Raw genomic sequence first — 216,077 nt, forward strand, 5'->3', positions numbered from 1 at the left:
GGCAGGGGGGCGCACTGCGGGCCCCCCCACCCCAGAGCATCCTGTCCCCATGTTGATGAGGACAGGACCTCTTCCCGACAACCCTTGCCATTGGTTGTCGGGGTCTGCGGGCGGAGGCTTATCGGAATCTGGGAGTCCCCTTTAATAAGGGGGCCCCCAGATACCGGCCCCCCCACCCTAAGTGAATGGATATGGGGTACATCGTACCCCTATCCATTCACCTGGAGGCAAAAAGTAAAAGTTAATAAACACACAACACAAGGCTTTTTAAAATATTTTATTTTTCTGCTCCGGAGGCCCCCCCTGTCTTCGTTATTAGCTCAATTAGCAGGGGGGGCTTCTTCTTCCACTCTCCGGGGGTCTTCTCCGCTCTCCGGGGGTCTTCTCCGCTCTCCGGGGGGGCTTCTCCGGACTCCGGTGGGCTCCTTCCATCTTCTCCCCTCTTCCGCTCTTGACTCGGCGAACCCCGGTTCTTCTGCAGCTCTCCGGTGCCTTCTTCTTCAGCGCTGGCTGCCTGCTATGTTTGTGTGTTAGCTCGATTTCAAACAGGCAGCCGGCGCGGTCTTCTGTGGCGTCAGGGTCTTCTGGTCTTCTCCCCTCTTCCGATGTTGCCTCGTCGCCTGTTGTCGCTGTAATGATGGAAGCGCGCCTTGCATCACATTTATATAGGCATCACCGTCCCATCATGCTCCGGTAGGTACCCACGTGGTGGGTGCCTACCCACGTGCACCCACCACGTGGGTACCTGCCGGAGCATGATGGGACGGTGATGCCTATATAAATGGGATGCAAGGCGCGCTTCCATCATTACAGCGACAACAGGCGACGAGGCAACATCGGAAGAAAGGAAGAGAAGACCCTGACGCCACAGAAGACCGCGCTGGCTGCCTGTTTGAAATCGAGCTAACACACAAACATAGCAGGCAGCCAGCGCTGAAGAAGAAGGCACCGGAGAGCTGCAGAAGAACCGGGGTTCGCCGAGTCAAGAGCGGAAGAGGGGAGAAGATGGAAGAAGCCCCCCGGAGTCCGGAGAAGCCCCCCCGGAGAGCGGAGAAGACCCCCGGAGAGCGGAGAAGACCCCCGGAGAGTGGAAGAAGAAGCCCCCCCTGCTAATTGAGCTAATAACGAAGACAGGGGGGGCATCCGGAGCAGAAAAATAAAATATTTTAAAAAGCCTTGTGTTGTGTGTTTATTAACTTTTACTTTTTGCCTCCAGGTGAATGGATAGGGGTACGATGTACCCCATATCCATTCACTTAGGGTGGGGGGCCGGTATCTGGGGGCCCCCTTATTAAAGGGGACTCCCAGATTCCGATAAGCCTCCGCCCGCAGACCCCGACAACCAATGGCAAGGGTTGTCGGGAAGAGGTCCTGTCCTCATCAACATGGGGACAGGATGCTCTGGGGTGGGGGGGCCCGCAGTGCGCCCCCCTGCCGCAGAGCACCCAACCCCCCCATGTTGAGGGCATGCGGCCTGGCACGGCTCAGGAGGGGGGGGGGCGCTCGCTCGTCCCCACTCCCATTCCTGGCCGGCCGGGTAGCGTGCTTTGGATACGGGTCTGGTATGGATTGTAGGGGGACCCCTACGTCGATTTTTCGGCGTAGGGGGGTCTCCTTACAACCCATAACAGACCTAAGGGCCTGGTATGCTCCTGGGGGGTGAACCCATGCCGGTTTTTTCTTTGAAAATTGGCATGGAGTTCTCCCTCAGGAATGCATGCCGAGCGACGCTTTTTTTTTTTTTTTCCCCGACGCAACTTTTTTAAGCCGTCGCGATCCTCAAAACTCGGCGTAACGTAACCTCGCGCATGCGCAGTACGGCCGGCGCGGGAGCGCGCCTCATTTAAATGGGACTCGCCCCATTTGAATAGGAACGCCTTGCGCCGGCGGAATTTTAGTTACACAGCCTGAAATTTCTAGATAAGTGCTTTGTGGATCAGGCACTTAGGTAGAAACTTTAAGGCAGTGTAACTTAAATTGGATTTTTTAAGTTACGTCAGGTTTTTGTGGATCTGGCCCACAGTTCTAAAACTATGAAAGCTATTTTTGCTTTTAAACAAATACTGAAACAATCACAAAATGCACACATACATGCTCCCATATGGCCCCCTAAACATCAGCATATCCTTCAAAACACAGAGTTTTGCAGGTCTATCTGTCTGACCTGGCAAAGACAACAGTATATTCATATAGGCATTATGCTTGATTCCAAAAAATGATGACCCTTTTTAAATTTTTTAGCATCAATAATTTATTTGCTGAAGTTACTGAACAAATAATATACATAAGGCATAATAGATATACATGTCCAGGGTAATGACTTTGCATTCCCTTAAATCCAGTGACTGAAAAGGTTACTTGCCAGTTGCCATCACTATTGAAAATAAGATATCGTTTTTGGAAAGTCACAATCTGCATAAAAAAAAAAATAGACAAGCCAAAATATACATAATTCCTACACTTTGATCTGTTTTCCAAATCAGTGAAAGATATTGTAACATGTGTTGTCAAGAAAATTCTTATAATTAGCATTCACACTTTAATATGAGAATATGCCAGGAATTATTTAGGATATTTTCATTGGTATAAAAACAGTGGATATTTGGCAAGCAAGAACATACAGGCCACAAAGCTTTAGACCTAATTATTAACAGCCCTTTTATGGATCCTTCAGTTTATGTTTCTTGAACATTGTTCTAATAAAATCACAGTTGAATAATTAAAGGCAGACAGAATCTGATTTGAAATGCAGAAGAAAAATTAAATCATTTTAATATCAGGCCATCATCTACACTGCCACCACATCACAATAGTCCATTCTTTAATTGCAGATCCCAATACAATTGTGTGGTCTTCATGTTCATTTATTATCCGTATGGGGTTCTGGTGGGAGCCGTACTCTTTGGGCCCCAAGCACTGCTTGGGGCCCAACCATAAAAGTTGAACATAACTAAATGAACACACATGATTTCTGTCTAGAAATTAGTAATGTTGCGAAACAGATGATTAGAATAGCTAACTATGGCAGTCTCTAAATCTGTCCCTGAATTAACCTTGAAAAAGGCACATCGATGTAATACTTTTTAGTTCAATACTTCCACAGTTCCACTTCTATAAAATATCAGTTTATAAAGTTGAATAATTGAATGAGAAAAATAATTCTACAAAATGACAAAAGAGATAACAAAATTGAAACTAAACCATGATAGGACAGAAACTTCAAGAACTAAATAAAACTGCACATTGGGCTAAAAAAGCAACAGTAAGCACATATGGGTTATCTTGCAGGTAATAGTTGAGCTCCTCCCTTCCCTGAAAATTTCAAGGTGTCTAGCATGGTCATCTTTGCACTAGCATAGAAGTGTGCCAGCAGGCTAAAAACTAGTTGGTGGGGTCTGCCTCAGCTTCTATGTCCCCGGCTTGCAAGCACAGCAAGTCACAGTTACATGGGTCTAGCAGCACTGGAGGCTATGTGTAAGCAATGCACGGCACGGCACCCGTGAAGACAAAGGGTAAAGAGGTTACTTTATATCTCAAACCATCTTGCTTATCCATGCTTTGAGATGCCAAGCATGGTAATCTTTGCACTAGCATTAAAATGTGCCAGCAGGCTTAAAACTAGTTGGTGGGGTCTGCCTCAGCTTCTATGTCCCCAGCTGGCAAGCACAGTTACATGGGTCTAGCAGCACTGCAGGCTATGTGTAAGAAATGCACGGCACCCATGAAGACAAAGGGTAAAAAGGTTACTTTATATCTCAAACAAAATCTTGCTTATCCATGCTTTGATGTGCCAATTTGTAAACCTCCCCAAAAAGGTAGATAAAAGAAGAGGAAGGGATGCAAAACAATGAGAAATGGTCATGGTCATTTATTATGTTGGGTAGCAGTTGGGTAGATCCACCCAGTTTCCTGGACTGGCAGCTGGCTCTGCCTCTCAGCGCCGCTAGAGGCTGAGCCAGATGCTTGCAAAGTGCCGTTGAGAGGCTAAGCCCCCCCCCCCCCCCCCACAGCCTGGCACTCCAGTGAGTACTGGAGGGGCAGAGCTGTCAGTAACCGGCTCTCTGCTCACTGAAGACTGAGAACTGAGCAATCAGCATGCATTGATATCTCGGTTCTCAGTCTTAAAGGTGGCAGGAACAGATGCAGCGCTGGACTGATGCTGCATCCACCCAGGTGAGTTTGTATGTTTGTTTTCTTAAAGTCTGCACTTCTCTTTAAAGCAAATGCATTCCTGTTTCAAGCATTACATAGCAAATGTGTTTTAAACAACATATAACATTTACCCATCTATATTCAAATTTACAGTTTAGGCTGCTTTTTAAATGCTGATGCATACATAAATAACTAAATAAATCAATATTTTATTTGTGCAAAATTACACTTTAATAATAAAATATAGAATCATTACTTTCCTTCTGGATATCAGGCCCATTGTTTTTATCTTAACATTGTGTACAATCATACTGTAGGTGAATGGGCACAGTTCAGGGGTTTAACGAAGAGTGGTGATTGATGATTAGGCTCAATGCATGCTTCTTATTTTGTTCAATGCACAGCAGACATACAATTCAGCAGGCCTGAGAGTTCAAAGGTAAAGCGTATTTGTTGGTGTGACCCAGCACAACAGTAAAACAGACAGCACATTTTTGTTCTTCAGAATCAAATTCCTCCTTCAAGAGTCATCATACAATGGATTGTTATAATTTCCTAAGGAGCCATAGTCTGGCTCTTCCCGTAGTCTTCCATAGGATCCATGCCTACAGAAAAGAACATTTACAAAATTAGATATGTTTACAAAGCAAAGAAACAAATGCGAAAAAATAAATTCAATGTCATTTCTCAGCACATTCTAAGTTTTGCGTAAGCCTCCAAAATGCTCATCAATGACTTGTTTCAATATTTAGAATGTAATTAATGCATTTATATCTGAATACACTGGGGCAGATCCACATAAATCTGCGCCGGGCGCAGCGTATGTAAGATACGCTACGCCGCTGTAACTTACTTTGCATTGGTTTGAATCCTGAAAGAATTTGAGCCGTAAGTTACGGCGGCGTAGTGTATCTCTCGCGGCGTAAGGGCGCGGAATTCAAATTCGGCGGGTAGGGGGCGTGTTTCATTTAAATGAAGCGCGTCCCCGCGCCGAACGAACTGCGCATGCGCCGTCCCTAAAATATCCCAGGGTGCAATGCTCCAAATGACGTCACAAGGACGTCATTGTTTTTGACGTGAACGTAAATGGCGTCCAGCCCCATTCACTGACGACTTACGCAAACGACGTAAAAAATTCAAAATGCGAGGCGGGAACGACAGCCATACTTAACATTGAGTATGCCACCATATAGCAGCTTTAACTATACGCCTGAAAAAGCCTAACGGAAACGATGTAAATAAATGCAACGGCCGGTCGTACGTTCGTGGATCGTCGGAAATAGCTAATTTGCATACTCGACGCGGATTACGACGGGAACGCCACCTAGCGGACGCCGAAAAAATTGCATCTAAGATCCGACGGCGTACGAAGACGTACGCCTGTCGGATCTAGCCGAGATGCCGTCGTATCTTATTTTGAGGATTCAAAACAAAGATACGACGCGGGAATTTTGAAATTACGCCGGCGTATCAGTAGATACGCCGGCGTAATTTCTTTGTGGATCTACCCCACTGTATACAAAAACTTACAAGAGTGCCACTATCACTTTGCCATAGTGAATACATCAGCGCAATGTTGCTTGTATTGGCACTTCTAAAGCAAGTCAATAAGAAAGCTGGATGACCTGTTCATAAAATGTCCGCCAGGAAAAAATAAAGTGCTTATTCTACATTAACCAGAATATTTATTTTCCATGATATCTCAGTATGCTCTTGGTACAACCAAAGAGCAGCTAGCTGGTCATATGATATGATCAAGGCCGGTTGTAATGGCAAAATTATTGTGCCAGCATTAAGGCCAACAGTGGTGGAGAAGCCTTAAAATATACACCAACGTTCTGCAAAATCGGAGCAGAGCGTGCTGAAAATAGGTAAATATATACATCTTTTTTACATAGGTTAATCGGCATAGGTGTTAGGAGGGGGAGGGAGCATTTTTAAGACTAGATAGGAATTCTACTTTCATGCTATTCTAATGTCTGTATGAGCTATATAGGCATTGACAAAATCTGTAAGTATGAACCCTGATGCCGCGTACACACGATCATTTTTCAGCATGTCCAAAAAACTAAGTTTTCCCAACTTCATCATTAAAACGACGTTGCCTACACACCATCGTTTTTAAAAAATGATCTAGCAAAGCGTGGTGATGTACAACACATACGACGGCACTATAAAGGGGAAGTTCTATTCGCCTTTGGGCTGCTTTAGCTGACTCTGTGTTAGTAAAAGACGATTCGCGCTTTTCTGTCTGTTACAGCGTGATGAATCTGCTTACTCTATTATGAACGGTAGTTTTACCAGAACGAGCGCTCCCGTCTCATAACTTGCTTCTGAGCATGTGCAGGTTTTTTACATCGTTTTAGCCCACACACGATCATTTTTTACAACCCGAAAAACGACATTGTTTAAAACGACGTTAAAAAATGCAGCATGTTCGAATTTTTTTTTTGTCATTTTTCAGAACCTGAAAAATGATGTGAAGCCCACACACGATCATTTTAAATGACGTTTTTGAAAAACAATGTTTTTTTCATGCCGAAAAATGATCGTGTGTACGCAGCATAAGAAATCACATAATTGACTTCTAATGTAAAAAAATATGTATATGTAGATTGCTTTAAGGCTAGAACAAGAGCATGGCCTCACTGAACATGGAACACTTTCAGACAAATGAGATGGCTGTGCTTGCAGATGTTGTGTGCCTCAGCTGTCCTTCAATGTTTAACAGAGAAGTCTAGCCTGAGCTTTTTAGGCTGGACTTCTTCTGACCCGTTTTCAGCGAAGTGCGGTCTGAAGTATGCTTTCCGCTAACGTCACTGCCATCAGTGGAAGCACCACGTCATCCCGACTTCCCGAGACTGGATCCGCCATCTGCCTTGACTGATGACAGTCTCATCAAACCACTGAGACATCTGCTTCCCACCCCTCCACTGCTAAGCGCTCCAATGAGCATTGAGAAGCAGAGAGAAGAGACGCTGACTGACAGTCAGCAGCTCTCCTCTCGGGGGGCTGTGAGAACTGAGCCATCGGCAGTGTTCGCTGGCTCGGTTCTCAGTGCAGAGACGGCAGGGGACAGATGCAGCATCGGTCTGATGCTGCATCCACCTAGGTAAGTATGAAAAAAAAAAACAAACATACTTCTCTTTTTAATATCAGCTTTGGACTGTCTAGGTCAAATCCCGTTTGTGAATTCTTTTTTTTATAATTCACTGATTATGTTCAGAAAGCTTGTGTCCAAAACACAGAGCCAAGTCTGTCAATACAACTTCACACACTAAAGCCCATTCAGATAACCGGTAATATCTTTATTTTCTCTAACGCTCAGACAGCATAATAAGAAAGCTAAAGGTTAGGTGGGCCAAGAAGAAAAAAACACTGTGCCAAAGTATTTTAGAGTAGAATAAAAAAACATAATTTGCCTTTAACAGTACAGTATTAGATTTCAGTATGTTATCACACAAATTTGCACAACTATTACCCAGGATTCACATATTTTTCAAACTGAATTTAATTAGAAACATGTGAATCCTGGGTAAAAGTTGTGTGAATTTTGTGTGATAACACTTATAAATAGACCCTTTAGTGTAGTGGCTGCTCAATCTCTTGTCTCCTATATAGCAGTATTATTTATGTTTTATCTGTTATTACCTTTTGAACAATGGGCTTCCTGAGAGATGAATGAAAATTCTGCGTACTCTGCAGTACAGATTTTCTACTTTTATATTTTCTGTCTCAAAAAAGTATATACTGTATATATTTTTTTATAGCTAACATAACAAAGAGACAGCGGTGAATGGAAAGTCTTAGAAGAGGGAAGTAAAAGTTTTACCAGTTCCTTTAAGTAGACAGTCTGAATTTTATTTTTTTCTAAAGATGAACATCCTCCCTCCCCTTAAGTAAGTGCATTAAACGTTGTCAGAGTATTACAAACTGTAAAAATTTTAGCATAAAGCATTTATAAAGGTTCTTAAACCAGAGAGTTTTTTCAGTTTTTGTGAAAGGTGAGCACCACTCCACCAAATTTATTGACAGCAAACCCCGATTGCATGCTTTCAGCTTGAAGACCCTGCACTACTCCAAATATGCACTAAGTATGTAGTGAAGTTGGCCTGGGAGAATCTTAGGCCGCGTACACGCGACCGGTCCAAACCGATGAAAACGGACCGAAGTCCAGTTTCATCGGTCCAAACCGACCGTGTACGGCCCATCGGACTTTGGTCCTTTAGACCAAAGTTTTAGAACTTGCTTTAAAATCGAACCGATAGACGACTGACCATCGGTCAAAACCGATGGTTAGTACACAAAAGCATCGGTTCAAAACCTGTGCATGCTCAGAATCAAGTCGACGCATGCTTGAAAGCATTGAACTTCGTTTTTTTCAGCACATCGTGTGTCTTACGTCACCGCGTTCTGACACGATCGGTTTTTGAACTGATGGTGTGTACGCACATAAGACCATCAGTCTGCTTCAGCGGTGAACCGATGAAAACGGTCCATGGGACCATTCTCATCGGATGGATCGACCGTGTGTACGCGGCCTCAGGCCCCATACACACGGGAGGATTTATCCGCGGATACGGTCCAGTCCTCTCGAGGATTTCAGCAGATTTTAATGCGATGGAGTGTACTCACCATCGCATTGAAATCCGCGCCGAAATCCTCTGGCGATGACGTGTCGCGCCGTTGCCGCGATTATGACGCGGCGACGGGCGCGACGCTGTCATATAAGGAATTCCACGCATGCGTCAAATCATTACGACGCGTGCGGGGAATCCCTTTGGACGGATGGATCCGGTGAGTCTGTACAGACGAGCGGATCCATCCGTGGGATCCGATTCCAGCGGATAGATATTCTGTGCATGTCGACAAATATCTATCTGCTGGAATTCGGAAATATCCGTGGATAAATATCCGCCGGAGTGTACACACCATAGAATCTATCCGCTGAAACCCATTCGATGGGATTTATCTGCGGATAGATTCTATGGTGTGTATGGGGCCTTAGGCCCCGTACACACGACCAGTTTCCTCGGCAGAATTCAGCTTCCGACCGAGTTTCTGGCTGAATTCTGCCGAGAAACCCGGCCGTGTGTACACTTTCGGCCGAGGAAGCCGACGAGGAGCTCGGCGAGGAAATAGAGAACATGTTCTCTATTTCCTCGTTGTTCAATGGGAGCTCTCGTCCCGCCGAGCTCCTCGGCGGCTTCAGTGCTGAACTGGCCGAGGAACTCGATGTGTTTGGCACGTCGAGTTCCTCGGCCGTGTGTACGAGGCCTTAGAGTTTTCCGGGCAGACATTAGTATTGCATGGGAAATGTGAAACTTCTATGATACTTAGGAATAAACAACTACAACACGTATGATGTATTTATAATACATGTAAGAGTCTTACATGTAAAAAAAAAAATACTTTTTGCAGCTCCCAAATAATACTATATATGCACTAGTTTAAAACAAATGCACATAGAATTTATCATATTTTGTTATATTTCATGTGCCTTTTCTTTATTCAGATTTTATAATAGAAGGCTAAGGCCCCTTTCACACTGGCTTTTCCGATCAGGTCCACCTGTCAGTTTTTCATGCCGACCTGATCGGACGTCGATGCACCTCTATGGAGCGGACTGATGGCGGTGACGTTTGCAGAGAGCGGACTTCATACCGCTCTTTGCAGAAAATATGTCACAAGAGTGCAAAACAAATTGCACTCCTATGACCCTTAGGAGAAGCCCAGCCTAAAAAGCTCAGGCTGAACTTCTCTGTTAAACATTGAAGGACAGCTGAGGCATATATAATCTGCAAGCACAGCCATCTCATTTGGCTGAAAGTGTCCCATGTTCAGTGAGGCGTGTTCATTCAGGTTCAGACCAGATCACCTAAGACATGTCCACGGAAATCCACTGCTATCCGATCCTGTCCGTGAAATCCAGATGGATGAAAACCCTATTTTCAATCCGTCTGAGGAATCGGATCAGATAAAATTGGACAGGCGGTCCGTTTTCATCCGATCTTTATAGAGGACAGTGGGGCTTTGACAGGTCCATCTCTGCACAGTGAGCGGAGACGGACCTGTCACCTGCCTGCTCAGCGGGGATCAGCGGATCGATCCCTGCTGAGCGAATGGGATTGGAAAGAAATCCTGGACTGCCACACTCCGTTAAACAACGTCTTTATTGGATAAAATTAAATCAAACAGTCAAAAATAGAAAGTAAACACTAGGACAAAAAAATGGCCAACATGTTTCACATCGTGAGATGTTTACTGCTGAGCGAAGCGGAGTCTGTACACAGACAAGCCCGCTTGAAAAAAAATAACTTTTCTGCATGCATTGCTTTTCTCCTGATGTTCAAATGACTTGTACTGTGGCAAAATGCAAAAACCTCTAGCTGCATCCACTCATGCGGACTTTGACAGCTACACTGTCTGTAAAGGTAGAGGCTCCTAGTGATGATATATTTCTCAACAAGGAAAGGTTTTAAAAATGAGCAGGGATGGGAGTACATAGAGAAGACCTAAATGTTAAAACAAATGTTATAACAGTGAGCTTGTGGACCCCTGCTCAAATTTTATTTTAAATATCAAATTTTATTTTGAATATCAAATTTTAATTTAAGCTATGTTAACAGCCTTGCTGAAATGGATACATAAAGAGCAGCTGGGAGACCAGATACCTAGCTTTCCTGGAATAAAATGCTGTTGCGTTTAAATGAAGCGTGGAGCAGCATTTTCTTAGGAAAAGATAAGTGTTTTTTTCTGTGTTCATTTTATAAGAAAAACAGTCATGTAAAACACCCCATGGAAATCATTGATTTTTTTTAAACATATTTGAACAGGCCAACTTTAAACCCTGCTTAAAATAGCACCTATAGATAAAGGTGGTATACTTGAACAATTGACACCTACAGTTGATATGGTATATTAATTTTCATTATCTAATTTTTTTTTTTTAAATCAAAGATGTTTTTATTGCTCACAAAACATACAGGGAAAAACAATATGACATATCATACATAACATGTAGAATGCACTAACAATGAATCTCTCCGTTAAGAACCTAACAGGTAGTGATCGTACCCAGTAGCATGCCCTCCGCCCCCACCCCCCCATAACTAACAAATCTAAATACCGCCCAGCAGCCTCATCTGAACAAGTTTCATAGGACTCAAGCCAAATGTGGCAAGCCATGCATCCCAAATCCTGTCAAATTTGCCCGTGTTTCCCCTGTGCCGATAGATGTACTTCTCCATTATAAGCATCCTGCCCATGTGTGTCAACCAGAATTTAAGTGTGGGGGGTGCCTCCAGTTTCCATTTCAGGAGAATGGCCCTTCTGGCCTGGAACAATGCTCTGTTGAATGCCATTCGAGTCAACTCCTCCGTTATCACTCCCTCCAAAACTCCAAGAAGGCAATATACCGGTTCCAGGAGAACGGTGGTCTGGAACACCGAGTTGAGCGTATCCAGAACCCCCCTCCAGAACATGTGGAGTTTGGGGCAGCGCCATGGGCAGGTGAATCAGATCGCCAGACATTACCCTGCATCTGTTACACATCGGGTCCGGGACCCTACCCATTTTAAAAAGTTTTACCGGGGTATAGTGGACCCTCAATAGAATGTACAACTGAGACACCTTCTGTGCAACATTGAGCGAACAGCCGTTGACTGCTTGCAGCGCCTTCATTATCTAATTTAAAGAAAATGTAGATCTGTCATATGGAAAAAGAAAGTACAACTCTACATTTATGACCTCTTCAAATTAATGAAATTAGAATTTGGTGTTCCAGATTAGGTGCCAAGTTAATTAGGGGGTATGTAGGTGAAAATTGCCCTTTTTAATCCCTAGGGTTTGGTGTTCTCTCCACTATGGACATGTGCAGTGTCATCATGCCAAGTTCCATAGAGTTCTCTGAGACCCCCAAAAAGTAAGCTGTAAATGTGTATGAGTCTGGCAAGGGATATAAAAAGATCACCAAATTATGTGGTGAATGAAGTGTCTGGCCAGCTAAGTGAATGTATCCCAAAAGCTGTCTGATGCTAAAAAAAAACAACCCAAAGAACCAAAAACATCCCTGTGGGGTGTTGAGTTAACTCTTGCAACAGTTGGAGTAAAAGTGCATGCATCCATGATCGAAAGAATATTGCTCCATATCCCTTCCTACGCATTTCATCATAATCGATTTGATTCCCGGGACTGATATACTGTATACTGCATAATGCTTGTTTCAACTATCTTAAAGTGGTTGTAAACCCACTTTTTGTACTTTTACCTACAGGTAAGCCTATAACAAGGCTTACCTGTAGGTAAGGAAAAAATCTCCTAAACCTGCACGGTTTAGGAGATATTCCCCTCACAATGCGCCGCTGCGCATGCGCAGGGGGGATCTACGGCGAAAGGACCGGCAGCCGCCGGACCTTGCCGAGTTTTAAATCTCCTGCGTGCATGCGCGGGAGTGACGTCATCGCCGCTCCAGCCAATCACAGCGCTGGAGCGGCGATACCCGGAAGACACGCCGAGGCAAGATGAAATCTCGCTCGGCGTGAACCAGGTAAGTGCTACGCACCTCGTTCCGAGGTAAGTATTTCATAATGAGCTAATATGCGGTGCATATTAGCTCATTATGACTTTTCCCTTACAGGAGGAAAAAAAAAAATATTTCATGCGGGTTTACAACCGCTTTAATGTTAGTAGTTGGTGTTTTTTTTTATCTACGATACATTTTACATACAGTATTCCACTATGGGAATGTTTTTATTTTTCACCCATGATATGCTGGATTAACTCTCCACCATCCCATATGACAGCATTTTACACCCAAAGAGAAGCAAGGTATTAAGGACTTTCACATTGTGGTATGTCTTTTCATACTTCTTTCATGACTCCTATAACTTAGAGACCACTCTCTCTGGTAAGGAGCCATTTTTTGTATATGATGGTACGGTATGGTGGCACTGCAAGTGATTCACTTGTTGATTTGATATTGATATCCACACTCATAACGCAAGTTGGACCCATATTTAGTCATGGAAATTTTAGTAAAGGGTTTGTAAAGGATTTTTTTTTTATTTTTTAAAAAAAACAAACATGTTATACTTACCTCCACTGTGCAGCTCGTTTTGCACAGTGTGGCCCCGATCCATGTCTTCTGGGGTCCCTCGGCGGCTGTCTCTGGTCCTCCCTGCAAGAACTCCACACATTCATGCGGGAGAGTTCGCATGGTGTGGAGTCCATGCCGGAGCGCTCCCGTGATACAGCCGATGGACATAGCCACCAACTGTATCACTCAGCCCCGCCCCCCGGCGCACCGCGTCATTGGTTGTGATTGACAGAAGCGCCAGCCAATGGCTGCGCTGCTTCAATCGACCAATGAATGAGATAGGAACCTGGCCGAGATGCCAGCTCGTTCACGGCACGGGACTTTCGAGGGGTCAGGTAAGTAAACGGGGGGGGGCTGGGTAGGCCGGTATTCTCTGAAGTTTTTTCACCTTAATGCATAGAATGCATTAAGGTAAAAAAACTTTTACCTTTACAACCCCTTTACCTCTTCATCACTTTGAACTTTCACTGGAGGCTCCATCTTTGGACTGTGATTATTTATGGGACTTTCCATACAATTTAATTTGAGGTGTACATTCATTTCACTGCTACTTTTTTTTCACAGTGCTGCAAATTTTTATTGCTGTCTGTGCTCCCATTAGGGTGACCATGGTCACTGGGACAAAAAATTATGAAAGATTTAATTTAACTGTTGCTACTAGAACAAGAAAATTCCAATGGGGACATCTGATTCGATGACAACTGTCTATGAGGGGATTTCCCATTACTTTGGAAAAGTTTCCTACCACTTCCAGGAAGAAAAGTGAAATCATCCCAAAGGGACACAAACACAATTCTTTACTCTGCTGAAAACAAAAAACTTTGGGCCAGATTCACAGAAAAAGTACGCGGGAGTATCTGCTGATACTCCGGCGTACTTTCAAATTTGCCGCGTCGTATCTTTATTTGTAATTCACAAACAAAGATACGACGGCTTTTGGCTAAGGTCCGACAGGCGTACGGCTTCGTACGCCTTCGGATCTTAGGTGTAATTTTCTGGCGGCCGCTGGGTGGAGTTTGCGTCGTTTTCCAGCGTCGGGTATGCAAATTAGCTGTTTACGGCGATTCAAGAAGGTACGCGCGTTCGTCGCATTCTCTTACGTCGTCGCTAGTTGGTTTTTCCCGTCGCAAACATAAGCCTGCTTTTTCATGGCTTACATTTAGAACACCCATGTTAAAGTATGGCCGTCCTTCCCGCGTCGAATTTCAAATTTTTTTTTTTTGCGTAAGACGTCCAGGAATACGAAACGACGTAACGCACGTCGCCGTTCAAAAATACGTTGGGGCGCCGTAATTTCGCGCAAAGTACGGCGGGAAATTTTCACACAGAGCATGCGCAGAACGTTCGGCGCGGGAGCACGCCTAATTTAAATGGTACACGCCCCATTTGAATTAGGCGGGCTTGCGCCGGACGGCTTTACGTTACACCGCCGTAAGTTTACACGCAAGTGCTTGGTGAATCAGGCACTTGCGCTGAAAACTTGCGGCGGTGTAACGTAAAGACGATACGTTACGCCGCCGCAGATCTCTGTGAATCTGGCCCTTTGACCTTAGATATACTTAAAAAAAATTTTTTTTTATATAACTTCATCAATAAACTTTTTTTATTTGCCTAGTGCTCCGCTTCAAAAAGTGAATTTCTTCATGTTAACATCCACAGATAACAGTGTTGGCTCTTTTACAAAAAGTCAATTAATCCTTCTTTGTTTGACTGTGGATTCTGTCTGTGTACTCTGGCCTTTTGCTCATTTTGTAAATGTAATTATAAATGCAATATGCGCCATTCACATTTCCAGATCACCAGGCTGTCTGTTGAGATGCCATACTGATTATCTGATACAGTTGAAATGCTTACTATAAGTAATCAGAACAGGCAAGCTGAGGTTTTGCTTGTTATAGATAACATACAGCTGTTCATAAACCATTTCACAGTGTAATATGTTCTACCGGTCTGTGAGGATGAAAAGATTGACAGATGCATTTTGTAGAAAACATATCATCCAGCACTGTGAAAGGTAAAAGATGGGCTTCTTGCATACCTCATCATCAGAGGGAGCACAGGGGAACATGATTCATCCAATGATTAAATGTCATTTTTTCAGATTTCAAAATAAAAAAAAAACTTTTAAAGAAACTTTATAGTTTTTCCAGTTAAGTAAAATTACTAGTCTGGGGTTATGAAAATATGTATCTTTATAAAACTTTTGATCTAAATAATGAACAGCAGGTGGTGTAATCCTATTGTAACTTTGCCCATAGGTAAAAGGTTTCAACATGCAGGCACAATTTGTAGTACTGTATTTTATCATCAAAGATTTTTGATGAGCAAACATAACACACAGTGCATGCTCCAGATAAAGCACATTCAAAACCATTGTGGCAAGCGATCACATTCAACCATTTTAACTGTACATAATACGTATACAGAAGGCTGCCCGCTGTTCAACAAAGTAGGGCCAACATATCAATATACAATTAAGCATTTATACTTTCCCAAGCATATTAACCACTACATTAGAGAAGCAGCCTATCCAGGACCAAATCCACTGAGGAGAGGCCAGGGGTGTCTAGCCATGGGGACCACAATTTAGTATTTTTTCTGGGGCTCCCTCTGTGTTGGTAAATATAATTTACCAAATGCAGAGTATCTCCCATTGGAGTAATCCATTCTTTCAACGTAGGGGGCTCAGCTGCCTTCTAATGACGGAGGATAAGCCTTTGAGCCTGGAAGAGTGGCCTTTAATTGAAAGGTCACCCAGAATGCCTAAAATACATGCTTTAGGATCCACCTGGACAATGAGCTAAAATAGTGAAAATGTGTGTAGAGGGCGCTATACTACAATAAAGTGCCTAGTAATACCAATCCACAATATATATAGTGATATATGGCAAATGAACATTAAATTAAATGTGCCAATTCTGAAAAATATAGACCTAAAATACTCTATTAATGGTGTAACAGAACCCCAAATGGGACAGGGGTTAACACCGTTTTAGATATTCCATTACCGAACCCAAGACAGCTATCGACACTCCACAGTCAGGCAAACGAACCCCAACAACGAGACACACAGCTCTGTTTGAGGTTCCACACGAATAGACCCTTTATTGAGAAAATCAGGCTCTTATATACAGTTAGTAACCAAAATGAACAATGACCCAACTCCACCCACAACATTACACAAGGAGCCCCAATACACACCTTTTTGGTAGACATCATGACTCTGGCTCTGACATACTTTACATGAGCTAATTAACTACATCTGATGTCTCAGCCACATGACCTTTAGACTGTCTGTTAACTTGCAATACACATTCATCACAGGACTCCTTCACACAATACAGGGCCATTAGCACAAGCCACAATGACAGATCCTTAGAAGCCATCCTAGATTCATTTACATCACAACAGACGACATTAACACCTAATAGTGTGTCCCCACATTGAATGAGTCACTCTTTTAATTAACATCGTTCTATTAACCTGTTAAGTTCAGAATCAACAACCAGTAATAGTTCAAGATATCCTGGAAAATATTGTGAATTACAGACCCATGTTAAAGCAATCCAAGATATATTCTGAATGTCCATTAATCTTACTAAAAATGATCTTCCCATTTGAATATGCAGTTTCTGTCATTTTCAAAAAATGTCCAAATATTTAGTGCAATGGTAACCTAGAGGTGTTCTGTAGACCATTGGTTCATTGACACCCCTAAAATTGTCATTTCCTGCTACTATGATAGGCTGACTGATTTTTTTGGAGGTCCACACTAAAATACAAGTAAATGTTTAGGCATCCCCTGCAATAGGAATTTCATTTTTGGTGGGATACTGCCTAAGACTTATCTGCTAAAGAGATACCGACTGCAGCTTTCATCATTTAAGAAATAAGTATACATGGCAAACATCAAAAGGGAGACCTTCTGTGAGTGTAGAGTTTTATGTAGTGGTAGGACTATTAGGCAGCTCACTTAGGAACAAAGGTAGATGTGATTGGCTCAAAAAGTGTTATATAAAAATTATATACTGCATATTAGCAAACAATAATAGCATGTATGCTTGGAAATACATGCAGTACTTTCTTATCTCATCTCTATAACAATACATTTTTCTCCTGAGATTGGTCAACCAGAGCTATTTAATACATTCTAAAGCAGGGATAAGCAATTAGCGGACCTCCAGATGTTGCCAAACTACAAGTCCCATGAGGCATAGCGAGACTCTGACAGCATCAAGCATGACACCCAGAGGCAGAGGCATGATGGGACTTGTAGTTTGGCAACAGCTGGAGGTCCGCTAATTGCTTATCCCCGTTCTAAAGGAACTCATAGAAATGAGGATTGTTGTTCAATAATGCATTATGCATACTTATATTTTGGTAGATGATCTACAGGTGAAAAGTGACTTCAATTGTATAATTAGTTAAAGTGGTTATAAAGGCTCAAGGTTTTTTACCTTCATGAAGGTAAAAGACCTGCTATGTGCAACAGCCCCCCTAAGGCTCCATTCACACCTTGGCGACAAACGCCCGACGCCGGACGCTCGTGCCGCTGGAGGGGAGAATTCCCATTGCTGTCTATGAGATGGTTCACATCTCATAGACGCCGTACGCCTGCCGCCTGAAAACAAGTCCCGGACCCTTTTTTTCAGGCGGCATTGGCGTTCGGCCATAGAAAGCAATGGGAAAGATTTGTTAAAAAAAAAAAGTTACACGAATCGCGGCAAAATACGCCGCGTACGCTGCGTTACTTGTCGCGGAGGTGTGAATGCAGCTTAATACTTACCCGAACCCCATCTAAATCCAGGGTCTCTTCCTCCTCATTGACTGAGACAGCAGCAGGAGCCATTACTGTCAATCACAGCCAATGAGGGAAGAGAGGGGGTGGGGCCGAGTCACACTCTGTGTGTGGAGTGAGCCTACTTGATGCCTCCATAGCAAGCTGCTTGGTATGGGGGCACGCGGCAGGAGGAAGGGGCCAGGAGCGCTGGTGGGGGACCCAAGAAGAGGAAGACCAGGACTGCTCAGTGAAAAACCACTGTAAGTATGACATGTTTGTTATTTAAAAAATAAATAAAACTGCATTTAATATCACTTTAAACTTTTTTTTCTTTTGGATAGTGAATGAAAGGCTTGGAATCTGTGCAAGCCCCTTACTACTGCCACTTTTGAGAAATTTCTTGCTCTCTTGACCATTGGCATTGTGAATTTTACCAACAGTGGCAAAATAATCCATAACAAGTCCAAACCTTTTCCTGCTCTACTAAAACAGAAGGATATTTTTATTGCTTTGTCCTCATATTTTGCTGCCGAGATTACTCCAAAAAGTTGGACATGAGGGCAAATCTTCCCGTTGAGGACTTCAGTTTCATTGACAGAGGTTCTAACTTCTTGTATGCTTATCCAAAGCTTCAAAAATGGTGTTTGCGACAGAGCCCTTCTTTAATTACAATGTAATTGTGCGGCAAATCAGCAGCTACAAATGACAAGGTTTTCAAATGGAATGCCTGCCGACCGCAGGTTCAAGACATATATTCAGTAACAGTTTCATTTCCTTGGTGAGAGCTGACTCATTTCTGTTGTTAACATAATAAACAGAAAATTCCTTTCTAATCTCTAGAGCAGCAGTGATATACACAGGGCCAGTGACAGAAAGGAGTAGTCAGGAAGAGTAAAAACATTTTAGTCCTCATCCTAATGATTATTGTTCCACAGTAGTGATGAGCCGAACACTCCCCTGTTCGGTTCGCACCAGAACCTTTGAACGGACCGATCGTTCGCACGAACTTTAGAACCCCATTGAAGTCTATGGGACTCGAACGTTCGAAATCAAAAGTGCAAATTTTAAAGGCTCATATGCAAGTTATTGTCGTAAAACGGGGTTGGGGACCCGGGTCTTGTCCCAGGGAACGTGTATCAATGGAAAAAAAAGTTTTAAAACGAGGAGCAGTGATTTTAATGATGCTTAAAGTGAAAAAAAAATTGAAAAATTCCTTTAACCACTTCCCCACCAAAGACGTCCCTGGGACGTCCTCCACTTTGAGCGGTGATATCTCAATGATGCCTGCAGCTACAGGCATCATTCAGATATCCCCGTCTTCAGCCGCCGATTCCCTGCACCATAAGAATGATCAAAGTGGCGGTTCCACCGCTTGATCGTTCTTATAGGCAGCGGGAGGGACACCCCCCCTCCCGCCACCATCCGGTGCTTCTCCGGGCTCTCACGTGCCATCGGGGGCCCGGAGAGCAAATTGGTCGGTGTCCGCTGCAGAACCATAGAGATGACTGGTGACCAGACGGTCACAGTCATCTCTATTACCGTCGGAGGACCGGGCACGACATTATGACGTCACGCCCGGTACCCGGAAGTAAACAAAGCCGCAATCGCGGCTGTTGGCATGTGATCGGTGATTCTTTTTTCACCGATTTCATGCTTGTAATCCTGGAGGAGAGATGTGGGGTCTTATTGACCCCACATCTCTCCATAAAGAGGACCTGTCACACTGATTCCTATTACAAGGGATGTTTACATTCCTTGTAATAGGAATAAAAGTGATCACAATTTTTTTTTTTTTTTTAAAGTGTAAAAATAAAAAAAATTAAGTAAAATAAAAATAAAATGAAACATTTTTTTTTTGAAAACGCCCCTGTCCTCGTTATCTCACACGCAGAAGCGAACACGCATGCAGGTCCCGCCCACATATGTAAACACCGTTCAAACCCCACATGTGAGGTATCGTTGCGTGCGTTAGAGCATGTGCAACAATTATAGCACTAGACCTACTCTGAAACTCAAAAATAGTAACCTGTAAAAAATGTTAAAGCGTCACCTATTTAGATTTTTAAGTACCGAAGTTTGGCGCCATTCCATGAATGTGCGCAATTTTAAAGTGTGACATGTTAGGTATCTATTTACTCGGCATAACATAATCTTTTACATTATATAAAAAAAGTGGGCTAACTTTACTGTTTTGTTATTTTTTAATTCATGAAACCACTTTTTTTCCCCAAAAAAGGCGTTTGAAAAATGATTGCGCAAATACCGTGCGAGAAAAAAAGTTGCAATGACCGCCATTTTATTCCCTAGGGTGTCTGCTTAAAAAAAATATATAATGTTTGGGGGTTCTGATAAATTTGCTAGCAAAAAAATTGTGATGTTTACATGAAGGAGAGAAGTGCCAAAATTAACCCGGTGGGCAAGTGGTTAAATATCGTACCTGCTGAGTGTCTATAGTATGCCTGTGAAGTGGCCCATGTTTAGAACTGTCCCTGCACAAAATGACATTACTATAAGGAAAAAGTAATTTAAAACTGCTTGCGGCTTTAATGTAATGTCTGGTCCCTGCAATATGGATGAAAATCATTAAAAAAAATTCCATGGGTTTCCCCGCCCCCCTCCCCCCAGGTCATTACAAGCCCCTTTGGCCCTATATACTTTGAACAGCAGTATACAGGTGGTGCAAACAAGACAGGGACTGTAGGTTTGTTTTTTGCTAAGTAGAATCTGTTTGTAATTTTGAACTGGTACTTTTTTAAAGTGTAGCTCCAGCCAAAACATCTATTTTTAAACTTTTTGGAAAACATAGAGAAGGATTATCACCCCTGTAACATTTGTTTTGCTGTCTGTACGCATCTGTTCAGAAGATTGCACCTCACTTTCTGTCCCAATGACAAATGTTTTTTTGTGATAAAGCATCAGTGGACAGGAGACACCTCTTACAGAAGAGAATTTCCCTTACTAGGGGTACATTTGCTCTCACTTCCTGTTGTCTCCTTCCATTTGCAAGTAGGAGTCATTTGTAAGTTGGATGTTTGAAAGTAGGGGCCTGCCGTATATACTCTGCAGAAATTTGGGCCCTAGGTGTTGGTGTTGCCACAACACTGTAAGCCCTCACAGTTAGTCTTGGTGGGCGCTGGAACACCCTGCTGTGAACTATTACCGTATTTCTCAGCGTATAACACGCACAGGCGTATAACACGCACCCTAACTTTAAGAGGGAAGTTTCAGGAAAAAACTTTTCACAGCCCCCTGCGTATAACACGCAGGCACAGTTTACCCTCTATTTTCAGGGTAAAAAAGTGAGTGTTATACGCCAATAAATACAGTATATCAAGAATTGTAATTACATGCCATTGTTGAACAGTGGTAAAAAAAATTGGGTGCTGGTGCCACAACACTGTAAGTCCTCACAGTTACTCTTGGTGGGTGCAGGAATGGGCCCTGCTGTTATATATTAGATCAAGAATTGTAATTACATGCCCCTGTTGAACAGGGGCAAAAAAATTGGGCCTTTGTTGGTGGTGGTGGTGGTGGTGCTGGTGCCACAACACTGTAAGCCCATTACAGTTAGTGTTGCTCACGAATATTCGCATTGCGAATATTCGACTCGAATATAGCATATTCGAGAAATCGCGCTATATTTCGAATTTCGCAGTGAATATTCGCAATTCCGAATATTCGCATTTTTTCAATTTGATTTTTAAAACAGATCACATCCTATCGACGTCTAAAAGCATTGCTGGTATGATTAGAGACCCTGGGCCGAGTAGCTAAGCTGAGGCGATCCTTTTATGTTGCCAAATTGAAAAAAAAAAAATTGCGATTTTTCGCTATTGCGAATGCGAAAATGATTGCGAATTTTCGATAACTGTGGTAGGAGAACTCTGATTGTCTCTGATGCAAAAGGGGGGGGCTTTGTGTATGTGTATGTTATGAATATTTGTATGTTTGATATTATTATTTTTTGTAAGAAGGAAAAAATTGCGCATACCTTAAAAAAGGGGAGAATACAGCAGCAACTCAAAAATGTTATACAACATAAATTAATACAAGACAGAAAATGGAGTCGCTCTACAAGAATAAAAAATATGTCTAGTGACAAGACATGTGGGCAAATTATAAAATAAGCAAGCGCAAATAACTTGTGAAATACACAGTGAAACAAATATATAAAGAAATATAGTCCCAATAATAGAAAAATAATCTTTCATAAAAATGTCTTTGATATGTGAAGTGAAAAAAAGTCCAAAGCATGCAGCATGAACGTGTTCAATCTTCAAGGTGTTTGATTGACAAACGGCTGTGACAGATGGATAGAGTAAAGAATCACCACCAATGCAAAACACTTTTTATTTTCTATTGTAAAATATCACGAATATTCTGAGCCAATCAGAGTGCTCCTTCCGCATTTGCCGAATATTCGCAATTATTTTCTATTGTAAAATATCAAGAATATTCTGAGCCAATCAGAGTGCTCCTTCTGCATTTGCCGAATATTCGCAATTATTTTGTATTGTAAAATATCAAGAATATTCTGAGCCAATCAGAGTGCTCCTACAGCATTTGCCGAATATTCGCAATTATTTTGTATTGTAAAATATCACGAATATTCTGAGCCAATCAGAGTGCTCCTACAGCATTTGTCGAAATTGCGCAATAAATATCGCATTCGCATGTTGCGATATTTCGATAAAATATCACGAATATTCTGAGCCAATCAGAGCGCTCCTCCAGCATTTCTCGAAATTGCGCAATAAATATCGCATTCGCATGTTGCGATATTTCGATAAAATATCACGAATATTCTGAGCCAATCAGAGTGCTCCTACCGCAGTTATCAAAAAATCGCAATTATTTTCGCATTCGCAATAGCGAAAAATCGCAATCATTTAATTTCGATAAAATATCACGAATATTCGAATTTAGCGAATATATCTCGAATATTCGAATATATATTCGAGATATATCGCGAAATCGAATATGGCATATTCTGCTCAACACTAATTACAGTTACTCTTGGTGGGCACAGTGAAAATACTTGCTGATCAGCCACTGCCTGTGGTATTAATATGAGCAGATCTCTGCCTGTAGGAATTAATATGAGAACACCAGTAAATCGATTGACGTAGCTTTAGGTGCACACTGTGCAGAGGACACAGACAGTACACCAAGTGAAAATACTGCAGCTAGCACAATTACCTGCCTGCCTGTCAGTATTCTAGGAAGAGCGGATCTAGCTCAACTCAATACAGTCTATAAATACAGTATATATACAACACCTGGGATGCATATACAGTGAGGAAAATAAGTATTTGAACACCCTGCTATTTTGCAAGTTCTCCCACTTGGAAATCATGGAGGGGTCTGAAATTGTCATCGTAGGTGCATGTCCACTGTGAGAGACATAATCAAAAAAATAAAATTCCAGAAATCACAATTTATGATTATATATCAGACAGGAGGCTCATATCTTATGCATTAATCTTCCTTTATTAATGCTCACAGCAGAATGTATTTTTAAAACTTTCAATGTAAAAACTTTTTCAAAACAACTACCACCCCCAGCAGTCCATATAGCCTCTAACCACGCCCTTACGGAGACCTCTATATAAGGAGACTGTCTGTGGTGGTTCCTCCTCTTTCTTTCTGCTCACAGCAAAGATAAGTACTTGATTTCTTGATAAGCATTTTTTATCCTAGCATTAGGAAATGTTTTCACCTATTGCTTTTGAATATTTCTATTCTTTAACATTTATACGCTGTACTATTTATTCATAACTCATCTTTATGATACATTTCTTGATTCTTACAAGATTAGGTTTATGTGCTCTATGGGATATCCCCCATTGAGGTTTTGTCACCCATAGTCTGGTTTACACTACTGGATTGGTTGCGCGGTGCCCCACGAGCGGGGGGGGACAACTCCCCCCCTCCTCTCATTCCTGTCATTGTGCGCTCCGCACTGCCTGGTCTTACCCGAGCGCCGCCATTCCGAAGGAGGTTCCCTTCTTCCTCCTCTCTACGCGCGCTTTCGGGGGGCGGAGCTCTCCGTCCCTCGCCCATCGACCAATCAGCGCCCAGAGGACGAAGTCTCGCGAGACTTCGTTCCCGGGTTGCTGGGGATCTCAGGCTCCTCTCCCCTCCGTCGCCATTCGGCGCCGACGGAAGGGAGGATAGGACGGAGCCACGGTGCACTAGGTATCAATCCCTAAATAACTCTGTTAGACCCATACGATCGGAGCGCGGCTCCATAGTACTATTACAGCGGGTAAACTCAGCTATACTGTCCTTTCTACCTGCCATCAGTGTGCAGGTCAGGATCCTTTAGAAAAGCCAGGATATTGACATACCTTCCTGATCAGTGACCTGATATCATTGTGCAGACCCTCTTAAAGGACCACTGTACATTTACCTGGCAGCGGTGAGCAAAGAAATTTTACACCATGTCTGAAATTAACCCAGCAAATACCACTGGGGATACAAACCCCACAGGCACATCTCATACCCTGAGTGCTGCACAATTACAGGATATTATTCAATTATCCATTCAGGCTGCACTGGCCTCCACCACCCCATCTGCTTGGACGGTACAATCCTCCAATAGCCCAACAGTACCTCCCCAACAAGATGAACCACCCTCTAAGAGGGGTAAATCCTCACACAAGAGGAAGCACACATTAGTGGTGCATGACTCCCCGGCAGGGGAAGTAAACAGTCTGCAGCAGGTAGCCCCTACCACGGTCTACCGACCCCAGCATCAATCCGAGACTTCACGACCCCTGGACCCCAGGGAGACTCAGAAGGGGTATAGAGCCACTAGACGGGCTAAACCGGATTCATTCAATGACTCCTCGGAGGAAGATTCGGCTGATCCCTCTGAAGGATCGGACGTCTCAGATTCCGAATCTTATATAGAAGATGCTGGGGCCACGGCGCCTGACACGGCCGCCAATCCTGCTACACAGGATCAAGTCCTACTGGACGCCCTTGGGGAACCTTTTTTCCACCCGGACGCAATCACCCATCCGCGTTCGGGGGAATGGACACCCCTGCCACATGTGGCACAATACGTGGAATTATGGGCCAGAAAGTCCTTAGACAGGACTGCACGGAACAAGTTGAGGGCGGAATGTCCTAGACCTTCTATACCCAAGAAGGTGGTAGCCACCCCTGAGGTGGACCCGGTCCTCACCAAATACCTCCTAAAGACGGGGAAGTTCCAGAAAAAAGGGATTGAGCGTTCTTTCCGCTCAATACAGGACCGCATTTTGGACCTCATGGGTCCACTTACAAAGATCCTCAATTTGTCCGAGCAAGCCGTCGCTTCCGGACAATCAGTCGATCTCCCACAACTGAGGGGTTGGGCACAAAGAGCCCTATGCCTGGCCGGCACTGCCAACACGGCATGCTCCGTGGAACGGCGCAGATCAATTCTAATGCGCTTAGATCCCCAGCTTTCACATCTGGCGGAATCTGAACCCGGTCCATCAGCGGAGGGTATGCTCTTTGGTGACATGGTCATCAAAGACATAAACAAATTCGTTGGGTTATTCACCAGCCTGGACAAGGCTCAGAATTCATTGAGGAAAACAGGAAACAATAAGGTTTTCAACAGGGCTGGCAGAAGTAGAGGCCGTTCTGCCGGCCGTGCCAACTTCTATAGGCCACAGGGTAGATCCCCTAACCCATATCACTACCAAGCTCCGTCCTACACCGCCCCGGTGGCTCAACCGGCACCCTTTTTCCCGCCACGAGGCAGACCCTGGCGCGGACGCGGAGGACGCGGCTACCCTCGATCCAGACCTCCAACTGGTGAGTATGACTTACACCACATTTCATCACATTCCCATAGGGGGCCGTCTCAGGTTTTTTACCCACGCCTGGTCTGCGATTACGGCAGACGCGTGGATTTTAAACTCAGTAGGGGGGTTCGTAATAGACATTCTAACCCCACCACCTTTCAACATCTTTCCTCCCCCTATCCAATTTACAAAACAAAACTGTCTTCTCATAGACAAGGAAATACAAGACCTGGCTACCAAACAGGCAATTGTAGAAGTGGACCCTTCTTCCCCAGGGTTCTTAAGCAATCTTTTTCTAGTGCACAAAAAAGGGGGAGGTTACCGCCCAGTGATCAACCTCAGGGGCCTAAACCAACACGTCCAATACCGTCACTTCAAGATGGAAGGGATTCACTTCCTGCGAGACCTTCTCCACCCTGGAGACTGGCTCGTGAAAATAGATCTGAAGGACGCATACCTTACAGTCCCCATACACCCGGAATCCCAACATCTACTGAGATTCCCGTGGAAGGGCAGGATATGGCAATTTACTTGCCTTCCATTCGGCCTGTCATCAGCCCCATGGTGTTTCACCAAACTGATGAAACCAGTGGTGGCAGCTCTAAGGAGCAGGGGAGTTCGTCTGATTATATATCTCGACGACATTCTCCTCATGGCCTATTCCAAGAGCCAAGCTCTCCTGCACATGTCCTGGACATTATCCCTTATCCAGAAACTAGGCTTCGTGATCAATCACGACAAATCAGTGCTAATCCCATCCCGACAGATGGAATTTTTGGGGTTCACGGTGGACACTACCCTATCCACCCTCAGTCTGCCCAAGACCAAACTCGCGCTTATCCGCAAAGAGATCCGATCAGCATTACGCAAAGGATACCTTTCCCTACGTATGCTAGCTCGACTGGTGGGCCTGCTTGCGGCCTCTATCCAAGCCATTTTTCCGGCCCCATTGCACTACAGAGCCCTGCAGAGGCTCAAAATTATGCACCTGCGACAAGGCCTCAGGTACTCGGACGAGATCCCTCTTTGCCAAGACACCACCGAAGAACTACGATGGTGGCTTCACCATGCCGTCGAGTGGAACGGCAAGACCATCTTCAACCCCAGCCCGGACATCGTCATAGAGTCGGACGCCAGTCGTCTGGGCTGGGGCGCACGATGCGGCGCAGCCTCCACAGGGGGAACCTGGTCCCCTGCGGAGACTTCTCTGCATATCAATGCACTAGAACTGTTGGCAGCCCTGTTCGCTGTCAAGAGTTTCTTACCTCATACTCCCACATGCTGTATTCTCTTTCGCATGGACAATGTGGCGGCGGTGCAGTACGTCAACCGCCTGGGAGGTACCAAGTCCAGAACATTGGCGTATATTGCAAAAGATTTCTGGCATTTTTGTCTGAATCACGGCATTACCCCCATAGCGGAATACATTCCGGGAGTCTTCAACTCGGTGGCCGATTGGAACTCTCGCTACCTTCGCGACTCCAGCGACTGGAGACTAGATCGGTCGATGTTTCTTCTCTTACAAAAGCTTTGGGGTCCGCTATCTTTCGATCTCTTCGCCTCCAGGCTCAATCATCAACTGCCCCGCTTCTTCAGCTGGAGGCCAGACCCGGAGGCTTATGCGGTGGACGCTCTCCGCCAACCCTGGCCGGAGGGAACACACTACGCATTTCCCCCCTTCCAGTTGATCTCCAGACTTCTCCTACGGATATCCAACCTAGGAGCAAATGTAGTTCTGATTACACCGTGGTGGCCGACCCAACCTTGGTTCCCACTACTTCTGGGGATGACTATAGATTTTCCCAGACTGCTCCCGCAGTTTCCCCACCTCCTCACCGGTCCGAACGGGGAACTTCACCCCCTGATTCAAGAGGACAACCTTCCTCTCCTTGCATGGTTAGTCTCAGGAGCACAACCCCTGATAGAATCCTTTCAGAATCGGCTCAGAATCTCCTCGCCCTGGCCTGGGCCCCCGGGACTAGATCGGCATATCGATCAGCCTGGAGACGATGGGTCCATTGGTGTGATCAACGACAGGTTGATCCCATACAAGCCCCTATTCCATTAGTGGTCAACTACCTGGCAGATTCGTTCGAATCTGGTAGGTCGTATAGCTCTATTAACATATACCGGTCAGCGATCTCGGCATACCACTGTCCTGTAGATTCCTTGCCTATTGGCAGACACCCATTAGTGTGTCGCCTACTGAGAGGAGCAAAGTTTCAACGTCCCCCTAGGCCTAGATACCAAGCGACCTGGGACGTTTCTAAGGTGCTTGATATGTTCGCCGATTGGGGGGATAACGCGGATCTCTCTCTGAGACTGTTATCTATAAAACTAACGGTCCTTCTTTGTCTGATCTCCATCAAGAGAGTGTCCGATGTTAAAGCTCTAGATGTCTCCAGGCGTCAGTTCTCACCACAAGGGGTAGAATTTACCATTGTGCGACGAACAAAAACCGGCATTACTTCAGTCTTTTATCCCTCATTCCCGGATCATCCGCTACTTTGCGTAGTCCGGTGCCTACAGACGTATGAAGCCCGGACCTCTGTTTTACGTCCCGCGGGCTCTGCCCAGCTTCTTGTCTCCTATGTTAAGCCTCACCTCCCTGTCTCGTCTGCCTCGCTGGCACGATGGGTGAGGACCGCCATGGAAATGGCAGGGATTGACGTCACCCTGTTCGGTGCCCACTCCACCAGGGGTGCCATGGCTACCAAGGTGCTCGTTTCAGGAGGCTCACTCTCCGATCTCTTGAGAGCAGCTGACTGGTCTTCGGAAAACACGTTCCGTCAATTTTATTTCAGACCGCAGGATCATATCTCACTGTCAGTTATCTCTTAGATTACTATACACTAGGTTTGTGTGTTTACATGCTTGTTACAGATAGCTTTAAAATTGCATAAGATATGAGCCTCCTGTCTGATATATAATTTGAGATTTTCCTAGCTTGTGACGGAAAATATTGATTATATGAAGACAGGAGGCGAGTATCTTCCCTCCCTACCCTCCCTATTACGATTGTTGTTTCTTCTCCTTCATAGGTTACTGAACCTCGAGATGCGTCTTCCCGACGGATTCTTCGGTTGAGAGGATGAGGGAATTCCTTTTACAAGCTGACAGTTGCTACTTTGAATCCCCTGTTGGGATTGCAAGCTCCTAGACCCCGTTGGGTCACGGTTCGGGGGTTATCCTTACCTCAAGAAGTTGTTGGACAGCGACCGGCGGGTCTGGACTCCAGAGTTGCACTTCTACCCTACGTTGGTATTATTATTCCTTCCTCTAGACATCATCGCATCAAGAAAGAGGAGGAACCACCACAGACAGTCTCCTTATATAGAGGTCTCCGTAAGGGCGTGGTTAGAGGCTATATGGACTGCTGGGGGTGGTAGTTGTTTTGAAAAAGTTTTTACATTGAAAGTTTTAAAAATACATTCTGCTGTGAGCATTAATAAAGGAAGATTAATGCATAAGATACTCGCCTCCTGTCTTCATATAATCAATATTTTCCGTCACAAGCTAGGAAAATCTCAAATTTTTTAACTATTTATTTGTATGATACAGCTGCAAATAAGTATTTGAACACCTGTCTATCAGCTAGAATTCTGACCCTCAAAGACCTGTTAGTCTGCCTTTAAAATGTCCACCTCCACTCCATTTATTATCCTAAATTAGATGCACCTGTTTGAGGTCATTAGCTGCATAAAGACACCTGTCCACCCCATACAATCAGTAAGAATCCAACTACTAACATGGCTAAGACCAAAGAGCTGTCCAAAGACACTAGAGACAAAATTGTACACCTCCACAAGGCTGGAAAGGGCTACGGGGAAATTGCCAAGCAGCTTGGTGAAAAAAGGTCCACTGTTGGAGCAATCATTAGAAAATGGAAGAAGCTAAACATGACTGTCAATCTCCCTCGGACTGGGGCTCCATGCAAAATCTCACCTCGTGGGGTCTTAATGATCCTAAGAAAGGTGAGAAATCAGCCCAGGACTACACGGGAGGAGCTGGTCAATGACCTGAAAAGAGCTGGGACCACCGTTTCCAAGGTTACTGTTGGTAATACACTAAGACGTCATGGTTTGAAATCATGCATGGCAGGGAAGGTTCCCCTGCTTAAACCAGCACATGTCAAGGCCCATCTTAAGTTTGCCAATGACCATTTGGATGATCCAGAGGAGTCATGGGAGAAAGTCATGTGGTCAGATGAGACCAAAATATAACTTTTTGTTCATAATTCCACTAACCGTGTTTGGAGGAAGAAGAATGATGAGTACCATCCCAAGAACACCATCCCTACTGTGAAGCATGGGGGTGGTAGCATCATGCTTTGGGGGTGTTTTTCTGCACATGGGACAGGGCGACTGCACTGTATTAAGGAGAGGATGACCGGGGCCATGTATTGCGAGATTTTGGGCAACAACCTCCTTCCCTCAGTTAGAGCTTTGAAGATGGGTCGAGGCTGGGTCTTCCAACATGACAATGACCCGAAGCACACAGCCAGGATAACCAAGGAGTGGCTCTGTAAGAAGCATATCAAGGTTCTGGCATGGCCTAGCCAGTCTCCAGACCTAAACCCAATAGAGAATCTTTGGAGGGAGCTCAAACTCTGTGTTTCTCAGCGACAGCCCAGAAACCTGACTGATCTAGAGAAGATCTGTGTGGAGGAGTGGGCCAAAATCCCTCCTCCAGTGTGTGCAAACCTGGTGAAAAACTACAAGAAACGTTTGACCTCTGTAATTGCAAACAAAGGCTAATGTACCAAATATTAACATTGATTTTCTCAGGTGTTCAAATACTTATTTGCAGCTGTATCATACAAATAAATAGTTAAAAAACATAAATTGTGATTTCTGGATTTTTTTTTTTGATTATGTCTCTCACAGTGGACATGCACCTACGATAACAATTTCAGACCCCTCCATGATTTACAAGTGGGAGAACTTGCAAAATAGCAGGGTGTTCAAATACTTATTTTCATCACTGTATATCCTCTACACACTGTAACTCTGACTAACCTCCCTGCCTGCCTGCTCTATCTAACTCAAAAAAATTACACTCTCTCTCTCTGTCTCTCTGTAACCACCACAACACACTACACAATGCCGACTTACAGGCGGCCTTATATAGTTTGGGGCGTGTACTAAACCCCCTGAGCCATAATTGGCCAAGGCCACCCTGGCTTTGGCCAATTATGGCTCTCCATTTTTTTGCAAGCTGTGATTGGCCAAGCATGCGGGTCATAGTGCATGCTTGGAAAATCATCAGCCAGCAATGCACTGCGATGCCGCAGTGAATTATGGGCCGTGACACGCCACTCAAATTTGGCGCGAACGGCCCTTAACGTTCGTAATTCGACGAACGATCGAACATACGACGTTCAAGTCGAACGTGAGTTCGACTCGAACACAAAGGTCATCCCTATTTCACAGAAGTTTTCTCATCTGCTTGAAAAAAACATTCTTTGAAATTAAAGAGGAACTGCAGTCTGCTCACATAATTTGTAATAAAAACATCTTTGCCATTCTGAAGCTTCCCTCCAACCACTTTGCATATTATTTTATATATAGTGTGATTCTGTAATATAAATATGCTGCAGAAATCCCACTCCACTGAGTCTGGTTGCATCCATTTTAACTGTGGGCAGCTGAAGCTGCTGCCTGTTCACTTCCTGGATTTACACAGACACACAGAGGCACATAGACGCACACACATACACATATATACAGACACACATTTATACAAAAGCACACACACACAAACGCCATATACAGACAGACTTACACCACTGCTTGCCTGCACATTTCTCCTCTCTCTATGAATACACATGGATCTCTGCAGTCTCCTGCCATCTCAGCCCTCACCCAGCCCCCTCCAGCTCTGCAGCTCTCCTTGGCTCTCCAATGACTCATCCCTCCTCCACGCTCCTGCCCCCCTGCCCTCCCTTGCTGGAAAACTCTCAGAAGAGTGAGAGAAAGAGCTGTGCATGATGTCATAAGCCTAGGCTAATGACCAGACAAGAAACAGGAAGTGGGCTGTATAAGGTATTTACTGGCAGATTTTTTTTTTCTATCAAAAGTTAAAACAACAACAAGGGCAGAAGATTTAATAGTTGGAAAGATGAAAAAAATAACTGAAGGTGCCCATTGATAGCCATTCCATTAGGGAGAATACAACATTTTAACACCAAATCAGATTACCCAAATTTGACAAGTCAGGTGCCTCAATCATACAGAGCCTCAATCATCAATCGCAGACACCAAGGGAATTCTTGTAATCATAACATTTTACCAGCAAATATTGTGCTGAAATGTAAAAAGCTACTAAACACTCATGGTCCTGCACTATTTTTCACAATGCAGTGCACAGAGCATTTGCATCTATGCAAATGCTCTGTGCACTGCATTGTGCATTTGCATCTATCCTCTGTGGTGTGTTATAGTGCGCTGTACTATATATGCACGTTGAGTAGGTATGAGCCGAACACCAACCAGTTGGTTTGCAGCAGAAAATTCGAACAGGCAAAAAATTGGTGCAAACGCCGTTAAAGTCTAATGTCGCGTACACACGGTCGTTTTTCGGCATGAAAAAAAACGACATTTTTTAAAACGTCATTTAAAATGATCGTGTGGGCTTCACATCGTTTTTCGGCTTCTGAAAATTCTAACATGCTGCATTTTTTCATGTCGTTTTTCAAAATGTCGTTTTTCGTGTTGTACAAAATGATCGTGTGTGGGCAAAAACGACATTTTAAACCCGCGCATGCCCAGAAGCAAGTTATGAGACGGGAGCGCTCGTTCAGGTAAAACTACCATTCATAATGGAGTAAGCACATTCATCACGCTGTAACAGACAAAAAAGCGCAAATCGTCTTTTACTAACAAGGAATCAGCTAAAAGCAGTCCAAAGGCGAATATATCTTCCCCTTTAGAGTGCCGTCGTACGTGTTGTATGTCACCGCGCTTTGTTCATCATTTTTCAAAAACTATGGTGTATGGGCAAAGTCGTTTTTAATGATGAAGTTGGAAAAACTTCGTTTTTTGGACATGCTGAAAAATGAATTTTTTTTCATGCCGAAAAACGACCGTGTGTACGAGTACACACAGTCGTTTTTCGGCATGAAAAAAATTTCATTAGGGACACGAACGTGAAAAATCTAAATCAAGTGCTCAATTTAAAAGCTTATATGTAAGTTATTACCATAAAAAGTGTTTGGGGACCTCGGTCCTGCCCCAGGGGACATGTATCAATGCAAAAAGAAAAGTTTTAAAAACGGCCGTTATTTCTGGATCAGTGATTTTAATAATGCCTAAAGTGAAACAATAAAAATGAAATATTCCTTTAACTATCGTGCCTGGGGGGTCTCCTTAGTCTGCCTATAAAAGTAGCGCATCTTTCCCATGTTTATAGCAGTACCACAGCAAAATTAAATTTCTAAAGGAAAAATGTGTAATTTAAAACTGCTCGCGGCTGTAATGTATTGTCGGATCCAGGCAATATAGATACAAATCTATGAAAAAATTGGCGCAATTTTCCCCTCCTCCAGTCCATTACCAGGCACTTAGGATCTGGTATGAATATTATGGGAAACTCCGCTCCAAAATGTAAAAAAAATTACATGCCCCCCCCCCCCCCCCCCCCCCCCAAAATCCATACCAGGCCCTTCAGGTCTGGTATGGATATTTAGGGGAACCGTGCACCAAAATTAAAAAGAAAATGGCGTGGGGGTTCCAAAATCCATACCAGGCCCTTCAGGTCTGGGATGGATTTTAAGGAGAACCCTGCGCCAAAATAAAAAAAAATGGAGTTTGCATGAGAGGAGTGTGGCAGGTGGCATGTGCAGAAGAGGAGTGTGGCAGGCAGTATGTGCATGAGAAAGGTGTGGCAAGTGGTATGTGCAGGAGCGGATTGTGGCAGGAAGTATTAGAAGGAGAGGAGTTTGGCAGGCAGTATGTGTATGAGAGGTGTGTGGCAGAAAGTATGTGCACGGGAGGAGTATGGCAGGTGGTATATGTACGAGAGGAGTATGGCAGGAGATATGTGCACGAGAGGAGTGTGGCAGGTATGTGCACGAGAGGAGTATGGCAGGAGGTATGTGCACGAGAGGAGTGCGGCAGGAGGTATGTGCACGAGAGGAGTGTGGCAGGAGGTATGTGCACGAGAGGAGTGTGGCAGGTGGTATGTGTACGAGACAAGTATGGCAGGAGGTATGTGCAAGAGAGGAGTGCGGCAGGTGGTATGTGCACGAGAGGAGTGTGGCAGGAGGTATGTGTATTAGAGGAGTGTGGCAGGTGGTATGTGCACGAGAAGATTGCGGCAGATTGTATGTGCACGAAAGGAGTGTGGCAGGTGGTATGTGCACGAGAGGAGTGTGGCAGGCGGTATGTGCACGAGAGGAGTGTGGCAAGCGGTATGTGCACGAGAGGAGTGTGGCAAGCGGTATGTGCACGAGAGGAGTGTGGCAGGCGGTATGTGCACGAGAGGAGTGTGGCAGGCGGTATGTGCACGAGAGGAGTGTGGCAGGCGGTATGTGCACGAGAGGAGTGTGGCAAGCGGTATGTGCACCAGAGGAGTGTGGCAGGCGGTATGTGCACGAGAGGAGTGTGGCAGGTGGTATGTGCACGAGAGGAGTGTGGCAGGCGGTATGTGCACGAGAGGAGTGTGGCAGGCAGTATGTGCACAGGCGGAGTGTGGCAGGAGGTATGTGCACAGGAGGAGTGTGGCAGGAGGTATGTGCAGGAGAGGAGTGTGGCAGAAAGTATGTGCACGAGAGGAGTGTGGCAGGTGGTATGTGTGCAAGAGGAGTGTGGCAGGAGGCATGTGCAGGAGAGGAGTGCGGCAGGTAGTATGTGCAGGAGAGGAGTGAGGCAGGCAGTATGTGTATGAGAGGTGTGTGGCAGGCGGTATGTGCACGAGAGGTGTGTGGCAGGTGGTATGTGCAGGAGAGGTGTGTGGCAGGTGGTATGTGCAGGAGAGGTGTGTGGCAGGTGGTATGTGCAGGAGAGGTGTGTGGCAGGTGGTATGTGCAGGAGAGGTGTGTGGCAGGTGGTATGTGCAGGAGAGGTGTGTGGCAGGTGGTATGTGCAGGAGAGGTGTGTGGCAGGTGGTATGTGCAGGGGAGGAGTGTGGCAGGAGGTATGTGCACGAGAGGAGTGTGGCAGTTGTATGTGCATTAGAGGGGTGTTGCAGGCAGAATGTGCAGGAGATGATTGCAGAGTGTATGAAAGTGGGCAGTATGTACAGGAGTAAAGTGTGAAGGGTATGCTAGTAGGTAGTTTGAACAGAAGAGGAGTGTCAGTGGTATGATGGCTTGCACTATGTACAGTAGAGGAGCATTGAGGGTATGACAGTGAGCAGTATATGAAAGAAAGGAGTGTGGAGGGTATGATGGTAGCCGTGTGTGTATGAGAGGAGGGTATGAAAATGGCAGTATGTGCAGGACAGGGTTGATGCTGGTAACAATTACCTTTCAATTTTAGTCTGCAGCCGGTCATAATTCTAATTTATTTTCTTTGCAACCATAGCAAAGGCAATTCAGCATGTAGACATGTTTTCCCAGAATCGCATCTCTCTGCTCCTATAATCCACTTACTGACTCCGCCAGATATCTGCACATGTCTCAAGACTAAATTACAGACAGCCCATTGCATGGTAAACGGCATCCCAGTAAGTTGCTTAAAATTTACTACATTGAGAATGTCATCATTGATGAGAAAATGACACAGAAAGCTGCATGTCTAATAAGATCTTAGAAACTACTTTGACCTAAAAAACAGAAACCTGTAGAATACAAAGATGATGGTTGCATTTTTTTGTCACACAATATCTTTTGGGCAGCTGTTTTTCAAACCTATAATTTCAGAAATGGATGCACTAAAATGAATTTGAGCACACACAAACACAATATAATACCAATTGAAAAAAGTGGAAAAATCAGATCATGTCCGATAAATATATACCAAGTATGTCAAGCCTTAAAACTGCGTGTGCCGATGAAACAGAGAGAAAGTACGATATTCAAAGTTGTCCAAAGGCGTCGATTTAAAAAACTTTACATCCTATCCAATTAGAGTTAAACATAAATTATGGAATTATTCACCTCACTCGGGTGTGCGTGGCGATACCTCATATGTGTTACGCAATGACATCAAATTCGTTAGCAATAGGAATAGAAGAGAACAGGAATAGAAGAGAACAGGAATAGAAGAGAACAGGAAAAGAAGGGAACAGGAAAAGAAGGGGACAGTAATAAAAGAACAAGAAAATAAAGGAACAGGAATAAAGGAGAACAGGAAAAGAAGGGAATGGTAATAGAAGAGAACAGGAAAAGAAGGGGACAGGAATAGAAGAGAACAGGAAAAGAAGGGGACAGGAATAGAAGAGAACAGGAACAGAAGGGGACAGGAATAGAAGAGAACAGGAAAAGAAGGGGACAGGAATAGAAGAGAACAGGAACAGAAGGGGACAGTAATAGAAGAGAACAGGAAATGAAGGGAACAGGAAAAGAAGGGGACAGTAATAAAAGAACAAGAAAATAAAGGAACAGGAATAAAGGAGAACAGGAAAAGAAGGGAATGGTAATAGAAGAGAACAGGAAAAGAAGGGAAAGGGAATAGAAGAAACAGGAAAAGAAGGGAACATGAATAGAAGATAACAGGAAAAGAAGGGAACAGTAATAAAAGAGAACAGGAATAAAGGAGAACAGGAAAAGAAGGGAACAGTTATAGAAGAGAACAGTAACAGAAGAGAACAGGAAAAGAAGAGAACAGGAATAGACGAGAACAGGAATAGACGAGAACAGGAATAAAAGAGAACAGGAAAAGAAGGGAACAGGAATAGAAGAGATCAGGAAAAGACGTGAACATGAATAGAAGAGAACAGGAAAAGAAGAGAACAGGAAAAGAAGGGAACAGGAATAGAAGAGAACAGGAAAATAAGGGAACAGGAATAGAAGAGAACAGGAAAAGAAGGGAACAGGAATAGAAGAGAACAGTAATAGAAGAGAAAATGAATAGAAGAGAACAGGAAAAGAAGGGAACAGGAATAGAAGGGAACAGGAATAGAAGGGAACAGGAATAGAAGAGAACAGGAATAGAAGAGAACAGGAAAAGAAGGGAACAGGAATAGAAGAGAACAGGAAAAGAAGGGGACAGGAAACGAAGGGAACAGGAATAGAAGAGAACAGTAATAGAAGGGAACAGTATTAGAAGAGAACAGGAAAAGAAGGGGAAAGGAAAAGAAGGGGACAGGAAAAGAAGACAACAGGAACAGAAGAGAACAGTAGTAGAAAAGAACGGGAACAGAAGGGGACAGTAATAGAAGAGAACAGGAAAAGGCGTGAACATGAATAGAAGAGAACAGGAAAAGAATGGAACAGTAATGAAAGAGAAAAAGAAAAGAAGGGAACACGTTGGACCTGAGTGTATATGCAGGGGTGGACTGGGACAAAAACAGTAAACTATACGCAATTGTCGGCTGTAAAAATAGCGGCGTTTTACCGCGGACGCTATGGGCGGCTCAGTGTGAAAGGGATCTAATACATCAGTTACTATGACCAGTGGCAGTGCATTTACCCCTGTCCCCCCACCATGCTGCATATTAAAAAAATCACAGACACATACACTGACCCCCGCCTCCTGACACACACACTGCCCCCCCCCCCCCTCCTGACACAAACACTGTCCCCCTTCCTTACACATGTACTGACCCCCCCTTCTTAGGCCCCGTACACACCATAGAATCTATCCGCAGATAAATCCCATCGAATGGGTTTCAGCGGATAGATTCTATGGTGTGTACACTCCGGCGGATATTTATCCGCGGATATTTCCGAATTCCAGCAGATAAATATTTGTCGACATGCACAGAATATCTATCCGCTGGAATCGGATCCCACGGATGGATCCGCTCGTCTGTACAGACTCACCGGATCCATCCGTCCAAAGGGATTCCCCGCACGCGTCGTAATGATTTGACGCATGCGTGGAATTCCTTATATGACAGCGTCGCGCCCGTCGCCGCGTCATAATCGCGGCGACGGCGCGACACGTCATCGCCAGAGAATTTCAATGCGATGGTGTGTACACGCCATCGCATAGAAATCTGCTGAAATCCTCGAGAGGATTTATCCGCGGATACGGTCCGCTGGACCGTATCCGCGGATAAATCCTCTCGTGTGTATGGGGCCTTACACATATACTGACCCCCCCTCCTTACACATACCCTACCCCCCCTCCTGACACATACACTGACCCCCCCTCCTTACACATATACTGACCCCCCCTCCTTACACATATACTGACCCCCCTCCTTACACATATACTGACCCCCCTCCTTACACATATACTGACCCCCTCCTTACACATATACTGACCCCCCCCTTACACATATACTGACCCTCCCCCTTACACATATACTGATCCCCCTCCTTACACATATACTGACCCCCCTCCTTACACATATACTGACCCCCCTCCTTACACATATACTGACCCCCCTCCTTACACATATACTGACCCCCCTCCTTACACATACACTGACACCCACTTCCTTTCACAGTCCCCTCCTTTCTGGTATCCTTTACAGCCATCTTCTTTTTTTGCAACAAACACAGTTCCCTTTATGTCAGTGCCCCCTCCCTTACCTTACACAGCAGGGAGAAGGCAGAGGATGCGACGCGTCCAAGCAGAAGGCGGGAGCTGTTCAACTTTCCATGTAACAGACAGACGATTGGTTGCTAGGACTGCCCCTAGCAACAAATCACAGGCTTTTTAACTTGAAAAGTTGGACAGCTCCGTCTTCTGCTCGGACAGTCTGCTTATTGTATGGATGAAAGCGGCTGTGGGGGGGAGGAGGAGTTACACGGGAGAGAAGAGGACACCCAGACAGGATGTTCAACAGGTTCACTGTTGTCACCCTGCACATGCACTCCACCCACCATGCACCCCCTCCAGCAGCGATACTCTGCAGCCTGCACTGGAACCGTGCACGTGCAGTAGTTGCAACGGGTGCGGCCACCACCTTCCTCCCCAGCCAGCAGTCAGATTCTGCAGCCGCACGACTCGATACCGATGTGCGGGCGCACTTCGTCCAGTACATAGCAAACACTGCCTGTATACATTCTGACTGTCAGAGTGTATACAGGCAGTGTTTGCAAATGTACTGGACGAAGGGGCCCCCGCACATTGGTATTGGGGCTTGCGGCTGCAGTGAGAGTGGAGCTGTCAAATCTAAGCAATGATGTCGGGGATGGCGGTGCCCCCGCATATTGGCCCTGCCCATCCCCGACATCAGTGCTTTGTTTTGACAGCTCCACTCTCACTGCGACCGCACGCCCCCGCTTGCCCACCAATCACTGGATGTTTACACTCAGGGCAAGACTCCAGGCTTTTTGGGGACCCATTCGGGGCTCTAGCCATCCCCTCCCAACGCCCCTGAGTGACAACTGGCCCACTGAGCCATCGGCCCACCGGGAAACTCCCGGTAGTCCCAATGGCCAGTCCAACCCTGTGTATATGTGGGTCTAGGGAGAGAACTGACGGCAGACACACAGAGCTCCGCTACACATGTATATGTGGGTCTAGGGAGAGAACTGGTGGCAGACACACAGCGCTCCGCTACACATGTATATGTGGGTCTCGGGAGAGAACTGGCGGCAGACACACAGCGCTCCGCTACACATGTATATGTGGGTCTAGGGAGAGAACTGGCGGCAGACACACAGCGCTCCGCTACACATGTATATGTGGGTCTAGGGAGAGAACTGGCGGCAGACACACAGCGCTCCGCTACACATGTATATGTGGGTCTAGGGAGAGAACTGGCGGCAGACACACAGCGCTCCGCTACACATGTATATGTGGGTCTAGGGAGAGAACTGGCGGCAGACAAACAGAATTCTGATACGCATGTATATGTGGGTCTAGGGAGAGAACTGGCGGCAGACACACAGCGCTCCGCTACACATGTATATGTGGGTCTAGGGAGAGAACTGGCGGCAGACAAACAGAATTCTGATACGCATGTATATGTGGGTCTAGGGAGAGAACTAGCGGCAGACACACACCATTCCGATACACATGTATATGAATTATGGTTTTTATATATACTTATTTGAGGGTGTTTTCACATATTCACTTGATTTTTGAGGATTTGAGGGACAGCGCAGCACTTGATTTATTCATTTATTAATTTAGTCTGAGTACACTGGAAAATGTACCATTGATGTTAGCTCATCATTTAAAGTACTTTACAGATTGATAGTAAATCACACTGTGGAACACTACTGATTTCCACTTTCATTGGCTTCAAGCAGACAAGGCTAAGCAATACCTGTGTTTTTAACAAAATATTTTAAAAATATCCCATATACATGTACTTACCTAATTTTCCAGAAAGCTGCTCCTCCAAATATTAATAATACAAGGGCAATGACAACTACTGTAATTGCTGCCACACTTCCTGTAGAAAAAAATAAATAAAAGAATTGAAAACTTTAAATATAATAGTTACTGTAATGTTGAGAAAATATACAATGTAGGCAAAATATCCAAAAAGCACCATGATTAACTAAACTAGCAGCCTATTCCCTGAGACAAAGTACTAAATACAGTAATTCATAGAAGCCAATCAGAAACCATCTCTGGACTACTCCAGAGATGGTTTCTGATTGGCTTCTACCGTGTTTCCCCGAAAATAAGCCAGGGCCTTATATTCATTTTGGCAACAAAAGACACAGTAGGGCTCATTTTTGAGGTAGGTCTTGTAATATGCTGTTTTCTCCACTTCTCTCTCCCTGCCTGACAGGAATCCCCAGTGTGAACTGAGTTAAAATGCTTGCAAAATCCTATAATCCACTATATTACAGTAGTATATAATGTACAATGTGTGTGTTTCTGTAATATAATTGTGCCAACTACCTTAGTTATAGCGCCACTCTACGTTTTTATGACCAGCCGGAGCTCTCTTCCCCGCAATTATATTACAGAAACACACACATAGTACATGATATACTACTGTAATAGAGTAGATTATAGGATTTTACAAGCATTTTAAACGAAAAAACTCTCTAGCAATACACACCAAACTGAGCATGTGCAGCTTGTCCCCTAGCGTCTGTTCTATCAGCCGATAGATTGGGGACAGTGGAAGAAAGAGAGGATCAGAGAACCCAGGATCAAACAGCCTGCATAGGATTAACCCCTTAGGTTCCACAGTAAGTATAACAAGCGAGCTTTACTGCATATACAGACTGATTTTACTGTAAAGGCAGAAGGTTTTTAATCTAATGCAGTCCATGCATTAATAAAAAGCCTTCTGTGTGCAGCAGCTCCCCTCATACTTACCTGAGGTCCCTCTACATCCAGCGATGCCTACGAGTGTCTCAGCTGTCCGAGATTCTCCCTTCCTGATTGGCTAAGGCACAGCAGCGGCGCCATCGGCTGCCGCTGCTGTCAATCAAAGTCAGCTAGCCAATCATGAGAGAGATGGGGCAGCGCCGGGTCGGGGCTCCGTGTCTGAATGGACACAGGGAGCTGTGACTCGGCACGGGTGCCCCCATAGCAAGCTGCTTGCCGTGGGGGCACTGAACAAGAGGGAGGAGCCAGGAGCAAGAGGGACACAAGAAGAGGAAGATCTGGGCTGCTCTGTGCAAATCCACTCCAACAGAGCAGGTAAGTATAACATGTTTGTTATTTTTATAGGAAAAAAAGGAGACTTTACAATCACTTTAAGTAAACTGAAAGCATAGAATAAAATGTACCTGAGTGCATACTCAATATATCATACATTATATAACTTTCTCCAGGTTTTTTCCTATATTTGCACTACTTTAGTATGCCCAAAGACCTACAATAGGCTATATGTATTTTTTAAAGCTGAACTCCAGCCTTACCTTCAGCCTTGACCAGGTTTTCAGGATCTTCTGCTCTACTGAAATGGGTTATTCTGATTTCACTGAACACTGTGAGCTTCTAATGCCGCGTACACACCATCACTTTATGTGATGAAAAAAAACCGAAGTTTTGAAAAACGTCAATTAAAATGACCGTGTGTGGGGGAAAACGTTGTTTTATGTCTTGTGAAAAACGACAAAAAAAAATGGAAGCATGCTTCAATTTTTTGTGTCGTTTTTCAAAACGTCGTTTTTTGTGTCAATTAAAATGATAGTGTGTGGGCAAAACGACGTTTAAAACGACGTTTTTAAACCCGTGCATGCTCAGAAGCAAGTTATGAAGCTAGCTTCAATGGAAAAGAGTGCTGAACATAACCTCGCTTTGCTAGAACATTTTGAAAAAACGATGGTGTGTAGGCAACGTCGTTTTTGAAAATGAAGTTTCAAAAACGTTGTTTTATTTCATGATTTAAAACTTCGTTTTTTTTTCATCACATAAAGTGATGGTGTGTACGCGGCATTATAGTGTGCATTAGAAGCTGTAGTAAGTCAGGTAAAGACAAGGAAACACCAGAGGGCACCCGACTAAGTGTAGCATAAAATATTAATGTTCAGGTTGAAGGACGGCTTAGCATCATCTGATTTGTCTTTTTCCTCCCCAGCCTAACTGTCCCTGGCCCACCTCATTAATTTTACTCATAGTTTTTAATATTATGGAGGCTCAGCATTTCATGTGAGTATTACCTATATAGGGTGGTCTGCATGCTAATGCATCCTGCCAAGGAATGCCCACTCCTCCAGACTGACATCCACCCCTCGAGGAATTTTTATATATCTATAACTCCTTTACAGGAGCCACCCTACTGCTTGTATGAGGACTGAAGGTTCTTGATAGGAGTACTGAGGCAGGATGTTGGCGGTTGGTGCTTCATCAGTCGGGGAGGGCGGCAGACAGACCTGACACCCCCCCCCCCCCCCGTAGCTCCAGCCTGCACCACAGCCTCACCCTCCCCCCTTCCCGTCGCCAGCTCACTCACCCTGTGCTGACAGGCGGCGGCTTCCCCCCTCAGTATCTCGATGTCCCGGGATGCGTCTCCTACGTGTCCCGGCATGCGTCTCCTCCTTGCCGGCCTATTAGAACCTCTGGCTCTAATCACGTGCTTCAAAAAAACACCCCCCCCACTGGAATCCATGGTCCGGCTCCCTGTATGTAGATTAGGTGGCCGGACGCATGGATGGGGAGAGCGGTGCCCGTGCACCCCTTATGGACGAGCCACCACTGTACAGCACCCTGTTTGCTCCGTCCACCAGCCATGATCTGTCTGTATGGCACAGAGAAGCACAAAGACACAAATGATGGTGTAAGTAGGTCAAAAATAAGGTGCGTATTAAAAATGGAAAGGGGGGGGGGAACCAGGGAAGGCAATTCTAAGAAGATTAAACATCAGCTTTAAAGCTCAATACTTCTGCTGACCTTATTTACCTGCTAATTCATACCCGTCATATGTTTGAATTGGGCGGCTATGAAATTGTGGTCAGCTCCAGTACACTTATCAGCGATACATGACACATCTTAGTAACTACCATATTTACTCAATGACACATTTTCCTGAAAGATTATATTGGCAGCTACTCCCTGAATTTTTTTCCCCATCGATATACTGTATACTGTATGGCTACTATCTCATGTATAACAGGCTGTGAACACATTTCCCCACGCAACCAAAACAGTAGCAAGTACGGTACAGCATGGTTCTTAAAACATACAGTTGTGCTCATAAGTTTACATACCCTGGCAGAACTTATGATTTCTTGTCCAGTTTTCAGAGAATATGAATGATAACACTCTTTTCTTTCACTCATTATTAGTGTTTGACTGAAGTTATCAATCAACAATGTTTACTCTTTTTAAATCATAACCCCCGTTCTTAATACTGTGTATTGCCCCCTCTAACATCAATGACAGCTTGAAGTCTTTTGTGGTATTTGTGGACGAGGGTCTTTATCTTCTCAGATGGTAAAGCTGCCCATTCCTCTTGGCAAAAAGCCTCCAGTTCCTGTAAATTCTTGAGTTGTCTTGCATGAACTGCACGTGTGAGATCTCCCCAGAGTGGCTCAATGATATTGAGGTCAGGAGACTGAGATGGCCACTCCAGAACCTTCACTTTATTTTTGCTGTAGCCAATGACAGGTCGACTTGACCTTGTGTTTTGGATCCTTGTCATGTTGGAATGTGCAAGTACATCCCATGTGCAGCTTCCTGGCTGATGAATGCAAATGTTCTTGTCATCAATTTTGACCCAATTTCCTGTGCCTTTGTAGCTCACACATCTCCAAAACATCAGCATGGGCGCTATGCTAAAGTTAGTGGGAATGGGAGAGTTACTTTGCTCCCATTCGTGTTTGTCTAAATTTGGGACTTCTGTCATCCCAGAAATGTCCACTGGGTCAGTCTGTGGTCAAGGGGTGCGATGCCACCCCTTGCCGGCAGTTGGCGCCAGAGGGGTTCTGGCAGAGCAAGTTTTCCCCAGCAGCCAATTGGAGGAGTTTTCCCTCACGGGGCATGCTGGGGGAGAGTATATCTGTGACACATACATGTGTTGAAAAATCTTCACGGGGTCCCCGTTCCAGGTGCGGTATCCACCTTCAGGGTACGCGCATCCATGGACCCGCCAGCGCGGCCCACCTGGCCAAAGCTGACAGCTGCACCGAACCTCATCCTGAGGAGAAAAGGGACCCCAGTCTTCCACTGGGTCCCATGACTTGTTGAGAGGATCCCAGTCTGGGATCGGGCATCCGGACCACTGACAGGTATGCTTGCTGTCATCCGGGGGGCCCATATAGGAAAAGTCAACTGGGAGGATTCACTCTCTTTATTCACCTAAGTCCTTTTTTGAAACTGGCCTGTGGCAGAGGCCCTAGAGCTGGGTCTGTGAGAGAGACTCGTTCCTCCCAGCTAGTTCAGAGTGACGCTTCGGCTGCCAGGCCTATTATAGGGGTCTGTCCGGGGCACTTTACCCACTGCGAGCAGAGTGGCGACGAGTTACTACAATTGGTACTATACAGAGCAGTATTGATTGCTCCATTCAACATCCAGGCCTGATAACGCAAGGTTCTCTTCTCTTTCCTTCATCAACCTTGACCTTCCTAATACGTGTTGATGTTGGCCGTGTTTGGCCTGGGCAATAAAGCATTGAAAACACTTTTATTGGCTGTTTGGACCTTCGCTCACTACCACTGTTCTCACAATTGCACCCCTAGACACCACCAGGGTAACTTAGCAGGCTGATCCCAAAATCAACCAGCGGCTCCTTCGGGGGTGAGCGATACAGTAGTGTTTATGGTTTTGGCCAAAAAGCTAAATTTAGGTCTTATCACTACAAATGACTTTGTGCGAGAAGGTTTTGAGGCTTGTCTCTGTGCTGTTTGGTGTATTGTAAGTGGGATACTTTATGGCATTTGCGTAGTAATGGTTTTCTTCTGGCGACTCGACCATGCGGCCCATCTTTCTTCAAGTGCCTCCTTATTGTGCATCTTGAAACAGCCACCACACCACATGTTTTCAGAGTCCTGTATTTCACCTGAAGTTATTTGTGCGTTTTTCCTTGCATCCCGAACAATTTTCCTGGCAATTGTGGCTGAAATTTTAGTTTGTCTACCTGACCGTGGTTTGGTTTCAACAGAACCCCTCATTTTCCACTTCTTGATTAGAGTTTGAACACTGCTGCTTGGCATTCTCAATTCCTTGGGTATCTTTTTATATTCCTTTCCTGTTTTATACAATTCAACTATCTTTTCCCGCAGATCCTTTGACAATTCTTTTGCTTTCCCCATGACTCAGAATCCAGAAATGTCAGTGGAGCACTGGATGAAAGATGCAAGGGTCTGTCAGGAGTCCAGAAATGCATTGACCTTTTATACACACACACTAATTACAAGCAAACAGATCACAGGTGAGGATGGTTACATTTAATAGCCATTCAAATCCCTTTGTGTTAACTTGTGTGCATGTTATCAGGCCAAAATCACCAGGGTATGTACATTTTGATCAGGCTCACTTGGGTAGTTTCTGTTGTGATTATGATTGTTGATTGATAATAAATGGCTTCAGCCAAACACTAACCATGAGTGAAAGAAATGTTTTTGTGTTATCATTCATATTCTCTGAAAAATGGCCAAGAAATCATAAATTCAGCCAGGATATGAAAATGTATGAGCACAACTGTATCCCTTCCAGTGCAAGGTTAGTGGGCAGAGCCATGCAAATCAATCTATTATACCCTGTGGATAACTGTACACTTATAATTGTTTGTCTATGTCACAGATATAGTCTAATTGATCTGGATGTACACTAGCCACAGGAGCATACATGATGGAACTGCATGACTCCACTCACTATCCTTAAAGGAGTTCTCCAAGCTAAAACTTTTAACCCCGGCTGTGCCCGGGCTGTAAAACTATACAAAATAAACTTTCACTTACCTGCCTACGATCCCCCGTTGTTCCGATATCGCCGTCCCGTTCTCCGGTCCCGGTCTCTTCCACTTCCTGCGGGTCGGTGACTCACAGTGCGCTCAGCCTATCAGCGGCCGCAGCAATGTCCCGTCGCGGCCGCTGATAGGCTGAGCGGGGGTTAAAAGTTTTAGCTTGGAGAACTCCTTTAAAGGTAAATTCCAGGTAAGGCTTTTGTTCCCATAGTAACATTGGTCCAAGTTGGAAAAATGTAAGTATGCCTATTCCATATCTAGGCGTGTTTTCTGGATCTGTGTTTTGATGGCATATAAATGCCGTCTGTTTCATGAAGGCATTTTGTACTACTTCTAAAGAAAAGCTATAAACTTGACTAATGCCATGTACACGATCGGAAATTTCTGATGGAAAAAGTCAGACGGACTTTTTCCATCGGCAATTCCGACCGTGTGTATGACCCATCGGAACATTCCGATGAATTCCAAATATAGAACATGTTCTATTTTACTCAGATGGAATTTGTTGGAATTCCAATGAGCTTTTGGTCAGGCAAAAGCCTGATAATGTGTACGCAGCATAATACAAATCAAAATTAAACGCAACAAGCAAAAGTAAAAATCAAAGCAAATTTACTGCTGTTGACCAAAAAAAATCAAAAAACAAACAAAGAAAAAAAACATTTATTTTTTAACACAACGGAACTAAGGAATGATAGCTGGACCCTGATTTATCACTTTAGTCTATTTTTATTTAGATATACATGTATCTATAAACAGAGTGGCCCGGATTCACAAAGACTTGCGCCGATGTATCTAATGATACGCCAGCGTAAGTCCACGGATGCGCCGTCGTATCTATGCGCCTAATTCACAGTACAAGATACGCCTGAATTTTGACTTCCTACGACCGACGTAAGTCTCCTACGCCGTCGTATGTTGGGTGCATATTTACACTGGCCGCTAGAAGCGCTTCCATTGATTTACGCGTCAAATATGTAAATGAGCAAGATACGCCGATTCACGTACGTATTTACGCCCGTCGCAGTAATCTACGCCGTTTACGCAAGGTGTACGTCCGGCGTAAGTTTACCCCTCATAAAGCAGGGGTAAGTCATGTTAAGGTATGGACGTCGTAAACGTCGGAACAGCCGTCGCATTTTACTTCGTTTACGTAAGTCGTTCGTGAATGGGGCTGGGCGTAAGTTACGTTCACGTCGTACGCATTGAGCCGTTGTATCTTAGGGAGTATATGCAACGTGATTCTGAGCATGCGCGCGCATGTGCCATTCGTACGGCCATGCATTTACATGGGGTCACGATTAATTTTAATACAACACGCCCACTACCTGCCTACTTTGAATTAGATGGGCTTACGCCGGCCTATTTATGTTACGCTGGCGTAAATATGGGAGCAAGTGCTTTGTGAATACTCAGCTTGCCTCTCAATGTTACGTCGGTGTAGCGCATATGAGATGCGCTACGCCGGCACAAAGATACGACAATGTACCTGAATCTGGCCCAATATATATATATAAAGCATCTCACAAAAGTGAGTAAAATATTTTATTGTGTCATTTTATGTGGCAAAAAAGTGAAGAAATTACACTTTGCTACAATGTAAAGTGGTGAGTGTACAGCTTGTATAACAGTGTAAATTTGTTGTCCCCTCAAAATAACTCAACACACAGCCATTAACCACTTCAGCCCCGGACCAGAATGCTGGTCAATGACCGGGCCCCTTTTTGCGATTCGGCACTGCGTCGCTTTAACTGACAATTGCGCTGTCGTGCGACGTGGCTTCCAAACAAAATTGGCGTCCTTTTTTCCCCACAAATAGAGCTTTCTTTTGGTGGTATTTGATCACCTCTGCGGTTTTTATTTTTTGCGCTATAAACAAAAATAGAGCGACAGTTTTGAAAAAAATGAACATTTTTTACTTTTTGCTATAATAAATATCCCCCAAAAATATATAAAAAAAAACTATTTTTTTCCTCAGTTTAATCCAATACATATTCTTCTACATATTTTTCGGAAAAAAATCGCAATACGCGTTTATTGATTGGTTTGCGCAAAAGTTATAGCATTTACAAAATAGGGGATAGTTTTATGGTATTTTTATTAAAAACATTTTTTAACTAGTAATGGCGGTTATCAGGTACTGCGACCTTATAGTGGACACTTTAGACACATTTTTGGGACCATTTGCATTTTTATAGCGATCAGTGCTATAAAAATGCATTGATTACTATAAAAATGCCACTGGCAGGGAAGGGGTTAACACTAGGGGGCGAAGAAAGGGTTAAGTATGTTCCCTGTGTGTGTTCTAACTGAATGGGGGGTGGGACTGACTAGGGGAAATGAACGATCGCTGTTCATACATTGTATGAACAGACGATCCGTCATTTCTCCCCCTGTTTACACACACAGCTCTCGGTTCTTGCTCTGTAATGAGCGATCGCGGGTGCCCAGCGGTGATCGCGCCCACCGGGCACGTGAGATGACGTATAGCTATGTGATATCGCGCAGCCGAGCCGACCTGCGGCGGCTGGTCGGCAAGTAGTTAATGTCTAATCCGCTGGCAACAAAAGTGAGTACACCCCTAAGTGAAAATGTCCAAATTGGGCCCAAAGTGTCAATATTTTTTGTGGCCACTATTATTTTCCAGCACTGCCTTAACCCTCTTGGGCATGGAGTTCACCAGAGCTTCACAGGTTGCCACTGGAGTTCTCTTCCACTCCTCCATGATGACATCACAGAGCTGGTGGATGTTAGAGACCTTGTGCTTCTTTACCTTCCATTTGAGGCTGTCCCACAGATGCTCAATAGGGTTTAGGTCTGGAGACATGCTTGGTCAGTCCATCACCTTTACCCTCAGCTTCTTTAGCAAGGCAGTGGTCATCTTGGAGGTGTGTTTGGGGTCGTTATCATGTTGGAATACTGCCCTGCGGCCCCGTCTCCGAAGGGAGGGGCTAATGCCCTGCTATAGTATGTCACAGTGCATCATCTTTAGAAGAGGCTTCCTTCTGGGACGACAGCCGTACAGACCAATTCGAAGCAGTGTGCGGTGTATGGTTTGAGCACTGACAGGTTGACCCTCCACCCCTTCAAACTCTGCTGCAATGCTGGCAGCAGTCATACGTCTATTTCCCAAAGACAACCTCTGGATATGACGCTGAGCACGTGCACTCAACTTCTTTGGTCGACCATGGTGAGGCCTGTTCTGAGTGGAACCTGTCCTGTTAAACTGCTGTATGGTCTTAGCCACTGTGCTGCAGCTCAGTTTCAGGGTCTTGGAAATCTTCTTATAGCCTAGGCCATCTTTATGTAGAGCAATAATTCTTTTTTTTATCCAACAAAAAGTTTTTTATCGATGAAAAGGTGGTATACAGCGTTTGACAACGATACATTAGACAACATGACCATACAGACAGCCATCAAAAACAAAATACAGCAGTGTTATTATTACTACAATGTTACCACTTCTACTACCCTCAAATTTCCATACTGTGTTACTCATCCCACATTCAGTCCCAACAACCTGTCCATGACCAGGTTCACCGGGGAAAGCCCCGGCATATCTAGCCACGGAGCCCAAAGATTCTCATATTTCCGTGTACTCCCCCTGTGTTGGTAGATAAGTTTCTCCATACGTAGCATATGTCCTATCTTAACAATCCATTCCCTCGAGGTCGGAGGGTTCTCTGATTTCCAGTAAAATATAATCAACTTCTTAGCCTGGAATAGCACTCTATGAACAGCCTCCCTTGTGTACACCTCTATCACATACTCCTCCAATATACCCAATAGACATACCCTGGGGTCCACAGGTATAGATACCCCAAATACCAAGTTGACAGTACTCACCACCTCGGTCCAGTATTTATGCATTTGGGGCATCTCCACAGGAGGTGGATAAGATCTCCATGGTCATGCTTACATCTAGTGCATGTATCTTCATTCTGCATCCCCATCAACTGCAATTTATGCAGTGTATAATATACCCTAAATATGATATATAATTAAGTGAGCCGCTGGGCCACATTCTGTGAACAAATGCTCACCCCTTGAAATATCTCTTCCCACTGTTCTCCATCCATTTGGCCCACGTCCCTCTCCCATTTTTCCCTCACCAGTATTGGATGCTGCCCCAAGAAGTTCTGTAATAGGATGGCGTAGCATTGAGAGATAAATCCCTTCGAAGACACAGCATCCCCAATGAGACTGAATACCAGGGTTGGCGACAAATGCCACTCAGAAGACCTACTCTGAGCCCTTACTGCGTGCTGGAGCTGCAGGTACTGAAAGAGCATTGAGGACGAAAGTCCATATTCCGTCCGCAGATCTGCAAACGGTCTAAGCCTTCCATGTTTAAAAACGTGTTTGATATGCGTGATCCCATATGGTTTCCACCCAGTCCCTATCTGTAGTTTAGCTAGCTCTGTGTATGTATCATTAAGCCATAGGGGGCTATATTCAGTGTATCCATCAGCCTGTTGAATATACTTGCATTTATTCCACACTTTTTGTATGAGATTGTACGTAGGATATTTCTTATTCGGTTTGGCAAAAGCCAAAGCTTCCAGTGCCATGGGGATGGGCCCATCACCCACCGTGTGGAGCATTAGCGCCTGAGAGGAGCCAGCCGGCTCACTCCCGAAGCACCCCACCAGGTGTTGCAACTAAGCCGCCAGGTAGTACAACTACGGGTTGGGCAGTGCCAACCCGCCGTTGTCTTTGGGCCTCTGAAGATGCTCCTATTTAATCCTGGGCGGCTTATTCTTCCATATCAAAGATCGGAAGATGGAATTCACTATTCGGAAATTTTTTAGAGGGATCACCACCGGGGCATTGTGAAGACAGTAAAGCAATTGCAGCATTAGAATCATCATCACCGGGTTCACCTAGCCTGCCACCGAGATGCAGAGATTGTTCCACGATTTGACCCGTTCTCTAAACCTCTGGAGCAGGGGGGAAATGTTCAAGTGGCTAAAATCTCTCGGGTTGGCCGTCACATGAATCCCTAGGTATTTAAAGGAGGCCGTGACAGGTATTGGGCAGGACGAGGTCACCGTTTGTGTGGCCTCCCCATCCAACAGCAATAGGGCAGATTTTGACCAGTTGATCTGTAGGCCAGAGTACACTCCAAACCTCATAATTGTTGCCATGGCCTCCCGCAGGGACGTGTCAGTATCCCCCAGCATAAGCAAGGTGTCCTCCGCATAAAGCATCACCTTCTCCTGCAGGGCGCCATAGCAAAACCCCACAATGCTTGGATTAGCTCTAATCTCTATAGCCAGGGGTTTAATAGCTAATGCGAAGAGGAGAGGGGACAGCGGGTAGCCTTGCCTCGTCCCCCTCCCCAGCGCAAAGCCATGGGACAGACACCTGAAGGCCCTGATAGCAGCCTCCGGCCGACTGTAAAGTAGGCGTACCCACGCTATATAAGTGTCACCGAACCCGAATCGCACCAGCACTGCCCACAAGTAATTCCAGTCAATACTGTCAAAGCCCTGCTTCATATATTCTCCGCGTCGGATTGCATATTCAAAAATAACTGCCGCAGATTAATGGCAGTGGATTTATTCGGCATAAACCCTGTCTGATCGCCATGTATAAGGGAAGTTATAACAGTATTCAACCGCAGTGCTAGCACCTTCGCCAGGATCTTTATGTCACATTGCAGCAATGAGATTGGCCTGTAAGAACCTAGGTCAACTGGATCCTTGCCCGGTTTAAGGAGCAGTACAATATTCGTTTTTGCCATGGAGGGCGGAAGCTCTCCAGCCCCCAGAGCTGTGTTAAACACCTGGAGCAAACGCGGCAGCAAGACAGCAGCATGTTGCTTCTATACTTCCATGGGGATCCCATCCTCCCCCGGTGCCTTACAATTAGGGAACAGTCCCACCGCCTCCTGAAGTTCCTCTACTGTGAGGGGTGCATCCAACCCCATCCTCTGCTCTGCAGTTAGTCTAGGAAATGTCAAACCATTCAGATACTGCTCCAGATCCGCCCCTGTATAGGCAGTGCCAGGGCAGTACAACTCCTCATAGAACCCAGCTAACTCCTGCATAATAAGTTCGGGTGAGTTGACAGTGGGCCCAGCTTTGGATTTTATTGCCCTTATGGTAGAGGACCTCTGCTGTGAGTTTGCTATTCGTGCCAGTATACGTCCTGTTTTCTCCCCCTCCTCAAAGAATGCCTGCTTGGTGAAAAAACATTTTTTTTTGGCCTGGGAGGAAAGCACCCGCTCATAAGCAGACTGAGCGGCCTGCCACTCCTTCCTGGCCGAGTCAGAGGGATCCAGAACATATTGCCGCTCCAGATCTTCCACCCTCTCTTCTAACTCCGCCACAAAGGCAGATGAGGCCTTTTTAACCTGGGCAATTTCTGTTATCAAAATCCCTCTCAAAAACATTTTAAAGGCTTCCCACTGTTGCATACAAGAACCCTCCAGGTCCTGGTTAATGAAAAACCCACACACGCTCTCTTCTATGGCTTCAGGGGACTCAAATAACTTCAACCAGAAAGCATTACATTTCCAAGGGGCTCTAGGGAGCTCAGTGGGCTGGGAGACCACCAAATACACTATTAATGGGGAATGATCACATACACTACGGGGCCTATGTTCCATTTTGGATACGTACTGGAGCATGCGTGCGTTTCGCACCCCCAGGTCAATCCTAGACAAACTACCATGGGACTTAGAAAAACATGTATTTTGTCTAACCCCCGGGTTCCGGTGTCGCCAGACATCCATCCAGCCCACCTCTTGCAACAACCACGCCAGGGGGGGTTCCCCTGGGGAGGGCAGAGGCTCCTATGGCCGGATGTCTATCCAGCGTGGGGTCCAAACAACTGAAGTCTCCAATCACCAGCAGCGGCACCTCCAGCCTGCCATCCACATAGGAGATCAAGACCCTCAGCACCGCTGCCGTGAAAGGGGGGGGCACATACACACATGCAAGTATACACGTTAAAGCACCCAACCTGCAATGAAGAAACACATAGCGCCCCTCGGGGGCATAGTTACTGTCCAGCTCCTGATAGTCCAAGGAGCCATGAACCAAGACACTCACCCCCCTAGAATAGAAGGTATGAGTGGAGTGGTACGCTTTAGTCACCCAATTATACCGTAGACAGCTCACAGTGTCCACCGTCAGATGTGTTTCCTGGAAGCAAAAAATCCCTGGGTGAAATTTTTTAAGGCACATACGTATCATTGTCCTCTTAAGTGGGGAGTGAAGTCCTCTCACATTCCACGATACTATAGGGACCTCCGCCATTCACCAAAATAAAATATAATAGTAGGCAAGTGTACCCCTATCAGTCCTAAGACTCTGTTGATCATTTAGTCCTTGGAAAATTCCAGAAGGAATGCACATTGGCTGTTCATGCTGACCGCTGCAAAATTAGTGCTGGAGAACCACCCATCAAAAAACAGAAAAGAAAAAAAAGGACGCAAACCGCTGACCTCACTAACTGTTCAGTGCCGATCCCTGCCAACCTGGGGGGGGGGGCACAACAAGTCAGATATTGTAAATCCACTCTTACAATTTCAGAAGCTCTCGTCTTGATCTGTTGCAGTAAAATATCCCTCAGCCAGGGGTCATCTGGGTAAAAGTATTACAAATTCTCCTCACCACAACACGGCTCCATAATTTTTCATGGCCGGTTTGGGAGCCCTCCATGGGCTAGGGCACCACTATCCTTCCTCCCCGCCATCTTGTCCTCGCCGTCTCAGGGCCTGCTCATTCCGGTCGAGCCAGTTAGCTGCATCCTTGGCCGACTCAAAGAATTGCACCTGCCCATTCACAATCACCCGCAGCTTGGCCAGGTACAACATGGCATAAGGTAGCTGCAACTGCCTAAGCCGGCATTTCACATCAAAGAACTTTGCCCTGCGTCTCTGCACCTCCGCCGAGAAGTCAGGATAAAAGGACACTCTGGCTCCATTATGCTGTATGTTAGCCCGCTCTCTTGCCTGGCGTAGCACTGTTTCTCTATCTCTGTAGTGCAGCAGTTTTGCCAGCATTGGCCTGGGAGGCCCTCCAGGTGGTGGTGGACGAGGTGGCACTCTATGAGCACGCTCCACAGCAAATAGGGGATAGAACGTATTTTTCCCAAATATGTCCAGCAGCCACCCCTCTTCATATGTTGTGGGGTCCCTGCCCTCCACCTTTTCAGGGAGTCCCACAATGCGTATATTATTTCTCCTGAGGCGCTTCTCAAAATCCTCAGCCCTGTCAGTGGCCTCCCTCGCCAGTTGATAGGCAGCTTTGGCTTCTCATTCTATGGGTGTCAAATGATCTTCTATTTCACTCACCCTGCTCTCCACGGCCGTGGTGCGTTCTCTCATTTTTTGTAAATCCTGTTGCAGCAGCGACAATTCTTCCCGCATGGTATTCACTAAGGCATTGCCTAGATTGACAGCCCTGAGGATATCTGCCAGTGTGGGTTGAGCAGCCCCATTTGCATCTGTGCCATTAGCGCTTTGGGTCCCAGAGTCAGCCTGATCTGATTCCTAAATCTCACTGTGCTCAGCTAAAATGGCTGCATGTGCCTGTGTCCCAGTCAATTCAGGCTCAATGAGCTTGGAGTGAGCTGCAGCATCATATGACGTCCACCCAGGATGGGAGATCCCATCTGTGGAGGTTATATGATAATGGTCGGTAGGGAAGTGGTTAAGTATGGGGGCGCACGCCTGCGGCATCGCGCGTAACCCGGTGAGCATGCCCGGCGGCCGCGATGTCCGCCGGGCACCCGCGATTGCCCGCAATCACGGCAGGACTGTGGATCTGTGTGTGTAAACACACACAGATCCATGGTCCTGTCAGGTGAGGAGACCGATGTGTGTGTTCCCAGTACAGAGGAACACACATCGGTCCCCCCCTACAGTTAGAATCACACACTAGGGAACATATTAACCCCTTCAGCGCCCCCTAGTGTTAACCCCTTCCTTGCCAGTCACATTTATACAGTAATCGGCGCAGTTTTATAGCACTAATCGTTGTATAAATGTGAATAGTCTTAAAAATGTGTCAAAAGTGTCCGATATGTCCATCGCAATGTCACGGTCACAATAAAAATCACAGATCGCCGCCATTACTAGTAAAAAAATAGAAATAATAAAAAATGCAATAAATCTATCCCCTATTTTGTAGACGCTATAACTTTTGCGCAAACCAATCAATATACGCTTATTGCGATTTTACATATCGGCCTAAACTGAGGAAAAAATTATAATTTTTTTATAGATTTTTGGGGGATATTTATTATAGCAAAAAGTAAAACATATTGAAATTTTTCAAAAATTGTCACTGTATTTTTGTTTATAGCGCAAAAAATAAAAACCGCAGGAGGTGATCAAATAACACCAAAAGAAAGCTCTATTTGTGGGAAAAAAGGACATACATTTTGATTGGGAGCCACGTCGCACGACAGGGCAATTGTCAGTTAAAGCTACGCAGTACCGAATTATGATTATTTACATATTAATTCTATAATAATCTTTTTATATATATTTTAAATAATTTTATATTAATAATCCACTTTTTATTGATAATCAATTTTCCATTATTAATAATATTGTTCCCAGTGTAGCTGCAGTAGTACTCTGCACAGTTGTACTGTATTGCAGTATACCTATGGCCACTATTGTCATTGATTGCATCTGTTTCCATGGCCACAAGGTTAACCAATAGGAGAGTGTCCGGCTAGTTGATATTCTTCCCAGTTGCAAGATGGCCCCCATAGAGCCTGATAAGGAAGCATGCATGCTTCGAACGCGTGCATCCTCCCGCTGATCCCTGACCCGGAAGTGACGTCATCCCCGGCTGTTTGCTCGGGAACTTTGTCTTCCTTCTCCATTGCTCCGAGAGCGTTCGGTCTCCCCCGTCGCTGCTAACAGAGGCAAGGAGCTGCGGCGATCCAGTCCATCGGACATCAAGTTACTACAGCCATCTCCGGGATCAGAACGGATGAAAAACTTTCCGGTCCGGGGCGTGGCTTGAGAATGGCGGTGTGAGAGACACGTTGGTTTGGAGCTCCGGGCCTTCTCCATATCCCCATGAGGAACATAGCATGAGCCCGGTAATCTAGCATGCACCTTACCCCACTCTAGCGACCAACGGTGTGTTCTTGGCGGCAGATGAAGCACTACAGCACGGTATGCATAGTGGTCGTAGACGTATAACGCGAGCAGAGTCAAAGAAGGCAGACCTGGCTGCCGACACTATAGCAAGCAGCGCAGCAAAAAGCAAACAGGGAGACATCCAGCGCTACTTCACATCAGCGTCCCCTGTGCTCATAACAGCGAGTGGGTCTGTTAACAGAGGTGCCCGAGGACGGGGAAGCGAGTGTTACGTCAGCAGGGGGAGGTCAGCTTCGCAGCGGAGATCTTCCGGTGTAGGGAGCCCCCAAACACAGACGCCGGCAAGTATAAAGACCTCGACGGACGCTTTAAAGGTGGGAACCGAGGAGATGGAGACTACAGAGATCGCGGAGATAAAAGCTATGCTGGCAGCTCTCCCCACTCGTCAGGATATCGAGAAACTACCTACTCGGCAGGAGATCAAGGTATTGATACTGCGGGTGGAAGAGACACAGCGCCAGGAACTACAGGCGGTAAGACACGATTTAAACACGCTGACAGAGAAGGTGATGCTGAGAGAGGACACAATAGTCTCTATAGAGCAAAGAGTGGGGGCTATTGAGAAAGTAATGGAAGCAAAACAGGACACTGAAGTAGAGTGGGTAACACAAACAATCATTGACTTACAACTACAGATGGAGGTCTTAGAGGATAGGAGCCGTAGGTGTAATTTACGGTTGCGGGGTGTACCTGAAGTGGCAGACAATGAGGACTTGGACAATAAAATCAAAGTGATCTTTGAGGCTATATTAAAATCACCGCAGAAGGAGATCGAAATAGAGAGGGTGCATAGAGCCCCCGGCCCCAAATCGTCTAATTTAGAAAGACCAAGGGACATAATCTGCCGACTGTATAGATACCAGCAGAAAGAAATGATTTTGAGGATGGCTTGGGACTTGGGAGACATAGAACATGAGGGTGCACATATAAAAGTTCTTCCTGATCTGTCCTGGGCCACACTACAACGAAGAGCATGCCTGCGACCTATATTGGACCTAGCCAAAGAAAAGGGGTTCACATACAGGTGGGGATACCCACTTGCGGTGACATTCCGTAAGTCTACGGTTTCGTTCATGCTCAAAACCCCATCAGAACTTCCGGACCTGTTTCAGTTTCTGGGAACACCTCCCATTCAGATATCAAATTGGCTATTTCCCATAACATATATGGGGAGCAGAGGAAGACCCCAAACGAGGACAGGACAAGGACAGGGAAAGGTCCCAATAATTTACACCCAGGTGGATGGGAATAGGCCAGGTGACCCCTGAAAGGCCTAACAGAAGAAAGGAGCCGGCTGTCAGATAAAGATGGAAATAATGAAAACGTGCATAGAACAGCCGGACTGAGGCAATGAGATACACCTGCTCAGAATAAGGAGTAGATAGAGTAGTGGAGGGACCGAAGAGAATGGGGTTGAACCCTACTATCTCCCCCTTTTTTTTTTCTTAACCTTAGCCTTGGAGTTGGAATGGAAGGTCCATCCCCCCCTTTTTTTTGGGGGGGGGGGGGCGCTTGGACTGAGGGGAGGGATATACCCTTTCACCCCCTTTTCTTTGGGGGGGGGACATACAAAATGGCTTAAAGAGGTCGGAACCAGGGATCTGAATATGGGACAGAGTACAGGACCTAAGGACAATAGGCCAGTACGCAGATTATGGCATTATGTTAATAAGTCAATAAGTAGATAAAGAACTGCTCATTAGGTTGCCTAATATGTACGGGTGGCGGATAGTATAAAGAAGGCCTAATAATGGGTAACGATATGCAACCGGTTGGGATGGTAGGGGAGAAAGAGGGACGGGTTTATGGAGGCCCCCTCCCTTTTTCCTTTTCACCTTTAATGCATTTTTTTTTTTTTTTTTTTTTTTAAGTGTGGGTCTAAGACACCTCAGGGATGTGAAACATATTCCTGCTTAGGGCACTAAGACACTAATTGTAAGTAGACATCACAAACACAAATACTATGACAGACATCACGACACAAAACAATAAGTACTATTAACACAATATAATACAACACACACATTATCGCACTGCATATTATATAACATAACACAGACATGGTGTATTAATTTAAACCTTTAAAATTTTCACATGACCGCTTAATAAGTGGTACATGGAGGACAATGTCCCAATGTACAATAGAGTGTAATTTGGCGCTAACGGGGAGGGAATCCTCGGGGGGACATAGTTCACAGTACACACACTTTATTTTTTAATTTTTTAATTTTCTTTTTTCTTAACGTTAGCACATCGCACTTTTTTTTTTTTTGTTGGGGCTTTCCACTGTCCGGTTTATATGGAAGATAATGCCTAGCTGGGAAGGAACAAAGTTCACCCCTCCCCCCTTTTTTTTTTTTTTTGGCTTGTCTGTTTTTTTTCGTTTTTTTCTTTCTCTCTCTCCAGTAAGGGGGGTGGAAGGAGAGTTAAAGGGTAAATGTAAAGGCTAAAGGTTTAAGTAACGTATATGACTATGTGTATGATAATATATGGCAAATTACAACCAAATGTTTATGGTTATGGTTAAGGATATATATGTTTTATTTCTTGAATGGGATTTCTCTTTTTTTTTTTTTTGCCCCTGTTTTGAGGCAAGATGGTGGAGGTCAAGGGGGAAGGAAGGGAAGGGAGGGAGGGGAGAGCGGATCCCCAGCAGTGGAGGGGAGGCCTTTTGGCATCTGGTCCAAGTTAGTTGCCCCCCCCCCTTTTTTCTCTTTTTTTTTTTTCTCTCGAGGGAGAAGCTTACCCGCCTAATGTCTTCTCTAGGGGGGGACGATGAGGGAGAAGGAGAGGGGGTGGGAGTGTGGGAGGAGCAGAAAATTCAGAGTGATTTATGGCTTTGAAATAGATAAAGACATGGATTTCCTGTGTCCTACATGACCCACGATCCTCCTCCTCCCTCTTCAGGTGATGGCAATTGTGATGACTTTTTTTTTTTTGGGGTATGCCTCTCCTGAAGCACCTCTGAAACACAGAGGCCCCCGTCTCCCCCATCCCTCCTGTAGATACCCCTTTGGGGGAGGAGGGGAGAGAAAGAAAAAAAAAAAGGGAAAAGAGTGACCTCACCAGATTGCTATCCGGGTGACTATAGAGGGGCTACGGAGAGGCCCGAAGCTGCAAACTTTCCATTTTTCAATTTTTTTTCTTAATTTTTCGATTTTGGATAACTGTTTTTTTTTTGTCTCTCCCAAAAGGGAATATCTATGTCCTGAGATTCTTTTTTTTTTTCTTTCCTTATTTATTCTTTTTGTACTGAATCTCTATAAGATAAAGGACATGGTATAACAAAGGAGCCAGCCAGGGTACACGCCCCTACACATAGGACGACGCTCAAATACCGTTAATACGGTGAGTGTTTAGTAGCAAGGTAGCTAATATTAGTAAGGGGGGACCTCCCACTCGACTACGGTGGGAGATTATACCCCCCTTTTTTTTTTGTTTTTTTTCCTTTCTTTCTCGTTTTCCTTTTTTTTTTTTTTTTTTTTTTTCTGTTGGGGTTATCTTTTTTTTTTTCTCTCTTCCCCTCCCCCATCCCCCTCTGGTACCCACCTCCCCCTGCCCTCCTCTCGTTGTCGGCCCTTTTTCCCACATAAGCATAATAAAGTATAGGTGTGGAAATAGGAAAATAGGATGGAAGCATTAAACGTATTATCATTGAACGCGAAGGGACTAAATACACCTGAAAAAAGGAGGGTACTTATGGAGGATCTGCAAAGATTAGGAGTAGACGTGGCGTACATACAGGAAACACATTTTAGAGAAGATAAAACTCCCATTTTAAAGACTAGAATATATCCAATAGTATACCACGCGACAAACCAGGAGGCTAAGTCAAAGGGGGTGTCTATCCTTATAGCAGGGAGAATTAAATGGACGTACGTAGACTCTATGAGAGATCCGAAAGGAAGATATATATTTGTGAAAGGTAGGATAGGAGGAGTGGGGGTAACACTTGCCACTGTATATGCACCAAATGAAAAACAGGAAATCTTCCTAGGCAAAATGATTACGCGTCTGCAAGATTTTACAGAAGGTCACCTGATTCTGGGAGGGGATTTCAATATCCCGCTAGATCCTAAAGAAGACACATCAGCCGGAAAGTCTTCTATTCCGTATGGGGTTAGAAACCGTACAACTCAAATTTTGCATAAAAATCAGTTGATCGACATATGGAGGCTGCTACACAATAAAGAAAAAGACTATACGTTCTATTCCGTCCCACATAAAATATACTCTCGTATAGACCTTTTCTTAATTCCACATGCTCAACTGCATTCAGTACGATCGGCCAAAATAGGACCCATTACATGGTCAGATCATGCACCGATTTTCCTGGAATATGAGATAAAAGACTTCCAAACCAATGGAGATTAAATGAAAGTCTTCTGCAAGATAAAAAGGTCTTAGAAGACATAAACAAAGAATTGGAGTTTTACTTTGGCACTAATGATACCCCAGAGTGCGACCCGGGAATTGTCTGGGAAGCACATAAGGCGGTCATCAGAGGTGTGTTAATCAAACATGGATCTAGAATAAAGAGGAAACGTATGGAAAAATTAAAAAGGTTATTGGAAGAATTAGTCACTCTAGAAGGTAGACATAAGCAAACAAGATCAACTATAGTAGAGGAAGAGATGGTGAGGAAAAGAACGGAAATTACTGACCTTCTGTACTATAAAGCAAAAGCAGCAATACAGAGATGTAAAAAGTTTGCATATGAATCAGGTGACAAATGCGGGAAAGGACTTGCTAGATTATTAAGAGAACAGAAAATGAGCAATTATATTCCACAGATTAAGCCACCAAAGAAACCAAAGGTTACTAAGCCAAATGATATAGCAAAAGAGTTTCAAGAATATTACTGCTCTCTTTATAATATACAGAGTAAACTCCCGACCCAAGACCAGATTGATCGGTACCTCACGGAATCAGATATTCCAAAACTATCAGAATCAGACAAAGAGAGGTTAGATGCCCCCATAGCAGAAGAGGAATTAAAAGTGGCAGTAAGCTCAATAAAAATGGGTAAAGCCCCGGGACCTGACGGCTATACGGGTCAATACTATAAAATCCTGTTCCCCTCGATATCGAAATATATGACTAAATTATTCAATGCGTTGGGGACAGCTGCTAATCTAACGAAAGAAACCTTATTAGCCTATATCTCGGTGATACCAAAAGAGGGGAAAGATCTGGGCCTATGCGGAAGTTACCGGCCGATTTCCCTACTAAACTTAGATGTCAAGATCTTTGCTAAGGTGCTAGCAAACAGGATACAACAGCATATCCCAGATCTGATACATCTGGACCAGGTGGGATTTGTTCCTACGCGGGAGGCACGCGATAATACTATTAAAGCCATCAACCTGGTACAGATAGCAAACACAACTCAGACGCAATGCGTGTTCCTGAATACAGACGCAGAGAAGGCCTTTGACAGGGTGAATTGGAGTTTCATGAGGGCAGTCTTACAATATGGAGGCTTTGGAAACAAAATAATAAAATGGATATTCTCTATGTACTCAGGGCTAACGGCCCAGGTACGGGCCAACGGAATACTGTCAGAGCCCCTACAGATCTCGAACGGGACTAGACAGGGCTGCCCTCTGTCCCCACTCCTCTTCGCCCTGTCATTAGAGCCATTTCTGAGCATAGTGCGCCAAAATCGGGATGTTTCAGGAATACAAATAGGGAAAAACCATTGCAAAATTACAGCCTATGCAGATGACATGTTGTTTACCCTCACTAATCCGTTGATCTCAATCCCGAATTTGATGAGGGAATTTGAGAAATATGGATCTCTCTCGAACCTTAGTATCAATTTCAATAAATCAGAAGCAATGGGAGTTAATGTCCCACAAACATCTATAACATACCTAAAACAAACATATAAGTTCAAGTGGACAGATAGAGCATTGACATATCTGGGTATACAATTACCAGGGAAAGTGGACAAGATCTTTGACTTAAATTTCCCACCACTACTGCAAAAGGTGAAGTTGTTACTTGACAAATGGAACCAAGGGTTCCATACTTGGTTGGACGATGCAACATCGTTAAGATGAATATACTTCCGAAAATCCTCTACTTACTACAAACACTACCAATACATATCCCAGTGCAGAATTTCAAACAATGTCAGAGAGTTATCTTTGAGTTTGTGTGGGCACATAAAAACCCAAGGATACAAAGGAAACAATTAATGTATACTAAGCAACAGGGAGGACTGGGGGTCCCAGATATAAGGAAATACTATTATGCTGTACACCTAAATAGATTAGTAGATTGGAATAGGCACTCAAGTATAAAATTATGGGTACAAATTGAACAGTCACAATCTAAAATACCATTAGAAAGGGCGCCATGGTGGTTTGCTGCACTGCCTAAAGAAACAAATAAGAACCCGATATGGGGAAATACAGTGAAGATATGTGCAGCAGCATTTTCTATGATTGGTATTGACCCTAGGACCTCCCCACTATACCCGGTGATAGGTAACCCTTTGTTCCCGATGGGATACCAAGAGGGCGCTTTCCGACATTTAAGAGATAGAGAATGTATACAGGTATTTAATTATATCCGAATGGGAAAATGGGTTACAATAGCCGACCTGATGGAACAAGGGAACGTATTCTGCCTAAAGGTTTGGAACGCACTCCAGATGGTTCACTTCCTGAATACATTACCAAATCCAGGGGTTTTTGAGAGACCACTTAAGAGATTTGAGAAAATGTGTAGTGAGAGGGGAATACTGAAACACACCCTATCAATGAGTTACGAACTACTAGCGCAATCAGGGAGTTGCCCTCCGAAGTGTGTCCAAGACTGGGAACAGGAACTAAAAAACACATTTAATACGGAACAACGACAACGTCTATATAAACGAACGCATGAAACATCAATTTGCGCGAGAACCCAAGAGACAAATTATAAGATCTTTGCAAGGTGGTATAGGACACCAGAAAAATTAAATAAAATCTTTCCAGAGGTGTCAGACAAATGCTGGAGGTGCCAGGTAAGCAAAGGGACGATGCTTCATATATTCTGGGATTGTCCCCTGTTAAAGCGCTTCTGGTCAGAGATCAAAAGGGCCCTCCAGTTCTGCTCAGAATATGAGATACCTGAAAATCTAGAATTCTATCTTTTACATATGAACCAAATCCCAGAGAAAGCTTATAGGGAGACAAGCATATGCCACTTATTAGATGCGGCAAAAGCATGCATAACAAAGAAGTGGAAGTCATCAGTCCCACCAACTATAGAGATGTGGATAAATAAAGTGAAGGAAATTAGTAAGTTAGAAGAACTAGTATTGACAGCACGACACCAACAGGAAAGATACTTAAAAACATGGACTTCCTGGAAATCCTTTTTGGATTCCAGGGTAGAGATGTAAGGAGGGTAAGGGCAAATATTACAGAGGCCATTGCGAACATTTTGATGTATTGTTTTGGGTGGGGTCGTTGTCTCTCCCGGATAACCAGGAGGAGGGGTGGGAAGTAAGGCTGTGATGACTAAGGTTAAAAGGGGAGGCTCAATAGTATGTACTGTATTATTGTATATTGTATGTTCAGTTGTACCATTTGTACATGTATTATTATTTTGTTTTAAATAAAAAAAAAGCTTAAATCTAAAAAAAAAAGAAAAACTTTCATATGAAGCCTGTCATGTAGCTCCTTTTGTGAGTACATTACTTTTATGTTTTTAACATCTCTAATAAATTACTTATTTACTACGCTCAGAAGGCGCCGCTTCCCTTTCTTTCTCCTGATGACAGGGAGGCTGCAGGGGCGATTGTGACCCCTGCAACCCCTTATGCTACGCCCATGATTGTGACACTAACACATGTCAAAGTTGCAAAATTGTGCTTAGGCATTAAGATTTGCTTTATATTTAGGCACAAAGGGGTTAAACCATACCCCCTTAAGCCCTCCCACTAATAGCACAACATGGCCACACCAAACATGTAATGTAGCGTGCTTCATGTCCCCCTCTCCACCCCCAATAAACATGGGCATGGTCAGAAGGATGTCCCCATATTTAATATCAAAAATCTATTCTATTGTTTATTCTCACATTGATCAGTGTATACGGGAAGGGCTGGGCTCCAGACAGTACAACCAGCTGCCCTTGTTCTGCCAGTACAGTGTGAGCGCTCTTATTGAAGTCTGTGAAGTCTGTGTGACTGGCTGACTGATATCATATGTTAGTACAGCTGACCTTGTTTGCTTCTCATTTGTCATCTGTCTGCCTTTGTAGCGGCACACTACATCAGTCACTTCATGTTTCTTCATAAAGAATTTTAATAACCACAACACTTATCTGGAGACACAGCCAGGATTGAGAGCAGGTCAAGAAAACGGATTCTATAATTCTATAGTAGGTCTAGGAAAAATTCAAAAATAAAGGAATATGGTATAGTGCCTGCATTTAACCCTTTCACTGCCAGAGCCATTTTTGCTTTAAAAAACGATTTAGGTCTGAAGATTGCAAAAAGAACACACACGTTATATATTTACTGAAAATAGACACCATAGAGAATATAATAGTGGTAGCTACCACTATTTTATTTTCTAGGGTGTCTGCTTTCAGAAAATATATAACGTGTGTGTATTTTTTGTAATCTTTAGACCTACATACATTGGCCCGGATTCAGAAAGGACTTACGACGGCATATCTCCAGATACGCCGTCGTAAGTCCAAATGCGCGTCGTCGTATCTATGCGCTTATTCAGGAACTGAGATACGCCTGAATTTTGCAAGATACGCCGTCGTATCTTGGGTGCATATTTACGCTGGCCGCTAGGGGCGCTTCCGTAGATTTGCGCATCGTATATGTAAATGAGATCGATACGCCGATTCACGAACGTACTTGCGCCCGTCGCAGTAAGATACGCCTTTGTGTAAGGCGTAAGTCCGGCGTAACCTTACCCCTCATAAAGCAGGGGTGAGTCATGTTAAGGTATGGACGTCGAAAACGAGGGAAGTCGTACGTGAATGGGGCTTGGCGTAGGTTACGTTCACCTCGTATGAATGGAGCCGGCGTATCTTAGGGAGTAAATTCGACGTGATTCTGAGCATGCGCTCGCATGCGCCGTTCGTTCGGCCATGCATTTACATGGGGTCACACTTCATTATAATACAACACGCCCACCTTCCACCTACTTTGAATTAGGCGGGCTTACGCCGGCCGATTTACGTTACGCCGGGGCAACGTTGTCGGCGAGTGCTTTGTGAATACAGTACGAGCCTCTCCAAGTTACGTCGGCGTAGCGCATATGAGATGCGCTGCGCCCGCACAAAGATACACCGATGTACGTGAATCTGGGCCATTATATATTTTCTGAAAGCAGACACCCTAGAGAATAAAATAGTGGTAGCTATCATCTTTTATGTCACTTGATGTTATCTCAAAGGACTAGGAAATGCAAAATGTCAGTAAAAAACACACTAAATTTATTTTTAGGGCAAACAAACAACTACCCAAACTTTTGGTAAAACATAAAAGACGAGTAAATAGATACCCAACATGTCAAACTTTAAATTTGAGTGTGCCCGTGAAATGGCGACAAACTTTAGAACCCTATATTAAAGTGATTGTAAAGGTAGAAGGTTTTTTTATCCTAATGCATTCTAGGCTTTAAGATCAAAAGACTTCTGTGTGCAGCAGTCCCCCTCAGCCTCCCCTAATACTTACCTGAGCCTATCTCTTTCCAGCGATGTTGCACGAGTGCCTCAGCCGCCCAGGACTTTCCATCCTAATTGACTAAGACACATTAGCTCCTGCTGCTGTCAATGAGTCAGTTAGTCAATGAGGAGAGAGAGGGGGTGGGGCCGAACCACTGCTCCATGTCTGTATGGACAAACAGAGCTGCCACTCAGCTCGGGTGCCCCCATAGCAAGCTGCTTACTGTGGAGTCACTCAACAGGAGGGAGGGTCCAGGAGAACCAAAGAGGGACCTGAGAAGTGGAGGATCTGGGCTACTCTGTGCAAAACCACTACACAGAGAAGGTAAGTATAACATGTTTGTTATTTTTTTTTTTTTTAAATAACAAAACTTTAAAGTGGTTCTAAAAGGTAAAACATTTTTATCCTAAGGCCCCATGCACACAGGACGCCGGTGCAAACTCTGCTGAACACACATTTTTAAACGCTAAAACCGGCGTTTAGAAACACGTGTTTTACCGTGATTTACTGCGTTTGCGTTTATAAGCGTTTAGTTAAGAAACATCATAAGACCCTCCCTAAGCTCAAAAAACAGTATTATTTAACCATTTCAGCCATTTTGTGAGACCAGAGTGAGTAGCAGCTGAGAGAGCAGCCGTGTACTTGTATTTAGCGTGTCACTTGCCACATCACCTGCCACAAGCTGCGGATTGTCCACTTGTCACGTCACCTGCCACAAGTTGTGAATTGTCCACTTGCCACGTTACCTGGCCACGTCACCTGCTACAAATTGTGAATTGTCCACTTGCCACATCACCTGCCACCTCACCTGGCCACACCACCTGCCACAAGTTGTGGATTGTCCACTGGCCACGTCACCTGGCCACGTCACCGGCCATGTCACCTGGCCACGTCACCTGCCACAAGTTGTGGATTGTCCACTCGCCATGTCACCTGGCCACAAGTTGTGGATTGTCCACTGGCCACCTCACCTGCCACGTCACCTGCCACAAGTTGTGTATTGTCCACTTGTCACGTCACCTGACCACGTCACTTGCCACAAGTTGTGTATTGTCCACTGGCCACGTCACCTGGCCACCTCACCTGTCACAATTGTGGATTGTCCACTTGCCACATCACCTGGCCATGTCACCTGGCCACGTCACCTGTTCACATCACCTGGCACATCATCTGGCCACAAGTTGTGGATTGTCCACTGGCCATGTCACTTGGCCATGTCACTTGCCACGTTGCCTGCCACAAGTTGTGGGTTGTCCACTTGCCACGTCACCAGGCCATGTCACCTGGCCATGTCACCTGGCCACGTCACCTGCCACAAGTTGTGGATTGTCCACTTGCCACATCACCTGGCCGCGTCACATGCCACATCACCTGTTCACATCACCTGGCGCGTCACCTGGCCACAAGTTGTGGATTGTCCACTGACCACGTCACCTGGCCACATCACCTGCCACAAGTTGTGGATTGTTCACTTGCCACATCACCTGGCCACGTCACTTGCCACGTGACCTGCCACAAGTTGTGGATTGTCCACTTGCCACGTCAACAGGCCATGTCACCTGGCACGTCACCTGGCCACGTCACCTGCCACAAGTTGTGGATTGTCCACTTGCCACATCACCTGGCCACATCACCTGCCACATCACCTGGCCACGACACCTGCCACAAGTTGTGGATTGTCCACTTGCCACGTCAACAGGCCATGTCATCTGGCCACGTCACCTGGCCACAAGTTGTGGATTGTCCACTTGCCACATCACCTGGCCACGTCACCTGCCACAAGTTGTGGATTGTCCACTGACCACATCACCTGGCCACATCACTTGCCCACATCACCTGCCACAAGCTGTGGATTGTCCACTTGCCACGTCACTTGGTCACAAGTTGTGAATTGTTCACTGGCCATGCCACCTGGCCACGTCACCTGCCACAAGTTGTGGATTGTCCACTTGCAACTTCACCTGGCATGTCACCTGGCAAGTCACCTGCCACAAGTTGTGGAGTGTCCACTCGCCACGTCACCTGGCCACGTCATCTGCCACAAGTTGTGGATTGTCCACTGGCTACGTCACCTGCCACGACACCTGCCACAAGTTGTGGATTGTCTACTTGCCACAAGTTGTGAATTGTCCACTTGTCACGTCACCTGCCACGTCACCTGCCACAAGTTGTGGATTGTCCACAATGCAATGCAAGCAATTACATTTTTTATATATTTTTTTAATGGTTTTTCATCATTTGCCATCATTTTTGAGATTTCTAATGTAAAAAAATAGGTCACCTTTAAAAACGCTTATAAACAAAATCCTATGTGTCCATGCACACAGTCTCGTTTATTGCCGTTTTTAGGCAGTTGCGTTTAACCTAGTTTTTCCAGAAGCAAAAAAATGGGTTCAGACGCAAAAGTTTTCCACGTTTGAACCTATTTTTTTGCTTCTGGAAAAACAAGGTTAAACGCAACTGCCTAAAAACGGCAATAAACATTGCATTGACACATAGGAATTCGTTTATAAGTGTTTTTAAAGGTGACCTATTTTTTTACATTAGAAATAGGATAACATTGAATGTGTTCAGGGGCAATTGAAAAAAGTTTCCAAATGCCTCTGAACACGCGTTTAACAGCGTCTCGTGTGCATGGGGCCTAATGCATTCCCCGCTGCTGTCTCTCAAGTCCTGTTAGCAGAGAGCAGGGCAGGGCCAAGGTGCGCTGTGTGTGTCAATGGATGCATACAGCCCAGAGCTTGGGATCAGCTCCCCCCCCCCCCCATAGTAAGCACTTGCTATGGGGGCAGACACAGAAAAGGAGGAGTCAAGATCGCTGGTGGGGGGCCCCAAAAGAGGAAGTTCAGGGATGCCCTGTGCAAAACCATTGCACAGAGCAGGTATGTATAACATGTTTGGTATTTTATTGATAACAATAATAATAAAAAAAAATAACAGCCTTTGCAACTACAAATGCAGATTTGTAAGTATTACACTTTGCACTAACTGTGGCCATTCTGTTGCTTTTCAAGAAAAATGAAATACTCTTGCACATTCATGAAGCACAGCGCAATCTTTTACTAATGTGCTTTCCACAATGAGAATGAATGGTGCTTGGAGGGGAAGGAAATGACTTTGACAGGTCATAGGACGGTGTTCTCCTATCCTGGAGCAGCGTTATGCAGAGAACACAGTAAAGAGGCCAGATCCTCGTAGCGCAGCGCATTCCTACGTCCGGCGTAGCGTATCTCTAATACACTACGCCACCGTAACTTACAACGCATTTTCCTTATCCTCAAAGAATTTGCACCGTAAGTTAAGGCGGCGTAGTGTAACTTTGGCGGCGTAAGGGCGCGCAATTCAAATGTATGTGATGGGGGCGTGTTTTATGTTAATACATCGTGACCCAACATAAATGACGTTTTTTTTTAACGGCGCATGCGCCGTCCGTGGGGGTATCTAAATAAACCGGAACAAGCCAATGTTTACGATGATGACATCATTCTACGCAAATCCCTATTCGCAAACGACTTACGCAAACGACGTAAAAAAAAAAAATTTGACGCGGGAATGACGGCCATACTTAACATAGGATACGCCTCATATAACAGGGGTAACTATACGCCGAAAAAAGCCTTACGGAAACGACGTAAAAAAATGCGCCGGCCGGACATACGTTCGTGGATCGCCGTATCTAGCTATTTGCATGCTCAACGCGGAATTCGACAAAAACGCCACCTAGCGGCCGGCGGAAAAATGCACCTACGATCCGACGGCGTACTAAGACGAACGCCAGTCGGAACGAGCCCAGATGCAGTCGTATCTTGTTTTGTAGATACAAAACAAAGATACGGCGCGGGAACTTTGAAATTACGCGGCGTATCAATAGATACGCCGGCGTAATTCTTCTGTGGATCTGGCCCAAGGACTCTGCTGGCTCCACTCCGCACTTCTTAAATACACCATATAATGTGGGTACTATGTAAAATAACTGCTGTGTTATAAATAAGACCCAGAGGAACCCTGTTTTAAAAACAGTGTTATGGCTGAAATAAAGTTATTTAAAAAAAAATACATACAATAAATAAACAAAGCACAGCAGTGTATTTTACAAACACACTGTACTTGCTTTCGCACAACAAAGACCATTCTTTTAAGGAAGTAAAATAAAAAAATAGGTGCAGGAGAGTTCAATGACGTAACCTGTCAAATTCATGAGACCAACCTACGCACATGAGACACCCCAGCTCCACACCCATGGCCTACATTTTATAAATAACTCACTTTGGTGTCCAGCAATGAGCAGAATCCACTCTCCCCAATGAATAGGCATTTAGGCCTGCCATACACGGGGCAAATTTCTATCCTGCAATCACAGGTTGCAGGAAAGAAATTCCCTTGATTCCCCAATCAACACAATCCCTCCTGCCAGGCCATTGTCTTCTCCCAGCAGGGGGAAGGTGAGGGTAGCCGTCCCTACAGGGAGAAGACAATGGGGCAGATTCAGGTACCGCTGCGCACTTCTTACGGAGGCGCAGCGTCCCGTTTTTGCCCTGCGCCCCCGCAAATTATTTGCGCTACGCTTCATTCACGAAGCAGTAGCCACGTAATTTGCGTGGGCGCTCCTCAAAAATTCCCGGCGTAAGGGCGCGTAATTTAAATGATCCCGTAGGGGGCGTGGATCATTTAAATTAGGCGCGTTCCCGCGCCGAACGTAGTGCGCATGCTCCGTCGGGAAACTTTCCCGACGTGCATTGCGGCAAATGACGTCGCAAGGACGTCATTTGCTTCAAAGTGAACCTGAATGGCGTCCAGCGCCATTCACGATTCACTTACGCAAACAACGTTAAATTTTAAATTCGAGACGCGGGAACGACAGGTATACGTAGCATTGGCTGCCCCTGCTAATAGCAGGGGCAGCCTTACGCAAAAACCGACGTACGCAAACTACGTAAACTGCATACGCAGGGCTCGCGTAGGGTTGTGAATCGGCGTTAGTATGCAATTTGCACACTATACGCTGACCACAACGGGAACGCCACCTAGCGGCCTGCGTAAGAATGCAGCCTAAGATATGATGGCATAAGGAGCCTTATGCCAGTCATTTCTTAGGCTGCAGTCGGCGTAACGAGGTTCCTGAATCAGGAGCATTCGTAACGCTGGCGCAAGTAAGCAATTGCGCTGCGTAACTATGGTTACGCAGACGCAATTGCTACCTGAATCTGGGCCAGTGAGTATTGCTAGCAGTTATAATCACAGGTAAAACTCTGCTGTTTGTACCCAAGTTACTCGATCAACTTGGAACACTCAGTCTGCCCATACACGGTTTTAATTTTGTCCGGTTCCTGCTGAACCAGCCGAGATTTGAACCGTGTATGGCCTGCCTTATTCAGCAAAGCATTACAAAAGACCAATAATATAGAGCTAAGAGTGGTAAACTGTCAGCTCAATAATCAGGTTTATTCTGATTGGCTGGCATGAGTTTCTTGATTTTTTTTTTATGTTATAATGGCACTTTGCACTGCTTAAAGGGATTGTAAAGGTACACATTTTTTTCCTAATTAGCTTCCTTTACCTTAGTGCAGTCCTCCTTCACTTACCTCATCCTTTGATTTTGCTTTTAAATGTCCTTATTTCTTCTGAGAAATCCTCACTTCCTGTTCTTCTGTCTGTAACTCCACACAGTAATGCGAGGCTTTCTCCCTGGTGTGGAGTGTCATGCTCAGTCCCTGTGGAGTGTCGTGCTCGCCCCCTCCCTTAGACTACAGAGAGCCTCGCATTACTGTGTGGAGTTACAGACAGAAGAACAGGAAGTGAGGATTTCTCAGAAGAAATAAGGACATTTAAAAGCAAAATTGAAACATGAGGTAAGTGAACGAGGACTGTACTAAGGTAAAGGAAGCTATTTAGGAAAAAGAAAATGTACCTTTACAACCCCTTTAAAGCGGAGTTCCAGCCTCAAAAAATTGACTTTTCAAAAAATTAAAGGTCAGCAGCTACAAATACTGTAGATGCTGACTTTTAATATAAGGACACTTACCTGTCCAGGCACCTGCGATGTTGGCACCCAAAGTCGATCCGTCTATCGGCTTCAGGTGGAGGCGCCGGCATCTTCACTAAAGGAATAGGAAGTGAAGCCTTGCGGCTTCACAACCTGTTTCCTGCAGCGCTTGCGCAAGTTGCGCTGCGCTTTCTGAATGATTCCGCTGTCTTCTGGGACCAGTACGTCTCCCAGAAGGAGGCTGGGGGGAGGGGCCAAACGTTTACACTAAATACCTGGTTTTGACAGTTATCCGCTCTCCCCCCAAAAGGTGCCAAATGTGGCAGCGGAGGGCGGGAGGAAGCAGAGCTTCCACTTTTGGATGGAGCTCCACTTTAATTTCTGAATTAGTATGGAAAGAGAAGGCCTGTTTAACCACTTCCCTACCGCCCAATGTCATATGACGTCCACAGATGGGATCTCCCATCCTGGGTGGATGTCATATGACGTCCTGGGCTTCCCGCCTGTCTAGGACCTGGTGCGCGTGCCCGGCGGCCATGATGTCCGCCAGGCAATCACAGCAGGACTGTGGATCTGTGTATGTAAACACACAGATCCACAGTCCTGTCAAGTGAGGAGATCAATGGGTGTTCCCAGTACAGAGGAACACACATCGGTCTCCTCCCCCTACAGTTAGAATCACATACTAGGGAACATATTAACCCCTTGAGCGCCCTCTAGTGTTAACCCCTTCCCTGCCAGTCACATTTATACAGTAATCACTGCAGTTTTATAGGACTAATCGCTGTATAAATGTGAATGGTCCCAAAAATGTGTCAAAAGTGTCCGATATGTCCGTCGCAATGTCACGGTCACAATACAAATCGCAGATCGCCGTCATTACTAGTATAAAAATAAATAAAAATGCAATAAAACTATCCCCTATTTTGTAGACGCTATGGCCCGGATTCACGTAGCACTTACGCCGACGTATCTCGAGATACGCCGCGTAAGTGCACATATGCGCCGTCGTATCTATGCGCCTGACTCTGAAAGCAAGATACGCCTGAAAATAGGCTTCATCCGACCGACGTAAGTTTCCTACGCCGTCGTATCGTAGGCACATATTTACGCTGGCCGCAAGGGGCGCTCCCATTGATTTACAATTTGAATATGCAAATAAGTGAGATACGCCGATTTACGAACGTACTTGCGCCCGGCGCTCTAATATACGCAGTTTACGTAAGTCGTACGTCCGGCGTAAAGTTAAGCCTCATAAAGCAGGTGTAAGTCAGCAGCATCAATGCAAATGGCTGCACCAGGGAACACAGCCGTCGTTTTTTACGTTGTTTACGTAGTACGTGAATAGGGCTAGTCGTAGGTTACGTTCAAGTCGTAGGCAGTGATTCGACGAAAATTAGGCAGTTGTTTCGGTTTCGACGTGATTCTGTGCATGCGCACTGGGAAGCGTCCATGGGACAGCGCATGCGCCGTTCATTATTCGTATCTCGATGGCGCTCGGCCCATCATTTACATGGGGTCACGCCTCATTAGCATGGCTCACGCCCACTGCCACTTACGACGAGTTACGCCGAGGGAACCCAGCGTAGATTAGGGAGCAAGTCCTTTGTGAATACTGTGCTCGCCGCTCTGCGCTACGCCGGCGTAGCGTATATTCGATACTCTACGCCGGCATAACTATGCGCCAAGGTATGTGAATCCGGGCCTATAACTTTTGCGCAAACCAATCAATATACGCTTATTGCGTTTTTTTTTTTACCGAAAATATGTAGAAGAATACGTATCGGCCTAAACTGAGGAAAAAATGCATTTTTTGGGGATATTTATTATAGAAAAACGTAAAAAATATTGCATTTTTTTTTCGAAATGGTCGCTGCATTTTTGTTTATAGCGCATAAAATAAAAACCGCAGAGGTGATCAAATACCACCAAAAGAAATCTCTATTTGTGGGAAAAAAAGGACATCAATTTTGTTTGGGAGCCACGTCGCACGATCGCGCAATTGTCAGAAAAAGCGACGCAGTGCCGAATCGCAAAAAGTGCTCTGGTAAGGAAGGGGGTAAATTCTTCCAGGGCTGAAGTGGTTAATTGATTTACATATAAAGTAGAAAATAATTGGAGCTAAAGCAGTTTAAAAAAGTACACAGCCACTATCGTTGCAGCATGTGACCCTCTAGTTGGTTACTGACTTCCTTATCAGCGTTTCGCCTACTTAGATCAGATGAACGTGATCTCGGTATCAGATGATCTAAAACTGCACCAAGGTTATTTCTGTAGTTGGGAATTTCACACACTGTGTGATGTCCTGGCAACATGTTATAAAGGCATGTTTCTTAGGAAGGAAGATATTCTTTGGTACAGCTCACCGGAAGTGACAAGGACATGGCATCTCTCCAGAAATCAACATTTATTTTCTACAAAAAAACGAATGCAGCCATCATATTGAAGGACCGGTAAGTTTCAATATAATATATTTTTGTTTGTCTTTGTTTTTGTTACCCTTTTTCTCTCACCGCAGTCTTGGCAATGTCATAGCATGCATTATGGGGGCATATTTCTTAGTTATTTGCTAGTGTACGCTCTGGGGGATTGTGTGCTCCTGCGTCTCACCATACTGATTCTCTTTTAATTTGCAGGTTGGTCTTCACTGGAGCTGAACAGAAGCAGAGTAATAAAAGCCTTGGTGTTTGTTTTGTACGACAACATAGGAAAGGTTCAGTGAAAGTTGCACACTATACAGTCATACTTTCATTGACTTGGCACCAGTCCTAATCTACAATATCTACTCCGTTATTAAAAATTAAATATGTCTTGTTTGCAGGAGAAGGATGATACTATTGTACCATAAGTAAATATTCAACGGGGATTATAAATTCTATCTAATGTTATGAAATGTGGGTGCAAAGTTGTTGTTTTTATGAATCAGTTACGCATAGATATCCATTAGATCCGACAGGCGTAAGTCTCTTACGCCGTCGGATCTTAACTGCATTTTTTTTTTTGCCCGCTAGGTGGCGCTTCCAACGAATTCCGCGTTGAGTATGCAAATTAGCTACATACGCGAATTCCCGAATGTACGCGCGGCCGACGCAGTAAAGTTACGACGTTTACGTTAGGCTTTTCCCGGCGTAAAGTTGCCCCTGTTATATGAGGCACAGCCAATGTTAAGTATGGCCGTCGTTCCTGCGTCGAAATTTGAAAAAGTTACGTTGTTTGCGTAAGTCGTCAGTGAATGGGGCTGGACGTCATTTACGTTCACGTCGAAACCAATGACGTCCTTGCGGCGTACTTTGGAGCAATGCACACTGGGAAATTCCACGGACGGCGCATGCGCCGTTCCGCAAAAACGTCAATCACGTCGGGTCACAGTAGTTTTACATTAAACACGCCCCCCTGATCCAAATTTGAATTAGGCGGGCTTATGACGGCGGATTTACGCTACGCCGCCGCAACTTACGGAGCAAGTGCTTAGAGAATACAGCACTTGCCTGTGTAAAAAGAAAAAAAAATTACAGCGTCGCTCCGCATGCATGCTCCGCTATGATCGTTCTTACGGTGCGCAGGATCGCCGCCGCTAAAAAATTATATCTCAATGATGCCTCTGGGTGCAGGCATCATTGAGATATCCCCCCGCAAAGCCCAGGACGTCATTTGACGTCCACCCGGGATAACAGGTCCCCATTTTGGACGTCATATGACGGCGTGCGGGTATTAAGTGGTTAAAGAGGTCAACCAGGTCTGGTAAGCACAATTTACTACTTGTGCACATTGGGTGTCGTACTAATTATCCAGGTGATGGAAGATCAATTAAGTTTGCACGACCGGAGACGGTTTTTGTATCACAGCAAGAAATATATCTAGAGGATATTCGAGCATTGATGTTGTATCTTTGTTTGCACCAATGGGACTTTATTATTTACTATTGATTTTATTGATTGATTTATCACGTACAACAGAACACATTTTTATTCATTTACTTGTTGCATATTATAGGATAAGTTGTGTAATTACATATTACTCCATAGCGCCCCCTGTACACTTTTTACACGCATCAGATAGAAGTCACATACATTTCATCACTTTCTAGGGGAGCAGCTTGGGCCAGATCCACGTACCTCAGCGCATCTTTCCGTCCGGCGTAGCGTATCTCTGATACACCGCCGCCGTAACTTACAGCGTTTTTTCTGTATCCTGAAATAATTTGCGCCGTAAGTTACAGCGGCGTAGTGTAACTTTGTCGGCGTAAGGGCGCGCAATTCAAATAGTTGATATGGGGGCGTGTTTTATGTTAATACGTCTTGACCCGACGTAAATGACGTTTTTTTTTACGGCGCATGCGCCGTCCGTGGGGGTATCCCAGTGCGCATGCTCGAAATTAACCCGCAACAAGCCAGTGTTTACGACGTGAACGTCATTCTACGCAAAGCCCTATTCGCGAACGACTTACGCAAACAACGTAAAATTTTCAAAATTCAACGCGGGAACGACGTCCATACTTAACATTGCGTACGCCTCATAGAGCAGGGGTAACGTTACGCCGAAAAAAGCCTTACGGAAACAATGTAAAAAAAACTGCGCCGGCCGGACGTACGTTTGTGGATTGGTGTATCTAGCTAATTTGCATACTCGACGCGGAAATCGACGGAAGCGCCACCTAGCGGACAGCGTAAATATGCACCTACGATCCGACGGCGTACTAAGACGAACGCCAGTCGGATCGAGCCCAGATTCAGTCGTATCTTGTTTTGTGGATACAAAACAAAGATACGACGGGGCATCTTAAAAATTATGCGTAATTCCTTTGTGGATCCGGCCCATTGTGTGTTTGGGACCTTTACATGGGTACCCGAATTCTTGTTTAATAATATATATAAATATTTTTTTGGGCGCGGAATTGTTTTTTATATATATAAATGATAACTGTAAAATAGCTCTCTGAAAAACATACTTTTGTCTTGAGCCCTGTACACACGCTCGGTTTTCTTGGCGGTAAAAAGAAAACCGAGGGGAAAACTGCCATGCAGCTTTGGCCGGGAATCCCGGCCATGTGAATGCGCCATCGGCACCGCCTTGCAGTCTTTCCTATAGGTAAGTAGTAGATCTGGTGGGAAAAAAAACGCTGGGAATCCTGACGGAAAATAGAGAGCAGGTTCTCTATTTTACCGCCAGGATTCCCGGCTGTGTTCCTGATGGGAAAACTGCGAGGAAGCATACACACTTTCGGTTTTCCTGGCCAAAAGCTCTCCTGGCAGTTTTCCTGCCGGGAAAACCGGTCGTGTGTACAAGGCTTTAAAGGAGAAGTAAAGCTTGTTTGTGTGGATCACAGGAGTACAATTCGTTTTGTACTCCTGTGACCTGTTTTCAGCAGAGAGCGGGCCGAAGTCCTCTCTCTGCTGATGTCTCAGAAGTCGGTTCAGGGTCCGTGTCATCATGACAATAGAAGTCGGGATCCACCAAGTTCCTGGACCGACACTCGGCTCAGCCTCTCAGTGAGCCGCTCAGAGTCTGAGCTGGGGGACAGATGCAGCATTCTACCGAGGAAGCCAAAATGGCCCCCTCCACACAAGAGACATAGTACCGTACGATGCATGGTAAGTGAGTAATGTGGGAAAATCAGCAGGAGGGAGAGGGGCAGGCAATACTGGTGACTAGACTTTTGCCCTATGCAGGCCTTTTTTTGGACACAGCTTTCAGAGTTCAGTTTCTCTTTATCATAACACTCACCTGAACTAAGTGCCTTGGGTTGTTCAGCCTTACTCTCGGTTGATGTTGGTTTTTCAGGAGCTTCTTTGTCACTCTTGGTGTTCGGAGAATCAGGAATTTCATTTTTGACTGTTGTTGCAGCAATTGTGCTACTTTTTGCAGTGGTGATAATAGGTTTGTCAGGTTCTTTTGTTGTTACTTTTGTTGATGCTGTAGATGCCGTTGTCGGAGAATTGGCAACTGTAGCCGTAGTTGTATTACCTGTTGTTATGGTAGACGCTGTTTCGGATGGTTTTGGACTTGGCATAATTGGCTTGGTAGTTGTTCCTGTATTAACTGTAGTAGTTACAGATTCCGTACCGATCTCTGGAGTTGTTAATGTCTGATTGGCAATTTCTACAGATCCATCTGTATGATTAACTGGCGTTGATGTTTCGGGTGTGCTGGATGAAACAATTGTTCCTGGTGTTTTCGACTCAAGGAGTGATGTTGTGTTGGCTGGCATATCTGTAGTCGTTTGGTTCTCTGGGGCACTTATACTTGTGTTTGTAGTTATTACTTGGTGCGTAGTTACATCACTCATATTGCTACTTACTGTTGTAGTTTGTCCTGAAACGTCTGACGTATTTCCAGCCAGTGTGGATGCTTCCGTCGCATTAGTCTCTTCCTCAGGTAAACTCACAGGTATGGAAACCGATGCAACAGTTGGTGGTCCTGTTGGTCCTGTTGTTTGCAAAGGAGAAATTGTTGAGATCAGCTCTGTGGCCTGTGTTGGTGTTGAAGTGTCTGTTTCTGTTCCATGGACAAGTCCTGGTAAATAAGAATATTGCCAATTAACAACACAAAACAAATGTGGAGAAATACAATGACTAAGACAGCTTACTTACAGGAGGAAGTAAAGAGCATTTCTATTACTTAAAGTGGATGTAAACCCGATTTTTTTTTTTTGATGTCACAATGTACAGTCTAAGATTTCCAATCATCTGTACCCAGTCTTGCCACACAGAGTTAATCCAGCTCTGAGCAATCCTCTTTTATTGTTCAGTGAAATAAAACAGACTTACAGAGAAAAACCTTAGTCCGTTCTGCCCCCTTGCTGTGAGTGACAGGTTATTTACATATCTCATGCACTAGCCTGGAGACAGGCATTATTTTTTAATTCCCACCCCCACTCCTTTTCTGAAGTCATGCAGGCGCCGTGAAGAGCCGAGACCTACTCCGGCTGTCTTCGGGGAGCGTGACGTGCCAGAGCCGGCCGTCAATCATCCTCCCTCTCCATAGGCACGCCCATTCCCTGCGGGAGTCAGAATCTTCAATGATCCATAGCACAGTGAGTACGGGGATTAAAAATTTAAGACCGGCATACTGTAGCTCGCGCTACGATGCCGAATTTAATGCTATAATCATGTTAAGGAGGGTGAACCACCGCTTTAAGTATGGCCGTCGTTCCCGCGTCAAAATTTGAAATTTTTATGTCGTTTGCGTAAGTCGTCCCTGAATGGGGCTGGACATAATTTACGTTCACGTCTAAACCAATACGTCCTTGCGGCGTACTTCGGAGCAATGCACACTGGGATATGTCCACGAACGGCGCATGCGCCGTTCGTTAAAAACGTCAATCACATCGGGTCACTAGTCATTTACATAAAACACGCCCCCCTGTTCCACATTTGAATTAGGCGCTCTTAGGCCGCCCCATTTACGATACGCCGCCGTAACTTAGGAGGCAAGTGCTGTGTGAATACAGCACTTGCCTCTCTGACTTACGGCGGCGTAGCGTATATGCGATACGCTACGCCGCCTCAAAGTTATGCCTGTCTCTCTGAATCCAGCTAAGTGTCTATATCAGTGACCACTGTAGAACTTTACATTCTCCTTTCATCTTCTGTATCGGTGATAAGGTATGATAACCATTCATCACTGTTTCCTGGGGACAGTCCCCATTTTGAGAGGTCCGTCTCTGGGAAACAAACGTTTCGGCAAGGTTCATGGCGGTAATGAATGCAGGCCAAGAAACCTCAGACATGAAATATGAACAAAGCATACATGCTTGTCTCTCTCCAAAGCATTTCTCATCTGTGACATCTGTGACTCCCAGAGACAACTGGTGACTGGGAAGAGAGCTCCAGCACACAGCCTGTGATTTACAGCCACAGCTGTGCGTGTTCGCCTATACTGTGAGGAGGGGCGTGTGTCCCTTCCCTCCAATCAGGGCTCAGGGTTTTCTTCACTGAACTCTGCTCTGTGAGACTTTGTATTCTCACCCCCCTGCTTTTAAAAGCTGAGAGACGCTGTGTAAAATGTGTGTTTTAAAATACTGGTGAGAAGAGGCCTGTGAAAAATCCTTTTCGTATGAGTTTTACAAGGATGTAGAGGAACAATGGCAGCAGATAAATAGGTACAACTTATGTAGGAAGCTTTGTTTCATCTCTGTGTATCAGCTGATTCAGCTAAGGATAGTCACTTCACTGGGTATATGTAAGAGCCCATTCACACAGGGGCAACACGACTTCCAGCACGACTTTGGGAGGCAACTTGGACACGACTTGAGTATGAATCATCAGGCAACTTACAAGGCAACTTCAAGTCGCCTCCAGGACAGGAGGTTTTCCAGTGGCCAATCAAATAACAATCAGCTCTGTGGGAGGGAGGGGGAAGGGAGGGGTTTGCCTGAGAAATGTATGTTCTCTTCCTGTATTGTTGCTTCAGTTAAGACAGTGATCCGACTTCTGAGGCGACTTCCATTGAAATCAATAGGTACAAGTTGCCTACAAGTCGCCTAGAAGTCGGATTGAAGTAGTACAGGAACCTTTTCCGAAGTCGGAGCGACTTCAGTAGTGTACAATAAGACGGCTCCATTCACTTCCATTGATTTTCTCGACCGCGCGACTTGCGGCGACTTGAAGTCGGATCCCAGGTCGCCCCTGTGTGAACCGGCTCTAAGGGTTTACAATTACTTTAAACTATAAATAACATGTACCCTTCCAAATAAGAAACAATAGTAAAAGCAAATACAGTGAAAAAGTTGTTCACATATACAAGCATATAAAAACAAATTAGTAAGCAGTAAAATGTAGTGCGCATCTCAACTGGCAGGGGACAGGACCTAAAACCTTTTCTCATTTACGAATTGGAAAGTATTTCAAGTAATTCTTAAAATAGATTTATATTGAGTATGCAATTAAAAATCAGAATGTTCTCATTGTAAAACAATCCTATCCTGCAGTAAATAATCTTTATTTAGTTATAGTGTTCTCTCAATACCCCAATTTCTATTCCTTTTTATAATCCTTCTAAATAAGTTGAAAACGAGATAAGATAAGGAGAGGATACCATTTATATTCTGAGATCACAATGAGATGTTCAAAGTAGTCTTAGGCCCTGTACACACGGTCGTTCTCATCGGTTAACCGATGAAGCTGACTGATGGTCTGATGTGCCTACACACCCAGGCCCGTCGCTACAGGACAGGCAAAACAAACAACTGCTTGGGGCCCCCAACTTCCTCTTCCCAGGCTGTAGCGTGGCCAAGATCCTCTTCCTTCCTCATGGAGTGGAGTCCTGTCAGTCCGGCCAGGTACAGCGCGTGGTACAGGAGATTCAGTTTCCTGTTCCCGGCCGGACTGACAGGAAGTGCACACTGCGGTACCCGGGCACTATCTGACAGGAGGAAGAGAAGCTCGGCCACACTACAGCAGCAGCCTACAGGGAAGAAGGGGAGGTGAGAATAGAAAAACATAGGGACTGGGGGGGAGGAGTAAGAACATGGGTGTAAAAAAATTAGTGAAGCGCTAATGTAGGCTTTGCGTGCGGGGGGGAGGGGGTGCTTGGGGCCCCCAAATTCCTTCAAACGGCCCTGTACACACCATCAGTTTAAAAACCGTTCGAGACCAACGCGGTGACGTAAAACACAACGACGTGCTGAGAAAAATGAAGTTCAATGCTTCCAAGCATGCGTCGACTTGATTCTGAGCATGCGCGGGTTTTGAACCGAGGCTTTTGCGTACTAACCTTTGGTTTTGACCGATTGGTAAGGCCCTGTACACACGATCGGACAAAACCGATGAAAACGGACTGAAGTTCAGTTTCATCGGTCCAAACCGACCGTGTGTGGGCCCCATCGGTCCGTTATCCTTCGGTCTAAAAATGTATAACTTGCTTTAAAATTGAACCAATGGACGCCTAACCGATCGGTCAAAACCAAAGGTTAGTACGCAAAAGCCTCGGTTCAAAACCCGCGCATGCTCAGAATCAAGTCGACGCATGCTTGGAAGCATTGAACTTCATTTTTCTCAGCACGTTGTTGTGTTTTACGTCACCGCGCTGGACTCGATCGGTTTTTAAACTGATGGTGTGTAGGCACATCAGACCATCAGTCAGCTTCATTGGTTAACCGATGAGAACGCTCCTTCGGTTCAATTTTAAAGCAAGTTCTAAATTTTTCGACCGAAGGATAACGGACCGATGGGGCCCACACACGGTCGGTTTGGACCGATGAAACCTGAACTTCAGTTCGTTTTCATCGGTTTTGTCCGATCGTGTGTACAGGGCCTTAAAGGTGAAGTTTGGGGTAAAAGAAAATCAAACCGTCATACTTTCCTCGATGCTGCTGCATTGGTGTGATGCTGCCGCTGTCCCCCCTGGCTCTAAGACTAAGAACTGAGCGATCACATGATTGCTCATTTCTCAATCTGCTCAGAGCAGACAGCAGAGACTGTCAGTCACCGCTCTCATCACTGCTGCTCTAGCGCTCACTGGAGCAATCGGGCAGGGGAGGGGGTGAGCACAGCTGCCGTCATCTCTCAGCCATGCACTGAGAGCCAAAGCCAACTGTCAATCAGGCTGCTGGGTGTATCCCAACAATATGGTCAGGATCCCTCCAGGGCCTGTGTGACATCAGCTGATAGAGGGCAAAGTTTGCTATAAGCTGACTCTAGGTCACAGGAGAGCCAAAGTAAATATACTCCTGTGACCCACAACAGAAGACTGGGCTTTGGATGCACTTCTTAAAAAAAAAAAGATAACTTCTTCTGCCCATTTAAAGATAATGGTCTCAGCTACACTTGAGGCATATTTGCTCTCACAGCAGCTCCTATACATTGAATATAATTTAGCTGATTTACTCTAATTACATATTAGAGTAAATCAGCTAAATGATATTCAATGTATAGGAGCTGCTGTGAGAGCAAATATGCCTCAAGTGTAGCTGAGACCATTATCTTTAAATGGGCAGAAGAAGTTATCTTTTTTTTTTTTAAGAAGTTCGTCTACTGAAAATGGTCTGATGGACCGTTTTCATCAGACAAACCGATCGTGTGTGGGCCCCATCAGTAGAACCTGTTTTAAAATTATCTGATGGTTAAAAAAACGAGAGAAAAAAACGATCGTCTGTGGGGAAATCCATCGGTTAAAAATCAACGCATTCTCAGAATTCTCAGAATCAAGTCGACGCATGCTCGGAAGCATTGAACTTCATTTTTCACAGCATGTCGTTGTGTTTTACGTCACCGCGTTCTGACACGATCGGTTTTTTTAACTGATGGGGTGTAGGCAAGACTGATAAAAGTCAGCTTCATCGGATATCTGATGAAAAAATCCATTAGACCGTTTTCATCGGATGAACCAATCGTGTGTAAGCGGCATAAGACCCCTTTCACACTGGGGCGGGGGTTAATTAGCGCTAAAGCGCCACTTGTTTTAGCAGCGCTCTACCGATGTTATAGCCGCTAGCGGGGGCGCTTTTAACCTCTGCTAGCGACTGAGGAAAGGGTTAATAGCGCCTGTTTTGCAGTGCTGCCCAAGCGCTTGTGCAGGTGCTTCCCATTAATTTCAATGGGCAGGGCGGTGGAGGAGACGTGTATAGACCGCTTCTCAGTGCCCCAAAGATGCTGCTTGGAAGACTTTTTTTTCTAGTCCTGCAAGCGCACTGCCCCAGTGTGAAAGCACTCTGGTTTTCACACTGGGGTGGCTTTAGAGGCGCTTTTCAGGCGCTATTTTTAGCGCTAAAATGCTTGAAAAGCACCTCAGTGTGAAAGGGGTATAAGACTATTTAAATATTATTTATTGGCAACAATATATTGATGACATAATGTTCCTCTGGGAAGGTGGTTTACATTTCATAGAGGAGTCTACAGCAATATTAGTAACAATGATAATATTATTTTTACTCATTAATTAATATAAATCAAGCAACACATCATGTACATTTAAAGCAAGGATTAAATCCCTGACAAGTCTAAAAGCACAAAGGGTTCAGGGGAATACATCTTAGAGGTGCTGGGACTTCAATCCGTATTGATACAGAGTGGTAAAGGGAAGAACAATAATTAATTGAAAAGCTCACTAGCTCTGGTTAGGAAGCTCACATGCAACTTGGGCTAAGGCCCCTTTCACACTGGGGCGGGAGGCGCGGTGGCGGTATAGCGCCACTAAAAATAGCGGCGCTATACCGTCGGAATTGCGGCGGGATTCGGCCGGTAGCGGTGCGGTATTAACCCCCGCTAGAGGCCGATAAAGGGTTAATACCGCCCGCAATGCGCCTCTGCAGAGGCGCATTGCGGGCAGTATTACCGCGGTTTCCCATTGTTTTAAATGGGAAGGAGCCGTGAAGGAGCGGTATACATATTGCTCCTCTCACCGCTCCAAAGATGCAGGAGATTTTTTTCTCTCCTGCCAGCGCATCGCCTCAGTGTGAAAGCCCTAAGGCTTTCACATTGAGATGGCTGGGCAGGAGTTTTTCAGGCAGTATAGCAGCGCTATTTTTACCGCCTGAAAAACACCTCAGTGTGAAAGGGGTGTTAGTATGTTTACAAATGTTTGAACTGACTCAGGGTAGAAGATGCTAGCCTAGGAATCAGCTACAGTAAACCAAATGGTTTGGTTTGATGTATTTGTTTCACTGACATCATTCTGCCCCACCTGATTCTTATGCAAGCAACGTCTATGGCATCTGCTTCCTTGAGTCCATTCAAATATTTGCAAACATTACTGAGCCCTAAAGAAGAGGGTGTGTGTTTTGCCCTCCAATGTGTTGACTGTCTTAAAACTTTGCACTCCCTTATGAATGGTCTAGCATTCCTTCTTTTAGTTTAAGCTCTATTTTTTTTTTATTCTGTCGATGTCTCTGCTAGGTAGATTTACTGGTAAAAATTGTCACAGAGAAAAAGTGGCGGTAAATCAAAAATATTACAGTTTTTACCAGAACAGGAGAAAAGATAAAATGTTCCAGTGGGGGAAACTTTTGTAGAGATATTGCAAGAGCAAGACATTACGTAAAATCTCCTGCAAAACTTCTGTCAGCCTTTCTCCCTGTCCAAACAAAGACATACAACCAAGGCTGGAGATGTATATACTGTACATTATTAGAAGAAAGTGACATATCGTTTTTGAAACCAAGGAGAGGGGTAGAGTTTCCGATAAGGAAGTGACTGTTCTGGTCTTCAACAAAATGGCAGCCTCCAGCAAAAAGAAACAGGAGCAATGCTGGAAGCAATTTAAAGCACACACTCATTTTGGTAGCATTATTATTTATGTGGAATGTGTGTTCTTTTGTTAAACAACATTGTTATCAAACTGTTATGGGTTCTGCTTTAAGTTGGGCTTAAAGGCATATGAAGCTTTGTGACATCAGACACCACCATTGTTTAATGATGTTTATTTAATACTGTTTGTATAACACTGTATCAAATCCCTTTGTATTGATTTCCAATGTTTGTATAGAACTTTACATCAATCACTGTTCCTCAAAGCTCACACTCTAATGTCCCTAATACACACCAAAGCTAGGAATACACGACTCGTATTCTCTTGTTCAGCCTATGGTCTGAATGACAGAAAATCAAGCAATTCCCCCATCCATGCTAAACAGTGTAGATAGAGAAATTATCACTGCCAGCTACTGTATTCAGGCAGCCACAGCACCCATGGATGCCTGAATACCCAACCAGTGACAGGCTGTAGTCGCTGTTTGGCCGAAAACTTTCCACAACTTTTGTCCAGCCAGGTGGTTCTGGCAGGGCCGCCCATGGCTTGAATTTCTGCCAATTCAGCAGGAATCGCCTTTGAGAACGTCATACGACGAAACGCGTCAGGTGACCCAGACGCAAGCACGCACGTATGCACGCACGCCCTCTCAGCTGACTCTAGCGCTGTCCATCCGAGCCGCGATTTGCCAGGACGGAAAGCCAGGAACGTCCATTGCTGACTGCACGGCGGTATCGTGAGCAACAGGCATCGTTATTGAGCTCGTGAGCACAGACGGCTAGCAGGGCTATCTGCGCCTTTGAGGCCTAACATTATTTTATTTATATTTTTTTCTTTTGCATTCCTTAAACGATTTTTTTGATAAACGTTTTTTGGAAACTTATTTTTTAGCATTTAGTACTATTCCCTGCAAATATACATATTCGTCCCATGTGTGTTTGGGATCAGCAGTGGGATTGTCTCACAAGTTTTAACAGTAGATATATAACTTTTAAATAAAGACGGTCGGTCTTTTTCTTTACAAACACAGTGTCACACTATGTGGATTCCTTTTTTTCTTTTTTGATTGCTACCCACTGGACATCTGGAAGCTGATTGGATTTCCTTCCCTCCCCCTTCTGGAGAGGTGAGAAAGATATTCCCTGTTGATTTGAACTACAAGCCAGCACAGCAATACCAATCGAGGTACCACCACTCATTGCCCTTTGCCCCTAGGGGTGCCAACATCTGGTGAGTGGGGACCCAGCAGGGGGAGCACAAAAGTCACGATATAATCCATCAGGAAGAAACATCACTTGAAGTCACTACTCTGTTTCTCCTTTTGTATGCACTTTCCACCAGTGGTACATTGTTTCCATATTGAACCTTTGGTTGGTCTTTGAGACCGTGGTTAATTAAGAGAACGTGTAGCAACTAATTGGTTACACCCTGTGAGGGTTTCCAGTCCTCCTTTTTTTGATATTACCTGTTCCAGCCTGGACATTCTAATCAATTTTAATTTGTGTATGATTTTTGATACATTTATGTTGTTTTTTATTTTTAATTGAGGTCTCCACTATTTAATATCCTCTCCTTCCTTTAAGTTACACCAAGGGACGGCACTTAATTATTTGCTGTTTTGCACATATATTGGATCATAACCCGTTAAGGGTTTCTTATTATTTTTTTAAATCACTTTTGTCGCTTTTTATTTTTGAACACGATTTTGGCTAGGGCTGACCTATATAGTGGCCCGGAGGATACAGCTTACTCTTAGCCTGCACAGTGTCCTGGATCACGCACTACTAACTTGTATTTATTATTATTTTTTCTGTTAACACTTCATTTTTTTCTTTTGCAAATATAAACCAAAAGGGCAATAGGCTCTGAATTATCACTTGCTTGCACAGTGTCCTGGAAGACACTCAAATATCCCTTAGTAATTATAAATTTTTCTTATAAGCACATTCACATTGGGGAACAATCCTGGGTTTTATAGAATTTATGTATCAATTTTAAGGATTTGTGCACCCACTGTACACACTACCAATTTGGGGTTATACATTGTACCTGTATCATAGCTATTTCACAACAATTTTTGATGTAATCACCTGAATAAGGATAGGTTACACAGGACACTACTAGATAAGAAATCCAACTCATTAGCTGTCTTCTCACTTTCTGGATATATACATATTTTTTTCACCGGAAGAACCAATACAATATTGGGTCACCAGTGTCTATTACAAGCATTAATAGGGGGTGGCACCTGCACACTTGGACGCAACAGTGCGTAGGCTTAGGAGACCCATCCCCATTGGTCTCTCCTAATAACTGAAGCTCCCCTACAAATATTTTACATCACATAGGACATTTTGTGGACACTTACTATTAAACATAAGCAGCGCCACCATCCCTTCACTCTTTTTTTGTTTTTTCAGCAGGAAACTGGCTGAAATTTAAGCTGTTTATAGCTAGATTTATGCCAATGTAGGTTAAAGTTATTTAACCCAGCAGTGTTTTCTTTTAATTAAAACTAAGGAAACATATAACTAGAATGCTAGCCACTATAGTTCCTGTAAGCTTTGTGGCTTATTTGCTTGTGAAAATGGAAAAACAGAAAATTATACTTTAACGCATTAATTCTCGCTTACCCAATCTAAACAAACCCACCCCCTCCCCCAAGATACCTACTTACTTCTCTGTGATATGGCAGTTGCCTCCATTGTTTACATCTTTGCCTGAGCAGTAACCTACCATAGACCTGGACTGGTCCATAACCCTACAATAGCAGCCCCAGTAATACAACCCCATGCAAGTCTTAAACCTCGTACACACGTACGGGTTTCCTAGCGGACTTTTTACTGCCGGGAAACCTGAGGGGAAAACTGAGAACCTGCTCGATAACTTTTTCCCCCTACACATGACCGGGTTTCCTGACAGGAAAACTGCCATGAGAGCTTTGGTCAGGAATCCCGGCCGTATGTATGTTCCATCGCAGTGTTTCCCATAGGAAAACTGCCAGGTTAAAAACCGCCAGGAATCCCGGCGGGAAAAAAGAGAGCTGGTTCTCTTTTTTTACTGGCAGTTTTCCTGTTGGGAAAACTGCGATGGAGCATACACACGGCAGGTTTTCCCGGCCAAAAGCTCTCATGGCAGTTTTCCCGACGGGAAAATCGGTCGTGTGTACGAGGCTTTACTTAAGATAGGCATAGTGTGCACCAAGGATGTAAACAATGGAGGATGCCTCCGCCATCACAAAAAGATATGTAGGTACCTGGGTAGTTCTAGCTAAGGTCCCTTTCACACTACCGCAACTTCAAAGTCACGCGATTTTGACGCACATTTGCGGCCACAATTTCGCCGCAATTTCAGGGAATGCCTGTGTAACTCGCATCAAAGTCGGACCAAAGTAGTACAGGGTCTACTTTGAAGTCAGCACGACTTGAAGTCGTACTAACATGGATATTTGTCATGGGAAATTACTTGTCATTCAACCTTGCAGTCCCAAGTCGCAGGACAAGTCCTACAAGTGTGAAAAGGGCTTGAGATTAGAGATGTAGCAAAGAGTGATCTGGTCTGTTTTAACAAAACACTGGTTTACTCTTTGTTAATCCAAGAGTTTTTATTTGTATTTGAAATTAGCATAGTAAAAACATCAAAAGCAATCATGGATATAAAAGAAACGTGTACAATATATACTGTAAATGGGAAAAAACAAGGAACACCGCTCGGATGGGTGAATCCAGATAAATAAATGAGTGGAGTGAATTGAAGGACTCGTCCCAAGGGTGCTAGCCACAGCTCGCCCGCCGTACAAACTGCAAAAAGGAAGAAACGGCTGCACTCCAAGATCATCAATATGAGTCCTTTATTAATCCATACAAGTGACACACCACAGGAAAAACGACATACAAGGCATCAAAGCAGACATGTTTTACACAGTATCATGTGCTTAATCATTGCCGGCAATGATTGGTGGACAATCATTGGACAGTGGCCTGGTCCAATGAATCACTTTTTCCTTTACATCATGTGGATGGCCGTGTGGGTGTGATGGCACCAGACTGCAAAATAGGATGAATGCAAGCCAGCGAAGGCAGTGTGATGCTTTGGGCAATGTTTGGCTGGGGCACCTTGGGTTCTGCCAATAATGTGCATGTTACTTTGACAGGTGCCACCTACTTAAACATTGTTGCTTACAAAGTTCATCCCTTTATGGAAATGGTATTTCCTGATGGCAGTGATCACTTTCAGCAGGATAATGCACCCCTACTTTTAGAGGTCTAATGGCAGCCATGCCTTGACGGGTCAGGGCCGTTTTGGCAGCAGAAGAAAGAGAGACTGCTATTGCTTGGCCTCCTTTTGATGCCAGGCTGTCTCTGCCTTCAATATATGTTACTGACCTGGAACAAGCAAGCAGGTTAGAAAGTCAGAGTGGACTCCTAGGGCCAGATTCAGTGAGAAATTACACCGACGTATCTGTTGATACGCCGCGTAAGTTCTAGGATGCACCGTCGTATCTATGCGCCGTATTCTTGAAACCATATACGGCTGAATTCTGGCTCCATCCGACCAACGTAAGTCTCCTACGCCGTCGTATCTTGGGTGCATATTTATGCTGGGCGCTAGGGGCGCTTCCATTGATTTACGGGTCGAATATGTAAATGACCTAGATACGCCGATTCACAAACGTACTTGCGCCCGTCGCAGTAAGCTACGCCGTTTACGTAAGGCGTACGTCCGGCGTATAGTTATTCCTTTATAAAGCAGGGGTAAGTCATGTTAGGGTATGGACGTCGGAACAGCCGTCGGATTTAACATCGTTTGTGTAAGTCGTACGTGAATGGGGCTGGACGTAGGTTACGTTCACGTCGTACGCATTGAGCCGCTGTTTCTTAGGGAGTATATGCAACGTGATTCTGAGCATGCGCACGCATGTGCCGTTCGTTCGGCCATTCATTTACATGGGGTCACGGTTAATTTTAATACAACACGCCCACTACCTTCCAAATTTGAATTAGGCGGGCTTACGCCAGCCCATTTACGCTACGCCGCCGTAACTTAGGTAGCAAGTGCTTTGTGAATACTGCTCTTGCCTCTCAGAGTTACGTCGGCGTAGCGCATATGAGATGCGCTACGCCCGCTCAACGATACGCCGAGCTACCTGAATCTGGCCCAATCTCTGTAAACTTGTTCTAGATCAGTAACTCAGAAAGTTATGAAGCTCTTGGATCAACATGACAACCAGGCATCTTGAACTATCAGAATTGGCAGATGTTATACCGCTTATAGTACAGTTGATTAGCTTTGATGAAGGCTCCTTATCCGAAACACATCAGCATAGCCTGTACCCGTGTACCCACGTAACTAAATAAAGGACTTTTATTCAAGAGCATCCGAGTCGCCAGCCCTTTTCTGAACAGCTGATTAGTACATTAAAACCATACAGCCATTGCCACCATTAGTGTTAATAATTACTCTGAAGTAGCTACTTATGTCAGTAAGTGCTATGATTGGAATGTCAGCTTAAAAAATAGAAAGAATTTTATGACTCACACCTGCCATAAGTAAATTTTTTTATGCCACTATTACTAGAATGTAACAATAAATTGTCAGAACCAGTGAACCTGATTGGCTGAGACGCATGTCAGTCTTATCCAAGGAACCTGGATAAGCTTTGGAAGCCTATTACAACCTAAGGTCTGTAATCGGAAAGCCTATCAGAGCCGCTGGCTCTGATAGGCACTTCCACAGCCAACCAGCTGCCGTTATTCAGACGGCCGGCACTCGCCAGGGGGCCGGCCATCTAAATAGTCGGCGGCAGCGGCGACAATACATAGATTCATGCAATGCATGAATCTATGTATTGTATCAGTGGCGGTGCGAGAGCCAGAGGGGGCGGCACTCCGGCGCCCTCTATTGACGCACCGCCACTGGTGGTAGACAACATGATACCTATTCCAATGGATTCCAATAGAAGATAGAAGCTCCCATCATGAATAGAATATTACTTAAAAAATATGTTCACTTAAAGCCCAACTCTATGTGGCGCTGTGTCCACACAACAAAGGTAAACTGCCTGTTTAGATTTAGACGGCATAGAAAAAAAAGATTAACTAAAATAATAAATGTGGCGCTAACTCAAATCAATGAATAAATACTAGTCAATGAAGAAAACCAAATACATAAATGTGCAAAAATGTATATGGAATTACTGCACTATAGAGTTCTCCTTTATCTTGTATGACCCTTATATGGAGGAGAGTGGAGGAGTTTAAAGGGGTTGTAAAGGCTTGTCTTTTATTTTCTAAATTGGTTCCTTTAAGCTAGTGCATTGTTGGTTCACTTACCTTTGACTTTGATTTCCCTTCTAAATGTTTTTTTTTCTTTGGTTGAATTTCTCACTTCCTGTTTTTCCTCAGTAAGCTTTCCACCATCATCTGATCGGTGGAAAGTCATTTAGAACAGCTTACTGAACACCTTACTGAGGAGAAACAGGAAGTGAGAAATTCAGACAAAGAAAACAAAGAAAAAAATCATTTAGAAGGGAAATCGAAGGAAAAGGTAAGTGAACCAACAATAGACTAGCTTAAAAGGAACCTATTTAGAAAATAAAAAATGAACCTTTACGACCCCTTTAAAAAAGGACATAATTAACATATAACACAGCAGGAGAACACTGTATATCCACCACCCCTGTCTTATACCTCTTTCTGGTTTGACGCTCTAAGGAGAAAAGTGATTGGAGAGAGCCTTCAAGGATAACAATTACCAGAAGTGTCATTAGACCCGTTGGGGGTCTTCATTTGAGGTGAGAGGCTGGGGCACAGCTTTGTTAGACTGCGAGTGGTGGAAGCAAGTGTGAATACACAATTAGATTTGATGTATTTTCTACACTTGATTGCTGCACCTCATATCAATTATACATTTGTTTGCATATGCACATTTTTTGTGAGACTTGGAGTTTTATTTATTCGCACATGCACTTTTTCGCACATACAGTGGAACCTCGGATTACGAGCATAATCCATTCCAGGAGAATGCTCGTAATCCAAAGTACTCGCATATCAAAGTGAGTTTCCTCATTGAAGTCAATGGAAACGAAAAAAAATTGTTCACTTGTTGACTTCAATGGCATGCAATAGCGCATGTGGCCAGAGTTGTGGGGGGCACCAAAGAGCCTCGGAAACAGCTGTAAAGGCCAGGGGACAGCTCGACTGACCTCGGCAAACCTCAGAAAGGCTTGGGAACAGAGTATTTCCGTTTCTTTCCGTGTCTCCGCTCGGCTCCGGCGCCCCCCCCACCTCAGGCCAAACGCGGTACTGCACACCGCTTTGGCCTGAATCCTGCTTGTTTTGCGAGACAACACTCGCAAACCGAGTTACGACTTTCAAAAATACAGTGCTCGTATTGCAAAACGCTCGTTAACCGCAGTACTCGCAATCCGAGGTTCCACTGTATATGAATATTGGACTTTTCTATTGATCGGAATACATTTTGAACTTCAAGTTTATTTGATTAAAATAATTTTGTAGAATTTTATGTATTTGCACTTGCACTTTTTTTCACATTTATGTATTTGGTTTTCTTAATTGGCTAGTAATTATTCATTGATTTGAGTTAGCGCCACATTTATTATTTTATTTGTATTTGTTTTGTGGGGACACATTTTTTAAATGTTGGCTGCTACTCCCTGAATTTTGGCATTTACCCTGGTTTGTGCATTTGTTATTTACCTTTATAGAAAATAAAGATGTATTTACCCAGTCCTCTGCTTCTATACTGGTCCCCACAGCATGTTCTCCACCATACTCCAGCAGTCTAAGGTCCAGGCTTCATCAAGGCTGACGCAGGGACCATAGCCCTACACAGGACATGATGACGTTAAAGGACAGTCGGCCAGTAGAGCATGGTAGAGTTGAGCATCAGGTAAGAGTGCTTTTGACATCCACTAGAATAACCAATCAGTAAACCCTTGCAGTGAGGGCTTAGCCTCACTGCAAGGAGGAATTTTCAAGTTTCCTAGAGTTGGGCTTTAAAACTTCTATCTCACTTTTGAATAGACACTGCTTTGAATCAAATATTGGTATTATTAGTGGTGGGTTAAGTGTACTTTTTAATTTAAATAAGAAAAGTGCTACACTTATTGTAACAAATCCAAGTCTCAGTATTAAAGTGAACTAAACATTATCCAATGAACCTAAACATCAATGATACAAAATGAATATAAATAACTCTATAAAATACTGACAATAATAATACTATGGGCAGCACAGTGGCAAAGTGGTTTGAATCCCATCCCCAACACTACCTGCCTGGAGTTTGCATGTTCTCCCTGTGCCTGCGTGGGTTTCCTCCCACATTCCAAAGACATACATACAGGGACTGATGTGAATGTACAATATTTATGTAAAGTGCTGCATAAATTGATAGTGCTATATAAGTATCTATATGAATAAAATAATGAACTAATGATGTAGTGATATGTTCAAAATCCAATAAAGTGTCAAATAAAATAAATCAAAGTGTCAATATTACAAATTGAACATGAATGGCACAATTAGCAATAATAAAACTATTATGTCTCATATTCCCACCATGTCTCACATTTGGACAGTGCTCTCTTAAAATTTCCATCACACCAATATTTATGCGTCTTCTCTACTCTCCAAAATGTGCAGAAATGCTTGGATACACTATGTCCTCTAAACTCTGTTTTGGTATTGTAAATATGCTCTCGCAATCTAGTTGCTATTTCCTTAGTTGTCTGTTCAATATATTGAAAACCGCAAGGACACTGAAGCACATACCCTACAACCTCAGCATGACAGGAGATAAACTGCTTTATTAGCATAATTTTATGACTATTTTAAAACACAAAATCTTTCCTCCTTTTCACATTATCATTGACTGTTGCATGCATGACACCGGCCACAGGCATAAAAACCTGCATGGTCAAGGAAAATGGGTATAAAAGACCCTTTGGTGGGTCAATCTCACTCTTAGCCAAAAAGCTCCCAAAAGAAGGCACTATGCAGTAGACAAATCTGGGTCTATCTGGCAAGATAATGCCCAGATGTTTATCCTTTCTTAGGATGCCCCAATATTTTTAGAATATCTATTCAATCTGTTTCTATTGAGTAATAAAATCTAAAATCACTGCTACGTCACCTTCTATAAATTAAATTTTCTTCATTTTACCATGACCAAGAACATTATTCCACTCCTACTGCTATACCCTCAATATATCCTTATCCAGCTCACCCTCTGTATATGTTTTAACAGGAACCTCTTCTTGAGAATGTTCAAAATACAAATCTTCTGTACAATTTCTTCTGGTTCTCAAGAATTACCCCCTCAAAAAATTTTTTAAGGGTAATGACAGCTGGAAATGTGAATTTAACTATTTCTATCTATCGATTTGGCTTATGACCTGGTACATAAACTCCCATGGTTTACAAAAATTCCACATCCAAGAAGTTAACGGTGGTTGGACATTTATGGTATTTCAATATGATATTCTTATTATTGTTGTTGATTTCTCTTAAAAAACATATGCAATAAATCCTCATATCCCTTCTAGACCACACATATGTCATCAATATACTGTTTGTAAAAAAAAAAAAAAAAGTTATTCTGGTTTCTCCTAAAGGACACGTTCTGACTCTCACTTTGCCACAAAAGTGTTGGATACACTGGGAGCACATTTGATGCCTATTGTTACTCCAGTTACCTGTCTGTAAAACTGACCTCTGAACCAGTAATATTTTTATTCCAGCCTATACCTTAACACTTTCAAAATTAAATCCTTCTAGACTGAATTCAATTCCTCCTTTCATTCAATAACCACTCAATGTCATAGACTCCTAAAGATCAATAATGGTATTGGTATGGCGGTAACTATTTGGTTCAATAGGGATATTTTTCAACAAATTAAGGAAGAGTTTTGTGTATCTAAGGTCAGATGCAGTGTTCTGTACTATAGGTTGCAAATAGAGATCAACATAATCACCCAACATGGCTGACAGTGAATGAATACCATTCACTAAAGGGTGGCCAGGAGAGTTGTGCTGATTCTTATAGATTTTCAGTAAAAAAACATTTAACCTCTTCCTGACTACCCCATGCAGATATGTTGCTGCAGGGTGGCCGCTCTGTGCCAGATTACATACTGGGTACTTGATCTGGCACTTCTGGGTCTGAGGCCCACCGATTGTCCAGGAGACAGGTAGATCAGCAGTCTGCCTATGTAAACAAGGCAGACCGCTGTTCTGTGGCAAGGGAAGGCAGTGCCTCTGCCTTCCCACAGTACAACCACCTCTCAAACAGTTAGAAAGCACTCCCAGGGAACACAATTAACCGCTTGATCGCCCCTGATGTTAACCCCTTCCCATCCAGTGTCATTAGTAAAGTGACATATTTTTTTTAGCACCGATCGCTGTATGAGTGTCACTTGTCCCCAAAAAGTGTCAAAAGTGTCAGTTAGGTGTCCGATTTGTTTGTCGCAATATTGCAGTCCGGCTATAAGTCATTGATCGCTGCCATTACTACAAAAAAAAAAAAAAAAACATCCCACAGTTTGTAGACACTATAACTTTTGTGCAAACCAATCAATATACGCTTATTGGGATTTTTAAAATATGTACAGTACCTGTCCGCGAGAATGTGTTTCCAGCACGATGGCATCGCGCTGGTTCTCGGCGACAGGGTGCCGACATCTTGCACTTGCTGCAATAGGAAAAGCACATTCCAGCGTGCGCGACATAGAAGCGACAGGGATCCGACTTGGATTCCGCCAATTCTAGAAGCCTATTTGGTATGAATCATGAGGGGGAACTCCACGCCAAATTTTAAATAAAAAAACGTCATGGGTTCCCCTCCAGGAGCATACCAGGCCCTTAGGTAACCTTAGGTAAGGTTCCCCCACAATCCATGTCAGACCCGTATCCGAGCACGCCGCCCGGCCAGTCAGGAAAGGAGTGGGGACGAGCAAGCGCCCCCCCCCCCACTTCTCCTTACAATCCATACCAGACCTAAGGGCCTGGTATGCTCCTGGAGGGGAACCCATTCCGTTGTTTTATTTAAAATTTGGCGTCGAGTTCCCCCATCATGATTCATACCAAACACGGCGTCTAGAATTGGTGGGAATCAAAGTCGGATCCCCGTCGCTTCTATGTCGGCTTTTCCCGTTGCGGCGAGCCGGCTCTGCACTGGCTCCCGCAACGGGGCTCGTAGGTGGTCAATCTCGCCGAGAAATGGAGCGAGATTGACACACTATCACGGTCACCTACTGTAGCAAAATATATATTGGCCTAAATTCATGAAGAAAATCACATTTTTAAAATGTTTTATTGGGTATGTTTTATAGCAGAAAGTAAAACAATATTATTTTCTTTTTCAAAATTGTCGGTCTTTTTTTGTTTATAGCACAAAAAATAAAAACAGCAGAGGTGATCAAAACCCAGGGTGGATATAAATCAATGATTTATAAATCTGATTTTTTTGATTTAAATCATTTTTTTTTTCGATTTTTTTCAAACTTATTTTAATAAAATGCTTTTGGAGTAAAAATCTAAAGACAGTTTTCTATTTGATACATTAATAATTTAGTTTATTCAACATGAAATGGAGCTTATTTATGTAGCATGAGGCTGTATATTCTGGTAAACTCATTCAATGAATCCGAGCTTCACAAGCTGAGATAAAATGCACTGCATTGATGCATTCACACAATTCCACAGTAAACATGAGATAAAACAAAGTTCAGGAATATTCCTTTATCCCGTTGTTTTTCAAATCTATGTACATTACAAACGGTATGATTGAATCGGTTCTGACATCGCTGTTTTACTAATCTGACAGCTTATTATTCTAAATAGAAAACCTTCATTTTGTTTGCAAATATTAAAGATTCTAACTACCAGCGAGAATACGTCCTTCCATTTAAAGAGCACCTGTCATTTCAGATCCATCATGGCAGCACCTGTTAGCGGGCATCACCTCACCTGCTGCCGCCACGTCCCTCACCTTGTTGTGTCACTGCCACATCACCAGCCGTCCCATTAGAGTCAACAGCGGGTCAGAGGAGGAGGGGCAGTGGGACAGAGATGACCGTTGCTCTTTAAAATGTATGATTTAAATTGAGTTGATTTAAATCAAGCCTTTTATTTAACTAGTGATTTAAATCAGAATTTAAATCGTGATTTAAATCGACTTAAATCAAATCCACCCTGTCAAATACCACCAAAAGAAAGCTATTTGTGGGGGAACAAAATGATTTGGGTACAGCGTTGCACGTCCGTGCAATTGTCAGTTAAAGTAATGCAGTGTCATATCACAAAAAAATGGCCTGGTCATGAAGGGGGTAAACCTTCCAGAGCTGAAGTGGTGAAAATGTATCTTGCAATCCAATGGAACCAAATATTTTTTCTCTTTTTTGTCCAGAACACCAGAAGAATTACTTTTACTTTTCCTGACCAACTGAGCTGACTGTTTTTTATATTCTAGTGTAGGACTTTTTCTGAGTATCTCATACGTATTGTTATCTGTGAGGAGGCAATTCATTTCATGATGTAGTCTTGTTTTTTAAAACACTACTATCGCACCCCCCTGATGACCACATTGTTGTTCTTTTCGAAAGAGCTAATTCCTCTTTTGATGAAAATGTTTGTTGTTTTTTTTTGAACGTCCAATTTACTCAGATCCTCCAAAACAATATACCGGTATTTAAATACATCTATATGGTTAGTACCGGAATTCACAGGCCTAAACACTAATTTGTTAGAAAGTTTAAAACCATCTTTTATCATTGTATGTCAATATACACGTATTCAAAGATTTCCTTGGGGTGAATTTCAAGCCTTTATCTAATACATTAATCTTGTCTGGAGATAAGGGAGTCTTACTAAGGTTATAACTACCTTCCCTTTTTACACTCTCTTCCCTTTTGTTCTTCTCTTCCCTTTTGAACAAACGTCTTGTGGATCTTCATAAACCACAAATGATGCATATCTATTTTGGGAGTAAAATACACCATCACTCATCTGACCATAATTATGTTCCCTAGGATTCCCTCTCTTAAAGGGACCCCCTTTCAAACTCCTACTTCCCACCCAGGAATCTGTGTGTAAACAGCAAAAAAGTCCAATTCACAAACGAAACAGGAACTTAAATAAGGTGCGGTGGTGGCTGCTCCTGGCTCCTGGTTGGGATAAATAAGAACAATGCATAACCAGGCTCAATGGAAGTTCCGGCATCTGCTGAGTCACCGGAAGTGATGTGGTACAGTACCCAGAACCGATTAGGCTGGAGCTCCAATACTAGGGGAGAACCACCACTTGAGGGTTCCACAGCAATGGAAGCCCCTCCGAACGTCATGGAATGGAGAAAGAGGGAGAAGTAGTTGCCCATACAACTTGTCTTGGCACTTGCGCTTTCTTCAGGTTGGGAGGTTCCATTGAGCCTGGTTTGCTCTCACCGGGGGACACCAGGGTTCATTACTCGTACAACTTGTGTATCGGTAGCTGAGTACATCAGCTGCCTTTCCCTCTCCATTCCATGACGTTCGGAGTGGCTTCCATTGCTGTGAAGACCTCAAGTGGCGGTTCTCCCCTAGTATTGGAGCTCCAGCCTAATCGGTTCTGGGTACTGTACCACATCACTTCCGGTGACTCTGCAGACACCGGAAATTCCATTGAGCCTGGTTATGCATTGTTCTTATCCCAACCAGGAGCCAGGAGCAGCCACCACTATGACTCCCAGTTTAACATCAATGGGGTCGATTCACTAATAGTGTAAACTTTCTGTGGGTCCTCTGTGGGTGGAATTAGGCCCTCGGTGGGTGGAATTCCCCTTTCTGAGGGTTTGAAAAGGCCCCTCTTTCTGTTACAGCACTGGTCACCGCCACCAAAAGGGTGGGGTTAAATATCGCACCTTATTTTAGTTCCTGTTTCGTTTGTGAATTTGACTTTTTTGCTGTTTACGGCAAAATCTTTATTTTTATTTTTTATGAATTGGGCTTTATTTACCACATGCAATCATTTTATGCAAATGGGTAACATGATAGAACCACCTTAGCGCTGTATTTTTATTTGTAATATCATTTCTTGACCTTGGTTTGTTTACTATCTCTATCTATTTTTTCAAACAGCCCTGGATTTCCTCTGTACATCTTTCATATTCAGTAAAAAAATAAATAAACCACTTGCTAGAAGACTTCATTGGGGGAGATATTTCACTAAGTGTATGTGGGACCATACTCTCATTAACATATTTCTTTAAAGTTACTATGTACCACAATAAACAGAGTTTCTTTTCATACTTCACTTTTTTTAAATTATGTTCTAAAGTATCATCCTTTCTCCCATACTCTATACCAGGAAAAAAAAACATTTAATTAACCTCTCTCCGTTCTACAAAGTCAAACAACTTCATACTGTGCTTCAAATCCCTAAGGAAATATCAGTGAATACTTATAAACTATGTGGATTGCGCTACAGTGAACATACAAATAACTGCTAGCACAATACTGCAAAATTGAAACGAAATAAGAAAAGGTGCTGCCATTTTTGGTGTCAGTAATACTTACTATCCAAAATCAAAACATCAATAAAACAAAATGAATATAAATAATTCCATAACACACTGACAATAATAATAATAAACTCAGGATGTAGTGATGTGTTCAAACTAACAAAGAGTCAATGTTGCCAAATAAAATAAACCAAAGTGTCAATATTACAAAGTGAACATGAATAGCACCATTAGCAATCATCATAATAATAATAATAATAATAATAATAATAATAATAATAATAATAATAGATAATAACAATATAAAGAACTAAAACTATAATGATGTGCTCAAATTCCACAAATATCAAAAATGTGGACCAGTGTTAAAAAAGCAATACAATAACGTACTGTAAAAAGTGAGGCTACTGCTCCACCAGGTCCCCAAAAAGATGTCTCTCACCTGGCCGTTTGACACCCCTCTAGGTCAAAATTACACCCCATACACAGATCAACCAGATGGATCCAATCAATGGAGGAAAGGCACTCGGTCAGGATATAAATCCCCAATGATTTTCCAGATCTTGCGCTCAATAAAATAAAGGACAATCCATAGTGTTCACTGGCAAACTTATATTATTATATATGCACTCACATAAATACAGTGAGGGAAAAAAATCTGATCCCCTATCAATCTTGCTGATTGATAGGAGATCAATGCGTATTTCAATCATTAAAATGCAAATCAATTTATTTATTTTTAAATGCGTTTTTCTGGATTTTTTTGGTGTTATTCTGTCTCTCACTGTTAAAATAAACCTACCATTAAAATGATAGACTTTCCATTTCTTTGTCAGTGGCCAAACATACAAAATCAGCAGGGGATCAAAAACTTTTTTCCCTCACTGTAGTTAGAAACAAGCACCTTAAAAATGTTGTGGATCTACTGCCGCTCTTACTCACAATCTAACCACCCCACTGCATCTGCTGGATATCAGAACAGGTATGGATCGTGAAGTCTGCAGAATTTATTTTACACTCTCCCGACTCAATAGACTCCCCCTTATGTGTTACATCGGAATGACATTATTAGGGGCATGAATAACGGGGAGAGAAATTTAAATTTGATGCTCAGACACACCTCTTACACAAAGATAAATAGGTGGATCGGCTTACACCATCGAATCCCACTGGCTTACATAGATAGAAACAGGGAACCCCACACAAATACCAGAGCTGTCACAATTTTACAGAGAATTTAAAAGGTAATGAATGTAATAGTACAGCAAGCGGAGCCAATGATGCTCATCTGAAAGCTATCTCATCCCCAGAGGGAGACACTTTTTAATGTATGGGCTTCTTTTTCAGCATTGGCCATGGGTGCACTGGCCATAGGTGCAGCTAGGATTTCAAAACCTAGTTTACCAGAGATAATTTAATTAGGGCTGTTACTGATCAAAATTTTTGTGTTCGATTAATCGATTTTTTTTAAATCGATTAATCGACTAATTTCGATTAAATATAACGCACATACAGATCCAACTACTTTTAGCTGATCTCCTCCTTGCAGGCTGATTCCCAGTGCAGCTACCAACCACTGGAAAAATGGATAGCAGGATACAAAAAAACTCACAAAGGCAGTGCTCGATGGGAATAGCATTAAAACTTTTATAGTCTTCAAGTAGGTAACAAAATAAATATTGAACTGGAGATAAAATCGATATAGCTACATAAACTGTAAAAATGGTGCGAGTAATACCAAACGGTACCAAAAGCAGTCATAAAAACATGTAGCTAAGTATGATACTGGTATAAAAATGTGTACAACGATGCCACTGCTGAATCCAGATGAGGAGAAGTTAACATCAGTCCGTCGGCATGTAGATGTCCCGTGAAGGGAACTATCACAACTCCCAGTGGATGGTTGTAGAATCCGAGGTTGATAGAGGGAAGTGTAACAGCCCTTGCATGTGGCAGATAGTAAGGTCCCACCAGCATGAAGGCACAGCAAAGGAGCCCTTCAGATGGACACGGCAAGCCCTGCTGGTGTCCGTGACGTCACCGGATCTCCGACGGAAGGTGAATACCAATCAAAATAATTTTGATCGATGAAAAATGTTTTGATCGATCAAAAAAATTTAAGATTAATCGATGAATTAATAGTTCATTTCCACAGCCCTAAATTTAATAAGAAGACATTTTTGTATAAAAGTGTGTGCTCACACAACTGACAAACGGCCATAAACACAGTGCATAGACATGCTCAGAACACGTGGTACAGCTAAAGCGTTTTGGGAGCGCACCCCCTTCCTCAGAGCTAGAGTAGCAGTTATGTTTATGGTCTTTTGTCAGTTGCATTTTGTGAGTACCCACTTTTATACAAACATGTCCTATTATTAAATTATCTCTGGTAATGCACTATGTGTGCACACATTTCAGTTTTTCTTGTAGTTCCTTTACCCCATTTGAGGAAGAAAGCATCCACCTAGGTCTGGGATACCATATATACCTTTCACACCACCATTTTATCTGACATCTATTATTCCTCATCTCGGAAGACCTATTAACGCTGGAAGTGACAGAAACCCCAGGCAATTTAAAGGAAAATAAGATTATAGACACACATACAACTTAACATTACATAAAAAACAAAGTATATATATGTTAATTCGCGCTGAATATTAACTTTAGAAAAAGCAAATCGTGCTGATAAGTGATTAAAAAGAAACTATCAAGTGTCAAATTAATAGGCAAAAACGATACAAGTAAGGTCCAATTGCATAAATATACACCAGTGGTTTTCAATGAAACAACACCCAGATCAGTGTGATGATTGAAGGAAGGTGTGATGTGATCTCAAACAACGTGCTCCTGCTTCACAAGTAGATACGCCTCTTCCACATTAACCACAGCTCATGGAAAACAAAAGAGAGATACTCTCATAGCGCAGCTGAGTGTAAAACAATACAAAGAGGATAAATGGTCTCTAACAATGGCACACTCACAAATCCACCGATTAAAAGCCGCATATAGCAACAATACACCGATCCTTCATTAAGCCGCTCAGCTCATATGATGTTTCCTCTCCTCATTCGAATCCTAGATCGAATCCTAGATCCGTCCCGCTCGTAACTCCTCCCCCACGCGTTACGTCAATAGTCACTTGACTTAGTCATGGTGACTATTGACTCCCTTGCATTACATCTACAGTAAAACCTTGGTTTGCGAGCATAATTCGTTCCAGAAACATGCTTGTAATCCAAAGCACTTGTATATCAAAGCATTTTTTTTACAGGGTATAAAAGAGAAGAGAGGCGCCTCTAAGTGTAGCAATAAGTTGCTAAATGTTGTACCTTCAATAAATGTAACCTATTGCTACATTTAGAGGCTCCTCTCTTCTTTTTTTATACTCAGTTGTGACATGATGCTACTCTTATATCAAGACATTGCTTGTATATCAAGGCAACATTTATTAAAATATTTTGCTCGTCTTTCAAAACTTTCTCAAACCAAATTACTCTCAAACCAAGGTTTTACTGTACATTACATATATGGCTTCTTACTTTGGTGGATTAGTGGCTTTTTAAAAGTTTAAGATCCTCCCTCAATGACCAGATGACCTTAGAGAAGTGTCTTCACTCTGACAAGCCCTGCAAAGTAATGAAAGCAGATTGCACAACTTCAGAGGCAGGCCCAGGGCACAGATGCCTCCCCGGCTCCCAATGAGGAACCAGTCTAGACAGAAGAGGCCCAGAGGCATTTGCTCATTTAGCTCCTCTTGTAATATTGTCTTTTTATGAAGGCCAGTCCACTCTAAAGAGGACATGCTGCTGTTATGGAAGGTACCTTTAACCTGCAGAAAGTTTGTTCTTGGCATAATTAGCAAAAGTATAATCTTTTACTTTACAGCAAGCCTTTTGAACTAACAAGCACTGATCATATAATGTGGAATGGAAAGCACTTTGTCAATTTATTACAAGTATTTATACATCACCGGCAACTGTCTACCTGAGACAATATTAATGCCTCTCAACAATCCTGATAAGGTCTTGAATGCAGTAGAACTGGTTAAAGTGGGTGTGAAACACAAATATGGTCAAACTGAAAAGGGTGTTTAAATGGATCTGGGCATGGCCTAATGCATTATGCTTTAACATTCTGAGAGGTGAATATATAGAGCATGATTAACCAATATCCCTTAAGGTTAGTTTTAACTAAAGGAGAAAAGAATGTGCTCTTTGTAGAGATAAAGTGGTAGTAATTTTTTATTTTATTTTACCTACAGGTGGGCTTATAATAAAGCTTACCTGTGGGTTAAATACATATCCCCTAAATGTGCACCATTTAGGAGATATTCTAGGGAGCAGCAGCCAAAGATTTTACCGGCACATATTCTCTGAAGGAATGGCACAGCCATTCCATTTCTTCAGAGCTATGTGACGTGGCTGTGACTCCTGCGCACATGCGCAGGAGTGACTTATTCGTGGCTAGGCCATTCAAGTGGCCACAGCCTGTGAAACTGGGTGAAGATGGAAGCCCTGTCAGCGGTGACAGCGTTCCACTGGAGGGCTTAATTTCAAGGTAAGTCTTTTATAATGTGCTACCATGTTTCGCCAAAAATAAGACCTACCCTGAAAATAAGACCTATCTTGATTTTCTAGGTTGGCTGCAATATAAGCACTACCATGAAAATAAGCCCTAGTTAAAGTCCTTGTACAATCATGTAATCCACACTGTAAAGGGATTATATAATGTCCAGTGTGTCTTTATGTAACATTATTGTAGAAAATACCTTATATACAGCGCCGCTGGGTGCTCATGTGACCCGGCGGAGCTCTCCTTCTCACGGCTGACAGCAGTGCTTGAAACGGGGTTTATTTAGTTAATTAGATGAAGCTTTACCCACTTTTATTGTCCAATCATGATATCCTTTTTTATTGCACGACTGGGTATTTAAACAAACAAAGCTTCATCTTAGTCGAGAATACATCTGAAGCCTCGTACACACGACCGAGGAACTCGACGGGCGAAACACATCGTTTTCCTAATCGAGTTCCTTGTTAGGCTGTCGAGGAACTCAACAAGGCAGGTTTCTCCATTCTCGTCGAGGAAATAGAGAACTTGCTCTCTTTTTGGCTCGTCGAGTTTCTCGACAGTTTCCTCAACGAAAATGTACACACGACCGGTTTCCTCGGCAAAAAAATATCTCCCAGTAAGTTTCTTGCTGGTTTTTCCTGAGAAACTTGGTCGTGTGTATGAGGCCTGAGAGAACATTAACTTTGCAATGAAAATTTTGTAAATCAACCCACATTACATCAATTAAATTCAGTAGCAATCTATTTCAAGGAACAAGGGGCCAGATCCACAAAAGGGATACGCCGGCGTATTCTACTGATACGTCGTCGTATCCCTGTTTCTATCTATGGAACTGATCCACAGAATCAGTTTCACATAGATAGGCAGAAGATCCGACATGTGTAAGGGACTTACACTGTCGGATCTTAGGATGCAGTACCGCAGCCGCCACTGGGGGCATTTCTCGTCGAAATGCCGCTTCGGGTATGCAAATTAGCACTTACGGAGATCCACGAAGCTTTTACGCTTTGTTTTTTTCTCCGTAAGTATTAGTTTGCCGTCGCAATATTAGGGCTGCTTTTACAAGTCCTAAACTGTTTAGGCCTTGTAAAAGTAGACCATTCTATCCCGCGTCGCCGTCTTTTTTTTTTCAATTTTTTTTTCCCGCCGCAACTCGTATTTTTTTTTTACGCCCGTCGCGATTCTCAAAACCCTGCGCAACGTAAAACCACGCAAAGCACGTCGGGAAAATTACGTTGTGAGCATGCGCAGTACGGCCGGCGCGGGAGCGCGCCTAATTTAAATGGGACTCGCCCCATTAAATTAGGAACGCCTTGCGCCGGCCGGATTTAAGTTACACAGCCGAAAATTTCTAGGTAAGTGCTTTGTGGATCGGGCACTTAGGTAGAAATTTTCCGGCGGTGTAACTTAAATCCGAATATTTAAGTTACACCGGCTGGCTGTGGATCTGGCCCAAGATAACTATATCATATCACAACATATTGCCTCAGCGTTTCTTAGTTCAGTAAGTTAAGTTGAACCAGCAGACATCACAATTATAGGAATGTATCATTATACTGGCTTGGAAGATTGCTGTAGGCAATTAGGGAAGCACAGAAAGCTGCCTGGGTCATACAAGAGCCATCACAAAGAACAAAGAAAAGCTAAGCAGACAAATGATGCCTCTTTGAGAATACAGCAAAAAGATAAAAAAAATGGATGGATACAAAAGAGGCAGAAGAGCCAAAGACAAAGCACTTGCCTTGCAAAGTTTTCAGCTCTTTACAAAGAAGATGAGTTATGCCAACATATTGACCCTATTCTTGATGCTACACTTATCATTGTGTCCTTTTTGACTTGCTTCTTACAAGAAGAGCAAAAAAACATTTTGGGGGACAAAAAAAATTTCTTTCTAGAAAGTTACTGTACACCGATCACAAAAAGAGACAGATAAATGAAGATGAAGGAGAAAAAGTCAATCTGAATTCATTAAATCTGTAAATAAAAAACATCTATCATCTCTGTAAATAGTTCATTATATATATATATATATATATATATATATATATATATATATATATATATATATATATATATATATATATATAAAAAATATTCATTTAGCGATTATGTCAATTTTGAAAAAAAATCAAGTTACGTCTTGCGCTTGGTTAGTTTAAAAAATATATTTTATTACATAAGTGATAAGCAGATTCTGCAGCCCCATGAAGACATTAAAAGTTCAATTATTAACTGCACACAAATAAATTATATGGGAGAGGAGCAGGGTTTAAGCAGGAGTTATTCCATCTAACAGTGAGGATTACATATTGAACAGTGTTACTTTACAAGGATGGCTATGGTGGCTCCAATGTGCGATAAAACCCTTACAGAGTTTTCCGATAGCTCTCTATGGCCAGTAGGGACTGACAGCTCAAGCAGACTGCAGTTCCTTCTCTCCAAACCTGTCTTTATAGATTTGGCTTCACAGCCATGGTGAAATGGTGATAAATGGTGAATGGTTTCCCCAAACTGGCCATAATGTTGGAAGATGAAAATTTTATTATAATTTTAAGTAACCAGCTTAGATCTCCTAATATCAATCATGCTTACTTTCCCAAATGTGCTTAGCTGTTTTCTGTTTAATGTATTATAGATGTAGAGCTTGCACCCCTGAAATTCACCGTGGCATGTAGCGGAGATTCCAAGTTCTTTTTATTTATCTCTATCCATTTGAGGATTTTGAATGTGAAATATAAATTAAAAAAAAAACTTCAATAAAGAATTAGAACTCATCTCTTAGATCCTGCTCCTCTACCATGGCCGCAACTATTATCAGCATTTACGGCTGTCAAATACAGTCATTCCTGTCTAAAATTACACTTGCAAATAGTTTTGTATACAGTGTAACGAAGTGCTGTTTAATTAAATTTACCATTTCTTTCATACGTAGACTACATTTGTGACCTTCTGTATATGACATCAGTGAAATAAACTTTGCAGCTCAGTGCAGCAGTCCTGGAGTTTGGAAACCGCTGTGTTCTTCCGCTTCTTTCCTTAGGGAAGCTAGGACAGATCAGAGTGGTTCTGATTGGTCATCGCAGACACGTGACTATGCTGATAATCAGAATTGCCCTGATCCATTCCAGCATCCCTAGGTAAAGAAGAGGACGGACAGCCCAGTTTTCAAACCCCAAGACAGCTGCAATGGTCTGTGTGGACAGTTACTGTATTTATCGGCGTATACCGCGTGCCAGTGTATAACGCGCACCCCAAGCTTAGAAGGGAAGTTTAAGGAAAAAAACGTACAACGACACACTGCAAGATTGCATGGTTATGTGTGTGATTTTATAAATGTGATAGCCAACCAGTTTAATTAGTTGGATTGGTTGGCTGTCCACAAACTTCTGGCCATATAGTGTAGAACACAAAGAAGGCACTTCTAAGTGCAATAAAACAAGACTTTAATTGCCCAAAGGACAGTTAGAAACACTTACAAGAAGTGAAGTACCGTATATACAGGCTCATCAGATAACATAAGACGTCCAGCGGGAGGTCCGCTTTAAGGTGTTGCAGCAGCAATGTGTTTTCTAGTCGGCCAGCAGTGAGGAGCTGCGTGTTAAGCTGGATACACACTGTTCATTTTTCTGCAAATTTTTTTCTTCGGATTTACCAAAACTATATAAATTGAGGTCAAATCTTAAGAGTTTCAATTTGTATGCAATCAGTCAGGTCCTTTCACTACATAGTTTTGGTAAATCTAAAGGAAATCAGACAACAAAAGTTGTATAGTGTGTATGGGGTCTTAGATATTCAGGAAGAGCCACCAGGCTGCTGGAACCAGGGTGGACTGCAGGTACCCCGATGTGACGTCAAAAGGGGCGGTTACATGTTTCAGAACATGCGTGATAGCTCCTTGTTCATGACAGTCGTGTTTTATTGCACCTAGATGCACCTTCTTTATGTTCTGCTTTTGAGTCTGCTTCTTTCTATTGCAGTGCTGCTGAGGTGCACCTCAAGACTTCTACCTGCTTTGTCCCATTTTCACCTTGGATCAAATTGTGACCCTTTATCCCACCTTTCTGGCCACATTGTGTAAGCTACAACTATCCTAAACTATCCTAAACACTTTTCTAGTTATACCCTATCAGTAATATAAGGCACGTTCTAAGTTAGGGTGACAGTCTCCAGATTGAAGACACTGTCCCCGGACCAAGTCTGTCCCACGGTTTTGTCCACAGATTGGATTTGAACAGGGGCTGGGGCAATTTCAAAGACAGTCAGTGTAGAATTAAAAACAAAAATTCTGAATTACACACCCCCGTTCTAACCTGGGGGGGGGGGGGGGGTGTATTTTTTTCAATTATCTGTGCCCCTTTCTGATGATTATGTGCTGGATGGAGTGGAGAGAATATTTCTTCCGTTTCGGGTGCATGCCCATTCAGCTTTGCTCGCATGTTCTTCTGCCTTGGCTCAAGTCCCGGCCAGTCGCCTGCCTATCTCCTTCCCTTCCCTGGTGGAGTTATCTTCCTCCGCAGTCCCCACCCAGTAGTAGTCGGGGGCCCGGAGAGTGATGCCTCGTACACACGACCGGTTTTCCAGTAAAAAAAAACCAAAACTTTGGTTTTCCCGATGGAATTCCTCTCAAGCCAGCCTTGCATACACACACGGTCACACAAAAATCCAGTGAACTTTTGACTGCCAAGAACGCGGTGACGTAAAAGACTACGACGAGCCGACAAAATTAAGTTCTATGCTTCCGAGCATGCGTCAAATTGTTTAGAAGAATGCACGGATTTTTTTCCTGACGGGGAAAAAAGAGATCCTGCTCTCTTTTTTTTTTTTTTGCCAGAAAAACTGCGATGGAGCATATACACGGTCGGAATTCTCAGCCAAAAGCTCTCATTGCAGTTTTTCCAACGGGAAAACCGGTCGTGTGTACGAGGCATGAACTTGACAGGCTGTGAGGCAAGCGGCGGTGGCAATGGGCAAAGGATCGCTGATTGCCACCATTACTAGTAAAAAAAAATATGTCCCCAGATTTCATTTAAAAAATCTGGTCATCTTATTCTAAATGTATTTTTGATTAATGTCCTTGTACCCCCTTTTAATTGTACTGTCTGGCATTCAGGTAAGTGTACCATTTAGAGTCTACAAACCTGGATATACAATATACAAAAGCATTACCCAACACAGAACAAGTAAAAATGTAAAGGCTAGACATAAGCAATAGCCTGACTTTTACCGCAAGCCTCCTGTGATAAGCAGGCTAGCAAATACATGTTTGTTAATATTTTATCATTAGCAACTCCACATCTGCTGACAACTAGTACTGTACATGAAGATTTAAAGTGGAGTTCCACCCATAAATATAACATTACATCAGTAGTTTTAAAAAAATGTCATTAGTCCTTTACAAATTTTTTTTTTTTTTTAGATGCCTTCAAAGTGTTGTTGCTAGGCAGAATAGTTAATCTTCCCACTTCCTGCACCTAGGTGCTTAATGCTTCCTAACCTACACCGCACAGACTCCTGGGAATGTAGTGGGTGTAACTTTCCAGGAGTCTGTGCACTCCCCAGTCTCAAAGAATCATGTGACTTGGACAGCACAGGTGCTGAAACCTGATCCGACACTGCTTGTGCAGCACTGAGCATGTGCGAGATCTGCAAGGCTGAAATCCAGGAAGTCATACAGTCATGATGCCCACACTTAAGATGGCCCCAGTCAATTTCTATTTTATAAAGTGTCTAAATGCTGTAACAACCTAACAAAACGGACCTTAGTTTACAGACTAACTTTACTAGAATACATTAAGCTTGTGTATTACAGGGGTATTTATATTTAAAAAGTGAAATTGTGGCCGGAACTCCGCTTTAAGAAATAGTAATAATAATACGTTGTATACACAGTTATTTAGCCTGATCTTCTGACATAACAAGCTTGTGAAAAACTTTCCATCACAGCGTGGTCTCTGTGCTCATTATAACTGTTTTTTTTATTGTCAAGAAGCAAAGGTTTTACAGGCACAGTGTTTTCCTCTCATTAGGAATGTTTTTAAGAAATGTGCTCTTATAAATACTTTTGAGGAATAATCTTTCTTCACCAAAAACAGAGAAGAGGTCAGGGCAGGTGACACAGTGTGGTGCAGCACATAATGCTTCAAACTGGCAGACCTCCATGTTGCAGGCAGCCTCTGACTTTATTACAAACCTCTGTATTTTATATGCCGGTAAAAATAAGTACCTTCCTATCTGAGACTTTATTATTCACTGATACAAGGAAAATGTTCATGGGTAAACAGTCTGCAATACACTGAGATCAGTCTAACCTCTCTGCTGGCTTGTATAATAGTCTATATGCAGCAAATGACAAAGTACACTATATGGCCTCCTGCAGAGCAATGCCTCTCTGCCGCCAGAATGCAGCGCTTTGCCATTCTGCGTGGGAGGCATAATTCTGCAGGGGCAGTCATTTAGGGGAGGTGCAAAGTGGGTGTTGAAACATCTGAGCTTTAATGGACTCTGGCTTATTACCCCTTGGAAGCTGGGCCGGACTTACCATTGGGCTTGACTGGGCTCAAGCCCATGGGCCCCGCCCAATAGTGGGCCATGCCCGTTTGGAAGTATTCCCAAATTTCTACCTTTTTTTGCTGTTATGTGGATGATGTCAAAACTTATCACAGCTCAGAACTTCTTTTGTAGATCTAAATATTATGCATTGTTGCTGCGCCTGCACTGCAAAGTTTAAAGCGGAGGTCTGACCATAATTTGTATTTATTTTTTTGACGATCCACACATTAGTATAGCATATAAACAAATAAATATATAAGTCGCTCCCGATCTATTTCGTAATAAAAAAAAAAACGTACTTTATATCTTCTCCCATGACTTTTTGGACGTTTCCATTTTAATTAAGGGCATGTGAAGCCCAGTCGCTATCGAAGATCTCGCGCATGCGCAGTAAAACGACGCTCGTAGCACTTAAATACCCACAGACTCCTGGGAAATGATGACACTCATTTCCGAGGAGGCCAGGCGAGTTAGGAAGGGAAGTAGGTCCACCGCGGACTAGGAACTAGGCAGATTAGGAAATCTGCCTAGTTACAGCCGTTTGCAGCAAGTAAAAACTTTTTTTTTTTTAAATGTTTTTTTTTTATATTAAAGGGAACCTAGTGATAAGAAGTTTGTTTTTAGGGTGGACCTTCGCTTTAAATGCTCTTTTAGGCCAAGTTTACACTGACTGCGGGAATGAAATGGTGTGAGTTCAGCTGAACTCGCAGCATTTCATTATCGCATGTCAGTCCCAATTTCGCCGGTGATTTCAGATACATCTGTGGCGGGTTTCTGCACAGATGTCAATGGAAATTGCACCCAGAAATTGCAAAAAGTAGTATAGAAACTACTTTTAAAATCGTTGCAGCATCACACCGATTAAAGCGGAGCTCTGCTGTAAAAAAAATATATTAAAAGTCAGCAGCTACAAATACTGCAGCTGCTGACTTTTAATATTAGGACACTTACCTGTCCTGGAGTCCAGCGACGTCTATCTGCTGCCCCCACTGCCATCCTCGGTGAGGGAATCAGAAAGTGAAGCGCTCCAGCTTCACTGCCTGATTCCCTATGGCGCATGCGCGAGTCGCGCAGCGCCATCCTCACTGGTTCCCGCTGTGTTCTGGGAGCCGAGTGTTTCCAAAAACACAACGGGCGGGGGCGGGAAGTGACGTACTACCCGCTGAATCCCCACAGTGAGGACTCCCAAAAGTGGGTGCAAATAACTGTCTTTGACAGGTATTTGCACCCCCTCCCCCCTGAAAGGTATCAAATGTGACACCGGAGGGGGGAAAGGGGTCCGATGTGCCGAAGTTCCACTTTAGGGTGGAGCTCCACTTTATGACGGTGCCGTTGCCAGCAATGGCCGCCAATTTGACATGCCAAATCGCATGACAAATAACACCAATGTGAACCAGGGCTTAGTCTAGGAAAAAGTAAATGCACTTTACTTGCCTGATCCTCTGCTTACTTGGCAGATGGCGCTCCCCCATGCTCTGACCGCAAACTGTCCCTGTGCTATGGACGCTGCATTGTTTTTGATGACAACCAGATATTAGACTGCTGGAGCATAAGGGAGAAGATGCCGTTTGGACTGTTCTGGCGGCATGGAATGGAAAAGCAAATCTCCTTCAACAAATAATTTCACTTTTTGGAAATAAAATAAGGTGAACTTATATATTTTATTATTTTGGAGCCTGTAAAGCATTGCACCAGCAAACAGCAGATCGCTGGTGCCATGCAAGTCTAGTGCAGATCTGCCAGTGTATCTGCTTCCTTGTACATCCCGTACGGGTAAGCAGATACAATCTGACAGGAAGCATGAATGAACTACCACGGAATGTGTCACAGCACTCAATGTTAACCCTCAAACGGAATACATATAGAAGTGGTGTCAGCTCAAAATGGCAGGGACAACTTGTTACTCACCAGATGTGGTCTAGATGGGTGAAAATAGCCTATGTAGGCCATTAAAGTGGTTGTAAAGTCAGAAGATGTTTTATCTTAATGCATTCTATGCATTAAGATGAAAAGACTTCTGTGTGCACCAGCCCCCCTAACACTTACCTGAGCTCCATCTCTGTCCAGCGATGTCCACGAGTGTGTCGGACTTCCGGGACTCTTCCTCTTGATTGGCTCCCACTGCTGATAATCAAAGTCAGTTAGTCAATCAGGAGGGGGGGGGGGTTGGGCCTAACCACAGCTCCATGTCTAAATGAACAGTAGAGGGACCCGAGAAGAGGAGGATCCGGGCTGTCCGTGCAAATCCACTGCAAGAGAGCAGGTAAATATAACATGTTTTTTTATTTTTATATAAAAAAAATTAGACTTTCCAATCACTTTAAGGGTATACCAGGCAGACTTTGTCCCTCTGGGAGAGATACTCCTGTAAGCGTCTTCAGGACCAGGATTCCACATCACGGTCCTGGACCTGTAAAGCTCTCATAAAGCAGCTAACATACTCTGTAGAAAAGTGTCTGGACAGTGTCTCAACAGAGCCCAGTGACATAGGTGACAATTCCTCTCAGCGGGGGCAGGGTACAGCCTCCATGGCTATGCCGAGAATCAGCCAATCCGGAAAGATGCAAAGTGGGCAGTCATTGGAGAAACAAGCTTGAAGAAAAAGAGTCCTGATAAAATGTAAAACTAAAAAATAGATTTTGCTTCTCTCTAAAGATGGGTTCACAGTAAAGCAGACAGGCATCTTTACTGCTGTCAATAAACCTAGCGAGCAGAGAGTACGATAAAGAGAACCTGTCATCGACTTTAAAAAACTGCAGGAAATTTACGAAAAAATATTTACATGCTTACTTGCAATATTTCTCCTTTCCAAAAATAGTTTTTTTATTTACTAGCCTGCGTTACTGATCAGTGTATTCTGACGGCATGGGGAGTCTCCCCGCTGTCAGAATACAATAGTTTAGGCTGACCATACATGGGTTGAATTTCGAAAAAAATAAAATCTTTTAAAAATCAGAAATTTGGTGCGTTTTATGATCCGATGGTACCACCATTGATTTCGAAATTCGACCAACCAATCCTATGATTTGACCTCATGTTGCTACAGAAAAGACTTTTCATGGCTGGGAATCTTCCTTTCTTTCCGAGAATCTTCTTTTCTTGTGCTCATGTGCATTTATATTTCTCGCACTATTCTCCCATCATTGATTAGAAAATGGTTTGTCTTTCAAAAAATTTCCAACATGCCAAATTCAATGGCCGCACGGAAATCTTCCGTTGCTGCAGCCCACTAATGGTGCTTAGATAAGATTTTCAAAAGAAAATTCTTTCAAAATTTCTACCCCTGTATGACCAGCCTTAGCAAGGGGAAATCCCCATCCGCCCTGAATGTGAGGAAGTGGGAATTGAGTCTGTTTTTTTCATTCATATGTGGGCTGCATAAGTGAAAAATGAAGGTCACACGGATCTGTAGATCAAAAGATGACAGGCAGATAATTTGACTTTAGGGCAAGTTCACACCAGGTGTAGTTCCGTGCAGTTCTGCTTTTTCTGCACCAGTTCCGGTCAGTTTCAACTGACTGCATGGTGTGAACTAGAGCCTTTGGAATACATGAAAAACACTGTGAATGCATTTTTAGTGCAGAAAAAATGTGCACGGAACTGCGTCTGGTGTGAACTGGCCCTAAGGCTGAGTTTGACTCTATCCCCTTCCAAAGCCTACTGGCCCTTTAACATGGTGGAAAGCCTCAATGACCAATAAAGAAGCTTGAAAGGCACAAGGGACAAGCCTGAATTTCAAAGAAAAAAGTTGAAATTATCTCACTTTAGCTGCCTATATATCTGTATCTACTGATCATATTAACATGCATTTTTTATTGAAGGTAATGCCAAACTCCAATGTATGCATTTTTTTTCACTGCATGCCTACTTGAAATTGTCCAACTTTGTGACAGGTGTACTCTGAAGCCTCGTACACACGACCGAGGAACTCGACGGGCGAAACACATCGTTTACCTCGTCGAGTTCCTTGTTAGGCCTCGTACACACGACCGAGTTTCTCGGCAAAAACCAGCAAGAAACTTGCTGGGAGATATTTATTTGCCGAGAAAAACGGTCGTGTGTACATTTTCGTCGAGGAAACTATCGAGAAACTGTCGACGAGCCAAAAAGAGAGCAAGTTCTCTATTTCCTCGATGGGAATGGAGAAACTTGCCTTGTCGAGTTCCTCGACAGCCTAACAAGGAACTCGACGAGGAAAATGATGTGTTTCGCCCGTCGAGTTCCTCGGTCGTGTGTACGAGGCTTAAGGCTGTCGAGTAACTCGACAAGACAATTTTCTCCATTCCCATCGAGGAAATAGAGAACTCTCTTTTTGGCTCGTCGAGTTTCTCGACAGTTTCCTCGACGAAAATGTACACACGACCGGTTTCCTCTGCAAAAAAGTATCTCCCAGCAAGTTTCTTGCTGGTTTTTGGAGAGAAACTCGGTCGTGTGTACGAGGCCTAAGATTTTGGTATGTATTTTGTATATGTGTTTTTTGTGTAAATGTGTTAATAAGATTATATGGACTTTATAGCATTTAAAGCTTAAAACACCAGCAACTGGCCAGAACCACAAATCTCTGTCACCGCCAGCTGAAATACAAAATACGGCATTTATCCTTCATAAATGAAATACTAGACGGTGGTAACTACCGTAGCAATATTTAGCATGATAGTTTACAGTACCAACAGATATTAACAGTAAAGGGTTTTAGAACTCAGTCTAAGGGGATGACAGCTGTTGCTGTGATGTAGAAAAAGAAAACATAAAATATATAGAAACATGATATCCGAGACAAATTACTCACATTTGCTAAGTGTATAGACTTGCAAGCACAGACACCGCAGTACAATAAAATTAGAAATGAGAGACTGTGTGATTTGTCACCAGAGCCTTGGAATTCCAACGGCTAGGTTTAACTTGGTGCAAAATGTAATGTACGGTATTATACCGGGGTTGGCATGCAGATCACAAACTACCGTACTTGTCTTCCTTACATTATTGTCAAGGAAAAGCAGGAATCTCACTTCACTGACTCAGTTTTCCTTATTGTCCTTCTTACTTATTTTTTTTTCTTGATGAGTACTGTTTTAATTGGCTGTTTTAAACACTTTCAACATTGTTCCATACACTGGTAAACCCAACTATTGTATCATTAACTACACCAGATAACACACAAGGTAGCTTACTATAAAGACCATGCAATTTTTATGTAATTTTGCAATGTGCTAATGAAGGGCAGTACAATGTCACATTGTTTAGCCATGGTGGCTTTCAACCATAAGCAAGGCCGGATTCCAGACAAGGCCAACAAGGCCAGGCCTCGGGGCGGCAGTGGGTACAGGGGCGGCACTGCGGCTGAGAGGAGAGGACACTTTCACTTTCATATCGGGAGTTCCCCCCTGTCATGCGGATGGTGAGAGGAGAAAAAACAGAGGGAAGAGGAGGTGATATAGTTCTTGGCAGCAGTAACCCCCCACCCCGGTTCTCAATGTAATTTTGTCATTTTCGGCAGCAGCACCCCCCAATGCTCAATGTCATTTTTGGCAGCAACACCCACCCCCCCGCGCTTCTCAGTGTCCTGCCGAAAAAGTCCCCCGGCGGATAATGCCCCCCCCCTGTACTGCGCAGGACCCGGCCTTGGGGCGGAAAAGGGAGTAAATCCGGGCCTGACCATAAGGTCCTAGTTTCAAACTTTCTACAGAGACTTTGTATGTTTCCATGCTTGTGTGTTCTTCCCCTAAATTCAAAATGCTGGTAGGTTTATTGGTTTCTACTAAAACTGTCAAGAAAATGTGTGCATCCGCCAAGGACTAAAGCGGGGCCTAATGCTGCGTACACGCAGTCAGAGTTTCCGACAATAAATGTTCGATAGGAGCTTTTTGTTGGAAATTACGACCGTGTGTATGCTCCATCGTACATTTGCTGTCAGAATTTCCGACAACAAAAATTTGACAGCTGGTTCTCAAATTTTCCGACAACAAGATTTTCGGAATCAAGCAGAAAAGCCGCACTGCCTATTGAACTTCATTTTTCTCGGCTCGTCGTACGTGTTGTACGTCACCGCGTTCTTGACATTCGTTCATTTCCGACAACATTTGTGTGACCGTGTCTATGCAAGACAAGTTTGAGCCAACATCCGTCGGAAAAAAATCCACGGTTTTGTTGACGGAATGTCCGATCGTCAGTACGCGGCAATAGAGAGATTGAAATTCAGCCAGTTCAGCAGGAACTGGTTGAAGGTTGATCAGTGTGTGGCCGTCCTTGCTCAATTGCTCAAAGAATTAAACAGTTTGATCGATTTCTGTCGAAGGGACATGATGGAAGATTTTGCTCAATCAAATTGGCTTTGGCAGCTGATCACTGCCGCTGTGAGGATACAATGTGGGGAGAAGATACAGAAAGCAATAAAACGCTATTTTAGGAGGGTGGAAAAAGGTTAGAAAATCTGTCAGGTTTTTATTGCTGCTATTGTTGACTTGGTGACCCTGGTTCCCCTAATTTCTTGAAGTGTCCTGATGTTTACAGGGATAACAAGTGGGGAGAACTCTCACCAATGGAGTCAAAGACAGTAACATCAACCAGATGTTCTATTATCCAAAAGTAATACGTTGGGCCTTAAAGCGGAGGTCCCACGAATAAAAAAAATATTAAAAGCCAGCAGCTACAAATACTGCAGCTGCTGACTTTTAATAAATGGACACTTACCTGTCCACCTCGCCCGCGATGTCGGCAGCAGAAGACGAGCAATTCTGGGACCAGTGTGTTTCCCAGAAGGCAGCGGGGGGGGATAGGGTCGGGAAGTGGAGTGACTGCCGTGGGAGTCTCTCCCCAGAAGTGGGTGCAAATACAGGTATCTGCACCCCCCTCCCCCTGAAAAGTGCCGAATGTGACACCGGAGGAGGGGAGGGTTCCGAAAAGTGGAAGTTCAATTTTTGGGTGGAACTCCGCTTTAAATACACAACTGAAACATACACTGTAAGTTTACTGTTTTATGTTTAGGAAATAGGGTTTCTTTTCTATCTTGTAAATATATTACTGAATATAAAAAAAAAGCATGGACCACAGACACAATGGATGATAAATGCCAGCACACCCGAGCAGGGGTCTCCAAACTTTCCAATGAAAGGGCCAGTTCACTGTCCTTCAAGCTTTAGGGTGTGCAGACTGTGCTCAGTAGGAGTAAACAATGCCTTGTCTTTGTTATTAGAGGGAGAAATAGTGGGTGTCAGTGGGAGAAATAGTGCCCCATCATAGGTGACAGTGAAAGAAATAGGGCCCCATGGGTGTCAACGAAAGAAATAGAGCCCCATCAGGATCAGTGAAAAGAATTTGGCCCCATTGGTGGTGTCAGTGGCAGAAATTGTGCCCCATTGTTGGTGTCAGTGGCAGAAATTGGGCACATTGTTGGTTTCAGTGGCAGAAATTGGTCCCCATCGTTGGTGTCTGTGGCAGAAATTGGGCCCCATCCTTGGCTTTTTTTTTACATTTAAGGAGAACTGTATGTAGACATCTGACCAATTATCAAGGATCCCACTTGTGCGAAGGAGTTTGTGTTTTTTGACAGGGCCCCATCCTTGGTGTCTGTGGCAGGAATTGGGCCCCATGGTTGGTGTCAGTGACAGCAATTGGGCCCCATTGTTGGTGTCAGTTGTAGGAATTATGCCTTAAGGGCCAGATAAAGGCAAGCAAGGGGTTGCTTCTGGCCCCAGGGCCGCAGTTTGGAGACTACTGCACTAGAACATTATGGCATTATGGCCTTTCATGATCAGGGAAGTGGTTCAGGAAGCAGTAAAACAAATTCAGGAAACAGAAAAGCAGTGTGGTAGAGATGTGGCCTACTTTTAAAATGTATTGTGAATCGGATATGAAATTAAATTAAAAAACAAGAAGGGGAATAAATAAAAAAGAGTTTCTGCAAATTAACTTTAAATTCGGACTGAATTAAAAATAATTTAAAAGAGATTTGGAGGAGGCCGAGAACAGTAGAAGGCAAACTTTAAAATTGGTTTCAAACCGAAGTTTAGTGTCACTTTAATCGGCCATCTGATTTATTCCAATGTGAATAAAAGATGGATCCAACATGTTTTGGGGGCCTTAAAGGGGTTGTAAAGGAAACATTTTTTTCCCCTAAATAGCTTCCTTTACCTTAGTGCAGTCCTCCTTCACTTACCTCATCCTTCCATTTTGCTTTTAAATGTCCTTATTTCTTCTGAAAAGTGCTCACTTCCTGTTCTTCTGTCTGTAACTACACACCGTAATGCAAGGCTTTCTCCCTGGTGTGAAGAAAGCCTCTTGAGGGGGGAGGGGGCGAGCAGGAGTGTCAGGACGCCCACTAACACACAGCTCCTTTCTCTATCTGCAAAGTAGATAGTGTCCTGACCCTCCTTCTCGCCCCCTCCCCCCTCAAGAGGCTTTCTCCACACCAAGGAGAAAGCCTCGCATTACGGTGGTGAGTTACAGACAGAAGAACAGGAAGTGAGGATTTCTCAGAAGAAATAAGAACATTTAAAAGCAAAATGGAAGGATGAGGTAAGTGAAGGAGGACTGCACTAAGGGAAAGAATATAGAACAGTACCCCTTCAAGAAGAGTGGGCAAAATCGGACTTTGAGGCTTGTGGAAGTATAAGGGTCAGGGTCACAGCCTGTGCTGAGTACTTTAGGTACTCAGCACAGGCTGTGACCCTGGGGCATACACGGACGCTACATGCACACAAGGTGTTTGCAAGACGATCTCTGTTATATGGGAGATGTTGTTCCTTTATTGATGGATGGCCTTATGTTTGCCTCTGTGAGCTGTCTTTTGCCCCAGCTTTAGGTCCCCTAGTGGATTTTTAAGGGATTCGGTTACCTGCATCTCTATCCCCGACACGTCTTCTTTTGCCTGGGGACTGTAATGTGTATTTGCTCATGTCATTATTGACATATTTGGCCTGGACCTGCGATCATCGATCTCTAAACATATTTTTTGTACTATCTACTACCATCGGTATATATTTCATCTATCATTGGAATCTTCCTGGATGATTATATCCACCGCTGTGTATCAGATTGTGAAAATCATGGCTACATAGTAGCAATAATCCTGTTCATTTCGTCCTGAAGAAGCCCCACGGTGAAACGCGTAGGCGACTTCAATAGGATTCTTTCACTATTCTCTTGTTCTGAATGGTTGTATTGTGATTGTTATCAGTTGCATTCCATTATACCATTGTTAGTGTACATTTTGTAAATTTATGTAATAAAATATATATTTTTTATACTTCCACGAGCCTCAAAGTCCGATTTTGCCCACTCTTCTTGAAGGGGTACTGTTCTATATTCTTATCATTACGGATGCGGCCAATGTAAGTGATTTCCTTGTGTATCTTGTCCTCCCTCCCTCTCCCTCTTTCCTTTTTCTTTTCCTTTCTGATCATCCCTAGTTTTGTGTTTTTCCTTCCCTTTCCATCCCCCTCCTTCTTTTGTTTTCAATGCACTAAGGGAAAGGAAGCTATTTAGGGAAAACATTTTCCTTTACAACCCCTTTAAGATCACCCCTTTCATTAGGGCTTAAACATTATATATGCTTGGCAGCTTGAGAGGTTGAAATGACACAATAATTACACTATATTGGATGAGTGCAGAGTCCATCAGCAACTGGTTGGGGCAGCTTTTTTCCCCATGACCCATTTTTCTAGTCTGTCTTCCAAAGAAGGTTCGGAATTCATAACAGGGTCATTTGGAATGTATATATAGTACAGTTTGGCGATGATGTTTATGCAGGTATCTACACATTCCAGACAGTTATTCATGTCCGCTGCTGATACTGTTCTGTGGCCTTTTTAAAGGACCAATGCTGTCTTATCTGTAAGCAACACTTACTTTTAATGATAGTATATTTAAAATGAATGATATGCCAGTGCTAAACAAAACAGGCTGCAATGTCCGATCTTAGGGGACCATGTCTTGCTTATTAGTGGGGAGAAGAAATATTCTAACAATTGTTTGTGCTTGCTAGAATTTTTTTTTTTTATATCAGACGCTACCTTAAAAAAAAATCGCTCTCTCCTTTGTTCAAACATTTAATAAGATCTCCAGACAATTAATTTGAAAATTCAAAACACCCTAGAATTTACTATTCAATATTAATTGCATAAAAGAGAGATGGGGGTCTGGCTAGGCCTGATTTGAAATATTTTATATTGCTACTTTGTTGATAAGACTCATAGACTGGACTCCAGCTGATCAAATGTGAGTCGCTATGTAGAAATCCCTAAAGCCTCATACACACGATCGGAATTTCCGATGAAAAAAGTCCGACCGTGTGTGTGCCCCATCTGAGTTTTTCCATCGGAGTTTACATAGAGACCATGGGCCAGATTCACAAAAGAGATACGACGGCGTATCTCCTGATACGCCGTCGTATCTCTGTTTCTATCTATGCGACTGATTCATAGAATCAGTTACGCATAGATATCCATAAGATCCGACAGGTGTAATTGTTTTACACTGTCGGATCTTAGGATGCAGTACCGCGGCCGCCGATGGGGGGAGTTTGCGTCGTAAACCAGCGTCGGGAATGCAAATTAGGAGTTACGGCGATTCACGACGGATTTTCGCGTTCGGTACGTCGCCGCTAGTCTAGTTTCCCGTCGCAAAGTTAGTCGTTATTTGACCTGCCTTAACTTTACACAGCAATCGTATTGCTGTATAAAGTATGGCCGTCGTTCCCGCGTCGAAATTTAAAAATGAACGTCGTTTGCGTAAGCCGTCCGGGAATACGGAATTACGCTACGCGCGTCGCCGTTCGAAAAAATGACGTCACTGAGCGCAAAGCACGACGGGAATTGCGAAACGGAGCATGCGCAGTAGGTCCGGCGCGGGAGCGCGCCTAATTTAAATGGCACACACCCATTTGAATTGGCCTGCCTTGCGCCCGACGTATTTACGATACACCGCCGCAAGTTTCCAGGTAAGTGCTTTGTGGATCGGGCACTAAAACTGGAAACTTGCGGCGGTGTAACGTAAACGGGTTACATTACACGGCCGCAAATGTATGTGAATCTGGCCCCATGTTCTCTTTTCCTCCGATGGGATTCCGTCGGAATTCCGATGTGAGTTTGGTCGGGCAAAAGCCCGATCGTGTGTACGAGGCATACGTGGAATAGACCTCTTCGAATATTTTTGGATAGCTCCTTCTTATCCCCTAATACCTTCCCACTTACACCTTTGGTACGACTCAAATGAAATTAAATGTCACCATTAACCACTTCAACCCTGAAGAATTTGGCTGCCCAATGACCAGGCCATTTTCTGCGATTCGGCACTGCATTGCTTTAACTGACAATTGCGTGGTCGTGCGACGTGGCACCCAAAAAAAATTGACGTCCTTTCTTTCCCACAAATCGAGCTTTCTTTTGGTAGTATTTGATCACCTCTGCGGTTTTTATTTTTTGCACTATAAACGAAAAAAGAGCGTCAATTTTGGAGAAAAAAAATGCAATAAGGGTATATTGACTAGTTTGCGCAAAAGTTACGTCTACAAAAAATGGATAGTTTTAAGGCATTTTTATTAATAATGTTTTTTTTACTAGTAATGACGGCAATCTGTGATTTTTATTGTGACTGCGACATTTTGGCGGACACATTTGATGCTATTTTGGGACCATTGTCATTTATATAAAAAATGCACTGATTACTGTGTAAATGACACTGGCAGGGAAGGCGTTAACCACTAGGAAGGAATGGGTTAAGTGTGTCCTAAGGAGTGATTCTTTTTTTTTTCCCGCAGTCCCCCACTACCACAAATTATGCAGTCGAGTTTCCCGCATTTGGGGGAATCGCAGGGGTCAGCACAGCTGGAGTGCAATGGCCGAGCCTCGCCCTGGGAGAACCACCTTCATGATCATGGTGTCTCCCCTACCAGTTAAGTATTAGGGAGTGATTCTATCTGTGGGGGGTGGCTGGGCTACGAGTGACACAACAGTGATCACTGCTACCTGCAGGCTGTCTCATGCACAGAGCTTCAGCTGCTGGAGACTGGAGCGACTTTAGAAAAGGTATGTATAACGATTTGGGCTTAAAAGGTCACTAATGGAAAACATTTTTTTAGCTAAATGGCTTCCTTTACCTTACTGCAGTCCTGGTTTCATGTCCTCATTGTACGTTTTTGCTTTGATGTTGCTGTAATTCCTCTCTGTTCTGGACACTTCCTGGTTGTCTGTTTCCTGATCACCACAGTACTGGGAGATTTCTCACTGTGGTCACTAATCAAGGAGGTGTGATTACTGTGTGTCTAAAGCTCCTCAGCACCAATCCATTTTCGTTTTACAAAGCATCACTGCCCTCTATTGGCTCTCTGGCTCTGTACACCAGAGAACCAGGAAACAACAGCAAAAACCAAACTAAACTGTAGGTACATTATATGATTGGTTTTTATCTATTTTTAATCATTTTTAAAAGGAATCAGTTAACTATTATGTCTCTATACCAGTGTTTCTCAATTCCAGTCCTCAGGCCCCCCCAACAGGTCAGGTTTTCAGGATTTCCATTATTTTGCACAGGTGATTTGATCAGTTTCACTGCCTTAGTAATCACCACAGCCTTTTCATCTGAGGGAAATCCTGAAAACATGACCTGTTGGGGGGGCCTGAGGACTGGAATTGAGAAACACTGCTCTATACCCTGTAAACAGTAATTTCAGCTAAAAAATAAAATTCCTTTAGTGACCCTTTAACATTGCTAGATAGGTTAGTCTTAGATTGTGGTTGCCAGTAGATTTTAGTTTTAGGCTGAACTTCCACTTTAAAGAGTATTAGCTGGTGTTCTTCTTTATTTGTTGATCAAGTCCATCTAAATCTGTTAGTGCATCCAACACTGCCCTCTTCCTAGATCACCCATTTGTGTGGGCTTCCCCACATGACAGAGGTGGACATGTTGGAAAACTCATCTTGTTTGTGTGGATGGAGGAATCTGTGCCCGTTGGCTGAAAAGAAAAAAACAATGTATGACCTGCCTTAAAGTGTTATGCTCTAGGCAATGGTTTTGCACAGAGCAGCACCGAATCTTTGATTCTCAGGTCCTAGCTCCTCCCCCCTGACAGGTCGCTTGCTATGGGGGCACTCATGCCATTCGTCCATTGACACACATAGTGTGACTCTACCCTGCCCCCTGCTCCCTCCATACTGGCTGTGATTGACTGCTGCTGCTCCCGCCTCTTAGCCAGTGAGGAGAGAGAGAGAGAGAGAGCAGTGCACTTTAATTTTCCACGTACATGTTAAAATCTGCATGCACCCCTTTGGTATAAGATGTGTGGCCCTTGGGCCTCAGTAACCTGTAGTGGGAGCATTGATTAGGGTATTAGTATTGATCTCTACTGGCCTCATGTAACATGTTCCCAGATTCATATTGTCTTCTGCAACAAATCCCAGGCCAAAAATGTAGCATGTCCACACTCTCTGAAGCCTCGTACACACGACCGAGGAACTCGGTGGGCGAAACACATCATTTTCCTCGTCGAGTTCCTTGTTAGGCTGTCGAGGAACTCGACAAGCCAATTTTCTCCATTCCCGTCAAGGAAATAGAGAACTTGCTCTCTTTTTGGCTCGTCGAGTTTCTCGACAGTTTCCTCGACGAAAATGTACACACGACCGGTTTCCTCGGCAAAAAAATATCTCCCAGCAAGTTTCTTGCTGGTTTTTGCCGAGAAACTTGGTCGTGTGTACGAGGCCTGACTCTCATTTCCTCATTTAGGTCTGCAGATTCTGACAGTCCTCTCAAGCATTACATATATTGAACATTATGTGTGGCCCTTTGGTGATGTCATGGGTCTCTTTATTTGACAACCACTGATTTAACCAATCAATTTTTGCATCTTCTTTCCAATTCTTTGTCCTTTGGCTGCCTACTTTGTACTATAAGTTGTCTCTCATTCTCATGTCAGGAGCTTGAGAACTACAGTGTTTGCATTGTGCTTTACTTTACCTGCCCTTCTGCATATGTAAAGCACCTCCAGCTGCCTAATGTGTGCATTCATGTTGTGGGAATATCTGAGGATGAACCTGCGTGTGTTTGTACAGAAAACATGGGATTGTCCTCCAGTCATTGATAGACATGGTGTATGCTAACAGTTTACAGATTGCTGAGAGGTCCTGGAATAAGGTGGTCATGCATGATATTGTTAAAATATTTGCTCACTGCTAAATGCCAAGCAGAAGGATTAAAAAGTCAAATATGTTATTCAGTAGGGATTAGCTGATCACACATCAACAAACAGTTTTACGAAAATACAACTGAAGTATCCATATTTTATAAGTGTAATATATAGAGAAACTAGCTGAATACCCAGCGTTGCCCGGTCTTCCTATCTTAACCTTTTGGGGAGGAAAATCATAGTAATATAAATATACCCATCTTTTATATAAGGGTGTAGGTAAGGGTTAATTTAACTGTCATATATTTTTATTTGGCATATAAGTAATATGTGTACCAGGTATTATTGAAATATCTCCAGGCGTACAGAAGTTATGTGGGAACATACATTTCCCATTGATTTGCATGGGACTTTAAACAAAAACCCCGACCCTCACAAATGGGGGTAGTTAAGGGATAAATTAACTATCCTATAGTTTAAGTGGACATATAAGTAACATGTGACCAAGTGTTATCGAAATATGTACAGCCGTTTGGAAGTTATGAAGTAACATGTATTTCCCATAGAGTTGAATGGGACTTTAAAGGAAAACCCCGACCATGGCAAATGGGGGTGGGTAAGGGTTAAACCACCTATCCTATGTTTGTTGCTGACATATAAGTAACATGTGTGCCAAGTTTCATGTTAATATCTTTAGCCGTTTGGACGTGATGCTGGAATATACATACACACACACACACACACGTTGAGTTTTATATATTTAGATTATTGTAAACATTTGTGCTCCTAGAGATTCTATAGGTAAATGTTTATAACAAAATTATTGTAAAGAGACTGTAGGTCACTCATCATAATGGTACCAACAGGTAGGAATGGTACCAACCCAGAGAGCTTGGAGGCAACCCTGACCTATGCATTTGAAGAATGCAAGTTAAGCTTTTTTGTTTGTTTTTGTAAAATCACAAACATGTCATGATACTTCCTCTGTGCAAGGGTTTTGCACAGAGTGGCCCCAATCCTCCTTTTCTGGTGTCCCCCCACGGTGCTCCTGACTCCTCCTCTTCTCGAGTTCCCCCATGGATAGCCGCATTCCATGGGGGCACTCAAGTGGGCCCGCTCCTGAGTCCTGCTGCTGCGTCCATTGACACAGACAGCAGGACTCGTCCCCACCCCCCGTCTCCCATGTCACTGGATTTGTCTCCTGCTTCTTTTAATCTATCAAATGACTCAAGACAGTGGCTGGAGCTGCTGTGCTTGTCCCCGTCGCTGGAATATTAGGGTTAAGGTAAGAAAAAAGGGGGGGGTCTGGGGCGGTGCTGCAGTACAAAACGTTTTTCACCTTAAAGTGGTAGTATACTCTATACCAGTGTTTCCCAACTCCAGTCCTCAAGGCACACCAACAGGTCATGTTTTCAGGCTTTCCATTATTTTGAACAGGTGATTTGATCAGTTTCACTGCCTTAGTAATTACCACAGCCGTTTCATCTGAGGGAAATCCTGAAAACATGACCTGTTGGTGTGCCTTGAGGACTGGAGTTGGGAAACACTGCTCTATACTACCACTTTTACCTACAGGTAAGCCTATAATAAGGCTTACCTGTAGGTATAAAGAATATCTCCTAAACCTGTATGGTTTAGGAGATATTCCCCTCGCAATGTTATTGCAGCGGCGCATGCGCAGGGGGGATCCTCGGCGAAAGGGCCGGCAGCCGCCGGACCTTGCCGGAATGAAATCTCCCGCGGGAGTGACGACATCGCCGCTCCAGCCAATCACAGCGCTGGAGCGGCGATACCCGGAAGACACGACAGGCAACATGATATGTCGCTCGGCGCGGACCAGGTAAGTTCTCTTCACCTTGTTCCAAGGTAAGTATTTTATAATGCGCTAGTATGCGGTGCTCATTATGGCTTTTGCCTTGCAGGTGTAAGAAAAAAAAATGTATATGCGCGTATACAACCGCTTTAATGCATAGAATGCAGTCATACTGTGGCAGGTCAGCACGATCCCAAGAGCCATCGTAGCTGTACATTGGCTCTTTTAAGCAGGATATCAGGCGCGCGTGGGGGTTCCGATGCTCGTGGCCGGCGGTCGCGATGACCAACGGCCACGTGCAATCGCGGGCACGAGAGGCAGAACAGGGACGTGTGTGTGTGTAAATACACACATCCATGTTCTGTGAGGAGAGGAGAGGCATATTGTGAGTTCCTAATAGCTAGGAACCACAAGCTGTCATCTCCTATAGTCAGTTCCATCACCCACTGTTAGAACACACACTAGGGAACACAGTTAAACTCTTGATCGCCCCCTAGTGTTAACCCCTTCCCTGCCAGTGACATTTACACAGTAAGCAAAAAATTAAAAACCACAGAGATTATCAAATACCACCAAAAGAAAGCTCTATTTGTGGGTACAGCATCACACCACTGCGCAATTGCTAGTTAAAGCGACACAGTGCCGTATCAGAAAAAATGGCCTGGTCATTGAGCAGCCAAATCTTCCAGGGTTGAAGTGGTTAAGGTGAAAAAAACGTAAAGGTTTACAACCCCGTTGAAGTTCAGGAAAAACCTAACTAATGCTAAACCTGCTCTCTGCCACATTCTAAACCTAATCTAATTCTTAAGCCTCGGACACACGATCAGTCCATCCGATGAGAACGGTCCGATGGACCGTTGTCGTCGGTTAACCGATGAAGCTGACTGATGGTCCGTCGCGCCTACACACCATCGGTTAAAAAAAACGATCGTGTCAGAACGCGGTGATGTAAAACACAACGACGTGCTGAAAAAAACAAAGTTCAATGCTTCTAAGCAAGCGTCGATTTGATTCTGAGCATGCGTGGATTTTTAACCAATGGTTGTGCCTACTAACGATGGTTTTTTTCTCATCGGTTAGGAATCCATCGGTTAAATTTAAAGCAAGTTGGCTTTTTTTTAACCGATGATTAAATAACCTATGGGGCCCACACACGATCGGTTTTGACCGATGAAAACCGTCCATCAGACCGTTGTCCTCTGGTTAACCTATCGCGTGTACGAGGCCTAAAGGTGCAGTTGTCGCAGCTTTAGTAAGTACTAAAATAAACTTTAAGGCTGGGTTCACACCACCGCCGCAAGCTGCGCACAGCAGGGGTCCGGTGCGTGCTGGTTCACCGGTTCAGGTCCGATTTCAGGCCGAATTTTGGGCTGAAATCGAACCTAAAACGCACCAAAAAAGACACACGTTTTTCCGGCACACCGCACCGGACCTGCTGCGGAGATATGTGAACCGGCTCCATAGGGAGCCAGTCACGTTCTCCTGCTATGCGAATTGAATGCGCATTCAATTCGCATAGGTGTGAACCCGACCTAAGCTGCTCCAGGATCTAAAACTCCAGGATCCTGCTAAATTACGTTTTCAAGATCCTCTCTGTTGATCCAAATAAACTGCTGTCACATTATAACAGAAAAGGACATATTTTTTGAGATCTTTGTGAATTTATAGCACTGTAACTTCATAGCATTCCACTAAAAAACGTTTCTGCTTCCAGACGCCGGGACAAGGACTTTAGATATAGTCACACATCACCTCTACATGGGGTAGGAGAACTACATTTCCCATGACGCTAAGGAAAATGTAAGACGTGATGGGCACACATGGGTGGAGGGGAGGGCAGAACTGAGGATTGTGGGTGTGCATGCGGATATAGTGCTGAGGACTTATGCAGATAAAGTGGGCGGATAAGACTGAGAGTCTAAAACCACCCACTACAGCGAGTCATGTGTAATTACGTCACCACTCGCTGTACTACAGTGGGGTAGCTACAATACCGGTGGCTGGGGTGATAGAAAGTGTAACGACCATTGGTCTTGTATAATGGAAGTTAAGGTGACATTGCACTTTATCGTACTAAAGAAAGGATGGCTTTATCAACCCCGAATGGCAAGCAATTGAAAGAAGAACAATTTAAGTAAGAGCATGGGGCAGATCCTCAAAGAAATTACGCCGGCGTATCTGTTGATACGCCGCGTAATTTCAAATTTTGCGTGTCGTATCTTTGTTTTGGTATCCACCAAACAAGATACGACGGCATCTGTGTTAGATCCCACAGGCGTACGCCTTAGTACGCCGTCGGATCTAAGATGCAATTTTCCGGCGTCCGCTGGGTGGCGTTCACGTCGTAATCCGCGCCGAGTATGCAAATTAGCTTTTTCCGACGATCCACGAACGTACGAGCGGCCGTCGCATTCTTTTACGTCGTTTCCGTTCGGCTTTTTCCGGCGTATAGTTAAAGCTGTTCTCTGGTGGCGTACTCAATGTTAAGTATGGCCGTCGTTCCCGCGTATAATTTTGAAAATTTTACGTCATTTGAGTAAGTCGTCCGTGAATGGGGCTGGACGCCATTTACGTTCACGACGAAAACAATGACGTCCTTGCGACGTCATTTAAAGCAATGCACCCTGGGAGTTTTGACGGACGGGGCATGCGCAGTTCGTTCGGCGCGGGACGCGCTTCATTTAAATGAAACACACCCCTACTCGCCGCATTTGAATTCCCCACCCTTACGCCGCGAGAAATACACTACGCCGCCGTAACTTACGGCGCAAATTCTTTCTGGATTCAAACCAAAGCCAGGTAAGTTACGGCGGTGTAGCGTATCTCAGATACGCTGCGCCGGTGCAGATCTTTGAGGATCTGCCCACATGAGTGAAACCTTACAATGATGCAATACTGCCAAGAGTTATGCTATAAATCTGAACTTCAAGATAAACAGACGACATACGAGAGGCATGTGTGTTCTTCCTTGAATTTTGGTATGCTTTGTGTTATTTCCTCAGATCTGTGTAGTAACCCAGTGTTAGGCCCCGTACACACGGCCGAGGAACTCGACGTGCCAAACACGTCGAGTTCCTCGGCCAGTTCAGCCCTGAAGCCGCCGAGGAGCTCGGCGGGCCAAGAGCTCCCATAGAACAACGAGGAAATAGAGAACATGTTCTCTATTTCCTCGTCGAGCTCCTCGTCGGCTTCCTCGGCGAAATTGTACACACGGCCGGGTTTCTCGGCAGAATTCAGCCAGAAACTCGGTCGGAAGATGAATTCTGCCGAGGAAACTGGTCGTGTGTACGGGGCCTCAGACTTTACCTCTGTGCAGAAGTTGTAATAAAGACCACTCACTGCTGCTCTCTCTCCTTGTGCACAGTGACTGGTCTTGTCTCCACCCCTTCCTGTAGTTTTCTGAAGGAAGCCTGTAGTGGGTGTGGCCTGCTGGGCCCCTCCCACATCTTTACTCTCTGCATCGGCTATGTACAACACAGTGACAATGTATAGGAACTTGGGGCACATAAAAGTTATTTTTTTTAGCATTTGTGGCTATTGAGGAATATATTTAAATAAAATACTTTGTGCCTGGATTTCAGCTTTAATGTTTTTTTTTTCTTGCCACCACAGTTTTTCCTTTACAGTAATTAAAATAGCCCTTTGAAGTTCAAAATTCATAGAGCTGCTAGCTGTTCCAAGGACAATCATGGTCTTTAAAGTTTTGTCCTTGAAAATGTTCTTAGTTTTTAAATGTCGCTGGATGCGTTGTGTAACCCTGCTTACTAAATATATACAGTATCTCACCAAAGTGAGTACACCCCTCACATTTTGGTAAACATTTTATTATATCTTTTCACGTGACAACACTGAAGAAATAACACGTTGCTACAATGTAAAGTAGTGAGTGTACAGCTTGTATAACAGTGTCAATTTGCTGTCCCCTCAAAGTAACTCAACACACAGCCATTAATATCTAAACCGCTATAGGGTCGAAGAGTGCACGTCAGCAATTGTATTAATTAGTGTGGCCCACTTTCTGCAGAGGTTGGCAAGCCTTTGTTGTGGTTTATATTTACAAGGTGCTGGATGCTGTGTGCAAATTGTGCGGTGACACAAACATCCTGCCTGCTGTACTACAGTGAACACTATCAGGTCTTGACATCTCAGTGAACGTGCTGACATCGGTATAAAATGACATACAGGTTCGCAAATAGGTAACTTTCATCTGTTTCCTGCCAAACATGTGGGTAGAGACCACTTGTTGCCTTCTCTTTTTCTAAAATAAAAAATGCAATGTTATCCCTAAACGTTAATGCATTATTAAATTATGAATAATTTTATATTGTGTTGGTATGCTGTCGTTAGAGATGAAAGCATGTATTAAGGCCTGCTATTCACGTAAGTTGGCTCGATGTGTTTGCTGCTTTCCCCAGCTGCCACGTCATGTGTTTATACTGCATTGATGCCATCGGATTAAACCCGGCCGTTGTGCAATTGGGTTCAATATAATTTCAAGAAAGTCAGTGGCTTAAGGTACAGGGAAGTTCTTGCCATAAAACAGGATAAAACTAGCTTCTAGCTGGAAACCTCTATATAGAAGGAGCTCTGAAAAGACAACTCAAGCCTTAAAGGGGTTGTAAAGACAAAAAAAATGTCCTCTTAAATTAAAGTCTGACAGTAGCTGATAAAGTAAAAAATAATGTTTTGCATTATAACTAGTTTGATACCTGTTAAAATCGAGCTGTTTTATTCACCTCTGTCACTCCTGAATCATTATTCTCACTGACTTCCTGGTTTGCGGTGCGCATTCATTCCTGCTACATCACGGCCTAATGGGAACTACAGTTCCCATTAGGCTTAGCCTCCATGCCTGTGAGAGATAAGAGAGCATCTTCACGCAGGGCTGTAGTCATAGGGAGGGGGTGAGCACATTCTGCTTTCCACAATGCAAAACGGCTCAGATGCTGGTGGAAAGCAAGAAGAGGAGTGACAGGAAATGGCATTTTCAAACCTGGATTACTGTATTTTGGAGGACAAAAGGAAAAACGAGGTAAGTGATATTTAAATGCTCTAGCTTACAGCAATCAATTGATCTAATAAAAAACAAACCTTTAGTGTTCCTTGAGCCTAGGTTCACACTGCTGCGAATTAAAAATCGCGGTAAAATGCGCGATTTTACCGCGATTTCGCGGCTGCGATTTTGCTGCGATTTCGGCCGCAATTTAATGTAAATCGCGGCCCGAAATCGCAAAACGTAGTACAGGAACTACTTTTTGAAATCGCAGATGCGGCGTCACATTGATTAGGACAGTGCCATTGCCGACAATTGCCGCCGATTTGAGATGCGATTTGACATGTCAAATCGCATCTCAAATCGTTCCAAATCGTACCCAGTGTGAACCAGGGCTCAAAGCAAAATTAAATCTGCACAAAAAAAAAGGATCAAAAGTGGGACCCCCCACCACCACCCACCACTTTTGGCCATAATGGAGGAATAACAAAGAGTGATGCAAGCACCATGCTTCCATCACTCTTCTAAATATTTCAAACTATTTAAGCAGTATAAACCTGCTTAAAAAAAAATAAAATAATAATAGGCACCAGGCAGTTTAACCACTTCAATACCAGACACTCCCCCCCCAGCTTTCAGTGCTGTCACATTTTGAATGACAATTGCGCGGTCATGCAACACTGTACCCAAACTAAATTTTTAGCACTTTTTCAAACAAATAGAGCTTTATTTTGGTAGTATTTGATCACCACTGGGTTTTTTATTTTTTGCTAAACAAACTAAAAAAGACTGACATTTTGGAAAAAGTTTTTCTTTGTTAATGTTATAAACTTTTGTTTTCTCCTTCATTGACGGGCACTGATGAGGCTGCACTAACAGGCAGTGCTGAGGCGGCACTGATAAGGTGGTACTGATGGGCACTGACGAGGAGGCACTTATATGGAGCACTGATAGGCGGCACTGATAGGCAACACTGATGGACACTAATAGGTGGCACTGATGAGCACTGATATGCACTAATAGATGGCACTGATAGGCAGCACTGATGAGGAGGTACTGACAGTCATTACTGATGGGCACTGATAGTCATTACTTATGGGCACTGGTTGGCATCTCTGAAGGGCACTGACAGGCGTTACTGATGAGCAGAGATTGGCGCTTTGATGGGCACTGATTGGCATTTTGGTGGGCATCTCTGATGGGGGCTGCGCTGATAATCAATGCGCTGATTATCAGCGCAGACCCCCCCTCTGTCAGGAGAGCTGTTGATTGGCTCTCCCTGTCAGTGCGAACCAAGGGAAGTCATTTACCGGCACTTCCTGGTTACAGCTGTGATCAGTCAGAGCGACACACAGCACCACCGATCGCCGTGGGGGCGCGCACGAGTGGATTTTCCTGCTGGATGTCATATGACACCCAGTCAGGATAATGGAACCACATTGCGGACATCAATCCGCAATAGGGCAGGCAGCAAGTGGTTAAAACGAAGATCCGGTTTTAAAAAAAATGAAAGTCAGCAGCTACAAACACTATAGCTGCTGACTTTTAACCACTTAAACCTCGGAGCATATTGCTGCCCAAAGACCAGAGCATTTTTTGGGATTCGGGACTGTGTCGCTTTAACTGACAAATGCACTGTCGTGCGACGTGACTCCCAAACAAAATTGGCGTCCTTTTTTTCCCACAAATAGAGCTTTCTTTTGGTGGTATTTGATCACCTCTGCGGTTTTTGGCTCTGGAAAGATCACAATTTTACTGTCGGGATCCACCCAGATGCCTGGACCGGCAGTTGGCTCAGCCTTTCAGCCTTTCAGCTGCTTCAATACCTCCCTAGTCCAGCACTCCAGTAAGGAGGACAGAGCAGAGAGCTGGTTACTGTGAGGCCTCATACACACGACCATTTTCCTCGGCAAAATCCATCACGTGTATGTTTTTCGTAGAGAAAACCGTTGTGGATCTCGACGAGAAAAAAAGAGAACAAGTTCTCCTTTTTCTCCTCGGGAGTCTCAATTTCCTCATCGTGTTTCTCGTCGGGCTGGTTTACGACGAGAAACACGTTCGTGTGTATGCTTAGAAACCCGCGCATGCTCAGAAAAAAGTATGAGACGGGAGCGCACCTTCGGTAAAAGTAGCGTTTGTAATGGAGATACCACATTCGTCACGCTGTAACAGACTGAAAAGCACGAATCGTCTCTCACCAAACTTTTACTTAACACGCGGTAACATGAGATTAGCAAAAGCAGCCCCAAGGGTGGTGCCAGTGCTATCGAACTTCCCCTTTATAGTGCCGTCGTACGTGTTGTACGTCACCGCGTTTGAGAACGACGAGATTTTGTCTTGACAGTGTGTACGCAAAGAAAGCTTGACAAGATTCTCGACAAGCTTAACAAGAACCTCGTCGAGGAAAACGACGTTTCATTTACGATGAGATTCTCGGTTCTCAGGCCTCGTACACACGACAGAGTTTCTCGGCAGAATTCAGCGAGAAACTCGGTCAGAGCCGGATTCTGCCCAGAAACTCTGTCGTCTGTACACTTTTGGCCCGATGGAGCCGCCGAGGAACTCGTCGAGAAAATAGAGAACATGTTCTCTATTTTCTCGTTGTTCTATGGGAGAAGGCGGCCCGCCGAGCTCCTCGGCGGCTTCATCCCTGAACTCGACGAGGAACTCGATGTGTTTGGCACGTCGAGTTCCTCTGTCGTGTGTACGAGGCCTGAGTCTTAGAAGCAGTGGGGGACAGCATTGTACAGATGCTGTATCCACCTAGGTGAGTATCATTTTTTTGTTTTTTAAGAACCCCATATTTCTCTTTTTTAGCATTAAATATTTTAATATTTGCACAACAAGTTAATATATTTTTTCATGTATTATTTTGAAGATCATATGATAGAGATGATCAAATAAGATAGGGCATAGTGGTTTTCACATGAGTATAAAACCGTTGAATTGTAAAAGAAGAGATAATTATTTATCTTCTCATTTTCATGCACATGACTGTAGTATTAACCCCTCTCACTGCAAGAGCTGTTATTGTCAGGGCCGCCATCAGGAATTATGGGGCCCCTTACACCCCTTACACAGCTTCAGGCATGGGCCCCCTGGAGCAGAGAACCGGGGGGGGGGGGAATTGAGAAGCGAGGGGGCTGCTGCGCATTGAGAAGCGGTGGGGGCCCTTTACAAAAAAAAGAAAAATATATATAAAAAAGGAAAAAAGGGGGGTAGCCATCCAGGGCCCTGGGGACAAAAACTAAAAAAATAAACATTTATAAAAAAAAAAGGGGGTTTGCCACATGGGGCCCTGGGGACCTCTGAGCCCTTTAATAATAAATATATATATATATATATATATATATATATATATATATATATATATATATATAAAAAAAAGAAATAAAATTAAAAAAAAGAAATAAAATAATATAATTTTTTTTTAATTATAAAAAAAGGGGGGTTGCCACCCGGGGCCCTGGGGACCTCTGGGCCCCTTAATAATAATAAAAAATATATATATAAACAAAAATAAAAAAATAAACATTTATAAAAAAAAAAAAGGGGGGTTTGCCACATGGGGCCTTGGGGACCTCTGAGCCCTTTAATTTAAACAAATTATATATATATATATATATATATATATATATATATATATTAGGGCTGTGACTGATTAAAATTTTTGTGTTCAATTAATCGTTTTTTTTTTTAATCGATTAATCGACTAATTTCGATTAATTAACGCACAAACAGATACAACTACTTTTAGCTGATCTCCTTGCATTGCAACTCTGCATTAGCCACTGGTAAATGTGGTGGGGGCAGTATGGGGGCAGATGTGTATATTACAGCATCTGCCCCCATGCTGTAATATACACATCTGCCCCCATGCTGTAATGTACACATCTGACCCCATGCTGTAATATACACATCTGCCCCCATACTGCAAGAATATACACATCTGCCCCCCATACTGCCCCCACCACATTTACCAGTGGCTAATGCAGAGTTGCAATGCAAGGAGATCAGCTAAAAGTAGTTGTGTGGCAGATGTGTACATTACAGCATGGGGCAGATGTGTATATTCTTGCAGTTTGGGGGCAGATGTGTACATTACAGCATGGGGGCAGATGTGTACATTACAGCATGGGGGCAGATGTGTACATTACAGCATGGGGGCAGATGTGTACATTACAGCATCTGCCTCCATGCTGTAATGTACACATCTGCCCCCATGCTTTAATATACACATCTGCCTCCCATACTGCAAGAATATACACATCTGCCCCCATGTGTACATTACAGCATGGGGGCAGATGTGTATATTCTTGCAGTATGGGGGCAGATGTGTACATTACAGCATGGGGGCAGATGTGTATATTACAGCATGGGGGCAGATGTGTACATTACAGCATCTGCCTCCATGCTGTAATATACACATCTGCCCCCATGCTTTAATATACACATCTGCCTCCCATACTGCAAGAATATACACATCTGCCCCCATGTGTACATTACAGCATGGGGGCAGATGTGTATATTCTTGCAGTATGGGGGCAGATGTGTACATTACAGCATGGGGGCAGATGTGTACATTACAGCATGGGGGCAGATGTGTACATTACAGCATGGGGGCAGATGTGTACATTACAGCATGGGGGCAGATGTGTACATTACAGCATCTGCCTCCATGCTTTAATATACACATCTGCCTCCCATACTGCAAGAATATACACATCTGCCCCCATGTGTACATTACAGCATGGGGGCAGATGTGTATATTCTTGCAGTATGGGGGCAGATGTGTACATTACAGCATGGGGGCAGATGTGTACATTACAGCATGGGGGCAGATGTGTACATTACAGCATCTGCCTCCATGCTGTAATATACACATCTGCCCCCATGCTTTAATATACACATCTGCCTCCCATACTGCAAGAATATACACATCTTCCCCCATGTGTACATTACAGCATGGGGGCAGATGTGTATATTCTTGCAGTATGGGGGCAGATGTGTATATTACAGCATGGGGGCAGATGTGTACATTACAGCATGGGGGCAGATGTGTACATTACAGCATGGGGGCAGATGTGTACATTACAGCATGGGGGCAGATGTGTACATTACAGCATCTGCCTCCATGCTTTAATATACACATCTGCCTCCCATACTGCAAGAATATACACATCTGCCCCCATGTGTACATTACAGCATGGGGGCAGATGTGTACATTACAGCATGGGGGCAGATGTGTACATTACAGCATCTGCCCCCATGCTTTAATATACACATCTGTCCCCATACTCCAGGAATATATACATCTGCCCCATAATGTTACCACACACAGATGGTTGTCCTTTCTTACCTGACTATCAGGCAGGCAGACCCATCTGCAGCGTAGCCGATGGACACACGTGCGCAAGGGAAGAAGATACAAGCAGGCGGGCAGGTGATGATGACGTCAGCGCGCCGCGGCTCCGGAGCTAGGCCGAAGCCGCGGCCTTTCCTATGGGCGAGACCGCGGAGCTCACTCCGCGGATCGTCATCGATCAAAATAATTTTAATCGACCAAAGAAATTAACGATTAATCGACCAATTAATCGTTAATTTCTGCAGCCCTAATATATATACAGTTGTATTCAAAATTATTCAACCCCCACTGAAATTTATTGTTTTGCCCAGTTTGACACTGATTTTGATTATTCAGTCATCCTGCTTACAATTAAATCAAAGAGGCACGTGTAGGCCAGACAAATATAACATAACATTTATAATGAAATAACCACAAATGTCTTTTCTGTGCTCACATCATTATCAGTTTTATTCAACCCCCAAGTGACATTCAATCTTAGTACTTAGTACAACATCCTTTTACAGTTATAACAGCTTTTAAACTTGAAGCATAGCTTGACACAAGTGTCTTGCAGCGATCTACGGGTATCTTCGCCCATTCGTCATGGGCAAAAGCCTCCAGTTCAGTCACATTCTTAGGCTTGCGCACTGCAACTGCTTTCTTTAATCCCACCAGAGGTTCTCAATCGGATTTAAGTCTGGTGACTGCGATGGCCACTCCAAAATGTTCCAGCCTTTAATCTGCAACCATGCTCTAGTGGACTTGGAGGTATGCTTGGGATCATTGTCCTGTTGAAAGGTCCAACGTCTCCCAAGCCTCAGGTTTGTGACGGACTGCATCACATTGTCATCCAATATCTCCTGGTACTGAAGAGAATTCATGGTACCTTGCACACGCTGAAGCTTCCCTGTACCTGCAGAAGCAAAACAGCCCCAAAGCATGATTGACCCCCCCGCCATGCTTCACAGTAGGCAAGGTGTTCTTTTCATCACAGGCCTTGTTCTTCCTCCTCCAAACATAGCGTTGATCCATGGGCCCAAACAGTTCTAATTTTGTTTCATCAGTCCACAGAACACAATCCCAAAACTTGTGTGGTTTGCCCACATGATTTTTGCATAGTGCAGTCGACTCTTCTTATTCTTTGGAGACAGCAAGGGGGTGCGCCTGGGAGTTCTGGCATGGAGGTCTTCATTACGCAGTGTGCGCCATATTGTCTGAGCAGAAACTTCAGTACCCACATCTGACAAATATTTTCTCAGTTCCTCAGCAGTCACATGGGGACTTTTCTCCACTCTACGCTTCAGGTAGCGCACAGCAGTCGAAGTCAGCATCTTCTTTCTGCCACGACCAGGTAGCGTTTCAACAGTGCCCTTTGCCTTGAATTTGCGAATGATGCTTCCTATGGTGTCTCTTGGTATGTTTAACATCTTTGCAATCTTCTTATAGCCATTGCCCTTACTGTGAAGAGTAATCACCTCTTCTCTTGTCTTTCTGGACCATTCTCTTGACTTCACCATGTTTGTAACCACACCAGTAAATGTCTAGAAGGAGCTGAGTATCACAGTCATTTTAAAGCTGCCTAATTGGTGCTTATTAGGCTTTATTGCTGCTCCCTGACATCCACAGGTGTTTTCAATACCTGATTGAAAACACTTCAATGAACCTCTGTTCTTCAGAGTGGTAGTCTTTAAGGGGTTGAATAATTGTGTAAATGAAGAATTCACAAAATACACATTTACTACTGTATTACAAAACCAATTGATGTCATTTTAGTTGCATATGGTTCTTTAAGAAGTCCTTGTAGGATTTCATTCTGAATACAATTACAAATGTACACTAAATTCCCTAAAACCTTTAGAGCATTGGGGGGTTGAATAATTTTGAACACAACTGTATATATATAAAATAAATAAAAATAGAAAATAAAAATGAAATAATATAATTTTTTTAAACAAAATTATAAAAAAAGGGGGGTTGTCATGCGGGCCCTGTGGATCTCCGGGCCTATGGGGACACCCGTACCCCTAAAAAAATATTGGCCCTTTAATAAAAAATAAAATAAAAATATATTAGAAAAAATATTTTTTTTATAAAAAAAAAAAAAAAAAAAGGGGGGGGTTGCCATCCGGGGCCCTGGGGGCCTCCGGGCCCCTTACAGGTGTACTGCCTGTACCCCCCTGATGGTGGCCCTGGTTATTGTACACCTTTAAGAAAATATTTTAGAACTGAAGATTGCAGAAACCCCCAAAACATGATATGCTTTTCTGAAGGCAGACACTCTAGAGATTAAAATAGTGGCAGTTCCAATTTTTTATATCACACAAAATTACCGCAAAGGTTTAGGAAATGCAAAATCTCAGTAAAATATACACTAAAGTTATTTTAGGACACACAAACACAATAAATTACCCATTTTTTTTGCAAAATATAAAAGATAAGGTTGCATTGAGTAAAGAGATATTTAACTTGTCAAACCCTAAATGAAATGGCGATAAACTGCAGTACCCTATATTTTCCATAGGCGACGCTGTAAAAGCCCCCCTATAGGTCATCAGTTTAGCGTTACAGAAGAGGTCTGGTACTAGAAATGTTGTTGCTTTTATGTTCATATGTGGGGGTCCTCAGAAAATGTTGGGGGGATTTTAGGTGCTTGGGTGTAAGGGCCCTTTCACACGGGCAGATCTGTTTTTAGACATCCGCTTCCTCAGCGGGGATTAGCGGAGCGGGCGGATGACAAGTCTGTCTCTGCACACTGTGCAGAAACGGACCGGTCAAATCTCTGCTTTCCTCTATGGGGGGATTGGATGAAAACGGACCGCAGAGTCAGTTTTCATCTGATCCGATCTGCCAGACGGATGGAAAATAGGGTTTCCACCCGTCTGGATTTAGCGGAGCGGGTCGGACCGGATGTCAGGGGACATGTCACCGCTGACATTCGTCGTTCCATAGAGATGTATGGAGCGTCCGTTTAGGTCCGCCTGAAAAACTGACAGGCGGATCTGAAAGGTCCGCCCGTGTAAAAGAGCCCTAACTTAATTTTTTTGCAAAATTAAGTATTTTTACTTAACATAGTTCCCTGTGTGTCGATTTGTTGGTGACATGTTCTCTTTAATTAGACATCCATGCTGGCTGGGGAAACTGACACGTCGCTTCCTGGTCAGCAACAAGAAGGGGAAAAGAGAAGGAACATGCCAGTCTTGGGCATGCATATGGGCATCCAGAGCCTGGGATAAATGGCAGGAGGGTCTGCACAGGGGGAGGAGGGGGATGCCCATTACTGGATGGGCGTGGAAGCAATCTAGTGCCAGGTACAACAAACGTTGCCCGCTGTCAGAATACAATAGCACAGTGGAAGGGAATCGAGCAAAATACATTATTCTCAATGGACAGGGCTGGTGCAAGGATTTTTGACACCCTAGGCAAAGCCTCATTTTGACGCCCCCCCCCCGTGCCATTCGCTCCGCCCCTCACTGAGATTTTTGCGGTGCCTTTTCACCTATTTCTACGGTCGTGGTCCACATGCCTGCACCTGTGCCTCTGAACCTGGCCAAAAGACAACTAGGAGGATGCCACCGGCTCGTTTCGTCACGCCAGCCGTGGTCCACAGGCTAGAGCAGTATTCAGAGAGCCCAACTGTGTAACTGCCAGTCTGTACGAGCGACAGATACACTGACAATGCTACGCTCCTAGAAAAAAAAAATGCAAATTTTTTGACCTGCAAAAAGATCTGCATTTATTTTTATACAAAACTGGATTTGAACCTCCACACCTCAAATCACCTGTATTTTTAGGTCTAAGATTACCACAATTCTACCACCTTTACACCTCAGATCACCCCATCACTGTATCATCCTGAACACATGTTCCCCTCTGCACCCCCCACCTTTGTTCCCCTTAAACCCCCCCACACACACATCAGTTCCTATATGTACCCCCTGCACATCTGTTCCTTCCCCCACACAATCAGTTTCTCTTTGTAACCCCCCCCAACACACACACATCTGTTCCCCCTCTGTACCCCGCTGCACATCTGCTCCCCCCCCCCACACACTAGTTCCCACTCTGTACCCCCCTACACACACACACACCTGTCTCCCCCATACCAGTTCCCACTCTGTACCCCCCTGCACATCTGTCCCCCCCACACCATTTCCCACTCTGTACCCCCCTGCACAACCGGTACCCCCCACACCAGTTCCCACTCTGTACCCCCCTGCACATCTGCCCCCCCCCACACACCAGTTCCCACTCTGTACCCCCCTACACACACCTGTCTCCCCCACACCAGTTCCCACTCTGTACCCCTCCACACACACATATGTCCCCCCACACCAGTTCCCATTCTGTCCCCCCTCCAGTTCCCACTGTGTACCCCCATGCACATCTGCCCCCCCCACACGTTCCCACTCTGTCCCCCCCCCCCCACACACACACACAATCTGCCCCCTCACACGTTCCCACTCTGTACCCCCCACACACACACAATCTGCCCCCCACACACGTTCCCACTCTGTACCCCCCACACACACAATCTGCCCCTCCCCACACGTTCCCACTCTGTACCCCCCCCCCATGTTCCCACTCTGTACCCCCCCCCCACACACACACACAATCTGCCCCCCCACACGTTCCCACTCTCTCCCCCCCCACACACACACACATATCTGCACCCCCCCACACAAACCAGTTCCCCCTCTGTACACAGTGCAATGTAAACTTGACAGCAGAGACTAGAATACATTTTTTAATGTCTTGTGACAGTGTGCAGGCTGCAGCACTGAGCGTCCTGCCTGTGCTTCTATTGTGTACCTGAGCCGGCGGGGGGGGGTGAAGTCTTTGCTGAAGGAGAACGGCGCTGCTGCCCGTCTGTCTCCTCTTCTCACTACAGATGCCCGAGCGACCAGGAGGGGGGGAAGCGATCGGACATCGTAGCAAGCATGCGGCTTGCATGTAGGGCTTCCATCTCACCCGCCCTGGCCAGTTCAACAGCAACTTCCACCATCAATCGTCATGCAGATTGCAGAACTTCTGGCCAGGTGCTGTCCCAGCTCTCTCCCCTCATCTCACTGCCGCTGCTACGGCGCTGCAGGCTGGGAATAGCATTGTGAAGGTGATGTCTTCACAGGCATGTGCACACCCCCCCCAGCCTGGCGGCTGGCGCCAAAGGGAAGTTTTTTTTTAAAATTCCGGTCCAGGAGGTATTTTGATGATCCGAATCCCCAGCGAATGGCTGGGTATCCGGATCTTGCCACTCCCCCTACCCTGGCGCTCTAGGCAGCCGTCTGACTTGCCTATGCCTAGCGCCGGCCCTGTCAACGGAGATGGTTCACATCTCCACTCCAAAACGCCTGAAGCTGAACACCTGAAGCTCAAACAAGTTCTGGACCCTTTTTGTCATGCAAATTGGGCTGATTTGGGCGTTTTTGAACGTTTGTATTCCCATAGAAACTAATGGAAACACTCGAATTCAAGCGTTTCTACGGGCGTTTTGTCGCTTTAATCTGTTCTGTGAAATAGAATATTCACCAAGGAAGAAGATAAAAAAATCTACAAACATAGCAACAAATGATGAAAGAGATGATAATTTTTCCTATTGGCTAAAATAAAAAACGACGAAGTTCAAAAACGTTGGACAACGATGTATGCAAATGCACGAATACGTGTGAATACGCGCAACAAAACCTGTGACAAAACGCCAGAAAAAACTATCAAAATTGCTAGGCTCAGGTGTGAATGCAGCCTTAGGGCTATCGATCAGGTCCCCCTGTCAGTTTTTCAGGCAGGCCCGATCGGACCCTCTATTCACCCCTTTGGAGCATGTCTGCTAACATCCGCCGCTATCCGATCCTGTCCGCAAAATCCAGATGGATGGTGGTCCTATTTTATATCCGTCTGGCGGATCGGATGAAAACAAACAGGCCGTCCATTTTCACCTGATCTCCCCATAGATGAGAGCGGAGCTCTGATAGGTCCGTCTCAGAGAGAAACGGGCATATCGTCCGCCTGTTCAGCGGGGATCAGCACAGCAATTCCCCGCTGAGCAAGTAGAATCCGTCCAATGGAGGTGCCCATGTGAAAGGGGCCTAAGGCTAAGTACAGTTCTGGTTAATGCTTATGGAGAAATTTTGGGTATTAATTACATTTTTTTTTTTCTTTATAACATTGTTAAACATTTGCTAATGTATAGGAGTACTTGGTTTTATTTCTTTAGTCACATGGAAAAATTGAACAAACTCACAGCAATGAAATGTCGCGTACACACCATCACTTTATGTGATGAAAAAAAACGACACTTTCTGTGAAGTAAAAAACGACGTTTTTGAAACTTCAATTTTCAAAGACGAAGTTGCCTACACACCAATGTTTTCTCACAATGATCTTGCAAAGTGAGGTTACGTTCCACCACGTTTTACCATTGAAGCTTGCTTCATAAGTAGCTTCTGGGCATGCGTGGATGAAAAAACGTCTTAGAAAACAACGTTTTTTGCTACACACGGTCAATTTCTTTGAAGTAAAAAGTGCACTTTTGAAAAACGACACATAAAATTGAAACATGCTTCAATTTTTTTTGGTCGTTTTTTAGAAGACATAAAACGACGTTTTCCCCCACACACAGTCAATTAAAGTGACGTTTTTAAAAACGTAATTTTTTTTCATCACATAAAGTGATGGTGTGTACGCGGCAAAAGGGTTAAACAAGTCCACAAGTTTAGAATAAAATGTTTGAAAGATTGCATGTATTTAGTAAAAGTCGCTTCTCGTGTCTCCACATGTGACCACTATATGACAAACACGTCAACATTGTTTTTGATATACTAGATTTTGATCTCTGAAATTCAAGTTTGACGTATGAATCTAAAATTAGTCAATTTAAGACTTCATTTAGTTAATGTTTAAAGTCGTGTTGTGTCAATTATAGGAAACTTGGGTGTGTCATTTGCAAGACACCAAGGTTTATATTAGATAAAAGAAATGGGTCAGTGGCAGTTACTTCTGTACTTTAGCACTTTGGCAGTATAAGCATTCACAAAAGTTTCCATATTCTGTATACTAGTCTGTTTTGTCTTGTAAAAGTTAATAAACAGCAAGCATAAAAAACCCCAGCAATATAAATGAGTATAAATGTAGGACAAGTTGAAGAACCAGTTAGCTCCTTCAGAATAATGGGTTATTTTCTGATGGTATTATTAATTACAGCGGCTACAGAGTGCGCTCAGAATCTTTAGGGCCAGTTCACACTGGGGTGACCTGGGATCCGACTTCAAGTCGCCCCAAGTTGCCCCAAGTCGCGTGGTCGAGAAAATGAATGGAAGTGAATGAGAGCAGTCTTATTGTACACTACTGCAGTCGCTCTGACTTCAGAAAAGGTTCCTGTACTACTTCAATCCGACTTCTAGGCGACTTGTAGGCGACTTGTACCCATTGATTTCAATGGAAGTCACCTCAGAAGTCTGATCAGTGTCTTAACTGAAGCAACAATACAGGAAGAGAACATACATTTCTCAGGCAAACCCCTCCCTCCCCTCTCCCTCAGAGCTGATTGTTGTTTGATTGGCCACTGGAAAGCCCCCTGTTCTGGAGGCAACTTGAAGTTGCCTTGTAAGTTGCCTGATGATTCATACTCAAGTCGTGTCCAAGTTGCCTCCCAAAGTCGTGCTGGAAGTCGTGTTGCCCCTGTGTGAATGGGCTCTTAAGGCCTCATGTACACTACAGCTTTTGAAAAGACATTTAGGAGCAGTTGGGTGTATTTTTTAGCAGCCCCTGAACTCTTCTCTGTTATCTTATCAGTGCATGTACACTGAGTCGTTTATAGGAGTTTAGAGGCAGTTGAGGTTACAGGCATTTTTTTGAAAGCAGAAAAAACACATTCAGGACTGTAGTTTACTGGCACTTCAAACGCCAAGTGCTTGTTACCACATTTATGCGCGTTTTTAACCACTTGACATCGCGCCCATTGTCAAATGACATCCACAGATCTCCCATCCTGGGTGGACGTCATATGCATAGGATGCATTAAGGTGAAAAAACACGAACCTTTACAGCCCCTTTAATTGCATTTACACACATTTGGACACAGAGTGTCTGTATTTGCAGATTTCTATTATATCGAAACAAAATTAAATAGAATGCATCAGAGCGCAAGCCAACACAACCTCCAAAAGCACTGAACTTCAGAGCCGGTTCACACAGGGGCAACCCGAGTTACAGCACGACTTTGCAAGGCAACTTCAGCGCGACTTCGTGCAACTTAGAATGCAACTTAACCACTTCCTTACTGGGCACTTAAACCCCCTTCCTGCCCAGAGGACTTTTTGCGATTCGGCACTGCGTCGCTTTAACTGACAATTGCGCGGTCGTGTGACGTGGCTCCCAAACAAAATTGACGTCCTTTTTTTCCCACAAATAGAGCTTTCTTTTGGTGGTATTTGATCACCTCTGCGGTTTTTATTTTTTGCGCTATAAACAAAAATAGAGCGACAATTTTGAAAAAATAAATAAAAATGTTTTACTTTACTGTTTGCTATAATAAATAGCTCATTTTTTTTTAAATTTTTTTTTTTATCCTCAGTCTAGGCCGATACGTATTCTACATATTTTAAGTAAAAAAAAAAAAATCGCAATAAGCGACTGGTTTGCGCAAAAGTTATAGCGCCTACAAAATAAGGGACAGAATTATTATTTTTTTTTACTAGTAATGGCGGCGATCTGTGATTTTTATTGTGACTGTGACATTATGGCGGACACTTTTGACACATTTTTGGCACCATTCACATTTATACTGCAATCAGTGCTATAAATATGCACTAATTACTGTATAAATGTGACTGGCAGGGAAGGGGTTAACACTAGGGGGTGAGGAAGGGGTTAAATGTGTACCCTAATATCAGTGTTCTAACTGTGGGGGAAGGGGGGTGACTAGGGGAGGTGACCGATCTGTGTCTCTATGTAGAAGAGACACAGATCGGTCTCCTCTCTCCCTGACAGCACCGCTGTCTGTGAGAGCCGGCAATGAGAAATTATCTCATATGTAAACATATGAGATCATCTCTCATTGGCCGCACAGATCGCCTAGCAAACGACCAAGGGACACGGCCAGCACAGAAGTTCCCCGCTGCGTGCTCGGGAGCGCGCGCGGGGAACGCGGAAAGGGGAGGACGTCAAATGACGCCCCAGAGAAGTAGAACCACCCTGCGGCTGTATATAGTCGTACGGCTGTCGGGAAGTGGTTAAAGGTGCCTCCGGGACAGGCGACTTTGGCTGTGGCCAATCACAGAATAATCAGCTCTGTGGGAGGGAGGGGATTGCCTGAGTAAACTATTTTCTCTTCCTGTAAAGTTGCTTCAGTTAAGACAGTGATTCGACTTCTGAGGCAACTTCCATTGAAATCAATGGGTACAAGTTGCCTACAAGTTGCCTTGAAGTAGTACAGGAAGCTTTTCTGAAGTCGGAGTGACTTCAGTAGTGTGCAATAAGACGGCTCCCATTCACTTCAATTGAATTTCTCATGTCACGCGACTTGGGGCGACACAAGTTGGATCCCAAGTCGTGGTAGTGTGAACCGGCACTTACTTGGGTAAAAAACGGTGTTGTTTATATGTCACGGTAGATTGATTTTGTTTTACTACAATAAAGGTTAACAAACTGACTAAAAACAAGACACAAATTCGATATAACTACACTAAATGATAGCACTGCTGGAAACAACTTCAGAGTTCCTTTTTTTAATAAATGTAATTCTCTTCTGGAAAGCATTGCCAACAATTATGACCCATGGTTCTATGGAAACTATTTCCTGGCACTAGTTTAGCTAGCTTCATATAGAAAATAAATCATAAACTCTCAAGAAAGAACATCAAGTGATAGGGGATTTATTTCATTTCTGGGGAAGTTTCTTTTTTTAATGAGAAAAATGGTGCAACTAATATATTATTACAGATATTTTTTCTAGGATACAAATGTTTTTATGGAGAAAAAATACACTTCTAATTAAATATATACATACTTTACTGCATATTCTTACTTACTTTTGTAAATAGCGCAAAAAATATATTTGAAAAAAATATTTGAAAAAAAAAATATTTTTTACTTTCTGCTATAAAACACATCCAATACATTTTTATTTATTTTTTTTAAATCAACTTTCTTCATCAGTTTGGCCCAATATGTATTCTGTTATATATTTTTGGTAAAAAAAAATAAAACAAACAATAATAGTATAATGATTGGTTTCACTCAAAAGTTATAGGGCCAGATTCTCGTAGACTGGCTTATCTTTGCGGCGGCGTAACTTAAATACGTTACGCCGCCGCAACTTACATGGGCAAGTGCTGTATTCTCAAAGCACTTGCTCCGTAAGTTGCGGCGGCGTAGCGTAAATCGGCCGGCGTAAGCCCGCCTAATTTAAATGTGGAAGGGGGGGCGTGTTTTATGTTAATCAACTGTGACCCGACGAGATTGACGTTTTTCACGAACGGCGCATGCGCCGTCCGTGGAAATCTCCCAGTGTGCATTGCTCCTAATACGCCGCAAGGACGTATTGGTTTTGACGTGGACGTAAATGACGTCCAGCCCCATTCACGGACGACCTACGCAAACAACGTAATTTTTTTAATTTTTGACGCGGGAACGGCGGCCATACTTAACATTGGCTGCGCCTCATAGACCCAGGGGCAACTTTACGCCAGGAAAAGCCTAACGTAAACATCGTAACTTTACTGCGTCGGCCGCGCGTACGTTCGGGAATTCGCGTATCTAGCTAATTTGCATACTCGACGGGGAAATCGACGGAAGCGCCACCTAGTGGGCAAAAAAAAAATAGCAGTTAAGTTCCGACAGCGTAAGAGACTTACGCCTGTCGGATCTAATGAATATCTATGCGTAACTGATTCTAAGAATCAGTCGCATAGATACGACGGCGCTAGGCAGAGATACGACGGCGTATCTGGAGATGCGCCGTCTATCTCTTTTGAGAATCTGGGCCATAGCGTCTACAAACTGTGGGATATTTTTATTAATTTTTTTTTTATTTCTTTACTAGTTTTATTTATTTATTTATTTATTTTTACTAGTAATTGCGGCAATCAGCGACTTATAGCAGGACTGCGACATTGCAGTGGACAAATCAGACACCTAAGGGGTTGATTTACTAAAGGCAAATCCACTTTGCACTACAAGTGCACTGAACGGCCCTGAAAGTGCACTTGAAAGTGCAGTCGCTGTAGATCTGAGAGGAAAATTTGAAATGAGGGGAAGCCCTGCTGATTTTATCATCCAATCATGTGCAAGCTAAAATTCTGTTTTTTATCCTCCTTGCATGTCCCCCTCAGATCTACAGCGACTGCACTTCCAAGTGCACTTGCAGTGCAAAGTGGATTTGCATTTAGTAAACAACCCTCAGACTGTGCACTTTTGCAAGTGCAGTTGCTCCAGAGCTTAGTAAATGAGGGGGAACTCTGCTGACTTCCATCATCCAATCACGTGCAAGCAAAAATGCTGTGTTTTTATGTTTCCTTGAAGGTGATTGGCTATTCTTTGTAATGTGAAGCTTAACCTCAGTTACTAAGCTTTGGAGAAACTGCTCTTGCAGAGTGCAAATCGCATCTCAAATCGAAGGAAATCGTACCCAGTGTGAACCTGGGCTCAAAGTGGTAGTAAACTCCTGAATGTTATTTTTACGTACAGGTAAACTGTACGCTGTATAATAAAGCTTACCTGTAGGTAAAATGAATATCTTCTAAACGTCCACTGTTTAGGTGATATTCCAGTGGGCAGCAGCCGGTAAAAACACCGGTACATGCGCTCTGATGGAACGGCATACCCATGTCGTTCCTTCAGCATTGTGTGCCGCGGCTGAGTTTCCCGTGCACACGCGATTAAAGCGAACGCAGCCTCCAAACCCAGAAGGAAGGCTGGGTGAAGATGGAAACCTCTGCAGCGGTGACAGCTGGAGGGCTTTGTTTGAAGGCAAGTCTTTCATAATGTGCTTTACCTTGCAGAGAGAATTATTTTTTTCTCCATAAGTTACGTTTAAGGCCTCGTACACACGACCGAGTTTCTCTGCAAAAACCAGCAAGAAACTTGCTGGGAGATATTTTTTTGCCGAGGAAACCGATCGTGTGTACATTTTCGTCGAGGAAACTGTCGAGAAACTCGACGAGCCAAAAAGAAAGCAAGTTCTCTATTTCCTCGACGGGAATGGAGAAAATTGGTTTGTCGAGTTTCGACGGCTTCACAAGGAACTCGACGAGCAAAATGATGTGTTTCGCCCGTCGAGTTTCTCGGTCGTGTGTACGAGGCCTGAAACGTTTTTATAAGTACAATTATGTTTTCCTTCAGAAAGAAGAAGCATTCAAATTGCATGAATGTGTCCTTTATTGTCTTCTCTATTCGTAACGTCTGAAATCTGACACTGAGGACCTACATATTGCTGCCTTTGTATTGTATCATGAATTCAAAAGACCTACATCATAAGGCGAAGCCAATCACTGTCCTGAAGAGAACAAAAAAAAAAAGTTATTTTAAAAACCCAACCTTGTTCTTGTTAGGAGGAGTGATGGCAAACAGAAGAGGATAATGTGGTGAATGTCACTGATAAATAGTGACCATTCCTCATTTTCCGGCCTGGCAAGCACCTGCCGACAGTTCAGTTTAGTAACAACTCGTTATCAAGGGATGACTCCGACTCCAATCTATATTTAGATGTTTTCTGTAAAGTGACTGGGATTCTTCAAGAAAACATGACGTGGATCAGCCTATTTGTCAGTGGTAATAGTCAGCTCACCCTCAGGTCTTCCTGGCAGGAGAATATGAAGCCATCTATTAAATACCTCATGTTATCTGTCCTCTTCTCTGTCTATCTGCCACAACTGATACTGTAATGTAGGGCAGAGAAATAATAAACCACAAATTCGACTTTGTTCTGTAGGGCAGAGAAATAATAAACCACAAATTCTGTTATCTTTGTGCATATTTATAATAGAATGTACAATATGAACCACCTCAGCTCCAGAAGGTTTTACCCTTACTTGACCCTACCTTGCTATTCACTTTAACCACTTCCCATCCGGGCCAATTCTGGCACTTCGCTCCTACATGTGAAAATCATAATTTTCTTTCTATAACGCTCAAACATTATATACCGCATATACTCGAGTATAAGCCGACCCGAGTATAAGCCGAGGTACCTAATTTTACCACAAAAAACTGGGAAAACGTATTGACTCGAGTATAATGCCGCGTACGCACGATCATTTTTCGGCATGAAAAAAACGTTGTTTAAAAAAAATGTCATTTAAAATGATGGTGTGTGGGCTTCACATCATTTTTCGGGTTCTGAAAAACGTAAAAAAAAATTCTCGAACATGCTGCATTTTTTAACGACGTTTTAAACAATGTCGTTTTTCGGGTTGTAAAAAATGATCGTGTGTGGGCTAAAACGACGTTAAAAACCCGCGCATGCTCAGAAGCAAGTTATGAGACGGGAGCGCTCGTTCTGGTAAAACTAGCATTCGTAATGGAGTAAGCACATTCATCACGCTGTAACAGACAGAAAAGCGCAAATCGACTTTTACTAACACAGAATCAGCTAAAGCAGCCCCAAGGGTGGCGTCATCCGCATGGAACTTCCCCTTTATAGTGCCGTTGTACGTGTTGTATGTCACTGCGCTTTGCTAGAGCCTTTTTTTAAAACGATGGTGTGTGGGCAACGTTGTTTTAATGATGAAGTTGGAAAAACTTTGTTTTTTCTACATGCCGAAAAACTTAGTTTTTTTTCATGCCGAAAAATGATCCTGTGTACGCGGCATAAGAGTCAACTGCGGTTCTTTTGAAATGACAGTCAGTACACTCCGGCGGTTTCTTGCCAAGAATCTCGTCAGGGAAAATTACGTGTTTTTCCTGACAAGATTCTCTGACGTGTGTATTAGGCCTAAGCCTAGGGTGAGAATGCAGCAGCTACTGTAAGCGGAAAAGAGGGTCAACAATGCCCATTTGCAGCTTCACTGTGCCTATTTGCAGCTTCACTGTGCCCATTTGCAGCCTCACTGTGCCCAGTGCAACCTCACTGTGCCCATTGCAACCTCACTGTATAGTGATGGTGGAATTTAATTAATGATAATAATAATGGCAATAATACTATTAGTGACATTACTAGTAGTAATGGTGATAATGCTAATGGTAGTATACAACATTAACTATTTAACAGTGAACAGGTCAATACCAGGGGGAGGGCGCAAACATGAGATAGCAATAGAGGTAGACGGTTAGTGTCAAATGCATGCTCAGGGGGCACTAGAGAATGATGATAATAGATGTGGACCTCTCACTGACTATAGCGCTATATAACATGCATATACAAGGAGATCGCTAAGCTTATTTGTAGATGGGCACTAGGATGAGGTACCCCATACACTTCTCCCATTACGAAAGTCGCGCCTGCTTCTGTAACGTGGGCCGCATCTGGAATGCAAGCCGACTTGTCTGCGTTCTACGTGGCAGTAAGTCCAGACCCTGCATCACTTCCTGTGCATCGGCGGTCGCTTACTAGTGACGTATACAGACTGAAGTAAATGGCCACCATTTTTGGAGTGGACCAAACAATAGAGGACAAATAGAGACAGTAAAAGAAGCAAGATGGCCGCCGGATCCAAAGACTAGGCCGAAGCCACGGCTTATAGTAGTGGCTGCCTCCGTGCGGAGGAGTGTCGCACCGTTCAGGTACACTGACTCGAGTATAAGCCAAGGGGGGCATTTTCACCCTAAAAAAAGGGCTGAAAAACTCAGCTTATACTTAAGTATAAACGATATAAGGTGGTGATTGCAACTTTTTATGTCTCACCTTTTTTTTTGGGGGGGGGGGAACAAACAAACAGTTTCATAAATAAAAAAATAAAAAACACAGTAAAGTTAGCCCAATTTTTTTGTATAAAGTGAAAGATGATGTGAGGCCTCGTACACATGACCGTTTTCCTCGACAGAATCCAGCAAGAAACTTGGTGTCAGAGCCTTTTTGCCGAGGAAAACGGTCGTGTTTATGTTTTTCATCGAGAAAACTGTCGTGGAACTCGACGAGAAAAAAAGAGAAACAAGTTCTCTTTTTCCTCGTCGGGAGTCTCAATTTTCTTGTCGTGTTTCTCGTTGTGCTGGTTTACGACACGTTCGTGTGTATGCTTAGAAACCCGCGCATGCTCAGAATAAAGTATGAGATGGGAGCGTGCCTTCGGTAAAAGTAGGGTTTGTAATGGAGATAGCACATTCGTCACGCTGCAACAGACTGAAAAACGCAAATCGTCTCTCACCAAATTTTTACTTAACACGCAGTAACATGAGATTAGCAAAAGCAGCCCCAAGGGTGGTGCCAGTGGAATCAAACTTCCCCTTTATAGTGCCGTCGTATGTGTTGTACGTCACCGCGTTTGAGAACGACGAGATTTTGTCTTGACAGTGTGTACGCAAAGAAAGCTTGATAAGATTCTCGACAAGCCTGACAAGGAACTTGTCGAGGAAAACGATGTTTCTTTTACGACGAGTTTCTCAGTCGTGTGTACGAGGCCTCACACCGAGAAAATTGATAGCTAACATATCACACTTTAAAATTACGCACACTCATGGAATGGCGCCAAACTTTGGTACTTAAAAATCTCCATAGTCAACGCTTTAAACATTTATACAGGTTACCTGTTTAGAGTTCCAGAGGACGTCTTGAGCTAGAATTGTTTATTTTGCTCTAACGCATGTGGCGATACCCTACATGTGATTTGACCGCCGTTTACATATCTTGGCTCAACTTGCATATGCGTTTGCTTCTGTGTGCAAAAAAGGTGGGGACGGGGGTGCTTTAATTTTTTTTTATTATTATTATTTATTTTTTTACTTTTATTTTTTTACACTTTCTCTTTAAAAAATGTATCACTTTTATTCCTATTACAAGGATTGTAAACATCCCTTGCAATATGTATAGTGAATGACAGGTCCTCTTTATGGAGAGATGTGGGGTCTATAAGACCCCACATCTCTCCTCCAGGCTGAAAAGGCTGAGATCAAAAAACAAACTCTCTCTGCCTTTCCCGTAGCGTCCCCGGCATTGTTTACTTTGGTCGGCCCGGACGTGATATCATAACATAACAGGGTCATAGAGATGACTGGGGAGCACTTGGTCACCGAAAATCTCTATGCTAACTTTCGGCAGGGGCGAGCCAGAAGATGCACCGGAGGGCGGTGTGAGGGGAGGAGGCATCATTCAGATATCCCCACTCAAAATTCAGGACGTCTTATGACGGCCTATGGGTGGGAAGTGGTCTGACAACACAGTACACAAATTAAATATTTATAATTTTTTCACACAAATAGAGCTTCCTTTTGGTGTTTCCTTTTTTTTTTTTTTGCTATATAAATGAAAAAATAAATAAAAAATTGGGTGTAAGATATTTTTTACTTTCAGTTATTTACCATATCCAAGAAAATTGAATTTCTTCCTAAATTGTAAAGCGCCTGAAAAATGCCTCCCCTGTAGTCCCAGTGTGAAAGCCTAAGGCCCCTTGTGAGGTGCAGTGGCGGTATAGCGGCTCAATTCTTAGCGCTGCTATACCGTCATATTTACCGCGATATTCGGCCGCTAGCGGTGCGGTTTTAACCCCCGCTAACGGCCCTCTGCAGAGGTGCATTGCTGGCGGTATTACCGCGGTTTCCCATTGATTTCAATGGGAAGGAGCGGTATAGGATCGGTAAACACCCCGCTCCTATACCGCAACAAAGATGCTGCTTGCAGGAGATTTTTTTTCCTCCTGCCAGCGCATCGCCACAGTGTGAAAGCCCTCGGGCTTTCGCTTTGAGAATGCTGGGGCAGGATTATTTCAGGCGTTATTTATGCGCTATTTTTAGCGCTAAAACACCTGAAATACGCCTCAGTGTGAAAGGGGCCTGAGTGCTTTCACACTGGGGCACTGCACTGGCAGGATGATAAAAAAAGTCCTGCAAGCAGCATCTCTGGGGCAGTGAAGGAGCAGTTCTCCTACCACCACTCCTGCCCATTGAAATGAATGGGCACCCCTTTAACTCTACAGCCAATGTCTCATTCCCCCTCCCAGTGCAGTGCTTGACCTGTGTTTCACCGGACCTGAGGATTGGGGGATGGGTAGACAATGGTATCAGAGATATTACAGACTTATTGGTGGGCCCCGCCCTAAAAACCTTTCGGTCCCTTCAGGTAGAGTTCAACCTGACTCCTACAGACATATACACTTATTTACAGTTAACCCACATCATTAGATCAAACAAGGTGGCAGCCATTTCTTTGCCCTGGTTTGTTAAGAGATTTTATCATTCCACTACGGTTAAAACCAAGGGCATCTCTATGTTTTACCTACTACTAAATAACAAAGATGTGTTTGTCAAATCCTCATCAATGGTTGCGTGGGAGAGGGAGTTGGGGGCTGAGTTTACCTCCGAACAATGGTGCAGAGCTTACAAAATATCATTTGCGGCCACCAAGTGTGTGAACTTGTGGGAATTGACCCATAAGATATCGCTTAGGTGGTATCTGACTCCGTTTAGAATTGCTAAATTCGCTCCCTGCTCTTCGGCCTTATGCTGGAGGAATTGCGGAGAGGTAGGTACTCTCTTTCACACATTATGGTCCTGTCCCGCCTTATCCAGTTACTGGACAGAGGTATTCCATTTATTTTATCTTGTCTTAAAACTTGTTATCGCAGTGGAGCCGGGACTAGCTCTTCTATCCTTGACTATTGACAATCTCCCGGTTGCCTTCAGAACAGTAGTTACCCATATTCTGTTGAACGCTAGACTGGTGCTAGCTCGCCACTGGAAGCAACAATTGCCCCCTTCAATTCAAGAAGTCATATCCACCACACACACTCATGCCACATATGAGCTGATGTATGCCTCTGCACAAGGGTATCTCCACAGAGTTAACACATTGTGGAAGCCGTGGTTAGAATGGTTTGCCGGGACTAAAGGAGTATGCTGATGTTGATAATGTAGTGTTGGTATTGACAATGGATTTAGGGCTGGGGTATGCTCTGGCGAGGGGAGTTCACCTTTTGTTCGTTATATGTTTTTATTTTGTTCTGTTTTATTTGGTTCTCTTTATGACTCCTTTTGCTCACTGGGAAAATTTCTCTCTGTGGACTTCAACACACTGCTTAAAGGTGGTATACGAAAACCTTTCACTAATATGGCGTATAAGCATTGAAGCATTTAAGTTTCCAATACATAGAGATTGAATACTTCTTAATTGTGCTACCTAAAATTGACTATGAGTCAGCCTATTGCTTTGTTGATTTGATGTAATCTGCCATGTTAAACTTTCAAACTTTCAATAAAGAAATATTGAAATTGAAATGAATGGGCACCACTGCCGAAGCGCCTGCAAAGCCATCCGTCAGCGGAGCTACACGGGCGCATTTAACCCTTTATTTGGACGCTAGTGGGGGTAAAAAGTGCCCCGCTAACAGCCGAATAGTGCCGTTAAAATGACGGTAAAGCGCCCGCTAAAACTAGCGCCGTTTTACTGTCAACCGCTCCAGTGTGAAAGCAGCCTTGTTATTGACAATAAATTCTGTGGAAGATATATCAAGCACAAACTTCATAAAGCGTGTATCAAATCCTCTTTAGAAGTCTTTCTCAGGCCTCGTACACACGACCAGGTTTCTCGGCAAAAACCGGCAGGAAAACTGCTTCTTGCCGAGATTCCCTTTCGTGTGTTTCAGGTTTCTAGTCTGGAAATCTGTCCAGAATCTCGACGAGAAAAAAAGAGAACCTGCGCTCTATTTTCTCGTCTTTTTCTTGTCGACCTGTTTCTCGAACGGTTCTTGTCGGCCTGTTTCCCGACGAGAAACCCGAGAGTGTGTATACTTACCTGTCGCCGTGGAAACCCGCGCATGATCGAAATGACTTTGACACATGCGCGGTAGCTTCCACGGCACAGGTAGGGTGAAGCAAGATGGCAGCGACGGCATTGAATGTGATGAGCGCACCGCGTTCTTTCCATTTAAGAGAACCGTGGTTCGAAAGTCTGTACACTCCGGCGGCAAGAGTTTCTTGCCAAGAATCTCGTCAGGGTAAACAACGGGTTTTTCCTGACGAGATTCTGGGACGTGTGTACTAGGCCTCACAGTAGGACAACAAATGGCGGATTTTGTGGCAGACTCATGTACATGTCAGTAAGGTGTACCTGTATATGATTCTGTCACAACTCTGACAGAACTGATACAAGTATCTCTCCTGCGATGTGGCAGAGTTTTACAGGCAAAGCAGCTAGTGGAGAAGTTAACAGAGTAGCAGAAATTTATCAAATGCCAGGTCCATAGAAACGTATTGTATTATATCACATATATTGTAATAAAATGTATTATGTCACAGCTTTCCAACTCTTGGATATAGTGGCTGCATTTGTTTTCTTTTATTTTAAGTCGGTTATTTTCTATCTTCCTTTAACCACTTGCTTACTGGGCACTTAGGCCCAGATTCACAGAGAGCACGGCGCACATTACGCCGCCGTAGAGCCAACACTGTACGCTATGCCAATGCAGCGCAGAGAGGCAAGCATTGCATTCAGCAAGCCAGTGCTCCCAACACTGCGCCAGTGTGGCGTGGGTTTCGAAGGCGCACGTCGGCGTAGGTGGAAGTGGGCGTGAACCCATGCAAATGAGGCGTGACCCCATGCAAATGATGGGCCGAGCGCCAGACAGGTACGTATCACGAACTGCGCATGCGCCGTGACGTGGATGCAACCCCATGCGCCTGCTCACAACCACGCTGGCAAAACTGCCTAAGCTACGCCGGATCACTGCGTACACCGTGAACATAACGTACGCCCAGCCAGACACACGTCCAACGCACAATACGCCGGCTTGTGTTCCCTGGTGCAGACCTGTGCATGTCTGTTGCCGGGTTGCACCTCCTTTATGGGGAATAACTTTACGCCGGACGTACAACTTACGCGCATCTCGCGTAGCATGCGCCGGGCACACGCACGTTCGTGAATCGCCGTATTTCCCTCATTTGCATGTTTGAATGGCTAATCAATGGGAGCGGCACCATGCGCCCAGCCTAAATGTGCGCCCACCCTACACCGGCGTGAGCAAGCTACGTCGGCGGGGTGTAGCCTGGTTTTAGGCGCATGTCTGTTTGTGGGTCTGGCGCACAGATACGACGGCGCACATTTGCACTTACGTCGGCGTAACTTGTTATACGTCGGCGTAAGTGCTTTGTGAATCTGGGCCTATCTGTACACCCCCTTCCTGCCCAGGCCAATTTTCAGCTTTCAGCGCTCTCACAGTTTTAATGGCAATTGCGCCATCATGCAACACTGTACCTATATGAAATCTTCCAATTTTTTTTCACACAAATAGAGCTTTCTTTTGGTGGTATTTATTCACCACTGGGGTTTTTATTTTTTGCTTAACAAACAAAAAAGTCGTAAAATGTTGAAAAAAAAATGATTTTTTTTTCATACTTTGTTATAACATTTTACGAACAGGTCATTTTTTTCTTTCACTGATGTGTGCTGATGAGGTTACACTGATGTGCGCTGATGAGGCTACACTGATGTGCACTGATGAGGTTACACTGATGTGCGCTGATGAGGCTACACTGATGTGCGCTAATGAGGCTACACTGATGTGCGCTGATGAGGCTACACTGATGTGCGCTGATGAGGCTACACTGATGTGCGCTGATGAGGCTGCACTGATGGGTGGCACTGATAGACACTGATAGGCTGCAGGAAGAGGTGGCACTGATGGGCGGCACTGATGGGCACTCATAGATGGCATTGATGGGCACTATTAGGTGACACTGATAGCAACTGATTGGCACTGGTAGGTGGCACTGATAGGTAGCATTGATGATGAGGCACTGATTGACAGCACTGGTGGGCACTGATAGATGGCACTGGTAAGAGAACTGATATGTGGCACTGGTGGGCACTGATAGATGGCACTGATTATCAAGTAGTACATAAGGACACTAAGGGGACCGATGTCCCTCTAATTCCTCTAACCGAAGCCATGGTTTTTTTTTCCTTCGCGCTGATAGCACGAAGAAAGAAGAAAAAAAAAAACGATAACCGGCATCTGTTTATTTTCCTGATCAGCTGTCATTGGCTGGCAGCTGATCGTGTGGTAAAGGGCCTTCCCTGATTGGCCCTTTACCCAATCTATGATCAGCCCAGTCTCATGGGCTCGGCGATCACAAAGCGCCAACGATTATCGATTTTGTGCCCATAAACTGGCCAAAAAATGAACAAACTGGCCAAATGACCGAATTTCATCCGATTTTACGTATTGTGTATTGCCAGCATAAGTTAATGACATGGTGCAGTGCGATTTAAACCCTTTAGAAATTAATGGGCTGAAATCACACCAAAAAGAAAAGAAAGGAGGGCGCACCGACCTTGTGCATTACCACTTAAATTTTTTAAATTAAAAACAGAATAAAAAGCAATGTATAAGTAAGCGCTTTTCAGACAGCTGGACTGGACCTCACGGCACCTGCCAGTAGAACTTCAGACATCTGAACGGCTGACGCGTTTCTGGGGCGTACCCCCTTCTTCAAAGCCTAGATAGTCCGTGATACCTTGAGGCTTTGAAGAAGGGGGTACGCCCCAGAAACGCGTCAGCCGTTCAGATGTCTGAAGTTCTACTGGCAGGTGCCGTGAGGTCCAGTCCAGCTGTCTGAAAAGCACTTACTTATAATTCTTTTGTGAGTAGGACCATTGCTTTTTATTCGGTTTTTAATTAAAAAATGTTAAGTGGTATTGCACAAGGTCGTGCGCCCTCATTTCTTTTTGTTTTAGCCTTATGAACACCCTTTGTTCTGTGGAGGGCTGCAAGACTTCAGACTTTGCCGTTAGACTATACTGCTGTACCCGGTTTGGCGAAACACCAGAGCGCAGGAGGATTTTTTTGTGTTATTGCTGAAATCACACCACACAGAACTGCATGTGAATCGCACGGGAACGCACAGCGTGCTCCTGTGCGATTCCCGTTGTAAAAGCATGCAGCAAGTGAAGTCATAGTGAATTAGGAACTCATGATTTGCATATCAATTCTATATTAATGATGAAAAGCTAGACTAGACAGCTAGAAATTACAACTGTAGGGTTCAGTAATGGCAGCCTAGGTATTTTCTCAGGACAGGTTTGCTTTAAAACAAATTCTGACTGCCACATCTTTGGGCAGCATTCAGAGCAGCAGCAGCAACCCATTCATTATATTAAATGACAGTACAGTTTCTGTAATCAGAAAAAATAACAAGATTCTTATGGTAATAAGGTCCTTGCACATGGTACTGATGTATGAACGCCAGACCTTCATAGAAGAAAGTTCCTACAAAAAAAAACATACAAATATGGTCATGCAATTACAAATACGTGCGTAAATATTCTTCTAGATCCCAGAATTTCAAATATTCAAATAATATGATCTAATATTTAAGGGTTAGTGCAATTTTCACGTGTATTTGCAAGTATTTGTGTGTTCGCATTTAAAATGCTGACCATTAACGCAGATTTTTGTATTTTGTTTTTCTAAGTGCGGCACTTATTTTGCTGATTTGTTCAGGCTTGTGTGTACAGGCCTATGAAAAGTAACAGGCCGCATTGAGAGTTGTAAAAGAAAAAAAAAGCAAAGCCCAAAAAAGCATTTTTGGTGCACATGCGCAAGAGCCAGGGCTTTTTTTCAGGGGGAACTTGGTGGAACTCAGTTCCACCACCTCTGGCTCAGACCCTTTGGTGCCCGCTCACCACAATCACTTGTAAACACATAAGTCCAGTTTTTGTGTTTACAAGTGACATCTCTGCACTCTGTGTGTAACCCCCTGAACTCTGCACTCTGTATGTAATGCAATCCTGGTATTTAATGCCCCTTTAAGACCCTCCTAATGTTTCTGAAATCTGACCACTCCCACTATTTTTTGTGATTTGGAGGGTGTATGTGTGGGTGGAGGGGTGTTGGGGGGGTCGTGGTTGAGTTCCAGCACCTATTGTTTGAGAAAAAAAGCCCTGGCAAGAGCCCTTAGGCGGCATTCAACATGCTTACATTAGTCTATGTTCAGAATTAAGATTCTCCTTTTTGTCGTTTACCAAATATTTTTCCGTATACAAGGACACCCACGATCATTTATTTCCTCCTAAAATGCTTGGAAATAAGCTTTTGCATAACATTAATGAAAAAAAAAAGGAAAAAAAATGCATGTATTATATATATATATATATATATATTGGGCTCTTCTAGTGAATGTGACTCCTGGCTAGTTTCATTTCTCCTTTCTTTTAGCCAGGAAGGAAAGTACATACCGTACATCTTCCTAACAGTCTGACAAGCACACCTCTAAAATAGCAGCAACTCTAGAAAAATGTAGATCAGAAAATGGAAGGTGAATCTGGATTTTACTGCCAGCTCCATTTTCCTTGGCTTAATTTTATGCGCATCAGTCAAGAGCAGTGGCAAGCAACTTTCCTAATGTGCCAGACCTGAGGGGGGACTGACCATTCGAGCACTGCCCGAGGGCCCCATGCCACTAGGGGGCACCATTAGGGTTGCCAACCTTTAATAAAACCAGGGACAGTATGTAAAAATCCTTTTTTTTTTTAAATCCCAAGATTATAGCTGCCCCTCCTCTCCAGTACCTTTTCAGTGTGTGTATGTGTATTCTGAGTGTATGTATACTGTGTGTGTATATTGTGTGTCTGTGTGTGTATAATGTGTATGTATACTGTGTATGTGTGTATACTGTGTGGCCCCATAATCTCCTATTGCCTGGGGGCCCCATAATCTCCTATTGCCCGGGGGCCCCATGAGTTGTCAGTCCGCCCCTGGCTGGACCTCATGTCTGGCCACCAACATCACCAAAGGGCTTCACAAAGAATTACGTGATTATTCAGTCTCAGAGACAACAGACACGCAACAGGATATAGTAAAAGACTGCAGACATGATGGAAGTCATGGCCAGAGACTGCAGAAACAGTATCATGCAAGAGATGGTCAGAGACTGAGGGCATAATACAAGAGATGCCACAGACTGCAGGCATGATACAAGAGATGGTCAGAGACTGAGGAAATGATACAAGAGATGGTCAGAGACTACAGCCATGATACAGGAGATGGTCAGAGACTGTGGACATGATACAATAGATGGTCAGAGACCGCAGCCATGATACAACAGATGGTCAGATACTACAGCTATGATACAAGAGATGGTCGGAGACTGCAGAAACGATACAAGAGATGGCGAAAGACTGCAGGCATGATACGGGAGATGGCCACAGACTGAAGACATGATACAAGAGATGTCAGAGACTGCAGACATGATACAAGAGATGGTCAGAGAATGCAGACATGATGCAAGAGATGGCCACAGACTGCAGGCATAATACAAGAGATGGTCAAAGACTGCAGATATCATACAAAACATGGTTAGAGACTGTGGACATGATACAGGAGATGGTCAGAGACTGTGGACATGATACAAGAGATGGTCAGAGACCGCAGCCATGATACAACAGATGGTCAGAGACTACAGCTATGATACAAGAGATGGTCGGAGACTGCAGAAACGATACAAGAGATGGTCAGAGAATGCAGACATGATGCAAGAGATGACCACAGACTGCAGATATCATACAAGACATGGTTAGAGACTGAGTAAATGATACAAGAATGGTCAGAGACGGCAGACATCATACAAGAGATGGTCAGAGACTGTGGACATGATACAGGAGACTGCTATAGACTGCAAGCACAATACAAGAGATGGTCTGAGACTACTGCCATGGTACAAGAGATAGTAAGAGAGTGCAGACATGATACAAGAGATGGTCTGAGACTACGACCATGATAGAAGAGATAATAAGAGCGTGCAGACATGATACAAGAGATGCACACAGGCTGCAGGCATGATACAAGACATGGTCAGAGACTGCAGATATCATACATGAGATGGTCAGAGACTGCAGGCATGATACAGGAGATGATAAAGTGTATATAAAGAGCGCTACCCTATATGGGTTCTTTCTATTACCTCATGTTTTAATAAACAAAAAAATATCAATAAACCATGAATGAATAATATAAATAAATCAAATACAATGCATAATAATTCACATAAAGTCCATTATCCCAAATCTTCTTAATAGTGAGTTAAAGTGCCATGTACTGTAAACTAAAATGCGGTGCAAATCGTGCTCTCCTCCTGTGTGCCCTCTCCCTCACCAGCTGCTTGTACAGATATCCTGGATACTCTTGCCATTGGGAGTCCATAGCAGTTGGAGTGACGAAGGAGGACTAGAAAGCTCAGCAGACCTAGGATATTTGCAAAAGAGCATATGACTCATAGAGAGCATATAACTCCTGTCATTGGGAGTCCATATTCTCATAATCTGATCAATCGAAGTATGATCCTATTCATAAATAAAGCTTCTCAATGCTGCCAATTGATGCAAAATGATTAATAAAATTCCACCTGAATGATCAATTGATCAAATTCATAAGAAGGTAAGTTATGGCTATTCAGTTGCTTGCAGATTCAATAGTTTTGATAGTAATACACATTGACTGGAAAAAAAAATCGAAGGCCACCATTAGTCTGCTTTCACACCAATTCTGCTACTCTCTTTTAAAATGACCAATCGCATAATATGAATTTCAGATGCCATTCATTTTATTTGCGCCTAAAAATGCGGGGTGGTTCTGCCACGATTGTCACGTAACAAATCGCACTGCAATCTCTGCAAACGGCATTGTGTGAAGCTTGTTGCCCAAAAAAGGATCAGGAGTTTCTTTCGGTCTTTGAATGGCATCTGAAATTAGCGTTGTGTGATCTGTCATTTTAGCAGAGCGTTTTGAAATTGCAAGCAGAGTCATGGCAAATCTGCCTGTGATTCAAAATGCACAGGTATGAATGAAGCCCAATGCCGCATACACACGATCATTTTTTGCCATGAAAAAAACGTTGTTTTTAAAAAACGTCATTTAAAATGATCGTGTGTGGGCTTCACATCATTTTTCGGGTTCTGAAAAATGACAAAAAATTTTTTCGAACATGCTGCATTTTTTAATGACGTTTTAACCACTTAACCCCCAGACCATATTGCTGGTCAAAGACCAGAGTACTTTTTGCGATTCGGCACTGCGTCGCTTTAACTGACAATTGTGCGGTCGTGCGACGTGGCTCCCAAACAAAATTGGCGTCCTTTTTTTTCCCACAAATAGAGCTTTATTTTGGTGGTATTTGATCACCTCTGCGGTTTTTCGTTTTTGCGCTATAAACAAAAATGGAGCGACAATTTTGAAAAAAATGAATATTTTTTACTTTTTGCTATAATAAATATCCCCCAAAAATATATAAAAAAAACATTTTTTTTCCTCAGTTTAGGCCGATACGTATTCTTCTACATATTTTTCGTAAAAAAAAAATCGCAATAAGCGTTTATTGATTGGTTTGTGCAAAAGTTATAGCGTTTACAAAATAGGGGGTATTTTTATGGCATTTTTATATATATAATTTTTTTTTTACTAGTAATGGCGGCGATTAGCGATTTTTTTCGGTACTGCGACATTATGGCGGACACTTCGGACACTTTTGACAAATTTTTGGGACCATTGGCATTTTTATAGCGATCAGTGCTATAAAAATGCATTGGATTACTATAAAAATGCCACTGGTAGTGAAGGGGTTAACACTAGGGGGCGGGGAAGGGGTTAAGTATGTCCCTGGGTGTGTTCTCACTGTGGGGGTGTGGCCTCACTAGGGGAAATCACTGATCTTCTGTTCATACATTGTATGAACAGAAGATCAGCATTTCCCCCGCTGACAGGACCGGGAGCTGTGTGTTTACACACACAGCTCCCGTTCCCCGCTCTGTAACGAGCGATCGCGTGTGCCCGGCGGCGATCGCACCCACCGGGCACGCGCATGGGAGTCGGGGGCGAGCGGGAGGCACGCACGCCCCTAGTTGCCTGCAAGAGAGCCGACGTAGAGCTACGGGCTCTCGCGCAGGAGAGCCAACCTGCCGCCGTAGAATGACGGCGGCAGGCCGGCAAGTAGTTAAACGATGTCGTTTTTCGGGTTGTAAAAAACTGATTGTGTGTGGGCTAAAACGACGTTAAAAACCCGCGTATGCTCAGAAGCAAGTTATGAGACGGGAGCGCTCGTTCTGGTAAAACTATCATTCATAATGGAGTAAGCACATTCATCACGCTGTAACAGACAGAAAAGCGTGAATCGTCTTTTACTAACACGGAATCGGCTAAAGCAGCCCCAAGGGTGGCGTTATCCGCATGAAACTTCCCCTTTATAGTGCCGTTGTACGTGTTGTACCTCACCGTGCTTTGCTAGAGCATTTTTTAAAAAGATGGTGTGTAGGCAACGTCGTTTTAATGATGAAGATCATTTTTTTTCATCCCGAAAAATGATCGTGTGTACGCGACATAAGTGTTTGTATTAGAGTTCATGTCAGTGCCAGTGTTAGACTACATTCACACCAGTGCAAATTCAGATATGACTTGAGTCGCACTAAACGCATGACAAGGGAAATCACAATGTTTTAAATGTTGTCCATTCCCATCAATGTGACTCAGCACAGAGCGATTTTGGAAAAGGTTCCTGTACTACTTTGGTGCGATTCCATTGCTATTTTTGCCCCATAGGATTTACAAACTACTTCAAAGTAGCATTAAAGCTGCACTACATAATTGTACTGAATTTCCGATCAAAATCTCATCACAGCAGTGCGAATCTTGTGTTAAGCCATGCATTGATCGAAAATCAGCCTGTCTGGCAGCGATCGGATGAATTTTGATCCACGTACCGGGACACTGGTACATCCGCTGTCACCCGATCTCATCCGGGTCCGCAATCCTCTGATTCTGCAGACGGAGAAAAATCAAATTTTTCCATCCGTCTGCGGATCGGGAGAACACGGACAGACGGTCCATGTTCATCCGATCCCTCATAGGGGAGAGTGGAGATCTGACAGGGCAGTCCCTGCACAGTGTGCGGGGACCGCCCTGTCATCCGCCGGCTCAGCAGGGATCGGCGGCGCGATCCCAGCTGAGCAAGCGGAGGTTCACAGGGCGGATCATCACGGATCCGTCCCGTGTGAAAGGACCCTTTGTTTTTCTATGTTTAACCACTTGCTGACCGCCCCATAGAACATGTACTGCTACAGGGCGGCCACTCTGCGCAGGACCATGTATATATACACTATCCTGGACTTCCACGTAACGGGCGCAAGGGTGCGCTGCCGGTGGCTCACTCCCACTGTGATTTTACACAGCGGGTCCCACGGACCCTAAGGATGGCCGGTGTTGTGACGAGAAAGGTCCCCCGTCGAATAATGCCCACCATGTACTGTGCAGTACAGAGGAACTACGGAGCCGCCGAGAGGCTCAGAACATGTACACGGCGCACAGCAGACGACTTTGTGCCACTCGCTCCCGCGCACTCCCGGTGCTCGTGCCACTCTGCAAGGGGCGGATATAATGTTGATTAAAGCGTGTGAGGGGCGGATGCCTACAGAAGAGGCCGTATTTAATAATGATGGGCTGAGCTGATAAATTGGGGGTGGATTTCTCAATAAACTACACGGGCTTCTCAATAATACATCCGCCCCTTTGAGAAATCCACCCCCATCGTATCAGCTCTGCCCATCATGATACAATATGGACTCTTCTGTATGCATCTGCCCCTTGCAGAGTTCAATGAATAATACAACCGCTCCTTGCAGAGTTGCACGAGCATCGGCAGCGTGTGGCACAATGTCGTCTTCATTGCACAAGCGCCGTGTACAGCTGATCAACAGCTATTCATGTTCGGAGACTTTCGGCGGCTCCGTTGTGCTCCGTACTGCGCAGTACAGGGCATTATTTGACGGGGGACCTTTCTCGTCAGAACACCGGCACCCACTGATCGTTTGTTACACTGACAGAACGGCAGTCTGCCTACAGTATGTAAACAAGGCAGGTTGTCATTCTGTCATGTTCTTGTAAAGCAGGAACACAGATTCATGCCTTCCACTAGTAAAAGCACCTCCACCACTACACTGAAACAGCAGCTAGGCACACCGTTAACCCTTTGATCGCCCCTGATGTTAACCCCTCTCTGCCAGTGTCATTAGTACAGTGACAGTGCAAATTTTTAGCACTAATCACTGTATTAGTGTCACTGGTCTCCAAAAGAGTGTCAGTTAGGGGTTGATTTAATAAAGGAAAAAAGACTGTGCACTTTGCAAAGTGCAGTTGCGGTCTGCAAGAGAAGTTGCTCCAGAGCTTAGTAAATGAGCAGAAGCTCTGCTGACTTCCATCATCCAATCATGTGCAAGGAAAGTTTCATTTTTTTTTCCTTGCACGTGATTTAGATATTCTTTGCCAAAGTAAGCTTTACCTCATTTACTAAGCTGGAGCAACTGCACTTTGCAAAGTGCACAGCCTATTCGCCTTTAGTAAATAAACTCCTAAGTGTCAGATTTGTCTGGCGCAATAACGCAGTCCCGCTTTAAGTCGGTGATCGCCGCCATTACTAGTAAAAAAAAAAAAACAACGCAATCCTATAAATATATCACATAGTTTGTAGACGCTATAACATTTGCACAAACCAATCAATTACTTTATTGGATGTATTTTAAAGCAGAAAGTAAAACATTGTCAGTTGTATTTTGTCTATAGCGCAAGAAAAAAAAAAACGCAGAGGTGATCAAATGCCACCAAAAAAAAGCTCTATTTTTGGGGGGAAAATGGACATATTTTTTGTCTAGGTACAGTGTTGCACTAGTAAAAAAATGAAATAAACAAAAAAATCCATAAATATATCCCATAGTTTGTAGACGCTATAACGTTTGCGCAAATCAATCAATATAGGCTTATTGGGATTTTGTTTTACCAAAACCATGTAGCAGAATACATATTGGCTTAAAGGGGGGGTTCCCCCTAAAACAAAATTCTAACAATACATTCGGATGTCTGCTTACACTGCGGGTAGGCTGGCTTTTGTTTTTTTGTTTTAGTACATACCTCGATATCGCCGTTTCCTCGCTTGGCGGTGGGCGTTCCTAGTTGATTGACGTTCCTCAGACGGGCGCATACTGCGCGTCACGACTTTCCGAAAGAAGCCGAACGTCGCTGCGCAGGCGCCGTATAGAGTCGGCTCTATACGGCGCCTGCGCAGCGACGTTCGGCTTCTTTCGGAAAGTCGTGACGCGCAGTATGCGCCCGTCTGAGGAACGTCAATCAACTAGGAACGCCCACCGCCAAGCGAGGAAACGGCGATATCGAGGTATGTACTAAAACAAAAAAACAAAAGCCAGCCTACCCGCAGTGTAAGCAGACATCCGAATGTATTGTTAGAATTTTGTTTTAGGGGGAACCACCCCTTTAAATTGATGACGAAATTCGATATTTTACAGGTTTTTTTTGGATGTATTTTAGAGCAGAAATGAAAAAAAGTTTTTTAAAAAAAATGCCAGTTGTTTATAGCGCAAAAAAAACCCTCAGAGGTGATCAAATAGCCCCAAAAGAAAAAAAAAAGAAAATAAATACCGCCAAAAGAAAAAAAAGAAAAGAAATACCACCAAAAGAAAAAAAAGAAAATAAATACCACCAAAAGAAAAAAAAAAGAAATACCACCAAGAGAAAAAAAAGAAAAGAAATACCACCAAAAGAAAAAAAAGAAAATAAACACCACGAAAAGAAAAAAAAGAAAATAAATACCACCAAAAGAAAATAAATACCACGAAAAGAAAAAAAAAGAAAAGAAATACCACCAAAAGAAAAAAAAAGAAAATAAATACCACCAAAAGAAAAAAAAAAGAAAATAAATACCACCAAAAGAAAAGAAAGAAAAGAAATACCACCAAAAGAAAAGAAAGAAAAGAAATACCACCAAAAGAAAAAAAAGAAAAGAAATACCACCAAAAGAAAAAAAAGAAAATAAATACCACCAAAAGAAAAAAAAGAAAATAAATACCACCAAAAGAAAGCTCTATTTATGGGGGAAAAAAGGACATCATTTTTTTTTAGGTACTAGAAAAAAAAAAAAAAACAATTACATAAATATATCCTATAGTTTATAGGTGCTATAACTTTTGCGCAAACCAATCAATATAAACGCTTATTGGGGTTTTTTTTTTTACCAAAATATGTAGCAGAATACATATTGGCTTAAACTGATGAAGAAATAGATTTTTTTTACATTTTTATCATTACATTTTTTTATTTTTATCAGCAGAAGGTAAATTATTATTTTTATTTTTCAAAATTGACTGTCGTTTTTAGTTTATAGCGCAAAAAAAAAAAAAATGAAAACCGCAGAGGTGATCAAATACCACCAAAAGAAAGCTCTATTTGAGGGAAACAATTTTGTTTGGGTACAGCGTCGCACGACGGCGCAATTGTCTGTTAAAGTGACGCAGTGCTGTATCTGTACTGGTCAGGAAGGGGGGGGGTAAATCTTCCGGAGGTGGTAAAAATGAGGTTAAAAGAGAATTAAAAAGAAGAAAAGTTTGTCTTTTTTTCTGGAGGTAGTGTGTGGTGTGCAGCAGATCCCTAATGAGAAGTCCTGCCTCCTAGTTTGTGAATTCTAATAATAAATAGTGCTGGTTGTCCATGTGATCATGTCACCAATCCCCCCCAATCAGTGATCGCTCACCACCTGCTCTCTTCTCTGGACAATGACAACAAGTTGTGAGTCTGCAGGAAGTCCCACAACACACTACATTACCTGTCACCAGCAACAAGCAGCCGATCATCGCTGTCATACACGTCCGATGACTCAGATCCATCCTATGGGGGAATAGGCACACTCCACGATCAGCGATCTCTAGGCGATCCTTCCACAAGGAGAGCACAATGGCAGCAGAAGAGACCTGGGCAGCATGAGGAGCAGGTGTCACTGGGGAAGGGCTGAGATGACACCGTCTATTGTACAGCCTGCTGCTGCTGCTACCAAGATCATTTACTTTCCACGCTTCCTCCTTCCCACGCCTCCTGTCAGCTGTGTGACCACAGGGCGACCCCTCCTGGCCGATACGCTGCAATGTCATGCTCTTGTACAGTCAGACCTGTCACACTACACCTGTCACTTTAGCTTGTGATGTCATCGGCCATTCCCATGTTCTGCTTACCAAGTGATACCTGAACTCACCTAGAAATACAGGAATGTCTGCTTAACCACTTCAGCCCCGGAAAGATTTACCCCCTTCCTCACCAGGCCATTTTTGTCAGGGTCGCTTTAACTGACAACTGCGCGGTCGTGCGGCGCTGTACCCCAAAACAATTGATGTCAATTTTCCACACAAATAGAGCTTTCTTTTTGGTGGTATTTGATCACATCTGCGTTTTTTTTATTTTTGCGCTATAAACAAAAAATGAGCGAATTTATTCATCAGTTTAGGCCGATATGTATTCTGCTACATATTTTTAGTGAATAATAAAATCCCAATAGGCGGATATTGATTGGTTTGTGCAAAAGTAATCGCGTCTACAAAATAGGGGATAGATTTATTGCCTTTTTTATTATTAATATTCTTACTACTACTTTTTACTACTAATGGCGGTAATCGATGATTTTTAGCGGCACTGTGACATTGCGGCGTACAGATCAGACACCTAACTGACATTTTTTTTTTTTTTAAACCACTTCAGACTCCACCAGAACAAGAGACTTGCTCATGATTTTATTTGCTTATATCGTCTCTGCTACAGTTTCGCATCATTTGTGCTAACTGACATTTTTAATACTCTTTTGGGAACCAGTGACATTACAGTAATCAGTGCTAAAAATATGCAGTACTAATGACACTGGCAGGGAAGGGGTTGTAAACCCTTGTGCTTTTTCATCTTAAAGGGGTTGTAAAGGTTTGATTATCATTTTTTTAAAATAACAAACATGTTATACTTACCTTCAGTGCGCAGTTCGTTTTGCACAGAGTGGCCCCGATCCTCCTCTTCTGGGGTCCCTCGGCGGCACTCTCGGCTCCTCCCCACTTCAGATAACCCCCCTGGGAAGCGTTTTCCCAAGGGGGTTACCTTGTGGGCGCGCTCCAGAGTCCTGCATTCGGCGTCCATAGCCGCCAATTGCAGGAACCGGCCTTGCCCCCGGTACCCGCGCCATTGGATTTGATTGACAGCAGCGCAAGCCAATGGCTGCGTTACTATCAATCTATACAATGAAGAGCCGAGAAGCCCGGGCAATGAAGCCCGGTTTTACTCACCTGAGCCTATTTGTTTCCTCTGCAGAGACGTGCTCTTGATTGGATAAATTGATAGCAGCGCAGCCATTGGCTCCTGTTGCTGTCAATTAAATCCAATAATGCGGGCGCTGGGGGGCGGGGCCGAGTCCTGCATTCTGTGTGAATGTACACAAATGCAGGACTCGGGACCGTGCCAGTACGGGTGTCCACCTAGGAGAGCTTTCTCCAACGTAGACACTCAATGCGGGGAGAAGCTACCAGTGCCGCCAGGGGACCCCAGAAGTCAAGGATCGGAGCCACTCTGTGCAAAACCAACTGCACAGTGGAGGTAATTATGACATGTTTGTTATTTAACCACTTCCCATCCAGGCCAATTCTGACACTTCGCTCCTACATGTAAAAATCATAATTTTTTTGATAGAAAATTACATAGAACCCCCAAACATTATGTTTGATTTATTTAGCAGAGACCCTAGAGAATACAATTGCAGTCGTTTTTTATCTCGCAAGGTATTTGAGCAGCAATTTTTCGAACAGATTCTTTTGAAAAAAAAAACAGTTTCGTGCTTAACCACTTCAGCCCCGGACTATTTTGTTGCTAAAGGACCACGCCCCTTTTTGTAATTCGGCACTGCGTTGCTTTAACTGACAATTGCGCAATCGTGCGACGTGGCTCCCAAACAAAATTGACGTCCTTTTTTCCCCACAAATAGAGCTTTCTTTTGGTGGTATTTGATCACCTCTGAGTTTTTTTTTTTTTTTTGTTTGCGCTATAAACAAAAATACAGCGACAATTTTGAAAAAAGTGCAATATTTTTAACTTTTTGCTATAATAAATATCCCCAAAAATATATAAAAAAACTATTTTTTTTCCTCAGTTTAGACCGATACGTATTCTTCTACATATTTTTGTTAAAAAAAAACACAATAAGCATTTATTGATTGCTTTGCGCAAAAGTTATAGCATCTACAAAATAGGGGATACTTTTATGGCATTTTTATTTTTTATTTTTTGACTAGTAATGGCGGCGATCAGCGATTTTTATTGTGTCTGCGACATTATGGCGGACACATCGGACACTTTTGACACCATTTTGGGACCATTGTCATTTTTACAGCGAACAGTGCTATAAAAATGCACTGATTATTGTGAAAATAACACTGGCAGTGAAGGGGTTAACCTGTAGGGGTCGCTGAAGGGGTTAAGTGTGGCCTACGGAAGTGGTTCTTACTGTTTGGGGGCGTGGCTTGGCGTGTGATGTCACTGATCATCGTTCCCTATGACAGGGAACAGACGATCAGTGGCACTCACTAGGAAGAATGGGGAAATGTTTGCTTACATTTACCTCTCCCCGTTCTTCAGGGACACCAGCGACGATCGGGTCCGCGGGTTCTTCGGGCGCAGTCAAGGAGCGAGCGTTACCCGCAGCTGGGCTCTTAAAGAGGACGTACCTGTACGTTTTTATGCCCCGCCATGCCATTCTGCCGACGTATATCGGCGTAAGGCGGTCCTTAAGTGGTTAAAAAAAACCATTAAAGTTATCCCAATTTTTTTGCATAATATGAAAGATGAGCAAATAGATACCTAACATGTCACGCTTCAAAATTGCACACGCTCGTGGAATGGCGTCAAACTTCGGTACCTTAAAAATCCTCATAGGCGACGCTTTCTTTTTTTTTTACTGGATACATGTTTTGAGTTACAGAGAAGGTCAGAGTTAGAATTATTGCTCTCGCTCTAACGTTTGCGCCGATACCTCACGTGTAGTTTGAACAACATTTTCATATGTGGGCGGGACCTACGTATGCGTTTGCTTCTGCACACGGGCACAGGGGCGCTTTAAAAAATTTTGTTTTTTTATTGTTATTGTTATTTTATTGTTAATTTTACTTTTCTTTTTTTAGTTTGACACTTTTTTTTTTATCCCTTGTAATAGGAATATGGCATGATCGGACCTCTTTACAGTGAGATATGGGGTCAATAAGACCTCCAGGCTGGGAACTCGGCCGGGCGAAACACATCGTTTTCCACGTCGAGTTCCTTGTTATGCCTCGTACACACGACCGAGGAACTCGACGGGTGAAACACATCGTTTTCCTCGTCGAGTTCCTTGTTAGGCTGTCGAGGAACTCAACAAGGCAAGTTTTTCCATTCCCGTCGAGGGAAAAGAAGACATGCTCTCTTTTTGGCTCGACGCGATCCTCGACAGTTTCCTCGTCGAAAAATGTACACACGACCAGTTTCCTCGGCAAAAAAATAATCCCAGCAAGTTTCTTGCTGGTTTTTGCCGAGAAACTCGGTCGTGTGTACGAGGCCTCAGGCTTAGGTCCTATGATACAATTAGACAATTTCATACTCTATTTACAGATAAGATATTATCAGTATAATTTGACTGCATAATTCATTACTTCATGGACTAATATCATAATGTAATGCTTATTAAGCAATTACCTGCAATGTGTGGTAAGAAAGCAGTATCACATGCCCAATCTGGCCGTTCGCTAAACATGTATGCTTAGCTGGCAAGGAGACAACAGCAGGCAAGAGAGTTCCTGGTTGGAGAGAATGATAATAATCGGCCAAAACTTTCAAACCTGTAAGATCGTTTTTTTGCCCCCCAAGGTCTGGCAGGGCCAACTTGTTGCTAGCAGCCACATAAGACCATCATTAAGTCCATCCAAAAACAGTCAGATCAAGCAAATGTCATTTGACGTCTATGGTCAGCTTACTCAGATAGTTAATGAATGATTCATTGTGAATGGTGTCTGTTAAAAGGATGCAGGCCAGTGCTCCACATTTTAAGTGATTTTTAATAATTAAAGAGATCTGTTCTAGGTTATAATTACTGTATCCTTCTAATTATATGTTATTTTGGTCACTGGACAGAGACAGCTGTGACTGATCTCATTGTTTACCTGACTGGAGGCTAAAAGTTATGTTGTTAATACAATGCTCATTAGATACTAGGTAGTGGGAGAAAATGTCATGTATATTATGGGTTTTACACGTTATATGTCATTTTCATAAATATATACGTAGCACGAGTTTGTTAGAGTGAGGGCTTAATGGAGAGGGAAATCTATATGAGACAGCAGTCAACAGAATTGAAAAAAGAAAACACAACACATATTTGTTGGATAAAGTTTGGCCGCAGCCTTTTTTTTTTTTTATTGGCTTTAAACAATAAATACCGTATTTATCGGTGGAAAAACACACGCTTTAACTCTCGCTCGGTTATAACTCGGCTCTCACGTCACACACACACATTCCGCCTCCGCCACTGGCATTGGACCAGTGTTCTGTCTATCACAGGAGCTAGTCCGATGCTGATGGCGAAGGCGGGACTGTGTGTTTGAGAGCCGAGTAAACAGGAGATGACGGCTCAGTGATTTCCTGAAGTTCAGGCTAATTTGATGACGGTGAGGCTGGGGATAAGGAAAACAAAAACGCCATTAATCAGGCCGCTTTGATGCATTGATGGACTGCATTGCGGACATTGATCAGGCTGCATTGAGGACATTGACCAGGCTGCATTAAAGTGGATGTAAACCCCCAATTTTTTTTTATGTCACAATGTAGAGTATAAGATTTCCTATCATCTGTGCCCAGTCTTGCCACAAATACATGAAATCCTTTGTTAAACAAAGAGTCTAGAAATAATAGGACCAAGCCTTCTAAAACCAAATTGCAGTCAATCCCATACATTTTCAGAAAATAAATCCATAATCACCAGGCTGACTGATATCCCGCCATGGTGGTGGGAGCAATTGTATTTTGGCAATTTGCCAAAACCTGTGTAAAATTAACCTCCATAAACTTTCTGGGCAGGCTAACCCCACTGGATCCCCGTTTGGCTGCAGGCAAGTGAAACGCTCCATCTGAAAACAAGACAATGCATCTGCCAAGTCATTTGCTTTACTGGGTATATACCTAGCCTTAAAGTGGATGTAAACCCAAAATGTCACAAAATGTCACAATGTAGAGTATAAGATTTCCTACCATCTGTGCCCAGTCTTGCCACACAGAGTTAATCCAGCTCTGAGCAATCCTCTTTTATTGTTTTTTTGCGGCGGTGTAACGTAAACGGGTTACGTTACACGGTCGCGAATTTTTGTGAATCTGGCCCTACATTACCAAGAGCCAAGGAACAAGGCAAGAGCTACAAGAAAACTATTCTTCAAAGAAAAACATAGGGACATTATTCTTCCAAGAAAAAGCAACGAACGAAGATAAAGCAACAAACAAAGATAAAGCTAACGAACGAAAGAAACTAACAACGAAGTTAAAGGACATTGTTCATCTCTTGTTTTTTAAGTGTACACAGGACAATCATTCTAAACAAGGGGTAAATATGTTTGTTTATAACATGGGATGAGTAAGATCTCAAAGTTCAGAAGTATATCCCTGTACTATCGGGAATTTATATATTCTATATATATATATATATATATATATATATATATATATATATATATATATATATATATATATATATGCAATACAGGCATCTAGCAGTAGTAGGGTAATTAATTAATTAATGCCAGAGTGTAAAACTATTGATTAAGATAATGTAAGAACTGTATAAAATTCAGATAATGGAGAGCCAGCCACATTGGTCTTTTTTTCCCCTAAGTTCTTGACAAAGGGGGGAGATGAGGAGACGAGATGAAAACTTTCATGATTGCTCAAGTCTTGGTATTTAGTATTTAACAAAAATCCTACAGATTTGGTTGCAGGAAATAATAAGTTAAGGATTGAGCAATTTTACAAAAGATTCCAAACTTGGATTTGGTTATTAAATAAAAGTAGTAGATTATTCTAATTTACTTAAGTTTACCCAGGAAAAATATTAAAATATAAAAGTTTAGTTTAGCAAAAATTGTAGGAAAAAAAACCTATTGTTAAAAGTTTTTGTAATTGAGTATTTCTGATAAAAGTAAGGACTTTGGTTCGAGGAATTTTCTCGGGGGAAAAAGGCTAATCGCAGTGGGCAGGAACCAATCTGTGAGTTTCGTGAGATTGTCCTCTAAACATTTTTTTGTCATTACTATAATAAAGAAATGTCATATTATAACGTAATGTACATGATTTTTAGCTGATGTACAAACCAAATATGTTTAAAAAATTGTTAAAAAGGTTGAAAATGATAAAAACGATAAATTCAATTGTTACCGAATTGTATAATGAATGGGATACAAAGCATGGTAGCTAAGATTAACAGTAACAGATCATTCTCTGGGGGTGTGACATGTAAAGGAATGTACTATTAACCTCCTTACCACCGCGCTATAGACAAAACACATCTACAGCGCGGTGGAGTTGTTCTGGGAGGACGTCCCTGGGACGTCCTCCCAGAATCCTCCTCTCGCGCGCTGGGGCGCGCTCCCGGAATCATCTGTGAGCGCCGGGTCTAGAAGACCCGGCGCATCACAGATCGCGGTAAATTGCCGCTGATAGCGGCCGTTTACCACGTGATCGCTCCGTCAAATGACAGAGCGATCACTTGTAAACAAACCGGCGTCATGTGATGACGCCGGTTCCTCCCTCTTCTCTCAGTACCGATCGGTACAGTGTGAGAGGAGAGGGGCGAGAGCGGAGGCAGCAGCAGCTGCTGTGGCTGGATCTGTGACAACTGCAGTCACAGATCCAGCCATCCATCCCTCCCTGTGCAATACTCTGCAATAACCCCCCCATACTCTGCAATAACCCCCCATACTCTGCAATAACCCCCCCTCACTCTGCAATAACCCCCCCATACTCTGCAATAACCCCCCCTCACTCTGCAATAACCCCCCCTTACTCTGCAATAACCCCCCCATATTCTGCAATAACCCCCCATACTCTGCAATAACCCCCCAATACTCTGCAATACCCCCAATACCCCGCAATACCTGCTAATATGACAGAAACAAGATATTTTTTTTTTTTACAGAATTTTCAGTGTTTTTTCTTTTATAGCGCAAAAAAAAAAAAAAAACAGAGGTGATCAGATCACATACCACCAAAAGAAAGCTCTATTTGTGGGAAAAAAGGACAAAAATTTCAGATGGGCACAATGTTGTATGACTGAGTAATTGTCATTCAAATTGTGAGAGCACCGAAAGCTGAACATTTATCTGGTTAGGAAGGGGGTTTAAGTGCCCAGTGGTCAAGAGGTTAACAGAGAAAAGCAGATGTTCAACTTACACAGACTGGTCAGTCATGCCATGACAGTTTTTCACTTCTATGGATCAGAACACATGTTAGTGTTAAACAGGGGCGTTGCTAGCTGGCAAAAAGACCAGGGGCTTCAGCGTTTTTTTGGCTGGGCGGTGGGGTTGTGTGGCGGTGAGTAAGATCACTTGCTGCCTGGCTTACCAGTGCCCATCAATGACCACTAAACTCACCTACCTGACACACTGACCTACCTGACATACATACACTCACCTCACCTACCTGACATACAATGACTTCACCTACCTGACATACATAGACCTACCTGACATACACTGACTTCACCTACCTGACATACATAGACCTACCTGACATACACTGACCTCACCTACCTGACATACATAGACCTACCTGACATACATAGACCTACCTGACATACATAGACCTACCTGACATACATAGACCTACCTGACATACATAGACCTACCTGACATACATTGACCTCACCTACCTGACATACATAGACCTACCTGACATACACTGACCTCACCTACCTGACATACACTGACCTACCTGACATACACTGACCTCACCTACCTGACATACATGGACCTACCTGACATACACTGACCTACCTGACATACACTGACCTCACCTACCTGACATACATGGACCTACCTGACCTCACCTACATGACATACATGGACCTACCTGCCATACACTGACCTTACCTACCTGACATACATGGACCTACCTGACATACACTGACCTCACCTACCTGACATACACTGACCTCACCTACCTGACATACACTGACCTCACCTACCTGACATACACTGACCTCACCTACCTGACATACATGGACCTACCTGACATAAACTGACCTCACCTACCTGACATACATGGACCTACCTGACATACACTGACCTCACCTACCTGACATACACTGACCTCACCTACCTGACATACACTGACCTCACCTACCTGACATACATGGACCTACCTGACATACACTGACCTCACCTACCTGACATACATGGACCTACCTGACATACACTGACCTCACCTACCTGACATACACTGACCTCACCTACCTGACATACATGGACCTACCTGACATACACTGACCTCACCTACCTGACATACATTGACCTACCTGACATACACTGACCTCACCTACCTGACATACACTGACCTCACCTACCTGACATACATGGACCTACCTGACATACACACCTACCTGACATACACTGACCTGACCTACCTGACATACATGGACCTACCTGACCTCACCTACCTGACATACATGGACCTACCTGACATACATGGACCTACCTGACATACACTGACCTCACCTACCTGACATACACTGACCTCACCTACCTGACATACATGGACCTACCTGACATACACTGACCTCACCTACCTGACATACATGGACCTACCTGACATAAACTGACCTCACCTACCTGACATACATGGACCTACATGACATACACTGACCTCACCTACCTGACATACACTGACCTACCTGACATACACTGACCTCGCCTACCTGACATACATGGACCTACCTGACATACACTGACTTTACCTACCTGACATACATGGACCTACCTGACATATACTGACCTCACCTACCTGACATACACTGACCTCACCTACCTGACATACATGGACCTACCTGACATACACTGACCTCACCTACCTGACATACATTGACCTACCTGACATACACTGACCTCACCTACCTGACATACACTGACCTCACCTACCTGACATACATGGACCTACCTGACATACACACCTACCTGACATACACTGACCTGACCTACCTGACATACATGGACCTACCTGACCTCACCTACCTGACATACATGGACCTACCTGACATACACTGACCTTACCTACCTGACATACATGGACCTACCTGACATACACTGGCCTCACCTTCCTGACATACAATGACTTCACCTACCTGACATACATGGACCTACCTGACATACACTGACCTCACCTACCTGGCATACACTGACTTCACCTACCTGACACACACTGACTTCACCTACCTGACATACACTGACTTCACCTACCTGACATACATGGACCTACCTGACATAAACTGACCTAACCTACCTGACATACACTGACCTCACCTACCTGACATACATGGACCTACCTGACATACACTGACCTCACGTACCTGACATACACTGACCTCACCTACCTGACATGCATTGACCTACCTGACATACACTGACCTCACCTACCTGACATACACTGACCACACCTACCTGACAAACACTAACTTCGCCTACCTGACATACATGGACCTACCTGACAAACATGGACCTACCTGACATACATGGACCTACCTGACATACACAATGACTTCACCTACCTGAAATACATGTACCATGGACCTACCTGACATGCACAATGACTTCACCTACCTGACATACATGTAACATGGACCTACCTGACATACACAATGACTTCACCTACCTGACATACATGTAACATGGACCTACCTGACATACACAATGACTTCACCTACCTGACATACACCCATCATGTGTCACGGCAGCCAGCCAGCCAGAAAGGAGAGGAGGAGAGGAGAGCCGCCCGCCCAGGGCTGGTGCAAGGATTTTTGACACCCTAGGCGAAACTTCATTTTGCCGCCCCCTTGGCTCCACCTCCTTGCCCTGTCCATGTATACCCCACCTTTTAAATGAAGCACCCATCAAATGCAGCCTCACCAGCACCCATCAAATGCAGCCTTACCAGCGCCCATCAAATGCAGCCTTACCAGCGCCCATCAAATGCAGCCTCACCAGCGCCCAAATGTAGCCTCACCAGCGCCCATCAAATGCAGCCTCACCAGTGTCCATTAAATTAATGCTTGCTTGCTTCCATTCATTCCCTAGGCAGCTGCCTAGTGGTAGCACCGGCCCTGGCCCCATTCATACTGGTGTAATTTGACTTTGGGTGTACGCTTCATGTTGTGCCCGGTAGGACGATTGGTTCATTTTTATTGGCCTGCCCAATGAGTGTGTCCTTGTGTGGGCCCCTGGCTTGGCCTGTTTGGGGCCCCATCATCAATAAAGGTGGCAGCATGTTGGACAAGTGATGTGATTTGCTGTGATTATACATTGGTGTGAATGGGGCCCAGTGTCGGGGAGCTCTGTCTGTGTCATATTTCAGGTGATGATCAGTATCTCTCCTATATGATGTGCTCTTTATCAGAAGGAGGAGGATCTCTAGAGGTGTGACAGGCCCAGCACAGTATGGGTTAATGATGGCCCCTGCAGTGCTGATCTCCCCTCCTCCAGGCCGCACAATGCTGGGTGACCCTCCTCCATCCATCCACATGGTCTGACTACACAAAATGTATCATTCAGCAGCAGCTGCACAAACAGCAAAGCCTCCTCTCCCCCTCCCTCCCCGGAGACTCCTCCGCCCTGCACCTACCTCCCGACCACACCGATCCCCGGGGCTGCTCTCGATCACCAGCACCAGGCACACTAACTACGAGCAGAGCCAGAGGAGACAGAAGCGGCCACACCCCCCTGTCACATGGTACACAGAGGTAGCGTAGTCTCTACGGGGCGCAGGAGCTGTCATGGGCTCAAAGCTGATCGCAGGGGGGGTAGAGGGCGATGTCCGATATGTGATCAGAGAGCGTGGAGGAGGGAGGAGACTGTCCCTGACGAGCAGCGCTCAGGGGGGGGTTGGCGGCGCTGCTTGACATGTCAGGCAGGGTGCTTGTGTGCAAGCTCAGTGGAGGACAGTGTGGGAGTACAACAACCAGCGGCCGGGCGCCCTAGGCGGCAGTGAGCCCTAGGTGGTCACCTAGTCCGCCTATTGGTAGTGCCGGCCCTGCGCCTGCCCGAGCCGGGATCTTTACAGTGCATGGCGTGGAAGAGGCTGGTAATTGCCGCCTTCTGGAGCCTATGATGGTCGTCACACATCCCGCGGCCCCGGAAATTGGACCTGTGGGACGTCCATCATAGGAGCTACAGGCTCCAGAAGTCGGGACTTGCAGTATCACTCAGCGCCGTTCCTAATAATATCGGTCCCTGTTCGGCGGCGGCCGGCGGCGCTCGGGGCTGTCAATTGGATGCAGCCTTCCTGACACTCTGGGCGTTTCAGGGACCCATTCGGGGCTCCAGCCCCCCTAGCCACACCCTCCCGACGCCCCTGGTGTTAAATCCTTCAGAAATCTGAAATAAAGGTTCATGGATGAGAAAAATATATTTTAAAAAGGTATTACTAACTAAAGTAATTGTTTTGAAAAAACACGTGGGTTTTGCACCATTTGTTTTGAAAATATCTAACATTACACTAAAGGTGTTATTTTAGGGAAAACATGAGGTGTGAATATATACAGCTTTGACTAAGCTTTGTCTAGTGACAACTGGATGTTAAAAAGAAAGGTAGTTGAAGTAGGATATAAAATGATGAGGCTAAAATGATGCAGTACGATAAAACCACAGTTTATTATTGCAAAAGTTGACAATTATATTTAATGGGAAAGAATGTTGTGCTTTTATAAATGGATCCATATATTGGCACAGTGGAACTTTCTGTATATTTGTCTACACTGAAAGATGAACTTAAGACTGCCATGTTTGTTTAGCAGTCATAAAGTGACAGAGCACATGTGGTTCAGTCAATCATACTGTATGATTGGTTCAGAAAAATAATGTACTTCAACATGATCAAGTTTCTTTCAGAAATAAAATATTTAGGAAATCCCAACCTAAATTAATGTTCTTTTGCAAAATTAAAACGGTAATAATTGAAAGTGTGGTAAAAGAAAAATAAAATAATGTGGAAAGATTATTACTTTTACAAAATTTAATTAGTCACAGAATAAGAGGGGGACGATGAAAATGTTGTCTAAGTTAGAATCAGTACAGACTGATAATGGGGATAAAATTCATTGTAAAAAGAATTGATTCCAAAAATAATGGATAGAGTTATTTTTTAAATGAAAATATTTATTTTTGCATATCCAGGTAGCTGACTGATTGACTGACAAATTGATTAATTGATTTTTTGTTTAAGCTAATGAAATACATTTTGAACTACTCATTATTAGAGCACTTTGTCATCAAACTTCTGAATATTGTTTTTTTTTTTGTTTATAGAGCAATTCAAAGGGGAAAGAGTATTCTGATACTACAAAGTATTGAGAGATTTGGCAATCTATGTAGATTGATTATATTAGATTTTTCACCTGCTAAAGGAGGATACAAGGATATTTTTTCATTTAGTTAATTTTTTGATAACGTAATTTAGGTAATTCTAGAAAAATGTATATATTTTTAACGAAAGCTAAGTTGTGAACTTTGTCATATTCCATTGGGGTTGGATTTCAAACCATGGAATCAGATAATGATTTTTTTTATTTTTATAGGACATGTATGCAATTTTAGTTATTTGATAAAGTTTTTATGTTTCTTATCATCTTTAGTGCCCAGATACAGTAGAACGAATCAATAGTATTTTAAAGTCTAAATAGGGTAAGATGATTCAAGAAAAGGTAAATACTAGGTGACTTATTTACCTGTTATATTTTTTCATTTAAAAACTCTTTTAAACATAGAGTTTGTTAATTTATTTGAGTTAATGACAGGATGAAGAATGTCTGTTCTTCTATGTCTTTTGAGATTAGCATACATAGTTATTTGCAATGTGTTGCATAGGACAAAGTACAGGTATAGGAATTTCAGAAGTTTGTTCACAAAATATGGCTAGGCCTTTGCTAAATTTAAATAGAAATTATGGAGTAGATTCACATACATTTAGATAGGCGCAGCATATCAGAGATACGCTACGCCGCTGTAACTTACTTTTTCATTCTTTGAATCCACAAAGAATTTGCGCCGTAAGTTAGGGCGGCGTAGTGTATCTCTCGGCGCGTAATTCAAATCGGCGGGTAGGGGGCGTAATTCATTTGAATAAACTGCGCATGCTCCATTTCGAAATTTCCCGCCGTGCATTGCGCGAAATGACGTCGCAATGACGTAATTTTTTTAACTTAGACGTGAATTACGTCCATCCCTATTCACGGACGACTTACGCAAAAAAAAAAATTCAAATTTCGACGCGGGAACGACGGCCATACTTAACATGGCAAGTCTATCTATACGCCGCAAAATAGCAGCTTTAACTATACGCCGGAAAAAGCCGACTAGAGACGACGTAAGAGAATGCGACGGCCGCGCGTATGTTCGTGGATCGTCGGAAAAAGCAAATTTGCATACCCGATGCAAACTCCACCCAGCGGACGCGGAAGTATTGCATCTACGATCCGAAGGTGTACGAAGCCGTACGCCTGTCGGATCGAACCCAGATGCCGTCGTATCTTGGTTTGAGGATTCAAACTAAAGATACAACGCGGGTAATTTGAAAGTACGCTGGCGTATCAGTAGATACGCCGGCGTACTCGCTATGAGGATCTGGCCCTATGTTTTGAATAAGATTTCTACTTCTTATGAGTATGTTTCATAATTTATTCCAGTAGCTAAAGTTATGGTTAAGAATTATAGATCTGAAGGTACCAGGGATGCCAATAGAAATGCCAACTGAAATATGAATTGGAATTTCATTGGGAAGGTTATTTTATTTTTTGGATTCTTCCATAACCATGAAACAAGCACAACTAAACTTCTATTTGTTACTTCTATTTTTTTCAAAATTATGTTTTGATTATGTTATCAAGGATTATCATTTTTGGATGAACTTCAATGATTTATTCATATGGACTTACATCAAAAGCGACATATTGATCGGTGGATCATTATGTGAGGGGGAGTTGGGATGTAATTCTAATATAGAAATTTTTTGAAATATGGAAAAAATTGTTGACTATGTTGACATTGACATTTTATACCTTTTCCTACACAAATCTTTGTTAGTTTAGTAGATCATTGAAAGATTGATATCACAATAATAACTAATGGTAATGATACTAGCTTAGTTTACGCAATAGTTGTTATATTTTGGTTTCTAAATCTTTTATAAGAATACATATTGATACACATAGAATTATTATTTCACATAGAATAATATTTTTTTATTCATTTTTATAGAACACATAACTTGGGAAAGTTGGATGGATAGTTTGTCATTACAAGAATGTACAATAAAGTGTACATTTGAAGAATTAATATAGTTAGAGTAAATACAGGCTTGTGTGGAAGAAAAGGATTTGATTTAATGTGTCTAAACAGAATTATTGTTTAATTAAATAATATGGAATGTTGAGAAAAAAGAAAGAGTTGCTTGTTGGTCATGGATAGATAAATACATTAAATAAATGGATAGATAAATAAATTAAATAGATAAATAAATAGAAAAATAAATAGATAGATAGAATATATAAAAATATGACAATCAAATAATGGGAAAGTTATGTTTTTATGTATCCACAGATGAGTAGATTACGTATTATGTTTATAATTGTTCAGTGTCAAGGATAATGTATAAAAAACGTATACTATAGAAATAATTTGGTTATTTAAATTTCAAAAAAATGTAAGAAATTATATTTATTAAATTAATAATTTATATTATAGAGTAATATAATTTGATCCACCAAATATATTTATTTCTTCTTTATGTTAAAATAATTATATGATATGGTTGATGTTATAAGAAGTAAAATTTATGGAGGCAAAGGAAGAACATTTTTAATATTACATAATTTAGATGGAGAATAAATTAAAATTAATTAATAATATAATAATTTATAGTTTCTTGATGGAATGAAATGGTTAAATATTTCACCGGAGCATATCAGAGTTTTGGAAAAAGTTTATGTACAATATCTGAAATGCTAAATTGTATTGTTTGTATTGAAATACGAGGATCAGAAACATTTATTATTTAAGATGAATGCACTTGTTTTGTTTGTTAATTATAGTGCATTAAGGGGGAATTGTTAGATTTTGAGTTTACTACTATTTTATGTGATAAACGTTTCTGGAATCACTAGTTAAACAAGTTAATTTTGAAGGTTGCTGAGGAGAAGAGAAAAGGTCATTTGCTGTGTATGTAACATCTATTCTTGAAGTTCTACGTCAAGTTAAGTTACTTAATATACACAAGTGGGAGTTACGTTTGTGACAGTAGCCTCACCACCTTTCTTGGAGCTACTCTAAAAGTAAATTATGCTTAGCTTGGCTTTAAGAACAGTATAAGAATCCATGTGGTTTGAGTAGCTAGGTAGGAACTCTGGGGTCACCCAGCCCTACAGGGAGATGGGGGTAGGAAGCCCACCCTGCGGGAAGCCTTCACTATGGAAGTATCAGGGGAAGGGACCCTATCCAGCAGAAAGATGTACCATCTAATTCCTCCTTCTGAATTACCATCTTGCCATGTGTTACCAGCTGAAATTATGTAAGCACTGTCTTTTGCTTGTCTATCTTAAAGAATAAACTTTGTACTTTTGAAGGAAGCCTGAGTCTTGAATATTGGGAACGAAACGCCTGGAAGAAGAGACTATTGACATAACACATGACACGTGTCAAATGTCCCCTTTTCCACATTCTTCACACCCGCGATCACAGAACTGAGATCTGTCAATGTAATCTTTGTTCTGTCAGGGGAGAGGAGACAGATCTGCTGTTCATACTGGTTATCAACAGCGATATGTCTCCTCCTTTAGGCAGTCCCATCCCCCCAAAGTTAGAAACACTGCCTAGGACACACATTTAACCCCTTGATCACCCCATAGTGTTAACCCTTTCCCTGTTAGTGACATTTAGACAGTAATCAGTAATTCCCCAATACTTTTTCTTTAATTGCAACCAACGGAGATACAATACATGACAACAATTATTTTCTACAAGTTTCTGGTAAATGTTAGGGTTTTACCCTGTTCTCATTGACCGTAGAGGATGCCAGTGGACTTAAAGTGGAGGTCCACACAAAAATGGAACCTCCGCTTTTCGGAACCCCCCCCCCCCTCTAGTGTCACATTTGGCACCTTTCAGGGGGGAGTCGGTGCAGATACCTGTATAATACAGGTATTTGCACCCACTTCCGGGCATAGACAGCCGCAGAATCTGCGGGGGTCTACGCCACATCCCATCATCCCCTGCTGTCTTCTGAGAGACAGAAGACAGGAGGGACCATTTTGATTGCGCAGCGCGACTCGCTGATGAAACAGAGCTGTTTACACTAACATCAGCGAAGATGATGGCGGCAGCATCCGAGAACCAAGGCACAGGTCAGCCTCGGGTGTCATCATCGCGGATGCGCTGTGCAGGTAAGTGTCCATATTTTAAAAGTCTGCAGCTGCCGTATTTGTTGCATGCTGACTTAAAAAAATACTTTTTGGCGGACCTCCGCTTTAATACATTAGGATTTAAACAAGTATAATTTTCGTCACAGATGGCACCGAATCCTCCTTCTGCTGATGAAAAAGAGCAGTTTAAGCTACCATCAACAGGAAGAGAAACATTAGCAGCAGTATGTAAATTCTGAAAAACTGCATTGCTAAGCTCTCAGACTGTCCTAACTAGAACAGAGAAAAAAAATTCTAATAATTGTGGGGAGAACTCACCAGCCCCAGGTACTGAAGAAGAAGGTCCCGCCTTTTGGTCCTTTGATTGGCAGACCACTGAGATTGGACAGGCTGCCAGATGCTGTATGTGCTCTCGAGGGGCTTGCCTCGCAGAAGGGGGTCCCCTAGCTGGAATGATGTTCTCTTCTGGCACCCCCATCTTCCTGGTGGCGCCAACTGCAAAAGGGCTTTCTTCCTAGCATACAACCCCCCACACTGTTGCAAGTTGTGCCACGCTTATGCTGAGGGAGACCCCCAGCGCAGTTAGCGGAGACAGTGCGGGTGGTGAGGGGGATATCTTTTTTTACTGCATCTCTGCCTCTTCGCTGGCCCAACAAGAATTGACACACTGGGTCACCTGTTGAACCAGAACTTCCTTCTGGGATAGCGTCTCCTCTTCCTCCGGAAACTCCAGGGGGATCCATTCCTCCAGATCCACCGGTGGGGAAGCCTCTCTGAGCATGGACATGGTGGCATAAGCGGCAGCTGTAATGGCGGTGGAGCTGTCTGACACTATGTCAGCATATGAAGGGCAGACATCCTGGGGGATCTGGCAATTCTTCCAATGGATTCTTGACCAGACGTCCACAGTAGCTCCAGGCATCTCCGGATCCAGTCTTCCCCTGTTCTTCGCCGGCTCTCTCAATCAGGCGCCTCATATTATCTTATCCCTCTAGTGCCCAGTGTTACTAAACCGAAATATTTGTGAGCCCAACCAAAGGGATTGTGGGATTAGTAGTTCCACCAGATGGCTATTCCCTTGCATGGCTATACGCCCGGACCACATATCCCAGGGATCTTTGCTACTATCAGAGAGATTGCTGGGAAGGCCCATAAAATAAACCAGAGACCCGCCCCAGCCTCTCTTCTTCCCAAGCCTCCTGTGTGATGGATCTCTCCATGCAGGGAGAGCAAGATTTCAGCCTACCATGCGGGGTACAACATTCCTGCCTGATGAGGCCCATGATCTTATCTTGGATCCTGCTTCTGATTTGTCGCTTAGTTCCTGACCCTGGCCTGTTCCTGACTTCAGCTCTGCCTATGATTTGCTGCCTGACTATTGATGACACTGGCTCTTCCTGAGACCATACTTCTATATCCAATCCTGGCTGTCCATCCTGCTTAAATCCTCACCTGGCTGTCCGCTGTACCTGCTCTGCATTTCTCTGAGAGCTTTGACAAGCCACGCATCCTGAACCTGCAGCGAAAGTGGAGTGCCTCCTTAACCTCAGCATTTTTTTTTGTTTCAATCTGAATTTTATTGAATTTTAGTAGTATCTACATAGACATACATTACTACTATAATCATAGCAGTCAAGCATACATGTACATAATACATATTTTCTTATCTGTAACATATAATACCCATAGGCACATAGAAAAAAAAAGGAAGGAGGAACAAAAAAAAAAAAGGGGGTGGGGGGGAAATAAAATTAAACAGTAATAATAATCTCCCCACCATGGCTACTCGTCTGTAAGGTTCCCTTTAACCCAGGTTGGGAATTCATCTGATTTCCGAAAGTCAGACCATGCAGACCAAGTATGAGAAAATTGCTCTTCCCTTCCCGTTTCCCGGGCCAATAGGCTTTCCAAGTCTCTAGAACGTTCCAATTCCTTCACCCACTCCCCTAGGGAAGGCACTACCCCTGTCTTCCAATATCGAGGAATAACTACTCTAGCTGCTGAAATAAAGTATCCAATCACGTCCTCTCTTGCCTTTTTTAAAGGACCTGGGGTCATATTTAGAAGGGCCACTCTGGGTGATGCGCAAATTACTGTATCCTCCAATTTTCCATATAGATCGAAAATTTGTTTCCAAAACCTTCTTACCGGCGGACAATCCCACCAGACATGTAACATGCTACCTTTTGCCTCGTGACAACGCCAACAAATGTCCGGTATATTTTGATTGATTTGATGCATTATAGAAGGGCACCTGTACCATCTACTCACCAACTTATATGCCTTTTCTTGTGATCTTGTATCTATTGAAGTTTTGTGAGTCAAAATAAAGCTTTTTTGCCAGTCTGCTAAAGCTATATTCTCTTGGAGTTCTTTCTCCCACTTCCGCGTGAACGGGGGGAGATCTGGATGGATTGAAAGCAAAAGGATAGAGTAAATTATAGAAATTGAGTGTGATATTGGTTCTTCTTGCAGTAGCAAGGATTCAAATGCAGTCGGTTCAGCATAGAAATCTAGTTTCGATGGGATTGATCGTATATAGCAAAAGGCTTGATGTCTCTGCAGCCACTGCGCAGAGTTCTGAGGGGTCTTAGTCGATGGAAAATCTACCACTAGTAGTGAATCTGTCTGGAGGACTTGAGCAATTCTTCTATGGTCTTGTTTATACCAGGGCCCAAACGTGATTGAGTGTAGGGCTGGTAAAAAATCCGGCGTTCCAAAAAAGGGGGTCATAGGGCTCAATTGTTTCGATATTTTATATATGGGTATCAGTCTGTCCCATATATACAGTGTTTGCCTAGTAAGGTCTACTGGTATTGAAAGGCCTTTTCGAAGAATAGGCGAGGTCCATGGAAGGGCGCATAAATCTATAGGATTCATATGTCCTTCCAATTGAACCCATTGCTTCGAGGTGAAGTGGTGAAACCAGTCCGTAATACGTGCTAATATAGTCGCTTTATGGTAAATCGAAACATCTGGTACCCCCACTCCACCTCTGTTTTTTGGTAGAGATAGTGTCCCGAAACTAATTCTTGACTGAACTGAATTCCAGATAAACTTAGAAAATAGTCGGTGAATTTTACGAAAAAACACTGCCGGAAGGTGGATTGGAATTGTTTGAAACAAGTATAGAAGACGAGGGAGTATATCCATCTTAAGGGTATTAATTCTACCAAACCACGAAAGACGTTTGAGTGTATATGATGTCAGGGTCGTTTGGATTTTATTGAGCATCGGGAGAAAATTTAGAGAGTATAGTTGTGCTGGTGACGCTGAAATACTAATCCCTAAGTATCGAATCGACTCCGTACACGTCTTAAAAGGAAAGTTCTTCGATATTCGCTTAATTTTTCCTTGCGGGATAGATATATTAAGAAGTTCTGATTTGTTGCAATTAACTTTAAAATTACTAACTTCACTAAATCTCTGGAATTCTGAAAGTATAGATGGAATAGAGGTATGGGGGTTTGTTACAAATAGTAATAAATCATCTGCAAATAGGGCCAATTTTTCATGTAGGGGACCTACCTGAATGCCCGTTATGTCTTCATTTTGTCGCAGTGCATTTGCAAGGTGTTCCATTATTATAACATACAATAATGGAGAAAGAGGACATCCCTGACGTGTTCCATTAGAGATATGGAAAGCTGGGGACAACGATCCATTCACCCTAACTCTAGCCGAGGGCGATTGATAAAGAGACATAATCCTTGCCATCATACAGGGACCCATGCCAATCTGTAGAAGAGAGGCTCGTAAAAACTTCCAACTGACCCGGTCAAACGCCTTTTCGGCATCAACTGTTAACAGACATAGAGGAATCTCTTGAGCGCGGGCATAGTCCGTCAGCAGGAGAGTTTTAAGCGTATTGTCTCTTGCCTCTCGACCACTGACAAAACCAACCTGATCTAAATGGATTAGTTGAGGCAATAGTGGTTGTAGACGGCCTGCTAAAATTTTTGAGAATATTTTAACATCTATCCCAATTAGAGATATAGGTCTGAAATTTGCGCACAGCGACAGATCTTTATCTGGTTTCGGGATAAGTGAAATATGTGCTTCCAGCGTTTGTTTCGGAAAAGTAGATCCGTTCGCTATAGAATTAAATACCCTGGTTAGAAAGGGGGTAATAAGAGAACAAAAATGTTTATAGAATTTTGGCGTAAAGCCATCGGGGCCTGGGCTTTTACCTCCCGGGGTATTGACAATAGCTTTGGTAACCTCTTCTTCAGTAATTACGTTTTCCAGTTCTTCTTTTTTTTTTTTTTTTTTCCACGTCAGACATAACCACAGCAAGAGACCTGCTCATGATTTTATTCATAATTCCGTCTCTATTTCAGGTATAGCATCATTTGTGGTAGTTTATTTATATATATTTTTTTTTTTCTTGATTCTATATTTGTTATTCTGCTATTTGCATATTGTTTAATTTTTTTTATTTTTTTTTTTTTTATTTTTTTTTTATTTTTTTATAAGCATATCTTCTTTCAGCCCTTTAACAATTTAAACGGGCTAGAGCGTTCCTCATATATACGAGATCCAACATGCTATCATTACGTAATGACGTGACACATCACCCCATCCCAGTCCCCTCCCTCTCCTCCCTCCCCCCCACTACCCTTCCCACCCCTCCCAGACCATCTCCCGACTCCACCTAGTATTTTTATTTCCTATATTGCTGCATTCTTATTCCTCTCTCATGTTTTCTGCGTATTTCCGAGACTTTTTAAAATCAATCCATGTTTCCCAGATATCCTTGTTTCCCGCCTTGTTCTTTTCGCCACCGTATTTTACTTTCTCCCTCCTATAAGTACCCTCTACAGAGTCGATCCATTCCCATATTTGCGGGCTTACCGGGTTTCTCCATTTTAGGGGTATCAATCGTTTCGCAGAGTTCAACAAATGCGGAATTAGTGATCCCCTATAATCGTTCACTGGCGTTTCTCCCCCGTGAAAGAGGACTATCCAAGGATTATTTTCCAATTCTTTTTTAGTTATCTCTTTTATCAAAGCCAAAACTTTTCCCCAGAACGTTTTGATTTTTACACAGTCCCACCACAGGTGGGCCATCGTTCCTCTTGCCTCACACCCTCTCCAACATTCCTCTGACTCCCCTACTCCGAATTTGGCCATTTTATCTGGGGTAGTGTACCATCCTGTCAGACACTTGAAGTTCATCTCGGCGGTTTTTACATCAACCGCCGAAGTATGTGTCAAATTAAGGATTCTCCCTATGGTCGTCTTCCCCCTTGGAACTCCTAGGTCTCTCTCCCATTTCTGTATGTAGTTTAGCGTATCCGACTCGTCTATTTTCTGTAAATATTTATATACTTTGGAGATATTTCCTTTTGAGCTTTCGGTACTACACATCTGTTCCAATGTAGTGTACTCCTCTCGTGACCTCAATGGGTGTGGGAGGCACTTAACGAATGACACCAACTGAAGGTATCTCCACTCGCTGAGTGCCTCCATTTCAATCCTAATTTCGTGAAGGGTCATAATTTTGCCCTCTAGTGTTATGTCTTTTAACTGTGTTCTATTTTTAATCCACTTACCACCTACCTCTTTAGTCCCAGGTGCAAAATATTCGTTTTCTTTCAAATCTATAAGGGGTGAGTTGAATTTCGTTTTTAATTGTTTGTGTAATCGATCCCATACCCTTAAAGCGTTATGTGTAATTGCGTGTGTTGACGTGTGTAGGGTTCTATAGTGTGGGGGGTTCCAGATTAATCTCCCTAACTGTGCCCTCGCTAAGGTGCATTCAATACTTATCCACCTTTTATCCTGTGACTCTTTAGCCCATTCTATGACCCGTGTGAGGACCGAAGCGTTGTAGTATAATCTAATGTCCGGTACAGCCAGGCCGCCTTTTTTCTTGGTTCGTTTTAGAATTTGGGCAGAGACTCTATGTTTTTTATTGTTCCATATGTATTTCATTAGAAGGGAGTTAATTATTTTAATATATGACGGAGGCAAATAAATTGGGACCATTTGGAATTTATACAAAATTTTGGGGATAAGTACCATTTTTACCACATTTATCCTCCCAAACCACGATATTGGTCTATTGTATATAGTTTTAATTTCTCTTTTAATTTCGTCGAGAAGGGGGATAAAGTTTATTCTATATATTTTTTTCAAAGTATTTGCCATTTTTATACCCAAATACTTTATCTCTCTTTGCCAGGAGAAATTAAATTTCTTCCGCAAATATAGTTCTTCGTCTTTGTGGATATTAATATTCAAAATCTCCGTTTTTGTTGTATTCATTTTAAAGTTTGAGACCTCGCCATATTGTTTTAAGGTATCTATTAACTTCGGGAGGGTGACTCTTGGGCTACTTATGTAGAATAATAAATCATCAGCAAAGGCTGACAGTTTATGCTCATCTTCGCCTACTTCTACCCCATAGATTTCTGGGTTTTGTCGGACCATTGCCAGGAGGGGTTCCAATGCTAGGACAAAGAGGAGGGGGGATAGGGGACATCCTTGCCTAGTCCCATTTTTCATCTCAAAAGGGGCGGATAAGGATCCGTTAATTTTGATCCTTGCACACGGGTGGAAATATAGGGTTTTTATTCTTCTTATCATCCCTGGACCTATTCCTATGGATTCTAGGGTTTGTATCAGGAATCCCCAGTCTACCCTGTCGAAAGCTTTCTCAGCATCAACCGACAGGAATAGACCGGGGGTCCCACTTTCTTTGATCTGCTCCAGGAGAAGGAGCGCCCTCACACCATTATCCTTTCCCTCCCTCCCAGGTATAAAACCTACCTGGTCTGGGTGGATGATGGCTGTCATCGCTCCCTTCATTCTTTCCGCTAAAATTTTTGCATACAGTTTCGTATCTGCGTTTAGGAGTGAGATCGGTCGATAACCCGAACAAGTCGTATTATCCTTTCCCTCTTTTTTGATCACTGTAATCGTTGCTGTTAAAGCCTCTCTACTCATTTCATAATCAGTTCCAAGGCCATTAAAGTATTGGCAGAGTCTGGGGATTAAGATGGTACTGAACTTTTGTAGGTAGGCAGATGTAAAGCCATCTGGCCCGGGACTTTTCCCCTTAGGAGTGTTTTTTAAGGCCTCCCTTATTTCCTGTTCAGTTATTAGACCTTCCATCTCTTCTACCTCCTCTTCTTCTAATTTTGGGAGATTGGCTAACTGTAGTATTTCCCTACTCTTGTCCATTTTTTCACGTGGGCACCTGATCTTTTGTTGGATATCGTAAAGTTCTTCATAGTAGCTCCGGAATACTTCTGCTATTTTATTTGTCGCATATACTAAGTCACCATTCCTGTCTCTGATTTTTTCTATAAAATTCCTAGTTTTCTTTTTTCTTACCATTCTGGCCAAATTTTTACTAGGTTTGTTTCCCCAGACGTATCTTTCTCTCTCTGTCCGGTCTATATGTTTCTTAGTTTCTTGTTCCGCCAGAGCTCTATATTCATCCCTTCTTATACTCAACTTATGAAATATTTCCCTCTTTTGCCCCTGTGACTTATGTTCCTGTTCTAGCCGAAATATCTCCTCCCTTAGTGTTTTTAATTTACTCGTTCTTATTTTGTTTTTCCTTGCCCCTTCTACAATAAAGATTCCCCTTATATACGCTTTATGGGCCTCCCAAAGGGATGCTCTTGAGATATCCTCCTTGTCGTTCTCCTGAAAATAACATTCCAACTCTTTCTGTATCCTCTCCGCTACCTCCTCGTCCCCCAACAGACTCTCGTCCAATCTCCATTCTGGTGGTGTGTCTTTTTGTATAGAAGTTTTTATTTTTAAAGTTATAGGGGCGTGGTCTGATAACGTCATAATCTCACACCTTGCTTCTATCACACTCTCCAGAAGTCTGTGGTCGACGAGGGCATAGTCGATCCTCGAGTACGTCCCATGCACAGGTGAGAAAAACGTGTAGTCGCGGGCCCTCGGATTGAGGATCCGCCATACATCCACCATTTGATTTTGTGTCATTTGTTTTATCAGTATTTTTAGTTGCTCACGATTTGTCCCCTGTGCACAGGACGTACTATCGAGGCTTGGACTCATACAGAAATTGAAATCTCCCATCAAAACTACATGGCCCTCTTCAAATTCTTTTAGTTTTCTCATGATTTTACTAATATATTTAACCGAGTTTACATTGGGGGCGTATACATTAGCTAGGGTATAGATCTCTCCTCCCAGTTTTATTTTCAGGAACAGAAATCTCCCCTCCGGGTCTGTTTGTCTATCCACCAATGTGAATCGTATTCTACGAGCGAATCCAATAGCAACCCCCCGGGATCGCGATGAGATTGTATCCCCATAATACCATATCGGGTATTCTGTTGAGTAGAGCTTTATATTGGATTCCAAGGTAATATGGGTCTCTTGAAGATAGGCAATATCTGTTTTATACTGTGTTAATTCACAGAGAATTTTGTGTCTTTTAATATGGGAATTTAGTCCCTTTACATTATATGAGAGAAACTTGATATCTGTCATATATCTTTTTTTTTTTTTTTTAAGTGTTTGGAATATTTTCTTGTGAAGTCAGTCAGATGGTCTCTCTGCCTCCCCCCACCCCCCCACTCTTCCCATTCCCTCCCCCTCCCTCCTCCATCCCATCCCCCCTCCCTCCCTCCTCCCCCCTGGCCTATTTTTGGCCTATGAGCCTTGGAAGGGCGATTTCTCATCTTCACCCTCAACTCCTCTAATTGTGGTGGTGCTCGTGCACTCCCCTGGCTCCCCCCCCCCCCCCCCCCCCGGGCCATAATCCCGGGATTCCAGGCAATTCAGAACATCCCTAATCCACCCAAGCCGATAAATCGGGGGGTGCTATCTGCATTTTAGAGCAAAAGTCATTCAGTTCTTCCGGAAATCTTAGTCGAGCCGTTTTACCTCCCTTAATGCCTATAAGGCATGCCGGGAAGCCCCATTGGTACTTTATATTTTGTGCCCGCATCAGCTCTAAGAGTGGTTTCAGATGCCTTCTCCTTGCCAGTGTTTCTTTAGATAGATCAGAAAATATTTGTAAGTCAGTCTCTCTATATCTCAGGGGGGGTTTCCCCCTAAGTCTTCCCCAAATTTTTGCTTTATCAGCAAAATTCTTGAACCGAACAACAACATCTCTTGGCCCGTATCTATCTATCATCTGAGGATTTCCCACTCGATGCACTCTTTCGATTTTGAGGGGCTTCGCATCTGCTGGTCTGTCAAGTAAGGGGCAAAAAATTGTATTCATGACCTCCATGAGGTCTTCCTCCTTTTCCTCAACTATCGCTCTAACTCTAAGGTTCTGTCGCCTGTTGCGATTCTCCTGGTCCTCTATCCTGTAAGCCGCTACTCTCTGACTCTCGGTCAGGGCCTTAACCTGCCCTTTCAGGACGTTTATTTCTTGATCCTGTTCTTCTAATCTCCTTTCTGTCTCTACTACTCTTTCTCTGAGTCCTCCGAGGTCCACTCTCACCTTATTGATCTCTGTCTTTATGACATTTTCCATCCTTAATAGCATAGCGTTCATTTCTGCCTTTGTAGGGGGCTGTGTGTCCTGTAAGTCTGGGGCCAACACTTCAGTGTTATTGTGGTCTTGCTCGCTTTCTATTGTAGTTTCACTTTTAGAGCTCTCCGCACTATTCGCTCCCTTTTTTGATTCATTCTTCTTCCTTTCCGTCTTTTTTGCGAGTCCCGGACTTTTAAGACTCCCCTCTTGTGTCATATATTGCTGTATAGAGCTATTCCCCGGGTTGTTCTTAGAGGGTTTTATGGTGACACCTCTCGTTGACCTATTCATTTTATTGGAGGGTCTAATTCTCTTCCCCAGTTTGAATGAGGATTTTTTCAATCTACTCTTAATGATTTTTTTTTTTCCCCCTTTTTTTTTTTTTTTTTTTTTTCCCCAACCTTGCCTTAGCTCCTCTATATGGGGGTAACTATTCTCCTCTTGTTATTTTCTCCTCTCCCTTTAAGAGGAGAAATAAGGCGCAGTGGGATTACAGGCGACAAAGAAGAAGAGGGATATGGCCAAGAGCGTCAGCAAGGAAAGAAAATACAGGGGAGGAATCCCCCGTATAACGCACCGGGAGAAGGGAGGGCCAGACGGGGAAGTAAGAAGTAAGAAGGCAAATAAAAAGGGCCCGGAATAGGGGCACCTCCTCTCCGCCTCCCTATTGAATCCCGCCTACTCCCCGTCCGCTACCTAGCTTAATTATTGCAATGGACGAACCAAACTGTTTTTTTTTTTTGTTTTTTTTTTTATCTTCTTGTGTCTGAACTGTCTTCCATATGATTTTAAATTTTGAGCTGCGGTGTTTTCTCTGGCTTGTCCTCCTAACCCATAGGGGGCTTTCTACAGGTTAGATTCCCCAGGATTTTAACTCTTTATCTATTTTGATTGTCTTCACCCGGTTAAACACTGTATACAATTCTCAATGTTGTCTGGCGAGATGTTATAATCTTCTATAGGCACCTGGAGGTTAAGCTCTATTCAGCATCCCTTGGCACGCTATTACCTTCAGCCTATGGTTACATTGCCGGACTAGTTATCCTTATTTGATCAATACAGTCCTTTTGTATATAGGGGGAGTCCTGCTCCTTCATAGGTTAGTGTATTATATACAGATTTTTTTATATGTATAGCAGAGAAAAGTAGGACTCACCAGTATGCCCTCCCTGGTCCAACTGCCCCTCAAAATACTGGCTGCAAGGTATGCTCACCCTACCGCCGTAATACACAGAGGGGGGTCAGGCAGGGAAGGAACACCGATGAAGAGGGGGTGAGAAAAGGAAAGAATAAAAGGCGAAAAGAAGCGCGTGTCAAAGTCCGCTCAGCATCCAATAGGATTTCTACCACAAGTCTCTTTCCTGTAGGGTAGGCAACTTATATCTCTCAATCTTTAGAGACACTTGTCAGCTTGGTACTTATTTAAAAATCGCCCATAAACGTTCAGTCTCTTGCTTGGTGATCATGAAAAGCAATACCTTAATAATAATGACAAATAGTCCTACTATCTCATTGTATCAAGACCATGACTCAGTCCTTATCCACGTGTATACAGTTTTAGCTCATTGCATATATAATAAAGCACTTATAACCGCTTAATCAAAAAAGATTTTTTTTCCCATTTATCTCCTGGGCTGCGGCATCTGAAAAGAGTCCCAGCGCAACAACACAATACCAGGGGGATCAGGGGGGGGGCCCCAGGGAGGAGGAGGGGGGGGGGCACGGGGTGGCACCCGACCCTGCTCGGCTCTACTGAGCGTCTCACCCAACCTCAGGACCTCCTTGGCGACCTGTTGCTGCCGCTGCCAGTGCTGCTGGGGCTCCGTTTTCTGTCCTGTGTCATCCCCGATCGTAGCACCGCGTCCTCCGCTCCACAGCTGCTCCCGGCGTGGTGCTGGCCAATCACGTGGCTTCTTCCGGGTCACCAGGTATCCCTCTGGGTCCCGACCGTACGGGGGGGTTCTTTCGTCGAGCCGTGCAGGGCGGGGGGTGAGTCTCCGACTCGGTCGCCGGGGGTGTCAGCCTCTCACTCTGACATCCACCGGCCCGCTGCTGGATCCGTCGGCTCTCCACTCCCGCTCCCGTGACCGCACGCCATGGAGCGCTCCGGCACCTCCCACCTACACCTCCCACCTACACGTGCGCGCACATGTGTTTTCCAGTTCTTCTACTATATTTTCCGCCAAAGTATTTTTTTTTAACACAGCTTCTGTTCCTTCCCTAATGTTCCTCCAGTTTCCCAGGATCTCCTTCTCAAGCTGCAAGCTTGCCCATCAACATCTGGCACTCGTACTCTCTGTTCCACTCTCAGTAGGGCCAGGACTGGAGCTATAAGAGAGGCCAACCTCGTCATGTCAGTCTCCTATCAGGTATGTGACAGGGACAGAGCAAATAGCCAGTGACAGACAGTCACTGATCTCTGCTTACTGAAGACCAAGAACTGAGCAATCAGCGTTTTTTATCACTCAGTTCTCAGCCTTAGAGGTGGCAAGGGACAGATGCTGCTTCACCTAGATGTGTATGATTGTTTGTTTGTTTTTGATAATACCATACAATTCCTTCCTGCTCCAAGGTAGCTTTGTGACAGAATGAAACTATCCCTGACCACGTCTTAATTTTACATCTTTTTAAAGTAGAAATCTTTCTAATCTTCAATAAACAAATCTGTCTTAGAACTTTGAAAAACTGTTGCACATACAGACAGCCAGGTCAGAAAAACCTGTTACAGAGACTTTGCTGAAGGACATGCAGTCTGATTTGTGAATGATTGTGTTGCCAATTTACTTGATACATGTCCCCATTATGTCACATTTTAGTGTTTGAGCTGACTTTCAAATAATTGCTGAATGCTATTATAAATTAATTTCTGATGGTAGTAGTCTCTCATTAGTTAACACTACTGCCTTTCCATAATGAGACCCTGAGTATGACTCTCTTGTCTACATTATGGTTGTATGTACCCCTTTGTTATTGTGTGTATTTTTTCCTACACAATATGCTTGAGGTGATTGTAGCCATATTAGTGCATTATTGCAACAAAAACAATTGAGTACTGTCCATGATACTTTTTTTATTTGCATTCGGATGTTAGTCCAAATTAAAGTATCAGGGACAGTACTCCATTATTTTCCTCTAGAACAAAAATGACTCCGATAATTTAACCTCTTTATATTCAAACTGACCATAGCAAGTTTATGGCTGTAGAACTATAAACGCACCACAAGATGTCACCTTTTTCATGTGTAAATTGTCTTAGTTCTCTGTTCCAGCCCTTTTCTTGTCGAATCTACTTTACTGAAGCCACAAATGTTTCATGCATAAAATACATATGTTTGCTTTAGGAGATTCCAGGTAAGCAAGGAGCCCTATTTGAACTTAAAGTATGTCTTAAGCATGGACACCTAAAACAAAAACCTCCAACTATAGCCATAAATACTCACATACTGTACTGTTTTTATCCATTAAAAAACAAACAATTTACACAGAACAAATGTACATGCAGTTTTAATGGACAAATAGCTAAGCGATCATTTATTTTATTTTTAACAAGCAGACCCCAAATATTTCAAATGTGTATGAGGGAGAGGCATAATGTACTGTAAGCAAAATGGGATCTGACAGATGTAAGCAACAATAAAAAAAAGGCAGATGTTAAAGTGAGATCTTCATCATAGAGGTGGAATAAGACCAAAAGTCGAACTGTCACTTATTCGTCTCCTCCCCCCCTCGGGGGGTGGGGGCTGTTTTTGACAGAAGTTCGACCCTCCCTCCTGCTTCCTCCGCTGCCGTATCAATTAGAAAGTACAGCATGCTTCACTGCTGGGTTCCATTCATGGGCGTCCGCTCCATAGGGCAAGGGGGGGCAATTGACCCCCCCTGGAAAATCGAGAAGGTGTTGAAGAGTTTCGCTGCCGCGGGCTGTCTGAGCAGTCCTGGGCCAGATGTCTCACAGGCACAGGGAGCAGAGTAAAGCCGCCTCTCCCTCCAGTGTTTATGTGTACACAGGGGGAGAAAACATGCTGCATGTGCAGTGCTGATGGCTGATCTGAGGTACTGAATGGGATGGGGGGAGGGGGGGTTCCATCTGTGCTTAAGGGGGGGTCCATCTGTGCTGAAGGGGGGTCTGTACTGAAGGGGGGTATGTGCTGAAGGGGGGTCCATCTGTGCTGAAGGGGGGTATGTGCTGAAGGGGGGTCCATCTGTGCTGAAGGGGGGTCTGTACATTTTCTACACTATATTTATATGGGCATGGAGTGAAGCTGAATTATCTCAAGAGCTATTTCACACTGCCAGCTGGCCGAGTTATCGGTAAAGCGGCGATAAAAATCGGGGCTTTACCATCGTTTTAGCTGCGCTATTTGGCAGCTAGCAGGGGGCTTTTAACCAATAACTTGCTTTTAAGCAATAACAGAATGAGCCCACAGCACAGCCAAGCTGAAACAGAGACCCCATTTGAACATTGTAATTCGGATCAGAGTCATTAGTACTCTGATCGCCCTCTAAATTTCAACAGCACTGGTACAAGTAACCAGGCGCTACACATGTGACACAGTAATGCTCATTGTCCAGATTGTTTACTTGTAAACTTTTGTCTGCTGTACCGATGGCAGCTGGTGACGTTTTCGGATTGGGGGGTGCCAGACCCCGCCCTTCCTTTTGGGCCACTCCCACTTTTTATAAGCCCCACACCTTATATAATCTACCCACTTCGTTCCCTGTTTTCCACCTGTAGCGCCTATGTACCTTACAGTACGGGTGCTAGCTAAATTTATGTGTAGATCAGAGTGTAGTTAAACTTTGGTCCAGATTGTTAGTAGCAAAATGCAGTCTCTGTCTCAGCTTGGCTGTGCTGTGAGTCCATTCTGCTGTGCTGGGGTGTTCTTCCAGCCCCGGTGCTGCAGGTGGCAGCAGTGGAGTCAGGGTTTGGGTGCTCTTCCCAGCAGCCAATCACGGGGGTTTGTCCTCGCTCTGCATACTAGGGAGGGGTATTTATGGAACAGACGTCATTGGTTCTGGGTCTTCTTCGTCCAGTGTGGCACCCACCTTTAGGGTGGCCACATCACGGCGCCCCAGCATTATGGCCTACCTGGCCGGGGCGTGCGTGCCACGTGGTGTTCCTGCTTCCAGGGCCATGCTGACCCGAAGCATCTGAACAGCGACAGGGATCCAGTGAGTGACTGGGTCCCCATTCTTGAAGATCCCAAGCTGTATTGCTGTTCGGTGGGGAGTCGGTCTGAGGAGCAACATTGAGAGGCTGGCGGTCCAAAAGGGCCTGGATAAACCACCGGGGATCAAGGTAGCCGGACACCGAGGGATTGATCACCTGTCGGTCGGTACCTGGGTGGCAAGTTGAAGGAGAACCAGACGTAACTCAATTAATTAGGCATATCTCCAATAATTCAACCCAGAGGGGACCTGTGGCAGAGGTATCTTCTCAGGCTCTTTGAGAGGGGTCTGTGGCAGAGACTTTCTCCCAAGTTCAAGTTCACCAAGGAGGGTCTGTGGCAAAGACTTCATCCTATAATTGTCCGAGTGATACTCCGGCTGCCAGGTCAGTGAGAGAGGCCTGTCCGGGTACACTAAACCATTCCGGCGGGAGTGGTGAAGAGAAGTGTTACGTTTGGGAGCAGGACTGTTTCCTATCATTACGCCTGAATCTGCTATTCTCCTATCTTCCTCAGCTTTACTTTCCTCACCACAAGTTTACAGTTTTTACCCAGCTGGGTAATAAAGTGCACAGCAAAGAGCACCTGTCTGGACATTCCTTTACTTCTACTACATGCTATACGCAACATTCACCCCTAGGAATTTTGGAGGAGCCACAAGGTAACACGCCGCCCAAAAATCCAGCAGCTCCAATGGGGGTAATGCTACATACCCATAGAGTCAGGAGTAGGGTTGTCCCGATACCACTTTTTTAGGACCGAGTACAAGTACCGATACTTTTTTTCATGTAGTCGCCGATACCGAATACCGATACTTTTTTTAAATGTCATGTGACAGTTTTCAAACCACAATACAGACTAAGGATATTTTCTTTAGAATTATGAAGAACTCTAACTCAAGACATTATGAAAGAATAAAAATGAGTAAAAATGAATAAAACATTTTTATTTGCTTGTCACGCAGTAGTAAAAAACTCAAATAATTTTCATAGAACATGTTGATAAATACAAAAAAAGTATTCTATTTAGGTATCGGGAGCATTTGCGCGAGTACGAGTACTCCCGCAAATACTCGGTATCGGTCCCGATACCGATACTAGTATCGGTATCTGGACAACCCTAGTCAGGAGTATATAGCCCAGCATCACAGCAATGGGTGTACAGCCAAGCATCACAGATATGGTATAGAGCCCAGCATTACAGATATATATAGGTATATAGAGCACCCCCAGCGCGTGGCTTGTGGCACTGACAGCACTCCCCCACTCTCCGGTATGGGGATCGTGGCACTTTCCCCACCCCCCCTCCCACGGGAGGTCCGGCACGTAGTGGCAGGGGCGGTTTGCTCTCCTCTCCTTCTCCCTGGTTCTGTGCGGGCTGCTGATTGTAGTGTAGTGTTAGCGATGACTCTGGCTCCAGCGTGTCTCCTCTTCCAGGGTGCTAGGCATGCAATAGGATCTCCTGGCCCTTTGGCCAATCAGGAAACAGGTCTCACTGACCTTCCTCCTGATTGGCGAAGAGGCACTGTGGTGTGAAACTTGTGAAAATTCATTCGCTATGGTCACACAATTGGGTGGGATCAGGGCGCACTCTCTGCGCCCCGAGCCCACCCTTTCTTGAAGCCTTTTAGAGCCTCTGGCTTTAATCAGGTTATTAAAGAGAAACAGGGGACGGTGCATGTGCACCCACAATGCACGTGCTGCCACTGTGCTGTACTATTTTTTCCCCTCATCTGTAATCTCTTCATTTCTTTTTGTTTTATGCTCAGTATGTCAATGCTTATTGATTGTATTTCATTGTACTGTTTTGTACTTGTGACGGAACCCAATGTCACTGTGTGTTTTGGAGGGGGCTGTGGGCTTGCCTCCTATCCAAAGACTATGGCCCAGCAGAGAACAAGAGACTTGGGGACAAGATGGCAATGTAATGAGGTCTCTATGTAAGTTGCATCCCTTCTCCCCCATCCCCCCCTCTTGTTATTGTGTTTAATCATGTTAGGTCATGGCACGTAAACAAAAGGTGTGGAGACACGTGCCAGCAGGGGATGTGTAAGGAGGGCCTGCCTGCTGATCATAATCCCTTGGTGTGTTTCAACTGTAGTTGTTTGACTACACAAGTGTCGAGTTTCATTGGTTCTTCTTTGTCCCCTACCCCCTCTATGACAAGGGTAAGGGGACTGTCCCTAACTGTGTTGAAAGGTGTATGTTTTGTACCTAATAAAGAGTTTTATTCTCTGCATGTTTAACCCTCAACACCGGTGTGGTTTGTCTCGTGATTGGGGGGTTAAAGACTGGTTATGGCGAGTCTGACGGCTGCAGGTGCATTTGGAGGACAGGAGACACAGGTCTGGCGGAGGTGCCCAGCCAGGGTATCCATGATCCGTCACAGTATTGCTCCAATAAAGCACTCCTACTTTGTAAAAAAAAAACTTTAGACCTTCATAGGACCCTACATGGCAGCTTCTAATACTGTGGCAACATCACCATGATTGCATATTAGCCATGTACAAGAGAAAGCCATTTGGCCCACCAAATATTATTTGCAGAAGTCAAGTCATGCCCACAGCTAACATGGAAACGGCCACAAGATCGCTGAGCAGATATCAGGTAAGTGTTACACTGTTTTATGTACCGATTGTGTTTTTTGGATAATTGTAAAAGAATATTGAATGTAATGTATTGTGGATTGCTAAAAAATGAATAATATACCCGGAATCCTGCTTTAAAGACCCTGCAAAGTACTAAAAAGTACCTGTTCGTCTGCCAGAAATGCAATCAGCTCTTAAACTTCTGTCACTCAGCAACCCCCCCGAGCCCCCGTTATACTTACCTGAGCCCTGTGTTTCCCACAACGGGAACGAGCAGACCAGCTCAGGCCGTGTCTCGTGTCCTGATTGGATAGATTGATAGCAGCGCAGCCATTGGCTCTCGCTGCTGTCAATCAAATCCAATGAAGTTTATTGGAGACCCTTTCTGGAGTAATACAGAGGGATCCCCATATTCTGCACCATCCTTGTCAGCCAAAACTGTCCCTTTATCCAACTGTACTGGCATTACTTGGCAGCCTCTCAGAAGAACTCCAATTTGAGACTGCATGACAAATCTAGTAAAACAAATTTACAATGAATCCATCAGGGTTCATGTGAACAGCCATTGTATTATATGTGTGTAGCGCCTGTGTAATTTCGTACAGGTGCTATGCTTAAATTTAATGGGAGAATGAGAGAGTTATGTTGCTCTCATTCTGTAATTTGACAAATTTGGCTGTCGCCAAATCTGGATTGTCCTGTGGGTCAATCTGTGCCCCAGAGGTGGGGTCTCATCTCTGGGCGGCAGGTGGCGCCAGAGGGGTCCAGGCAGAGCCGCTTCTTCCCAGCAGCCAATTGGAGAAGTTTTCCCTCATGGGGCATGCTGAGGAGGAGAATTTCTGTGGCGGAGGACGTTGTTCGGGGTTCTTCGTGGGTTCCTGGTTCCAGGTGCGGGACCCACCTTTAGGGTGTGCGCATGTCAGGGGCCCCACCACTATGGCCTTCCTGGCCGGGGCTGCGTGCTACACGGAGTTCCTGACTCTGGGCTCTCATAGCCCGGAGCAACGTATGCTGCAAAGGAGCCCCAGTGACTTACTGGGTCTCCACTTCTATTGAGAAGATCCCAAGCTGGGTGCTGTTCGGTGGGCGATCGGTCTGAGGAGAATCCGGAGGCAGGTGATCCAACAGGGCTTGAACGAACCACCGGGGGTCTGGGCACCGGACACTGACAGGTCGCATTCAAGATGTCAGTCGGTGACCCCAAAGAACATACTGGGAGGATCTGCTCTACCGTCCTAACTTCCAAGCACTAGGCCTGTGGCAGAGGTCTCATCTGGACGCTCAAATCTAATTTAGAGCCAAGTCTGTGGCAGAGACTTGTTTTCCTTTCCCAGAAGCTTTTTGTGGCACTCTGGCTGCCAGGCCTGTGAGAGAGGTCTGTCCAGGGGCACTTCACCCACTCCGGCTGGAGTGGCGACGCATGTAAATACCATTGCTAAAGGGCAGGACTGCCTTTATTATCCATAGCCTGATACTGTGAAGTTGCTCTACCTTCACCAACCTATCCTGTCTACTTTAAGTTACATGTTGGTCGTGTTGGACCGGGAAAAATAAAGCATTTGAAAAACGTCAACCAACGGTCCTGGACATTCTGTTATTGCTCTCAGAACTACCATCACCCCTAGACACAGTAAGAGGTAACTTAAACACGCCGATCCCAAATCTAACCAGCGGCTCCTTCGGGGGTAGCGCTACATGTGCTGCACACATAAGTCACATGTGACCCTTGCTTTGCCCATGTGTACTAGGAACAGCTGTGTGTAAGTTTGGAGTTCTAAACGGAAGCATACACAAGGTGGCAATTCCAGGGAAACTCCATGGGTTCTGCCAGGCAGTGGGCACAGAGAGCACCCACATACCTGGAGTTGGCCAGTGAGGTCAAAGCACAGTTTGAGGAGTAAGTACATAGGAAAAATAATAATGATAAAAATAGCAGAAACATACATTCTGCAAAAAAGAATCACATTTTGGGAAAAAAATTGGCTTAGATATCACTTTAAAGCTAAATATCATTTCCATTGTTACTTTAACATTTTAGATTTTGTAGCCAATGTACATAATGTTAATAAATATACAAGTTATAGCAAAAACACATTTTTTTTAAATGCGCATAAGGCTGTAAAATTTGTTTTTCCTCTGTTTCAGTTGTTAATTCCAGGGCAATTAAATTCTTATTAAAGTTTGTGTTAATTATAAACTCACACCCAGTAACTGAAACATAATTATGTTGAAACTGCCGGTCTCTAAAAACAGAGTTCATAAAATGTACATCTGCACCAGCAGCCCAAATAGGACACTTTCTTAGGTTAGGAGCTGCTCCATCTTCTACTATCTTCATCCAGGTAGCAGATGCCCTCTCATGCCAAGAAAAGGTTAGTTCTTGGTTCTCTGTATTGGCAAGATTCCCAGAATGCAAGCTGATAGTTACCCACCACCCAGCTTTAATGAGCAGTTTAGTAACAGCAAGGAATGTACATGTGGTTCCAGCCCTAAACCTGTTCTGCAACATAAATCCTTGCATGGTTAAAACAAGAACAAATAAAAAGAAACAATGTTGTTTCTCTTTAATATCTGTATGCATTTATTTATTTAGAAATATGCAGAAGTTGGTAAGCATGGCTGGGAACATTATGTATAAATTATTTAAAGTGGAACTGAATTCATAGCTCCCAACTGTCCCTGATTTTGAGGGACTTTCCCTTATTTGGAACAATGTCCCTCTGTCCCTAATTCCTCCTCATTTGTCCCTCATTTTGGTCTGATCTATATAGCTGTATATAAAATTCACATTTTATCTATTAAAAAGTGTTTCTCGGTGCTAAACCTTGCATCTGATATCTAAATGGCTGCATTTGTAAATTCCAAATGCCAATATAAAGGAATAGTAGCAAAAAAAGCACTTGTGGGTTTAAACAATCTTATTTTTTTGTATAATTCTGCTTTAAGGGGGTGTGGCAAGGTGTGTGTCTTATGCCTGCATACTTTTGCTGATAGGTGTCCCTCATTCCCATCTCAAAAAGATGGGAGGTATGTGAATTTATAACATAAGCACCCTTTCTGCCACCCCCTTAGCACTCTGATAAAAACTGTAAGGCCCCGTACACACGACCGAGTTTCTCGGCAGAATTCAGCCAGAAACTCGATGGGAGTCGTATTCTGCCAAGAAACTGGGTCGTGTGTACACTTTTCGTCGAGGAACTCGTCGAGCCAAAAAGAGAGCAGGTTCTTTATTTTCTCGATGGGAGTCGAATTTGGATCGACGAGTTCCTCGTCGGGCTGTTTTCTCAACGAGAAACTCGGTCGTGTGTATGCTAAGAAACCCGTGAAAAAGTTGGAGACTGGAGAACACCCCTGGTAAAAGTAGCGTTTGGAATGGAGATAGCACATTCGTCACGCTTCCGACATTATTGCATCGTTTATTTGCAGCGCTTTACCAAACATTTTCGAAGGGCACAAAACAGCACTATTCTTTTTTGCTTTTGTTACTGATATTCACACAGAGTTCTGACAAAGTTTGTGAAACCTTTTTCTTACTGATCTCAATTATTTTTTCTTAAAAAATTGTCGCCTTATTTTGGTCCTGTGTTTTAAATCCTGCTCTTAATTTTCCCCTTTAATTTTTTACACCAAAAATGCAAATCCTCTTTTTTTTTGGAATGTCAAGTTCCCCCCATTGAAACCTTATTGCTTTGTCTTATCTCATCTGTCCCTTTCAAATTACACCTTATACCATTTTTTTTTAAACATAACCTGCCTTCTCACAAGCTACATTTTTTTTAAAAAAAAACAAGGACAAGTATGAACTGTAAACTCAAAAATTACCATTTATTTTGGTTAGAAAACTAAAGTAAATAAGCAAAAGGCAGCACTGGAGAGCTTGCTGCCATTTGTGCACAGCCAGGTGGGGCCTGATGTGACTGGTGAGCAGTTGGAGGCCAAAATGGGGACTTGAGAGGTTCATTCAGGAAGTCACGCATCAAGGTCTTGGATTCCCAGAGGTCACAAACTGGAGCAGGGCAGGCAGATGTCACCAGGTTGTGGTACTATAGCAGACTGACCTCTGGTACACCACATGGAAGTAAGGGAGTCACTTTTTTGATTTCTTCAAGGCCTTCCTTGGTGGCTTCCCTGCAGCCTGCTCTTTCACCTTCTCTGCAGCCTTCTCAGCAGCCTTCATCTTCTGCCTGGCTGGAGGCGGTGCCACAGGGGTAGTACTCGTGCCAGGAGGAGGAGTAGACGAAGGTGGTGGAGGAGGAGGAGGAGGAGCAGTAGAAGAAGGTGGTGGTGTAGGAGGAGGAGGAGCAGAAGAAGAAGGCGGTGGTGTAGGAGGAGGAGGAGCAGAAGAAGAAGGTGGTGGTGTAGGAGGAGGAGGAGGAGCAGTAGAAGAAGGTGGTGGTGTAGGAGGAGGAGGAGGAGCAGTAGAAGAAGGTGGAGTAGGAGTAGTAGAAGAAGAGGAAGAAGAATGTTGAGAAGGAGCAGGAGAAGAAGAGGAAGAAGAATGTTGAGAAGGAGCAGGAGAAGAAGAGGAAGAAGAATGTTGAGAAGGAGCAGGAGAAGAAGAGGAAGAAGAATGTTGAGTGGGAGCAGGAGAAGAAGAAGGTGGAGGAGGAGGTTGAGAAGGAGCATGAGAAGAAGAGGAAGAAGAATGTTGAGTGGGAGCAGGAGAAGAAGAAGGTGGAGGAGGTTGTGAGTTAGCTGGTGGCTGAGGATGGGCATGTGAGCAAATAACAGTCTCCTCAGTGAGAAGACCCCTCACCGCCTTATTGGCTAGGCTGATGAGGAGTCCCTCAAAGAGGAGGCGCTGGTCCTCCGTCATTTGGTCCATTTTGGCCAAAACGACCGCTACAAAGCCCTCCTGAGCGGTGGCAGGCTGCTGAAGGCAGGCATGGTGTCCCGAATGAGGGCCAGTGATGCGTCACGCACCCTCGTATCCCTCATCTGCCTTCTTGGATGAAGGCGAAGTGGAGGCACCTGACACCTGGTACTCCTACTGGGCCCCAGCAACCTCCTCCAAGCCACTTGGGCCTGCCACCTCCTCCAAGCCACTTGGGCCTGCAACCTCCTCCAAGCCACTTGGGCCTGCAACCTCCTCCAAGCCACTCACCCTGCCCTCCTCCTGCCTGGCATTTTCCAGAACCTCCTGCTGGCTGGTCTCCTCCTGTGTAGTTAAAAAAGGTACAGTTTTACTTTTGTGTTCAAAAATAACACCCAATTTTCAGCTCATGACTGTTGCAAACTGTTTTTCACGAATTTGCTAAGCCAATCATTCTGACCCATGTTTTTTTTTAAATCACAAAAAAAACATTACTGGCCAATACTGACAAATGATATGTATAACACATTTATCTCTACCTTTTTTTTTACCTTTAACATCTTAACATCTATTTAACAACATTTAAACACCACACATTTGCACATTGAAAGTACTATACCTGGCTCCAGCCTGGCAAATCCGGATCTTCATCCAGGATCGAAGGCTGCTGAGAGGGCTCATCTGCAGACGGAGCAGCAGGTTGGCTGGAGGGAAGCCTGACCTTCTGTTTCTTCTGTGGGGAAGGCTTGAAAGTGACTCCCTTACCTCCAGGTGTTCATCCAGGAAGCTCAGTCTACTATAGTACCACAACGTGGGTACATATACCTGCCCTGCTCCAGCTCCAGACCTCATCGAATGCAAGACCTTGTTGCGTGCCTTCCTGTAGGTGCCTCTCAATGTCCCATCCAGGAGAAGGACCTTTAAAGCCACCAACATGAGCTTTATGGAGATGGTGGAGATGGCTCAGATCCTCAGAGAAGAGGATTATGATTGCAAACACGGGCCATATGAACATCCCAACAAATTAAAGGCCCTGATTATGGACAAGGTTGAAAGGCGACTGTACCGAAAGTTTGGGGTCACAAGGTCTCGGGAGCAACTCCGTAAGCGATGGTCGGACCTGAAGCTGTGGGAGCCAGAGACCATGAAACTAATCCGAAAAGAAATTATAAGAAGTAAGTAATTTTGATGTGTAATCCTGTCTTGTGTTTGCTATTTGCGCCATGTGCTTTTTCTTTAAGGTTGTACTGTATGTATTTCATGTTTGTGGGCCCAAATATTTGTCGAAAAAGTCGACGTTCATTTAGAACGACGACTCGTACGACCAAAGATTGTGCCCACAAACATGAAATTTGTGAATTTTTTTGGGGGGGTGAGATCCATTGTGGAATTAATGTCGATGTGTTTTGGAGGGGAGGGCTAGATGAGTTTGGGAGTCCTAAAATATAAAAAAATTGATATTTAATATTGGTGAACATAGACTTTACAACACATTTTGGAGGGGAGGGCTAGATGAGTTTGGGAGTCCAAAAATACAAATAAATTAGATATTTAATATTGGTGAACATAGACTTTACAACACATTTTGGAGGGGAGGGGGGGAGCATTACAATGGATATAACACAATACATTGGGAAGTGACTAGGCTAGGTAGGTTGGGGCCCATGATAGCATGCTGGGGAGGTAAGTGATGGGAAATATGCATGTAGGCCAAAAAAGGGGCACCAATAAAGTTTACAGCATGCATGGGGGCAAAGGGGGCATTCACAGCATATTCCAGACATGGTAATTAGGGAAGGAGGAGAGAACTACAAGACATTAGCATACATTATAGACATAAAATGGGATATTAAAGGAGAAAACTTACCCTCATATATTCCTCCTGCAGAACCTGGATGATGGCAGAGCAGGTGTCAGGAATGATGAGGCCCAGAGCCTGGGGGGAGATGCCCGTCTTTAAGTCCTGAAGGCTTCTCCCAGTTGCCAGATAACGGAGGGTGGCAACTAGCCTCTGCTCAGCACTGATTGACTCCCGCATAACGGTGTCCTGCCTGGTAATATAGGGGGACACCAAAGCCAACAGGTGCTGAAAGACGTGATCAGACATCCTCAGGAAATTCCTATAATCAACAGGATTATTTTCCTGAAGCTCCCGCAGCAAAGGCATGTGAGAGAATTGGTTCCTACGGAGCAACCAATTCTTGGTCCATGAACGCGTCCTCCTCCTGTTCATGAACTCATCGTCTAGGTCTAAAACAAGCAGACCTACACACATAGATTGCACAGAACGAAGTCGACGACGACGAGGTGCCTGCAACATGGCTACAAGGCTAGGAACGAACGACAAATCAGAATTGCACTAAACAGACCGCAGTGAAGAACAGCAAGACCTATGAAGAACGACCTGAAAATCAAAAACGCGGGGACAGGACCGCAATGTAAAACAATACGACCTGACCGCACGTCCCGATTGCCTAGATACGACCCCACAAGTACAAACTGAACGGCAGAGATCAATCTGAAAGCACAAAGACTGAAAAGCACGAATCGTCACTCACCAAACTTTTACTAACACGCGTAAACACGGAATCAGCAAAAGGAGCCCCAAGGGTGGCGCCAAATAATTCAAACCTCCCCTTTATAGTCCCGTCATACGTGGTGAGCGTCACCGCGCTGGAGAACGAGGGAATTGTTGTCTGTTACGTGTGTACGCAAAGCAAGCCTGTCGAGTTTCTGGACAAGTCCAACAAGGAACTCGACGAGGAACTCCATGTGTTTGTCTCGTCGAGTTTCTCGGACGTGTGTACGGGGCCTCAAAGAAAACTAAACCAAACAGGCAAAAATTAGTCTTCACTATTTTCTGCTGGTACAGTGAATGCTTGTTTCTCCATTCAGTGAAGGTCATATACAGTAGCTACTGATGCATAACAACTGCAGCAACTCTGTAACTGTAATAAAAACAATGAAAGTGATGCCCCCTATGAAGAAGAAATGTAATACTCTCTTTTTCTGCTGCCTCCTGACTACACTTCAGAAACAGACACTTACAAGAGTGTCGATCTCCTAGTCATTCACTGCACTCTATGGTTCCTCCCGCTGACTACCAGATCACTAGAGGACCCAGCAGTTATATGGGGGTTGGATTGGGGGTCCCCTTGTTAAGGGGGCTGCAGTTTCTGATAAGTCTCCCCTGCATCCCCACAACCACTGGGCCAGGGTTGAAGGAAAGAGGCCCTTGTCCTCATCAACATTGCAAAGTACCCCCCTATGTTGAAAGCATGTGATCTGGTATGGTTCAGGAGGAAGAACCTGCACACTCGTCCCCCCTTTCCTGGCCTGCAGGGCCCCCCTGAAGACGGTCAATCGAAACGTACGTCGGAGGCGGCCCTGGTCACGTGACGCCCCCCCGCTCTGGTGAGCTGACAGGAAGGAGAAGAAGGTGGAACTACGGCGGTGGTATCCGATCCTTCCAACCCACAATTTGAACCGCGGATTGGCGGTAACAGGCCTGCAGTCCCAGTGCCGGGTAGGCACTTTTAAAGTAAGAGGCCATTTGGCTGTCCATGTTTTTTATTGTTTTTAAGATTAAACGGTATCACGCTATTTGCGCCTACTGGCTTTTTTCTTTGCATATCTTCCCTATCTGGAACGTCTGGAACCAGGATTCAATTTATCCATATCCATGTGTGTGTAGGCACAATCCTACACTGGCCTATGCGACTATCTTTTTAAATAAAGTAGTCAATAGGCTCTGGTAAGAGCATTTTACATTCAAAGCACCTCGGGTGGAATAATTATAAACTGAAGAGTATGGTGGTGGTATTCTCTACTTTTCTACACTAGGAAGATCACAGCAATCTCAAGATTTGTTCTGGCTTTCAGTGCATGTTATTGGTACTCAAATGATTTTTTATTATTTTTTGTTTTTCTGCACAGTGAACTTTGCTTGATGGTCACTGCAGAGGGATCTGCCTATTTATGCACGTTTGCAGGGGACAATTCTGATATATATTGAATTATATCTCTTGTATATATATGGAATCATTGTTCACATTTAATTTGGTAATTAATTAATTAGTTTTGCACATACGTTGTGTGGTAATCTACTTATCACAATCACCTTGGGTGGTTGAGCGCCCTCTACCTTCCATTTTTCTGCAGGGCAGCATACTTTACCTTAATGGATTTCCCTGATAATGAACTCTGCCATTATTGGACTCTATTGGAATCTTGAACAGCTATGTTGGGGCAACTACAAGCCTGAATTAGGGCCTAGGGATGCTAGGGAAATGTTTGCACCTTATTCCAAACTATTACCTGTAATTGTCATTGTAACAAAGTGTTAAAGTTACTAGAGCACTGAAGTGAACAAATAAACGTGAACCAAAAAATTAAGATGATCAAATCATGATTGCTGCCATTATTGTGTTGTGTACTGATATCACAAAAAGACAATAGAAATTAGGGTTAATAAAGCGCTATTATCAACCTTAATTATTGCACAGTGATAAAATATGTAAACAATTATAGTGATCCAATATGTAAACTATTAATATCCAGTGAACCTCCACTAAAATAAATGAATACATGAAAGTGCTTTTCAAATATCTATTAATGTTTAAGAAAAAACATCAGACACCACTCCTTCATGAAAATAGAAATCAGGAGAACAAAGATACCCAGATGATCAGGATTAAAGTCTTCAATGATGTGATGGATTGCTTTCAAACCTTCATTACTTTCAATCCTTCATAGACCCGTGTTGCTCAAAAAGAAAAGAGTGACAAAACTCATTGCGCAAATAAATGAACTGTGAACAACATATGTGTAATAGAAACACAGTTGCACTCTCAGGCCTCGTACACACGACTGTTTTCCTCAACAAAATCCATCAAGAAACTTGGTGGCAGAGCTGTTTTTCGCCGAGAAAACTGTCGTGGATTTCGACGAGAAAAAAAGAGAAGTTCTTTTTTTTCTCATCGGGAGTCTCAATTTCCTCATCGTGTTTCTCGTCGGGCTGGTTTACGACGAGAAACACGTTCCTGTGTATGCTTAGAAACCCGCGCATGCTCAGAATAAAGTATTAAATGGGAGTGCACTTTCGGTAAAAGTATCGTTCGTAATGGAGATAGCACATTTGTCACGCTGTAACAGACTGAAAAGCGCGAATCGTCTCTCACTAAACTTTTACTTAACACGCAGTAACATTAAATTAGCAAAAGCAGCCCCAAGGGTTGTGCCAGTGGAATCAAACTTGCCTTTTATAGTGCCGTCGTTTGTGTTGTACATCACCGCGTTTGAGAACGACGAGATTTTTGTCTTGACAGTGTGTACGCAAAGAAAGCTTGACAAGATTCTCGACAAGCCTGACAAGGAACTAGTCGAGGAAAACGATGTTTCTTTCATGACGAGTTTCTCGGTCGTGTGTACGAGGCCTCACACATATGATCGCATATAGGGAAGGTCAGTTGCATAAGAGAGCTCCTCACTTAGCTGTCCGTGCTCAGACAGCACTGAGGTTCATGGCTCAGGACAGGTGGAGAGGGCATTGGCTCTGTGTGTCCCTCCAGAATGCACAAGTGACCATGTCGATGCCCGTTTCCTACTGCGCATGCAGGAGTCACAAGGCGCTTTGTGAATGGACGGTTGCCTTCTGGGATACACACAGGTCTCAGGAGACAGTGCTCCCCATTTCCCATCTGTGACATGTCACAGGTCCCAGAAGATTGCCCGGCCATTCACAGCGTGCATCGCTGCTTGCGCATGCTTAGTGCGTGCGCCCACAGTTAGCGTGAGTTTCTGATTATTAAAGGTCAGCAGCTATCAAAGTTGTTGAGCGGGGAGTGGGGGGGTGCTGCGATCAAAGTTGTTGCGCGGGGGGGGGGGGAGTGGTTGCCGCGATCAAAGTTGTTGAGTGGGGGGGGGGGGGGGGGCGCTGATTGGTGATGTAGTTGTCTCCTACCTGTGCACACAGCCTGTCGGGTTCTCCTCTTCCCTTCAGCTGCCGCAGACCACACACCGCTCCAGTAAGCATGTCTCCCCTCCTCTGACCTTGGTCTTCTTCCTGTGCTGTTCTAATTCCTGTGCGGGTTGGGAGGTATGGTAATGATCCGCCTCCGTGTGTCTGTAAGCTCGGCGGGGATCGCTCCGTATATCCACGCTGAACCGGCGGATGACAGGGCAGTCCCTGCACACTGTGCAGGGACCACCCTGTCTTTTCTCCGCTCTCCCCTATGGGGGGATCGGATAAACACGGACCGTGTGTCCGTGTTCATCCGATCCGCAGACGGAAGAAAAAATAGGATTTTCTTCTGTCCGCAAAATCGGATCTTTGTGGAAGGCGGGCGATAACGGGTGTCAGCGGATGTTCATCCGCTGACACCCGCAATCACATAGGGACCAATGTATGTCCCTTTTTCATCCGCAAACGGATGGATGAAAAAGAGGACATACGGTCCGCACATGTGAAAGGGGCCTAAGTCTTTTGCTGCTAACAGGCACCCAGAGCCTGTTCTGTTGACTCCCAAACCTCCCCAGGCACGGCAGCCTGGGGAGGAGAGTACCACAGTACCTGTGGGCCAGGGAGAGGGGGAGTGCAGTCTCTGGGGGTGGTCCAGTCACAGCCATGTCGCCACCATGACGCAGGTGCTACGTAGAATTCCTTTAGCAGTATGTTTTTGGAACATGAGAGAAAATTAAAGCACCTAGCGGAAAAACACACAAACCCTAAGAAGACAAACGCCAATACTGATTTCTAACACATAATAATTCATTCTAGTCAGTACATCTGCTTGTTTATTTTACCACACAGCCACGTAAGAGGTAAACTGATAATATATTGGTTATATTTATATATGATCTACGTTTGGCAAAGAACACAGTTTTCTTGAACAAGCTTAATTACTGGTGCAAGGATCACTTCCAACAAAAACAGGCACACTAAATATATCCCATGTGCCAAGTAAGAAAGGTCAAAGACTCGTAGAATGGTATACAGTTACCATGGTAAACCCAACCAAGTATGTCAGCCCAGGAAAATTGTGTTGCACACCCATTTTATTGCTTAAAGGACTATTACAGTTAATATATACACTGTATGACTAAACATGCGTATGGCAAGCGGTAGTATGCCAACTAAATTATCATAACTCTTGTTGTGCTTTTTGGTTTTATATATAATATTTAAATACTCACTATTGAAAACGTTATTTTCACCTGGTCATCTGGCCAGTAAGCGTTTTATTTTGCATCTTTCTTTAACAAAGCAAGCTGCCCAACAAAAGTGTCAGTTAGGGGGTTAGACAAGCCATTTACCACTGACAGTGGTGCTTACCATGGTCAGCTCCTATTAATTTATGCATTTTTCTTTTCATCCCAAAAGGAAGAAAAAAAAAACTGTTGCTGTAACTGCTTAGAGTGTGAGCTGAAGTTCCTCTTTAATTTTATAGTCAAATCCATCTAAATCTGCTAATCCATTTAAAGCTAGAGGGCCAGATTCATGAAGACATACGACGGCGGATCTCCTGATCCGCCGTCGTATCTCTGAGATCCGACGGTCGGATCTATGCGACTGATTCATAAGAATCAGTTCCGCATAGATCTCCCTTAGATCCGACTGGTGTAAGTGCCTTACACCAGTCGGATCTTAGGCTGCAATCTACCGCCGGCCGCTAGGTGTCGTCGCGTTTTTTTACGCGTCGGATATGCAAATGAGGAGAACCGCCGATTCAAGTCCAAACGCCCGCCCATCGCTTTTTTTTAACGTCGTTTGCGTTCGGCTTTTTCCGGCGGATAGTTACCCCTGCTATATGAGAGGTAGCTAATGTTAAGTATGGCCGTCGTTCCCGCGCCGAGATTCAAATTTTTACGTCGTTTGCGTAAGTCGATAGGGAATACAGATGGCCGGAATTTACGTAGCTGCCGAAAACAATGACGTCCTAGCGACGTCATTTGGAGCATGCGCACTGGGAAATTTCGCCGGCGGCGCATGCGCAGTTAAATCGAGGCGGGAACGCGCCTGATTTAATTTGTACACTCCTCCTAGCCGCGAAATTTTCATTCCGCCGGGTAGTTACGATCCGACGGTGCAATTTTCGAGGTAAGTGCTTTGTGAATACTGCACTGGCCTCGATAAATTGCACCGGCGGATCGTAAATCACATAGATTACGCGGATCTAAAGATCCGCTAATCTATGTGAATCTAGCCCATAATTTCCCCAAAATTGACAATGCTGCTGAACAAATGTGTCTCCATTGCTCCTCCATCCAAAACAGGGAAACCCCAAGACAGAAAGGGGTCGATTTACTAAAGGCA

General features: G+C 43.8%; 1 protein-coding gene and 1 non-coding gene across 2 annotated transcripts; both read right to left on the reverse strand.

Moving 5' to 3' along the window:
* Positions 1-4,341: 4,341 nt before the first annotated feature.
* PARM1 (prostate androgen-regulated mucin-like protein 1) lies at positions 4,342-169,176 on the reverse strand. The gene is made up of 4 exons (XM_040327721.1): positions 168,837-169,176; positions 77,738-78,526; positions 40,213-40,291; positions 4,342-4,757 (listed from the first exon to the last, which is right to left on the reverse strand). Exons 1-4 carry the CDS (start codon positions 169,156-169,158, stop codon positions 4,673-4,675), a joined length of 1,275 nt encoding a protein of 424 aa, XP_040183655.1. The 5' UTR covers positions 169,159-169,176; the 3' UTR covers positions 4,342-4,672.
* LOC120925602 lies at positions 122,563-122,734 on the reverse strand. The gene has a single exon (XR_005746849.1). It is a non-coding gene; the product is annotated as a U1 spliceosomal RNA (small nuclear RNA).
* Positions 169,177-216,077: the final 46,901 nt, after the last annotated feature.

Source organism: Rana temporaria, chromosome 1 (genome assembly GCF_905171775.1).
Source record: "Rana temporaria chromosome 1, aRanTem1.1, whole genome shotgun sequence".
NCBI classification, from domain to species: domain Eukaryota; kingdom Metazoa; phylum Chordata; class Amphibia; order Anura; family Ranidae; genus Rana; species Rana temporaria.

What these genes read in the sequence shown, in the direction of transcription:
- PARM1 (XM_040327721.1), bottom strand. Translation starts at nt 169,158, where the DNA reads ATGACATTGCAGCGTATCGGCCAGGAGGGGTCGCCCTGTGGTCACACA. An exon ending in ACCCAAGGCACTTAGTTCAG is followed by an intron (nt 40,292 to 77,737) that starts GTGAGTGTTATG and finishes TTTTTTCTACAG; the next exon opens with GAAGTGTGGCAGCAATTACA. An exon ending in GCAGCTTTCTGGAAAATTAG is followed by an intron (nt 4,758 to 40,212) that starts GTAAGTACATGT and finishes TCTTTTCTGTAG; the next exon opens with GCATGGATCCTATGGAAGAC.